Source organism: Tyto alba, unplaced genomic scaffold (assembly GCF_018691265.1).
Source record: "Tyto alba isolate M040663 unplaced genomic scaffold, T.alba_DEE_v4.0 Super-Scaffold_28, whole genome shotgun sequence".
NCBI lineage: Eukaryota > Metazoa > Chordata > Aves > Strigiformes > Tytonidae > Tyto > Tyto alba.
The window spans coordinates 8,093,939-8,382,296 of record NW_024881302.1 but is presented as its reverse complement, the minus strand read 5'-3'; the positions used below and the strand labels follow the sequence as shown (position 1 = coordinate 8,382,296).

At 38.2% G+C, this 288,358-nt stretch overlaps 3 protein-coding genes across 8 annotated transcripts; 2 read left to right on the top strand and 1 right to left on the bottom strand.

Moving 5' to 3' along the window:
• Nucleotides 1–29,807: 29,807 nt before the first annotated feature.
• On the top strand, nt 29,808–40,968 carry NPTX2 (neuronal pentraxin 2). Its single transcript, XM_042798821.1, has 5 exons — nt 29,808–30,381; nt 31,861–32,077; nt 35,532–35,776; nt 37,163–37,342; nt 39,330–40,968. Exons 1-5 carry the CDS (start codon nt 29,929–29,931, stop codon nt 39,555–39,557), a joined length of 1,323 nt encoding a protein of 440 aa, XP_042654755.1. The 5' UTR covers nt 29,808–29,928; the 3' UTR covers nt 39,558–40,968.
• Nucleotides 40,969–141,342: 100,374 nt separating this feature from the next.
• Nucleotides 141,343–153,478, bottom strand: TMEM130 (transmembrane protein 130). Of its 2 annotated transcripts, none has more exons than XM_032983523.2 (8): nt 152,825–153,478; nt 149,975–150,265; nt 148,054–148,222; nt 146,757–146,926; nt 146,087–146,171; nt 143,896–144,098; nt 142,731–142,843; nt 141,343–141,981 (listed from the first exon to the last, which is right to left on the bottom strand). In XM_032983523.2, exons 1-8 carry the CDS (start codon nt 152,877–152,879, stop codon nt 141,805–141,807), a joined length of 1,263 nt encoding a protein of 420 aa, XP_032839414.2. In that variant the 5' UTR covers nt 152,880–153,478; the 3' UTR covers nt 141,343–141,804. The 2 variants fall into 2 exon arrangements, with proteins under 2 accessions (XP_032839414.2, XP_032839415.2); XM_032983524.2 differs by having other exon boundaries at nt 153,306–153,478.
• Nucleotides 152,525–254,982, top strand: LOC104361077 (transformation/transcription domain associated protein). Of its 5 annotated transcripts, none has more exons than XM_042798357.1 (72): nt 152,525–152,770; nt 154,292–154,380; nt 155,004–155,154; nt 155,505–155,554; nt 159,484–159,594; nt 160,667–160,771; nt 161,456–161,539; nt 161,961–162,017; nt 162,677–162,802; nt 163,125–163,202; nt 163,431–163,519; nt 164,446–164,542; nt 164,909–165,047; nt 167,440–167,518; nt 168,378–168,612; nt 170,523–170,850; nt 170,973–171,070; nt 171,695–171,889; nt 172,375–172,566; nt 174,336–174,501; nt 175,767–176,023; nt 176,896–177,096; nt 179,488–179,639; nt 180,759–180,958; nt 181,750–181,967; nt 182,089–182,286; nt 182,968–183,228; nt 184,225–184,386; nt 185,617–185,713; nt 186,164–186,285; nt 187,730–187,900; nt 188,642–188,710; nt 192,581–192,700; nt 193,036–193,155; nt 193,515–193,679; nt 194,085–194,266; nt 194,549–194,747; nt 195,153–195,281; nt 195,918–196,184; nt 196,771–196,977; nt 197,835–197,993; nt 198,075–198,209; nt 198,413–198,523; nt 199,766–199,912; nt 201,942–202,155; nt 202,825–202,950; nt 204,916–205,062; nt 206,143–206,345; nt 207,069–207,190; nt 208,060–208,273; nt 209,274–209,453; nt 209,815–209,961; nt 210,664–210,783; nt 211,047–211,334; nt 212,760–212,897; nt 213,299–213,411; nt 213,914–214,049; nt 219,834–220,025; nt 224,237–224,465; nt 224,689–224,954; nt 225,719–225,819; nt 228,580–228,781; nt 229,926–230,090; nt 232,432–232,522; nt 234,075–234,274; nt 235,041–235,302; nt 243,756–243,981; nt 244,508–244,725; nt 248,283–248,467; nt 250,156–250,359; nt 251,343–251,537; nt 253,748–254,982. In XM_042798357.1, the coding sequence occupies exons 3-72, from the start codon at nt 155,055–155,057 to the stop codon at nt 254,030–254,032; spliced, it is 11,547 nt and encodes a 3,848-aa protein (XP_042654291.1). In that variant the 5' UTR covers nt 152,525–152,770; nt 154,292–154,380; nt 155,004–155,054; the 3' UTR covers nt 254,033–254,982. The 5 variants fall into 5 exon arrangements, with proteins under 5 accessions (XP_042654291.1, XP_042654293.1, XP_042654290.1 ...); XM_042798359.1 differs by lacking the exon at nt 152,525–152,770 and adding an exon at nt 153,554–154,041 and having other exon boundaries at nt 224,237–224,432; XM_042798356.1 differs by lacking the exon at nt 152,525–152,770 and adding an exon at nt 153,554–154,041.
• Nucleotides 254,983–288,358: the final 33,376 nt, after the last annotated feature.

The following is a 288,358-nucleotide window of genomic DNA, read 5'->3' as shown; positions in this document are numbered from 1 at the left end:
ACCTATTATTCTTTTCGGTTCTGGTTATGAGTTACAAACATGCTTTCCTGTGTCTTAAGCAATTGCAACAAATGTGAAGTTTTTTTTCGGTCTGTCTTTCCATGAAGATACTCTATGCAGTATTCAAAATTATAATCCTGGAACTGAAATTAATGATGTAAACTCTAGTTCTGAAGAAATGTAGATCAAATGAAGTACCTAGAGTGGTTCAAAGCAGAATCCAGATTTCCCAAAAGTTCAGAATAGGTATATTGGTAACATCTTGTTTACTTCAGGTGTGATAATACTGTTACATTATACTTTTTGAAACAAACCACTGAAAATTGAGTATTGGACAGTAATCTGCTTTTTCATTCTATCTCATAATCTCACAGGTTGATAATTACTTTGCAACAACTGCCAGATTATTAAGGAGTGGAATATTTTACCTGTCTATGATGCTAAAAGGGGAAATATTTTATTTTCAGATTTTAAGCATCTCAGCAGATATGTAACTGCTTTAAACAATTCTGCTGCTACAGCCTACTGGGTGCTTAAAAATCTTGAGCATCTTAAAATTACTTGTCTGTCATCTTCATGTATTGTTTTTTTTGGGGGGTAATGTCTCCTGTTCCAGTTTGTTTGCAGTACAGTGCAAGACACCTTACGGAATCATTTTACAACTTCGGGTATTTTAGAGGGAGTATCTGTTCCTGCATCCATTTTTTTCTCAGAATAATTAAAAGAGGGGAGAAATACCAATTAAGAATAAATGCATTTTTAAAGGTATTGTAGACTTTATTTTCAAAGGATGTGGCTAAACAAATTAATATTTAGGCATAAATGACCAAAATTTGACTTTTATCATCAGAAACACTGAAAGTAGAACATCATAGACCAGACTGAACAATGAGAGATGTTTGGAAAAGGAAAAATTAATTTGTTTGTCTCTGCACTGTGGAGATGGCAGTGGGTGTTACGTGGGATGACCTGCACATGCTCAACACTACTAGTATGGAAACTTTAGGGGGAGCCCCAGCTTGGTTTTCTGGGCACAGGTTACAGATGTGTGAGTAGAGCTGCGATGCGGCCATCCCACCGCCAGCTCTTATTGATCCTTCCCCTCGCTGAATCTTGCCTACTTAGAGACTGCAGGAAAGACTTGGCAGTACACTGCTTTCAATCTCCAATATTTGTCTATTCTATGTAAACATCCATATTTATAAATTAGGTTCTGCATTTTGTACTTTCTGTTGTTTTTTTTTTTTTTTTTTTCCTGCAATTTGCTATTTTAATGTAGATTTTCAAACCTATGAGTATATTCTAGTAATTTTAGCAAAAATTATTGCTTACTAGTTAAAACTGTGTATCTTTGATCATTGCATGGGGAATGAGGTAAAATTAAATGTCCTTGTGGTGGTATATATTCTGAATATTTATATAGATGTTTTATTTGCTAACTGCCATTCTGCTTTATCTATTTAATGTGGGTTTATTGCTTCTTTTGCAATCAAATACAGAGACCCAGGTGTACCAGGTGGCACTGAGGTATGTTGCATATGGTTTCACAGTACCATATTAGTGTTCCTTAATCATTAAGTATCATAAATCATGGTCATATATCTCTTAAAATAACACACATGATTATAGGTCAGAAATGCACTAAGAAACTTAAACATAAATTAAGTGCATGAAAACATTGCTTAGAAGACCTTGCAGATTCCATTCCATTGTGAACACTTGTTATTAGTGGTGGGAAAGGATAATTCTTACAGTGCTTTCTGTCTGTGGATTTAAAAAAGGACTTTGCAAAGGATTGTTGCACCTATTTGCAGATGAGAAGATTGAGACAGAGAAAAGAAGCAATTTATCCAAGGTCACCTGGAAAGCTAATGATATGGCTGGAAGGAAAACCAATGAATTCAGAGGTTTGGGCCAGTTCTCTATTCAGATGCTGTACTGCCTCCTTTGCTTCCAACTGTTCCCAGTTTCCCAAAGAAAACAAACATCTTCACTATAGTTTCCAACCAGAATGTGGTAAGTATTCTGGTAAAATGTCTGCTATGAATTTCTAATTTTATTCTTTCATTCTAGCAACATTATACTGTTAACCACATCAAGCCTAATTTTTTTAATAGTTGATACCACTGTAATTCCAATGTTGTTATTTAAAATTAATAGAGTTACTGTATATTTTTACCAATATAAATGAGGGTAGTTTAGACCAAACTTTCTATTTTAGAATTCCTAATGTTCTGTCTCTAAAGAGAGAGATGCCTCCTGCTGCCATTTATCTTATAATCTGTTTATATAGATAGAAATTGTACCAAAAGCAAAATCAGGGAAAGTGCCTTGACTTTACATTAAGTAAAGTTCTTATTCACATTTATGTTATTAAAAAAGAAAAAAAGAAAAAAAAGAAAAGGAGGAAAAATAGAATTATTTTTGTTATAAATTCTTGACTATACTTGAAACTGTTTGGTTTATTTCTGTGAATGGTATCCTGCTCCTTGGTGAATTACTAGAACTGCCATTATAAATCTTAACTTCACAAGGTCTGTTTCCTTAAGACAATGATGTTCTTGCTATGACATTAACAAAAACTGCACTTATATTTTAAACTTTCTGATGGAAACAGTGCTTGTTGGAGTTGGTTGAAAAACTAACAAATCATTTTCACCTGTGTAGTGGAACTGGTAACTTCTTTTCTTTTAGCTAGTCTCTCAGTCTCCAGGTCTACTAAGACTATTTAGCTATGTCACTCTGTGGCTCATGAGTAGTATGTATTAATGGGCTTGCAGATGACTTTACTAGGAGCAAGATAAGGTTTTCCGTCTGCACTGACCACTTGGCTTTTGTAAGCCACAAAGATCTGTAGACTTTCAAGCAGGATTTAATATGACTAATCATGATCCCACTGGATTTGACTAACATTTTGCTAATAGTTTCAGTGCAGCAGAAATAAGCCTTTAAGAATCAAACATTTGCTATATTAAAAGGATACCCTTCATACTGCAGCAAGCCTAACAATGAGGAATAGCTATTATGTGCACTAAAAGAAGAGATCATGTGAAAAGCGAGGTAACAATCCAGTGTTTCAGCATATACACAAGGATTTGCTAAATTGAATAAACACAAACAGATGTAATTCTGATACTTTCTAACTTGTGCAAACTTGACTTTACAAGTCAATAATACTTTTCAAGACAGACTATGTGTACATTATCTGAAATTGAATAGGTGCCTTTCTTCGTCTGCTTAGAAGTTTTTTCATGAGACAATGCAATAATATACACAGATGTGTCTGGACTTGTTAACATGTATACTTTTTCCTGAGATTTACAAATTCTGTATTGTGTATGCTTTGAAAACAGAATAATGTGGTGGGTTTTTGACATCCAGATATGACCTTTACTTTCTTTGAAAAACATGTTTCCAACTTCAGGACTCTGTGGTGTAGTGTATTCTGCTTATTAATGGAGGAGATCTTAGTCTGGTTTCTTTTCTGAAATCCGAATATTTGTACATAAATTTCAATCCATGAAATTAATATGAGGACAACTTTAGTTCCAAGATCACAGTTAGTTACATGTGTTCAGACTCTTAATTTTTTCATCATAACTTTATTGGTATCTTGTTCCTTATAATTCCTGGCTAAAATCAGTCATACCACATCATTTCATGTGGCCTTTTCAGACTTGCTGTTTGTTCTGTCTCAAAGTTTCTTTTTTTATAGTATTCAGTACTATATATTATCCTGAGATCTATTTTCTACAGCAAATGGCTTTTTTAGCATTCTGGTACAATAAATGGTAATAAAATGTAGTGAGTTTTCCAAGTTGTATAAGAAAATTGTATTGTTGATGTTTTTTATTGAAAAAAACATTTAATTACTTTTTAAAGCTTTTTTAGTCATCTTGGCAATGTGCAATGTGTAGAAACTAAGAATATGTGACTCAGGAGAAAATGTGTTGATACTCATTTTGGAAAAAAAATCCAGTTGTATTCATATAGAGCCTGAGCTAAGAACCAAGGGAGCAAACACAACACTGTTCATTACATACTGGATAAAATCTGTAGTTGATGTAAATTTTCATAACTCAGTTGACTTCAGTGAAGCTATGCTGATTTATAGGAGCTGAATATTTTTTGCACAGTGGTGGTATTTTCTTTGTTTGCTTCAAAACCAGCCACACTTAATATTGGACATAACAGCAAAATAATCTTTCCTGACCTGTATCCCTGTCCTCAGTGAAGTTCTTCTGGATTTTCATTAATCAAACTAGGATCAGAATCTGGTTCAATATATGTAAAATACTAAGAGGCATATCTATTTTTTCTTTCTTTTTTTTTTTTTTTTTTAATCCTTGCTGCTTTGAGCCACTTTGTTGGATCCAAGCTAGTTGGAAGCTGAGCTAACCAGATGGTTGGGGATTTCCCTGTGGAAAACTATCCTGAGAAGATGTAGAACTAGCACAGGGGATTACTTGATTGGAGAAGTAATGAATGGCATTTGGCTAGAGTATTGTTGGGCACAGGTGATTGTAAACTGCTAGAATGAGCTGAGGGGCTGGTATAATGCAGAGCATCCCTAGAGCTGTGCTTTATTGCGCTGGGTCTGAGATGGCTGTGGGACTAGTAGATAGAGGAGGGATGTGTCTCCTCCTAGCTATAGGGGGTGCATCTCAGCTTCAATGAAAAATTCAGTCTGTGAATTATAGTTTTTACTTGAGAAGCCAGAGTTTTATGTTTTCATTTTAAGTACTGTTTTGTATGCAAACTTTCTCAAGCATCAAGATGAGAGTATTCTCTAAGGTGTGTTAGTGCTGCTTCAAGTACACGGTTTTGCAATTCATTAAACTCTGCTCTCTTCCATGAAAATGTTAGTTCATATAAAAACCTGTAATGTACATTTATAGAATGGCATGTATAACCATGTTTCAGTACATCTCCATTAATTATATTTCAGTTACTATGCAATTTGCAAATTTAACAAGCGTTACAGAACAAAAAATGTCCTTTTAGTGCAATTGAAAGAAAGCTAGGATGTTTCAAATTATTAATATTGCTGTTTTATTATAATATTCTTACAACTATTTCCAGCACCAATAAAGAATTTTTAGGAGTTCTTCATATTATTTTCTAGTGGTTAAACTGCCTTACCCATTAAATCTCTAAATCACACTACTAATTTAACCTGTAATGACCCAAAAGTCTTGACTGTATCTACCTGAGACACCACTTTGTTCTCTAGGGAACAGCGTGACAGCTGAAATTTTTTAATCGTCTGAACAAGTAGTTACCACATGCAAATGGATGGCAGCTAACTTTTCAGTCAGAAACCCATCGCAGCTGACTTGATGATGTATGTCATACTGTGGGATGATACTGGAAAATATATCAAACAGAAATTTGACATATTTATAAAAATGTCTTCTCATACCATTTGCATTGTTAAAAATTGTGCCTAAATTTAGGTGCAATCAGCCTCTACTTCTGTTGTTTACATGAGTGTAAATTGGCACGGATGTGATGGCCCTACCCTATGTACAATTTACAGAAGAAAGAATTGGATATTTTGCAGTTTGAGTAAATGCAATTTATAACAGTTGCATAAAAATGTAATCCCTGTGGCTGCTGCAAATATTTAGAGGAAATCTTGGCCAAGCATCTTGCTTGGTGGTGGAAGATCATCCTTAGAATAAGGATTAATGTACATTTCAATATTTATTCATACCAGTTTTTCATTTTTAGTTTCAGCACATAGCCATAGTTGCTCTCAGTCAAAACATCTGTCTTAATATTAAATGAGAGTGCTTCTGGTTGTTAAGAAAACAGTGTTATAAAATGTGATGATAGAATAATCATATCTCTAATACCGCATTAAGAAATTCCCTGCATGGAGAAAGACAGATTTACACTTGCTTTGTCTTATGTGGGTGTAAGAGATAATGGGAGTATAAATCTCTGCAGGATAATAAAATGTATCATTTAGAGTCTCTTCATGAGATTAATCCCATACAGTTTTTTATTTTTTTTTTCTTTTTTTAGTTCATTACATTAATAGTTTGATGGGCTACGGTTTCCTTATCAATCAGAATAATCAACTAAACATAATGTAATTACAGGATTTTGGAATTTAAAAAAAAAAATGCCAGAGACTTTTTATTAGGTCTGGTTTATGGTACTGTTTTTAGTTTAGGAATCAATGCCTTCTAGAAATATGGTACATTCTGCTAATGAAGTGGAAATATAAGAAGAAGAAGTAATATGTAAAGAAGGAATATTCTAGTATCAGTGTTAGCACTGGTTACCAACATGCAATACAAATACATTAATTTTGTGAGATACTTTGTGTTATTAAGTCTATTGCCAGATGCTCATACTTCTAAAATAAAAGCTATTGTGTTAATGAACTCTATTCAGAGAGACTGAACATCAGAAGCCTCTTAGAGCCCTTTGTTACTCCTTTATAAGAAATGTTGGAAGGCAGCGTAATTAAGGGCTTGGTTACTAAACTAAAACAGAGGTCACTAGCCCTGGCTCTCCTGAGTGGTTTGGCATTTCACCTCCTTCTCTGTGTTTTAGTTTACTAAGTGAAAGGGTAGCAGTACAGAGCTGCTTGAAGATCCCAACTGATCCTGGCAAAAATACAAGTGTTACAGGATACTGTTCTATAATTTTGTTGCTAGGAGTCAGTGTTCAACATACTTGTTCTAATAAAATCTCATGATGTTCTTAGCTACTTTGAAATATTGCTTCTCGTTGCGTGAGAATACCCTTGGACAAATATTTTTTGGGATCATTTAATCTTTTTAAACTTTGGATTGCTTATTGTCTAATTCTTTTTTTTAATGCTTTGCAATTGGATTGGGTCCAGATTGAAAATGATTTCTCTCTGAGGTTAAACTTTCACATTTAATCTATAATTGTACCTATTCTGGAATTTAGTTTTTATTTCTGAGTTGAAGATCATTTCCTTTGTCAGGAAACCATTTGGGAATCTCCTCCTATATGCTTTTTACATGCCTTTTATGTGTGCTTTTAAACTACTCAAAGAAACGCTTCAGTATTTTATGGAATTAAACAGAATTTAAACATCTGCTATTGATATCAGTGTGAAGTGTGCTGTGGTACTGTTTTCTTAAAATCTTTTGCTGTAATCTCAGAATTTAGGCTATTTATTTTTAGAACTTAGTAGAAGTATTTCTTAAATACCCTTCACCAGAGGTGGGTGTGTGAAACATGGTGCAAAACTTCAGTGATTCCAGCTGTTGGGAAGTACATGTTGCTCTGTCCAAGAAAGCATTACTCAATTATTACTCATGTTTCCAAGTTCTACAGAGTATGCTGAGCCTTACTGACACTATCCTCTCCCATTCACTCTACCTTGCACTGTCTTTGTTCATCATGTGACTGCGATAATGCCACTATTTTAGAAATCAGTTCTTAACAAAATTAAGCATTATAATCTGTTTACAGAGAAAAGAAAGAAACTGAACAGTCTGTTTGTTTTTCTACTTAATGAAGATACTATAACCTTCCACAGTGCTCCTAAGTGAACAGTTTTGTGCACTATACAGAAAATAGTTATGGTTTGTCTTTGATCCTGAGAACCCTACAGAATCAGAAAGTAGAATGAGGTGGAATTGGGCAGAAGTGATGTGCTTTGAAAATACCTGGCACATTGTGTATGCTGCATTATTACAAAGGCAAATGTTTACCCTTCATAAGTGAATTTATGTTATATATAATTTCTGGCAGAGCTCTGTTAATAGAATTAGAAAAAGTGGAGATGCCATCCAAGGCAATCAAATCCCTTTAGCCCTTTCCTAAAATGGAAGATGAGAATACTGTTATGTGCTTTTTAAACATCACACCTGTACATTGTATCCTGTGTCCAGGAAAAATAACAGACTTGCTTTGCATCCTTGTTCCAAATATCTACTATAATATGAATTATTACCAGAAAGATGCTTCCAAACCACAATCTTCAGGGTTTGAAAGTGCTATTTTTTTTTCCCCCTTGATTCTTTAATCCATCTCTGGTTTACAGTTGCAAATTGGAGAGCTTGGTCTTTTAATCTGTTTCTCTTTATGCCATAAATGTGTCAGAAAAGAGCTGTACATCCTTTCTTCAATCTGACACAAATTCTGCAACATTTTTTTTCTTTGGTAATCTTAAAATTGAATAATAGTAATAGCTTTTATGTTGTACTTTACTGGGTAAAAACTGTGTAAAAATTAATTAGGGAAGGTTTAATGAATAGCATTGTTTTTCCTTTCTTCTGCCTCTCATTGTGATAATTAAAAAAGTTTTTATTTTTGTACTGTGAGAAGCCACACTGCATCAAGGCCAACACAGTGTTTACAAAGAAGTGATATGTGAGCTCTGTGTAGCCACAAAATACAGTGAAGTAAGCTGACATTGACTTGGCTCCTGTAAGTTTCTGTTATTACAGATATGTAATTTTACTTGGAAAATTGTGAAGGTTTATTTATATAAATGCTAGTGATGTTGTTAATAATTGTGTCCCAGATCAGCATAGTACGTCATTGATCAAACCCATTGCAGCTTTGTTTTAAATCAAATGTGAGAAATTCGACAAGCCCATAGTTGTCTGCCATAGATTTTTTCCTGATATGCTCCAGGTATCAAAGTTAGAATTGCAAAAACATTAAAGAACAAACTGCAATTTACAGCTCTGTCAATAATGCAGCAGCAGCATTATGATTGATGTAATGTATTATAAGATTACATGGGGGAACCTCAGCACAAATTATTTCTGTAGCACTTGTTACTTATAGATTTTACAAGTAGTAACATTTAGAATAATGACCATCTAATATGCTTCACTACAAAACCATGGATCATAAATTTCAGCTATTGATTCACCTTGTGAATTGGTAGCTTGTATACTGTTGGCAATTGTTTAAGTCCTTTTAAGAGTCAGGGATTACAGTGTTTAATTTTAACATTGCAAGCCTTGTATTTGGCTGTTTAGAAGAACCCTTTGAGTCCATTTTACCAAGCAAACCGTATTGTGTTATTGTTCACTCTTTCCTATTCTCTCTATCCTTATTCCTTTTGCAAACATTATCAGATTTAATTCTGTATTTATAGTAAAAGAACACATTATGTCATGGGCTCAGAATCAGTCCTCTAGGTAGCTTTTCACACTAAATAATTGAGAATTACTAATTAAGAAATGTAGTATCAAGAAAGTTTTTTTCCAATTTGATATTGCCATATAATTTCTGAATATTCTGGTCTCTTAGAATCAGCAACTCGTGTGGTATTGAGTTAAAAGCTTAAAACATGTTCAGAAATATGTTGTTAACAGTTTCTGTCATTTGTTAGTAGGAGTATTTGATCTGACAAGACTTATCTTCCCCCAAAACCTGTTGAGTACTATAAAATATAATTAATCTTTTAAGGGTAAGTAATAATCTTTAATCAGATATTGCATTATTTTTCTTGAAATCAATACTGAGATGGATGACTTATAGCAGTGTAAGTCACACTATTTACTCTTTTGAAATATTGACAAAACAATGAAATTCTTTTAGTCCTATGGATTTTTCCAAGACAGATTTATTCTAAGGGAAGTTTATCTATTTTCTGAAATTGAATACACAAGGAAAAATATCATAAGACATGTCTCAGATGCTATCTGTCTCCTGATGGCATTCTGCAATAGTAGAGAGAATTGATTTGGATTTGACATGAGTAAGTTTGACTAGGAAAGGATTATTGGTGGGGGTTTGCTGATAGTGCCCTAGTACTTGGAACTTGTTGCTTCTTTGGAGGTGCCATAACAATCTTGTGACTTTTTCTGAAATGCAGCAAAGCATACCTATTCAACTGGGCTGCCAGAGCAATGTGAGCTGTTTCTTTCCCTCCTGAAGGCACATTGCATTGCTTTGACTTATTGTAATGCAATAGTCATTTGAGTTGTAGAGAATAATCTTGTTCATGGACCTCAGTTTCAGTTTAGGGAATGCTTAGAAACATTTAATCTGATTTGTCAGAACAATGGAAAGAAGTTTGTAATGCAGTATAAAGAACTTGCGGTGGTATTACTTAAATCAGAGGAGTTTAAATTGATTCTTGTTTGTTGTTTACTATTTCAGCTTTATTAAACTCTAATCTCTTTTTAACATAATTTAAAGAAGGTGATGTCCATGTTCTGACTTGTTGTTGTTCTAGTTTTATATAGTTACTTCCAAATTTAAGTGTTCTTTCTTAAAATTGTCTTTAGTCTTCTAACCTAGGTACTTCCCTCCATTGTCTATATTTTAGAAAACTTTGGCTTGCAACTTATTCCCCAGGTTAGATGTTAACTTCTAACAACCCCACATTTATCCAACCGGATGCTGTCTCCTTACCTCCACCCTTGGGACTCAGCTATACATTAATGTGTATTAATTATTCAGCATCTGTCAAAATGCTTACATCCATCCTAATATGAATATGCACCTTTCTTTTATACTCAAGGATGTACAGAATATTCGGTGCTTTGTCTTTATACTTGCTGGGCTAGAGACTAGGAAACCCAATTCAGTGCCAAAATTAATTTTTTAAAATTCATTTTATCTATCAAAGAAGCCTGTCTTCACACATACACACATATGTATGTCCATGTCCATGTGCTTTCCCCTAACAACTCACCTAGGAATGGCATCAAGATCATGAGCATAACACAGTTTGCTAGTTTCTGGTCCAGCAAAAAGGTCCTGTGGTGTGTATAATGACTTGAACTTGATGTGCCAGCAATTGGTGTGGAGCTGACAGAGGGAAGAGCAATACTTCAGTGACAGAGACACTTCTTACAGCCCTGTGATTTTTTTCTTCTGTGGTCTTCTATGCATCTATAAACTTTTAAAGGATGATCCTGCTTAGTTTGTGAGATCGTTAGTCATACTCTGTGATTTTTATGGAATTGATCCTTCTGATTTTAAGGCCAGTATTTATAAACAATTTGGAAGGAAGTCACATCTATTACAATTCTCATTTTAAAATGGTTTGGGTTTTTTATTATTATGTACTAATAAAGCAAATGCTAAAAAGTCTGTACAGTAGATCCAAGGGTTCACCAGGGGTTTTGGAATGCAGCTCAGTGTTACATTTAATGTGACATTAAATGCAAGCTGCTGCTGAACTGTTCTCCCCATTTTCCGTCTTTATCTGTGCATTGCTCTTGCATCCCTTACAGAAGGTGACTGTACAGCATCTGGGGCAAGGGCAGCACAGGACCACCTTCTCAGTGACAGTTCACTATTGGGTTGGATTAAGTACATAAAGCTGTGATCTTGAAGTTGTGAACTGCCCTACATTGGTATGGTGTGAACTGTGAATAGAATCAGGGTGAGCCTCTTTTTTTCAATTAAATGGACTGAACCGTTTTTATCTGAAGTGCATCACATCTGTTTAGGCTAGCTTTTCTGTTCTAGTCAATGAAGATCTATGTATATCCATAGACATTATGTGTGAGGAAGGAAGTTGATGTGCATGGAGGGGAGCGTGACTGGTGCACCAAGTGAGACCATTCCACGTATCCGCTGGCCTGGTCAGCTCAGAGACATGGTGCTACACACAGATTTGTTATGCCAGAAGCAGGAAGAAGATGCAAACTTGTCTCTCACAGTTGCAGTTCTTTACTAGCTCACTATTTTCCGCAGAGCAAACCAATCTGCACTGGGTCTATTCAGTGTTACAGGTAACTCCTTCATTGTAGTTTTTCTGCTGGTAATGGTGTGCTGCTGATGGGATCGAGGTTCACCAACTCTCTTCCCCTGGGCTATTTCCTCCCTGTCTGCATCAGTGAGGGAGTAATGACTGTGGAAAGAGCTCAATTTTCCTGCACATTGAGCCCTTTTAGATAGTGTGAGCTACAGACTCCTTCTGACAGCATATTATATTCGGACGCAGTCTTTTTTATCCACTGTTCATGTGATGGAAGGTAATTGTTTCCGAGCACTAATGAAGCCAAACACAGAGTGTTCTCTCTTTATAACACATCTGTATTTTTTTTTTTCTTGAGGAAATATTTCAGTTACATCTTTAAGTTAGTCCCTGATGCCCAGTGTAGATTTTGCTTTCCAGCTAAGTATAATTTGGTATTTTGCCAGGAGCATAGATATCTGTAAAGTACAGGCTCTGGCTTTTTTAAGAGATGCTTTGGGATTGTGTTTATCAGATTTGGGGAAACCATACCTTATTAAGTGGGTTTTTTCCCCCTGCCTGAAGGTTGATAATTTTTTTTCCAAAGTACTTCAAAACTATAACATGACAGAGCAATTACTTTCTTTTAATTTATTCAGTAGTAATCAGTAAACAGATACTTTCTCATACCCACTCAGCATGCTTTGTATATGCATTTTGGTTTTGTGGAGGCAGATTGCTGTCAAGTTAGAAGCTTCAACACCATTAGTAGGATCTCTTCATTAGTATCTGTTGACAGGAATTTGATCATATAGTGTTAGCTGAAGCTGGGACTGAATATTGGCTCTGGCAATGTTATTAGTTGTGAGATAGTTGCTTTGTTCCTCCAGTTGATACTAACTGGCACATAGTTTGGCTGTGCATGATAAATATCCAATGGTAAAATAGTTCTATATTTCTATCTAATAATCTATATGAATAATAGTATTACAGTATTAATAGTATTAATGTGCTTTTTCACTTTAATCTGTGAATCCTGCATCTTTTTGGTGCAGCAGAGGAGTTTCTGTACAGGAAAGAAGGAGGCAGCTCGCTCTCCAGAACAGCCACAGCCTGGAAGCTTTTCCTGGGATGGTGGGAGATGCGGTTTGCAGCCTTTGAGGTTAATGAGGAAACTGAATCTAGGTCTCCCACTACTTGGAAGAGTTTTCTGATCCCCAGACTATTATTAAAATACACATATTAACATGAGCACCTGTACCTTAGAAGAAAAACTTAACAACTTTGTATTATCCTGGCCACAGGATGTTTTGAACATATCCTGAGATTAGACCCCTCAGCAAACTAGATTTTTGAACTGCTCAGAGTGGGTAATTTAAGCTGTGCACAAAGGAAAAGCTGTAAGTGTTAAGGGAGCTTTAGGGTCAAAAGCAAAATGCCTGGGAAGTAGAGGCTCATTACTGATGGGGAGGCAACTGTGGCAAGGTTGTTTTGGTTGTAGTTTGAGATGTATATGCAGAAATAGTTCCAAATAGTATAAATTTCATTTATAGAAGTTGGGGGTATTCCAGTACTGTCTTAAGAGTCACAGGAGAATTTGTGTTTTTACAGTGTGAAATAAGGTGAAGACAAACTAGTTTAGATGACAAGTGTTTTTCAGCAGCCATTATCTCCACTGAGAGATAGTTGAATGGTTCTCAACAGTTTGTTGAAATGTTATTTTCTGTGCATCTGAGTACATCCATAGTTGCAGTGCGTGTATTTTACTGCTGTGTCTGATAAGAGTATAACATAATACAAATTATGCAGACAGATTTTCTAACAACTGTGTGGTTTTCTGCAAGTTTGATAAATTCTTATGCTGTTGACTTAGACAAAATGGTGCTCTGAACAGTCACTTGCCATGTGTCCACTGCCAAAACCCCAGGTAAGGTTTTGTGTGAAAAATCCATGCTCTGTATGTTGGACCAGTGGTTAAATGGTTAGGAGTAAAAAGCTTTATGGTGGCATTTAGCCTCAGATATATATCCAAATCCAGAAATTATAGTGCGACATAGCATCTACCACTTTGATCCAAGCATATCTTAATAAGCGCCTCACATCTCTGTCAGTCACTAGGGAGGAAGAATGAGAATGGCTAGCTTGAATATTACTGGATTTGAAGTTTATTGGAGAAAAGAAACAATCATCTTTGGCTGTTGCCTTGCTAATTCATCTTCATTCCAAATGGTAAACATGTTGGTAGATGTGAATGAAGAGCATCCAGAGTATAAATAATAAATGCTTCTTCCAGCTGTACAGAGTTCTTTATGTTTTTGAAATTATGCCAGTATTTTTTTCTTACTTTTAAATGGATTACATTGTTACATAGTACTGTGCTTTCTTCTAGACTCTGTGAAGGTCTTTATCGGTGTTTGTAACTCTTGATTTTATATAATTACTATCATAAAACATCATGTGCTGCAAACTAAACACAAGCAAATGAAATGAATATTCAGGGAATTCTTAGTAATTTGTAGTATTTTGTATTTCAGTGCAGATGTTTAGGAGTTTCTCAGTTCTTGACAAGTAATAGATGATTTTGTTCAAAATGTCTTAATTATGAATATATTTATGTGTTTTCTTACTAGGATAATGTTTGTGAATTTATCTTACCTGAGTTATAATTATTAAATTAAATACACACTAATGACAGTAGTAAGTGAAATCAAAATGCATCCTTTCCCTCCACTCCCCGCCCCTCAACATTTCTGACCATACAAATAATTGAAGATGTGTCGTGGCACTGATTTCCACTCCTTTAGGAGTCCCTTATCTACTCCAGTTTGGCTTCCTTAATGTATAAGATTCACATTAGTATATCTTAGGCACAAAAGTATAAATTAGCTATCCTTCATAAATTCCTTTGAAAATCATGGTATGAATCTTTATAAGGTTCCAGCTATCACTTAGGAGACAAACACTGACTTTTCTAACAATGAAAAAGGTAATGCCTATCAGAAAACCACAAAATGAAATCTTAGGAGCAAAGATTGAGTTATCCTAGGATTTTCTTGGCAACTGCTGTAGTATACTTGCTTTGTGTAGATCTGAGAGTTGGTCAACAGTAGAAGTAACTCATCTTTATATTTCATAGTAGTGGTATCAGTACCTAATACTGAATATACACACAGGACATTCAGGTAAGATGGTATGGTGGGTCTGCAGCATTAAAAAAAAGTAAAAACATGGGCATTGCACATTTTAATAAGGGGTGAAACCAGAGTTATTTACCCAAAGTAGTCAATTTGTATGGCTAGTCTTTTCAGAATGAAGTTCCAGTTGAGGACTAGAAACTAGTATTTATTGTCTATTAGTATCCTGTTGAGATATAGTTCAAAACAAAGCATATAAAACCAATGATAAGTTTCTGTTCTGAACTGCTGTTTATTCTTTGGATGAAGTGAAAAGAGGTAAGAGAAAAATGCTGTGTGTTGGAGGATATTTTGTAGGAGTCATAAAGTAACCAAGTCATACCAAACTTTAGCTTTTGCATGGTTTTCCTTTTTTAATGTGAATAAATCTATTGCTAAACCACTGTCTGCAGTTTCTTTCCTGAATTGTCTCTGCTTTAACACATGGATGAAATTCCAGTCAGAGACAATCACCTTCATTTCCTGAATACACTGTCATATAATATGACTCTGTGTTAAACAGTATCTGCAGATAGAGATTTGATAATGGTACATTAAAGATTATTGTCCCATGGAAGTGAATGGGTATTTGAGCCATCTGTATCACTGAAGGTGTGATTAAGGCAAAAGTGCGAGAAGTTTTTCGAAGAAGGCAAAGCTTCAGTGATGAATGAAGAATCTTAGCTGTCAAAAGGCATTTTATATACAACTGTATGGGTGAATTCAGAGCAGAGATTTGATCTCTGATTTGATTAAATTTTCTTTAAAAGAAGTCTTCTCTCTTTTTTAGGTATAGGAAAATCTCATGAGAAATTGGTCATACTTAGACTGCAGAATGAGGTGTTTAGCTGCTGTTTTGCTATGCTTGCTGCTCAGTGGACATGTTTTGCCTCAGGCTGTTCATTCTCAGTTCACCAAGGCACTGCATTTCTCACAATTTCTTATGCTTCTTTTGAGGGCAAATGTATTTGATCTCTGCTTTGTGCAGTGCAGTGTTCTGGCCCTGTTTCATCATCATGAGTTAAATCCTCTTCAGACTCCTTCAAAACCTCAAAGAGTCTTGACACAGCAGAACTTTTGCAGCTGAACTGTATTGTGCATCACGAGTGCATCCCTTGCTCTCTACAGGAGCTTTCTGTTTTCCATCATGGGGAGATCTGGAGAAGCAGGCAGCTCCTGAGCCATATCTGAGGAGAACTCAAGCTTAAGTGCAGGAGTTACTGGAACCAAGTGGCAATTACGAAATAAAAACATGCAGTCAATAGACATAGATAATAAAAGAATACTCACTGAATCAGTGAACTCATTTTGGATTTGGCTCAACAATACAGTAAAGGGAACCAGATGATAATCAGCTTCTGTACTGTTGGTGCAAAGAGTAATGAATGAACATTTACTGCCTCTGTTCTGAGAAGCCATACTGAGTTAGCAGCAGCATTTGGCCAGCTTGGCTTTGATTTTATTACAAGTGTCAGGCGCTTGTGTCTGGACTGGTACATTGGCAGCTAACTGATCTCCAGCATTTGATATGCTAATTATTTCTTTCATAATATGCTAATATGTGTACAGTGAAAAAACACCTTTTGCATGCTATGAGGATATCTCAGAGGTATATTTGGAAATGGAACGTAAGACCTGTAAATTTTGGTTTGTATTAGTACAGTATACAAGTGAATGAGTGCTTATAGTTTAGCTTAAAAATGGGGGTGTTAAGACAGATATTGTTAGTCAGTCATACAGTGACTGTACAGGGCATATGTAACTGGCTATCCTGCACAGCCCAAACAGCTAGAGAATTGATAGGTATTAGGAAATACGCTACTCTGTTCAACAGACTTAATAGACCTTGGCAGCTTTTTTGCTGCTACTACATGGATGTTATTTTTTGTGAGGTCAGTAATCTGGACATCATAGCTTTTATCATATTTCTTGCAGTTAGAGAATTGAAAACTAACAGTAGAGAAGTGTAGTTGAGTCACCTCCCAATTCTCCTCCAGAATAGCATGTACATCTGTCTCTACATTAAGACTACTTCTCCAGGGAACACTTACGATCTGGCTCTTTGTGAACTCCTACCATTTGACCATTCAAAAGTAGATCTTACTTGACTACTCTCTGAGATGTTTGTATGCTAGATAGCTCATTCCCAGATTTTTGTCCTTTCCCTTTTTGGATTTTCTTCACACCCTAGGTACTTTTAAAATGCAGTCTGATATGTCTCAGTCATTAGCTTTCGGTAGCTCCATGTGGAATTATAATTGTTCATATTTTTCTTGAAAGAAAAGTGTCATCAAGGAGAGTTTTCATGCACATCATCTTTCGTCTGTCTCCACTTGGATATTTGGAAAAATACTTTTATTAAATACATAAAAATATAATTTTTTTGAAAGCTATCAAAGCAAGTCTGTGGAAGGATAATTATTGAGCAGCCTTCCTAGGATAGAGCTGCAGGAACACATTGTTAATGTAGTACAGAGACAGAGGCAGAACCAGGATCCTTACCGACCTTTGGAGAACAGGCATGTTTGGCAATTGAACAATTTAATTTCTTTAAATATTTTTAAAGGAAAACTGCTAGATTTTCTTCTATATAGACACATTTGCATAGACTAATAGGCTGCCCCAGTGCCACTAAGTAGATAGTAATTAGATTCCTGATATGTACTTAAAGTTTTAAATAATAGGAAAATGTTTGATTTACATTTGGCTTCAGTCCCTGGCAGCAGATTAGATGAACACCTATCAAGTGTTACAAGTGCAAGAGCAGATTCTACAACTGTTACTGGGAACAGATTCCATTTCTGCTGTAATAAGCTTGTCTGTATGCTCAAAGCCCTAATCACCCTCTTGTTGACTAGAGAGGGCTTTGATTTTATCCACAGGGGCATAACAGACTTCATTATTTAGCTCTGCAGAACAAACCAACCTAAATAAAACCATCCATTCATTTTACAGAGGAAAGTTAGTGTACTAATTGCTGAAGAGGAAGTCAATGGAGCTATGTGTACTGAAGACGAAAGCAGTAAGTCAAAATGCTTTGCTATGTACAGTTATTACTGAGTTATTATGTACAGTTAAATTTATCCCACTACAAAATCCTGCTAATGATGTGGAATCAAGGTAGTGTTTGAGACAGAGATAAATTTTTATACTGAAATTTACTGTGTTATATTTAGTTTCACTTTGGGCTTCTTCAGAATTGATACAAAGCTGTTGACAAAGTAGAGTTTCTCATGCTGACACAAATGTAAATGATAAAAGGATCTAGTCTCCCATAAATGACATACATTCCTTGTTATTCTAGCTTACTTTTCAAACATTTAATTTTCTTCACTTGTAAAATTGATTTTGGGAAGTAACAAGTATCTGACATCCTGAATCTCACTCTTAAACTGGGGTTCTCAAAGGAATAATTTGAATGGAAATTGAAGGGCAAAATGTATTTTTGCATCAAAACAAGGACTCCTTGATAGATCTTATTTGTGGCCCTTTACTTCTGGTTCAGGAATTATTTCCTGGATGCAACCCTACAGCAATAGACTCCAGATTTAGTGCTTGGATTACATTATGGGCTTTTTTGTCTTTTAGCCCAAGGAGTTACATCTGGTTGAGACCATGTAGTTATACCACAACTGCTCCTTTGAGCCTTCATTGATGAGGCTAAAACCTTTGCCACTTTCATCTATGTGCATAATGTATTACTAATGCCACATAAAATAATGTCTTAATATGCTTACAGATTATTCAGTCGTAGCACACAGAGGTGTTATTGACACAGCTTTAACCAGGGACATATGCAGAACGGTTAGATTATTGAAATACTGCTTTAATAAGGGAAATAATGAAAATTTGTAAATGATTTAAAAAATGAAGTGTAGTGACTTTACTATAAAGAAATTTAACTTGCTTCAGAAATCTCACATGCAGCTGAGTAGACTAAACAAATGTGTTTTGTGACTGTTTGTCTGAATGTTGAATTGAATTTATTTTAGCCATGTTGGTGCCTCTTGCATTTGCTTTCTACAAATATTCTAGAAAACAGGATTTATGAATGGGAATGTTTGCCAAAAAAATCACAGCATAACCTTTGTAAGCAAAACAATAGTCTCCATAAGATACACCATCCTCATGGAAGTTTTGATGTTATAAATTTCATCCTGTCAACAAGAAAAAGAAAACATATCTTTGAAGAATTAATTCAGATGAGTCAAATTTATGATGCTAAAAACTTGGAAGAAAATTCCACACGTGACCCATTAATAAGTCAGTGGGGATGAGGAGAGTTGACAGGTAAATGATACTGCATGAGACCAATACATGGTCAAGAAGAAAGAAATCACGAGTAGAGCATCAATTCCAGATAAGACTTGTATATAGAATATTTAACTAATTAACAGAAATGTAAAGGGGTTTCAATTAAATGTGGAAAATTGTTCTCCTGAAAGCTAATGTGCAAAATCTACGCCCCCTTAATGTGGTATGTATTGTCTTTCAAATAGAAACATGTCCTATTAAAATTATACCAGGTGTCTCATGCAGTCATAACATTATGCTCAAATGCAAGGTGCTGTTTCCAAAGTATTTGTTATGCAAGCAATACACACACATTGGCAGTTGGATTAATGATACTCAATGGATTAATTAGAGGCTGCCACTGCAGTACGTTCAGTACTTTCTGACAGCTCAGTAATGCATCTAGGATACATCAGCTTGTATCCTGTGAAACAGATTATTCCAAAATAATTTTCTCATGTGTGGTTTTTAAATAGCACTTGAATTTTTAAACCTCTCCCAACAAATGCTTCCAGATACTCCAGGCTAGCTTTAGTCAAATTAGGGACTCTTTCTGTTGCCCAGCTGAGTTTGGAGCTACCCTGCTTTTCTTATGACATATGTTTAAGTTCATTCAGTGTCTGCTGAGAAATGTATACATTATACTGAGTTATTTTTAGAAGACTGGAGTGGTTCTGAATGAATAACACCAGGTAAATAAACCATATTATAAAACAATGTATCTTACTAAAAGATCTAAGATACAATTTCAGCTTAGGTACAAGGGTTGCTGAGTTGGCCTTAGACCAGGCAGCTTTAACGTGCCGAGTGGTGACTTACGGCATGCTAACTCAGGGACTCATGTGAGTGTTCACTGAGTTTGATGAGTACAGTTCAGAGATAAATACACCTCCCATTTTTACCTAGTTCCTTTGGACATTAGTATCTCATTTGGCAGTACTCATGATTCTCAATCAAACTGAAAGTAAACATCTGCAATAATGAAAACTATGGCTCTGGCGAGCAATGTTGAAGTGTGAGCGTACACTCATGAAGACTCTGAATTTTGACCTGTGACATTTCCTCTATGTTACTAAGTATCTCATAAATTTTGCCCAACCTTCTTAGCATCCACAAAGAACTGTGCTGTAGATAAAAAGACTTGATGCCATTTGCCTTTTAAGTGGTTCTTACTGGAATAATCTACTTGTCATAAGCTGGAGCTTGCTGCTCAGCAATCCTTATTATATCAAAGTTAGACTTATTGTAGATAGTGAGCTGTTTATTCAAGAGTCCTAGTGCTGCAGTCAGCAATAATATACTCATACAAATCTTGCCTTTACTGCAATTGAAGGGAAACTGTGGAGCAAATCTGATTTTGTAATGAACCTCATTCACAAGAGCTCCCTCCCTGTGCCTTGCTCTGTAACAGTGCTTATACTTGTTCTCATTCTGTTTTACTTTGTTTTGGATCCTAAGCATCAAGAGCTTGCATCATATGGGTCTAGGAGAAGAAGAAAAAACCAGTTACCAATAACTAATTCTACACTTGAACTGTCTTTCTGACTAAGAAATACTGCAACCTCTAACAAGATTTCCTTAATCATCAGAAGAGAAGATGTTTAGTTTTCCCAGCAATTAGTTTCATCACTGTTGCATTAACTCTATCTTCTAGCTTGGAAAATGGAGGAACGGGCTTGGTGATTGAGCCCAATGCAGTATGTTATAAAGCAGAACTCTGAGTTGTAGCACAGTGGCAAGCAAGTCAGACAAGATTTTAAGAATATTCTTTATACTTTTCCCTTTATTTTTAGAATATTCCATTTAGGGGCTTTCATTCATAAATATTTTATGTAAGTATAACATGATGACACAAAATTAAATCTGGATGCAAATTAGTAAATATTATTGCAGCCTAATGTTTGTGGCACTTACAAAAAGGTTAAAAATATTCTCTCAGAAAAATAAATATTTGCCAATTCTTCATATATTAGGGAAGAAATTCCAAAATCTCCTCTTGGTTTTAAGAATTTCTCTCATCTCTTCACAGCATGGTGATGGCATATCAAGCTAGGCATATCTGTAACTTGTGGCGCACTACTGTGCCTGATGCCTTTGTCTTCCCAGCTCAAACAGCTAAGTATTCTTTTACCACTGCTCTGACTGAGTGTGGTCTTTGGTACACAACCCAGGATCAGGATTTGAACTTATACTTTTGGATTTGTATCATGTCCTTAAACAGCTCTGACGTTAAACCCTTTATCAGATCAAACAACAGAAAAGAAATTCCGTGACTTACCTGACTGTGGTAGCTCAATGACTCTGTATTGAATTCTTTGCCATTGATCCAGACTAAAACAGCATCATACATAAGCTTGCATGTGCTGGATAACTTCAAGTCGTACTTTTTGAATGTATCTGGTTGCAGTCGTTTTACAAGCAGAAAAAAGCTAAGGTGATTCTCTCGGTCTCATCCTTACAATTTTAACAGCCTATGAAATCATACTGTACTTCCATAATCACAGATACAAATTAGTTTGGTGTATGCTTAATGATTCATGGAGTTAGTGAAATAAATAGATGACTGTAGTTCTTACAGTTTGATTGGATTTTGATATATAGACGTCTAATTATTTTGAAAATTTGTATGTAAGTGCTCTATCTTTGTTTATCATTACTATTAACGTTTTGGATAGTTCCATGAGAGCTTAGATATTGATGCTTTAATCCTCAGTTGGTTTTTAATCATTTTATTTAGAAGGGGTTTAGCTTCATAAGAACTGCTGTGAAAGTGTTCTTTAGTTAAACCTGTGAAGTGTGAAAATCATCTGTCAAAGCAGATGTACAACATGTCTACTGTTAATATCTCTGTGGCCTTTGATCCTATTTTTCCGGTTTTTATGGGCACTGACAGTTAACTCAAGTTTCAATCAAACCTCGACGAATAGGATTCTTTCCTGCCCTACAGTCAAGTAGTCAGAGAATCAGTGATTTTTTCACACTATTCACAAACTCGTTAGACTTTTATTCAGACTGGCTGAGGCACAGCAAGATGTAGAACATGTGCTTTCATAGTCCAGGATATATTTCACAGGTTGAAGATTAAGGATTTATGGGCAAAATATTTTCCATTTTATTTGAAAATTATATCTATGTGATTTGCAATTGCAAATTTTTGACATGCATTATAGAATGAAAACACTGAAGCGGGATCTGTTTCACAAACAAATTACCTTAATGCCATTCATTTCACAATACTTAAAATATTGCTAACCACTTAAATGCAAAGTATTGAAAATTTTCACATTGCATTACTGCTATTTTGGTATATGTTTTCTAATGAATGTCTGTCGGTCAGCAAAGAAAGAAATTTAGTCTGTGACATCATTTCATGATGGCATACTGTGTGAAAGATGCTGAACAAAGCAATTAAATATAAAACTACCAGTGAATGCAGATCTTAGATAATGAAAATACAGATGGGGGTAATACCATCACAATACTGAATATTTGTATTTGATGTTAGTGGGGAGTTAGCTAGGTATTACATAACATACAGAAAATGGACAGTCACTTCCCCAAAAATCTTGTTATCTTTTCATGATTTAAGATGACAGGTTAAGTCAAAATGGAACTGAGCAAGTGGCAGGAAGGGTAAGGTAAATCTGTTATAAGCATTAAAGTCAAATAAGTTTATTTAGATTTACCCCTCCGAAAATGAGATTGCAGATAGAGTTAGTACAATGATAAGTAAATGCATTTTTGACAACTAAAATCTGAAAAGATTTGGTCTGGTTAACCCTTCTCACACACAAGTACCTCTTAGTGCAAATAACCTTACCAGAGCCAGGGGATGAAATACCCTACGCAGGACAATAGTGGGGCTGCTATGGATTATAGTAAAGCCAGAATACTTCACAAACTAATTGCTGGTGTAAATAAACTAATCTACAGATTCACTATCAAATCTACAGCCTGGCCCCAGGTGTTTTGTCTGAAACCTACTCGGTTCAGAATCCTTAGCTAAAATTACATAACCCTTTGTTTTGTCATTTTCTTGCGTCAATCTTCTTCCATCTGTGTGCATTCTAGCTTCTTGCAAAAACTGTCTCCGCAGACAATGACTTTTTCTTTTCTTGGCCAGCTAGAACTCTGCGTAGCGTCTCCATGGATCGTCACTTTGTCACACTCATTAGAACTTGAGATGAAACCTATTGAGGTGACTTAACATCATCTCAGAACACCAGGTGCTTTGGCATTTCACATGTCGTATGGGTCAAGACATAATAGCATTTCTAATTGTCAGCCACAGAATGAGACACAAAAATAGTGAAAGGAGGAGGGAAATCCCTGTAGGGAGAACTTGAGGTTATCACTCCATTTCTGACAGAATTGAAAAACTAACTTACCGACATGAAAGACAGCTTCTCCTATAGTAACGTTCTCTAATGGAAAGGCGCTGAAAGTTGTTCTGCCTTTTGTCCTGGATTTCTAATCTCTCATGTATTCTTTTCTTTCTTTGTCACAAGGTGGGTACATTACATTCTATTCTGTGAATTCTAGCTTTAAATCCAAGTATGTATTTCTGTCATGGAGACTTCAAAAATATATTTAATATACATGCGAGTGTCTCTGTGTATCTAGTACACACATGCAGTAATATAAGTGACTGATACAAACATGTATTTGTGATATATGTAACTGTATCACTGAAAGAAAATGGAACTTTCCAGTACCATAGTGACAGTCAACCATCTGGTTTAAGGACACAATTTCCCAGCCAGCAACAGGGAAATGATTCACTTGCTGCTGGACTTTAAAGTTTGTAGGACTAAAAGGATTTCAGGGGTGTCCCATAAGCATATTGACTCTAGAAACCCAGCAAAGCAGCCCAAGTATGGACTGTAATAATTATCCATACTGCAGTATTTGGAGATGTAACAGGAGGTAATTTATCCTGCTCCTGTGCAAAGCACTGAGACACCTGCAATGGAGTTTAATAACTGCATATCACAGCTACCGCACTGAAAGCAATAGTCCATGCGGGAAGTGGTGCTAATGGAGTCAGCAGTGAGGAAATGCATCTCACTTGCTACAGAAAGAAGTGCAATATTAGGTCTTTTCACAGTAGCATCTTATTTTGCAAAAACACCAAGTCTAAGTGGACTAAGAGTTTTGAAAAGAAACTTGAGCAACAAATATCCAATTCTGAACATGTAAAAGTATTTGATGCATTGCAATATATTTTATATATATTCAGGCTTCAAAGTATATTGACATGTATTTTGCACATTTCTAGCCAAATTCTGTGCTTTGTATTGCACTTGGAATTGGGCAAAAGTCTTCCAACTTCAGGGAGGTATGCATTAATAAAGAACTAGGTAATAAAGGTGAAGGTCTCAGGGCTTGTTCTCCATGCACCTGACCTATTTCACTTCTCAAATGTATTTCTAAGCCTGGCATTTTGGGCTAAATGTCTGTAGGGTACCAGGAAGATAATAGGTCCTGCAGTGGCTGACCTGCCATTTCACTGATTGATTAGTGTCAGGGCGACAGGCAGCTTGTGTGTATTCCTGGAAAAATCTCCTATTCCTGTTCTTCAGTCACCAGCAGCGTATGGGAATGCTGGAGGCACAAAGTTCTCTTTTAAGCATGTGATGTTCTTTGAAAGTTTCTGCAGTGAATCTCTGACAAAGGAAGTTTTCACAGTAAATACCTCTACAGTAAGGTCTGTTTTCCTTCTGCTAGAAGGAAGATCATCCTAATTAATGATCCTCAGAAAAGTAATGTATCATTTAGATAATCTGGGGAAATCCTGAATTTATTTAGATCAATGGCAGAAGTCCTGTTGGCTTAAAAAGGAATACATTTTTTATTTACAATTATCAAGAAAACAATTGTTTTCTTCTAATATTCTATCTGTATTTTATCCATAAAAGCTATATAAGATAGAAATATTAAGAACACCTAAAGTATGTTGAACAAAATCCTCATGCTGCAATATCGCTGGATGCTGTGACTTTTAACTTCTGTAGGCAAACTCAAGTTTCATATTACTTTTCCTGTAACTGGTTAATTGCCTCTCTTCCCCCCTAAATTTCCTGATACTTACACTTGCCAGATACCAAGTATCTTAGTTTGGGCTGAAATAGAGTTAATATTCCTTTTCAGGGACTAGATGAGTGCTGTGTTTTGGATTTAGCTTTGGGTTTGGTATGGGAAGAATGCTGATAGCACACTGATGTTTTCAGCTGCTGCCGAGACTTCAAGGACTCTCCGACTCTCCATGTCCTGCCCGTGCGCAAGGGCACAGGGAGCAGGGAGGGAGCACGGCCACTGCACCTGACCCTAACTGGCCAGTGAAATATTCCATATCATGGAACGTCATGCTCACTATATAAAGGAGGGGTGGTTGGGAAGGAGCTCTCTCGCTTCCGGGATTGCGATTGTGGGATCTTGGTATCTCGGGGTTGCTAGCCGGGAACGGGCTGGATATTGGTTAGCGGGTGGTGAGCAATTACACTGTACATCGCCTGTTTATATATCTCTTTTTGTTTTCCCCCATCATCGTTATTGTTCTCATTTTATTGCCATTATTAAACTGTTCTTATCTCAGCCTGCAAGTCTCCCTTCACCCCTCTAATCCCTCCCCCATTCCCAGGTGGGGAGGGGGAAGGGAGGGTGATTAGCTGCGGTGGTTGGTTGCTGATCAGGCCCAAACCACAACACCAAGTTTCTTGAAACATGCTTAAAAATTTTGGAGTTCAGTTTTCTGGCACATCTCTAATCAGTAGCCAGGAGACATTTATGCAGTCAGAAGTAGATATTAAAGATTAAGGAAAGGGTCTGTTCATACCTGATTACTTCAACAAACACGTTAAGAAGGATACTAAAGGAAGTTAATAATTTTAGGCTGCTTTGCTGGTGAATCGTTCTATAGTTTTACTAGACTTGTTAAGACAGAAGTGAAATTGGTCTTTTTTGACAAAATGATACATGCTTAAGGAATTACGCTTTTTTTTTTTTTTTTTTTTTTAACTTCTGGGTCTTGTAGATGGCAGCCCAAGTATCATTTTCTTCATTTTCTTAGAAGCAACTGGATTAAATAAAATAGTATAACATAGCTAATAGAAACACTGCTGTGATACAAATAATAAGCATCAGATGAGACTATGTCCCATTGTGGTGCACAGACAGGAATAGACAATTTCTGCCTGGTGAGAGTTTGTAATCTGAGAAAGGCTAGAGAGGAAAGAGAATAATACGTTCATTTTATAAACTGAAAAATGAGGTGTAGAGAAATTAAAGATAATTTTTTCAAATGTCCCTAGGGCCAGGCTGTAAAATTTACATACTAACCAAGTTGGATAGTTAGCCCTTTTGAAAATTTCACTAGCCAGTTAAATATTTAACTTCCATTATAATAAGACGTTAATTTCTAAGTCACCTATAAAAAGTATCTTACCCTAGATCTGTAGGTCTAAGCTAAGTTGAGCCTTTCAGATAATTAGGCAAGTATTTCACTGATCATCTGGACGATAATAAGCGGAACAAAACCAAAGTATCAAAAAAAATAAGAAGCCTATCTTTCATCTTAAGTCGCTTGCACACTGCCTTTCATGTGCTTAAGCTCCACGTCAAAAATGAGGCACAGGCTCTTAATATATTTAGAAGTTTTTGCAAGATTGTGTTAGCGATAGTGGCCAGAGAGAAGTATGTTAGCAAAGTTTTATGTCAGATCTCCTGAATTCCAGACCTTCATCCTAAACACAGAAACTTTGTATTATTGAGAATCCAAATGCATTTTACATACATATTGAAGTTCCAGTATTAGATATTACAGTTGAGCATCAAAGATAAAGACAGATAGCAGAAGAGTTGTTTCCAAAGAGAATAAAGCCCTTTTGAAGGCAGTAGAAACTGTCAAAGTTAAATTAAAAATTAAAAATCCATTCCGTGGGCTGCAGAGATGCTAGGCTGCCTGACAGCCACAGAGCCAGGAAGGTTTAAAAATCTCTCAAATGCAATAGTAAATCATTTGTACTCACTATGCTTCCCCCTCTACCCGAATCTACTTTTAGGCTACAGTAAAATATAATCACTGTGCCTATGAACTGTTCATCTTGGTCATAAGGAAAAAACCCCTTATTTTTTAAACATCTCAAGTTATCAAGTATTCATCTCGCTTATGCCTTAACATGTAATACATTGGTGTAAAAATTACAGACTTTTTCAATTTTTCAATGATTCATGATTTATTATTTACTAGTCACTCAAAATGAAGATTGATATTACCTTCAACATGAAAAACCACTGGCTACAGTCACAAAGTGTTTCAATAAATTATTACATGCATTAAATTTAGGTCGCAGAATCTGGAAGTGGGGTAAAGTGGGGTAGGTTGTGTTGTTTCATTGTGTTTTTTTTAAAGCACTGAAGTAACACAGGAAAATATTAAGGATGTTAAGAAGGATGATGGGATAATACCTGCCTTTCTCCATGTCCATCCACCCTTTCTCCACATTTATGCCCCCACTGTGCGGTAACTGACGTTTCTGAGTGTCTTTGTTGGGATTCTTTCATGTTTTACTGACCACCCCTGTCAAAAAGAAACAGTATAGTAATGAAAGACAATACTTTTGTTGTCATGAACAATTTACCACCATATATCTTACAGAACTTTGGAACTGATGTTTATTGCTTGCTGCTCCTTGTATTACCTCTCAGCTTGCCTGAATAAGAGATTATGACAAAAATCTATGTATAATTAAGCAAAACCTTCAAGCTATACATTGCTTGAATTTAAAAAGAAGCAATGCCTTTATTACTGTCATGCATTGAGTCAAAGTCTGTTTGGGAACAGCTCTGAATTGTAAAGTGGGTTTTAAAATCGGTATCAGAGTTTTGAAGTTTATTTTTAAGTAATGTGATGTTATTTTCATAGGGTACCATCGCAATTCTTGATGATGGAATCAAGCTGTATAAAAGAAATAGACTACTGTTGTCCTACAGTAGGGTGAAAGGCCTTAAGGAGAGGCAAACACAGCATTTTACAATTATTATATTGAGTTTTTTCATACTGCTTCACATGACATTCAGGAGAATTGACTTATAATGTGATACAGATGTGACTGAAGAATCTTACAAGCAGAGCAAAAACTGTGCTACATTATTGCATGTAGGCTTTAATGTTTCTTGGATTTATGTGGGCTGGAAAGACAGTGTGTTGATGGATGAGATATTCCTAGTGTACTTGCATGGTCTTCCTCATTGCAATGTCCAGAATTTTAATCAACAAAATGATTAAGCAGTGATACCCTGATGATTTCAATGGGAGTTAAGTGTCTAACCAGGAATTAGTCAGAGCCTCTCTACATGAGTGGGCACTTCTTTTCCATTCAACCAGGAAGTAGTAGTGTCTCTTGAGACCTGGTTTCCAGGCAAAAGGAGTTCAGACAGAAAGCAGAGCTTCTAGTCCCTTATTGGACTCTATCCGTCCTCTGTGTTTTCTCCCCCTGAATAAGCAACGTGAGCTGCATCTCTCACTTGCATGGCTTAGCAGCGGCTGCAGTCGGCTTTGGCTGATGTGGCTTTCAAACTGGACACTGCTAGAGGAGTTGAACAAATAAACTGGAGTTCACGAAACAATCAGATTTAACTCTCACTCAGATACACAGTCCTTGAAACTTGCTAATGCACTCTATAACAAAGCAATTCACATGTTGACTGAAAAAAAAGCTAAAAGTATTTTCAATTATGTATCATTCATTCCTCATTTTTATGCATTATTATTTAAAAAGTTACATATTTCATAGTAAGAGCTACTCACCCTATGGTAAAATATCTTTAATTTCCATATATAAACTTTGTAAAAATCTGAAATTCTACTGCAAGGTGTTAGTCTTAAGAGCAGCCTCTGCTGACGCACAAGGAAATTGTTTGTTTTTCCAGTAGAGGTAACAGTTTTCATTGCATATCCATAAGAAATTTGCAAGAACTGTTCAGCTGATGTTTGTATGGCACTTGTAAAAATACATAACCTTGCATAGATTATAAAGTAATTGTGCTCAGCGTTAAAAATACTGGCTGCCACAAACAACATAGCTAAAACCACAATGGTGTCGTGGTCCAGCAATAGTTCTATGGTACTCTCCAAAATTTTCCAAAGCTTCTTAAAATGTCCTTGTCCCTTTCCCCTCCATCACAGATTTGTATACCGATCTAGAACTTGATCCGTGTCCCGTTTTTGAGGGCACTCTCTTTCAGCTGCAGCCGGTGCCCTGTGCTCGGCGCTGGCTGGGCCGCACCGAGACCGTGTGCCCGGGTCGGATCCCGCCCTGCACGAAAACCACATCGGCGAGCCAGAGCCAAGTCAGCAGCCGGAGCTCGTGGCGGCGAAGCCAGGCTCTTCACCGCAGCGCAGGGTGCGAGGACGCGGGCGTACGCGGAAGCACGGGAGGTTCAGCCTGGCCACGGGGAGAAGCTTTTTCCCCGCGGTGGGGACGCGGGGCCAGGGGCAGCGGCTGCCCGCGGGGGCCGTGCGGCTGCGCCGCGGGCCGCGGCCGGGCCCCCAGCCGCCTCGGGGGCCGCCCCGCGCGCTGCCCGCCCGGGGCCGCGCGGGCGTCAGCGCCGGCTGCAGCCAACCAGCGCGCTCGGCGCGAGCCGGGCGCCCCGCCCCCACGCGCCCGCCCTGCCGATAAAAGCCGCGGGCCGGGGACGGCGAGTGGCGCGTGGAGTTGTGAGGGGACGGGGCGGTAGCGGCGGGACCGGCCTCCTGGCAGCGCGGTGGCGGCCGCCCCGGCGTCCCCTCCCAGCCGTCGACCCCGATCACTGGCCGGGATGTTGCCTGTGGTCGCCGGGCTCCTGCTTGCCGTAGCCGCGGGCGGCCGGGGATCGGCGGCGGGGGACCAGGAGAGCCCGCCGGGGAGCCGCTTCGTGTGCACCTCGCTGCCGCTGGACGCCGCCGGCGCGGGCTGCCCGCTGCCCCCGGTGCCCATGCAGGGCGGTGCGCTCGCCCCCGAAGAGGAGCTGAAAGCCACGGTCCTGCAGCTGCGGGAGACCGTCCTGCAGCAGAAGGAGACCATCGGGAGCCAGCGGGAGGCCATCCGGGAGCTCACCGGCAAGCTGAGCCGTTGTGAGAGCGCCGACGGCAAATCCGCCACGGGGACGTGGAAGAAGGAGGTGGGCAAGGGCAAGGACACGATGGGCGACCTGCCGCGGGACCCAGCGCAGGTTATCGACCAGCTGAGCCGCACCATGCAGACCCTGAAGGACCGGCTGGAGAGCCTGGAGGTAGGGCCAGGGTGCGGGGTGGGTCAGGCTCTGCACCCCTGCACGGCAACTTGGAACGACTTAATGTATCGCGGTGGCTTTGGACGGCTGGCTGGACACAGCTAGCGTGCACTTAGTCTTTATAGAGAGAAGTCCAAAGTGGCCAAGCCCTGTGAGTGAGTTGCTTGGTTGTCTTGTCTTGTTCTCTTGATTATTTATCTTCTTCATTTAATGGTAAAAAATCTGAAGGGCTCCTTTGTGAATGTGTTCTCCCACTGTGTGGGGGGAAGGTGATGGGTTTCCTACTTGTCACCAGTTTAGTTTCAGTATTAACATGTCTAAATCTCTCTTTCTGGGAATGTGACTTAATGGGGTTTGAGATATAAAGCTGATGTCTTGGGCAGTAAGACCTTGGCATATGGTGCCGACCAGGCCAGTGGTAATGATGAGATTGTGTTGGGCAGATAAGATGACGTATTTAGGTCTAACATAGAATAAAAGAACCTCAATCTGTATGCCTGTGAGTAGAAAGGGGATTTGGTCCAAGCCCACTGATAAGTGATTTCCATGAGATTTTGGACAGTGTCTATGGTTGAGTGGCACTCATGGAAGTATTGATAGAGTATTCTCACAGGAATCACGCTGGACGTTGTTTTGCTTTCCCCACCCTTAGAGCTACATGTGTGTCTTCTTGCTGTCCAACCAGTCTGTGGTGATGTGAGGAAGGCGAGTAACTTCCTGAAGGTTATTCTGTGAGGTCTAAACACTCGGGACTACTTTCAAGGACAGTTCTAAATGATCTAGTAGTGTAACATCCTTTTATTAGCATTGCTGTCTTTTTGAAGCATTTTTTTTAGGATTGTAGAAGAGAAACCCCCGAAATAAAATGGTAGGTGGAACTGTTGTTTTCATGGTATCCTTAAAGATACCAGTGTTATTTGAAACAGTGTGTGAGGATTTTCTTTTTTCTTTTCAGTTCAAATAGAAATACTTTCACTCACAACTTAGAGTTGATCTAAAGAACATATGACTTCCTTTATTCTATAAATCAAAACCGAGGAAACTTTTGGTTGGTAAATTGGCTTTCAGAGTAGTTTAATTTTTTATTCAAACAGAAAAACTATTATTTCTTTTTACTTACGTTAGCAATGTCTCTTGCTAAGTAAAGCAAAAATTGACTGATGTGCCACATGTACCCATACGAATGGAAGTGCATCAGAGCTGGTTTCCTGCACTGATTTTTATTGAACTTAAATGTATCAAGACTTCTTCATATGAAAAGTTGAAAGTCCCTAACAAAATTGCCCTTTTGTTTCAGGATGTGTTTTGCTACAGTGCTGATAGAAGCACTGAACATGACAAGTGCTAAAAAGCAGTGCCTCTTTTGTACTTGCTGGGGAACTCCATGATCTTGCTTTCTTGCCTTTGAATCACGAGCATATCCACATTTCAGTTTTTGTTTCAGAAATGACTTTTTTTTTTCTCTTATTTCTCCTAAAGCACCAACTCCGAGCCAACGTCTCATATGCAGCACTGCCTAGTGACCTTCGCGAGATGCTTCAGCGGAGGCTTGGAGACCTGGAACGCCAACTCCTGAGCAAAGTGGCTGAGCTTGAGGATGAGAAGTCTTTGCTTCATAATGAGACATCTGCCCATCGGCAGAAGACAGAGACAGCCTTGAATGCATTGTTAGAAAGAGTGTCTGAATTAGAGAAAGGTAATCTGCACAGAGCCTAAGCACTTCCTCATGCTGATTAATTTCGTTTACGCCCTCCTTCTAGTGCAGTAGTCTAAATGTGGATCTTGAGGGAAAGACTGTTAAGGTGCTGGACTAAACAGCAGGTGACAGTGCAGATACTTGGATTCCCTTTTTCCTTTTGTCACAGGCTTCCTGCTTGACAGGTCTCTGCATGGCTTTGGCTTCCTGTCTCTTAATTTGTCATATGTGGGTGTTTAGGATGAAACTCTTAAGAGTTTGTGGGATGGAAAGATCTATAAGGAGGCAAGTGGAAATAGGAAGAAGTGTGACACTGGTGTTAGGTAAATACCTAGATAATGTCAAGTACACATTTAAGTAGAGCTGCATTTCTTTATTTGAACTGAAAATCATGCAGGCTAAGTTTAATCAGCACAACTGACTTTGGTGTAACAAATAACATTTTATACTGGAACCATTTCCTGCTGCTTTGGAAGTATTGCTGGTAGTCTTTCCTTTTGTTGCTGGTTATGACTTTGGGTCACTGCAGATGCTTGAATTGTGTTCTATCCCAAGCGTATAGCCTTCAGAGTTTACAGTAGATTACATATGGTTCCACTGGGGGACACTCTTAATCCTACTCATTTATTCAGATACTTAGATTAATTATTGCTGAAAACTCTATGCTTGAGTAGAGTCTGTTTGTTTGAATTACAAACGCCCATGGAAATGAGCTAAACAACAGAGTTATATTTCTGTATTGACTATATACACCTACAGAGTGAACTGTGTAGGACTGGAATACCAGTAAATATCACTGCCCAATCTTTAAATGATTTTTCCAAGGTGAGTAGTCTCTCTGCTTAAAAGCAGCTTAATGGACATGCTTTCAAAATAGTGCAAACATACACATCTCATGAATTTTAAAATGCAGCCTAATGGATCCATTTGTGTAATATTGTATCTATTTTTTTTTCACTTAAAAAGTGTGCAAGAGGGGAAAAGGGAAAGAAAAAGAAGACATCTACTGGCTCTGTCATTTAGTATTTCCTGAGAGCCAAGATAAAGCATAAACTGCAACTAAAGTTCTGGAGAATTAGTAGCCTGTTAATGTCGTATGTGGCAAGTATTGCTAGTCCTTGTCTCTGAAAGATGTGACTCATATTAGCAAGTCATCAGAAAGAGAAAGGGAGTGGTGGGAGAGCAAGAATGTGTAATTTTAGTTAGGTTAAAAATAGCCTGTTCCCACCTTTATTTTTTTATGTGGGGAGAGAGGGCTGTCTTAAGTCTCCAGGGAAGTGAAGCATTTGGGCTGGGAACCAAGACACAGATGCTCTTTAAGTTGTGTAATTTGCTCTCTATTACAGTGCAGCTTAGCTGTTCTGTGCTATTGGTTCCTCTGTCAAATCAAAGTGAGGGTAATAACGATCTCAGAACTCAATTATTTTGTAGATTAAATACAGACAGTATTTGAAGTGATCTGACCTCATTAGAAAATAGTATTTCTATTGTGCTTTTATTTTAAATAACATATTGTTTAGCATCTCTTCCTGACAACTACCTACTGTCATAAACTACTCATTATTCTGAGACTAAATAAATGGAGGAAAAAACTAATCCTATAAGGTGACACTATGAACTTTGGATTTTTTTTCCCTCTGTAGTTGTGACAGCTGTCTTCAGTTACCAGTGGGGCAGAGCTGTTGTGATTCCCAAAGTCTTCTGGTAATTCCTTCACTGATTGTCTCCATCGACAGAAGTAGATGATGCATTAAAAAGCAGGACTGCATAGGGGAATGATCCTGCAACTAATAGTGCCTGGACTTTAATGTGATTCCTAGCTTTGGAGACATGAACAGGTCACTTGCTATTTCTAAATCTTCTTTCTCCATCTCTGAAAGGGAATAACAATATTTCTTGCCCATCTTGTCCAAAAATAATTCAGATTATTTAGGAAATGGATTGTCTTATCCTGTGCACATGCCTGTTGCCTGAAACAGGAGGATCTTGTTATCATTTTGAGTTGTGGATGTTTTCAAGTTATGAGAACAAACTGAAAAATATAAAAAAGATGAATGTTGTTTGTTCTTTTCCAACCCATTATTGCTTCCTTAAGCTCCTTTGCTGGGTAATTAATGCTCTTAATGGAGTATGTTTCTTTTTTGTATGTGAGATTGGTTGTACCAGCCTAGTAGAGGTTGCTCAACATTAGCCTTAAGACCCTGGGTTTTTTTTTGTTTAGAATTTAGAGTATTTGAGTTTTTGGTCTAGGTTTCTCAAGACAGATGCAAGCATCAGACAAAAGTTTTCTTCTTCCACCCCCTCATTCTGTGAAAAAAGCAGTCAAAACACTTTGCTTCTGAGAATGGGAACTGAGAGAATGCCAATAGTTTAAAAATTACATATGAGAATTGTGACAATCTTTTGTGACAGCAGCTCTTCATTTGAATTGAGTGTGAAGTTAGGCAAGGGGATTTGAATTTGTTTCAGGGATGTGAGTAAATTAAATGCATGGGACTCAGAAGAACAGGTTGCTAAAAAGTTGAGGATGACACAGTACTACAGAACTGTGAGGTTTTATTTTGTGGCACAATGTGGGATCTCCCTTCTTAATATTCTAGAAAATTACTTGTTAGCAACTACATCAGAAGTATACACAAACTATATAATACAGAGTACTGCAACTTTCTAAAGTTTTGGTTTTAAGAGTTCTCAATTTCATAAACAACTCTGGAGTATCTCACTGGTTTCTATCACATCTTTTAGAAAAAGCTAAATAACACTTTCTGCTTTTATATAAAAATAAATGTCTAATGTTTTATTAGTTGATAACTTTATATTGCAGTTTTCTTCAGGTCACTTTGAGCTTCAGGTTTATGTTTTTATTCAGATCTCCTGATTTGTCTGTGGGACAGAAACCAGTTCTACTGAATTTAACTCTTTCTGGAATATGTCAGCTTTTCCTTATTTCCGATTAGCCACCCAAAATGAACATCAACCTGTTTTTCAGCCTACTATCTGTAATGGGGATACTGCTGCTAGCTCCCTGTAGCAGTAGTAGGAAAAGAAATACTGTGCTTTAGTAATGAGCGTACTAGAGAATCCATGGTTAGTAACAGTAAATATATTTTAAAACAGTTTGAATTGTTTGAAATAGTCAGGCCTCCAACCATGAACTAAGCAATGAAGAAAGAAAGTATTTAACAGCCTCTCATTAGTTGACTGCCATCTATTATTTTGCTCTAAATGAGCAGGAAGAATGAACTAAGTAATTAGCATAATGTGTCTAAAGGCTAGTTGTATTTTTCTCTGCTGGAAAATCAACATTCAGCAATACTACTTCAATTTTTTCTTTTGTGTACCTCTTTAAAATGATTAAAATTCCAAGGATTCTCAATCTCAATTATATTGTTTCTTAACCAGAATTACCAATATGTGTTTTGTTAAATGTTTTTCTTCCTCAATGTAATTCCAGGCAACAGTGCATTTAAGTCACCTGATGAATTCAAAGTCTCCCTTCCTCTTCGCACAAATTACTTATATGGAAAGATCAAGAAGACTCTGCCAGAGCTGTACGCTTTTACTGTATGCTTATGGCTCAGATCAAGTGCTTCTCCTGGAATTGGTACTCCATTCTCATATGCTGTTCCTGGGCAGGCTAATGAAATCGTCCTCATAGAATGGGGGAATAATCCAATAGAACTGCTAATTAATGATAAGGTGAGAATTGACTAACTCCTTTTTTGTCTACATAATCAGAATAAGGCCTGAACCCTTGGTACCTCGCTAGCAACTCTTTCGCTCTCTCTGAGACAAGCCAGCTCTGGGCTTTGAGATGGTGGTGTCTACCTATCTGTTGTTGTCCGTCTGTTTGTTGCAAGTTCATAGAAGTACTCAAAGTCAAATGGTATGTAGCTTTCTGTGTTAAGACAAAGCAGCACGACACCTAGATGTGCACACACTTAAGCATGTCCTCTGAATTTACAAGAGGATCTTGGCTTTTTTTTTTGTTTGTTTTATGAAACAGAAGCAATATTTGAAGCCACACCATTGCAAAACCTGTGAGATCTAAGCCAGTTGCAGTATTTATATCCTTCTAATCCTAGAAGTTCAGATATCTTGAAATGAATTTTGAAGAAAACAGAGAGCAAAAGGCATGTAATTGTGGCTGGTTTTGTTATGTTTTGTGACTGAACATCAGTTTAAACGCAATTTTTTCAGACTTTACATACAAAAAGCAACAGTTGTCTCACACTACTTGATACCACTGATGGTTTCTGACAAGCTTCAGAATGAAGCTTGAAGAAAACAAGACCCACTGAAACTTGGCATTAAAACAGATTATAAATACTTCCTTTCTCCCCACCTTCAGTTAGGTTTCCAGGTAACTCACTTCTCTCTGAGGGATCAGGTGTTTACAGATCTGCAACACAACTCAGGTGGTTCAGTCATATGTCTAGTTAAGGACTTTTAACTGTCCTATCATCATCCCAAATCAAGAAAAGTGAAAAGCTGATTATTCTTAATGGTTTATGGAAGAGAAGGAAACTTGAATCTGCTTGTCTTTAGCAAGTCTCCCATATCATAACTGCACCATACCCCACTGCATGTGTGTATGTTGACTTGAGTAAGTTTTCAGATCAAACTCCTAAAGGAGTGTAATTCCTCCTTATTTGGAGCCCTGTTCCTCCAAGTTTTACTGGAAGCAATCAGATCCATTTGTTAGTTGTTACTGCAAATGGTGCAGGCAAACACCAGATTTTAAGAGAAACTTAACATGAGCCCTAGATGGAAAGTTAGGACTAAGCACTGAGATTTAAACAAATGTCACAGATTAGTATGCAGGATCAGTGGATTGATAGCAGCTTAGGCTCTGGTGCTTGTGTCACTCGATTCTAGATAAAACAAAGGCTCACATCTATAACAAAAAGCATAGCTGTATTCCTGAATACAGGAGAGCTGGAACAAAGTGGAAATATGTGGACTAACTTCTGCCTCTGAAATTTTTGCTTCTGAGGACAGTAAACACTGTCCCTCTTTAAATGTTGTGGTTGAACTGGTCAACTTGTTTTGAAATGGGCATTATTCATTGTTTTTTTTTTGTAGGTTGCTCAGCTCCCTCTCTTCATTAGTGATGGAAAATGGCATCATATCTGTATAACATGGACAACCAGAGATGGAATGTGGGAGGCTTTTCAGGATGGAGAGAAGCTTGGCACTGGGGAGAATCTTGCTCCTTGGCACCCAATTAAACCTGGAGGTGTCTTGATCCTGGGTCAGGAACAGGTAAGTGAATGACAGTGTGTTCTAGGGTTTAAAAACAAACAAAAAACCCCACCAACAAAAAAACCCAACCAAAAAAACCTCCTCAAACAAACAGCAGCTGTAAGAAAGTTTCTTTGTTAAACACTAGGTCCTGTTGTATACACAGTATCAGAAAGACTAAAGCAAAGAAACATATACCTAATGCGATCACACATTGCTATATTTCATTTAATAAATATTCAGAATATTAATGTTACAGCTATTCCAACTCTTAATGCTATAGTGTGCAACTTTGTCAGTGATCTGAATAATACCTTAAATTAAATCCTTCGAGTTAGATTGCTAGTAACTAGCAATGTGGACATTGAAGTTACAGAAAAGGACAGAATTGGCCAGTGCTGTTCTATGACCAGTCAAAAAAGAGCTTGCTGGAAATGGACCAAGTGTAATTGATTTGTTTTGTTTTAATTTTTTTTTTATTTGAAGACAAATTGACTGTCACCTTAACAGTTTACTGGGTTTCCCCATTCCTTTCCTCTTTATCCCAAGAATAGTAAGAACGTTAGTCCTCAAGCCCCAGAATAGACCAAGGAAAGTGTGTGTATGGGGGTGAGGGGACCAACAACTATGGGCACTGGCATGCTTGTGGGTATATCAGGATCTTTTAGAATTTGGCCTGTGATGGAGAACTCCCTCCAGAATGAATTCTGCGGCTTTTCAGGTATGTAACACATTTTTAGAATAGTAGAGTCTGTCACTCATTCAGAATTTGATGTCTACTTGAAAGATGAATCTGAAGTCAAAGGGACAAACTCTAAATCAGACATTTGGTTTCTCATTAAAGATGTAGGTAAATAATTCTAACACAATTGCTAATAACATTTGAATATTAGTCCTGCCAACAGAGAGCATTCATGAGGTTAAGGATATGTCCTTTTTGAATATTGGGAAAAAAAAAAAAAACAGGAAAAAAAAACAAAAACAAAAACAAAACCCAACAAAACACAACAACACAAAACCAAAAAACCCCAAAGGATTTTGAGTCTTGCTCTTTCAGGTAACATCTCATTAAGCTATTGCCTACAAATTGTGTGGCTTGTTACGTTTTTTTTTCTCTACCTTTTCTTTGTATGATTATACATACACTAAAAAAAAAGTATTGTAATGAGTAGCAGGAAGTAGCCTTTCTCCAGGATTCCTAGGTTTACAACAGGGCAATGAAAACCTACTTTTGTCCTGATACTTGTCCATGACATAAATGACAGAATGGTGAATTCAGAATCCTAACATGTTCTGCATAGCAGATGTTCCAGCTCACTATTAAGCGGCTGGCAGGTCTGCTGTAAGTCTCTCATGCCCTTTGCCTGTACTATGCTTGGTTGAATCCTATACTATCAGTTTCATTTTGTGTGACCACACTAACGTATGTGATTTCTGTCCTTGAGTAGTAGATAGAGCAAGCAAACACTTCTAGGCTTATGCAGTAGCAGTTTGAGCTAGTTATTTGGTACAACCAGAAGATGCCTGTGCTCTTGGATCCAAAGATCACATCTTATAGGCCCTGCAGACAATTGGTCAAAGGCTGCAGTTACAGTATGATCTGTAGCCCTAAAGCTTCTGGAGTAATCTTACACATCTGTGCGGTTCTTACTGAAGTTGTCCTGTGCTAAACTTTCAAATTGGCTCCAAAATTAGCCTCAATATTTAAAGCTGCCTTCTTGCTCTATTGCTTGGGGACAGGGTTAGTTATATATTGCCTTTGTGTGATGGTATCCAGTCGCTGCTGTTAGCTTTGAATTGTTTTGACGCATTTCAGACTGGAGCTTTTAACTGTTCCATAGAACATCTTGTTCAAAGTAGCCCTTCTAGAAACTTGAAGTTGTTTGTCTCTGTGACCTAGCTCTGCACCTCCTCCTAGCAGTGTGGCTGGGGGGGAGGGTCTTCAAGTTTGAAGAAGAAAATGCTGAAATAACCTTCTCATCTAATCTTAACTCTTGTGTACCTGAAGGACACAGTAGGAGGAAGATTTGATGCAACTCAAGCCTTCGTTGGGGAGATGAGCCAGTTCAATATATGGGACAGGGTCTTAAAAGCCGAAGACATCATGAATATTGCTAACTGCTCTACCAACATGCCTGGCAACATCATACCCTGGGTTGACAACAACGTTGATGTGTTTGGAGGTGCTACTAAATGGCCTGTGGAGACATGTGAAGAACGTCTGCTAGATTTATAGCTGCAATTATTTCCCATTCAAGTGCCCCCTTTAGTAGGACAATATTCTGTGCAATCTAAAGCACTTATTTTTCCCTCTGCCCTTCCCCAATCTTAACTCCTCAAAAGAATAAAAAAATTCAGTAAACTGCCTTGGTGCAAAGATAGCTGCTAGTCTGGGGCATTGAGTCTGACAATGAAAGAAGCACTTCTTGGCTAGAGCAGCCCTTGCTTTCTCCTGGCCTGACCCAAAAATATGCTTTGGCCTGAAGCAGCCTTTTGGTTAGGCCTTTTGGTTAGGCATCAGATCTTCTGGCAGGGAGGGGGAGCAGCTGTGCACGTTAACTACAGTACTCCTTTTGATCATGTGCAGTGCTGACAGAGCACTGAGATTAACACGCTAAATATGAATCCTTCCTTCCAGTCTATTGTTTCCCCTTTGAATTGAAGCCATTCTTTTTTAGCCCTTTTTTAAAGAAATCACTTAGTCCTTACACTGCAGTGGTTATGGTGCAGCTATGGGTAGAGCAAAACAGCCACTGTCCGAGTGCAAGGGTCTTGCTTTTTAATTTGCAGATTAGAAATCCTTATTTTATGATAAGGAGGCAATGTCTTTGAGCCATGCTATTCTAGTTCAATTTGAAGAAAGGGCTGTGTAACTAACATAGCTCCACTGAAATAGAGATGCTTCAGGTAAGGTTCTGTCCCAAAGCCTGTCTTGCTAGCCAGGATCCTAGCGTAGATGGATGGATGAAAGATTGTATTTGTATTTTCTGTAGGCTGAATGTAATTAATTCGTAGTGACCTGGCTTGTAAACTTTTCTCTATTGTTTCTCTTGCTTTAGTCAATGTCTTTATTTTTTTAAATACACAAGCTGTGATTAAGTGAATTTCCATTTTGTTTTGCTTTGAAAGGCCTTTTTATGAGCAAGTGCCAAAGTTCAGTTTCTGCTTGCTGAGAATAGCTATATATTTTTCCAGCATAAGTCTGCACTGTTTTCTATGTTATTATAATGGTCCTATGTAATATGAAAATGTGCTGTTTTTTTCAATTCTTGTTGACTGTCTCTTCTGTAAGCACTGGGCTGACTACTATATTTTTTTATCATTTTCTCTTGATATTTTGCAAACAGTGTTGCTGTTTTCTTGGCATTGATGTGACTAGTTGGTTTGTGGCTCGCAGATAGCAAATGTACTGTACTAGGAAAGAGTTAATACTTTTGTTATTTAAAAAAAAAAGATTTAAAGAGGGGGAGGGGGAATTTATAAAACTAAATATCATAATTTATTTTTCATATGTTTGAATTGTAAGAATAATATGGTGACTGTCCCATTTGTAGGATAAAGTTACATATTTCCATTAACATGTAGTATGCTGTTCTTAAAAGAAAATTCTTATAATGAACTTTTAATTAAAATGCACTGTAAAATGAGTCTTTTAATTCCTTTATAGTCACACAAGACACTGAATGTTCTCTGTTGTAGTTGCTCTGAGTTCAGCTACTGTCTCTCTAGACTGATAACTTCTTCTAGGACTGTACTTTTATCTTTATTCCGTAAGTGTCTCCAGTCACAATCTTCAGCCAAGGGGGGCTTATGTGTACATGTAACCTTAACTGGGGAGAAGGTCTCTGCATTTGGATGGGGTGGGATGGCTGAAGCTCAGGCTGTGACCTGCCTCCCACCACTGTGCTCTCATAGGCACTAGCCTAGGGCATGGCCTGGGATACAGCAGTTTCACAGAAGGGGGATGGGACACAGAACGTATGTTCATATCTATTTTTACAGTTGTGAGAAAATGAAAGTATGACCATTTCTGGGTGAAACTACTAGTTGTAGGCAACTTAAGTGTCCCAAACCAGTGTGAAAATAACTGCTCAGCATTAAGATGACTTGTTGAAATGTGATAGCAGAGGCACTACACCTGTGCAGATTGTGAAGTGCAGTGTCCATGGGCTCTGACAGTAAACCAGATGCTCTGCTTAGTAAACTAAGAAGTTGATAGTGTTCTCTGTAAGAGACCAACCGTCTGTGCCAGCAGTGTTTATCCAGCTCTGACATCCTTCTCTGGCCACACAGAGTTTGAGGTTTCTATGAAACATTACACCCTGTTCTCATTCTGATTGGCTGCCCCCTAACCCACAACAGTACATTCCCTAACCTAAGGAATAAACAAAGACCAGAAATCCCTCAGTATCTAAAGAATCTGTGCCCTAAGATCAGGGAGAGTGCAGAATTCTTATCTCACTCACATGTGCTGGAGACCAGCAGAGACATCAGCTCTCCAGTCAATCTACCTTTCTTTATCAGCTTTTTTTCAAAATAAACTGAAGGATTTGAACTCTAGAGTTATCTGTGCTGCCATCTGCCCTTCCAGGAAATAGTTTTTGCATATTTCACTCTGTTCTTAAAAGATGAAATGGTGAAGCTGCCTTGGACGCTTCCCTGTATGGCTAGGAGCTTGTATGTGGATGTGGTCTAGCATTTTAAACATTAATTCAGTGTTTGGATTCATTTATTGGTTGAGGGAAGCAGAGGGTCTTTATGTTTCAATTGGATATGTTTATATTTATTTAGAGTTATTTAAACATGGCCAATCTTATGTCTGTCTTTAGCACTGACTTTTAACAATAAACACCTGAGTAAAAAGCCCTACCTGCATGGGGAGGTGTTTGTGGGTGGGGGCTGTAATTGCTTTGTTTTGTGCACAGTAAGAGCACCAGGTGGTCTGGGGCTGTTAGGATGGTGCTGCCGAGGGGCTGGCTGCTTTTTTACTTGGGGGCCAATCTGGATCTGTGAGTGATGAGTATAACAGAACTTTTCTTCAGTGTGTAAATCAGTACTAGAAGTTGGTTTTTTTTCTAAGTATGTCAAGATGCTCAGGTGAGAGGGAGTTTGGGGACATTCATCCTGTTACAACTTGACCTAGAGCTGGGATGGATCTTCTAAAGATAAACAACTTAGTTCCCTGGTTTTGGGTTGGTTTGTTTTTTACTGACTACATAACCAAGATGGTAGGGATTTGGGGGGGATGATTTTGGGTTGTTTTTTTTTTGTAGACACCAACACTTTAGTAAAAGCCAAAGCTAAGGAATATATATTCTGTTGAAAAGCAGGTTGATTGTTTTTGTTTTTGTGGGGTTTTTTTGTTTGTTTGTTTTGTTTAGTTTTGGTTTTTACTGTACATAATCTTTCTTTTATGCAATAGTACCTTTGTCATTAAAAAGAAAAGTTATGTATTGATTTTTGTACCTTTATCTTGTGATGAAAAGCTATGACTGTTATTCTGCTGCTCCACATTCTGGGAATCACATGTTTTATGTGCATATATAAGCAGATGGCAAAACAGGAGTAAATATTACCATATTCCAGCATCTATATTGTTTATGGAGCGTGAAAGTGACAAGACAACCTTCAGTTCCCAAACTGCTCTGAATACACAGAAGTAATAACTTATGGAAAGCTGACTGACAGCTACAGCACTTGGAACATGCAGTAATGCAGATTTCTAGAAAATCTGTTTCTGTTTAAAAACAGACATAGCTAGGACTCCTAAAAGCAGTATCACTGATACTAACAAGTCAACCTCTCGGGAGCTGTGAACTGGCTAGGTCCCCAGATGACTTCTTGGGTGTGAATGCTGTTAGTCAGCTTCTGTACTGCACTGTTCTGTTTGTATACACTTGATTCATATAATGGCTGTTGAGCAGCAAAGGATCTAGCATTTGGTATGTTTAAATCTAGGTTATATTTCTTCAAAGACAAGGGCTTTTGACTAACTGGCTGGCCATTAGAAAATTTAAATCATATGTTTGGTATTTTCTTGGAGGCTTTAGCTACACGCTTGCTGTCTAACTAGGGCTGAATGTTGCTGAGGGGAGGAGGATCACCACTGTGCCTCTGAGATCCTCTTCTGAATGTGAGACCAACTCCCTTGTACAGGTGGCTTTTTCCTGGGCGGTGATTGCTTGTTAAACTGTTTAGATCTCAGAAATGCCAGGAAGACCACGGAAATTCTTGCCAGTAAAGCTCTACTCTAACTTTTACACACATTTCCCCAGTGTTTGAATATGTGAGACTGCCAGGGAGAAGCTGATTTATTTTGCTCCAGAGGGCTGGTTTCCCTCAGGCCTTTCTTAAAGGCGAAATGCAGGCCAGTAGCAAAGATGATGCTTTGTATTGGGTGTTTAAAACTGGCACTATCTCAATCAGGATAACTGTTCTAAAAAATCTTATTTCTTGTTTGCTAATGGCACCTATCTCTCTATAGAATGATTATTCATCCAGTTGATTCCAGTTATCCAGGTTGGGAGGGAAGATCAGCTGCCTCATACTTGGGGGGATCTGAATCTTGCTAGGTGTGCAGATGCAGGAGCAAATGGCCTGGCTGAGGCTTTTACCACAGATGATGTTCCCTTGATGCTGCTGCAGGAATCTTGAGATTAATCACAACAAGACTGCCATTGAAATAGAGATCTGCTGATGGAGTGAGTCAGGTACCGTCAAACTCACTGCAGAAATTAAAGGTCTCTATTTGTAGTTGGGGAAACTGGGGATTTTGAAGGTGTTAGGGGATTTTTCCATAGATCTTTCACCAAAACGGCGGGGGGCGGGGTGTGTGTACACAGAGAAAAAGCTGGACCTTGATAATGTTCATGGTTTAGCTGTGAGGCTTAAATAATACATGAGTTTCATGGAGCTAAAAATCTTCTGGAAAGAATGGAATTAATTGCACCCCTGGCTATAGCTGTTTCTAAAAGGCTGCACTTAGAAAAGTATAAATTTGCACAAGGAGTTCAAAGGTCCATTTCTTTCTCCACAGGAGGGCTGGGCTGATGTTTTGGCAAAGCTTGAAATATAGAAGCTCTCTGATGGCTGATGCCACTGAGAGAAATTGTTTTATTTATTAAAGATGCTTTGGCGTTTCACCTGAGGTGGCTCCCAGCACGTGTTTCTCCAAACAGTTTTGCTCCTAGTGGTGCTGTTCCCAGGTGCTTCTGCCACGTGAAGGATGCTGAGCCGTTATCTTGGTGGAACCCACTTGTTCCCTTGCTACTGGTCAGCTTGTACTGAATCACAGAGAGCAGAGCTTGCCTCACAAAGAGTGGTCTTGAGCATCTGTGGCACGCTGTGTGCTTTTCTTCTGTACTAAAAGACATTTACAAGAGTTTTGGCCTGGTTTTTAGATCACTAGGCTGTTCTCACTAGCGGTTCTGGAGTGCTTATTAAGAATAAAGATTCAAAAAGGTAACCGAATTACTATTTCTTAGGAGGATTTAGGTGGTTTTTAAGGTATTAAATACTTTTTTTTGTTTATATCTTTCAAAATACTTAAACCAGCTTATAAGCAACTTAAAATCCTTATGCTACTGCAGCAGAGTTGGTCACCTAGGCTTATCTCCAGAACGAAAGATTGCTCTCCTGACCTCACTGGACAAAATGAAACCTATTTAAAGGGCAACCTTATGTGTTAAAAAGGGTATGCTAAAACCTCCTGGGTAATAGCACTAGCTAAGCAGGAGATTTATAACTTTCCCTTTTTTATTGTTATACTTGGTTTTCACTGCTGATACGCAGTGGGAAGGTTGCCATGACATCATGCTGTGGTTCCAGACATACCTATTTTTTCTGCAACTGGAAGCAATTGGTTTTCCTCCTGTTTCAGAGGGCACAGAGCAGGCAGTTGCATCCTCTCTGGTGCAGAGCTGGGAAGACATTGTCCTGTGTAGCTGCCTTCTATCTCTGCAACTGCAAAAGGGTCTGGGAGAAATGATCTGCACTGACTCTTAATTTCTTGTGAGATTTCCCTGCAGGAGATGTTTGTGTCTGACAAAACAGGACAGACCTAAATTTGCTTTCCAGGGATGGTGTAGCTCACAGGAATGTGCTGTGTCTTAAGCTAAGGTTTCTCTTTTTTCCTTTTCTGCCTTCTTTATGGCAAATTATAAATGGTTGATAAACACCTATAAAAAAATACAGATGTGCATTGGCAAATCTTCCTTTTTTCCATTAAAGAAAGCTGTTACTTACTGTGTAGAGAGTACATATCGTCCTAAGAGATCAAATTATTTATGGCAGTGCATTAATTATCTTTTTCAAAACTTCTGATGTCTTGGAGCTACTTCCAGCTCCAGGGATAATTGCAGTAGGTAAATACCTCTCTGCATCAAGTATTATTTAATGTAACTGGAAAACAACTGTCAATATGTGCTTTGGACTTCTGGCCTGTTGGGGGCTCTTGTCCAGTGGAAAACAAGAACATACAAGGCTTTTACAAGGAAGTGATCAGAACTTGCTAGTTGGGTAACTATGGTGGTCAGATACCCAGACAATTGAGGGAGCTTCTGGAGCTGCTTTGGTCTGAGCTGTCATCTTAATTCTGAGGCTGTACTAGCACTCTCACTCACCCATCGTGACTCCTTTTGGTTTTGGTAAACAACTGATCTAACTCTGCTCTCACGTTCATCAGCAGCTCCAGTGCTTTTTCTAGTGGCTGTTCTGATTTTTACCAAGATCTGTGCTCTGCATGTTCCGCCTCTTGAATTTTAGTGTGTCTGTTCACAAGTATTTGGCATTGTTCAAATATGCTGCTATGGTTACTCAGGCACCACTGACTGTACAGGTCAGCTTGGAAGAGCTTTAAACAAAGTATTTGGGACAGAATGCAGCACTTGCTTGTTAATTTAAGACCTGGCACATCGGTTTGAACAAATTACATAGTGGATAATGTCTTTCTCTTTTTCCCTACACTTGGGATTTGGAAAAAACATAAGAAAAATATTACCTTGACGTGAGTCCAAGCAATGACAGTGGCTCTTGCTGAAAATAGGTAGCAGTCTATTTGTTCTGGGAATTGCCTGAAGGCTGGCAGGGCTCTATGCATACAAGTGGAAGTAGGATGTACAAAACAGAGCAACATGTTGAAGAGTATCAGGCTTCCTCAGCTGTGTCAGTGCAAATGAAGCATAGCTCTCTTGATAGGAGAGGGGCTGCCTGCAAATCTCCACCACAGCCTGACACCTGTGTAAACATTCAAAGGCCAAATTTTCAACCCTTGGGAAGTGGAAGGGGCTAACATACAATTCTTAGATTTCAGGATGCCATCTGATGGTTTAGGGGTAAGGTGTTAGCTGCTTGCTTCTGGAGATGGGCTGGGATTTTTGTAGCAATGGAGTGCTGCAAGGATGACCTGCTGAGGGCTCTAGCCATGATTTTAATCTTCTAATCCTGATTGAATCTGTGAGCTGAATTGGCACTGGTGTTTGTTAGGTCCCAGAAATTTAGTGAGATCTCTTCTGTACTGCACCATGGGCAGAGTTTGAATGAAGATCAGTGTAAATTAACTTTACAGACATGCATAGTGATGCCCACACTGGACTATGCCCTTTAATGCCTTTCTGGTTACTTTACTCTGGAGAAATGGATATAACTGAATTTCCTCTTTTGATTATACTGACGGCAAAATATCCCTAGGCTTGAATGGGAGAAGAACAAGAAACTTTGAGATAAGTCTGAGCATGATGGTATAAATGGTAAAAATGAAACAAAAATTCTGATGTGACTTTAAAGCTATTTTAAAAAACACAAGCTGTGGTGGGTTACTCTGATTCACTGGAGTTTATGTTGGTTTTTTTTTTTTTTTTTCCCTTTTTTTTTTTGTTGTTTGTTTTGTTTTGTTTTGTTTATTTGTTTGAATTTAATTTTATTTATTTTATTCTATTTATTTCCACTCAATAATTTTGAGGACACGGTGAGAAGATGAGTCTTTGGAGATAGGTTGCATGTGTTAAAGGGGGGAATGTGCTAGTATTTGCTGAGCACAATAAATATCACTGCCAGACGAACAGGTCCCTTTTCTGATATGGCAAAAAATATCATAGATGAGAACTTATATCTAGCCATTTCAGAAAACAAAAGAAGGTTGTTGATTTACTGTTTTCATTAAAGTATTAACTTTGCTTTCTTCCTTGATTGTTCCTGTGGGAAACTGGATGATGCTTGGCATTTGCTTAGTAAATCTTGGGGCAACCACTTTGGTGGGTGGGTTGTGTTGGGGGTTCCTTTTTGTCTCCTTGTTCTCTCCCCTCACTTCAGCAGCCCTTGGGGACTAGTTACCTGCAGCTGAGGGTGGGAACTAAAAGTAAAAATAATCTACCCTCGTTGTAATAAGTAATAGCAGTATCCTACTAGCATCTCTTGGATTGGGTCTTGGTTTTCCATTCAGTGCTTGAATTCAAAAGTTGCTCATTCATATACTTGTTTTTCCGTTGAAGGTTGCATTCATTGAGCTAAGAAGTGACAGTTCTCTTTATGTAGTTATTTTTCCCTGTTCATTGTAGCAGACTTCTTGCACTTGAGGGAGGACAGGGAGGAGGGTGAAATAGCATAAACCACTTAAGGGGACAAATGGAATGAAACTGTGGCTGTCGCAACATTTGTGGTAAGGGGAAAGTTGCATCTGAATTCAGCAGTAGAAATTGGAAATAATGTCTGTTTGTTGTCATCATTATAGATACAGAACAGACCGTCTTCCCCTCAGACTTTGCCTAAAGTCAGGTTTGTATTTTGGGAGACTGGACTGCATCAGCTGGCTTCAGACATGCTCATTTTCATCCTACTGTCCTGTGGGGTGTGTATCAAATCCCTTTTCATTACCAGAAATACAGTAATTTCTTTTTCCACATGCAGACAGGAGTGCTCTAGAGCAGTCTGAATTAAATGCCAAGGTGAAAATGGGTTGCTGTAGAAACCCATGTCAGACTTGCAAATGGTTCTTGTGCACTTCTGGGGCTATGTAAGCAATAAAGACTTTTCAGCTATTTTTTTTAGTGATATTGAGAAATTATTCTTCATTGCTGAAAAACAGCTGGAACTAGCAGAAGGTGTATGCTACAGTTTAGAAAGTCAGGGAACTGACTGTATGATGGGCTGATCAGGAATCTGCTAAAGATTTGGAACCATCCATCAGCTTTAGTGGACTTTGGATATAGCACCCCTGTTCACTGATGTCCATGCAATATGCAACATATTGCATCCCAGTTATTTTTTAACTTCCAATAATTGGAAACATTGTTGATGTGGGGGGGAAAAAACCCAGAAAACTGTTCTACAGCACTGCCTTCTCCTTTTACCCCTAAGCATAAAAGATTGTTGGTGACAATTGTATATAAATTGTGAGTCTTGAAGAGCTGACAGACACTACTTGATTCTGAAACATTACTATGGTGTTTCCTCAGCATCCCTTTGATACCTCTGCATCTTCTTGGATTAGCAGTGCTATTATAATAGTGCATGGCACAAATCTAGTTACATGAGCTTTTTGTTATTTGACTGAGTTCTGAGCAGTGTTTCAGACATTATTAAAACATTTCTGTATGCTTTCTGGCTTTGAAAAATCCAAATTAAAAACAAAAGCCCATAAACTTTGTTTAATCAAATTATACCTCTAAGAACAGTCTACATGGATATTGAATAACAAGGAGGGTGAATTCCAAATAGGACTGAAAATCCAGCTGAAGCAGAAAATCAGGACTGGTGGGAGATTTTTAGAAAGCCTCACTTTCTTCCTAGAAAAATCACTGTAATATGCAGCATTATCAATGCCTAAGTGACAATTGCAAATCGATTTAATTAAAGAGCTTTGCTAAAGGTATATTGTATTTGCTAATGCATGGTTATCTCTGAAGATTTAAATGTTCCTGGTTCACTGAAGCTGTGCTGGTTTCTCTGTCTGAAACTTGCCTGTTGACAGTCTTGTCAGCTGAAAGCATTACAACAGAATGAAATTGCATTCTGGGCCTTGCCCCAGATGGGAATTGCTGTAATAGTTTAAACCTCAAAAAGGATGGAAATGGAACAGAACAACATGACCACATTAAGATTTATTAGTGCTGCTTTCATCTTGGCTTTGGGCCATCCCCTGTCTGCAAAATTCCTGTTGATGTCCCATCTGGATTTATGTAGGAATTGATGGTGGGGTAAAGCGCTCTGATCCTATCAGTTCACATTTGCATCACTTTCTGTTCTGGATGTGCGATGAAGGGCTAGAAGCACCACTTGTTAAACTCTAATTAGCAGTCAAGCAGAGGAGAATGCAAGGTCAATTTAGCACTCATGGAATTTAAATTATTTTCTGAACTGGAGGGGTGGAGGAAAGAAATCAAAGCCCATGCCTCTGAGTTCAACTGTGTTTCTGAAACAGCTCCTTAAGAGATAAAAAAATACTTGAATAGAGCCATTAAGCTCTAGTTTGCTCTATATTTTGCTGTCATGTTTTACCACAACACTTCCTACTGGTACAAAATCATGATGGTGGTACCTGTTTCTGCTTTTTCCTTCCTCCCTATTTCAGCTAGTTGTGTCATTATAGTCTTTAACCACAGCAGGTGGTAAGAACTTGAACTAGGAGGTAGCTACATGCAGACTAACAGTAGGAAGGAGGAAGTTATAATTGTCCTTGAGCAGGACACGCTCAACACATGGACATGCAGTCCACCCTGAAACAGATTTTTGGTGCAGGTCACAGAAGCTAACTTCCAAACAGGAAGGATGTGTGTTTTGGACATTGTCCAGAGAGCTATATCCAGTGAGTTTGCTGGCTGCTTTGCTCAGTCGTCCTTTAGAGGGTTCCCCCTCTCTGCCCTCTGACAAGTGACAGGACAGGCTCATAAAGCTAAAGTGAGTTCTTGTGAGCTTTAATCGGATGCTCCACCAAAAAACCTGGCATTCAGATAGCGTACTGCTCTGTTCAGCTTCAAGCTGAATTAGTTTGCATTATTGCCCATTATTTTTGGACTTACACAAACTGTTTACGTGTATCTTGGGTCACTGATGCAAACAGACTATTATTATAGGTCTGAATCAACTTTGCGGTACAATTGTTGGCAGTCCTGGTCTCCCTGTGCATACCAATTTATTCTCTAGATGAAGCCATAGTGAGTGAAGGCTTATTCTCCAGTAAAGGTGATTGAATGCAAGTGCAGCTGGTTGATTAAACTGAATGAAGAGAAACATTCATGTGTCACTCAGCATGCTCTGCTACATGAAACAAGGGGATTAGATATGGTGAATTTCTAGTAATGAAAGCAGGCAATCAGGGCTGTCATAAAATCAGCTTAAAAGAGCTTTCTACATTCCTGCGAGAACTAAAATAACTTGACCTACCTTGGTCCTGTGATCTTTAAATGTTGCTTAACATCTGCTCGTCAGCACTTGGCAATAATATTTACTGTGAAATTTTTAATAGCAGACACTGTCTTGTGTTGAAATTAATAAGGCAGAGGGATGCACTACAGAGGAAAAAATGTCATTACGCAAGAGTTAAAAATGAAATGGAAATATTTGACTTTAGCTTAAAAAAGGTTTAGAAAAATGTTGCAGCCCCAAAAATCTTAGTGGGGTCACCAGCCTGGTCCAAGTGTGGCCCAGTGGCCTGGGGCATGGTGAAGCATCCTTTTAGTCCCCTGCAGGTAGTTAGCATTAGAACCAGTTTTTCTTAAGGAAGGGGTTTAAGTTAATAATGTAGTCAGTGTAGAAACTCTCCGTAATGAGTGGAAAAGAGATGTGCTTAAGATGCCTTTAAGTTCAGGCTGTTGTTTGGAAGAGACTTCTTTCTCCTGAGATTGGCAATTCTGAGTATGTTCTTAACTTCAGCAGTGCAGAAGGCACCTAATATTAGGTTGACTGGACTTGAGCCACTATCGGCAGAGGAAGGAGTTCGAAGGGCTGTGTTCCTTACTGCATACTGTGTACTCGTGAAAACTGTAGCACAGGAGTATACAAGCTCCTTATTCCCAACAATTACCAAAGAAAAGTAAATTACAATTCTCAACTTGAAATGTGTTCCCAGTAACAAGCTCTGTAGACCCTCGCAGGTCAGTTATTTCTCTACCGAGCCTGTAATCTGCTCTGTAAAGTGGATTCCCTAGAAAGTGGTCTGAAGATGTCAGCAGGCACTGAATCCACGTTTCCCTTTGCAGTGTGTTCCAATCAATTCTCTCAGGGTTAAGACAGTATGCCTTTTTTTCATAATTTGATTTATGCCTGGCTTCAGGTTTCACTCATTGATCCTTGCCATGCTTATCTCTTAGGAACCTTCCTTCCTTGCAAGTCAGCTGTGGCCATCTTCTGCCTGTTGCATAAACATCTAGGAACAATTTTGGGTATTTCTTGCAGCCCTTAACACTTATGTGGCTTTTTTTTCTCTGTTAGCATGAGTCTTTCTTCAACAACAGGTCTGAAGCAGGAATTGGTTATTGCCAATGCCCTGTAGAGAAGTCACATATCATCTCTGCTCCCAGAGACTGTTCTTGGATTCATACATTCAGGGATGATATTAAATAGCTTTGCCACTGGGAATGCCTGACAAATTGTTTGTTCTTATTGTTGTCCAAATCCTTTATTCAGTTTGCCTTCTAGGATGCAGTTTCTCATGCTGAATGCTTGTTCCTAGACACATATCTTTGTGTCTTGGCTCTGTTGAAGCCTATTTTGTTGGAAAGAGCCCAAACTGTTAAGCCATTCAGGCCACTCTATTGGCCTCTTGCCATACTTATTTACTACTGTGTTGTCCTTTGTGTAGTCTGTAAGTTCACTGCTAGTAGAATATATATTTATTTCAGTATCGTAAATGACAGTGGTGAGTATGCCAGGCCTGGTATGAACCCATGTGGAACATACTGGCATTTGCTGACACTTCCCTGTAGACATTGACTTTTGGAGATCTGTTACTTCCTCTACTCTTAATTAATTTAACTTTGACTTTAATTGAAACTACAAGGTGGTACAATAAATATCTTCAAATTGAAATCCTGGTAGTCTTCAGCTACCTAATTTGTGTGTGTGGTCTTTCCTACCAACTCTTCCCCTAGAGCTGATTAATAACCGTTCACTTTTTTACTTTCTCTCTTTTATTCCCTTCCCCTGCCACCTCCCCCCCCCTCCCCCCCCCCCCCCCTTTAATTAGGGGTTGGATCTCTTGGGCTGTTCAATAGTGTGTACACTGTTTCCCTACAAATAGGTAGTTCTTTACATTAACATTATTTTGAGATTTCTCTGTGCAACAAGCTCAGGTTTTAACATTGAATTCCTCTTTAATATGTCTCTGAACTTTTCTATCCATCTTTTAAAATGCTTGTGATGTACATGTTACCTTTGCCCTTTGTAGGAGTTGAAATGGAAGGATTGCTTTGCATTTCTAGTCAATAGCCCCGGACTGAACACTTCAGTCATTAAGTGTAGAGTTGGACTGGAGACTAGTATTTTGTTAGGGTAAATGCAAAATTTCCAAGTAGTATTTTTTTTCTTTTTTTTTGAATTCTTCCTTTCTCTATGAATCACAGCAGTATGAGGGGGAGAAGAAAGTGAGTCAAGTCCAGTGTACTTGTGTTTTGTTTTTTGTTTTTTTTTTTTTTTTTTTTCCTAGAAGGACGAGCCTGGATTTTTGCTTTGCAAAACAGTGCAAGTTCTATGTAGAGTAACTATTATGCAGAGTATCTCCACCAAGGAAGACAAGTTGTGGTTTTCTGCTGAATTTCTTACCTCCACAATGTGTCCTATCTGGTTGTTATCCCTAACTCTGGAGGCAGTTGTGTGCATTTATTTAAAAAATAAAAATTCAGGGGTCAATAATGTTGACTGCTAAATATGGGTATGTTTTTCTTACATATGCATTTATTTGTTAAGTCTCAGATTTTCTACAAAACTCCTTTATGGGATATAGGGAAGGTGACTGGCCTGTATTCACTATACTGGTGTAAATCAGGGGGGACTCTGCTGTTCAAGCTAAGGCCTTAGTCCACAGACAGTTCTTGCATCCTTCCTCCCTGCCAGGCCTCCCTCCATGGCTGCATCAAACCAGGACTAGCCACCCATCTTGGAGAACACAGAGGCGCGTTCAGAGGGGGAGATGCTGCTGTATGAGGTGAAAGCTACTGTCTATCCCTTGTACACTATCCCCACCACCAAGTATATGCATCACTGGGTTTTACAAGGAGATACTTGACAAATCAGTTCTTTTAACAGCTGTGCTATCTTCACTTATATGCTCAGAGAAGTATTATTTTGTCCTCCTTGTTAAAAGTGAATGTTTCTTTCATTGCTTTATCTCTACACAGCATGTCTTTTTGTTACATTTAAGTTGCTATAAACTCTAAATCAATAATCCTGCTAAGAAGAAAAAAGGGATCTAGTAGCAATAAGTACAATTGCAGAGTTAATCACATCATCTTTATTCAAGTTGTAGACACTGTTTCCTAAAGATGTTCTAGCTCTACAAAATCAATATGGGCACAATGAAGTAGGTTTATTTTCTGGGTATCGGCAGTGCAAGGGTGGGGGCTAGGTGCTTGGAGGGAACCAAGAGATTTTGCTACCTGTGAACACAGTAGCTGTGGAGAAGGAACCGTTGCTGCCGTGGAATCACATAACAGGAAGTAGTGTATATTTTGGGCACCCAAATGTCTGGGGGAGGTACAGATCCAAGAATTTCTCGTTTCTTGTTCCATCCCCACCAACTTCACAAACAGTATAGGTCTAAAATAGCACTGCTTTTTAAATATAGTATTTTGAGTTGGTAACTACATGTTTTACAATGTAAAAGCCACCTGATTTTAGAAACAGATTCTTCAGAAGAGACAGATGATGTTTTTCTTACCTTCTCTTTCCATCATAATTTCTCAATGTAGTCCTTACTGCTGATCTCTGTGCTAGTTTTATGCTACACAGCTGCAAAGATTTCAGTGGATTTGTACCTGGCTAGGCTGGGGAGATTACAGTGATATTTAATATGTCCTAAACCAGGTTTTGCACAACTTCTTTCAAGTACAGCTGAACCCTGTTCTCCACAACCAGTACCCGGTAAATAGCTATTGAAGACAATAAAATTGAAGCCACAAAAATGATGTTCCTCCTCATTGTTTCATTATTGTTAAATATGATCTCTGCTGTGCTGTGGAATAACCAGTGCCCAGCACTGCTGTATCTTGATTGTTACTCAGTGATCCTTTAAGCTGAACCAATCTGTGTGTTCAACAGATTAGTGTACTGCTTTCTCTTTGCACTTTACATTAAGCAATAGATCATATAACTGTGCCTTAAATATTTAGTATGCTTGTGTTTGCTAATAAAGATTTTTTTTTTTTTTAAGAGAAATAATATTTCACACTGACACCTGGACTAATAATCAAGTGCAGCTTGCTGAAAATGTTTCACCGTGGCTCAGTGCTGCCGATCCTATTTAGAAATGATGTAGCACAGACTCAAACTGGTATAACTGGAAGCGTGGTCAGAGCCAGAGAGCTATTGGACACATGTAGATGTTGTCTAGTGAGTGCTACAGGGTGAGAGGGACTTAATGCATCCTCATATGGAAGATAAGCAAAGCTTTCCAAGAGCAGGCTTAATTCATATGGAGCTGTTGTGCTTTTGGTAGTTAAGCACCTGTCTGAGCTGGCTTGTTAGCAGCTCCTGTCCGTGAAGAGCTGACCTATGTTATGCATTCTCAGCTAGGCAGCTGTACAGCCTTTTTTTGTGCAGTGAGAAACTCAAAGACATCCCTGCAGTGAGAACTAAACTTCCTTTTAGTCAGTTTAGGTCCTAAAATTGCTTTGTGGTTTCATCAAGACACGATTTGAGTGAGATCTTAATTTACATTATTCTGAAAACCCATATCATCTTTGGCTATATATGTTTTTTTTTTTTGTTTAAGTATAAATAATTTCTTAATGATAATTTTAAACATTGATAATGTTTAAGAAGGCATTCACATGCTGTTCTCACCAGCTGGTCTTTGATGCTTTGCTTGAATACCCCCAGCCCTGATTTTCCTCCAGTTAAACTACCTTATATTGAAATGACTTGTAGCAGCAATCAGCTGTGCTGTATTTGTACACAAACTGGCTCTCTGCTCACATAAGAGAGATATCAGGAAGAGCATGGTTAAGAATAAATGCAGTTTTCACAACTATGCATCTTTTACATGAATCTTGAAAAGTTTAGAGTGTTTATAGAAGAAAAAGCGTTTTAATGAGATCCATACTCCTTTGAAATTTGCTTAAAAAACCTGACTTTTCCCATCCAAATAGCAAGTTGTATATGAGAGATGATCTACTTGCAGTAAGATGTAGGGCTCACTGGATTTGTTTTTGTTAAAGTCTTTACCATTCTCTACCTAATTTGAACTCTGCCTAAAATGTAGGTTGCCTTTCTTGACATGAATATCATGGTCTGCACTGTCATGAGAGGTGGGAGGTGAGTCCAAATCTTGAAGAGCTCTTCTCAGTGGCAGTTCTCACTTTAAAACCATATTATTGTTTATTATTTTATAAATAGCTATTTTAAATTTATTTACAACCTGCTCTGAAGATTTCTATTATATATGCTAGAACAAGCACAAATGCAAATAAATGACTCTTATGCATTCCCAAAATGTGATCTGAAAAGAAATGATAGGAAAAATGAGACAGTTTATAAATATTACTATACAATAACAATATAAACAAATTTAGATTTAGTATTTTATAGTATATAAAATATGCAAATATATTGTGCATATATACATGCACACATACTTTTATTATTCCTTTGACACTTGTAGCTGATCAAACTTGAGATTTTGGTCAAAGAAAGCATGAAGTTGTGTAGCTCTATTAAATAGTTGAAAAACTGCCGTGATTAAAATTAACTTTCTGAAGCTGTAAACAACTGTTGCTGTTATACCAAGGCTTGAGGGTACACAAATAAAGTGTGCATCTCTTAAGTTTCAGAGTTTAAGTTGTAATGACTTAACCCTATTATTGTATGAAATAATCATAAATTTTTCAAAATAGTAAGGTTCCTCCTCAACACGAGAGGCTGCATATATTTAAATAACAATATAGGCAGAATAGAAAAATAAAATGGAAAATGAGCTAGCTGTAAACGCCAAAGAAATTGTGGTGATTATCTTGGAAGTTGGTGCTATTTTGTGGAAGGATAAACTGACTACTTTGGGCTTACAATATGTTGTGGTTTGGTGTTTTGTTGTTTTTTTTTTTTTTTTTATTATTCCTCACAATTATCATTTGGGGGGGGAAATAACTTTTACGTGTATATAAACATTGCGTGTGTGTATACTTGTCTTGTATGAACACATTTTATACATACACATGTATGTACACACACATATATCACATTGTGCATGTGCAAACATGCACATGCTTCCCCACATGTGTGGGAAGGGGCAGCGACTGAAACCGAGATTCAGTATCTACTTTAAACTATCCTGGCAGTGCAAACCCACCCACAGAGCTGTGGCCAAACTTCACAGGAATGTTTCCAAGTAACCACAGGAACTCTGTCCTTTAGTGTGGTGAGTTACCTGATACTGGCACGTGCTTTGTGTCTGCACATGTGTAAATGCTTCATGTATACAGCAAAAAATCTTTCGCCTTATTTCAGATGTACAGCTGGAGCTGTACTGATTGCGTAAAGGTGTCTATGCACTAGTCACTTGATCAGCACCATAATATGTGGAATGAATAATGCATATTCCTGAAGAAAAAGCACTGACTGGAATAAGAATCAAATTGAATCTGGGAAACAAGGGGGTGAATCCTTGGCTGGATTGTATTTTTTTATGAAGCAATTTTGAGGCAGTCAAGTATCTGGAACAGAACTAGAAAGGTACTTAAGTGTTGTACTGTAGAGCAATATTAATGTGGATCTTGCACCCAATCACTTCAAGAACATAGACATGTGGAGAGAAAGGAGGGTTAATCTTGTGTGGCATAAATTAGTGAGAGCTGTGCAAAAGAACTTTTCAAAGACTAGCTTGCTAAATAAATTACTGGTCATGTTTTATTTAAAATGCTCACACTGCCAGCAGAGAACAGAGCAAACAAGCACACTTTCAATTAAAGTAACAGCTAGGATTTTCCTTCTGGCATTCCCATGACTTCTTGCACTTGTTCAGCTTTTTTGCATGTCTCAAGTAACTGAGCAGAATCGCATGTACATGCATGGTTCACATGTGCATGTGGCATCATATGATCAAGCAGTTTATCTCCTAGCTCCTTTTACTTGTAAAAGTCCTTTTGGTAAACAATTACTAGGACATTCAGCTAACCCCAAGCCTGTTTTCTTAGATGCTATAATATGGATACCAGTCTGTGCCTGCATTAGTGACACTGGGCTGTGCCTAATGCTATGCATTACCCAAAATCCAGTGTGGAGCTGATTCTGTGACGTGGGCATCATGCTGTTCCCTGTGTCCGCCCACATGCTGCAGCAGTTCAGGGTGGGTTGGTGCCAAGCTGCAGAGTGGCAGGGGGTGGGTATGAAGGATTTACATTTCTAACAGAACAGATGTTTGCTTCCTTTTCTCCCAAACATCTGCTCACATGCTCTATTTTGGGAGGTTGTGAACACTGCTTTTGAGGGCAAGAATGAGGTTACAGTAGGTTATCAGCCTTATGCCATGAGATGCCATCATGAGATTTACGGCTGTTGTTGGTTTAAGACTGACAGAGGAAATGTGTGGAGATGTTTTCTACCTCAAGGGTGTTTGAACTTTCCTGGAAAAGTTGCTCATTGCAGGACAGCCTACAGCACCCTCTGTCACCCTAGTGACACAAACCTTTTCCTTGGGTGATGGCCAGGCTTCATATTCAGTGATGGTTGATGGTTGCCTTGTCATGGGAGAGAGCCTTAATGTTGAGGTTTGTTCATTTGTGGGTTGTTTTTTTTCCTTCAACTACTCTCATGTGACATACCCAAATGACTCACTGCCATCAATGCTAGGAAGTGTCTGTGCTGTTTTCAGTAGGTTATAGAGATTAGGTCTCTGATGCTTTTACCTTGAGCATAATATTGATTAACTCATGTCCCAGCTTCTCTCTGAAAATCAAATTTAAGGGCTTGTTGAAATAACTGGAAGGCAAGGGAGTGGTGTACAGGAATTTCTTAGAGCTGGGTGGAGAATCTAAGTGTAGCTAGGTGATGGGTTCCTTTGTGCCTAAGATGCTTCTTTTTAAAAATACATCTCAAGGGATGGACAGGAGTCTGATAGGCTCTCCTCGGCTAAAGGAGCAGTATTTTCAAAGTTTGTGAGACTTCATATAGGACTGATAAAGAAAACCTGAATGAGCAAAAGATTAATATTTGGGCCAAAGTGTGCATGGTTCTGAACATTTGGTAGGATCTTGGCAGCTTATTTTCCTAGAAACATTTGAAGCATTTAGCATCAAATGCAATTGAAAGGAAAGCTACCAGTCTGTAAGCACATTGAGATGAACAATTGCTATGCTCTTGACTATTTTGGGATGAAGAACAACAGATTACCGGGAAGCAGAAAGTTCTGGATTTATCCCTTCAGTGTCTAGGGGTGTGGGAGGTGGGAGTGATCTTTCCAGCTTAGTCCATATTCCTGTGCCATAGGCACACTTATTTCCTTGGAAGACCAAATTTAACCCTCAGAATGGAGATCAGAACAGAGGTAGTATTTGTAAGACTAGCAAAAGTAGAGATATAGTGGTGCATATTTTAATCACATATAGTGAACCAAATCAGAGGTACCTAACTGAGAATTATGTCTGGATTTTCTTCCTAGACTGATCATGTTCTGCTGATGAGCTATGTAGAGCAAATCTTTAGAACTTCCTTGTCTCACTGGACATACCCTTGGGAGCTGGGATCCTACTCAGGTTCATCTAATTTATAGGTGAAATTAAGCACTCCTTCATAGGACTATATGATGAGGAAGAAAAGTTATTTGTGACCAACCTCTGCTGTTGTGAATACCTTATGGTGCCTTTTACAAATGTACCAGGGACCATGTCAGCATTAGTTTCCAAGTGTTTTCGTATGTCTTCCACAATCTCAAAATCTGAAAAGCTTGCTGGATAGTCTGAATTATTGCCCATAGGATAGGGTACAACCAGCCACTCGCGCTCACTCATTCAATTAGACAACCAAACTTTGGTTACTATTTTTACATCCTGCAGAGAATAGTTAAGACTAACCTCTGTAAGTTTCTAGCCTGCCAAGCGTCAATGTAATCCAGAAGAAGAATGAAGTGTTGATCTCTTTTTACTGTGGAAAGAATCCCAAAGAGGTTGTTGTAGCAGCTCTGGGGCTTCTGAAGTACAGTAGCACCTAAAATGTGTTCTTCTTCCTCTGTACTGTGAGAGTAGTCCTGCGCTTAGGGAGTTTCAAGGCATAGAATTACAGTTGCTTTTTTTGCCTCATGTTGGGAAGTTGCTTCATTGGGGTCAAATTCAGCCCTTCTGTTGTCTCAGTGATAGAAGAACCTAAGTTAAGAGCATATTGATGGGGATATATCCCCTGTAAAACGTAGTCCTTTAATTGAAAACCCTTCTGAGCTTGTTTCCTCAAATTCAGGCTCTATCAATTGGGCTCTCAATGAAACCTAGGATACTTAATACAGTCACTTAGCCAGTAACACAAGTGAAATGTGCATTCTTCTAAAGCTTTATGATGAATATGAATAAAACACTTTCTGGTGTTATTAAAACAACCTGGACTAAAGCAATGAGAGTGAGAGCATTTAGGGGTGATCTCCACATCATGCATGTCTGCTCAAAAATAGCATTGCAACAGTGGCAATGGTGGCAATCATGCCTTTTCTTCAATGCAATAAAGGTTGGAGTCCTCTTTGGGAAGCCCAGTCAGATAATTAGGTTTACAGAGAGATATGATATTGCTTTTTGCACAGGATCTAACATATGACAGTTATACTAATATCCAATCCAAAGTGATATATGAGAGAAGCCATATGTACAACAAAGAAATATGTGTCCAACAGTCTGTGGTCCTGGCATGCATCTTCCTGCAATGTCTTTTAGTATGTGTTGAGAAAGCCATTCAAAATTGTTGAATGCTTTTGGATTATATACAGGTTTTGTGTTCTCAGCATTAGGTACTCAAGGGAAATCACAAATTTGGTTTAAAATGCAAATATGCACATATTACATATATAGTGATTCTTACAGGGTTTCTTCAGATTTTTCAGCATTTGGCCATTATCTGAGGGCTCTGCCTAACTAGAAACTCATTTTTCTTTAAAGGAAATGTAAAGGAAGATTTTTATAGAACCACATGTGCCTGTTGAGCTCAAGTCCTGGTTAAACATTTTGGAATTAGTCCTGGTAGTAGCAGAATGTACCATACTCAGTACTGAAGATGTGTCATATCTACAAAGCTTTACAAACAAATATCTAAGAGTCCACTAATCCAGACAAATTAGCTTTAATTAGGCAGTACCTCATTAATATTTTTCAAGTTGTAGTTTGTGGTCTTGTTTTTGTGGGGCACAGATTATTTTAAATGCTTCCAGAACCATTCTAAGATCATGCAGTCATTTGCAGGACAACACAGTTTTAATTACATTTCAAAAGCTTCAGTGCTTTACTCCCTCCCTCCCTTCAGCAGTAAGGAGATTAGGTTCATTGCCAAGTAACTTGCATCACCCTCTATCATGAGATGTGACTGCCTGGGTCTTAGCAGTCCAACAAAATGATTCAACAGAACAGTGTGGTTTTGTGGGGGTGCAAATACATAATGACCAGCCTTGCATAGGTAAAGGTGAAAGCCTTTTGTAAGGGTATTGCTTAGATGTTTGGACATGCAGGATACATCAAAACTATAGCTCAGGCCACTGACAGCTAATCTGTCTGCCAAAATACTGCATAGGAATGGAATCTGTGGTCTAGATTGAGTTGATTGTAGAATAGCAACATCCTATCCAGCTGTTTTAACACCTCTATAAACTTTTATACTTTTCCAATATTTGAAGAGTGTGATTCTATTGTATGGACAAGATCTGATCCTTTAGTCCAGACAAATATTGGTAAGTATGCATGTCAATTTCTATGCATGGTCACTCCATAATGTGTGTGTCTGTCAGACACATGCAGGTTTACTAAAGAAAGTCTCTATAGTGAACCTACCCTACTTCCTATTTTAGTCTGATGTTGAGACTGCTTTTTTATATATTTAAATTAAATCCCCCAAAGCTTCATTATATCTAGCAAAGGTTTTCCTTCTAAGTATTTTTATATTGCAAGCTCATATGTAGGAAGGAGTGCTTTACTAAATTGGGAATGTTTCTCTACTATTCCAGCAGTGTTCCAGGATAGCTCTATGCCTGCAAAGCTGCACATTGAATTCACTTGAAGACAATACACAAATGATTTTTAGTGCACTGGCTTTAGCTGGTGCAGCTGTGCTGGTCAGGGATTCTGGAACTTGCTTACTGAATCAACCTGTATAAGCTGCAGTAGTTGAGATGATTCAAAAAAAAGGAAAACCACAAGAAACAAAGTAATAGAGTAGCCTGCACTCAATATTTTCAGGGGAAAACATGCTGATTAGGGGATTGACCTCAATTTTAACTGATCAGGAGAAATCTTTGTTCTACTAGTATGAAGCACCTCTAGTGTACAGCAGTATAGCAGTATACCACTAAAATGACCCCCTTTTGGACAGGCAAATGGCAGATATTTCTCAAATACTGCTGTGCACAGACTTCGGTTAGATAACAAGTAGAGGAGTGCATTTAAACTGTGCTTTCATCTGATGCTGATTTTAATGCTAGTTCTAGTGCCGCAGCTGTCAATCTGACTTCTACAGCTGATGGAGGTGGCATATCTCACTACTATGGTTTGGAAGGCTTGACTATTATTTGTGTAACAAAATCCGTCTGACAGGTAACCACACGTTCCAGTTAATCTTAGCCGAGATATAAGTAGATCATGTATCAAATATAATGATTCAGTTACCAAGCCTGATGCTAATGTCAGTGACATCTGTTTCAGCCTATGCATTCCTTAAAAATGGATTGAAATCAGGCTTATGGGTGAGTTTCTATTAGGGTAACCCCCACTTAAATACTATAGGTCACACTGAACCCTGATGCCAGTAGAGGTGCACTAGGAGAGATTTGTCCCAATGTATTTGTTGTTTGCCCATATCAATGGACACAGCTGCAAAAGATTGGAATGGGTTTTCCGATGCATTAAGAGACTGATTTATTATTTACTCTGGGAGTAGCAATCTTATTTAATATTAAATTCTAAATTTCCTCTAGGCGTTTACCAACTGTCCAGAAGATTAGGTGCACTAAATTAGTGAATGTCCCTTAGTTTGTGAATAATGGAGTCAAATCTCTTGTACCCCCTGTCCCCAGTGCCATACTTACCTAGGGCTAGCATATTCTTCTGTTTTTTTGAACAACCTTTAACGAGTCTGCAAACTTTTAAGCAGATTTTTAAAAGCAGGCCAAGCTTATCGAATTATGAAGAACCAAATCCACATGGGAGGCGGTATAGCCTAACATTCTGCTCTGTAGAGCAATGTCTTTTAGTATTACTGATTTTTTTTCAGACAATTGACAAAGCTGAAGGGATAATACCCATGTCAGTCTTCAAAAATGTGCATTATTTAATTGTTGACAGTGACAGCGAGTCAAGATGTGGTTTCAGCTGCTTTCATTTATAGGGAGCATGGGATCTTTGTTCTGTTAACCAAATTCATGTCCTATTTACTCTGTCTCACACCTCCCTTTGGACTATCGTCTCAGGTACTGCACTTAGTCTGTATGTCACCTGGAGGGTCTCAAGGGAAAACTAATGATAAGTGTTGATCAGGAGATTGCGTGTTTAGGGCTTCAGGATGATATAAATGAGACCTTGAAACCAAGCCACTATCCCAGCTCCTCCCCAGCAGAGATTGCACCATTTTGCTTGGGAAGTGTCAGCTACCAGTTGCATTATAACCATGAATTATCTTTGTGACCTGGTTGAAACTGGCTTCCAAAAGCTTGGGATATAAAGGGAGAAAGCCATATGCAAACCTCTGGTGCCTGGGAATCTGCTGACACCAGACACTTGTGAGCTCTTCGTCCAATTTTTCTGTAGCTTTCAGGTTCCCTGCCAGACTTGTGACTAACTGTACAAATGATGCAACCTATTCTTATCTTATAAAATTATGCAAAAATAAGATATATATATAGCTATGTTACTATAGGCTATGTGTTATATGTCTAACACCATCTGTCATGTACATGTATGGGTTTTGTTTAAGGGAAGATCTTCAAAATCTGAATCATTCTTATCTGAAACCAACTCAAAACATTAAAAAAATTCAACAGTGCATTTTGACTAATGATTTGGTGCATTAGGGGAAAGTATAGCTTTGGACCCAGACTTTCAACCACAGACAATGGAATTTGATTGGCATCAATGTTAAGTATTACAACATACCTTATCAAGCTTCAGAAACGGCTACATTAGCTTTAAGGGCTTGGAGAATGTAACCCCTCATGATTTTGCCAAGATCCTGTTACAGATTTCTCTGTTCCCCTCATTCTTAATGATTTCAGTGGGAATTATGATGGATAACTGAAATAAGATTATTCTATTTCCAGTGAAAGCTTTACTACGTTGATTTCTTTTTTTCTGTGCTGCTGTTTGCCAAAAGCAGCTGATGTACAAAATTCAGGTGTCACTGGGAATTCAACCTGTCACTTCTGTTAAATTTTGACTACTGCTTATAACATGAAAAACATAAGTACTGTAAAAAGTAATTTGTTACTACAGTGGCTGATCATTAATGGACTTGGTAGAAAACTGCACAGCATTAAAATAAAATTCCTGTGTGTAACTAATGACACATTACTTCTATAGTATAATGCTATGTTGTTGTAGCAATACTTTGTGCTCATATCACTTTTTATTGTGCTATCTGAAGTGTTAAACAATATTATTCATGCTTCATAACAGACCAGCAAGTGCTATCATACTGGCTTATTAGACAGGTAAGCTAGAACAAAGACAAGCCGAGATTTGCAGAGATATGTAAAATACTCAGCCTTGCAAAGCACTGTCGATACACATAACCTGAAGCACATGCTTAATACTAACCCTGTTTAGTCACTTAGATATTTTGCCAAATCTGGATCTATGTAACTAAAATTTCTGGTCAACTTGATTAACTTTCAGATTATCCTTCCTAAAATTCACTAGAAATCATTGGGATTTGTAAACCTGCTTATTGTTTGGCTCCAGGTGAGCTGTTTTGCTGGATGGGGACATGATCAGTGCACAGATGAGGGCATGTCCTTGAAGACAGCTTATGGTGCACTGAGCAGAATACCTGGCTACTACCATTGTCATTCTGTCATTTTAGACAGTGACTTTCATGATATTTAAAGCTACCTACTAACAGGGAAATATCTATTTTTGGACTACCTAGTGCAGCTGCTGCAGCAAGTCTGCCTCTGGAGCTCCAACCAAACAAAGTAAATATTACCTGTAGGCTGTTGTTAATAAAAGAATTCTTCCATCTGTGTTTACACTGGAAATGCACACTGTAATTTGATTGACAGGTTTTGAATGCCATTTATTCATTTTACTGTGAGACCTCTAAGCATATGGCAGCCAAGACAGTAGGGAAGACGGTCATTGTTGTGAATGCTGTTAATTTATTTACCTACCTACCTTCCTGGAGTCGTGGTTTGCTGGTTTTGCTCTTAAAAAAATCCTAGAGATCTATACAAAATAAATAATTAATTGTGCAAGTATCACATTTCTGGGAATGCTAGCATGAAAATCGCTAAATTTAAGCTTGATTAGACAACTGATTCTGTTTTCACGCAGTCGTAATTAAAATGTAGTCTTGTGAGGTTTAAGCCATTATAGGTACAGTGTGCTCTATGTGCAGCATTGTTAATTAGGAGGGGTCCTCTTCAAGCTGGCAGGCGGGGTGCCTTGTTGCATGAAACAGTGAACAGACTCCCACCTGGAGAGCTGGGAAGGCTGATGAGAGAGTGGTTGATTCCAATGAGAGAGCTGAGGTGTTGCAGAGGCAAACGAGGCATCCCCTCCTGTTCTGCTGAGGGATGCCTCAGCCTACCTATGGGTTGTGGAGTGACTGCTGCATGTCTCAGTGTGTGACTGCCCTGCCCTATTGGGAATTTCTGCTGCCAGCTCAGACCAGGAGGATGGGAACCAGACTGGGAAGCAGCTGAAATGAGCCTCAGAATGGAGATATCTAGTGGGAACCAGACTGGTTCCTCTGCAGTGGCTTCAGCAGAAGCTGGGCTGTGGACCTCACTATGAGACCCATCAGTGTTATATATTGAGTGCTGTTGGGAGCAGACCACAGGAAAGCAATTTCCTAAAAATTACTTGGGCAGAGTCATGGGATCAATGGTGAGGTTCCCGTGTGTTCAAGGGTGTTCTTGCTCTGGACCTCATCTTGCCTATGGGAAATTGTCAGTAGTAGTATTTTTGATGTGAAGGTAAAATGAAGGCTGTGTCCTGCAGCCCATCCTCGCTTGAGAGAGAAGATATGCCCTGGAAATGTAGATAATGTTGCAAAGCTGGGTCACTGAGTCCCTCTTTTGGCTGGTAGAAAGGTGAGACCTGTAACCAGAGATGGCTGTTGGTGAAATCCATGCCATCCTCTTACTTTGTCAGTCTTGGAGGCTCTGTCACTGAGGCCTGGCAAAAGGGGCCCTCAGTAGATGTGGCTGGGCAAAGTGGGGATAGGCATCGTGTGCTGCATGACACAGCTGCTTGGTATGAATACATGTGAGGCTGCCACTTTCAAACTCCCGTTTAGTTTTTTGTTTGCTTGTTCTTTCCCTCCTCCCCACCTTCCATCTCTCTAATCACCACAGCTACCTGCTGACTGCAATTTGTCTGGGCAGCTCCAAGCTATGGTGAACAATCCTGACAAAGCTTAAATCTTGATCTGAGCAAATCTCTTTTAGGCTTTCTCATTTCAACAAAGCCCTTGTTCAGCTGCATTAATTCCAAGGAGTGACAGTCTACTGCTCAGTCGATTATCTGGAGGCCTGGTTGTCTTCAGCACACACGGAGTGCTTTGACATATCCCTAAATCATAATGTAAAAGCAAACTCTCTTGGGGTGGGATGAGAAATTCAGGGTGAGAATGAACAACAAATCCCTGGTGCTACCCATGAGCAGACCCACAAACTCTGCCAGGTCTCCTCTATGTTTGCAGTTCAGCTTCACTGAACTTCACCCACTTGTGTTTGGTCTCCTGTACAACTGGGAACTGGTTGCTCATTTCTGGTGAGCTCTGCTTTAATTGGGACAGTTGGTAATGGGATGTTTTCCCTTTGCTGTTGCAGATCAACCTGACTGTAGTTAGTCCCCATGACAGCACTTAATTATTTTCTCTGTGACTGATATCACCCAAATCAGGGCAGTGGTGTTCTCTAGCAGCCTTGCTGAGCTCAACAGATTCCCAGAGCAGGAGATGGAGTCTGTCCCTGCTGCTCTCAGGGAAGGCTGAAATGAGGCAGGCTTTAGGAAATTGGGTTTGTTTCTCCTCATTCTAGTTGCTGATTTTTACTCCTTTGTTCCATGGCCTGAAATATTGAGTGCTGTTATATTTAATAGAAGGTTTTGCATGCCAGTTAACTGTGAGGCTTTTGTGTATGTATATATGAACATCAGATAAAATGATGAAAGGTATATTCGTAATTTAAGTTTATAACCAAAGTGGGTTGGTTTTCTCCCAGTGTCTAATATGCTCCTGCACATCCATTGCTATGTTTTATACAATCTGGAAATGATCTTTTAAAGAAAAGGTTCTTTTCTTTGCAGACTGCTTATTGTAGTGTGTTATATCATATAATATCACTCTGTTCAATAACACTCAGTTCTGTTGTGCAAACAACACGAAAAAAGGAGCGGGGAATGGGAATAAATAAGCAGACACACCAGCAGAAATTTTCCTTTATGGGTACCTGAATTGCTCTGGGGAAAGCTGACACATTTGTATCCTGTCGCTGCAACCATGACGAAAGAGATCCCCTAGTCCCAGAGCTCCAATTTATACAATCTTGCTATATAGTGCTTTGAGAACACTTGAAAAGGTGTTTCTCAAATGAAAAAAATGTGACCATGGAAATGAATGGCTGATGCCACTGTTGGGGCTCCCTGACACCAGTACCTGAAGTGGGGCCCAGCCTTGCCCAGCTGCATGGGATCCCTCCTGCTCGCCCTGCCAGGCAGCGCAGCCACAGGCAATGTGGGAGCTGCCTGCGGGGCAGAGGTGCAGCCTCTCCTTCCCCTGCTGTGCAGCCTGCTCTCCTGCCACACCATGTTTGTGCTAGCACAGTGCCTTAGGCTGCAGGTGGGTTGCATTTCTGATTCACACCAGTGTAAGCATGTGAAGAATGGGGGTGAACTGGGAACAGGGTAAGAGTGCCAGTCATTGTGATGTGGTGAGTGCAGGCTCCAGGCTATGCAGCTTCAGAGGTGCTTCCCTTCCTTTCCGAAGCTATGTCCAGCTGAGCACAGGAAAAGAACAGGAGGAAGAAGGGCAGTAGTTGCTTTGACAGTAGAATCCTGTGGCCCCTGTAGACGTGTACTTCTACCCAATGCAGAACTTGCTCAGTGATACTGAACTGGATTTCTGTAGCTGTGCCCCTGTGATCTGATATTATGCATTTGGGCATAAGTACTCCACTTCTCCACTATCCAACATGAAAGAATCATACCTTGCTTTAAACTCAAGTTAACCTCCGTTCCCCAAGTCATCTTGTGTTTCAGGCTTATTATAAATTATTTAAACAAGAAGGCAGCTTGAACTGTAATGTGGGCAAATGCCGTTTATGCTAAAGGAATAGATGCCAGTCAGGCATCCTCTAGAATTTACAGAGATATTTACATACATTGCTACTTTTTTTTTTTTTTTTTTCTGAAAATGGGGCATAATTGTGAGTAAGCATTATGATATGTCTGGTCCCAAGGACCTCACATGATGTGCTCTGAAAAGAGGACACTCCAGATTCATGTTTTTCAGTGTTCCTGTGACTCTTTTAAAGCAATGCCCCCCACTTCACTCCCTAGTTTTTCTTATAAATAAAATTATCAACTAGTTCCTTGACACTGTAGAAACACTTCCCAGACATGCCCCAAAGAATGTGCCACTACTGTGTGCCAGTGTCAGGGCTGAGATTAGAGCTCAGGTGTCCTCATTTCCTGCTCTTACTAATTGCCAGCAGCTCCCTGATGTTGTATGCATGCTAGGACACATTTGTGCAGTGATGAATGAACAAAACTAATTCAATAAGCCTAGCAAAAATGAAGCTATTTCTGTTGAATAATGGTAAAAAAGAGGTGGTAGAGTCAGTGATGTCAGAAAACGTGAAACCATCCAGCAGCTACCAGGGAGCCTGAGAATATGCAATCTCCAGTGGGTTGCAGTATAGCCAGCTCTTTTTTTGATGGTAAAGAAGGATGAAACACTACAAAGATATTTCCAGAGAGAAAATAGATGTCATACAACATTTAAATAGATCCTTTCATGAAGGAGAGCTGCAGAAACCTTTATAACTAGCTCGCAAGTGTGAACCTGCTGCTTTTTTTTTTTTTTCTAAAGGTTGGTAGGATAGATAGCGTGCTTTAAATACACAGCTCTGTTGTCTTGATAGCTTAATTCTATTGTTCAGCTTTTGCCTGAATGTACCAGCTAATAATAAAAGCAATACAAGAAGCAGGTCCATACCTACAAAATGAATGTTTAAAAAAGCTTTATGCTCTACAGAGCAAGACACTTTGAAGTAGAGAACTGGTTAAAATAAAAGTTTTAAAGACTGCATAGGGATCCATGGCAATAGAGGAAACACAAGTGGCAAAGAAACTTCTCATGTAGTAGAACTGAAATATTGAAGAGAAAGGTTAGAAATTATAATTGCGTTCACAGAAAACTATGTGCAATATGGAATGAGGGTAGTTGTCCACTTTTAAATCAGGAATGATTTAAATTTGACCTGTTTGTATTAAAGGGCAGATCGGTATCTCTCCATTAATGATTGGAAAAATAAAATAATTAAAAATATCTCCGATCCCAAAACACATGCATATGTATTAGCAAACATAGCTCTCTTGAGCCAGGATTTCCAATTATTTTGGCAGAAACCACTAGCTAAATGTGTGGAAGGAGGGAGGGAACTGGCTATAACTTCCCCTTAGTGCTTCCGACCTTGTTTCTGCCCTGTCCCCACTGCAGACACTGCTGCAGTTCTCTCTTCTTTCATCTCCCTGAACCCCTGAGGGCAGCTCTGCTGCTTTGATGCTCTTTGCTCTGGCAGTGCCTGGTCCTGGCCCAGGGTCCTTCCCTACACTTGCCGGCAGCGGGACCCGAGATCTTTGCAGGGAACTCTGACAAGTTACTGAGCCCTTTAGTTTTTCTGGCATGTCCATGCAAATGAGTTACTGAATTCCTTGCAGCTCAGCTTCCATTACTGCTGCACCTGTCCCAGCCTACCTCTGTGCTTCACCTTCACCTTCCTCCCTCAACTGCTGCTTGTGTTCATTCCTCAGCTGGCAAACGAATGCATATTGAAGGACACCATCAAGCAAACTTCTGTTTAAGCTGGTTCTTTCCAGAAAAGAAAAACCCAGATGGATACCATCTTAATGTGGAGTAGTTCCACTGGATTTACTGTGGACTTAGAGCTGAACCCTGATTCATTAGTATGTGCTGATGACATTGATTAGAACTGACCTATGTACTAGAAAATGTGAATGTTTTTAGGCTTACAAAGGTGATCCATCTTTGTTTATTTACTGCATTCATCTCCAAAAAAGAAGGGCCACATCTAAATGAGACTGATAACAGCTCTGTGTATCTTAGACCAGTGGATGCAGGTGGCCATGACAGTACAAATGACTCATCTCCAGAGGTGCTGTCAAAGACTAACTTCCTTCAAGTTTGTACCCAAATATCATTTAGATTCCTCTGTCAAGGTGATTTCAAAGTATCTGCTCACTGTGATGGAAACAAGGATTTTGTGAATTTAGAATTTTTCTGTTGATTGTAAGAAGGAAAATGAAAGAAGTTTTGATGACCAAATTATCAATAGTTATTGCAGCTTTGATATCATTATATAAATGTTTTCTGTACTTATAATGCAGATTTAAAAGAAAGATATAAACCAAAAAATACAAAGGAGACATTTCCTATGAACTGTTCATTGAATTCTGTTCCTCTGCCTTTACTGTTTGTCACTATATATGAATATTAAGTAACAATTCTATAAAACAGAATATTAATTAATGTGACAGCTTTGTTGGACCCTGTTTAACATAGACAAAGCAAAGCCTTTGTCTACGCCTTACAGCCTTCTCTTCCTATTTAATGCTTCCTGAGGATGGGCTTTTCTTCAAAGCTTCCACTGACGTTGGTGCAGAGTCAGGACTGGCTAATCCTGCATAAGGATAAGGGGGAAATAAGAGGGTTGCTGCAGATATTGGAGGGGTTTAGTTATAAGAGATGTTTGTATTGGCAGTGTGGAAGGAGGCAGGTCATGGATGACCCATTCATGTGTACCCATGGCCTGTGTCCCTTTTCTGCACAGAGGTCATATTTCTCGTGTAATACCCACAAAAGGGGATACAGAGCAACACTGGTGCTGAGCTGGTGATCTTCGAGCTGGCTGCAAGCTTGGCTTGCACTGGGGAGGACTGTGCTGTTGGAGGCTCCTCTTCAACCCACCCGTGTGTTGTGGCATTAGGAAATATGTGACCGGTGAAGAAAGCTGCCAGTATCTGTGCAAATCAACCCTTGCGCACCTAGAAGTTGCATGTAAAAAATCTGCAGTGGCTTTTGGAAGCAAAAAGTGCATCTTTTCTGCGAATGTAAGCATAGCTCTGTTATGGTCAATGGGGAAACTATACTGTTGATGAAGGGACCTGGAAGATAGAGACTGCTTGCTTGGTTGCACTGGTTGTAATTAAAATACATCTCTTCTTATTGTAAAGCTGATAAAAATTTGAGAGGTTTCTTGTATTTACAGCCTCAGCTGAGCAGATTAAACATTACATAATGTGCCTCTCAGGGGCACTACATGATTAATGAGTGCTTACAAAGTGCTTTGTTAAATATGACATAGTACTAATGTCTCTCTTGTAAAAGAAAAACTGAGGAGGCGTTAGTAGAAATTGTCTTCACTGAAAAGATATTCTCTAAGTTCTTTTTCCTAAAGTAATCTACTGAATGAAGAAAAATAAACTCTGAATAATATGCACAATAAAGTAAACCACCAGATTTCTCCTCTCATGTCAGAATAGGGACTTAACTGTTCAGGAAATCAACCATAAAGTCATACAAACTTTAGAAAAGGCAATGTGGAGGCCAGTAATTTAACTGGCAACTTTTCTGTGCCATAAGCATGAAGAAGGAATATAACCTGAAGCTAAAAGGAGGCTTTCTTGAAATGAATACTGCCGTGGTAGCTGAGCTTTGATTTATTTTTATTTTGTATTGACAAATGGATCCAAGTGGAGCTTTGGCTTTCAAGTTTCTCTTCAATAAAAAATATTTGATATGTAATAATTCTAAGGACTCCATTTTGGAAAAGTGGGAACAGTTAAAGAAAAAATATTCTAAGCTATATGTATGTCTGTGTATGAAGCTGGAATACAAATTACAGGTCTATTCAATTAAAAACCAGTATTTATAAAGACCTTGCTGAGACTAATTGCACAGGACTAGACTGATGGCTGCTGCAAATTGGCACAGATATATTTGCTTCATTTTTGACAGCTGAAGATCTGGCCTTCAGTTTTGATGCCTCTTATTTAAATTCTGGATAACCTATTATTGGTGTTACATGTGTCTTTCTGTACCTTCTCCCAGAGAGAATACTCATGGTACTGAGAGGAAAAATCAATATAAATTCATGTTTTGTATTTTCATGACACTTTCTTGCAGTGGCTGTCACTGAGAATAACAAGGGACTGTGATCAGAGGTGGAGGGATGGCAGATTAAGTTTAGTTCTGTTAAGGATTTAAAAAATTGACCCTGTCCATGTGGATTTCCAGATCTTACCTACTTTCTTCCGAGGAGATCATATTACTACTTGGATTTTTCCAGCTGCTTTGTTTTTTCATTATGTTACAGATTTTTATTTTTTTTATATGTTTTCTCTTCTTAAAAAGAGAAAAAGGCAAAAAGAAGTCGATGTGTTTAGGAAACAGAGTTTTCAAATGCCAGAATATTTCTTTGCTTGGTAATTTTATACTGAGAGGGTAAAATTCCAGCATGATGATATTTTGCATCCATATTTCACTGAGATAAGTGAGGACATGCCGCAAAATGTAATGGAGAAAGAAGCCTAGAGGCTGGCATCAGACTGGGCTGTGGTCTGTGTTACTTTGTTGCTTCCTTCCTGTAGCTCCCTACATGTTCCAAGTCCAACTGACACCAAAGTTTGAACTGAGCTAAATTTTGCCACTAGCTTTTCAAAGCACTTTAATCCTGACTTGCTGCATGTAGTTTGAACAGAAGATCTAGTCAGTCATTCATTGGTGTCATACATATTGTGTCCTGAAAACGAGGTGAATGATTTACTACCTTGAGTTTCTAAAAAACCCTCAAAGCCTACGATTGGTGAGAGTTCATTCCTGAAAAATCAAGCTTTCCTTCTGATAGCTGGATGGGAACAAACGGACTGGCCAGATGCCAGGGGTTTGCAAACAGAAAAGTGGCTGATGGCAATTTGTCATCAGCTACGAATTTTCCAGAAGAGTCCAGAATATGCAAACTTGGGCATACTTCCCTTTAGACATCCAAATAAAGGAAATTACCTACATGTATATGTGATTGTAGGCCTGGAGAATCCAAGAATTCTTAAATGCTTAAAAGGACGAGCAAGACTGGCAATAATGGCAAAAATCTTCACTGGGCCTTGTTTCTATCCATGATATATGAAGAACTTTTCTGAGTCTGGAGTTGTTTGCAAGTTCCAGACCGTAAGATTTCTTTATGATTTATATGCTACGAGTATAAGTTTCTATGGTACTTGCACTCATTTCATATTATATATTATTGTCCCGAAAGCTAAGAAGTATATATTTTATTGCCTGTATAAGCTACGCAGCTACAAAGATTTATTTTGTACATATTTCTCGGAAAAGTAGCAAAACTTTATTCAATTAAAAAAAAAGCCAACACAAAAACCTTGAAATTATCATGTGCAGATTTTGTGACATATTTTTGCAGAAAAACAAATTGCGTGTTCCTGAATATTTAATCTTTTAAAAGTGTCATATACAAAGCCAAGTAGTTAACTGACATTTGGATTATAATTATGGAATGCTGTGCAGCATAAAAAAATGTGGTATTGTTTCTAGTGTACTGTATCTGGGTCCCTCAAAGACCTTACATGTATGCATAACTGCTGTAAAGCCTTCTGCCCCTGTTTAAGTCTTGTGGGACTGAAACATTAATAACTAAAAATTAGTTAGTGATTGTGGTGTTAATGCTTTCAAATGAAAAAGGGCTTAATATTGCTTCGCTTGAAGGTATTAATGGCCACTGTTATGTAGGGTGTATTTTTTGTTCATTTGCAATGCTGGTTAAAGTTGATGGATATACTAACCTCTTTCATTTACAGTAAATAGAAAGACCAATTAAGTACTCCTTTGTGTGGTGATAGATGAAACAACAGCAAGTTGGTACCCAAGGCAATGAGCTGCACAAAACTAATGAGCAGCTGAGCTGAATGGACAAGGGTTTTCCTGAAGATTAATTGCAAACTCTGGTTTGACTGGTTGATGGTATATCCTTGCATATTTTTGAGAAGTAAAAATTAAGGAAAAACACTGCAAAAAGGGAGAGAGGCAGTGCTTAGCCTGGGAGAAAGCCAAGAGCAAGAGCTCCTAGTGGGAATAGCACTTGCTTGGAAGGCAGACTTGGATTTCTGAATAGAAAACAGCAGATTCCTGTTTTTTTTTTTTTTTTTTTTTTTTTTGTGTGTGTTTGTTTTTTTGTTTTGTTTTGTTTTGTTTTTTCTTGTGTGCTGAAGAAGCAGAGTTGTTTATCTCTATTCCTTTTTTTTTTTTTTTTTTTTTTTTTTGGTAAATAAGTAGAACTGCACCAGAGAAGCACTTGATGTCTCATCTTGTTTTCTTCCCATTGGGAAGCAAGTTAACTAACTAGACCTGCCCCTTCTTTGTGCAACCCCTTGGGAGAAAAGGAAGCAATGACACACTGAAACGTGAAATGTTTTTTTAATTTGTGTTTTCACATGTCACAGCCTAGACCAGGCTTCTGTGATAGGCATGGTGGGAAGCAGGAGGGATCACCAAAGGTGAGGGTGTTTCTGGCTGGATTTAAAGTCTTACAAACAAAGCTACTTGTTTAGATTATTTATGGTAGTTACAAGCAATGCTGATGCACTGTGAGCGGAGCATGAGTGCACCTGGTGGCATGATTCACGTAGGGCTCGATAGACACATTAAAAATTATGTACTATAGCATTTCAATATTATTATTTTACTGATACTGCTGAAAAATAGATGCAAAGAGTTCTAGGATGAGGATGCAAAGGGTTCCCTTGCGGGGGAAAAAGGTCTCAAAGGACTTTTTCTGACATTGATGAGAGCAAGTAGGACACTTGGGATTTATGGTAACCTCCTGACAGCAAGATAATGCCTTGGGGAGGTGGACTAAAAATTGCCAACATACTCTTTGTTAAAGAATACTGAGTGTGTGAGTCATCGGGGATTAAATACAGGAGAATGGTATTCATTTTCAGACAGCAACACATCACTGCCCACCAAATAGATTTAATGTTTACCCTATTGTAAGATTTTCTTTTTTACTCGTGGATTTGAGAACATCTTGTTCACTACAACTTAGTCACAGATGTGTCCTGGTACAATGACTATAAAAGTCCAGTTGGAAGAGCTGGTGGCTGTATTGATATTCATGTTGCAACATGATTTTTTAAAAAAAATTCATAGGAGTCATTGTTATGAAGTGTTAAGCACTTGTGAGTGTTAGGCTGTTCTTGTTTGTTCCTTCAAAAATGTCAGTGGTGGGGAAAATTGTTGATTAGAAGTGTATAATATTTTGCTTTTCTAGAGTGGTTTGTCTTGACTGGTGTTAGTTGTATTGCCGCATGGGTATTCAGTTCCATTGTGACAGTATAAATGTATACAGAACACTATGGCAAGTTTTTCCTTTGTATTTGTATGATTTTGCTTGATTTCTGTTTATATGATTTCTCTTCCACCAGTAGTGTAAGGACTCCAAAATTTGAGAATGACCAAGTCAGAGATGCCTAAACCTGGGAAAAAGCTCTTGGCAGAATATGTTATCTTGTGATCCCAATAATGAAACAGAGAAAGAGCTTCTTTCATCTGACAATTGGTATAGATTTTTTGTTTAGAATAAGGAAAATGGTGTTATACTCAAAGGCACTGCCTGTTTCCTAGGAGAAGGGGGTTGTCAGCTAGGACAACATTCTTGGGTAGTTCTTTGTACCCTCTTTGTGAATGGAAAGGAAAAGAAACTGATGCGAAGCAGCTTACATAGCCCTTGTAGGTACTGTTTGTTTAAGTGCTGAAAGTTAACCTGACCAGAGGTTTCAATACACCTTCACAACAGGATTTCAGGACAAAGTGATTCAGGGTACTGGTGGGAGCTAGAAGAAAGAAAAAGAGCAGTGATTCTGTAGTTGCTGGCTTTGTTTAAAAAGGCAAACAAGTACTACTTCAAGAGCATACTGGATTTCTTCCTTTTTAGTAGAAACTACATCAGCATGTCTTGCCTCCCTTTCTGTGCTTGCATTTGTCTGTATTTCGGTATGAAGTCATGCTGCAGCTCCATTCCTCGAACCCTACAGCCAGCACACGTGTCCCAATCCTGCAGGTGGCAGGGATGGATTCTCACACTAGTGTGCAGTCTCTCTGACACAATCATTGACCTAGGAGGAGATCAAGGCTACAGTATTTATGAAGCCCTGGGCAGTGCTGGTTTGCTTTGAGCTCTGCTGCACAGGGAGATGTTACAGAGCAACAAGGAAAGGGATTTTCATTACCATGCTGCAAGAAGCCTTATGCGTGTCTTCAAGAAGAAAAGCCCTAAAGGCAGGCATTCAAAAAGTCAGTCCCCTACTGCAGAGATGCTCTTTTGGGTACTCGTTCCCCTCGTACATATACATTCTGAATACCGCCTCCCCCCCCCAGCCCCCCCCCCCCCCCCCCCCCCCCGCCCAATGTATAATATTTAGGACTGACTTCAGTACGGTGGAGACAAAGTCGAGGCCGTAGGCCAGAAATTCCATCTGGCCACTCGACCCTCGCTGGGCTGTAGTAAGGAGCTGGCAAGGCTGATCTGTGAGGATTTGCAGGCTGGGTGGGTTTTACATGGAAGTAGAGCAGATCCTGATCTCTGCTTGTGTAGCTGACGTTTAACAGCATCGCTCGATGGTGTAAGTGACTGTGTGGGAGCCTGTGGGGCTTCTGGGGTCAACCTGTTTTAATAAGTTTTGTCTGTGCAGTGGACATACCAAGCAGAAAGCATGGGGGGAAGAATTGTTGCTGAAATGTTAAATTCTACCTGTAGAAGCCTTTAATTTGAGTGAGATTTCACAGGTAACAGCCATTGCTCAGTATGTATTCCTGCTTCTGGGGGCTTGAAACAAATTCTCCCGTTCTCCACAAAACCTTGATATAGATAGAGATGCTCCCTGCTATTACAGCTGAATATTATTCCTTCAGCAGAGCATTGAATGGTGAAGAACAAAAGATATTAAATGTGGAGTGAATTTTTGGTGTCCTAGCTTGAACCATCTGTTTGGACCATGGAAGGTGGCCCTCCACTCCCAGTGGTACCACCTCATGTGGTCTGAACCTGCCTGGTGTATTATGAAGTGTCTTTTATGACGCATGAAATGGAGTCAATATGTGAGAGTCTCACCTTTAATTTTGCAGTAGGGCAGAGAAGAGAGGGGGTGGGAGGGAAAAACACGCTTTTAAAACAGCTAAAAATAACAATCAGAAAGTGAATAAAAAAAAATCCCACAAACTTAATATTTTTAAAACTATGTGACTTTAAGCCAGCCACATGACTTCAGGGAGGGAGGGCTGACTCATAATATTTGAATACTACAGACTGGCAATACTGAGCCTCTCTGTTTTCCAGGCGGGCGTAATTACTGTTAGAGAGTGAATTGCCTCCCTCAGATCTTGGAAGGGAGTAGTAGAGCAGAGGAGTAGCTGTGACTCAGACGTGGGGATGTGTGTGAGTCATGGTGACTCTTGGGTTGATAATAGCTTGCTTAGGGCAGCACTTAAAACCTCACCATCCATCCCCACAGAAAGGTACATATTTGTAGCAGATACAAATACAACTTTAAAAGCAATACCATTGGTGGCTCAGAAAAAGAATGAGCCATGGCACTTTACTGTCTTACAGATGAATTAGAAATTAAATAGAAATGCTTTGATTCCTTTCCTGTCACATAAGCTGATTTTAGTATTTAAATGAAGTCTAACCCCTAAATGCTTTGGAGCTCCAAGTATTTCAGAGACACACCAACATAGTCTAGACAAGGAGGAAATTTTGAAGAGTAATAGTTCGGGGCTTGAGATTTTTGTTGTTATTTTCATTGCTTTCATAAGTCAGTCATGTTTGCAGAGTGGGAATTCTAATGAGTAATTGGCGTTGCTATTGTTTATTGCTTTGATGTGAAATCTATTTTATTTATTTGTTTGGAATTCAGCCCAGCAGTGGATTACTGTTTTTACCCATGTCCAGTTTAAGATATTTGATTTAAGCTTTCAGCATGCAAATTAAACTTGATGTATTTGTAAATGGAGAAACTGTGCAGGTTTCTATTTATATGATACTAAAGATAAGGAACAAGAAGAAATGAAAATGGAACCAAATATTTACAGTTGGGAGAAGAGAAACAGCAACATCTAAAATGATACTCTACACGAACCAAACTAGAGAAAAAAGGGCTGTAAGAACATAAAAGTAGTTGTCTTTGCCTGCCTCTAGGAGATATTTATAGACATAGCAGAGTTTAAACTGAAATTTGGTTTGGATAAATTCTAGTCTTGGGCTTCATGAGAATACAGATAGGTAGCTCTGTAGTCTTTACTGGGTGTTGGAGATGTTTGTATATGAAATGGGTATTGTTCAGTCTGTGATTTCCACGGGGCAGGTAGGAGAGGTGTGGGTAGGAGCATGCCAGGGAAGGCAGCAGGTGCTGCCTCTGGAGATCCCCGGTGAGCAGCTGCTGCAGCACATGCACTGCTGCACTTGCATTAGGGCTGGGGACCACTGTTGGGGTGAAGGGGACATGGCTGCACCTGGGAGACCCTGCCCTGTGCATGCAACAGAAAACATTTTGCAGAGGTATCTCTGAGCTGCTGCTTGGAGCATCTGGTGTGCTTATTCCTGAGCTTCCAGACAAAAATGGGCTGCTGGGCTTCAAGGACATCCTAGTTGGCTACAAAACTCCTAGATAAGCCTGACCAGCTCCCCAGGTTTTATTCCAGTGAAATTTCACATTTCATTTTTATGTGTTTGTCTGAAATGGTGTTGAAAGCCATTGACTTGAATGACATTTTATGAAGGAAGCTGCACAGTTCTCAATTTGAGAAGCATTGCACGGTCACTTTCCAGAGCAAACTGGTGCCCTTGGCTGGCAGCAGCTCAGCAGCCAGGGCCATGCCACTGTAGCTCCTGCTGCTCCCAATCCCAACACCAACAGCAAATTGCAGAAAAGAAACTAGCTGTTTCTTTCTCCTCAGTTGTGTTTCCTGCTCCTTGATTAGGAAAATCTCAATTATTACAGTTCCTTGGTGAAATCACTGTCATAGTCAATGGAATCATTGTCAAATTGGTCTATCCCCAATTGATTCAATGATGTTTCAAGACTAAAAGACAGTTGAGGGAATTTAGGTGGGACCATTTACTATCAAAGGGATTCTGATCTTTTTAAAGGTTTTATTGCTTTAAAAGGCATTAGAAAACAAACTGTCCTCCAAATACTGTATCATAAGATTTCTTGTTTTAATGCTTGAAAAGAATGAGTTGGAAAGAAAAATTTGTACATTTTGAAAATGAACAGATGTTGATTGTCTTGTTCCTGGGTGATCTTATTACAGTCTATATTCTCTTATTTTTAGTAGAAATACCAGTTCTGTCTGAGGTGAGATTTCATGGTTGCTGTAGCGCAAGTGACACTGAGAGGGGAAAAGGTCTCTGTTTTCTTCTACACCTTTTAATTTAGAGAGGTCTAAAAATATGTTTTCTCAAAAAGACCTATGTTTAGGTTGTTTTACTATTGCTTCTCTTCCATTTTTTTTGCTAGTCTGTCCTTTGTATATTTTAATAGCATAGTATTGCACTTGTTTCTTCATGCTTTGTTCATGCTGTACTTGGCATAATTAAAATGAGCTATGTAGTTATTTTGATATTACTTGTATATTGGGAATCTCCTGCAAGTCTAGTTATCTCTAGCCAAATGTGCTTGCTCAGTGGCCCTAAGGTAAAATCTTGTCAGCATTAAAATCAAACCAGTGCCCTCATGGAGTTCAATGGTCCAGCATTTAATTTCACCAGGAGAAAGCTTCACTGATAATTGTTGATCCCATCAGCATTCTGCTTTTCCCTAAGTTGGTGATAACTTATGGAGTGTGGAGATCCCTGGAAACAAGGAGTCCCCAGCCCTTTGGGATCTTGCACATCAGTTAAACTTCTGATTATTAATACTAACAGCTCTGACTGACCTCAGCCATGTCAGTAAGAGCTGACACTAGAATAGTGAGTACTGTCTCGGAAAACTGAGCTTCGGGTATTTTCCTGTCTTGAGGTTGTGTTCATTTCTTGGCCACCCGTGTCCCAGTGGGCTCCAACTCCCATCACATCAAGTTTTGTAGGAGCTGAATGAAGTCTTCATGTCTGGAGCCAAATTAATCTCAGAGCATGTTGCTATCTCTGAAGCACAGTTTGTAATGTCTGTTGGATTGTGCTTAACGGAATTTGTAGTGTGTTTAACAGTCCTTTCTGATAAGTTAATTGTACCCAAATAGATAACAGTGCTGCCCTATACTGCTTGATTAAAATCAGTGCAGTAAATATGGACTTTACATTAATTGCTTTTCTCCTATACACTTTAAAAGTACACTGTTAATTTTAAAGTACACTGTTATTTTTAAAGTGCTTTGCTGATTGATGGCTGTCCTTTGCTATGAGGTTTTGAGGGTGACCCTGGTCTGGTTTGACATTCAAGCATCTTAGATTTTGCTCTGGAGTAAAATCAACTTTTATAGGCAATATTGTTTTAGAGTTTTGCCTTTTATTTGAATTAAACTAGGCAGCCTTTCCTGAGGCAGCTGCCTGATGCATAGTGAAACGAGCAAGCCATTGTAAAGAGGATGTGCCTTGTCAGGAATACATCTACCGATGTCAGCTAGAGCACAGTTAATGGCACTTCAGTTAATACAATTCCTTAATCAGTACATTCAAAATGCAGTGCTGCTGGACACTGGCTTAGTTTTCTGTGTCCCAGTTTACTGTATTGATGCATTTTCACATCTAAAAATATCTGAGCTGTTTCCATGATACACTATGCTTCAGTTTGCACAGAAAACAAGTCTCTATTTGACAAAGGAATATCTGCATTATATCCACTAGCACAGTCTCTGGTATCTTCACTTGGATATTCATGACTGAGGAGGGGGTTTGGTGTGGGAGTTTCTCATGTGACAAGCCACAGTTTGAGAAAGACAAGTTATGAGAGAAGCTGTGCCTGTGACATCCAGCTTAACTCCAGTTTACAAGGTTCATTCTTCACTTGTGCCAGGAGGCTGGGACAGATTTGCCCCTGTTCTGTATTCTCTTCTTTGTGCTCTCTTATTATCATTCTGTGTGAGTGCCTGACTGGAGCAGGCAAGTCAGAAAGTACTCAAAAGGAAAATATATTGTTGAAGACCAAGATAAAGTTTTAAGGGCTTGGAGAATTTCCCAATGGCTTTTGCACCGATGCGGTTTGAGCTCTGACAAGGAGAGCTGGCGTATTTTTCCTCTTCCTTTGGCAGCATGGGCATTAAGGAGGTGAGATGATTGGCTTGCACAAGGGGAGTGATTGCAGTCTCCAAGATTAAATGCTTCTCTTGGGTGTCATATAACAGGTCAATGATAAATAGCCTGATGCTCCTCAGATGAACCAGTTTAGAAACCAGGCTCCCCTGCAGTCCTGTTCCCAGTAAGCCCCATCTGGAGACTCAGGAAATAGGAGGTAGAGAGAAGGTCTAGCAAGGTCTCTTTCTTTCAAATGACGGATGGTTCCTAGCCCTAATGTGTAGGCAAAGTGATTGTGCAGAGGTAAAGAGGAAGCTTTGACAGTTGGCAAGGAAAATCTGTGGTGGTTTTTGTTTTGTTTTGTGTTTTCTTACTCTCCTTTTTTTTTTTTTTTTTTTTTTTTTTTTATGTTTTTGTTTAAATATTGTACCTCAGTTACCCCAGGGAGGCGGTAAGTCTGGGAGAGCACATGTTGCTCCAAGGGCTCCTCTGCTTTGGTCCCCCACTTGCTGAATCTCAGCCTTGGGTCTGTTCTTGGTACGTAGTCTGCTAGTACCATGTAGTCTGTGAAACTCTCACTGCACTGTCATAGATTTGCAACAACTCAAGCTGAGTTAGTGGAATTAATTTGGATTTGCTCCAGGATAGTTGGCAGAATAATTTGGTCTAAAATAGCATCATTATTACCACCTATAGCACAGTTTATTGGATGCAGTGCTTAATTTTAAGAGCTTAGTATGGAGTTGAGTAGGAAAGGGTTTTCCTGTCCCAAAAACTCATTGTGATTTCCACCCCTTTCCCTCTCCCAATGTCCTCTTTTGACTAGACCTCTTTAAAGGGCTTTTCTGGGAGCAGTGGGGAGCACTCTAGAGGGCACTGGAAGAAGGGTGAGACATTGCTAAGCAGGAGAGTGCAGGTGTGAGGCTTGGGCACCCTGGTCCAAGTCTGTGCCTTACCCCCCTCCAACATTCAAGCCTATTTGTTATTGCAGGGTTGGTTGTTCAGACTTCACCATCCCACTTGGAATTACTGACTCATCCAGGATGAAATAAATATTTCTTAATGGAGATTTGTAAAAGCTGCAGTCAGTCCTACTGAAAAAACTTAGCAAGTTGACATGTCTAATGGAGGTAAAAAGCCTCATCTGAAATTTTCTGCCATCTGTGGTTTGTTATCCCCACATAAAATGTATATTAGCTACTTGTTTACTTCTGCTGTTTTAGGATTTATAATGAAAAGTGATGACAACACCTTGCCCCTTTATAAGTAGAGGTTGATTGTCAGCAATAGCAGGCTGATCCAGGATTTCAGGTATCTTTAGTGCTACTTACAGTTGTAATTTATGACTGACATTTTTCTGTTGGTTATTACAGGGATGGATATATAAAATACCAGCTTTAAATATTTATGTAGGTAACATATCTTCGTGAATATTTCTTAGTGGTAAGGAAATGCTGTTTAAAGAGCAATACATTGCAATTCAGTGGGAATGACTATGTGAAAGCTGTCAATGTTTTGAACAAAATCTGTGGATGCCATAAAGTGGTAGAATTACTCATTCACCAAATCTGTGCTTTGGGAGGGAGAAAAATGTGTTAGTTAATGATACTTCAGTAGTGACAAAGAATTTGTCTAGAAAATTGGCACATTAATTGAGAATATCTGGTTATTGAGATTAAGCATTTAGGGGTTCAGTGTTTCTTCAGTGCATGCATTTAATTCCAGCTAAAGGGGCAGAACTTGTGCATGAAAACTGAATAAAAAACAGACAGCGACTAGTTATCTTGCTATGATATATAATGTGGAGATGTGATGATGCTCAACTTTTCTCATTTGCCAAATCTGACAATTACAATTACAAATGTCTTTGCAAAAGTTTCCATTTCCTTCCTACTGACTGACAGCTGCCCAGTGGATTTGCATGCATAAATCCATTTTGCATGCAAACACCTCAGATAAAAAAGAAAGTGTTTCTGCAAAAGTTTTGGATTTTCAGCTTTGTGAAAATGATAAGAACAAAATTAATCTGGAAAATTATCTACTTACTATAGGTTTTATTGACACTTAATTTTTTTTAAGACATTGAGTTACTACATACTGATTGTATAATATTAAAGTTTAAGAATATATTAAAATTTAATGGAAATGTCTTAAATAACAAGCTGAAGAGCCAGTGCTATCTATTTTTTTTTTTGTGTGTGTGTGTGTGTGATGCATCTATGGCTGAAATCTCTGCAAGTCTCTCCCTTGTCTTTAATAGATATCAGTACAGGCTTTTAAAGGAGCAGGTCTATTTACTAAAGGTCAGACACATTTGTAATGAAAATTCCATTCATCAAGATGCATTTATATTGTGAAAACAGCTTTCTGCTTCCGAATGGATTTTTCTGCCTCCCTTGTCCCTCCTGGAAAAAAACAAACACCCCTGAAATGAATGACAGTAACATTTCTTATGGCACTCAAAGGTCAATTCATAATATAATAGTCCTGAGGGCTTACTCAGCTGGATGAGGAAGCTGTGCTGTTGTAAAGTGCCAATATACAGAGAGGTATGTAGGCATTAATATCTGTTTGAAATAATCCATCAAATCTGGTATTTATGGTTTTGATAGTAAAATGAACCAGCTGCTGAAGAACCTTTTAGAGAAAAGCTTACTGGTGGATTGTCTGCTTTGAGGCACTGAGGAGGTCTGACCTTGTCTCTCCTGGTGTCTGTAGGCTCATGAAATTATTGTAGGTTTTCCTCAAAATGTGTTTGCTTAGTTTTTAGAAATGCCTTCCCACCCCCCAAGCCCCCCTGGGAAAAAAAATGCTGTTATTGTGTTATGATTTAAATAAATAAATACAATTTTTAAAAAAATCAAAGCTCACAGGGAACTGTCAGAGCCTGTCAGAGTTCAGGGAGCACCTGGACAACCCTCTTAGTCACATGGTTTAATTTTAGGTAGTCCTGAAAGGAGCTGGGAACTGGACTTGATGATCCTTATGGGTCCCTTCCAACTCAAGATATTCTATGATTCTAACTCCCAGAACACTTCAGCAAAAACCTGAAATCCCTCAAAGAACTTGCATTTTGTGCATTTTAATCTTTTTTTTTTTTTTTTACTGCTCTGCCCCACTCTTTGTATTCTCTTTGCATGCTCTCTTTCCAGCTGATGGAAATGGGCCTGTGGGAGACACAGTCAAAGGAAGGAACATTGTACTTAGGGTAGAATTCATGAGTTAAGATCAAAGTACAGCCGCTAAATGGAGTAACAGTATTTCTAATTTATTTCTGATAGCCAAAATAATTGTATAGCCAAAATAATTGTAGATGAAACAGAGGGGTTTCACTGGTGTTTTGTACACAGCTGGGGAAAGAGGAACCCAATTTACACTTATCTCACACTAAGGCATTATTAAGAAATGTGAATTATTTCCAGGCTGTGCTGCTCTTCCCACTCTCCCTATCCCCTCTGCTGCTGCCAATGGTGCCCAACCCTGCTTTGGCCTTTGCTAGAAAAGCATCTCATTCGTTTATAATGGTTTCAAGCTTTGTATCTGTTACCAGTGTTGCTCAGAGATGTGATGCTGTGAGCATTAAAACCGAAGTCTGTCCCAGGAGGATCCTGCCTCTGCATGGTGTGAGTTAGGTGAACACTGTACTATTTCTATAAACACTTACTTTGTGTCTGATTCAGAACACGCTTCCACGCACACACAGCTGCCCCTTTTTCCTTCAGGGACATATCCTGCACAGCAGCAGTGAGAGCTGGTGATAAACTGAACAGCAGTTGAAAGTGAACTCCCAGCTTGTGTCCAGAGATGCCCCCTCCCTCTTGCCAGCGGCTTGGCTGCCAGCACCAACATCGCAGGGTCAGTCTCCTGCACGAGCGGTTGTATGTGCAAGGCAGGACGCACAGCTTTCACAGGCAAAAAGAACCACTTCTCTCCTTCCTCACATGTGTGTGCAGTTCATGTGTGTGCTTGCACAGGAGAACTAGTTTCTTCTGTACCAAGGTAAATGGTGCTCTAGGATATAGCTGAGCCTGCTGATGCTGTGGGCTGGGGTAGGAGAGGAGCACAGGGAAGTCGGCCACTTAAAAGCTCTCCGAGATAATATTCCTACCAAAGGTGTTAGTGCTAGTGGTACACTGAAGCTATTTTTCTTAATTCTGAGGATCTTGAAAGGCACTCCTCCCCCTTGTAAGGAGAATATTTGTTATGCATTTTATAGTCTCAGGCATGGCCATCTGCTAATATAGTCAAGTAGACACAATAAAGGAGGCTTATATCTTTTTAGGTTCTGTTACTTCAGGTTCTATTTTTGATGCAGTAGGAGCCAGCACATCTGAGCTGAAAGACTCAGGAACATGCCATGCATTTTATAGTGAATGCGACTAAAGAAAATTTGCTGAAGGACTAGAATTAAAGGCAGCACATAACAGAGAATTTGAAATTGCTATTGCCCTGCCCTTAGCCAGGGGTATTTTAGAAGCTCTTTTTTTTTATGTAGGAGACTTGAGACACTTTTATTCTGACATTATGTGGTCTGTGCAGTGGAAGTCTGTGTGTGTGAACTGCACTGAGATGTGAATGGTCAATACCAGCACATCTTTTACCAATATAGGCATGAAAAGCTTTTAATTGCAGTCCGGAGGACTGTCACGTTCAACTTGTCTCATGACACAAGGTAGACATATCTGCATTAAATGAAGTAATTTTGTGTATAGATAAAACTTCAGCTGTCCAGAGGTTCAGTTTCTTTGCCTTTACTGTAGGCATCACTTGCCAAAGTTGGGAGCTTAAGGCTGGAAGGGTCTTCTGCATAATGAGCTGGGTGTGCTGCTTGTGCAAACCACACTGTTTATTCTGCATTTGTCTAAGTTGCTCTCAAATACGAGGTGATTCTCCCTTTCCGGAGAGCTCACAGTGGAACTTACTCCAATTCAGCCCGTGTGGGACAGGTCAGTGGGAGCGTGGCCCCTCCTGGAGCCCAGTGGTATGTTGTGGTCTCTTGGGCCAGGCGAAGTGGGAGCAGCCCACGTGCCTCCTCAGCAGCTGGGCCAGGCAGGACAAGGGACTGAGTGGCTATCAGTGGAGTAGCTCCCATCTCTGTCTCTGCTGCCTAATGTCCTTGGAGGGTTTTTGTGGTGTTTTTTTTTTTTTTTTTTTGTTTGTTTGCTTGTTTTTGTTTGTTTGTTTTTTTTTTTACAGTTAATTTTTTATTTTAACGTATTCATCTGCATGCTAGAAGACTTCTAGCTACTTGTTTTAAAGTCTCTTGCAAGACCTGATTCAGCTTGCCTTTTTGCAGTTCTCTTGTGTATCTCTACACTTCTTGACCTCCTTTAAGACATCATTATCTTTGGTTGATTCTCTCTTTCCAATTCACAGTCTGCAGTAAACTGTTCCTGAAATGCTTTTTTTTTTTGATGTGATTGTGCAGTAGGGAATTTGGAAGTGCTCTCTTAATCCTAAGAACTCAATAGGAGTTGGGCCAAGAACAAAGTCTAAGACCTCAAGCGGAACTTTCTAGGTTGTTTGAGGAAAAGTTGAGATTGAGCAAAAATTCACCTGTTGAGAGCTGTAACTTCAGAGTGCAAATTTTTATTCATCCTTGTCTTTGTACCAAACTGTCACAATTCAAAATCTTTTCCGACCTTGATGCCTCTCAGATATGTCAGCCCTTTTTACAGGAACTCTTCCAATTTATTTTGTTGTTAATTTGGGTGGGTAACACTGCTCAGAGAGCTGTTCTTAGTCTGGCAACCTTGCACAGAACACGTTGCTCCTGAGATAAATTTCATCAGTGATGGTAGGTTTGGGGATTTTTTTCTTTTTTCACCTTTTAACCTGCATGCTAGAAGACTTCTAGTTAGTTGTTTTAAAGTCTTGCAAGATCTGATTCAGCTTGACTTTTAGCAGTTCTCTCCTGCAGAGAGAGAAAGCCACCGTAGTAGGATCATGCCCTCCTGCTTTGATTGGTGTAAACTGAGGAGCTGTAGGACCTTGACTCCCGGATTGTAGCACTCTGGTGCTCTGAATTTCAGCAAGTTAATTATGTATGACCAGCTCTTTCTGCCATGTTTCTAATTAGCTGTGGTTTATGCCAAGCCTTTCCCTATCTTAATCCTTCTCTGCTACTGTTTTGAGACTTCCATGATAACTAAAATAGATGAGTTGGTATATCTTGTGATATCTGCATTGCTGCATGTTTTCTTTTCTTTTCCCTGATCCCCTTAGCAGCGTAGAAGAAAGTGTGCTCTGAAACAAGGAATGGCAAAGAAAGATGAGGACAGTGGGACAGGTCCTCATTTACCTCACTTTCTTGTTTTTCTCATTGTTTTCTAGCAACCAATTGGCTTGGGCATTTTTCTGAATTCTACACACATCTACGTGATAGATTCATGAGACCCTCTGTCGTATTAATTTGCTGTTTTATCCTGTGTCTTTCACGCTTATGTAGATTTTGCTTTCAATTGTGTGCTCATCAAAATGCTCTGCAGTATTCAACTTCTTATTCCACAACAGTTACATGATTATATAGCAAGAGTTTAATTAGACTTTAGCTAGTTGGCTGCATATCTTGGTATCTGCAGTATGTGTCAGGTCACAATTAATAAAAGGGAATATACCCATGTAATTATATAATCTTGTTTAAATATCCATGACCGTGAGCAACAGTAATAAGCAGTTAAATAACAGTATTAGGGTATTACCTCTGTGGGTGGAAGGATCATCTTGGAATTACACAGAACAGTTTGGCATTGCTAACATTAATAGCATAGCAGGTGATTTTTGCAATGAAAATTTTGTGTAATAATTGGTCTATTTGTTCTTTATAGCTAATGCATTTTACAGCAAGTACAATAAATACTTGCAATTTATAACATATGTACAGGAGAAAATCTCTGGTAATAGAAACTGTTCCATTTTCATATGCTTCAGATATTTTTAATATCCCCACACAAGATAAGTACATGTGCTGAAGTCACAGCATAAATGGTCATGGTGAAACCAAAAATAGCGGGAGTGTATTCAGGTGATGCAGTAGCCCCCTCCAACATTAGAACATAATTCTTTCAGATGCCATCATGTATAGAAACAGCAGTTGGAAAAGCAAATGTACGATTCTGCCATTGGAAGAATGATACTGTAATGACAGTCTGTGGAGACATCTTGAAATGGTTACACCTTCTTTTTGTTTCCCCTCTGTCCTCTATCTCCTATTTACTTCGAAGGTATCTGAAAGCATCCTCAGATGCAAACAGTTATTGCTTTTTGAGTAGCATCTATGTTTTGGAACACTCATAAAAATGTATAAGTCTAGCTAGGGGTATTGCTAAATGAATTATTTCAGCTTTTGTTTGTTCTGGTGAGAGATGTGTGAAGGTATGAATGAGAGGGTGCACTCATGGACAAGCACTTTGAATGAAATTTTGTCTGTATCCAAATGTAGCCTGCATCCAAACCTGTCTGACCTTGCAATTTTTGTTTCCCCACTACCTGAGAAAACTCCATGTGAGAATTTTACAGGTGTAAGGAGAGGAGCTTTGGAGGGCAGATAAGAACAGGGTGTGCTTAAAGGGTCTGATCTGAGATTTTGTGTGGAATAAGAAAAGTGTCTGTTCCAGAAGGCTCAGTTGTTATATTATTAGGAGCATGTGATCAGAGTAAGTATAGTCTTGGCAGCAGGGCTGACTGGGAAAACAGTGTTTCACTGAAACCCAAGTTGTGGGGATTTCTTCATGGGTTTAACTATTTTGACATATTTTCCTGAGGGGAAAAAATTATCCAACCAGAACGTACTTGCTTTAAAACAGCATTAAATTCTGCTTGAAGAGTTCAGCCTGCTTTCTATACTAAAGATAGAAGATAGTTCTGAATTCTGTTAAAAGACATCTCTGAGGAGGAAAACAGGCCCCAAATTAGTTTCCACAGATAAGAAGAAAGGATTCATTGTGAAACTGTGTGATGCAGTCGGAGTGTCTATCAAGAGGAGATGGCTTTGTGGAGACAGGGATCATCAGGCTGTGGGAGAGATGAGGGGGAAAAAAGAGCAAAAAGAAAACTGTAAATCACAAGAAAGTGTATGCTGTGGTGGAAAAAATAGAAAAGAAGGCTGTGCTATGGTTTCTCATGTACCTCTTAATGGTAACTTTTTTTCCTGTGGGATGTGCACAGGGACAAGGGATAGTTCTGACAGCCGCTTTCAGAGCTCTGGCTCTGTTCTGCCATCCCTTCTCTTCAAATCTTAGTGCAGTAGCATCATGTGGCATCTTACATGTGGCAATTACATTTCTGTGTATCTTGTATGTGTTTCTGTAAAAGTGAGTATTGAGTACATACAGGTAACTTTGTGCCCAATTAAAAAAAAAAAACAACCAAAAACCAAAAACAACAAAACCACCTTTGTGTCTTTACAGTGAATTTAAACTGAAAACTGTGCTGACATGTTTCAGCTTCAAAAGGAAAATGTTGACCAGGTTTTTTTTTTGTTGGTTTGGGGTTTTTTACATATTTTTAAATTTTTTTTTTTTTTTTTTTTTTTTTTTTAAGTCACATTTTCCTTTTTGTAAGTAGCAACTCCAATACTCCAGAGAGCCGGGCTGGGCTCCTGTGTCCCCATCCTGCTCCACCAACTTTGCATGGATCTTCTGGATCTTCTAAAGGAAGCAAAGGCACTTTATGGCATCCTGAGCTCTTCAGCCAAGGTCTCTGCCTCATCTGCTTGAAACGTTCTCTCTGGCTGTCTGAAGATCACTCTCAGCCTTGAAATCCACCTGGGCATTTTCCTCCTGCTCAGAGCTGTGCGTCCTTACATCCTTTGTTTTTGTCTCATTGTTTCAGATCTTCCTGGGGGAGTTCTTAGCCTTTTTCTGTAGATGTTTTTTTCATTTTGTTTTGCATTAATAATACTGGAAACTGGAAGGGGTTGGGGAGGGGAAGGAAGCTTCAATTCTGCTGGTGTTTTTCCAAATGGGTTCATCATCATTAATCTTACAATGTTATTGCCCTCCCTTAAAGCTTCTAGGTTCATTATTGCCACAAAAAAAAAAAAAGAGGAACCCTTTGTTCAGTAACAAGGGAATTTCTGTCTGTCAAGGCAGCAGCTTTTTGCTTCAAATTCCATATCTAATTTTGCAGAAAAATATTGTCAGCAAATTGCTTGAGGTATTGCAGTGAAACACAGGGCTTACGTTACCAGCAAACATTCATGCTATTATGTAAATCTTTGCAGAGCTGTATTATCAGAAAAATAAATAAATGTACTGACCAGAAAATATACCTAAAATCAGGATGCGATAGGCACAACGAGCTGGCTAGTGACACCATAAAACAATTACCTGTCTGCTTAAATGATACTTCCATTTCATTATGCACAGAGAATTTAGCTTTATTCATTAATTATTGAAAAATAACTTTGAACAGAAGAATAATGCTTTCCCCATATGTGTAATCTGTGCTTGCAAAGCAAAAAATCCCAGCGGTTCAAGATGGAAATGTGTTTATTGGCATGCTTAGTAGCTTTCTTCTGCCAATGTGTGGAGTACTGAGTGTTTGGCTTCCTACATCTAGGCTTCCCAGCTCCGTTTGCTGGGGAACCACCAGCAGCAGTGTGTGCAGCTGCACCTCATCTGGTGTATGTGGCTCTTAAGGTGCCATTCAAAGAGGCCAGTGCAGTAGTACCCATGGTGGCATTGACAGTGAACCATGTGACACTTTAGGCTTCATTTAGCCAGGGGTGAGACGCAGGTATTCAAAAGTATCTAGTTTCCAGCTGGAGGCCAATAACTGCAAAGATTATTTTTGATTGCTCAGAGGTAAATACCATTATTCTGAAGCTTGCATTTTCTCCAGTTTCTGGAACATAATTCTGTGACCATATCTGTTCCAAATGTTGCTACATTTATCATAATTGGCATTATATTTAGAAACTGGGTTGTCATGTTCTAGCATTTTGAACTGTCTTCAAGTCCTTTGGAATATTGCACAGATCCCTAGAAAGACCTGAATCTAGAAAAATTAATAAAAATCCCCAAACCTTACTTCTCTACCACCTAAGCTTCACAAAAATAGTTTCTGAGCTGCACTTAGGTTCTTCTCCAATTATTTTTTTACTGGATGGGGCCCAAGGAGCCTAGTGTCCCAAGGACTTCACAAATCCAGTAAAATACTCAGCACAGCCCACATGCTACCAACTGCCTCCCCCAGACATATGGCTATGTTTTTTGACTATCACTATATAAGGTTAGAGTAGGGCAGAAACGCTTTCCCCTCCTGCTCAATGGAATAAGTGTGATAGTTTTTCTAAATTAAAACAAAACCAACTTGCACTCAGGAGCATGACTAATGTAATGTAACCCAAGTGGCTTATAATATATGCCAATGGAGTAGTCACTTTGTTGACTTCACTATGTTGTGCAGTTGCTGACTATAACTTGCATTGCTGCCTCTGTGGTTCAGGTGTGTCTAGAAGCTCCCATCAAAGGTCTGATGTCTCTGCACATGACGAGACATGATCCTGTAAGATGGAGACTGGTCATCACAACTCTTATTGAAATTCAGTGTTGAGTTTTCAGTACGTGTTGCTGTTGCTTGGGATGGAAGTCTCCTATCTTTTCTAGTAGCAAAATTCTTCCAATGGCTGCCAGTGCCTTGTCTGCTACACTGGGTGGCACAACCAGAGAGATGGCAAAGATATTTACAGTAAAATTTTTGCATTGTTTTTCTCCTTACAGACACCTCTTTGCTCTAGTCTTACCTTGAGAAATCTCATATGCTTCAGAAATGCTGTATATAGAGATCATCACTACTTCCATTTAAATCCGTTTGCTGCTGGGAATTAAAAGGACAATTGCAATAACACTGCCATATCATTCTCAGAAAAATATTATCTCAAGATTCAGCAACCGCTGGCAGATGGCATGTGGAAAGGGTTTGAAGAGCAGGGCAGAAACAGGGCCTTTTCTTGGGAAAGGCACCGTTTCTGCTGGTTTCTGAACTCAGTTGGAGCTGGGAGTTTTTGCCTTGTGCTGGGACAAAATAACATTGCCTGGCTGAAGGGAGGCTTTTCATTCACAGAAGCTGCACCTCCAGGCCCTGCTGAGTTTCTCCCAGTGATTTGGGAAAGAATAAACACTGTGTGCCATACTGCCTTTGCAAAGCTCCCCACTTCTATGTCGTTTGATCAGACTGTGTCGATGATCTGATGTGTCCAAGCAATGTGCTTGAAAAGGATAGCTAGAACATTGGAGACTTGTAAGTAAACAGAAATTGTTGGAAGAGATTGAGCCTGCCATCAGAGCAAACACTGCTGCTGTTACCCTGGAGAGTGAGTGGCACCATTCTCTGCAGGTTTCATGACTTGGCTCTGCTCCTTTAGCAGTTTTTCAAATATTTGGTCTTTTACAGCTATTGGGCAGGCTTATTCCTGCACTCTTTTGAGAACAAAATGGTTGAAGACGGACACTGTTATGATCAGGAGGATTTAGGACTGGGTTTGAAGATTTGCATTCTCATTCAGTCAGGGTCTTTTTGTACAAAATACAGAGGGTCACTTGGACTCTCTATGCCTTGATTCGCCTTTGTAGAAAACAAATAATGGTCCTTTATCATGTCTGTATAGATCATAAATGTTATGGATGTGGACTTACGTATGTAAATACCTGGTAATGCAGATTTCCCAGTTATGATTGGGTCTTCTGGTTGCTACTGTTGTACAAATAAGTAACAGGATGGCAAGTTTTCTTGTATGGTTATAATGAGATTCTGAACAAAATTTTCATAAGAAAACATTTTGGGGTTCAGTTCTATTTTTTGCATGCTAGTCATTGAGCATGATAATGTTTCCTAGTCAGTGCTGTCCTACTTGAATCTTGAAAACATTATATTCATTGGGGGCTGGGTGGGAGGAGGAGGGAGAGGAATTTAAAACTTTTATACTTAATTGGTCATGTATAAGTCTCATAGGTTTTACTCAAAACTCATCATTGGTTTTAACAGATCTGCTTAGCAAGTGTTGGTCTGAAATGCCTCAGGGTAATTATTGCTAATTCTTACATGGCCTTGACAGTTCTGCAAGAATTCCCTCTAAAAGAAATAATCAAGGGATAAGTTATTATTTTAGCATATATAAAAATGCATTCCAGGAATTAGAGTGTTAGAAACTAGATAACTAAGTTGACAGGAATTTCTTATAGCATTAAAACACTTGTGCATGAAAGTTCCCAGATGTCTTTCTAACTGTCGTGGTTTAACCCCAGTGGGCAACTCAGCCCCATACAGCCACTTGCTCACTCTCCCCAGGTGGGATGGGGGAGAGAATCAGAAGAGTAAAAGTGAGAAAACTCCTGGGTTGAGATAAACAGTTTAATAGGTAAAGCAAAAGCCGCACACGCAAGCAAAGCAAAGCAAGGAATTCACTCACCCCTTCCCATGGGCAGGCAGGGGCTCAGCCGTCCCCAGGACAGCCGGGCTCCATCTCACGTAACGGGGACTTGGGAGGACAAACACCATCCCTCCAAACGTGCCCCCCTTCCTCCTTCCTCCCCAGCTCTGTGTGCTGAGCATGACACCATATGGTCTGGGATATCCCGGCCGTGCCCCCTCCCAACTCCCTGTGCACCCCCAGCGCCCTCGCTGCTGGGGTGGTGAGAGAAGCAGAAAAGGCCTTGACTCTGTAAGTGCTGCTCAGCAGTCAGCAAAACATCCCTGCACAAATCCAAAACATAGCCCCATACTAGCTACTGTGAAGAAAATGAACTCTATCCCAGCAAAAACCAGCACACTAATCTTACAAAAATACAGTACAACCAGAATCTACTCTCAGATTCAGCCCATAGAGCAAAGTAAATATGACTGAAAGAAAGTATCTGGTTCCCTTCCCTATCACTGATAAATATGGGCCAAATTAGGAAAGCATTGAAGCATACACTTAGAGGAATGCTTATGTGTTTTAATCAGGGCCTGAAGTAGTGAATTAGACCAACTCTTACCCTTGTTCAAACCACACTGATGTCAGTGGAAAGACTCTCATTAACCTCTGAGGATTTTGCATTAGATCTATGGGTAAAATTCTGGTTCCTTTGAAGTTAGTGGTGAAGCTTCCATTAACCTGTGCCTGGGACTTAATTTATTTTGCAAAAGGAATGTTCCTGGCATAAAACATATGATCATGTCCTGATAAATATAAATAAAATTGATATTATTAATTTAGGAGTATCTAGCACTACCAATTTGTAAGAATTCTGAATACAGAGAAAAGCTAATCTAATTATGTGAAAATCCTTGCTGTGTAATAAAACAGAAATGGTTTCTGCATGTCTTACTACAAATGAAAGAGATCAGTGTTCAGGAACATGTATGAATTTATTTTAATATGTATTGAAAATACTTTTTGCTTTCAGACTGCTTGGTAACCATTACAGTCTACTTTTACCAGCCATAAAGCTTCATTTGCCTTACAGTCTTCAGTTGTTTCTCTATTCCTAGCAATGTTTTGGAGGCAACCTGTTCATATTTTGTAGGGTGTTATAATGAAACCTGGAAGTTCTGTTCATTCCACGTTTCTGAGTCATTTTATGTGAAAACCTGTGAAAAAGAAAAGGAGTTTGAGACTTTGAGGACAGATAAAATTGGTCTTCAAAAGTTCAGGAAGAGCAATTGCATCAATCTGGAATAACATGGTTAGGGCTAGTATTTGCAAATACAGACTGAAAGAGTTGAGTGTGTTTAGCCTAAAGAAGCAACAATGAACTAATGAAAAGGCACCCTGAGTTATCATTTTCCTTATGAGGTGGAAAAAAAAAAATAAGTACCAGTATAACAATAGAAAAATGTATCAAGGGCTGTAAAATATTGCATAGTTAATAGAAAAACTTTCTAAAATGGGCCTAGAGGGTGGTTAAATCATGGGCGGCATGTATGCTAAATTATACTATAGGGAAACTGAAGTATAAATATTCAAAATTTCTTTTAAACGGTATTCAATTAATTTTCTTAATAGAGAAAATGCTATTTTATCTAAGAAGTTGGATGTTAAAAAAAAAACAAACAAAAAAAACAAGCCAAAAAATAGCCAACCATCAGAGATGAGCAGTTTCTACTCTGACAAGTGTATCTAGAGGATGAGATTTTTCAAAAGCCTGTAAAGCTTTGGTCATCCTAAATACCTAAATAGAAAAACAAATGGACCTTAATATTCAAAAGACTTTTAAACCAATGTTTCCAGGGGGCAGCCTGCAGAGATCTCTAAGAGCAGGGTTTGAGACTTGCAATACTGCCTCCTCACTTATGGAATGTTCATGGAAGAAGGTGTTGCCTATGCTGGGAGCAGGTCTGCATCCTCCAGAAAGACAAGCCCACACAGCAACCTGGCTGTGAGCACAGGCCTTCAAGTGAACATATTTTAGAAAATGCAAGCAATCACATCAAGTCATCACATGCTTTGTCTCATTTTTAAATCCTCTGTTTCAAATAGGACTATACGCTTTACAAGTAGCTCACCAACACTGCACAAAGTATTCATGCAGTCGCTGAACTGGAAGACTCATTTACTATGTCTTATGAGTCACATACTCCAAGCTCTGGGAGCTGCTGAGTATCCTAAACTGGTACTAAATTTATTAGGAGTTGAGGATACTGAAAAACCCCAGAGATCGTGTCAGGATGATATCAGATTAATATATTTTAGAGGATTGACTGCATGGCAAGCTTCCATGATAGCTTTCTGACCTTCATTGCCAGCTCTGCATTCCCTAATGACTGCAGTTAGGAAACCTACATGAAAACAAATACCATCATATGACACCACATGTTTGAAAACATCCCTGCATGTAACTTTGAAACACTACATGTTTTTTAAAGATGGTGAACATCATCTCCCTGTATGAACTGGAGCCTTTTGTACTGAGAGATCTCCCTGTAACTCTTCCCCATGTGTCTAATAAACTCACAAATGAAGACGTAAATGCAGGTCTTGAGAGTAGCCAAACAACTAAAATAAGACAGCCAATTAATCTGAAAGCACATTTACCAGTTAATGAAGTGTTCTTGATTTCTTGAGTGCTGACAAGGAATCTATGTTGGGAAGTATTTTTTACTCCAAGGTATCCATTTGCAATAAAACCCCTGAATGGCGGCATCTGCTAAAGAGCGTCTCAGTGAGTCCTCCCAGTTCAATTGTGTATTATTCACAGTATGTTTTCTTGACCAGGCTACAGTAAGTATATCTAGGCTGTACTTCCCAGGATTGCTTATGAACTGTCAAGTAAAACAACATTAAGAAATGTCAGAGAAAAGGAAATTCCATTTGCTTCATGTATTTGTTCTTCACAAATCCATGTTGGCTATTACTCATCTTAACGTTAAATTCTGGTTTCCTACAGGTTATTTATTTCAGTATTTCTTTGCATACAGAATGATGTATAAATCTCTAGATCCTCCCTTGCTTATTTTGTAGCAATCTGGATTCTCACCTTTCTCAACTTCTGCTCCAAAACCTGTACAACTAGTTTCTTCAATACTCCTTTGATTTTTTTTTTTTTTTTTTTTTTTTTTCCCTGACCAACAGATACATGATCCCCCTATTTAGCCAAGATTCTTCGATCTCTTCTGATTTTTGTCATAGTTCATACACTAATCTCTCTGAGCCGGTATCAATTTTGTTATCCATCTGATCACAATTAACCTTTTTAGTGAGGACTGAGGCAGAAGAGGGAGTAAATGCTTTGGTCTGCTCAGCATCATTTATTTCCTGTTGAGTAGCAGACTGACTTTCTTTGACCTTCCCATTCCTACTAATAGAGTCTGTTTTCTTGTTTCATTCTGTGTCTTGTTAGCTGCACTTTTGACTTTTTTTTTCCTCTCTTCTTTATACATTGCAGCAGTTCTAGGGCACACTCTCAGAAATTAGAAGAGTAAATTGTATGTTTTCTGATGCCTCTTGAAAGAACTCAGAGTCTTTGCAGAGCTCCAGAAATACTCAAGCTGCAGCTTTAGCTGCAGTCTGCTATAAAATCTTACGCATTAACATTTAGAAGGAATAATAATCGAGGATGAAGTAGCATTTGATTACTCTTTTGTGGAATATTTACAGTAATGGTTAGGGTACCATAACAATAACTTGCTAGTCTACTGAAGGATATACCCTTTCCTATATTTCTAAACAGTATTTATAATTCAAGAGAGATACCTATTATATTTGAGTATATATTAGGCGTACCTAAAGAAATATCTTACCTAGTAGGCTTTTTTTTTTTTTTTTGACAGATTTCACTGACTGAGAGATTTTTGAAAACATTGATTTGGTTGTGGATTTTTCTTTTTTGTCCAATTTTTATCCTTTCTTTGTCCTTTCATTAGTGCTGTGCTTGATAAAGTTTCTTTAAATGTCGTCTATTCACCATTTTTTTTTTATAATAAACATTGTAAATCCACAAAGCTGCAATGTTAATACAACAGAAATAACTGATACTGTATATTAAAAATTCTTTCCCTAAATGTAATGGTAGCTTAACTGGGCCTCAGAGAGACACTGAGTATTTTGTGTCACCTGTGATTTCAGAGGGACTGGCATGTCACTGCACTATTCTTGCAGCCAGGCTGCCATTGCTTTACCTTCTCCTGCTCAAACTAAAAGTGTTGGAAGTTATAATCTGTCAGATTTTCACTACTGACAACAGCCATGTGCTATCACCAGTTCTGGCCTCTCCCCCTGTTGACACCATCTGGATTATTTGGTTATTGTCAGCTGCAGAACAAAATGTTGTATAACTGTGACTAGCAAAAAGTCTCTATACCCCCATGGGCTGATGAAAATTAAAGGTAGTACTATTTTTGTGTTGAGCTGACTGTGATGAGAGGTTGTTTAGGGTTTATTGTTTTGTTTTGTTTTGTTTTAAATGATCAATTGTTTTTTAAAGCTGAATGAACCATTTGTATGGCCATTGAAAGTGGTATTAGGAGTTAGTGCCCAAATCCTACTGGAACTCATCTGATACTTCTTTGTGATAACAAAAATCTCTTCCTTCTAAGCAGAAATATTGATGAGGTTATAATGAAATAATATTTACCTGATTCTGATTCAGGTTTTGAAGACTACTTGCCTCTCCCTGCACAGCCACGGACTTCAAACACCTGAACTCATACAGTATTTATTTGCTACTGTATGTCTGTCCTTTAGATGGAAAGTTTTTAGTAAGGTTATTAGTACATAGAATGGTGGTGTTTATTTAAATGCAGTCTCCTTCAACAGTGTGCTTTCAGGTTCTCTATGGTGCTCTAACACCACATATTTTCATATTTAAATCTTCTGTGGGGTTTTTAAATGTAAAGGTGTTACTTGCAGATGAAACTGATGCGAAGTCTAGACTTGCTGTCTTTTTTTTTTTTTTTTTCCCCTGTAAGTGTGTGGTTAGACTTTGTAAATATTGAAGATGGAATTGTGCTGTTTAAACAGGAAGGTTGACTAACCAATTTAAATCAGCTATATTTGCATTGGCCTAAGATATGAGGTATGTGACTGTGTAATTACACCGTGCTGAAACTTGGGAGTTGGCTAGAGTAGTGCTGTGGTGCGTAGTGGTGTGCAGTGTGTAGCTGTAAATGTGCATGTTGCAGGCACTGGATCTGGGCTGCACCTTGTCCACCAAGGGCTCTGTTCACAAATGATCTCCTTCCATGGCACTGTGTGTGCAAGCACATGGCTGAGTAGTAAATGTCGATCGGTGTCCGTTAGCCCCGTGGCTGTATGATCCTCCCCACAACCTCCTGGGACACCAAAATGTGAAGCAGGAACTAAGGGGAAGGTTTTGGAAAAGCACTGTAAGACCTAAACGTATCCGCATGGTTAAAACTGCTGCAATATAGGTGTGTCTGCAAAGAATTGCTTTTTGAAAGAGCCAGTGATATTTGCTGAGCATGTGGGTATGTGGCATTGCTGCCTACAACACTCTTTGCAAGCAGCTGTGTAGGTCTGAGGGGAGGGCTTCTCTCCAGCACCTGCACAGTTTGGGCTGGAGTATTTGACCTCTGCCAAAAAAAAAAAAAAAAAAAAAAAAAAGGGAGGTGCATCTAGAATTTCTAGAATTGAATCCAGCAGAAATTATAACCTTCATAAAAATGAGAACCCTCAGATACCCCTTTGACTGCTGTTGAACAGATCATGGCTTTGGGTAATACAACCTGTAGTACTCTTTCCCCTCTCCTGTTGCCACCCCACTGCTGACATTAATGCATAGAACATGACCTGTGCCACAGTGAAATATCACTCCTGTCACTTAGGCAAGTGATGTGACCAGTGCTGAGGGACAGTGGGCTGTGAAAGCACCAGGCAGGAAGAGTCATCCTTCCCAACTGATGAAAGAAAAGTTAAAAGGGGATGCATAATTATGGAAAGAGGCTTCTCAGAGACCAGAGGTTGAAAGAGTGACAAAGAAAGTGCTCATGTTGAAAGGTGCACAGACTGATGTGTGCAGTCCTATGTGACACAGTGGATCTTTCGTGGCCCTTGTGAGCCCCTCCACTTGGTTAGAGGTTCTGTAGCTTGAATCAGGCCCCTCTCCACTCATCAAACACTGTGTGCTGATTTTAATAGGCAAGATGAAACAGAAGACAGCTCAGTATGGGTTTAGATTGAGTCATGGTTATTGAATTTGTCCAAGGTACAAAGGTGCTGTTTGCAGCAAAATGAAATAAGTGATAAAAAAAAACCACAAAGAACAAAGGGACTAGAGAGTAATATTTGTCACACTCTCAACAGTCTTCTGCTGTTTCTGAAAGATTTATATGAGAGAAAAAAAGAGTAAGAAACATGCTGCAAACTTGCAACAGTGAAGTGCCTTAAAATAAAAAAAGTTTAATGAAACTGAGCTTTGTTTTACTTAACTTTACAAAAGCTTGGGGGAGATAGGTATGTGGACCTGAAAAAAGCTCCACAAGTAACAGAGAAACAAAAAAAGGAAAGATGTAGGGCAATGAAGGAGCCTGCACAGCCTCCATGTGGAAATCTTATAGATGTGCATGTTCCGTTTACCTGGATGCAGTGTCTGGTTGAGTCATTGTTGTGTGAGTGCCCATGTAATGTTGGGAGTTGTATCTGCAGACACGAGGTTTCTACCCATCTGCTTGTGTATACCTCTGAACCTTTACTACTTCTTCATTTGCAAAGAAATGTGCTTGTGTAAGTACTTCAGCATCTAAGGTTTGGTCTGTCTTCTTTAGCTCTTAAAGATAGGAATAATTTTCTTTGTCTGTCATAGGCATCTGTGATGATGAATAAGTGATAGGTGATTAGTTGCTATAATAAGGGGAGATTGGTATGTAGGTGCTTCCATGGTAAGATTGTTGTGATTGGTTAAGGACATAGGCGCAGCAGGACTTGTAGGTAGAAATCTCTTGTAGGAAGTACTCTGTAAAGTGTAGTTACTTTATATGAGTACTCTGGTCTTCTGCACAATCTGCCCTTAATTTGGCTCTTATATAGGTTATTTAATCTTTTATGAAGCATTTCGATCAAAAGAAAATTTCTATATTGAAAGAATTTGGACAGGAATCAAATGAGAGATACTTACAGATGAACCCTTTGCCCTCTCTTCTTTAAATGGATATCTAATCAACCTCTGCTAACCTTTACCTCTCCATTTCTCAGCTGTGATTACTTTTCTAGAAGAAAGCAGCTGTAGGTGGTAGACTTATGGGCAGGTATGTGCCTTTGCTTTGTTTCTGTAGGGGTGTAGCATCTCTAGAGTGACCCAGCAAGCTGCTATTGTCCGTAAGTGCCAGACATTGTCAATTATGCAATATCAGCTTTTGCTTCAGCTGCTGTCTGGAATCAGTAGAAATGAATAAGCCTTATCAGGAAGGAGCAGTAGAATGAAAAGACAGCTGGAGTGAGCTAAACTTTTTTCTTCCCCTAGCAAGTCGTCCATGTGAAGTGCCACCATCCCTTACTAGTATGCAGACTGCCAGAGTGCTGTGTTGCTCCCCAACTCTGTTGCCAAAGCTATGAAATCAGATGCTCTGGCTGTGAATGAAAGAGAATGATCTCCACTTTTCTCATAATTTAGAATGGGCTTGGTTCCATGGTCCAGGCACCACAGCTGAATCCTAATCTGATCAGATCTTGCTGACTCCTCTCCATTTTGATTTATTTATTTTAAAGATTTTTTTCTGCACTCAGCAGATGGGGTCATCAGGGATGGGTTTACTCCTTGTCCCAAGGCACTGTAAACACTGTGACCTGAGGAGGGTTCTTGGTGAGGGAGGAACCTCATAGAGGGAGATACGGTGCTAACCTTTAGGAATTGCTCTTGACTGTGCTGAAACTGCATTTAACTTGACAGATCTGTTCTTGACCGTAGTATCATGGAATGGTTTGAGTTGAAAGGAATCTTAAAGATCACCTAGTTCCAACCTCCCTGCCATGGGCAGGGACACCTTCCACTAGACCAGGTTGCTCAAAGCCCCGTCCAACCTGGCCTTGAACCCTCCCAGGGAGGGGGCAGCCACAGCTTCTCTGGGCACCCTGGGCCAATGCCTCACCATCCTCACAGAAAAGAACTTCTTTCTTATATTTAATCTAAATCTGCCCTCTTTTAGTTTAAAACCATTATACCCCCTGACAAAGAGTCCCTCCCCATCTTTTCTGTAGCCCCCTTTAAGTAATGGGAGGCCACTTTAAGGTCTCCCCAGAGCCTTCTCTTCTCCAGGCTGAACAACCCCAACTCGGTATGTCCTCACAGGGTAGGCGCTCCAGCCCCCCGATTGTGTTTGTGTCCTCCTCTGGACTCATTCAAGTAGGTCCATGTCCTTCTTATGTTGAGAGCAGTACTCCAGGTGTGGTCTCATGAGAGTGGAGTAGAGGGGGAGAATCCCCTCCCTCGACCTTCTGGCCACACTTCGCTTGATGCAGCTCAGGGCACGGTTGGCTTTCTGGGCTGTGAATGTACATTGCTGGCTCACAGTCAGTTTTCCATCTACTAATATCCCCAAGTCCTTCTCTGCAGTGCTGCTCTCAATCCACTCTTTGCCCAGCCTGGATTTGTGCTTGGGATTGCCCCAACTCATGTGCAGGATGTTGCATTTGTCCTTGTTGAACGTCATGAAGTTCACACAAACCCACCTCTCCAGCCTGTCCAGGCCCCTCTGGGTGGCATCTCTTCCCTCCAGTGTGCCACTGCACCACACAGCTTGGTGTTGTCTGTGAACTTGCTGAGGGTGTGCTTGATCCCACTGTCCACGTCACCAACAAAAATATTAAACAGCACTGACCCCTGAGGAACACCACTTGTCACTGCTCTCTCCACTTGGACATCGAGTTGTTGACTGCAACTCTTTGAGTGCAACCATCCAGCCAATTCCTTATCCACTGAGTGGTCCATCTGTCAAATTCGTGTGTCTCTGATTTAGGCACAAGGATATTGCGCAGGGCAGTGTCAAATGCTTTGCACAAGTCCAGGTAGATGGCATCAGTTGCTATGCCCTTACCCACTAGTGCTGTAACCCCATCATAAAAGGCCACCAAATTCATCATGCATGATTTGCCCTTAGTGAAGCCATCTGGAGACTCATTCATTTGACTAGATGCTCCACTAAAAATATATATTTCCATGCTTCCCCCTGAGGGCTGCTGAGATTTTCCGGTTCAGCACAGTCCTCCAACACTTGTTCCCAGAGACACATTTGCACCAAAGCAGTTTCAGAGGGCTTTCTGTTGTTGTTTTGGTACAAGATGTATGTATTTATTTTCAGAGCAAAAGTTCAATACTCACATTTAACTAATGTAATATTTTACTGATATAAATTAAAAGCTAACCACTCATTTCCAAAATAACTGCCTGTATTTTTGACTGCATTGGAGTAATAGGAGAAACAAAGTAGTCCTGTTGTTATAATACCATTTTTTGTCAGTAAATCAGCTGTAACTGTTTCTATCTGGCCTATTATTTTTATTCCAATATTATAGATCTGAAAATCTATGTTCTTACGCCAGGGAAGAAAATTACAGTTCTACTATACCGTAACTTTTAGTTAAGTCTTTTCTTACTGAGCCATTGCACTGTTGCTCACTGGTTAAATGTGGTTAGTGAGACATTTTCTGTGTGCATTTCTCAATCTGTCATTGCTTAGTGCAAATCAAGGCTTGAAAAATGAAGGAAATGTAGTTCTGCTCCTTTGCATAATTTTGTTTTTTATGTCCTATCCCTTGTAAGAACAGCAAAATTGGGTCACAATTTCCTTCTGTGTTGTACCATCACTGTACCGCTGTGGTGGCCAAGAAGTGCCTGGCTTTCTCATCTTCATTGTCCTCACAATGTTAACAGAGGAGGTGAAGATAAAATAACTTCAGAAGCCTTTTTGGTAAAAAGTCAGCTACCAATATTCTTTTTCTGTGAAATGCAGGATCTAGGTTACTAAAATCTGCAAATAGTTGTTGCCAGATAAAAAGAGGAGGAAAGTCTAAATGTTTTCTTTTTATATTTCAAAATGCTGGTTTTATTTCCTTCTGGGTAAACAAGTGATTAGAGATGCAAGGAGTTAGCTGTAAAAGAAATGTCTCCAATGAAATGTGTGTGAGAACTGTGGAACAGCTGAAATAAATATAGATTTCTGTAACCGAAAACTAAAGATCTGTTTCTTTATCTTGGGTTTGATCTGGCTAGTTTGTATGAGGCTGTTATAAAGGGAATATGTCCATTACCCTTCAGAGGTTTAATTTGCCTTCATGGTCCCAACTGTACTTGCATGATTAGTTCTCAGGATGAATGAATTTCCTAAGCAACTTTAGTACGAACAATTTCAATCACCACTGGGTCTTTCCAAGAAGCAATTGGGGTTATTTTGTGTGTAAGAAGAGTAGACTGTTTTAGAAAAAATAAATTCCCACTAACCTCTCAGAGTAGATTCATAAGTTAATGGCTCTCTACAGTGTCTTGTGCATTTCTTATTTCCCAATAGTTAAATTTTCCAGATTCAAGTCAGATTTCACACTGTGTCTTGGATGATAAGAATCGACAAATACATTCAATTTACAAAAACTTCCTAAAAATTCTCAACATAAATGAGATATATCTTTGAACTTCAAACTGTACCCTAAAATTCCTCTTTGTTGGATCTCATAATTTTTACTGGCATTTAGTTACCTATTTCATGTAGGGAAAATAAGCCAGCACAGGAAAAGCTGATGGCCTCTCTTCAGCATAAGGATACCTGGAAATTTGACTGCTGTGCTAGGGTTTGTATTTGTTCTTCCAGTTCCCATTTGAAGATGTTCTACATGATATCCACCCATAGACTCTGTCATAGACACACAATTATTTTTCTTTTACCTACAGTAAACAGTGCCTTTCTAGCAGAATTTTCTTATGAAATTAAGATTTCATTATTCTTGCAACATGTAATGTGATATATTAGTTTGTATAATAGGAAGTATTATCACACTGTAAATAATTGAAGAAACCATAAACTACAGTTGACAATTTAAATGAAACAAGTACATTTTCTGATGCTTTTATCTGTGAGTTTCCTTGATGAATTTTGCAAATTAGCAAGTAATTTGTAATGGTTATCCTGAACATTATGTGGATTAGTGAGGGTCCACTGTAATTAGATTTTTTTAAAAAAACCCCTAATTAGCAAGTGAGAATGATCTCATCATTTACTTAGAATTATTCAGGAAAAAAAGAGCATAATTTTATTTGTACTGTATTTTTTTAAACATTTTAATGCTTTCATTTCCTCCTAATAAAACAACTTGCACCAAGGCAAGGAGAAAAAGAATGGTGAAATCCAAAGTTATATTATTTTCTGCTAGATATGGAGGCTCCTTCTAGTCTCAAAAGCTTCTGAATCAGACCCAGCATGTTATATGTAGAAATCTATAGGGTAGGGAATTAATTCTGATTTCTGCAGATACAGTCTAGCGCCTTCACCACAAGATCATTCTTTTTCTGCATGTCTTTGCACATATCACATTAGAATATTTTAAATTTCCATTTTAACAGAAATGGAAGTTCTTTTTTGTTTTTGTTTTTTTTTTTAAATTATTTAGTAGTAACTGAGTTGTTATAGAAACAAAAATTCATTACATTTTCAACCCTGTCCAAGGATATCTCTAGTTTTGTCTATTTTTCTGTGAAGAGTCTTATGATAAGGGCAAATCTTTGTTTTCCTTTGCTGTTGCCTCATAATGTCAAAGGGAAAAGAGATTTGGCTGCTGCATATTCATGAATTACTACAGGAGATTGGATGAAGTACTTGGCAGAGGTTCATGTAACAGCTGAGATGTTGACTTCTTGGCTAGTGCAAGAATAATATGGACACTACACCAGTTTGCACAGCAGGTCTGCAGTCATCAGCACTGAGAATAAGTATTTTCTATCACTTCAGGATAGAGGGGTCAGTCATTTCCTTCTGTCATATTGCTGTGCACTAGAATGCTAGGTGATAATTGGAATCTCTGGGTGCTGAAGGACTGGTGACCTTTTATGTTAAAGATGTGACCTGTGTTTGAGGTAGACTGTAGTGAAGCTTTTCAAGTAGCAATGCATCTGTTTGCACTGGAAGGCCAAGACCAGCTGATGGTTCCTGTTACTCATTTACAAGCTCCTCTGTGGATGCAAGTCTCTGCTGTGTTGCAGCATAAAGGCTTTTTTTTTTTTTTCTTTTCAATCTGATCTTATTTCCTGAGATCTATAATGACATGAAGTCCTAGGGATTTTATGTGCATTATTCAGCTGCAGAAGTATTCTCCTTTAAGCAAGGTATTATCTTTCTCTTTGTATTTCCATTCTTTTCTATTTATCCTTTGAAAAATACATGTTTTGCTGTTTAATTGTAGTTGCATGATCTGTGTGTGTCCTCCTTTCTGAGCTGCTTTTGCCTAGTTCTTCTCTTCTTGGATTTTCTACCATCTTGGACAGATCAGTGGAAGAGTTCAGAACAGAGATGTTTTGTAGTTTACAAGCAGTTTAGCTTCATAATGGGTCCAAGTTTAGAAAAACTCATTTAATAACCAAAACAAAGTAAATGTTACTTGAATAGACATCAGCAGGAGTGGAGAGACCCTGGATGTTTGTGGAAGCACTCGGAGCTGCCCCAGACCAGGTTCAGCCCCTGACCAGGAACTCTGCAGCTGAGAAGCACAGCTGCTGAAAGCAGTGATTTCAGTGGTGTGATTTAGGCAGTGTAACTAACCTGCTGATTCTGACTATAACAATCCAGAAAAAAAAGAATAGAATGCTGTGGTGGATCTATTCTTCCCTAGAGTGTCTGTAAGAAAAATCATTAATTGACAACAGAGAAAATCACAGGAGGCTGCATAAAATTGTAAACTAGGGCAGATGCATATAAAAAAAATTAACCCAGGCTAGAACAAAGCAAACCATGACTGCTATATCACTTAACATGTTTAATTACAGACTGACTTAGTGACATGGTTTCTTTGCTTGAGATTCCTTCAATAGTGAAACTTAAACAACTGGCTGCATCTGAACATCTTGCACATTTTTTTTTTTTGTTAGTATTTATTTTTGGTTTGTTTTGTTTTTTAATTATGATTTTACAGCTTGACTTTCCTTCTGGATATTACAGGTAATAATTTTCTTTTTCCAGTATTCTTTGAAACACTCATCAAGAGTTCGACATAGTTTTAGTGATGGAATAGCAATTTGCTGAGTACATCAGTTATGGTAACATCAGTAACCCTTGCTCAGGTTTGGGAGGGAAGAAAAGGGGACTTGAAAATAGTTAATTGTATGGCATATGTATAGTATCTGGCAGAAATTCTAGTAATTTTCTGCTCTGATACACACTTGTGAATAGAAACATCTTCTAGCTAACCAGCTTTGGATCACTTCTTGCTCTGTGTATAGGTAACATTTGGTTTAAATTAGAGGAGGGAATAAAAGGAACATATTAACCACAAAGTAATATTATGTCCTCTCATTTTCCTATGTAGAAGTTTTTTCAGCTTTAGTAGGAAGCTTAAAATGAGTGGTAAGTATTTAAAACACTTCTTTCTGAAACATGAGTTTTTAAAATCTAAGCAGTGCATGAAAATTTTAAAGACAGGAAAAGCATTTTAGTTCTATTTCTGAGCTCCAAATTACTCCTGTGATTGTTCTGATTCTTAGAAAGAAAAAAAAAACCCACCTCAATAACATCAGAGGGATGTGTGTGTCCCCTGGTACCGCTGAGCAAACCAAGAGATTTAACATTACATTAATTTGCATGGTTTGCAAATATTTCTGAAGTAGCCCGTTGATTAGATTTCCCATTACTGAGTAACTGATTCATCGCAGGGCCCTTAAGAAATGTATCACTGAAAATAATACCTTAAATTAGTTGTTTATGCAGATGAAGAAAACTATTGACAGAATATGGACACAGTCAAAATATTAACTGGGGATATATGGTTAGGAATTTGTGTATGAGAACAAGACTTCCCCATGCTTACTGCTTTTAAAAATAGATTTATGCTTCACGTGTCACATTGATAATAGTGGCAGTCTCTTCCTTCTTCTCAGCAGGAATAGCTATCAAAGATGAAAGTATCTTTATAGGCTGGCATGAACTGATTTCTGTGCATGATAATATTTTAATTAGGCAATTCATTGTGGTGGTAACTAGCTTTCCAATTAGCCGTTTTTAAAAAGCTTTCTCACTTTCTCTAATTATATTACTTTAATTTCTTAGTGAAGGAATAAATCTCAGCAGACAGGAATTCATTCACCTGAAATTTTGGGTGCTAAAAGATCTGCAGGAAAGACAGAAAGCAGGATGCGGTAGATGAAATATTAATGACCACTCTGTTTTGTATGCAAGTTGTTATTAGGAAAATAGGTGATGCACAGTCTGATGTGCAGAATTTCTTGCTCTTTAGAAGAGTGAAATATGAAACATTTCTCATAATTGAAAATACCATGATGTCTATTCCTTAGATCACCATCAAGTAACTTGCCAGTTCAGACCTTGAAAATCAAATTAATTCCTGATTAGTGGAATCAAGCCTAATATGGAAGCAGTCAAAAAGTTTACCTGAATATAATTTCATCATGTTTTTATTAACATTTCATAGGAGTTATGTAGGGGTTAATAAGTTATTAAGAGATGCTACAGGTAATACTACATGTTGTATATGTATTCAAGTGCTTGGAGCATCTGTAGATGTTGGGGAAGACTATAGGTGAATGAAACTGCTTAGACTCTGTAGTAACTAATCACAAATCTGTGAAACACTTAGGTGTTTTATACACTATTTAAGTAGAATCTTAACTGCCTCTTTGTCTCTTCTAGTTCTGTTGAAGTAAGTATTTCTATTTCTGTTTTCAGACATATAGAGCAGCTTAATTGCTGTTTTGAAACCGTGGAACACTTCAGAGGAGATGAAATTAAAACCAAGTATTGTTATCCCAATGGTTAGTGAATATTTTAGTATTGAAGAAACTGCCCACTGATGAGAAAAATCTCATCAAGCAGATTCATAAGCAATTGACTGGTTCAGCTATTCTTCACAAAAGAAAAAAACTCTGGAGATATTCAGATAATTATGAGTTCATGGTTGTCCAAAGAGCCAGGGTCTAACTCACACTGGCTATAACTAGAATATAATTAATTCCTTAATTTTTTAATTTTTCAGAAAGATATGAAATAAAGCTTGTCTTTTTTATAGACTGTAATGGAGAGAGTGGAGAATGTGAGGACCTGATAACAAGATACCCAAACTAGAGCTAGTTGGAAATGTTTTAGTGGAACAATTTTTCCTTTAAAAAATACAGCTTGAGGGGTGGGGATGGGGATTAAATATTAATTAGAACATATTACTATTTGACCAAGAAATCTAATAAAGAAAAACCAGAAGAAATATTAATCAGTTTTTTATTTTCTTTATTTCATGCATTTCATCCCAATTTATATTTTAAATAACATAATATAAGCTTTGAACCTTTAATAGTATTAATGTTATTTTTTAAGGTTTTGACACCTTTGAAATATTTCTAGTTGGTAATAAATTATTTTATCAGAATTCGCACTCTTCAGGTAAATAAAAATTTTTACTTTGTGTTTCCATTCAAAATAAAAACAGATTTTGAAATGGCAGCTTTTCCTGTGGAAAGAAAATCCGCCTTTCTAAACAGATGTACATGTGTCTTAATATAGTTTCATTATCACAAAGATTTTCACTGCAGTTGACACTAATTGGAGGGGACAGGTGGTGGTGGCAGTGAGGAGGAAATCTCTCCAGGATTGTGTAGAATTGATAACAGGATACACAGAACTAGAGCTGGTTAAAAAATGCATAAATATCAGTTCTGTAAGAAATTGATTAGCTAAGATTAAAAAAAAATAATAGGAGAAGCTGCAATATAATGTAACAGGAATAAGAAAGATACTTTCTTTTCTGTGTCTTCGTGAAGAATCCCTAGAAGTGTAACTCTAAACCCTTAATGATCTCCCATGGCTGCTACTAAATACCTCTCAACCAAGGAAACTCAGCACAGTAGGAAAAATGGAGAGTGTTTGTGGTGGGGAGGCTTCATCACCTTGTTGGTTATGGATACGTGTGTTCGTGTTTGTGTAAAAATGACTGAATCTTTTCCCATCTTAGGAGACTAATCTTTGGGTAGCACTAGAATAAATTCAGAGTTCAGGGGTAAAATAAATGCAGATGGTCAGCAATCATTTTTTAAAATTTCTCAGTAGATATCCAACAGTACAAAGTTCCATGCTTAGTAATGGAGAAAGCTCAAATATGGACCCTCTGCTAGGTGAGAACATACATACTGTAGCATACATTAACACAAGAGGGATCTGAGATATGACTAGCACATGTACTATGGTAAAGTTTGTATACCATAGCTGAAGAAGTGAAGATATTTTTCCCAATAAGATACAGTATGTGAGAAAGCAGTGGGAGAATAAATTTCAGAAGGCTGGATCAATTCCATTTATTTTGAGGATCCACTGGTTTTGCTGAAGGAGAATGCCTGCTACTGAGTTCTCAGGCTTGTAAACCGATGGGCTGATTCCACAGAAACAAAGTAGACACTGATAAAAACACCTGATAATTAACTTTCAAAAGTTAGTATTTATCACCAGAAATTAGATCATGATATCACTGGCATTTAATACTCATAAAACAAGATGTAATGGAAAATTTTCACAACACTCAGATTTTTTCACACTATAAATATTTGTCTCTAGAGAGCCTAAAAACAAAACAGATAAGAGAATTATGTAAAGTCATATGAGGAACTGAAACAGAAGTGCAGTGGCCTAGAAGCCACAAATAGTTATTTGGTGCCCCATGGCTTGAAAAACAGCTGCTTTCTGTACATGAAACTCAGCTTTCCTTCTCATAATCACTGTCTTTGCTCCAGGCACTTGCTCAAGGTGAATCAGCTCAAGGATTAATACTTTTGCACAATGCTTTTGACAACGTGTGTAATGCCAGACTGTATGAGCTTGAGCAACACTGAGAAAGAGATTTTACAGAGGAGCAATATAGCACCTTGAAACATCAGTGTTATCCACAGAAATACTTCAGACTCTTTGATAAACAGCTCTGGAAACAGAAGTGATGTCTCTGCCTAAAATGCTGGAGAGGAAATCAAAGAGAAAGGAAAAGAAACCATTTCTAACAGCAGGTTCTCAGCATTCCAGGTTTCTCCCAGTTTTATCAACGCTGCTGAGATTGGACTGGATGTATCTGTGGTTTCCAGCAAGAATAACTAAGTTGTATAGCCAGTTGTTGGTGGTGATCTGGAGTGATTTAGGTTTTCTTGGGGCAGTTTCCGATTGTGATGCATGTAGGTGGAGCAGATACAGTGATTTAAGAGTCCCTGAACCTACTTCTTGTCTCTGTCAGCTCTTTTGGGATGAAACATGGTTAAATCCTGTGGTAAAAGTCATCTGCAGGAGTCTGGCTGTGGTGGGGAGAGACTTGCCATTCCCCCAGGGACCCCTGCCAAAAAGTGCTACCATGCAGCAAGCCCACAGTCAGAGCCCTTTATTTATTTGACTTTTGCTTTGCAGCTAGATCAGGACAAGGTCTCAGATGTAGGTAAGGCAGGATGGAGCCTGGTGCAGTGGCATACTGCAGTTATTTATCACTGTTGTATGTAACCTGCAGCACTGAAACAACATTATTGCTGACTTATCTAGGGATTGCATTGTTATAACACTTCCTTTTTACGTACTGCAAATGAGAAGTTGATAGGAAAAAGAGAATCGTGCAATAGGCTTTCCAAAGCAGAATTGACAGACTGCTGTTCCTGCAGGGGTACATCCCACAGCAGCAACTTCCTATTGCATATGGAAGAGACGATGATCTATCAGTGACTCACTGAATACTTTTCACTTTATCATAGCACATGATCAAAAAAAAAAAAAACCCAAACCCCAATTTCCATGGCCTTATAAATGCGATAGGCAATAGGAGCCTGTGATTAAAAATAAGGAGCTTAGCATGTGAAGGGTAAGAGCACGGCAGCAGGAGCAGCAGGTTAGAAGTTATTGCTGTTATTGAAATGGAGCACAGGGGTGACCACACTTTACAAGAGCTTTATTGCTTCACTCTAGTAAAAATGAATCACATTTCTTTCTCTCAGCTCCTCATTTTTCCCCTCAAAAGACTGATGGGAAAAAAAGATGATAAAAAGCTCCAACATGAAAAAAAGTTCAACTTTACACGTCAGTGCTGTGTGCAGATGGATGATTCACCAGAATCCATCTCTGAGTTTTTAAGCTGGCTTTTTGTTTGAACTGTAAACATGTCAGACTTTGTAGAGATTCCAGGTTTAGGCCTATGCTAATACTTGCTTTTATCAGGTAAAATGTTATGTGATGGTATAGAAGAGACTCCTGCCAAAAGTGCTTCCCTTTGCTAGTTTGATGGGAAAATAAAGATAAATCTATGTGAAGTATCCATTTCTGTGCTCTGAGAGATTATTTCCATGGAGGTTTACACTGGGTGCTTAAATGGCATCTAGAGGTACTTTTCAATGCTAGATGCCGTCCATTGCAGTATTGGATGGGGTGAACTATACACTTCTCCAACTCTGAATCAATTTTGTGACTGTTCAGTCTCTGTTAAGCAGCTTTCACCTTTTGTTGCTGTTACGGTCTTGGGAGTTATGGGCAGCAGAAGGCTCCAGGTATGCACCATTCAACAGGCTTAAGGCTTTATGCCAGGTAGTGTAGGGACCGAAAGCCATTATTTAGGAAGCCATATCATAGAAGTACTTGCAGATGTACAAAGGACAGCACACCAACCTGCAAGCAGCAAAGAAAAATTAGGTTTATAGTCCTGTAAGATGTGCATATAAACTATGTATCTTGTTTTTCCTACTTGCAGCAAAATTGTATTAGTCAATGTTCAGTCTGCAGCAGCTCAGCTTGCCAAAGCTAAGCCATGCTGTCCGCGGTAGGAACACTGCTTTTGGTGGTGCCTGGCATCTGACAGTCCTGAAGCGTTTTGCAGTACAAATGTTAATTAAGCTTTACAACAGGTTTGTAAGGTAGGTAAATACTGTTAACAGACATTTCAGCAAAGCACAGGTCTACCTCTCCTGTAGAAGGGTATCAGGGTATGAGAGGGGGCCTGTTGGGTGGGTAGCCCAGTGTCTGGGGCCAGATTTGCGCTCAGGAGAGGCAGACTTCAATTGCTAAGGGACCTTTAGTGCTAGAAAATTGGGACCTACATCACAGCTGGGACCTCTGCTATTATTATAGCAGGAAAACTAACTATGGTAATAGAAATGCTCCATAGACTGGAATAGCATGGTGGTCTGTCTGCCAGGGAATGAGTTTGGATTTCCCCCCAAATGAGACTAGAATCTGTCTTTTTATACGCATAACAGCTCCTCTTGTTCCCACTTAACACGAAGGTTTTACTCATTCCAGAAGTGACCTTGTAACTCAGCCATGGCAATGCCACGTTGTATGGGCTTGCTCTCTGCAAAGCTTACCAAGCTGCAGCCATGTGCCCTCTGGTCTGATGTGAGCCTTCATTTCATTCACACATTGGTGAACTGTTACCAGTCTGTGTGCAGCCTGTCAGCCCTTCATGTTGTCCTTTCAGTGCTCTTAGCTTCCTAGCAGGAGGAAAAGGTGTTCCTGTCTTGTAGCTGAAACCCTTCGCTGTCATATGTCCTTGTCCAGAGCCTCTCCTCCTAAGGGTGAATGCTTTGTCCGACAGCCCACCTCCAAGCTGCAATCTAACATCCAAGGGTTAAGCTGAGTGTTATTTAGACCCGTCTGAGTCTTATGGATAAATACTGCAGAATGTCTTTGCCAAAGGGTGGGAGGGAGGAGGAGACAGACAAAGTGCCCAGTGTCCTACTTAACAAACGCCTAAAACCTGGCCTGCTGTGTTGTTTTGTCAGACACTGTATGCTGCAGAAACTGATTAAATAAAAATGTAACTTGTTGAGGCCAAAAATTGCCCAGTTCAATGTTAACATTGTGTAAACACTCTCCAACTGACTAAATTTTAGCAGATCCAAAAGTTGCCAGAAGCATTTTAATGCTTTCCCTTTCTGCTAAAGCTAAAATGGCAACTCTAGCTCTACATTACTGTCTCCCTGGGACTCATTAGCATGGCGCTGTCGTACTTTCTGCTAGCGGTAGGCAGCCACAGGGGAAAGTGTCACACGTGCAGCTAGTGGCAACCTTCACGCAGGAACAAAACTATGAAGCAAAACTGCAGTGGAGGGGAAGGATCATGCCTAATGATATGCAAATCAATGTAGCATCTCACAAAGATTTGATCTGCGTTTTGAGGCAGCTGCTAAAAATGTTGGTTTAACCCCTCTTGGGAGTGTAAATATATCCAATAGACACAGACTAGATAGAGGATGATTACATTTTCTAATAACTTTAATTTTACAAGGTAGAACATTTGAAAGCTGCCGTGTCTTTCATCCTTGGACTGAGTTTGTTGGGAAGATGTCCATGTAAGGGTAATTGTATCAATGTTAATACGGAAGAACCCTGCCAACTCATGCAAAAAAAATGCACTAAGAAAAGCCCTGCAGATTTATCAGAACGTGAGAAACTTTTGCTATACATAATGAAAGGTGAAATACAATTTTCAGTGCACAAAGGACATGCTTTCTCCTTGCTTTTTACTGTTTCATCACAGGCAGCCCAATACTCAGTGGTGCTGCCTGGGCTCGATCATTACGCCATCAGGCTGTGTATCCTCTTAGCTGAATCAAATACTTACGTCCTAGCCTGAGAAACTCAGTCAAGCCTAGTTCTTTTCCCATTTGCAAGAGCAAATGATCGGGGTCCTTTGTCTTCCTGTAAGCAATTCCACACGTTGTTAAGCTTGTGTAACTCAGGTGGCTTTTTATTGCCTGTGTCTCACAGAAAGCAGCACTAGACTTAATGCAGTTGCCTCAATGTGACACAGCTGTAAGAAATAGCGATATTATGATCCAGTGGTGGTGAGAAGCAGAGAGGTGCTTCAGGAGGCAGACACCTACACGAAGGCTGAGGCCCCAGTGCCAGGAAATGAATAAATGAGCAGTGCAGTGCTGCGCTAGCACTTGGGGAAGAGTTGTTTGTGTCCTGCTCCACTAAGTTATTGTTCCGGAGATAGTAAATTGGTATTTCTGTGGCTTGGATCCATTTTGATTAGTTTTACTGTATTCAAATCATCTGCCTCCAGCTGCTTTCTCAGGTTGAGTTTGATAGAGATGCACAAATGAACTCATGGCTCATCGTCTTCTAAAGAACATCTGTAATTCTCCTCCCTTTATTTTTTTGATTTGGGCATTTGAGATAGCAATGCTACTGTAATGGGCCAGGATTCCCTGCTCTGCAAACACAAAACCTAAGGGCAATCTTGGGCTCAGGGAGTTTCCAGGCTTTATTTTGTTTAGAGATAGATTGCTGATTGCAAGTACAAACATACTGATGGACTTCATCATACTTCAGTACTGCCCTTAACAAAATCTTAACTATTAAAATGAGGCCATATTAAATAAGAAAAGGGCTGCCCATGGGCTTTGCCATATTCAGGCAACCTTTATGGCAGTAGACCAGCAGCCCATTTCATTTTAGCCCTGCAGAACTTGTCTGCTCCTTCTCCATCCACCCCGGCTGCAGGGAGCAGCTGTGCGGGGTGGTGTGCCCAGCTGCAGCATTTGTGCTGCTCTCTGGTTGACCCCCTGGTGCCTTCATTGCTCCTCCATCATGTGAGGGAAGGAGATGGTATGACCCTGAGACAATCTACTGCTTCCCCTGTGTTTGCTCAAATATTTAATCATTCTCTATATTACATGTCTTGCAGGGCATCGTTTTGAATTTGCCTAGTCTCATCTAGATTAAGGAACCTTTGCTTAACATCTATTCCTTTTCTGCCTTTCCCTCTCCTCTGAGGTCTCCATACATTGTAAACTGGGCAACTCTTGGTCTCTGTTTTGAGCTTTGTTTTAAGTCTTACAAAACCAGGCATGTTATCTGATCCTCTAAGAAATTCTGTTGTTTTGTACCTTTCCTGGTTTTCAATGTTATTTTTTAAAATTGAGGTAGCAGGGGATTATAGAATATTTTATCATCAGTCTCACAAGTGTTGCATATGGAAGTAAATTTACCTCCCTATTTGTTGTTTACTTGTTTATACATCTAAGGATCATTTTCTAGGTTACAGTCCTTTATTCTGTAGCTGTGCCTGGGTACAATTCTTGTTCCTAGATATATAACCACAAATTTAGCTTTAAATGAACCTGGTGAAAATGAATGGATTTCCTTGAGATATCAAGGTTTATTAAAAATTAGAGAGCTCATCTAATTCTGCTTCAGCTCCTCTGTGTAGGCTCTCCTTAAGTGTCTTAAAATGTTTATTCCTAGATCTTTAACATCCTCTTTGGTTACTCAAGGATTGAAAGACATTTAATTTTCCTACTGCCCTTTTCATATATGAAATAGAAATATGTATTGAACAATTCTACCTCTTCTGCATTTTTATGGAAAACTTTGGCAGCTCTGTGCTGCTGATGTTCTTCTGCTCTGTTTAAACTCTTTGTCCTCAGCCGGACCTGTGATGGCTTTTTCTCTGTCCTTTTTAGCATTCCTAATAAATATTTAATATTTTCTAATTTTGTTTACAAAATTGATTTCCTCATTTTCAGTCATTTTATATTGTTTTTTTGTTCCTAATTGCCTTCTTCACTTTGCACCAAATGAGAATGTGCTTTTAGCTAAACTTGTTCTTTTTTTTTAAAATTGTGGTATTGTGGCTCTTGGCCATCTCATGACTCTTTCCGCAAGAACTCCCAATTCTCATCTTGTCTACTTTTTCTTTTCAGTCAGTTTTTGGGCATTTTATGTTCTTGAGGTTTTGGGCAACAGTCCTTTTGAAGCCTCAGGTATAAAATTACATATGTCACATCTATTCTTCTCCTTTCTGTTCTGTCCTAATTTTTTAATATATTTTTTATTATATTTTGCATAGTATGATATTAAACTTCAATATCTGGATCAGCAACAGTCTTACCAATAAAAAAAAAATCACTTGAAAAATCATGTCCCATATCTTTGTGGTCCGGAGTCTTTGTAGAGACTGTTTTCTGTTCTATCCTTTTCTTGATTAATGCAATGAAGTTGAACTCTAAGCAATTTGTTCTCAGTTTGTTGCTTCCATTTCAACCCTGAAGAAGTACCCATGTTCTTCAGGCTATATCTGTGGGTTTTTTTCTGTATACATCAACTGGCATAATAAAGGATATTCCTCCTTCTACAAACCTTGCTTGCATCCTTAGATTCCTGCAGCTACACTGTTGGAAAATAGGATTTGGTTATATTTTTTTAGGAGACTACACTAAACAAGGTCTCCTGAAAGTAGGAATAAACTTCTGCAATGGTAATTTTATATGTAGAAGAGACTATCAAAGGGATAAAACTTCTTGTTGGGTGCTGAGTTATGACACCTGTTGCTGTGAGATGCTGAGAGTTGGCATAAAATCAGCATATGCTCCTAGATCTGTATCCAAAGCCACTGCTGCACCAATTGCTATGAAATAATCTGCTCCTGCTGTGGCAGCAATTTTGGGTAGTATTTGGCAGCTCAAGCTGCCAGAACGATCTTGTTCTTATTTCATGGGTGTCCAGCGAGCTATGCAGTAAGCTGTAAAGCTAAAAATTCACTGTTTTGCAAGAGTATGACAGCTTGAGTTTGCATTCCTAATCAGTCCCTTACTGAGTCACTTTGCCTTGTCATGGCTCTGAATCACTGATACTTAATTGATGGAAACATTTTTTTTTTTATGCAACAGATGTCAGGCCTTGCGCAGGGGCCTGGTGAGTGATCCTGGACTCTGGGTGACTGATTGGGAAGGTTCTTCAAGTCAAACCAGTCTACATAGAGACAACCTTACTTCCTCCATACTGCACCTGTCCATGCACCATAAAGGATGCTTTAGTGGCTGAGTGTGGTCAGATTGAACACCACAATCATAATTTCCTGCAGCAGACCCCCAGAAGTATCACTCTTGAGCATCTTCTCTGGTATTTGAGAAGGCACCATGATTTTTCACGTGACAGACGACAGCTAGTAGCTCCAAAGATGTGAGCAGGGATCCTGAAGCACAAACAGTCTGTATCTGTGACAACAGCCAGCTCAGGCTTACAGAGCATTCACAATGTGGTTTTCAGTGCCTGGGAGGGCTCTCCTACAGAAAATTTCTTGGAGCCCCAGACTTGTTGAGTCTCCCTGGTTAAAGTCTGCTGCCACTGAGCTCTTTTCCCCCTTTCATACTGTGCAGCCATAGCTGGAAAGGCAGAATCTGAACCGACTTCTCTGTACTGATACTGTCTTCTATTTGGCATTTGTGAAATATCTCTCCTTGCTTTCTTCCTTTCTCAAAACGTATGTCTCTAGATATCTAAACACATCCTACCAAGAGTGCTCAGTGAGCATGGAGCAGATTGACTGCGAGCCCTTCTGATACTGAATTCAGCTGACAATCAGCTCCTAATGCCAGCAGCTATTCCTGTTTTGTATCCTCTTCCTTCAATTTGATGTCGACAAGGTCAAGTTTAGAAATTTCTAACAAATGTTACTTTCTCATTAACAGGCAGCCTATTGGGTGGTAACTCCTGTTTCATGTATGGCAGTTGCCGTTTTAATCAGCTCTCTCTTCTGTAAGCTTTGTATTTGAATATCTGATAATGCCAGAGTGAAGCCAGCAGCTCTCACTGCACATGTTGTTTAGCTCTTTTCTGAGTGACCCTGACTGTTCTCTACTCTTTGAGGAGGAAGGGATGAGGTCGCAGAGCAAGGGACATCAAGGGATGGATGGATGGATGGATGGATGGATGGATGGATGGATGGATGGATGGATGGATGGATGGATGGGTGGGTGGATGGATGGATGGATGGATGGATGGATGGATGGATGGATGGATGGATGGATGGATGGATGGATGGATGGATGGATGGATGGATGGATGGATGGATGGATGGATGGATGGGTGGATGGATGGATGGATGGGCGGGTGTGTGTCATGGACAGGTAGAAGTTGGACCACAGAGCTGTGCTGTTAAAGGGAAACTTCTTCCATGTAGAGGAGTTCTGGTTCGAGATCCTGTAATTCCAGTTTTCCTATACGGCACCTTCAGCATCCTCTACTAATCCTCAATTATCTAAGGAGTATTGAAGTTTTCTAGGGACTGTAACTCAGAAAAGTATCTTAAAGTTGTGTATCCTGCACAGTAAGGAAAAATGAACTCCCTGGTATATTGGTTTTGGATAATAGGCTGAAGTAAGAGCCCTGCTTTATCATGACTTGAATGTTGGCTCTTATCTAATTATCACTGTAATCTCTAACCTAGTGCTGCAGGCATAGATTCAGATGTGCATTCATAGCAATTATATAAGTGAATGAATCATATATATATATAAGATATATAAATACAGTGATTTAAAATGTTATTGTGAGGATGTATATGGAGACTTACAGTTTGAATCAAATCCCTTTTGAATCATTGGGAATCTTTCCACTGCTTTTGGTAGCCTTTGGTTTGGCTTCTTAATGATTTGTCTTGATTACTGAAAGTTATACAGAGTACATCTTCCTATGAATGGTCTAGGGCTGTCAAGCCCTGGTGGGTGCTCTCTCTGAATGACGGTACTGAAAGTTAATGTCTGTTAGTGATGCAGTAAGGTGCGTGAGATTGTTCAGCCTTGCTGAGGGGCAGAGTCAAGGCTGTTTAAGGATGAATGAGGGTGGAATGACTTTCCACAGATCGGAAAGAGGATCTCCAGAAGAGTGTTCTTGTCCAATATGCTTTGGGATTGATACCTGGCATCAGCTGCAATTAAATGACCTCTCATTAATACTAATCACACTTACCTCTTACTTTTCATATTAGATAATGAACATAGTTATGTACTGGAAAGCCTTCTCTCCCTTTTTCTGCTGTGACAGCATTAGATTGCTGTGATTTATACTCTTCATATAGGTAGTAATATGATTATTCAGTTAATCTATTATTCATTTCACTCATGATCTATTCTTTTCGCATTCTTATTCTGTGAGTCAATTTCTCTCTCTGCTGTTTTAATAGAGTAGCATTTTAAATTGTGAGAACACCACATTAAACATGTATAAGATCTAATCTAATTTAAAATGCTTTCTTCTAGCAGGATATGCCTAATAAGCATAAAAACAATAATGTTCAAAATGCTGTGGCATATTAGCATGACACATTGTGAAGGGTGCATTTTTCAAATAAAACTAAGCACTAATTAATGCATATGTAAAAAACTTTTGCATCCCTTATCCTGAAGCTATATGATTGACATGGAAAAAGATCTGACAGAATAGTATTGTGTACAAGCTGTCTTGAATTTTACAAATACTATTTCTTGCTGTCTAATGTGATATCTTTAAAGTAACACAAAATCAGTGATAACTCACCATATTAATGTTATACGGACACCTGAAGTGCTTGTGAATAATTAATCTGCACTTGATTTAGTGCTGCATGTATGTGTGTGACCCACTGGTTGAAATGGATTTTAGGTTTCCTATCTGCATTTTTCTGTAGAGATCATGAGTCTGCTCTAGCCTGCAGTGGCACAGCCTGACTGTTGCTTCTTATGTGTGTAGTTTTAGAGACTCTTGCCGGAGTTTAATTATCTGGGCAATAATTATTTTTGCTGATAATTCATTTGACAGAAAAATTAAGTTTTGGTCTGACTGAAACAAATTCAGCCTTCTACCTGCCACCTGAGGATTGAGTAATTTTGATGTGTTTTTACGTGAAACATTTTTCCTTCCTGCTTTGAAATCATGCTTCCTTTTAGAAAGTTAGGTCAATGCACTCTTGTGAAAATGTAAAATCTGCCCAGACACAAAAAGAATATTTTACTATCAATTGCACAAATACTTACACAAACTAAAATGAAATGGTCTATTTTTCTGTTTTGTTGGCTGTTTTCATGACTCCTTTTAATTCTCAGTTTTTGACCATGCAAGCAGCCCCACTGTGAGGATGCAGAAAACAGTAAACCCCTGATCTTACAGAAAGTTAGGCACAAACGTAAGGTTTATTATGTCTGCACTGACTCCCATGCAGCCCACAGGACCCTGGTTTTCCTTTCTGTACAGAGCAAGGCAGAGAGTAGGAAGACAGCAGAGCCTGGTCCCAGGTCCCATACTATGAGGCTGGGTTGTGGCCAGGATGAGCTCCCCATTGTGCAGATTTGGAAGCCTTCTCGGTTCTGTCATTTTAGACAAAGCCAGTGGAAGCTGCTTTGTAATACCCAGTGGGAAAACTCATATAATTAAGCACATCTCTATGTCTCTGCAGTTCTCAAACCTGCTTTTTAAACCTCCTATTCATTACCATTGTATCAGTTTAATTATAGATTTTCAGCAGAGGCTGACATGCAACAGGAGGTCTAATCGTGCATTCGATTTCCGGGATTGCTCATTCCCAGCAGGTAACTCCAGGCGCATATGGTGGAATTAGCCATTTGCTCGCACTGCTGACCTTCTCTGCATGCACGATCTTGGTGATTGCGAGCTGCTGCACTCCCACACTTTCAGAAGGGTGAGTCTGAAGTGATGAAAAAGGAGACTTGGACAGTCAGATGAAGATCACTGAGACAGCTTGCTGTAAACTGTGCTTCAAAGGATGTAGAACAATGACTAATGCTGCAAGTTTCATAATACAAACTCCTGTGATATTAGGAATGCTTAAAAAAAGTACTTTCTGACAACAGGTCAGAAGGATATTGGTTCTGAGTGTGGCTTGGATTCAGCAGTGTTTTTCCTTAAGCATGTTTAAGTTGTTGCTAAGGTCAGAGCTTTGCTGAATTTTTCTATTTATTATTTGTATCTTGCTAGTTGCTAGGTACTCTGGTTGTAGTCCAGAGTCTATTGTGCTGGTGGTGTTTGAACATAAGAGAAAAATGAGAGTGCTTTGTATGTGAGGAATGTATTAGGAGTGTACTTAACTCTACCTATCTCTGCCCTGGAACTCACATGAAGTAAACTTTTATGGGAAGACAACTTTTCTGAACATTACAAAACCAATATTTGAGAATGAGTGTGCACCTATGGCATATTTTTAAACTGAGGAGGTGCAGCTCACCTTTGTAATTCTTTGTTCCAGGAGGAGCTTACAGAAACTGTATTAAAGGGGTTCAAGAAGCCCAGACTTTGATGCTGGGGCTTCAGTGATGGTTCTTGATGTGATGGAGAGACAGACTGGTAAACTATGGTCATTCTTGCAGATATACAAATTTAAAGCAATCACCGCCTTCAGAATTAGGAAAAAAATTTTCCTATGTATTCTCAAAGTATTGTTAGGTGCTGCAGATCCTCCTGCTGTCCACCCGACTATTTCTCTAACCCTGTAATCCCAGTGAATTTAGGAAAAAAAACATCAAGTACATGGTTCATTTTTATGTGGCTGCGGGTGAGTGGCATAACTGGATCTCAGTCCTTCTGCCACCAGGACTATGTTTCTATTTGCAATTACATCTGTGCCTCTGAAGCACTAGAAAACAAGGTGAGTGGCAGTTCTCCTTTACCCTGTGTTCTGCTTAGCAACATGCCCCAAAACCTGCCCAGAAACTTCAAGCAGTGAAAAATGCTATTATTTTATTACATTGCTTGGTTTTACAAAATACTGCCCTGTAGGTGACACCCTTCAGACAATTAAAAGAGCTGGCTTTGATCTATAGAGCTGTTCCTGTTTAGGATCCTGGATGCCTCAGCACTGACATATCTCAAATTGACAATCGGTGTCATTGACTGTTTGGGAAGCTTAGGCCCTGGGCACACAAAGATGCAGCACCTCTTTTTTTTTTCCATATCTACCTCTCCTTGCATCCATCCATCTTAATAGAGATGTTATTTCTAGCCTTCATTGTTTTGTTTCTGCTTTCAGCAAATAACACAAGAGAAAGGTCTGTGACAATTTGGGGAGGCTTTATAGAAAAAGGTTATTGATGGATGCTACTTCTTCTATGGGCATTTGGAAAAATCCTTGAAATGATGTTTGGTGGCTTGGTGAAACAAATTATTACTATGGTAACAGCTGCTGAAATGCTACAGAAAAGTTTATCTCTACTTTTCCTTATCTGCTGTGAAGCAGAGTCTGCACTTGTGTACATCCTCTGGTCTGGACACAGGAAAAATTCAGCACCTGTTCAGTTATCAAATCATCTTGAGAAATATAGAGCTGTTTTTTCATATGAGATTGGAAAAGTTCTGTAATAAAAAAAATACATTTGCTGGGTACATTGCAAGCTCTGCACAGTGGTTTGTGCCACTCATTCTGAGATTAAAGTCCAATCCAAATCAAGGGCAGGAGCTCTTTTTAGCACAGTGGTTGCTGATGCCAGTGCTCATGACCAAAAGAAGGTTATAGTCTCTTAAGTTCTTCCTAGGACACCTGAATAATTATATAGTAATTGCATTGTGGGGAAGCCTTGAAGCAAACTTGTGTGTCTGAACAAGATGAAACATCACAGACTCTGAGGTTTAAAACCCAAAGGTGAGGCCAGTCTAAATGCTGCATGTGGTACCAACCCAGGAGACTTTATTCAGGTATTACCAATCTTGGATTGGTCTGGAGTTTGGGACCAGATGAAACACTTCAAGTGTGTCTCCAGGCTGTGTATTACTTGCACTGCTTCTGTGTGTGTGTAAAGCCTGCCATGTGTAGCAGGATGTATAAACACATACAGTTCAATTTCTTTTCTTTCCTTACATTTTAATAATATATTTGGATTAAGACAATGAAAGAGATGAAGATGTTATCGAAGGCACAATAACCTCATGAAAACTGAGGGCAGCTGTAACTCCGTAGATAGTGTGTTAGCACAGTCCTACTGCTTAACCATGGACTTGGGGGACAATCCTGCAAAATCACATTGTTTAAGGATTGAAACCCAGGTTTGAAATACAGATTTATCATGTCAATGGTCAAAGAGGAAAACAAGCCTGCTCCCTGGAGTGGTCTCCTGAAATTGTGGGCAAGTTGATGCACAACTTCGTATCATGTATCACATGAGGCTCACGCTCATGCCTTGGCTTCAGTGGCCTGACCCTGACATGCCAAAAAGCTATTGATGTGTGTTTTCACTTATCTCCCCTGTGAAATTCCAGCCAGACTTACTATGTATGCAATTACCAGACAGGTAGAGGGTTTGATCTCAAAGAATAACTTTTGCACTGTACTTTTCAAAAACCTGCCTTTCGTGTGCTTTCAGAGGTTAAACCTTTGGTGATGGTTAAGGTGATGGGCTTTGTTCTAAGCCACAAGCACTCAGAAATATTTCATTTGAAATGACACCTAGCAAACTTTGGGATATTACTGTCAGTTTTATTCCAGTATTTGGGATCTTAGTCCTTCTGCAGCAGCACAGGATTTTAGGTCATTTTATTTTGTGTAGTAATAGCTGGTTGGGGCTGTCTGGCTACTGCTAATTTAAGAAATGGATTGAGGAATTTTGTGCATGGAAAATGAAAAGCTACAAGTGGATCAGACAGTGGGAGGAAAAGTGGGTTTGCGTTTGCAAACACCCACTCAACCCTGAAGTGCTGGCACCAGAGATGTTTTTTGACAAATCCTCATTCTTATCCTGTATAAATCAGTGGCAATTAGGAGTAACTCCACTGAAGTGAATGGGATTATCCATGTAAATAGAGATGAGATAATATTTATGCTTCTGTGCAACCAGTCTTAGCAGGGAGTGGATCCTGAGCAAAACTAAAAGACTCAGGTTTGAATGCATTTTTTTTTTTTAAATCATCCTTCCCATCACTCCTGCCTCTTTAAATCCAGAATAAAATATCACATGGAGTGCTTTCATAAATAATTTACTTTCTGCCTGACACCAGTCAGGGAAGCATAAAGCTTACTGTGTGTACATGCTGCTTCTAGAGCTCAGCAGTAACTAGATCTGAATTTAAATCAAAAAATCTGAAGATTTTTATTTTTCTATGAGGATGGAAGAGGCTCAGCAACTCTGAAAGAGTCAATTCAGGCCCCTCCATATCAAACACTCTCTGTGGTGTTTGAAAAGGCACTGTTCATTCATCCTGACCCACCTAGAGGGAAGAGGGATGATGTGGGGATGACTGCCCTTGTGGTTAAGGAACTGGGTGGAACTCATGGGATTTTGGCTCAAGTTTCTGCCCTGCTGTAGGTGATGTCATCCAGGTATAATGCAGTCTTGTGCTGAGATTTCCAGGCTACCTCCAATCAAGCTGGGAAGCAGAATAGTTGCATTGATATGTTATGTCCGGGCAGAGATACCTGCTGCCCATTGGGGTTAGCTAACACAATAGGTGTGTCTTGTTTTCCCAAATGACTTTGCAAAATTACTAAATTTCTATCCTTCACAGGGAGAGTAATTATTGAGAAGGTTGTGGAGTTTGGAGCTGTTTTTTCAAATGTCCTAAATGACCTTGGGCAAATCACTTAGGCAGAAATTTAGTGAAGTATTAAAGCATTTCAGTCCTATTGAGGGCTTATCTCTGGTTCATTTCAGTGGGATTTAGGCTTCTTCTTTCTACTTAAGTACCTAAATCTCTTCATGATCCATACAAATGTTAAAGTTTTTCTTTGAAATAAGGGACCATAAAATGTCTTGTCTCACAGGGATGCTGTGAGTCAAAACTAAAGATTGTGAAAAAAATAGAAGGTTTGACTATGGGGCTATGTAGACATGATAGAGAGAATGGTCATGCATTCCCTAAAACAAAATCCAGAGTACATGCTTTGCATAAATGTTGTACCAGTGTCTCCAAGTCGGCAAGAGGACCTAGTCTCAATGTGCTATAATTGACAGAAAACCTCTGGAAAATATTTATTTCACTTAAAATAAAAATACAAAAAAATTCTTCCAGTGGCATGGCATCTCTAACATGCTTAGCAAGCAGCATGAGCTCTTTATAATTCATCAAAAAGGCCACACAGATAATGAGACAAGGCTTCTTGCTATAGCTAAATATTTCTTCCCAATGCTGCTTCAAAATGAAAAATACCGAGATGACAGGAAAAGGGAAGACTTGCTCCAGCACTGGAGCCAGCTATATCCCACAAATGTGTGGTGCACAGAGCAGTGCCTGTGCCTGGGGTCATCATTTGTTGCACTCCAGGGATGCTCCAGCTCAAAGTACCAAACCATAAACGTCTCCTGCCCAACTCTGGCACAGAATTTGGGCTAAAATGTCCAAGCTGAGGCTAAATTGGCCACAAAAACTTCAAAAAGCTGTCAGATCTGCCTTGGTAGCTCTACTGCTACCCTCTGCCACCACCATGCCTTCAGCTGGGGCTGGAATGGGAAAGTTTTCTGGCTCTGGACAGACTCAGAAAATATTTCTGGAAGAGAAGGAGAGCTGGAGTTTGGGCTAGTTTTGTTTCTAGATGACATTGTGAACAGGGCTTTGCTGAGCCTGCTTGTGGCCCTGGGGAAAGAAAATGTCTGTGGGAAATGATTCTTTCACTTGGCACCATTTCCAGTGGGAGTCAGTAAGGATTTCAAAGATGTTCCCCTGATGTGCTAAAGCTTAGCTTAAAAAACCACCAAGATGAAAGGGCAGCCTCCTCTGGTGCACAATGAGATGTGACAGGGCGAGAGGCTGCTGTTGCAGTGAGCTGTAATGAGTTCCTATAAGGGGAGTTACAAGCACTAAAAAGTCAAAAGAACAGAAATGGCTGAGTGCAGAGTGATTTCAGCAATGCCTGTGCTGCCTGTACACATGGTGTGTTCAGTCCTGCTCCTTTTCATGGCTCTGTAATTCCCTTGGTCTTTGAGGGGGACTTCTGGGATGTTGGGAAAAAGAGTGAGAGAGGGAGAATTGCTGCACTGCATAGGTTTCCTCTGCATGCTGACCACCTCCCTAGCTCACTGTTTGTTTATTCCTTCGTCTTTGAAATGTAAACTGCAGAGACTTTGATACTGTAACAGAAGAGGAGAGTTAGGCGACTGTACTCTACTGAAAAGCTGTTAGGTTATTTCCTAGTCTTACAGCAGTCTTTTCCAGGCTGCTGTAACTGTAGCTGAAGCTGTAATGCAGAGATACAGGATGTTCCATCATGTTGCATGAATTTGGTGGGGTTATCAGGCTCTGTAATTATGCAAACTTTTAAAAACACAATCTTTTTGTGGAGTTTGCGGTATGCATTCTCCCATGTGTATTGTGGCAAACTTGTGTGCGTAATGTGAGTGTTTGTATCAATGAATCCATGGTTTCCTTCTCACTTTTCTCATGTTTAGGTTCATGAATCTTCCAGAAATTATTAAGGGAGACTAGGAGATGATGCCCCCATCCCTCTGGCTGTGGGATACAAAGTCAAAAGGAAGAGGGCATTGAATAAGAAAACACAACAGTGAAGAGTAGGACAGGATGGAAGTGCTTCCACCTGCTCTACCTTCGCTGCATAAGCTCTGTATTTAATTGCAAACTAAAGCATGGGAGAAGCAACATTAGAGGTGTATGAAGCATTTTCTAATTGTTATAATCAAAGGTCTGCCTTCCCTCTTTCCTCCTGCAGTTTGGAGTATGCCCTATGGTTTCAACAACACACTGACCAAGCGATGTGCACTTCTGCCTAGTGAATGATAAATGATGCGCAGTGACTAGCAGTGACTAGAAATGGCACTACCTACATCTGCTTCCTAAGTGGGGTAAGCAACCAAGGTAACTCTGTACACAGTGGAGATGTAGGAGTTATTGTGGCAATAACCTGTTGAGTCACTGTTTTTTATTGTACAATTATTTGTGTTCAGATCTGATGCCTAAATAATGTGCAATACTGAAACACTGCGGAAAAGGAAATGAATGCAGAGAGCATTGCTCCACATGGCAGAATGTCCCTGCTGAATAAAATCTATAGCTATTTCCCTTAAGCTCTAGTTAATAAGGTTCTAAAAATGATGGGTGAACTCTTTAGAGGTTGGTGTTCGAATGCAGTTCAGAAGAGTAGCCTGAAGTTCAGACACTTCTCTAAAGGTTCTCTCATCCATTTGAATGTCATGACTCTTCAAACCTGGGCTGAAACCCCTGTGAAGACACACTTCTCAGCAGTATTTCAACTTCTCAGGTTCCCACTGGAGAACAGAACTGCAAAGGCACACAAAACTCATGCTATTTCAATCTTGAAAACAAAAGTTGGTGGTGTTCTGGAAATAGGCAGAGATGTAAAGTGGAGGAGCACCTTTGTGACTGGTTTCAAACAATGGAAAATCTCATCTTTGTTTAACGTATGGAGTGTGGGAAGCCTCTAGATAACAAACGGGGAGGGCTTTGCAACCTGTCCCTATTTTCTCAATGTTCATCTTGCTTATGAAATATCCTGTCTACTGTAAGACAGTTTAACATAGCTCAGCCCACTGTCATTGTCTTAACACAAAGGCAAAACACACTCTCATGTTTGAATTGCTGGTATTCTTCTTGTAGCTCAAATAGCACAGTCTTTTGCACGTGCCTTTTGCATGCACAGCGCCAGGGCTCAGTCCTTTTACATGGACAGAGAAACAGGCAGGTCAGTCTTCCAGGGCAGCAATCCATAGCCAGCTCCCATCAGCACCACTTGAATGTGATGCATGTATCCCTGCATGATGTGACCTGGTCACATACAGATCTAGGCTGTGGCTTTCCATAAGGCAGCACCCTTAGGAAGCATGGCAGGTTTCCATAACAGATACAGTTTCAGTAGGAACATTCTATTCTTAAGAGAAATACTCTTTTTTTTTTTTTTTTTTTTTTTTTTTTTGGTGAAACAGAGAGCAAGCCACACAGACCCTATCAGCTCTGGATTTCTGGATTCCATTCCTCAGCACAAGAGCTGGCAAGGACAGTCTTTCAGAATACATATATTTTTGCAAATTGGATATTAAGCATATCAGTGGAAACCTGGTATAAATGGGAGATGTTTCCAATAAAAGTCAACATGCTGCTGATCCAGCTCATCATAGTATCTTGCCCCTGGGGAGGCAGCGGGTTTCAGTTCCTGGCTCACATGAGATGACAGATAAGGGAACCAGGCATTGGGGACCACCACTTCTTGTTGACACATGTGCCTCTCAAGGTGATGTGGTTCCTTGCTATAGCCCAGCCCCAGCCTGGCAGCTTGCTCTTCAAAATACCAGCATTATCCTCTTTGCCATCCCTGGTTTACCTTGCTGACCATCCTGTCTTTTGAGTCCTTTGACATCACTGTGAGTTAGGAAAATCTAATTTTGTCTGAACCACACAAGACTATTTAGGAATTATGTGACTACAATGATGTGTCAAATCTGTGAATGCTGTCTGGTTTGGGGTTTGAAGGAAAGTATATATGAAGGAGCAAGGAGGAAGTGTATGAAAATCCCTGATTTGGGTTTAAACAATGATGACTAAGGATTGTCTACACAGGAGTTTCCTGTGTGATGAGGTAGGTTTTGAAGTGAAGTGCTTTACTTAGCTGCTATTCCCATCTGCAATGTCTGGATCCATCGTATCCTTCCTACAGGTTTCTGAGGCAGTAGCATAGCTGAGTTAGCCAGGGACAAGAGACAGAGGAACCCCAGGTGATTACTTTTAATAGAGACTGCACAGAATGTATAGAAAGCTGGAAATTCATATTCTGGCTTGCAGGTCTGTATCATTTATAGTATTGCAGAAAAATCTCTGTGTTCCTTTGTATGTTAGAACAGAGACAGGAGAGTTGTGCTTATGGAGTAGTCAGAGATAGGTAGAACATGTACTTTATCATATGCCTATAAAAGTTCGGATGCACATATATGTTTACTGTATGTCTGTAGAGCTTTGTGATCTAAAAGCATCTGTGCTACTTGTCCTGAGTTACTGGCAGACCTGCAGTGTTTCCAGATGCCTGAAAAGATATGGCTAGCATGGTATTCTGGCAACCTTTTTTAATAACAGAGTTGTTATAACAAGTCCCAACAAGGACAAAGAACTGCAAAGGTGCATTGAAGTTAAGTCAATCATCTGCATCTGTTGCAGTCCTGGGTTGATCACTTCATGAAAGCCATCTTGATCAATCAGGAACCTAGAAGGACAATCTTTAGAAGCAGAGGTAAGATTGTTCCTGGCAGGACCCCTCCTGTTTCATTGGCTTTCAGTAGCACCCATGGCCTTGCTTGCTCTCTGGGCTTCGGAAAATGTCCAGGCACTATTGGCACAGTTTTGTAGGAAAAGCAAAAACTGCTATATTATGTGCATTTTCCTCTTAAGCCACCTAAAATAAAGCCACTTATTTGTTTTCTTGTCAGATTGTCTGTGTGACAGTTATCTTGTAGGCCGTGACAGTGAACCTGTCATTAAATGCTGTATTGAGTCATTAAAGAGAGGAGAATAACGCGAACTGTAGTTAACAGTGCTTTAGCTTTCAGAATGTTTTGCAGGGAAACTGACTTTAAGGTGTTGAAATGTGAGGACCCTTGTTTTCCTCCCTCCCCTTGTGGTGTCTCTGACTCCTCCAGAGCACCAAAGCTCATCCTCCTCAAATCCATGGAGGGAAGCCTAGGAGTAGTTTCAGTGCAGCTTACCTGATCCTTGGTGCACTCTTGAAGGCTTTTTGATTGCAATGTTATTTCCTCTCAGAGCCAATGTGATTCCTTCTGTGCCACAATAAAACCACTTAACAATCTTTCTTCCCTTTCAGGAGAAAGGAAACAATTTTAAAAAATATATAGCCACATATATCTCCAGCATTTCTAGGCAAAAGAATATATCACATTTAAAATGTTGTGGCCATGTCTCTGCAGGCTATCTCAAATCTGAACAATGCAACGTCATGCTCCAAAACTTCATGACTTGTGAGATTCAATGCTGGGCTGGAAATATATACATTGCATTTTTTTAAAAGTTACAGTGCTGCATATCGTTAGAAAGAGAAAATACTTACTTGTCCTCTGATATTGAGTGCTGATCAGTAGCCATGTCAAATCTGAATTAGAAATATTTTAAATTGTGTCACTCACCAGCAAATAAAAGGCACATTAGATTATTTTAGAATGCTTTTACGGCTCTGTGTGAGTAATTTGACAGATGGTACTAAGGCACTTGGTTATATTGCTAAAGGAATATAAAAAAATGTCTTGCTTAAAATAAGAAAGTAAATTCTCAAAAAATTCTATAACAGTTTCAAAAGTGTGGCATGTGCAACATAGATAAAGAAGTGAATGTGAATCCTTAATGCCATAGCCTGCCTTAAAACCCCAAGTAAAATCTCGTGCAAGTAGTAATGCTGTCCCACATGCACACTGACGAAACATTTGCATTCCATGGTTCTCTATCTGTCTTGAAGATAGATGTGTGTATGTAGGTATAGGCTGTGTTCTCCAAGTATACGAGTTAGGGAAACATATCCAGCTGCTAACTTTGTGGCATAAATTAGGTGGACACTTTCCAGATTTGTATTTAAAAATGGCATACTCAAGAGCTTTGGAACTAAACAAGCCCCATCTGCTTTAAAAATTATACAGCTCTAAGAATGTGCCCCGGTATACATCAGAATTTGGGATGCTGTATGAGAAACATCAATTTCTAGGATACCAGAAAGATTTCAAAAAAAAATATTTTGTATGTCTCTTCTTGAAGCAGTTGGTTATAAGCACACACTGACTAAAACTACTAAGTTTTTAGTACTAATCCTGAATTATTTTCAAGTCTGATTTTCTGATGGAAGAGTTTAATCAAAGCTTATGACTGAACCGTGTTAGCTAGTAGGTCCTGCTCAGCAGGGAGAAGGCTCACTCTGGCACCAGCCAACCCATGGTCCATCTGCGGCATAATATCCATCTTTGAAACCAAGATGCTTTGATTGTAGATACTTCTAAATTTGGTTGTGGCTGGTGCTGCTGAATGGGAATATCTGATGATATCTGAATTTACCATAGCTTTTGAATCAAGTAACTGTTCCTCTTGAGATGCACTTGTGAGCACAAGGAGGAGAAGGTCATCAGGAGCAGTCAGCACAGGTTGACCAAGAGTAAACACGCCTGACCAACCTGTTTGCCTTCAGTGGTAAAACATCAGGACTTGTGGATGAGGGAGGAACCTTCCTGTCATTTACCTTGTCTTCAGCAAGGCTTTCAACAGTCTCCTAGATACTCCTCTACCTAGTGTGGGACACTACATTCTGGATGGACAGACACCTCTGGATAAAAAATGGTTGGATGATTGGGTTCATCAGTCCTGGTCACAGTCAAAGGCATGTAACAAGTATACTACTCTGGGGTCTGACCTGTGGCCTGTCCTGTTTATGACCTTTATCAGTGACCAGGAGGAGGTGATGGAGCATGCCTTTGTCAAGTTTTCAGGTGACACTGAATTCCAGGTGCTACCTGTCTGTAGTTTAAGGGCAGACCTGCCATTCAGAGGGACCTTGATAGGCTGAAAGGCCAGCAGGAACCATATGAAATTCAGTAAGGACAAATACAAAGTCTTGCACCTGGGAATAAAATAAAAGTCTTGTGCTGTGACAATAAAGGCTCCAGAAGACAGCCAGACTCTTCATGGGGGTGTGTGGTGGGAGGATAAGAGACAACAAGCATAAATTGCTACAAGAGAGGTTCAGGCTGAGTATAAGAAAAAACATTTTCCCCATGATTACTCTCAAACAGTGGAGCAGGCTGCCCAGAAAGTCTGTGAAGTTTCCATCCTTGGAGGTTTTTAGGACCTAACTGGACAAAGCTCTGAGCCACCTGATCTGACCTCAGGCTGGTGCTGAGCAGCAGGTGGGACATAGAGCCCTCCTGGGCCCCACTCCAGCCTGAATTGTCCTGTGACTCTGTGATCCTCTAAGAGTTTAATATTTTAGGGCTGAACATTTTTTAGACTTGTGGAGGATGTAAAGCATAGCTGTCTACAGTGGAGTCAGACCATCGTATAGTAGCATGGGATTTGGTATTTCAGGTCTCCCAAAGAGTCTGCAATAAAACAAGAGAGAGATGCAGCTCTATAAAATGACGAACCTGCTATACATTTATTGACTGAGTCTCATTGGGCTGCTCAGCTCTGTTTCTTTCAAGTTTCTCTGCTGGCTCAAACACTTCAATGTGTTACTGTAATAAACAGCAGAAAAGTAGCCACACAGCCAAGGTTTGCAGGGGGACTTCTGTATGTTCATTGTAGCTCGGAGATACTATATTGTCTGAATTACTGATAGTAAAGTTTCTCTTCTAGGGAGAGGGGGAAGAAAACAGAAAGGTTGGCTCAAAGCTGGTGTAAACAATTAGTAGCAAGTAAGCCAGGGTGTAAAGTGACAGCACATCTGCTAATGCCCTGAATTCCTTTGTGTGAAGCAGCTTACTTTACTCAGAAAGCACAGTGAGGCCCTGGACAGATGCCCTTTTGCAGGTCCAGCTGAGCCAATGGAAGATGCAATTGATCCAGATGCTCCTCAGTGCTTCTCTGCCAGAGGTTGCTGCAGAAGGCGTTTGCATGAACATGTATGTCTTTGGTCCAGGCAATATCAGCAGTGCTGGTGCAAACTGGCCATGAGGTTGGTGCGAGCTGGCCCCAGGGATCTGGCTGATGTCAATTAGGCAATGCTCCCATGGTTTTCTCAGTGTGACAGATCCAGTGCAGGGACAGGGACGAGCGCTAGCGATTGCTGCCATGGCACATCTGGAGCGGCAGGTGGGCAGCCCTCTGAGGCTAATGGCACCTGGTATGGAAGGGCATCTATCTGAAAAAGGAGTGCAGAGGAACTAATAAGCTGTGAATTCACACCCCTCCTGCTGTGCATGAGCTTTCTCACTTTAAGAGGGGGATTAAATTGCTGTGTGTCACTGCTGGTGAAGGATGATACCCACCTTGTCTGAAAACTCCCTGTAATGTTGTACACAGGCCTTGATTACCATTGTCTTTCTCCTTGGCTCTCAGGGGTGTATTTTACAGAAACATGGATGTTACCCAGAAAATTCCAAACCCATAGAATTGCCTCATATTTTTCATGCTTTTTGCTTCACTTTATTTCCCTGAAGGATGCTATGCCTTCTGTCTTTTTTCTGGACAGAAAGTCCCCTTGTAATGACCTGATATTGCTGATGTTTTTTTCCTTTTTTAATTCAAAAGCTTGCTTTGGAGGTGTTTCTCCTTCCATGACAGTTGGTCCACAGGAATTATTTTGCTTTTACATAATTTGCACATCTGTATTCTGTCTGTGGTGTGAAAACCAGCAGAATGCTGGTTGTTAATAATAACAACCATATAACCATTGCTTTCCTATTGCACTGTGACCCTCCCAAAGTCATTGACAATTCATCATCTTGTAGCAACTCAAAATAAACAGTGTGCAAGTGGTGGATTCCTGCTGGTTTAGCGTGCCTATTAAGTGTCCTCATTGAGTCTTACGCCCTGATGAGTTCTTGACACTGGAGGACAGCTTCAGTTCACCTGTCACTGAACTGGGGGCACATCTGCAACAAGCATGGCAAGTTTTGAACAAGCTCTGTTTGGCCCAAACTAAGCTCTCTGGGGAAGGGTAGGATCTATTGATGATTATCTGTGGCAGACATTTGCCTGTCCTATAATGATGTGGGAGAACAGCTCTTTAAATCACAGGACTGTCAGCAGCTGCAAACATCTGTGGATATGGGATCTGTAATCTCTCAGACCTTGAAGCTGCTGTTTAATCTCTGCTATTTGTGACTACAGTTTTTTTTTGTTGTTGTTGTTTGGTTGCTTGTTTTTTTTTTTTTTTTAATAGGAGTCATGTAAAAAATCTACTACAGGAAGGAATTACTGTACATTTCTCATTTGAATGGCAATGGATATTTCAATGGATATGTCTGTGTGTGTGTGTATACACACAGATAAAAACACAGGAAGCTCTAGTGCAAACATTACCTCATACTCCAGAAAGCCAAATGGAGGCAGCAGTTAGTACATGGGATGGAGCTGTTAAGCTTTTAAGTGACACCATAATGAAAACTAGATGTGCCTCGGAGTCCTGGTCAGCCCTGACGGTGACACCCATGAGAGCCCAATACATGCCTCAAGGACAATATACCCAGAGAGATATAATCGTTCCCTATTAAAGTGCTCATTGTTTTGGAACTGAGGACTTGCTTTACCGATCAAAGAGCTGCCTTTGATTGATGAGTTTTGAAATGAATGAATTTCTAAGTTCTCATATTTTGATTTTCTTAGGGGACACATTTCAAAAGCCTTTTGATCTTTGGTGATGGGTATTTAGTAAAAGGCAGGTACTCTTTTACAAAAAGAACCATGGAAGTCTTGTTGTAAAGAGTGACATATATAAAACCCCGATCAGAAAACATTCAGAACACATGTTCAGCAGGTCCATAGACTTTAGTGGGCCTATGCACACTCACAGGGTTGCTCTTGTGCTCATTCTTCAGCAGGATCAATGGTTTTAAAAGGTAAAGTCAGGCTGCTGGTCTGTGGAAAAAAAGGGTAATAACTGCTGGAAAGGTCAGAAAATATTTATGTGTCATCTTACACTAACAGAGTACAGGCAGCACAAATCTTTACAAATAGGTATCCTGCTGGTACCAATTGAAATGTAGGAGGCAGTTAGTGTCTCTCAATTTTAAGTGTCATTAGATCCCCAGGGAGGCATTTAATGGATGATATTTCCCTACTGAGAGTCCTGTTTTTTCTTTCTGTACTTCATTAGTAATAGTTGAGGGTCCTCCTGTTCATAAAAAATGTATGCACTGCTTACCTGATTTTTCACATACTGTATTATGAGAAGGGATGTCACTCCTAAAGAACTAAATAGAATACTTTACCTTTAATTACACAGTGTCTTCCTGTCTGCAAGCAGGTTTCTCCTACTACGTATTACCAAGCCAAAAGGAAGGAAAGAACAAAACAGAGAAAAGAGAATGAAACCAGAATAAAATAATAGCTATCTGCAAATCCACTTGCCTCTGAAAGTTTCCCCTTCCCCATCCAAGCTGTGGGGCCTGGATCGGTCTTAAGGATACTTCAGAATGCAGCTCCTATCTGCGTTGAGATATCTATGGGAAATGGATGCCTCAGTCCTGCGGAGGTGGACCTGTGATATGAAACACTCATCGTACAGAGTATGAATAATTTTATCCAGAAGTGAAACCTTGCAGTTGTTTGACAGGGTAGAACATTACTATCCTACTGCTGTTAGAGGGAGAAAAAAGTCACAAGTAAGAACTAAAAATACCACAAGTAAATCTACCTGGAATAATTTCACATTTAAAACTCAAGATGTAACAAAAAAATCTAAGTCTTTCTCTGGTGGCTCAGGGGTGCTATACCGACCCATCTCTGTCCCCCAGGATCAGGGCTGCCATTCATTTTCTAATACTGTCTTGGTTCACTGCTGTCCTATTAAGCCATGTTTTAACTTAAATTTACTTTCTTATAACCTTGATCAACTCTACAATATATAAATTATTTGGTAAGCAAAATACCTTACTTCAATGGTCTAATTAAAAACAATAAAACATTTAACATGCAAATATAGAGCCTCCCAGGAACTGCTTGGTGGTGTTGGAGCTCAGTTCAGAAATGCAGATCTATCTGCCTTTGTGGCTGCAGCGCTCCTGCACGGGGCACTCACCTGGGGTGGCAGAGAACATGCAGCACTGCCTGTCAGAAACCAGTCCTGTTTGTCCCCTGGGACCCTCGCAAATGCTCTGGATTCATCACAAATGTGAATTGCAAGTGAATTCATTGAATGTAGAAAAAAATCTGATAGTGGGCTAAGAAATGGCTTTTGCATTAGACACCAGCTCTCCAGGCGCAGGTGCTCGCTGTGGGCCATTCGATGTGGTCCTGAGAACTGGGCTCTCCCACGGAAGCAAGGTGGCTTACCTTTCCTTTGGACCCTTTCCACCACCCCAAGGAGCTGCTCCTCTGAGTCTGCTCCTGTGTTTGCACTTAAGTACACGTTTGAGTGCTTTGCTGAAGCAGAATCAAACCAGCCAGTTTCAATATTGACTTGTTTTTGTCAAATTGAGCATGTTGTGTTTTGTTACATAGCTTGGGGTGGTGAGAGAAATCCATTAAACTTGAAGTTAATTAGTATGGGAAGACTAATTTATCAAGATTGTCTGAATGAAAGTAAGGGCATTGCTATTTAATTAGCAAGTGCATTTGGATTTTTTAGATTATTTTTTTCTTTTTGATTTAATTCAAAATACTGTAAGTCTTTGCCTATAATGAAAGAAGAGTAGATTACGGACAGGAAACTGAAAATACATTAAAACCCCATGGCATAATATTTATTTATTTTTTGCTATTAAGTACATGCTGTTGATCAGATAAGAGAGCTTTTATTGCTGTTGTCTGTTCTCAGTTTATATCTAAATTGTAGCTAAAAAGATGCTTTAAATGACAGAGTCCTAATTTATATTACCAGGAAGGACTGAGCTTATAGAGCTATTAAACCTGAATGTGCCTGTTTGTTGCTTCTTCTGCTTCCCTGTTTCTGAGACCTTCCACTGAAGCAATGGGGACTTCCAGGTAATTTCAATAAATGCTTACACTCAGCTGTGTTTTATAGTGTGGGCTGCTTTCTTCTTAATTTTCCTTAATTTAAGACATTATAGATTGAAACTTCACCGTTACTCGCTTTATGGAAAATGATACTGCTTTCATTCACTGGAATGGGCCTAGCCTCACCAGTTTCTAATCATGCAGCATGTGTCCCACTGACATAAGTGACTGTGGAGCGGGGTGTTGCTGTGTCAAGTGTATTGAATAAAATACAGAATATTCTCTCCCAGGAGCCCTGTACAACTTGCTCAGTCTGTCCATCTATTGCCTTCCAGAGAGAGATGCAGGGCTCACCCTCTGCAGGGCAAGCATTTCTGTGCATAGTGATCAACACAGTCATTTCTCATAGTTGCTTGGGGTGGCAACCAAAATTACAGTACTTGTATTGTGAATAATATGCACCTTTTATCAAATCTGGTTGTACATTTAGCTTACATGCCACAGCAAGGCGTGCATAAAAATATTCACTGGAAGTCTTACCAGTGGCTCATGCCTGCCATCGTGGGAGTGTGAAGATTGTGGAAATATTCTTGTGCAGTGGGAGACACCTGCTGTGCAGTCCCCAAATCGCAACTCCACACTGTGTGTACTATGCCCAGGCTCCTTGTTACAGCTACGGTAGGTAGGCATGATATCTAAATTGGTGTCTGTAAAAGGCAACCTGAATGTAGTGCTTACCTTGCTTCACGGACTGTAAAAAGAACCAAGATTAGGTAGATGGTATGCATGGTTCCTTAATCTTTTTAATCTTTAATTTTATGCAGGCATCTACACCTGTCTCTGCATGAGCAAGCTCCATATCTCTATATGGCTCCCTTTTGCCTCCTGTAAATGGTGATAATATCACTTCCTTGCCTCCCAGGGCTGCTGTGTAAATGCATTAGAAATTTATTTGGCTGGAGTAGTCTCTCACTAGTGCCCTTGTGTTTGTGTCAGTTGTGCAACTATAGTATTTTGTATAAAACTCACTATATGCTGTTCTCCTTATACACACTGCTGCAGGAATTATGCATGCTGGCGATGAGCATACCCAGCTTTAAAAGAAGTTTCTAGAACTTCTGTATTCCCCAAGTTGGTGCCTGCAATTTAAAAGTCCACACTTGTAGTGCTCAGTGTGCTGTCAAAGCTGAGATCTGCAGGATTTAAACAGTTTTGTGACAGCTGCAGGATGGCACTTCAGTTTCCACGGAAACTGGCACTGGCTCTCCAAAATCAAGGTGAAGTGTTGGCTGTTTATCTAACAATAATACTGAGCATTTAAATATGAAGTTCTTCACCTTCCTCTTGCTGAAACAATTTCCATTCCTACAGCATCCAGCAATGCAATAGAGGTCTTGCGAATTCAAAATGTTGTCACAACTTGGGCTGTGTAATCTACTCGCCAGAGATGAAAGACGGAATTCAGCCTTGACCCATTTAGCCACTGAGCCTTATGCTCTGCTGTTAAGATAAAGGGCTAATTTGTCCCCACATCTACTGCACAAGCTGGTACCATTGTTTATATGACAAATTACAGAATAACAGAAGTTCTCTTGCTTTACTGTGTGTTTTTATTCTTTGCCTTTCCAGAACATTTTTGTCCTCAAATGCATTTCCTTGTAAATAATTCTCATGTATAAACTTCTTATCTGCTCACACTCTTGCTTATCACCTGAATTTAATCACTCTTTGGCTTTGCACTCACTGGACTCTTGTTTTGAATCAGTGAGTTTCATCGTTTTGCTGAACATTCCTTTTTCCAGGTCATTGATTTCTAAGGTTAACAAAATGAATCCTCCTGCTGATCCTTGTTACGTCCCACTAATCTCCTTGCTATAACCTGAACCGCTCAATTACCTTTTGTCTTCAATTTCAGAGGCGTTTATTGAACCCACAGATCAGTCTTTTGTGCAGGAAGCAGTTTCATATTGGATTCAGGAACATGTTCATGTGAATATTTCTCATACTTATGCCTCAATTTGTTAAGGTTGTTTAAATTTTCTTGGTTAATTTCCTTCTTGACATGCCCTTCTAAGTGTACCTTCTCTACTGCTTATTTTTTGCAAGAGATGTCTATCTTTCTAACCTCTATTCTTTTCTATCTGCTCTTGAGTAATATCTTCCACTATTTGATAGTGTTGACTTTTCACTTTGCAGCACTTTATCTTTTCTACCCTTCTGAATCATTTGACTCCTTTGACATCCTTTGTTCATTTTAGGAAGAGAACAAGAGCCAGTTGTCTTCTGAAGGATGTTTGCTCTGTTTTCCTCAATAGGAAATTGGGGGTTTTCTTAGGCCTGTCCTTCACATCGCTAACGCTATGCCCCTCTTTTTTTGACTGGGGGTTGATACCCACTTTAGCCAGATTTGGCATGATCAGTTGTATCTCAGCTTGGATGTACTGGGGAGAACACGGAAGCACAAAACCAAAGAAGCAATGTTTATCACCTTACCCCTGATAGCCTTTGAATCAGCTGGTTATTAATGGAAAATGAGGCAGAGCATAGGTCTTACTCCTTTGGTATGATATTCCTCCAACCCAAATGACCTGTGTTTCAGGTACGTATAACTGAGTCTGCTCTCATAGTTATTGTCTTTGTTAGGAGTGCAATATGGAGAAGAAAGGGCTTTTTAAACATTCAGTAGTCTGCCAAGGGGTTGTCTTTAGGTGTATTATAGCAGCAAGGGCCACACATCTGTAACAAACATAATAAAAGAAGAAGCCCAAACTAAACTTCTGGCTGAGGAGAGCCACTGTGCAGTCTGGCAAGGGCCACTGTCACTCTGAGTTGCATTTTTCAAATCAGAAATCTGTTATTTCCAGTGCCCAAGGACTGTGTAGCCATTTACAGAGCACACTGATGTCCCAGAAAAAGTCATGTACCTTTGGCAGTGGCTCAGATGGCTGGGATCTCAGGAATAAACATTAAAAGTGAAGCTCTTTAGAACAATAGCTTCTTTGCTAAGGAGAGGCACATTTTTAACAGTGACTGAATATGACTGAAGAGTTTGACACAAGAGTAATGAGAAGGAATACAAAGAACATCACTGCTAATCAACAAGCTTGCTAGTAAGTACATTTTCTCTTTAGAAAAAAAGCCAAAAGAAGTTCTGCCTTGGAAGGTACTTTTTGACAAAAACTTGGTTTTACTGGATCATTTATTATCTTAGTTGATCCTACTCTATTTTGAATGTATCATGTTAATTAGCAAAGCCCTTCTCAGGTCATGTAATTTCATTCACAGAGGAACTGAAGCTCTGAGCTTCCCTGAGGAAACAGAAGTTGAATATGTGAGATGAGCACCCCCAAACCCTCATGGTAAATCCCCTCACATTCAGACAATTATCTCCCAATCAGTGCATTTGAGAAATTACAGCATACTTGAAAAACCCCAAGTCCATGGTACCCATAGGCTTTAAATCAGAGGTGGGGAAGGTGTATCACTTCTCAAAAAAAGAAATGACCACAAAGGCACTTTTGTTTAAAAGCCTCCAGGGTACTCTGAAATACATCATAGCAGAGGACAAAGCCTGTCTGAGCAGGAAGCTGATAGTAGAAGATAGTCTGCAACAGGCATGGAGTTTATACAGCCCTGAACATTGACTATGAATTTGAATTGAATATGTTTTGCTGAGCAGCTTCCAGCTACTGGTTGTTGCATTTTTTGGAAGAGGAGCTTAGGTGGCTAGCTGGGTGGTAATATGAGAAAGAAAAGAAGAATGAACAGCCTGAAAAAGAAAAAAAGCTACTTATACAGATTAGAGTGGTTTACTCCTTCATAAAGTGTTGCAGATGTGGAGTCTTCTGCACCATGTTCTGTGATCCCACCAAAATACTACTAGCAGCTAGCTCTTCATGAGCAGGTCACCAGCCACTGCAGTCCCACAGGAGCCCATTAACTTAAAAAAGGGGTCTTTTAAGACAGGAGGAAAATACCTGACATAATTAGGTAGTGTGGTTCATTGGAAGCACCCAGGCCGTTCTCAACCTGGACAAGTCAGTTCCTTTTTAGAACAAATACACATTCAGCAGCATTTTTGGTGACTTCCATTTCCAGTAATATTGTTGTAACATAGCAAAGAGAGGTGTATTTGTCTTAAGCATTTTCTTCTTTGAAACAGACAGCAGAAAGAACAGAGCAATACAAGAGGTAGTGAGTTTAGCAAACCTGCACATAAAACAATCTTTCATAAGAATAAAATGCTGCATTTACAGCTGTAAATGTATACACCCATATAATTTAAAAATACAAAGCTACTTTTACTGTGTTTCCGGGATTGCTCTTTTTTAGTCCAGAGAATGAAACACTCAAGTGCTGGACTTAAAGTGGTTAACCTCATTGCACTGGCAAAACCAAACCATTTATGCAGCACTGGGCTTTTAATTTTCTCACTTATGATGAGTTAAACTCAACAGTTAGTGTAACCAAAGTGCAATTGTGTTCTTCACACTGTGTATGTTTTGACTGGCTTGTAAAAAGAATGTAGAAGTTCATGAGTCTCTCTTGCAGCTTCTTGAGATGACCAAAGAAAACATGATCTACAACATATTTGGCCACAGCCTGACTCTGAATGAGAAGACAGAGTTTTGTCAGACAGTGGAGAAAAGTCGAAGTCAGCTACCTGGAAAAAGAACATAAAAGAGATAATTTTTTAATTTGGGTCCTACTGGCTCAAGTGAGTCCACCAAGAATACTTTCGGCTAGAAATGGCACTTGGCCCTCGACCAGTTTCAGTCAGTCACCAGCTTCAAATAAACTTGTGATTTATACCTGCTGCACACGCGGTTCATAGGCAGTCTCTCTAGAGGTACATTATTCATATTGTGGCACAATGTAAAGTGTATTAGGTACTTTCCAAGGGGCCATGAAAGCTACTTTTGATTTAGAATCTCATGCTTATTACAAATACCATAATGTAGCAAGTGAAAGATACACCAGGCATAGAAAGGAGCTGAGGAGATAAAGGTCACATACCAGGGTCAGGTGACAATTTAGTGCCACTTTAGGTAACATACCCAGCCTTTTTTACGATTGTGTATCCTCTCTCACTATGCCCCTGCTTTCTTTCATGTAACCACTCTGAGGTTGATCGTTCTGAGGTTGAGGGATAATACAACGCAAGCACCTGCTTGGGAATATTAACAAACTGCCATGATAGATGTGGCAAGTTGATTTATAGTTCTCTGCAACAAGCCAGAAGCATGCCTGTTGCTTAAAGTGTTTGCCTACACTGTTCAGATTTTTCCATGGGACAGATCAGACATACCCAGGAATTGCTCCCTCTGGATCTGTTTGTCTGAGGATTAAAGAAGAGACATGCTGAAAGGTATCTAATTACTATCCCAGCTCAAAGTAAGAGGAACTGAATACCTCCACAAGATCTTTTTGTTGTGTGTTACTTCGAAAGGTTGTGTACAGCACCAGTCCTAGCATCACTGAAACCAGAGAGATGCAGAGCAGGACAAAGAAAGCCGGGTGGATCCCTAGGAAGGAGCACAAAGGCACATTCCTGGAGTGACACAATACATTGAGAAGAGGCAACAGCAAGAAGGAAATGATGTTTTAGGAGATGTTTTCATACTTTTAGAACAAAGGACATGTGTGTAACAGGGAATAAAGTTTTTCAGCCCAGATCACTTTAGGTCGTTCTGAAATCTCAGAAGTGGGAATGCGAGGTTGTGAGATTGTAAGGGTCTTCCCTTTTTACCCCTTTTTTGCCTTGAACAGCCTAAAAAACCCTATCTAGTTACATATGTTAGCCCTAACTCCCCAGAGTGTTTGCACCTCTGTGGTACCCCAGAAAGATAGGAAGGAACCTCATCTTCACTGCAGCTAGCAGCCTCCAGCAAGGAGGATTTGCACACATAGCCCTGAATGCACACCAGTGCCTTCTGGAGCGAGCTGCTGTGTCTCTAGACAAGTGCTGGCCCACAGTGAGATGGTATAACCATTCTGTACCACAGCCTGGCTGTTCTTTGGTCTGGTTCCCTTCACTTGGCCACCTAACCACTTTCTCAGATGACTCAGGGACCCAAGAGGGACACATGTGAGCATGCATGGGGGAGCCAGCAGGGATTGCTGGCTGGGGGGACAGAAACCTGTAATGAAATGGAGGCCTAGAGAAATCTACCCTTAAAAAAAAACATAATTAAACTAAACAAAAAGAAGAACTGAGACTGCTTAATTAAAGGATTGTTATGGACATATATGTTTTCCTAGTTATCCTCTCTAACTACAAGAGCCAGACTATTTAAACTGAAAAATACGTAATTTAAGTAACTCGGCTTTCCCAGGAAACTCATTAGCTTCAATACACTCTTGAGACTAAGGGTTCAGCAGGATGCAGGAAGCTCAGAGCAATCATAGTAGGCACATTATAGGCTCTTCCTCCTTCCTGTGCTTTTAGAGATCTATACCAGTTTCCAGAAACCTCGTCTGCAGGGTGGTTAATCTATAATTGTCCATGACGTGTTTGAGAGTGTCGGTTCCCTGACAGGTGGGAATCTTTCTGCTGCTCAGACTAGCTGCTCCTCACCTGTTGGCCACACTTTTATTTCATGGTAGGTCTGCAGCATTGTCACGCCGTTCTCCACTCGGACGCTGAGGCAGTACTGTCCAGCATCACTGAAGGTATGGCTGAGATTATAGCAGGAGCCATTAATCACCACCAGATGGCATTTTTCACCTTCTAGTGGAATGCACTCGGCCTTTATAAGCCAGCATAATGCTAGTGGTGGTCTGAAATGACAAGAGCAAAAAGAAAAAAAAAAAAAAAAAAGGTGAAAACTTTACAAAAATTTCAGCTAAGAGCTGATGAATCACTTGGTTAAAATAGCATAATAATTATGAAAATAATGAAGTTAATCTAAATACAAATAGACAAGTAATTAACTGTACAATTGTTTGGCTTATAGTATTTGCCAATTGAAAAAGTTCTTTGTGATTCTTCTATAAAAGCAAGCCTTTCAGCTGAGAGTTAAATACCTGCGTGGGTCATAGGCAGGCCAGTGTGTAGAAAAACCCACAGTCCTTCTCCAATAAAGATAAAAGGAATCTTTTTTTGCCTTGCACTTCCAAGGGTCTATAGGTTGTTTTTCCTTTGTTCTTCTCACACAGAAGAAATCACTGTCTGTGCTACTGAAGGACATCTGAGACTTGTCTGATTAAAAAAAAACCCACAACCAAAATTGGAAAGAATGTAAGATGAGCTCTGTACAATGGACTACTAGCTGGAAAAGGTAAATAGATTGCAAGGATCACCAGTAGTCCCTTACAATAACAAAAAGGGTTTTATTTCCTATCAAGCAGTTTAAGTGCAATCGACTTTATGGCCATGTGTCTTCTCACCATGTCTAGGTGATACCTTTTATTTACATTTTCAGACCCTTGTTCCAACTGATTCTGCTTGGACTCACCTGACACACTATGGACTTTGATTCTGACAACAGATAGAGCTCTTATTTACTCCATCTTATTAGTATTTTGTTCCTTATCTCTTTAGCAGAGAATGTCCTAAAGAAAGCAGCATGTTTCTGTGTTTAGCTCATTTTCTAGCTTTGTTTTTGATAATCCATCTCTCAAGCCTTTGTCACTAATTCTCTATCATAAACTCCTATTGCATCACTCCCAGTCCTGTGGCTAGGAGGCTAGGTCTGGCAAACATTGTCCATCCTAAAACCAAGCCTGCTTTTAGGGATCTCAAGTTTGCCTGTAATGGTTTCTGGCTGTTCATATTTACTGGCATGCCATCTCCTGTTTACACTCCTGCCAATGTGCCATTCACTTTGTGAATGCAAACTGTGTTGCTTTGTCTATTGGGACTTTTTATGCCTTTGGTAAATGACTCCGTGTTGGGTGCTGCTCGCTCCATCCTACATCCCTACTAACAGCCCTGCTCTTAGTTTTTTTTCCCCTTAATCCAGCATTAGCCTAAACAGCTACCAGTAGCAGAATGTAAAAGCGTCATTCTTCTGGAGAATAAATTACTTCTGTGGTCATGGAGTTTTTATGGTGAAGGAGCTTTCCTGAGTGTTTCAATGGTATTTAAAATGTTTCTGCCATCCAAAAAAAACCCCAAAATTATGTGTTCTACATAGTCCAGTGTCGTGGTTTAGGCCTGATTGGCAGCCAACCACAATGCAGCAGCTCTCTGTCCCTTCTCATTGCCAGAGGGAAAGGGAGCTTGAGAGAGCTTGTGCTAGGATCAAAGTGCTCGTGACTTTCCTATATTCCTCACTGCATGAAGCCTCTCTGTCGCATTTATCTCGTGGCAGTCTTAACTCTGCCAAAACAACTCCCCAAACCCCACTGCTCCATGTGCCAGTCAAGGATCACTGCTATGCAACAGGAGTCTGAATACAATTTAATTTAATGTTGGGGAAATTGGTCAAGGAGAAAAATTCAAAAGGAAGTTTTAAAATGTAATTTTTCCTGCTATCTTTCTCTGGCTAGTTCTCTTCTAACGTTCTCTTTACAAAAATAACATTTGCTTTACATAGGAGAATTCTACTTTTCTGTAGAGAAGCAGGCTCTTTCAGGCTCTTAGAGTTCATAATATATCAAGTCAGGAAAATGCAGTATTCAACAGTATTTAATTCAAAGAAAATTTCTTTTTTGTTTTAGGAAACAGTTCTGGGAGGTGCAACTGACTATTGGAAGGAAATAGTGGGGAAAAACACTTAAATAGACAATGTTTTGGGGGGAAAGAAATTATGTTTGCTACTTACGTGCCATTGATATGAAGAGATAAACTCAAGTTTTCCATTACGTGAGTCTCTCTGGAGCCCACTACATTAATACTTTTAACAGCATCTGAGGAAAAAAAAAGCATGTCACACTCCACATGTAAATTCAAAATTCACTGGCTTTCCAGTGAAGGTTTGTTGTCATAGACTTAGCAGATTTTAGCTCCATCGTTCACACAAGTAATAATACTTGCCTCACACACAAAAAGTAGAGGTGTTGTAAGTTTTCTGAATATTTTGTGATTTCTTTTTAATATATAACCAACTACTTTATTAATCCTTTACATTTTTACTTATGTGCTGATTTACTCCTGAAGCTGATCAAATCAATGAGACTTTCCTAATGCTTATTTTAACTAATTTATTTTTTAGGAATAGCTGGCATAAATTAAACAAATAAATCTTCCGTAAGTTACAGTAAACACGTTATTGTAAGTTTTAAGTGTATGTGAAACTTTTACGAAAGACGGTGAAACTTTTGGTAAATGGCAAAGAAACAGAAGATTTTGTATATTTCCCCCCATTTTTTCTGCACTAGAAAAGTACAAAGTCCATTTTGCAATCTAAACTCTTAATTGAATAATGTTGACTACTTCTTGCATGTGAAATATAGCAAGTTCTGTTTTGAGTATGCAAAATGTTTTATAATTACCTAACAGATCCAGAGCAGTGGTAAAATCACCAGTTTTCTGCACCATTTCTCTTTCATGTATGATGCTTCCAATGTGCTCCCATTCAGCTATGACTTTCAGATGCACCGTGCGATTCCCCATTGTTGAGCAGTTATAGTAGACAAAAGGTTCCTTGGTAATCTGATAAACTCTATGTGTAACATGAAAAGATTTAGGATGAAAACTGACTTTTGACAAGTCCTTGCGTATTTCTGATTTAAAAAGGATGAGCTCGAATATATTTTCTTCATAGACAATGCTAGAGCTGGCTGTGATTCTAATTCTACTTTATGTCCATATCAGTGGGTATTAATGTCTGTGGCATTACCAATAAAATTACAATCAGTACAAGACCCAGGGTATACTTATGCATTTTTAATCACAGAAACTAAAGATAATGCTGAAAGAATTCACAAAATGGAACGGGAATAATCAGTAAATTATGAAAATATAGCTATAGCAGGTGGACTGTAAGCTAACTGAAGCACTAAGGTGGGGGGGGGTGGAGAAGAAAGAGAAAAAAAATTAGTATTCAAAGACAAACGCTCACATTTCTGTTTGTATACATTTATTTGTATTGGACATATATTTGTCCTCAGAGAAGGAAAATAACTGAATGTCTTTTCTTCTCCCTAGTGCAGAGTGACTTAAGGGCTAGATACTATCCATGATTTTATTTCTGATAGCTATAGGCTATGTTGGTTCTCCCCCCCCCTCTTTTGTTATTAGGTAAATATTAGGTGTGTGTTGTGTGTGTTAATGTGTACCTCTGTATTATTTGAGAGACCTAGACACTTTCAAAACCTCCTCACCCACGCTGTGGTGTAATTATTAGTAGCTGGTCTTAGTTACAGCTACTTGCTGCCCAACCACAAGACAGTGTACTGCTTCCATTTTTCTTAAGTACACAAATTATTCACATATTCAACAACAAACTGCTAATGGAGATCTGCAGCATAAAGATGTTTTAAAATACCAATTTAAAATAGGTTACTTTTTCCCATTCATTCAGTTCAGTTCGGCTCATTGCAGAGTAATACATCTAAGCGTATATTTGAACAAAAAAACTTAGGTCTTTAAAACATCACCTCTTTGTGAGTACACAGTGATTTCTGTGCCAAAGTTTTTGTAATTCATCTGGCTGATATGCTAAGAATGTACCAACTGACAAAGGTGTATTCTTTGTCCTATGATTTAATTAGGGTATTTCTCTAGATGAGCATCTGAATCAGAGCCACCTTGAATACTCATTAAAGCAAAGTAAGTAACCATACTTACCCATCTCCAAAATCCCAGTTGTAGACAAATGATGCTGACTTGAAGTAATGACTTGGGTCATGAAGACAGAAAGAAATCCGGGTCACAACTGCCATGGAGGAACTAGAACCACGTGTGATAAATCTACTGTCTTCTATCTGGGCAATGGTAAGATTCCCTGTGATAAATTCTGAAGAATAATAAGGTGGAGAAAGAGTCACAGTATATATCACTTTCGTATCATGCTCTGTGTGAGTTTCAAAACATTATTTAAAATGTACTGTGCAAGTCTTTCTGTGTCAGAGTCCAAGTGGTTAAGTGTATTTCATATCTATTATTCAATGTTGTTACATGAGTTAGTGAGTTAGAGACATTAAATTATTTAGTTAGGGTTATACAGTGGGCTTCTAATAGAACTAAGATAATTAATCCTGGACTGATTGAGGTCAATATAAATTTTTACTATTGGTTTAAAAAGAACTGGGATTAACATCAAGTATCTAGAACAAGGGATTCAGAATCAAACCAGTGTACATGCCCTTTATGTTTGGGGTGGTGGTTTTTGTTTGTTTTGTGAGGTTTTTTATGTTGCTGTTTTTTGTTTTTTAGCTTTAGATATTTCTACGGAGATTAAAATTTTACTACTATGAATAACAGATGTGGTATATATTGTAAATACAGAAAGGGTGAACTTTTGATTTTGATGTCTGTGAGAGATCCTGTGCTCAAGGTTGTATACAAGGACTAGCAAAGGCTGATCTAAAAAAACCTCTCTAACCCATGAATAAAGAGGTATTATGATGCTACACTTATCAGCTTTTTATAAAATTAATGGGATACTAATTACCAGTAACAGACTCTTACTCTGTTAACAATTCATTAAATCTGGTTAACTGTTCTCTTGATGATGCATGAATAAGAATCACAATTAGTGCTTCAGAATGGAACTTATAATGCAGAACTAACTGGAGCTGTAATTTATATGAGTTATTGGCAACTACCTTTGGGCTGAATAAGCAGATATTCAGAAAGGCAGCAGTTCTTAAGACAGATAAGATCTCATGTGTACTTTTATAAAGACTTATCCAATAAACTCAGTGTTTCTCAAAGAAAAATCTCAATAGCTATTCCCCCAAAATGTCAGCTATGCCCTATGGTTAGCTTTGTCCTCATGCATGTCCTCGTCTTCGGCTGGGAGCTGGGTCTACTTTGGAGCGTACAAGTAGAGCACTGGAATATGTGGTTGGAGGGATGTGGTTACTAGTGTCTGAAAGAAGGGACTGTGGGAAGCTGTCAGGTGATAGTTCATGTCAATCCCTGTATCAGAGATTAGGTTAACCATACTGCATCACTGGTCAATTTGTCAAAAAAATGCATATTTATGGTTATGAATATTCCCAGTAAGCTGAAATTGCACTTAGCAATATTTGGAAATGCAGCCATGACTTCACATCCAATTTTAGTACACTCAAGCAGAATTTTAAAAGAAAATGTAATGTCTCTGTTGTGCTGACAACCTAAGTTTTTGCTATATCATACATCAGGGAAAATCAGTAGATTGTCACTGCTGCTGATCATCCTAACTTTAGGACTAGAAATGTTGGGAGGGCAGTACAGGAAGCATTTTTTTAGGAGTCTGGACATCACTGAACAACAGTGATGCGTGAACAGCAGCTACTGAAGCATCTGGTTTCTAGTACAATTTCTCTAGGTGACAGAGGCAGGATCACACTTGCTGCCTGGATATAGGTAGACTATAGCACAACCCAGTTAGTACAAGGCCATCTAAACCCACCTTCAATCAAAGGGCTACACAAATCAAGCTCTGTTGACAGAAGCCTTATTTACATCTGGCTTTCATTTTTCTGGTGCTAGCAAAGGCAGCAAGCATCCCGATGTATACTTAATTCCCAAAGACATATAAGTTGTAATGCTATTTTACCTGTAATCTGAAGCATGGTGACATTTCTAGCAACCGGCCGACATAACCAACAGTTTCTATGAGTCACCCAGACAGATACAGGAAAAGTCCCAGGAAATTCACCAGTCACATTAATTATGGAGTTAAACCGCTGCTCAGATTTCTCTATCAGAATCAGAGGAGCATAAATCCAGTTAAAGTGATACAAATGTGATGTGACACTGTAATTCTTCATACTTAGACTGGCATGAACAGTAGCTTGAGCTCCCGTTGTGATGGGACCATTGTTGGTTATTTTCAGGTCATACTCCTCTGTGGAAATCAGAAGGAAAAAAAACAAAACAAAACAAAACAAAAACCTTGTTGTATTGCATTTTTTATTTTGTTGATTTGTTTACACATTTTAACTAGTCAGGTGCAGTTATGTGACTCTCAATGATACTCATTCCAGCAAAGACTTTGCCACCTTTTTTTTTTAACCATTTAAAAACCCAGAACAGAAACTGTTGTGTGCATGCATGAGTTCAAAGAAGTAGCAGTAAACGTGTTAGACTGGATCCTAGAAATATTAATTGTAGAAGGGATCTTCAGACTGCAACATCACAAAAGGTTTGTTGAGGTTTTATAAGCAGAGCTGGGCACTGGCTGTAGGTTCAGTGTCACTAATGATCTAACATGGGCCCTAAACTTCTAGCTAATGGAAGAAAGTCAAGTTCAGCTCTAACCTCTGTCCTAGAAAAAATGAACTTTCAGACTCGGGTACGATTTCAGCCAATAGATTCCTTTGTCAGCTCCGTGGACCCACAAGTCTCCCCCACCTTTCTCTCAAATGAACAAAAAAATATTGGTACCAGCTGCTTCTTCTCTATGGCCCACCATTGACTTTCTTTTCTGGGAAAGGACCAAAAATCCTAATGTAAATAAAATTTGTACCAGGCCCTAGTGGCAGATCAGTTGCCATCCAGAGGAACCTGGACAAGCTCGAGAAGTGGGCCCATGTAAACCTCAGGAGGTTCAGCAAGGCCAAGTGCAAGATCCTACACACCTGGGTTGGGGCAACCCCTGGTATCAACACAGGCTGTGGAATTGAAGGGATTGAGAGCAGACCTGGAGAAGGACTTGGGGGTATTAGGGAATGAAAAGCTGGACATGAGCAGTCAATGTGTGCTCACAGCCCAGAAAGCCAACTGTATCCTGGGCTGCATCAACAGCAGTGTGGCCAGCAGGTTGAGGGAGAGGATTTGTTGCAATGAGGGTGGTGAAAGACTGCAACAGGTTGCCCAGAGAGGTGGTAGATGCCCCAGTCCCTGGAAACATTCAGGGTCAGATTGGATGGAGCTCTGAGCAACCTGATCTAGTTGAAAATGTTCATGGTCATTGCATCAGGGTTGGGCTAGATAACCTGTAAAGTCCCTTCCAACCCAAACTATTCTATGATTCTATGAAACAGCAAGGCATGAGAAGTGCAGGACCATGTGGCACTGAGCTATCCCTGCTGCTCTTGATTGCTCACCTTTATCTTCTCTGCCAAGTTTACACAAGCTACTTACTTCAGCTCTCACAACTACTGCAATGGGCAGAGCACAAGTGAGGTTGGGTTTTATGGAAAGGATACACTCGAGTTTTTCCAAAAAATAGCAGTGCAACAAGATTAAATGACCTGTATGTGTTAAAAATAAACAAGCAACTCCAAAACCCCAAAACAAAAGGAAAGGCAACAATCACTGAAAGTTGTGAATTGAGGCAGAGCTGGGATCAGGATCTGGTTGTTTGCCTCCAACATGTAGCGTATTCCCTCCCTGCATTCGCGCTCTGCCTGGCTGTCCTCTCACCAGCGAGCAATGGGGCAATGCCGAGCCGAGCAGCTGAGCTATGGGGGCTCTCATGCTGGTGGCTTTCCTTCTCCTCACTTTCAGCAGCCACCAGATTGCTAACAGTCCTGAATCTCTGAGCTTCAGAAATTGCATTTCTTACTCATCCATGATGTGTAATGTGGAGGGAGTGCTGGGGTCAGCTAACCCCTGTGCTGCCTTTCCTGTGCCCATCAGCGTGGGATGGGGTAGAAGGAGAAGCCAAAGCATCTACTTAGTGCCTGTATTTTATTTCACAGATCGCAGGTGCTGTGCAAATCTGGATGCAAAAGGACTGTGAGAAATAACTGTAACATTACTGCCTGAGCAAGAACTCCAGTGTTCCCATTTCACAACACAATGAATGGCCCTGAGTTCAGATGTCTGAGTGAGTAGAGAAATGCTTGTGATTTGATGAAATCTGGCACAGAGGTTTTTATGTCTCTAGAAGATTCAGGCTACCCTCTGCTTTCAGCAGAACTTGGGAAAAAAATAGCCAGCTTCCCCATCCTTATCTAGCGCTTCTCCTTGGAGGTTATCAGAGTGCTTTACAAACCAGGGCCAAGCTGAAGCCCAATAGCTCCAGCAGTTGGAGATTAAGTGGCTAACTCAAGGTCACCCAGGGAGTCATCTGCAGCACAAGACATTTTATCCAATTCTGGCATTTCTTCTACCTTTCTGACTTCTCTCTGCAGAATGCAGCACAGCAAGGCTACCAAAGCGAGAGACGGAGGCTGCCCAGGTGCCTAGGTCAGCGAAGGAAGCAGACATGCAGCTTCTGGGTTAGGAAGTGCCAAGCAGAACCCCGGCTCCTCGGGATGGCCCAGCTGCGCTGCAAGCACCAAGGTCGCAGCGCCTGAGAATAAAGTCTGGGGTGGTGAGAGGGTGCCCGGAGCTGCCTCGGCTAGCAAACCCGGGCAGAGAACCACCATCCCCTCCACGCCAAGGAAAGCAGCTCACACCTGAGGTCTGTCCCCCCCCCGCCCCACCGCTGCCGCTGCCCTCACCCCCCTTCCCTTACCTGCCGCCGGGGCGGCGCGGCCGAGCAGCAGCACCACGCAGGTCAGCCGCAGCATGGCCGGGGCGACGAGGGCCGTGGGCAGGCACCGCCGGGTCGGGGCCGTGGGCCGGGTCTCGCCGGGCTGGGGCCGGGCGCTGCCCTCGAGGCCGCCCGCGGTACTGCGGCACCTCCGCCCGCGGACGCGGGACGCTCCCCCGCGGCAGCGCCCAACCAGCCTCTCCCGTGGGAAGTTCCCGGGAGGGTGGTTGTTACCAACGTAACGGGCTGCTGCACAACCGCCGGGAATTTAAAAAAAAAAAAAAAAAAAAAAATTAAAAAGCACACATGCAGCCCATCTGTGGAGGGGATGGATATAGCTCTGAGCGGATGAGTGTTCGGGAAGAAGTTTGTATTTTGATTTGGTGGCTGCGACGGCAAAAATATTTTTCAAGCTCTGGTGGCGTGAGGACGCCTCAATCACGGGCACTTTGTCTGCGGTTACCTGGTCGCTCGGTGTCCAGCCTGGCGGCTTTTCATGAGGAGTCAATAACGCCGAGTGTGCAGAGGGAGCTTCTGGAGAGAGCCAGAAAAGCGGCTCTCATAAACGCAATGCAGGTTTTGGTGGTGTCTTTTTTTTTTTTTTTTTAACTTATTCAGAGCCCTTTCTCACTCCTGGCTGCCTTTTTATCTTTTTTTTTTTTATTTTTTTAATTTTTTATTTTTTTTTTTTATTTGGTAAGCCCCCTCCTACAGGCTTTGCTCTCGGTCCCCCGGAGCCGCTTTTGCCGCCGCTCCCCCGGGGCGCCGCTGGGTCGCGGCTGCAGCGGCGGGGCGGGCCTCGAGCCTGCCGGGGCACCGGCAGCGGCCGCCCGGGGTAACTCCTCGCCCGCTACTACCAGCGCCGCGCCCGTCCGCCGCCGCGATAGCGGAGACCCCGGGGCTGAGGGGAGGGACGGGGCCGGCCTCCAGCTAGGGCGACACTGCCCCGGCGGGGCAGGGCAGGGGGCGGCCGGGGGTTGCGGGTACCCCCGCCCTGCGCCGGGGAGAGAGCCCTGCAGCACCGTGGGCCTCAACGCCCGCCTCCGCCCGGGGAGATGCGCGGGAGGCGGGTAGCGAGAGGAGGCGGCCGGAACTAGGCTCGGGCGCTTCCGTTGCGCCCATGCGCTGCTGCCGGCCTCCGGGAGCAACAAAGGAGGGAGCTGGGGGGCCGAGGCCGGCCGAGCCCGGGGAGCCGAGGGGTGAGGGGCGCCGGGGGCGGTGGCGGCGGCGTCCTCGATGGGGCCTGGGCTTGGGGCGGGGTGAAGCGAAGCGGCGGGAGGCGAGGCCCGGCCCGGTGCAGCCTGCGGGGCGGAACCGGCGCGCCGCGGGGAGGAGGAAGGGGCCGGAGCCCCACTAGCACGGCGCTCGAAGGCCGCGGGCCTCGGTAGGGTGTTGAGGGAACGGGGGGAAAGCGTTGCTGCGGCCGTTCACGAGTGCCCGTGTTCACAGGGTGGGCGCCTCGGCGGGGATGGGGGCGGCGTGATGGCGCCCTGGCAGTGGGGAGCGACCCGGCGGCGACCAGCCCTGCGGCGGGGAAGGTACGGGGGCGCGGGGCTCTGCGGGCGGCGGCCCGGCCCTGCGGGGGTCCCGGGGAGGGGGGGACATGTGCGGGGCACCCCCGGTTGTTGGTCGCGGCGGGTCGGCTGGAGCGGGCTGTGTGGGAGAGCTGACAGGGAATCGCCGAGGTGAGGAGGGAAGTCGCCGGTCTTCCAAACTGAATTTGTTTTCGGGTTTCTTTACGAGCGAGAAAGGCGGCCCGTGGCGGCAGGACAACTTCTGGCCCCTCTGGGAGCGAGTCCTGTCCGGGGGCGTCCACGGGGAGCTCTGAGGTTGGGGTCCGCTGGTGCGTGGCGCCGGGAGCATCCCCGAGCCTCCTGCTGCTGCTGGTAGTGGTGGGAGAGACCAGACCCAGCAGAACGCGTCAGCCTGTGCGCTGTGGGGCGGAGAGCCCAGTGACTGCTTTTATCTAGAAGTGTATTCCTGTGGTAGTGAGTGCTGTACCTGCTAGGCATTATATTTGTAAATCTAACTAATTGTGACAGTTGTGGTTTTTGGAGAAGACGTGTCATCTTCTGTATGTCAAAAGAATGGATGTAGGCGATGTGATAGTTGCTGTTAACCAGACATATAAACTAACAAATACTTAAAATTTGTTTTCTAGGTGTGTTGGTTTTGATTTTCTGTACTGAAAGTTGTTCCCTCCTCCTCCAAGATGGCATTTGTTTCAGCACAAGGGCCTACGGTGGTGGACCAAACCACTCTGATGAAAAAATACCTTCAATTTGTGGCTGCTCTTACAGATGTCAATACACGTAAGATACTTTTTTCCTGTTGAAAGTTACAGTTCCTCAGTAGTTTGTTTCACAGATGTTGCAGTATTGTTTAGACAGTTGATAAATGTGTGTTGAATTCGCTTTGAATTTCGTTTGAGTTTTGATTTTTGAAGAAGCAAAGTGATGAGTAATACTTGCATGAGCCGAAGTGAGCAAGCTGCGTGCCTGTGCAGTTGTGTGAGTGTTGTTTGTGAGAATTGTGTGCCTTACAATTGGGCGGTGATAGCTAAACTGATAAGATCTGATTGCTTCTTTGGTCAATCAGCCTGGTGTTTTCCTTCATGATGTACTTTTACATTTAATTTTTCTGCTTGAATTTCCGTTTTCAGCTGATGAAACCAAATTGAAAATGATGCAAGAAGTCAGTGAGAATTTTGAGGTAATTAAAAAAAAAACAAACCCAAACAACAAAACGCCACCAAAAGTCCCAGCCTTCTGAAATGGCAGTCTTTCTTGTGCTTAATGTATGTATGCTGGTTTGATTTCTGATGTTATGTGGTATAAATATTAATATTAGTATCTTGTGACTTATGGTTTATATTAAGTAATTGTTTTTAGGTTTGTATGTAGGAATTAGTCAGGTTATTGAAGAATTACAACATTTGAACTTAAAGAACTCTTGCATTTCTTTAATCTTTATTCAGTAAGCATTTAAATAAACATCAAGTAGTAAATTTTTCTTCCATTTTGTTAAATGATATGAAATCTCTGTATTTAAAGCTTTTTTTTATTTAGTTCAAATGTGCATTGTGCCCTCACAAAGCAGTGCCCCCTCTGATTCCTCTGGGTAGCTCCGTGGTATAGAAGTGAGAGAGGAGTTGTCAGATATAGAATCTGACATCAGGAGTGGAGATGGCTCCAGTGGCATCCTTTGCATGGTGATGGACCATCAAGTTTAGATGAGCAACAGAAAAAAAGTGGGACACAAGTTAAACCAACTCTGTGTCAGCAGAAATTATATTTTAGTTTAATTAATACTTAGTTATTATGTGTCTGTTCTGAAACTGTAGACAACTTATTGTTTTGTAAAATAAGTTTAAGATCTTAAAATCACCGTAATTCTCTCTGTATCTAGTTTTTTAGTCATGTTGCAGTTATAAAAAAGTGCTACCACGATAACACATTTTGTCCTTACCTCCTTTATTTGAAGTGATCTTGCTTAGTCTGTGATATGGAAACATAAATACACGTTCTAGTCCTGTTTAATGTATTTGGATATTTTAAAGTAACCTTTATGCAAAGTTACATCCAGCAGGTGCTGGATGTTGAAAGCTATGCCAGTTTTGTGTCTGAGCACTTCCGCTCCAGTGAATTTTTTTGTTTAGTTCAAGTTAACGTAGTGGAATAATAAATTTAGAGCTGGTGTAACTGTATTATAAAAACAGTTAAAAGGCTTAATCCTTGATTAATGTGGAGAAGTGAATAAGTAGATGTCTGTGACAGTTCTGCATCTATATCCTTGTGGAGTTTTGTGTCTGCTTAAGCTGACCTGCCACGACTGAAACAATTTGTTATCTGACTAAAAGAATAGTTTTAACAGCTGAGTCTAGCGATCTGTTTAGAATCTGAAGGCTTAGTTGATTCTCTTTGCTCTTGACTTCAGTAGGGAAGAACTTGTTCAATATTTATTTTGATAATGTTCTCTTGGAACTCACTTGGTTCTGTAGCGTGAGACTACGTAAAGAGATGATGAATTGATTTATGCTGTTGTACAGTTCTATTTGTTGGAAAATACTTGAGGGAGCAAGAGATACCACTAATACAGTTTTAGTTTCCTTCTTTCCTTTGGAGGTTCTGGACAGTACTGTTGTATGTTGTTACACTAGATGTTCTTTTTTTCATCTTCTGTATCCATAGACTCCTTGTAAACTTTTCTTTGTCACCTACTTTAGCTTCCAATAGCTATAAACTTCAGAAGGTTTTATTTTTCACTTTGAGTGAAAAAAATTACTTTTTTTTTCTTTTTTTTTTCCCCAAAATTAGCTGTTTGTTGAAAGTTACAGCATTCATACTCCATCGGCTGCATTATTGATCTGGAAGTCTCTCTAGTTAGAGGTAGAGCTGAACATGGATTGATGATTGTGGAGGACTTCTTGAAATGAGGCTTAAAACTGAGATGCTTCACCATAACATTACCCACTTGGCAGTTCCAGTTGTTGGGCTAGTTGTTGGTGTCTTTCTGGGCTAGTGGAGGATATTACTCTTCTAAACCAATTTCTGGATGGGCATGTTTGATAGTTTTGAATCTTGTTTCTCAGAAACTGTTTATTTGAGGGGGAATTTTTTCCTTCTCCATTTCTTCATAGAGATTCTAGATTCCAAACGAGAAGAAAGGAGTGTATTCACTTTTTTTCCAGTCTCTGTTTTGAAGAAGAAAAAGCTTCCAGAATCAGCCTCTGTTGCTGATGTTTTGTGCCAGTGGCATAATTCTGAGCTTGGTTAGAGTAGTGTGGGTTTTAGTTTCTTGTATAAACAGCAATTCATAGATATCAGGAGGGCTGCTGATTTTCTGCTCTTTCCTGTTTAGTAAAGATATTGGGAAGGTCCTTTTAGAAATTTAAGATAGATTTGCAAAGGTATACTTTTCCTTGAATGGACTTGTGAGCCACTTTCTAAGAATGCGGCAATACTGCTTAATTTCTTATTGGAAACTCTCCATTGTTTGTCCAAAGTAGGACTGTTCTTATGGTGTAATGTTGGGGAGGTTAGGAGTCTTTCAAAATTGGAAAGACTATAGGAGAAGTGGAGGAGGAAAAGATACAGACTTTGTTTGGAAGACCTTTGAGGTGAAGAGATGATGCAGACTAATCTGCTGTTGGTAATATCCTGTCTTGCATTGTCGTGGTTTAACCCCAGTGGGCAACTCAGCCCCATGCAGCCACTTGCTCACTCTCCCCAGGTGGGATGGGGGAGAGAATCAGAAGAGTAAAAGTGAGAAAACTCCTGGGTTGAGATAAACAGTTTAATAGGTAAAGCAAAAGCTGCACACGCAAGCAAAGCAAAGCAAGGAATTCACTCACCCCTTCCCATGGGCAGGCAGGGGCTCAGCCGTCCCCAGGACAGCCGGGCTCCATCTCACGTAACGGGGACTTGGGAGGACAAACACCATCCCTCCAAACGTGCCCCCCTTCCTCCTTCCTCCCCAGCTCTGTGTGCTGAGCATGACACCATATGGTCTGGGATATCCCGGCCGTGCCCCCTCCCAACTCCCTGTGCACCCCCAGCGCCCTCGCTGCTGGGGTGGTGAGAGAAGCAGAAAAGGCCTTGACTCTGTAAGTGCTGCTCAGCAGTCAGCAAAACATCCCTGCACAAATCCAAAACATAGCGCCATACTAGCTACTGTGAAGAAAACTATCTCCACCCCATCTAAAGTTAGCACATGCTTTTAAAATTTTTGTGTGCCCTTCATATGATACCTGTCTTTTCTTGAATGCTATTGAGATAAAAAAAAAAAGCTTTGTTTGCATAGTGCCTAGTGTAATATAATTTATGGTTGCATGTTATGAAATCGTACTGCAAAGTAGAGAATAGTAGTGGAAATCTATAAAAGGAGGTGGCTCTATAAAACTTACATGTTATTTGAGGAATAATGTGAATAAATCCCTGAAACACCTGTATAGATTTTTCAAAAGAATGCTGCGTTCCTATTTGTACTTTTAACAGACCAGTATGCTTCTGTATCACAGATACTTCAGAGAATTGCCTAACAGCACATACATAAACTACAGCTGAGTTTCCAAATAAACCTCCCAGTGGCCAAGCTAGATTTTTTTTTAAGGCAGATGCAGCAGTTGCAGATGGAGGAAGCTTGCTCATCTAATATTTCTTCTGGCTTCACAAGTGGACAGTAGTGCAAGATTGTTTTCACAGTGGAAAGTAATGCTCAGTTTGGGTGATGTATGCATGTATACATATTTGCAGAAATAACTAAAATTGCAATTTAAGTGTCTTGGGAATCCTAGAACAATGAAATGTGAGTGTGCTTGTCAGTCTTTCTTGTTCAAGAACATCTACAGTGTTGTGGATTTTTTTTGTTTCTTTGTTTGTTTTTTTTTTCCTATTTAAATTAGCTGTATGTTATACCAATTTTATTTTCTATGTGAGGTGACAGTGTTAGAAGAAAAAAAGCATATTGTGGCCTGTTGGGATTGGAGGGGAAGAAATTAATTCGTATTCACTTTTGTTTCGTTGATAGTGCCCTGTAGTGTGTCAGCAGATGTATAATCACTCAATCTATAAAAAAGTCACTTCAGTTATTTAATAGTGGTTCTGAATTTAACTGTCTCTTTTTTTTTTTTCTTTAATTAGAATGTGACATCATCCCCTCAATATTCTACGTTCCTGGAACACATCATCCCTAGGTTTCTCACCTTTCTACAGGATGGAGAAGTTCAGTTTCTGCAGGAGAAGCCCGCACAGGTAAACTGTATGAAGCATCTCTTACCTTTTTGCAGTGTGTGCAGCAGACTACTCACTCAGTGAAATACTTGATTAACCTAATGAACTGATTTATGTATAGACTTCCTTGTTAAAAGTAGTTCTGTCATTTGGAGTGAAATTGAAAAAGTCCAAGTTCTAAATAAGTTACTTATAAACTTTACAAATCTTGGCTTCTATGAAAAATGAGGGAAAACTAGGTGCAAAACAGAATTGGCTTTCTCACTGAAATACAACACATTTTTAGAAATTATTAGCTTTGCTGTGCAATGAAAGGCAAAAGTTGAGTCTATGACATGAAATACTTAAAATTGATTTCCTTAAAAAAAGTCTGATAGCTTGCATTTTTCAACTGTAAATTTGTTAAATTTGCCTTATTCACATATATGGGTAGTAGAAAGTATTATGTGTCTGTTGTGGTTTGAGCCTACTCAGCAGCTAAATGCCACACAGTTGCTTACCCACCCTCCCCCCACTTGGGAATGGGGAGGGAATCGGAGGGGCAAAGGAAGACTCGCAGGTTGAGATAAAAACAGTTTAATAATAGTAACAGAATAATATGGTGACACCAGTATCAATAGGTAGTGTATGACACAGCTGCTCACCACCAGTCCACCGACACCCTCCTGCTCCCAGCTGGTGATCCCCAACACAAAGGCCCCACAGCCACACCCCAAGAAGTGGCAGCCCCTCCCAGCCCTCTCCTGCCTTTATATAATGAGCAAATGTCACATGACATGGAATATCAGCCAATCCGGGCCCAGCCCTCCAGCTGTGCTCCCCCCACCCCCGCACACAGGTGAGGGCACTGGGGCCTGGGGAGCCCCTGGGGTCTCAGGGGGCTGCAGCTCCTCCCGCTGCCAAACCAACAGGAACTCTAGTCCAGCCCCAACCAGGACAGTGTCGGTATATAAATGTATGTTTAGATGAACTAAAATGCTATTTTTTCTTTTTAAGTGTGCAGAAGTATTAAACTGAAAGGATGTTGCAATCATTTTCTTTTTGTGGGTTTTTAAAAAGTTCTATCATACCTTTTTTTCCCCTTTTTTTACAGCAACTCCGAAAACTAGTGCTTGAAATAATTCACAGAATACCAACAAATGAACATCTTCGTCTTCATACCAAAAATATTCTGTCTGTGATGTTTAGATTTCTAGAGGTATTTCCCGTCCCATCCCTCCCTTAAAACTCTTTCAAAGTTTCAGAAAAATTTTCCTCTTCTTTCTTCACCTCCAAAAGTTGCTGAGGGTAGGATTTTAAATAGCTGTGCTTCTGGAGCAAGAGTGGAAGGATGTTCTATTTAGGCTTCACCAGTGTGATATCTTACTGTCTACAGGTTTTCTGCGTGTTTTCTGCACTTCAGAAACTTGTATTTTACAAATGCAAGGAACTGTTCTCATGCTAGACAAAATTTTATTCATTAACTCTTTTCTGGCTTATATTGGGTGCAGATATGTTATTCTAGAGACTTTGTTTTGTTTCTTACTTGGAATTGAAAACATTGTCATTTGAAGCTCACAGAAAATAACCTGCTCTATGTGGAGGTGTCTCAGTGTGTAAATAGCCCCACTTGTCTGTCTTTGTGGGGCATTAGAAACAGGTCTGATGGTATAGAGTGGTTGAAACTTCCTTTTCTAGTTCCAATATGGGTGAATTTAATTTTAGTTGTACTCTGAGACTGCAAGGTAAAGTTATATCAAAGGAAAGGCAATTTGCTCATGAAAATTCATATTAATGGGCACTTGTAGGTTTCTGAGATGAGTATAATTTTATAGGGTTTTGAAGTACTTAGAGTAGTTGAAGAGTGCAGCAGTAGACTCACTAAAGATGTTCTTTTTTTCAGACAGAGAATGAAGAAAATGTACTGATTTGCTTAAGAATAATTATTGAATTGCACAAACAGTTCCGACCAGCAATCACTCAAGAAGTAGGTCATAAATCTTGTTATATGGTATAGAACTTACTGCTATGCTCTTCAGAATTGTTATTTTGTTCAAGTGGGTTGGTTGGTTTGTTTTTTATTTCTTGCCATCCTTTTCTGTTGGATGATTTATTTTTTTCTTTTCCCCCTTGATTTTCTGTTGGGAAAAGTTACTTGGTTTACAGTAATTATTTCTATTAGTACTGTATTGGAACTATGTTGAGATGATTGGCAAATTGGATTATTTTGAAGTACAATTCAAATTAATATTGGCAGAACAGAAGGGAATAGGAGAATACTTTCAGATTCTCTTTAAATATAATGAAAAGTATATTTTAGTGGTGACTAAAGATTTTAATACAGAGATTCTAAAATCGTGACATTTTATTTTTTTCCTTTTATTGTAAACTGACTTCTTTCTTCCTAGATCCATCATTTTTTGGACTTTGTGAAACAGATTTACAAGGAACTTCCAAAAGTAGTGGTAAGCTTTTTATTTCTTAAATTGCCCCTGCTATAGTCAGAAAACAAGTTTGTATTTATTGTCTCTAGAATATATTAATGTAATTACTTTTGTATCTAGTGATACAAAGCAAATATAGTTTTAATAAAGATATTCAACAAAAATATGTATAAAAATGGAGAAATTTAGATTTTGAATTAGAAAACCTTCTGTTTCTAGCACAGTATTGCTAGGATGAGAAAACTGAGATAAACTTATATAATAAAGCACTGGTCAGTTGACTGCAGTGGCATCCATGTAGCCAGGCATTTTTTTTCTTTTGAGGGAAGAGTGAGGTGATGTACTTTCCAGCAGATAGAGCTCTTCAACGTGCTTGATCTCTGGAGGCCATTGTTTGCTCTTCCTCACTGATACAGAGTCTCTGTTTGGATGTTTTTCTATAGCAAAAGAACCATCTTGATTAGTGATGCTTCTCTGCTTCTTACTGTAGCAGGAGTGAAAGACTGCAGGATATGTGTATAGTCCTAGTAGATATTGCAGTGTAAATGTCGTGTGCAGAGAAGAAAAAACTGTCTGCAGTAAGTTGTGGGGAAAAATTGTATGGAGGAATTCTAATGAGATAAATATCCTTTTGACTATTACTAGCATTAGTATATTTTTCTTCTGCTCTTTGCTTGTAGAATCGGTATTTTGAAAATCCTCAGGTAATTCCAGAGAACACAGTTCCTACTCCTGAAATGGTTGGCATGATAACAACAATTGTGGTGAAAGTAAACCCTGAGCGAGAAGACAGTGAAACAAGAACAGTGAGTATTCTAACTGCTCTTTAACTATGAGACAGTCTGTATCACAATACCCCAAATCATAAGAGCAGGTAAAAGGTAATAGGCTTTTTTTTTTGCTTGTTTTTCTTGTCAAGATTTATTTGTTGGAGCTGACTGAAAATTTTCAGATATTTTTCTATGCAGCAGTAATTACAAAATTTGTATTTAATATGATGGTTTTGTGCTTTTTAAATGTTGCTAAATATACTGCTATTAAAATTAGCGGCTTCCTTAAAAATGTATTTCAGATAATTTTTGGAATTAATAATGAAACTGTTTATAAAACATGTATTCTGCCTTTCAGCATTCTATAATTCCCAGAGGATCTTTATCTCTGAAGGTCCTGGCTGAGCTACCTATTATTGTTGTTCTTATGTATCAGGTTAGTATATCCAGTATTTTGCATGTAAATAGTTCTTATTACTGAATGTCTTGTGTACCTTCTGCTGGCTAACATATTAGTAAAGATGAATGCAACATGTTTCTGAGATTAAAATATGGTCTAAAAAGGAGCCGCTGAGATGGTCTTTATTTTTTTCTGATTAGCTCTGAAATAAGTTGACTGCGAGTATGATTTATACATTTTTCTAATAATATTTTTTTTTTTAAGCTCTACAAACTGAACATTCATAATGTGGTAGCTGAGTTTGTGCCCTTGATTATGAACACTATTATAATACAGGTTTCTGCTCAAGCAAGGTAAGAGCATTTTAATGATGATTTTAATTTTGATGATATTTGGGATAAACTACTTAAACCTGCCATTCAATATCGATTAAAATATTTTTGTCTTAAATCCTATGATTTTTGCTTCTGGTCTTACTGCTTTTAATCTCAAAAGTAGCAATGATTTTTTGACTTAAAATTGTCAAAGTTTTATAGGTGAAGTAATTGGCATTCTGAATATTTCCATTATATGTCATGGTTAAAACCCATAGCTTTGCAGTAGATCCCAATTTATTATTTGAAAATGCACTTCTTAAAAATCGAGTTTCTGACAGAAATCTGTATTACCACAGACAGCATCTGATGGAGACCATGTTAACTGGACACTTGCTGTTGTTCCATCTTTACCATACCGCCAGTGATATGTTTTTGCTCATCAGAGGTATAGCTTAGGTGAAGCTCTGTGATGTTGCAGATAATGGCACTGCTTTTCCTGCTTCAGAGAGAGATGTTTCTAAGGAGCAGCGAGTGGTGCTGAGCAGGGCAGCAGGAGTAAGATCACTGCCTTTCCCCATCTTCCTGGATGATTGGAATAAGTGGTTGAAGTTTAAGAGAGGCAGACAAGTCTGTGAGAGGGAATATTGCTTGAACTAAAAAAATTGTCCCAGTTAGGGGAACAGAGCCAAATGTTTTGATGCCAATGTATTGGCTTGGCTTTCTGTAGGAAGTTGAAAATTGTGTGGCTGCCTCAGGGCTGTGTATTTCTGCTTAGAGTGTAAGAAGCTAGGAATTTGAATGGCAGAGAGCTTGTTGAAAACGAGCTCTCACGATGATTTTATTCCTTTATGAAGCAAGAACCTCACTACAAGATGTTGTAATTTGAAACTTCGGTGAATTTTCTGAACGAAGGCATTAAAGAGAAGGAACAAAATTGTAACTGCTGTTCAATTTAATTTCAGGCAACATAAACTTTATAACAAGGAATTGTATGCTGATTTTATTGCTGCTCAAATTAAAACATTGTCTTTTTTGGCTTACATCATAAGAATTTACCAGGTAGGTTGCATTTTTGTTACTTTGCTACTCTTGGTGCAACAGATCTCTAGTTACTTTACAGCAGGCAAGTGGCCAGCATGACTGCAGTGCGTCAGGGATTGGAGAGAAGAGCATTTGTGTAGCAAATCTGAAGATAGGGCTATACTTGGTTGTCCTTTCAGAAGTATTCTCATGTGAATGCAAAGTAAAAAAATGCTGTTCCCTCTGCCCCAGGCATTGATGGAATGGCTATTGTATTTTAGTTTTATAAGTGGACTTCTTAAAGAGAAACAAGTGAGTTTTAAATTAATGTTATTTTGCAAATGTAAAGCAAACCTTTAAAATAGAATGTAGTAATAATTGTATTCATGTTATTTTTTGTTATAGGAGTTAGTGGCTAAATATTCTCAGCAAATGGTAAAAGGAATGTTGCAGTTGCTCTCCAACTGTCCAGCTGAAACGGCACACCTCCGGAAGGAGCTTCTGATTGCTGCTAAGCACATATTGACAACAGACTTGAGGAGCCGTATGTAGTAATTTTTAAAAATGTATTTATAACCTGGAAAGATTTCAACTATGTATGTGTATTTAAGAGGCATATTGCTTATTATTTATTTTGGACTGTTACATACTTCTAAATATTTTGGAAGTGGGTGTGATTTTTTTTTTTTTTTTTTGTTTTGCCTTTTTTCTTTTTCCTTAAAAAAATAATCTGAATAAGATGACATACTGAACGAGTGGCTTTTCTAAGTGTTGATTGTTCCAAGTAATTACCATGAGATGATAAACCTTTGTGTTGGTTTGTAATTGTGCCTACAATTGTATGGATACTTTAAAATATTAATCTGTTAACCTGAGTGGAAATAGTTCTATCAAATCCTGATACCGTATGTTTGATTCAGCTCATAGTATTTGTCTCTAGCAGAGGAAAGCAATTTTTGATCTGCCTGAATTAACTAGGTTTGGTGGATATGTTCTGTTTTGGTAGAATTGCAGAATTGGAGATGAGTGTACTTTGTAAAATATTAACTTCTATCTTTTCATCTTTACTGTGTGGTCTTCTTTCTTTTCCTTCTGCTAACAGTAATTATGGGGTAGTGTGATGTCTCATAGGTATTGTTAGCTTGCCAAAAAAAAAATAACATGTTGCCTAGTTCTGGAATTTAGTACTGTGGTTACACGGAAAGCTGTTTCTTTGGCTATTTTTTCTAAATAAATTAGCTTAATTGTTCTACATTTTTTCAACCTCTCCTTAATAACTTCTGAATTTGAGCAGTTTCAACAAAATTCAGCAGAATGAGGTGTTAAAGATACGGTGTTTTGCATCCTTTGTGAACTTTAGTGTTTGGGCAGGGGACAAAACCTGAGTTAGTGTCTCCACTGGGGGGAATAAGCAGCAGTGTGAGGTTAGCAATTCATTGCCTTTGGTCAGCTGGCTGGCGTTCTAGCATACGTGCTGGTAACTCATCCTTTCAGCCCTGCTCTTGGCTACCTGGCAGCCCCAAACATTGTGACCATTTCTTAATTTCAATGTAAAATATTCTTATGTTATGAAGTTTGATGAGAGAGTTCAGTCAGTGGTCTGGTGTAAACAATCTATTATTGCTTGCTTTGCCTTAATTTCTCTTACTAGTTCACATTAAGAGTAATAACATAACATAGGAATATTAATGGTAAATGTTCTTAATACACAAAAACTCATTACTGGTTTTCGATTTGCGTTTCCTTTGCTTTTTTCATTGTCAGGATTTGTGTCTTAATCTCTTTGCTCTGCTAACGCTAGTGCATCTAATTCCTTTCTTCAGAGTGGTTTGATGATCAAAGGTAGTTCCTTTCGAACCATCTTTTTGACTTAGCTTTTTTCTCCACAGTATTATTTGTTGGTATGACTGAATTTATTCTCCTGTCATGACTGCTGTGGTGGTTACCTTTTAAATTAATGGATTGTCTTTGCATCTAAAAATCTTTATTCCTATTCTTCATTTGCTTTTTCCACTGTAAGTCTTCCAGATCTCTACCCCTCTCAAAACCCAATGCCGATGCTCTCCTTTTCTCTTCCTCTGTATTTTTGCAGAATGTGACGTTCTCTTAAAGCAAAGACAGCTGCCACGTTGTCCCTTATATTTAAGTGGACTTCACTGATTTCTTGCCCATTTCAGATTTCATTCAGAAAGTGCTGGATTTTTATCTTTAACATTGTTTGGAAATCTGTGGAGAATGAAGGTTGCTGGATGTTCCTTTTTCTCTTTATTTATTTTTTTTTGTTTATTTATTAGTAAGTTTTAGCATGTTGCATTGTTTGGAGGTGGGAGTGGTTAATCCTTCCTGCCATTTCCACCATCTGCCTTTATGGTGGAGTGACCTAATCAATTCCATGAACTTGTTGATTTCTATGTTTAAAAAGAAAATGATTCTTTGGTCTTGCTTTGTCACTTGATTTTGTTACTGGACGCCAAGTTGCATGTATTCCTCCTTATATTTTGGGATAGAGCTTGTATGATAAGATGCCAGAGAAAATAGAGTTGTGTCATATAGTGTTTCCAAACTTGTCCTTTCCAGTAACTCATTTGTTATATTTAAAAAGCTCTGCAAAGTTTAAAATAATATAAGCATTTTTTATCTTTCCAAATCTAACTTCTTGTCATATTGATGTGGTGGCTTTGACTGTGTACTGTAGTGTTACTCATGGGGCAAGTGTCAGTGGAGTTCATAGTCACAGGAGCTTAATTGGAAGTTTCTTTGTAAATGACACTGCCTTTTATAAGGTACAGGAATGAATTTCATAGTAAAACCACTTTCTGATTAAAGCTTAAATACCTAAGTTAAGTGGTGTAATGCTTAATTATCTTATTTTGATTATTTCCTTTTCCAATAATTATGTATAGCTTTTTCTTTTTTATCTTTTTTTTTAATTATAGAATTTATTCCATGTATGGACAAGCTGTTTGATGAATCTATACTAATTGGCTCTGGATACACTGCCCGAGAGACGCTGAGGTATGGCAAGGTTTGGAATAGCTATCTGAGTGCCTGCTCTGGATGGTTTCTTTCAAGTTTTATTAATATTTACAACTGTGTCTGTATAGGGTCCTAAATCTTTGCTTTAAATTACAAATTTTATTATATTCTAATATTGGTAGTGCTTCTGCTGCTGTAAAGACTGGTTGTTGTTTAACACTTTGGCGGCACAGTGTGATAGTGTGAGTGTAGGGCAAAATGAGATAAATGGGTGAATGAAAGTGAATTCATTTTTTGAACTGTGGAGCACAAACAAATCAGTGGTTAAAGTGAAATCAGCTCAATATGTTCGCAGTATTTCCTGGAACAGCCAAAATCCTGTGTCCAGTGTAAAATCTGAATGAGATTTAAACTGTTTTGTCAATAAGTACCTTAAAACTTTTTAATTTGCAATTGAAAAAAATAAATGGAGAGAATACTTACTTTCTGTGTCTTTAGTGGTCTACTAGTTTTTAGGTGCTTTTGCTGACCCGATTGAAATATGTGAAGTAAGAGAATTATTTCCTCTTGCCTAAGTATGCTAAACATGCTAATTTGCTCTTAAGTGCATGTAGATGAAAGTACGTGCTGGGGATGTTCAGCATGGGGGAAGAAAGATCCGAGAGGTAGTATTAGTGTCATGGGACAAATTAATGCATTTTTTGGTCAGATTGTAGAGATTGTAATTCTCTTGTGTAATTGAAAAAGCCTTGTGAACTCTGGATTTGCATATCAAAACAGAAAATTTGGATTTGTCATCTTGGAAATAGCTCTGGGCAGTAATTATTGGTTAAGTCCATTTAACAACAATTTAAATTGTTCTTAACGTATTTTCTTCATTTCTTGTTTTTCCTGATAGACCACTTGCATATAGTACACTGGCAGACCTGGTACATCATGTCCGTCAGCATCTACCACTCAATGATCTCTCCCTTGCTGTCCAGTTATTTGCCAAGAACATTGATGATGAGTCATTACCCAGCAGTATCCAGACAATGTCTTGCAAACTTCTGCTAAATTTGGTAGACTGTATCCGGTCTAAAAGTGAACAGGAAAATGGAAATGGTAGAGATATTCTTATGAGAATGCTGGAGGTACTGATTTGTTTAAAACATTTGATAATAGGTTGAATGTCCTATTTTATAGTATGTTGTGAATGACATTTTGCTTTCTTTTTTCTTCAGAAATGAGAATATGTAGAAACAGCCCGCATTCTGTATTTCATTTTAATACTTCAGAGAAGGGCTTTTTAAAGTGCTATGCAACTGGGATAATATCTCAAGTGTAGCAGAGATGCTTTGCCAACTCAGCTTATTCATTCAGTGACTTGTTTCAAAGCAGGAACCTGAATGTCTGTGATGCAGGGGGTAGCCTAACTTACTACTTTTTTAAAAGTTTCTTTTAAATTTTAGTTGTAATCTCCTTTTTTCATCCCATAAGAGGATGTAAGAGTGGCGTTTTTTAATGCCTTCTGGTTATGTGTGGTTTGTGTTTTGTTCTCCCCGCTCTCCTGACCGAAAGAGAATCTCACATTTTATACATTTTACAATCTGTAAAACATCTGCATTTTCAAGATCTACCGATCTTTTTTTAAGGATCTTCTTTATATGGAGGATGTTTTGGGGGTGCTTTTTTTTTTTTTTTTTGAATCAGAGATACACCCAAAAAGCTGTAATCCATGGTGAAATACTACCTACTTGCTGTAGCCAAGTTGTTAGTGGAAAAAGGTTGCCCAGTGTTTCTCCTGTCACATCATGAAGCCACACTCAGTTGTAGAGTAAAACAATTCTAGGGTAAATACTGTTTATTAATCTCATCTTGGGATCTGAGAGCATATCTTGAAATCTCAATCAAACTGATGTTAGCACTTTAAGATAACTGAGGAAGCCATATGGCTGCTTATTTTGGAAAGGGAGATTTAGGAATTCTGAATGTAGTGGATTCCCTCCATCTTTGACTCTGTCAATGACAGGCTCTCATGGTTCTGAATGCAACAGGGCTGAGGTTTACTCATTTTAGCCATCTGCAGATTATTTGGTATTACCCCTGAACAGTTTTTTCTTAATGTAGCAGTAGTTCAGGGAGTAGTTTTCATCCTAAATATAAAATCAAGTGACCATGCAAGTGAAAAATCTTGATGATTTGTAATGGGTCCTTTATTCCAGATTTCTCAAACTGAAGTAGCTTTCTAGTAGGGTTTGTCTTCCAAATAAGCGTCTACTTTTTTTCCTACTTTAAAGTAAAATCTGTAATGTAGCACAGTTGTTTGGTCATTTGTTTATCAAATTTAAATTTGTAATAATATGTGAATCATGAGAAGATACATCTAGGCAAGATGGGAGTGTACGGAACTGTGGTGGTAGTGGGGAAATAGATGAGCAAGCCAAGTAGATCTAGACTTGAAAATCTGGGAAATACAGAAAATTTTAAACTGAAACCTTGTGCAACATGTCCCTTGTTTAGTATCAACCAAGAGGCAGAAATGTTGGGGACCACTGTTGTGCAGGATTGATTGTTGCTTTCTATATCTGATATGCTGCATAAAACTAAACCGTAAACCTATAACGTATAGATCTTTTAATATATCTGATATAGATTACATACATATACACATCTGAAAAATTTGAGCTTTTTATGCTTAGTAGTAAATATTTATGGACTGCAATATTAAGCCATATTTAAAAAACCTAATTCAGATAGCTTTTAGTGCACTAAAAGCTGTAGAGAGATCAGGTTTTAGTTGATGGTTTTACTCATTTTCAGCGAATATTTTTACTTCCTGAATTTGTTAGAAGCAAGCCAACTACTTTGTTGATACACTTAAAAATGTTTGCTGTCATTTGAATGACTTCAGAAATAGTTAGTTATAAATTTTATTGATTTCAGTATGCTGACTTGAAGTATTAGTATTATTAAATTTGGAATGATTTTTGAAGAAGAAACTTACTTTCTTTTTTCTTTCCCCACCCTGCTCTTTCATTTGTCTTTCCTATTTGTGCCTTAGGTTTTTGTTCTGAAGTTTCACACAATAGCACGGTACCAGCTTTCGGTGATTTTTAAAAAATGCAAGCCACAGTCTGAACTTGGGGCTGCTGAAGCTGCATTGCCTGGAGTACCGACAGCAGCAAATGCAGCACCTGTTCCTGTCCCATCTCCTGCCCCAGCCACTCCAGTGGCCCCTGCACCAGTACCTGTCTTTGAAAAACAAGGAGAGAAAGAAAAAGAAGATAAACAGACATTTCAGGTCACAGATTGCCGAAGCTTAGTAAAAACTTTGGTCTGTGGTGTCAAGACAATCACGTGGGGCATAACATCATGCAAAGCTCCTGGTGGTAAAACTGCATAATATTTAATAACATTTATCTTTTGTAATTCTACAATTAAAACTCTCTAGCGTGAAAGCAAATAATATTTTTAATGGTCACCTACTGTCTTATTCTTTACCTTCTTCCAGAAGCGCAATTCATTCCCAATAAGCAGTTACAACCTAAGGAGACTCAAATCTATATAAAACTGGTAAAATATGCAATGCAAGCTTTAGATATTTATCAGGTATGTAACCTGGCTGCATAGCACTTTTATTTATACAGTTACTGCGTGTTACATTTTTTTAATAAGGATTTATTTGTCAGCTAAAAGGCAAATTTCACATGTAGTATATTTTCATTAAGTTTTTTATTTCAGTACTACAGCTTTAGGGAAATTTTATGAATTTCAAAGTATTTAACACTTGCGATGAAGAAATTATTTTCTTAACAGCCATTATAGTCTTTGTTTATGCAGACAGGTCAGGCTAAATATAACTGACTTTCATGTCATGGATTACATCTTTTCTTCAAAGAGATCGTTTAGCTATCAGTCAAACATACACATGTGAATGCTTTGTCTTCTCTAGTTGCACAAAATACTGATGAAATGTAAATGTACATGATTTGGAATTAAGTAACTTTACAAATATGCTGTGGTATCTCCTGCTGTTGCTTTTTCCGCTCCTGATTTCATGGTTTTAAAATCTGTGCTGGAAATGCTCAATTTTGATATTTTTCTTGTCATTGTTGGTTCTTGCATGTGAAACCTGTAAAATCTCAGATTTTTTTCAAGAGGTATTTTAAGAATAATGTGGAAAAAGTTATTAAAATTCTATAACCAATATGTGTGTTTTCTCAATTGCTGTAGGTCCAAATAGCAGGAAATGGACAGACATATGTTCGAGTAGCAAACTGTCAGACAGTCAGAATGAAAGAGGAAAAGGAAGTTCTGGAGCATTTTGCTGGTGTGTTTACAATGATGAACCCTTTAACTTTTAAAGAAATCTTTCAGACTACTGTTCCTTATATGGTGGAGAGAATCTCAAAAAACTATGCTCTTCAGGTATTATGTTTACTTTTTTTTTTCATTTGATAAAAACCAGTGTGTAGAGTATAACATGCCTTGAAGTACATAAGGATGAAATGGAATTATAAATAATAATGTTGAAATTAGCATGCAAGATTTGAAGCAGTCTATAAAAATACTTTGTAAAGATTGGTTTTCAGAAACTTTCAAAACTAAGTGATGCAAAACATGAGCACTTCAGTTTAGAGTATGTGCATACTTTTATTGAAAAGGAGTGAACATGTATTGATTTTCTACTGTTTTACAGAGCACAAGTCCTATACATTTAAAATTAAACTTTAAACTTGAATACTTAATTTATATGCATGTTTGTTTTCCACTGAGGATAATGTGAATCACTTGGGTAGCAGTGGAGATGGGGAAAGAAATTTGTCTTTTTTTTTTTTTAAATTGGTAGTGCATTTATTCCTCTGTTCCTTTCATTAAGGCAACAATAACTCCTTTGTGGTTTCCTTTTATAGATTGTTGCCAATTCCTTCTTGGCAAACCCTACTACCTCTGCCCTCTTTGCAACCATTTTGGTAGAATATCTTCTGGATCGGCTGCCAGAAATGGGCTCTAATGTGGAACTCTCCAATCTGTATCTCAAGCTGTTCAAGTTAGTCTTTGGCTCAGTTTCACTATTTGCAGCTGAAAATGAACAAATGCTGAAGGTAAAGGTCATTTGTATTAAAAACAAAAAAAACCCAACCCTGTTTTGATGCTTAATACATTCTTCAGATGTCTTAAGAAACTTAGAGTTTTATGCTGCCTGACATTTGATAGTCTTTTCACGTTTGAACCGCTATTAGTGATACATCTCCATTTTTCCCAAATGCCAAGTACATTGCCATATTTATAAGAGACGTTTTCTGTGAATGCTTGCTTCACATTGGAAACTATCACGTGATGTACTAATTCTGACTATAAATGACTGATATGTGCTTGTGGTCTGATTAGGATTACCATAAACCTGTGTAACTTCATGGTCAGGATATGGTAATCTTGCGTATTTTGTCTCCTTTGTTACCATATTAATTTAAGACTTTTGGTTAGACTGGAATCACTTTTTTGTGTGTTGGTGAATCTTGTTCTTTCGTGTCGTATTCAATGACATGTACCTCTTGAATTAGGTATTTCTGTGCTCTTGAAAAGTCTGGAGTGCTATTTTTTCTATTGACAACATATTATCTGTGTATTTCAAGGCGCTATTTATGTTGACGAGATAATCTCATTCAAGGAGTTTAGAAATACTGAGCTTGAAGCAAGAGTGTGCTTTTCTCATAAAAGTACCAGCTGCCTATATCCAGAGAAAACAAGATATTAATTGAATGCTGGGCTCCTTCTCATAATTTCTCTCCATTTCACTTCCTTCTACCTTAAAATAAACTAAATTTCTGATATAGGTAACTGTGCGATAATTGTTTCTGTGCTTAACGATTTGTTACATCAGGATTAGTTCAGTTTTGTGGGTAGAACAGAGTATGGACTACTAATTTTCCAGAGTCTTTGAGAAATAAAAGTAGTATGAAGCAATATTCATAAGTAATGTGAAGCAATATTCATATAATATTGTTTAAGTTCTTCTAGTTTGTCATCAGAATCAAGGTCATTTGTATTTTATAAACTGGAGATTCAATTTAAAGAGTGTGATTTCCTACCTTCACAGTTTTCTGTTAGGTTGTTTGTTTGTTGGTTTGTTTGTTTGGGTTTTTTTTTGTTTCTTCAGGATTGATGATATGGGCCTTGGGTAGACAATTTAACTGAATGATGAAGGCTATTTGCAGCATTTGCATAGCAATGTAGAAAGCTTTTAGATGTTAATAAAATCCAGAATTGTGTCACTGTTTATCTCTGATCTGTGAGAATCCTTGTATTTATCAACTATTTTTAATGATTCCTGCAAACTGTTACATTCCTCTGCTCTAGAAAGGCCACTAGTTTTTTACTTGTAGATACATATCCATTTTTTTACTTGTAGAAGTTTGCTTTCAAAGTGAAATTTTAGCATTCACAAAAAATGAGATTTAGTGATGAAGCTAGGTCAGGAGTAAATTAGTATTGTGAAATGTTTTCTCTTGTCATTCTGACACTTCTTATTTCTGCTACACATCCCTAGGTTCTGTGGAGCAAATATTTTTCATTGTGTCAGATTTGCAGGTTTTCTGTTGTAATAAAGTTGTTTGGAGTGGCAAGCAGACTTGATCATTTAGCTAATAATGAAAGTGGGGTTTAATTAAAAACTGCTCTGGGTTGTTGATACTGTTCAAATACAGATTTACTTTTTAACAATTCTTCAACAGTGGTATAAAATTAGCGTGATATCAAAGTACTTGGGATAGCTGAAGGTTGTTGATCTGAAAAACTTGTCTCATACTAAAGTCTTGTACGATGAAGATGAAATTGATATTTTATTAATCTTCAAGCTTTATTTTTTTTATAGCCACATTTGCACAAGATTGTGAACAGCTCTATGGAACTTGCACAGACTGCCAAAGAGCCCTATAACTATTTCCTGCTGCTCAGAGCACTGTTCAGATCTATTGGAGGAGGCAGTCATGATCTGTTATATCAAGAATTCTTGCCACTGTTACCAAACTTACTGCAAGGTAGAACAATTCATTTTTTTCCAGTTCCAGTTTCTGATCTTTTTATGTAAATAGTATTAATAAAGTTATGTTATGTAATAAAAACAAAATCTAAAGCCCTAACCCTGATAAGTAGCTTTTGATTTTGAGCTTAGCAGTTGATTAAATGTCTTGAAATGTGGCTTGTTTTCATTTACTGTCAGCTGCTTCAGGCTCCATAGTTTTGGCTGCTTCACAATTTCTGCTGCTTGTTTTTCTGCTTTTCATTTTGGGGCTGCTGGGGTTTTTTAGGTGTTTTTTTGTTTGTTTGTTTGTTTGTTTGTTTTGTCATTTGCTTTTTACTATGGATAACTTCATTAGCATAAAGCATTGAGGGGTAGGAGTAATAGGAGAACCAGTGTTGCCAGGCCATTACAGGTTTTGTGGGAAGAAGACAACAGAGAAACTCTGGTTGTTCTGCAGTTGAGGGCATGTGTGTGCATCTGCAAGTGCATGCTAAATATAATTGCAAGTAGTGTTAGTTTGCAAAAAGAAACTAACAATCAGTTTGATTAATTGAGCATTTGTGCTTGCGAGGACTGTGTTCCAGAGATACTGAGGATGAGCAAGGAAATGTGGAGAACTACTTAAAGCTAAGGACAGGCTAATTGGAACAATTCCATGAATGTGAAATCCTGTGGTTCCCATCTACAGCTGTAGGGGCAATTTTTATTGTAGTTAGCAAATATGTATGTTATCTATAAACCATTATGTAAAATACATCTCAGTGTAGAAGTGCTAGCTAGGTTTATGGAATATATGAAATGTTGGTGGGGAGAAAAATAATTTGGGGAATGTGTTTAATCTGTATGGGACAGTGAATGTACTTGAACTCATTTAATGGTTCCTTTCAGGATTCCAGATAGTTTAAAACCAATTTGTTCTGTGTGGATTTTTTTTTACTGACACAAGGCTGAGGTTTGAGACAAATTATATTTTCCTGGTTTTCATCCGCTGTGTTTATTGAGTCTAGTATTAAATTTTAGAATATGCATAGATTCTTTTTTTTTTTTTTTTTTTTTGATATGTGCCTATACCTAGAAAGGCATTCACTGCATAAAATCCTTAGATGGAAGTTATAATTATGAATGGTATTATATTTTGTAAATATGTTATTTACAGAGCTATAAGCTTTACAGAATTTAAGAATATCCAGTTATTCTGAATTTAGGAAATAGCAATTTTTAAATAATAAACTGTGGGCTGTCTTTTTTCTTTTGAGTCTGTAATTCATCAATGATTTTCAGGACTTAATATGCTGCAAAGTGGTCTTCATAAACAACACATGAAAGACTTGTTTGTAGAGCTCTGCCTCACTGTGCCAGTTCGTTTGAGCTCATTACTGCCGTATCTGCCAATGTTGATGGATCCCTTGGTGTCTGCTCTCAATGGATCTCAGACCCTGGTTAGCCAAGGCTTAAGGACTCTTGAATTGTGTGTGGATAACTTGCAGCCAGACTTTCTGTATGATCACATTCAGCCTGTTCGAGCTGAGCTAATGCAGGTAAATATGTTGTTTCCTGTTAGACCACAAGAGGTCATTGATTTGCTAAATATTATTAGAAATATGTGTGAACTTTTGGTTATAAAAACTGGAAAGATCTGTCATGAGAACCATACCAGTCTGATTTGTATGTAAAAGGCCTGTTGGTGTTCTGCTGTTAAACTGAAAGCTCTGAAAAATTTAAAACTGAATTAATAATTTCTTCTATACCCACTGTTAAGGAGTTAAAGTTAAGACTTGGAACTGAATAGCAAGAATATTACTATGATTGAGATGAAGTGGTACTAAAATCATGAAAATCTGTTATTTTTTTTAAAAAAAACAAGAAAAGTGATTACCTTCAGTGTTTTGTGATTGATGGCTAGATGAAGTCTTACATACATGATGAAGATGAGGTGGCTGAAATTTGGAACAGTGTTTTAAATGTGGCTATTTCCCCTAATACAGTGCTTGTGTATGCTTTATGCTTTAAATATTTACTTTATTTGCCTTTATATTTCAGAACTAGCTCTTTGAGGTTAATTCACTTCAAACTTGATTGGCCTGCCTTTTTTTTTTTTTTAAATTTGCAATGTTTTTTATCTAATACTAGTCATAAACACGAAATTACATTTCAGAGTGGCAAATATTTTGTAGCTGATCACAGTAATCTAATCTAAAACTGCATTTAAGGCAACTCTGTTACAAAGCACTTGAACTGTTGCAAACTGAGATGGCTTTTATGCAATCTAGATAAGTATTTTGTGGGAATTATGCAGGATCAATTACCCAGCTACAAGAATAAGTGTTTTCCTTGACATTTTTTTACATTACAACTTGAAAAATTTTCAAGTGAGAATGGTTTGACCATGTAACATTTAAAATACTTACAGGCTTTGTGGCGTACACTGCGCAATCCTGCAGACAGCATTTCTCATGTGGCTTATCGTGTACTTGGTAAATTTGGTGGAAGTAACAGGAAAATGTTGAAGGAATCACAGAAACTACAATATGTAGTCACAGAAATCCAAGGACCCAGTATTACAATTGAGTTCTCAGACTGTAAAGCATCCATTCAGCTCCCAATGGAAAAGGTAAAGACTTAAATTATTTTCTGTGTTGAGAAGCTGTCTTACTGATTTTTCCTTCATTACAGTTTTTTTAGAAGTTTGTTTGCTTGTAAAACCTTGATAAAATACCTGGTATGTCTGCCAGTTCCAGATATGAGTTAATGAATATCTAACATTATAGAATTTGCGTAATTAAAAGTAGGTTTTAGGATCTCTTGCATGCATGCTTTTTTTTTTAAATAACCCCTTAGTTAGACAAAGAGGTTTCTAATTAATTTTTGTTGTAATGAAGAAACAGAATTTAAACTCCCCTATGTTTTTTTGTTTTGGTTTTGTTTCAAGTAGTTTTTGAGTTGCCAGACTTGGCAGGTAAAGGACAAAACATTGTTTCAGAAATCACTGCAAAGAGTTTTTTTGCTTTTTTTACTATGTGGTCATCAGTTGAGTCTCTCTATCAGTCAAGTAGACCTACAATAACCTCTTGCTTCATTTTGACATGCAAAATTATCAGAAGCATGCCAACCTGCTCTTTCTTTTCTTTGCTTTAAATTGTTTTATATGTCACCCCCAAAATAATAGATTTAAACATGCCGTTCTGCTTTTACAGAGTGACTGGATAGGGAGCTAAACTGGCACAAGTAAATGCTTGCTGTGCATTTTTTTCCCCTCTCCCTAACTTCCAGTGTACTGTTCAGGCTAGGAGCGGAAATCTACTCTAAAGCCTCCCTATTTTCTTTCTGAAATGTACCAAAAATTACTGTAGAAATTCTTCAGTGATGAGTTGTGTATACTACTTCTTATATCTGCAAAACCACTTTGTACTTGTACTGTCTTTCATCTGACAATCTTAATATATCACAAATGCTTAGCTCTCACTAATTAGAGCAATCTAATCCGTGTCTGTATCTTGGGATCTGAGTGTGAAGCTTGATTCTGAGTTAATTTGGCTTATAGAGTTTTAATACTTACCTTTTCAATTACACTTTTATAAGTAGGTATGATCTGATTGTAGTAAAGAATTTTCTTTACAGGAGCTGGCTCTCTTTGGCTTTGTACAGCCAACAGGCTTAAAAATAGCTTGGAAAAATGATTCTTAAAATGCAGATAGCTTTACTAATTTCTTCTCTGTGCTGAAGCTGATGAGTTGAATATATATAAATATACTGTAATTGCTGACATTTTCCTATCTAGCTAGGTTTAATTCAAACCAAGTTTTCTGCAGTGTTTATGCATCTAACATGTTGGTTAATGATATGGAATGACCGTCAGCTTCTTGGTGTTGACCAAGAAACAATGTTATCTGCTGAATACTTTGTATCTATAAAAGGAAATGTCGATTTAGAAGGAAGAAGTGGGATAAATTGAACATGAGAAACCCTTGATTTTCTTTTAGTGCTAGCTTTAGACTTCTGTGTTCTCTGTAAAACCCGTTGTTCTTTTCAATGGGATGCTGATAAGGTTATTCAAACAGTGATGGGATGACAGCTAGTTAAGTCAGTAAGTGGAAAGATGGTTTTCCTTTCAAAGAAGGAAGATGCCCACTTCTTTATAACAGAGCCTTTTTCTGCATAATCCCCTTTAAGCATGGATGGTTATATTTTATTTACATTTGATCAGGTATTGAAATTCTTTATTTCATGCACTCCAAAACAGTTTTTACCTTTTTTTTTTTTTTTTTTTTTTTTTTTTACTTCATGCCTGTCTCATTTGTTTTTAATTTTTCCTCCCCACACCTACCCCCTTTTTTTTGGGAAGGATAGAAAGTATCTAGCTGTGTTTATATATATGCAAAATAGCAATTTTCCAAAAAGATGTACCCCCTTTTCTTCACTATCATATTTTAAGAGTTTATATGTATTATTCTCAAATGTATTAAATTTTCTTTCAAAGGAAAAAAAGTAGTACTATTTCCATTAAGTAAATGGTGTTTGCAAGTTGCTTACAGGGACATTTCATCATGTAAGATGTAGTTCTTGATTTGCATGGAAAATATGACAAAGTAATTTGTAATATAGAACATTTTTAGTACCATTTATATATATGTGTATATCTACAGTGTATGGGAATTAGGAACAGCAATTATTGCCAGAGGGAAGGAGAGGAAAATTTTGTTGAGAGGGGAGGGAGAGAATGATGGTGCGTGTCACTCATTACTTCAAATGCTTTCTGACCATGGAAATAAATGTATCTGCCATGAAAGTCTGCATTTATAAAAGCACAGCAAATACAATAATAATTTCAAGTTTGCTCTCTCAGATACTCTCTGCATTTCTTAATTTCTTAAGCAGTCCAATTTGTACATACTTTTAAAGTTACCTGTAATATGTATTAAAGATACCATGCCCTTGATTAATCAACTTATTGTAAATATTAAGAACAAGAAGTGTTTGGTTATTGTCTCTTTTTTCATTATAGGCAATTGAGACTGCACTGGACTGTTTGAAGAGTGCTAACACAGAACCGTATTATCGGAGGCAAGCGTGGGAAGTAATCAAGTGTTTTTTGGTAGCTATGATGAGCCTGGATGATAATAAACATGCATTATACCAACTTCTTGCACATCCCAAGTATGACAATTCTTTAAACGTAAATGTGTATGTAAAATTTATAGTGTCTTTAGAACAACCTAATTTAGAGACAATGGTTAGTCTAGGCAATGTATTTTTCATGGGATTTTTACCTACTGATTTATCCTGCTTCCTTTAAATCAATGCAGAACTTTCCAGTAAGAGAAATTTTGTCAGCATATTATTTAATGACAATGACGTGCTAATGTTTCATACTTTAATTTTCCTTCCCCTCATCACAGTCTAATGCATAAACTGTTACATGTGATCAGACATTTTTTTAAAAATTAACTTTAGTTTAATATATTTAAATAGTTGGAATATTGTGGTGCTTAATTGTGTTTTAAAATTTAATTTAGATTGTGGCTTTTTTTTTGTTTATATGTACATCTAACTTTGGTAAAAAGTGAAAGATACACAAAATTCAGTTTAATTTAGTGACCAAACTTTAGCATAGTCACACATGTAACCTACGTTAATCTTAGTATGGGTGCTTTTTATTGATTTTTTTTTTTTACATCTTTTACCATTTTAGTTATTGATACTTAATGAGTTTTTTGCTTTTAGACATATTTGACATCTTTGCCCACAAAGTACTTGTGTACTGACTTCAACTCTTGCAGTGTAGTAAATGTAGCTAAAGAGTATAGTAGCTTTTGTAATTTGGACTTGTTAGACTTGACATAAATATAGTTTTGCAATGAATAGGTTTTGTTGGGCAGTGATTTGATAAATAATGTTTTATTCTTTCAAGTTTAAAATCAAATGTCATTTTAAGAAAGAGAAAAATGTCAAAAATTGAAAATGACATTCTGTAATTGAGTTGCAGTGTGATGCCGGTATACCTATTATTTGTAATATATGTGACTTCTTCTGAACCACTGGCTTTAAATGTTCCTGATGAAATTGAGCTATCCATCATGTTTGAGACCAGTGGTTGACAAAATTAATACATATTGAGTGAACTGGCCTAGCTCTGTCAGAATGAGGAGAGAGTGGGAGGTGGAGAAAGAGTTAGCTATCAAGAGCAAACTTTAATTCAAGTACTTGACAATGCTCATGATTGAGCTTGCCAGCACTGCAGTTTAGAATTATAATGAACTTAATTTTGTCTTTCAGCTTTACTGAGAAGTCCATACCCAGTGTAATTATTTCACATCGATACAAAGCTCAGGATACTCCAGCTCGTAAAACATTTGAACAGGCATTGACGGGGGCATTCATGTCAGCAGTCATCAAAGATCTGAGGCCCAGTGCTCTGCCTTTTGTAGCCAGCTTAATCCGCCATTACACAATGGTGGCAGTTGCTCAGCAATGTGGTAAGTAAAGTGGAATAGAGATTGTGTGGAGTGTCATGAGAGGGGTGGAGAAGTTTATACTCTTTCTCATAGTAATTTATTTTAAGAAAGTCATGATATTGCAGTTGCTTCTGGGTAGATAGATTGGTTTTTGTTTGATGGCTGAATTATGTTTTAATTCTTTTGACCAGTGAAAAATGATTAAGCAAGCTTTAAGAAACAATCACTTAATACTTTTAAAATGCTCCAGCCAGTGAGATAATTAAAGCTTGGAACAGTTTATATTTCCAGAACATTTGTGTAACTTGATACACAGTTATTTGTGTGGATGGTCTTTATCTGGGTTGTTTCCACTTGTGGTTTTGAAGGACCATCAGAGGAACCAAGGAAATGTTAGAGCACTGCAGTGTCTTGTATTTATGAGGAAGACTTTTTGTTTGGAGTTTGGCTGTATGACAAGTAATTTGGGAAAAGACATCCTATAAGCATATCACTCTTCATTGTCACATTAGTGTAACTTGAATTTTTATGTTTCTTCATTTTAATTAAATCTTCTTGCAGTGCACAGTCTAGTGTATAGAAGAAAATATTCAAGTAGATGTAATCTTTTCTTCTAAGAGTGAAGAATGCCTTACAATCCATTTATATGCAAATAGACACAGTGCTTACTGGTTTTGCCATCAGCTAGTCAGAGGAGTAGCAAAATCTAATTGAAAGACTATTCATATTGAAACATCCATTGTTTTATTTTTTTTTTTTTTTCCTTTTTTGTCTTCCCCTCTCTGTCTTTTCTTCCCCAATTCAAATTACAGGACCTTTTTTGCTGCAGTGCTATCAGGTTGGAAGCCAGCCTAGCACAGCCATGTTTCATAGTGAAGAAAATGGGTCAAAAGGCATGGATCCCTTGGTGCTTATTGATGCCATAGCAATCTGCATGGCATATGAGGAGAAGGAACTCTGCAAAATAGGAGAGGTGGCTCTAGCAGTGATATTTGATGTTGCGAGCATTATCCTGGGTTCAAAGGAAAGGGTAACGTATATATATTTATATATTTAAATGATCTAATTTCAACCAATGCGATTTTGTTTCTAACATTTTGGAGGCTACCAGTGAGCTGAGAAAGCAAACTGATGCATTTATTTGTTTCCAGGCCTGTCAGCTTCCCTTGTTTTCATACATCGTGGAACGTTTATGTGCTTGCTGTTATGAACAAGCTTGGTATGCTAAACTAGGAGGTGTTGTGTCAATTAAATTTCTTATGGAACGACTGCCATTAATTTGGGTCCTCCAGAACCAGCAGACTTTCCTGAAGGCACTTCTCTTTGTTATGATGGATCTAACTGGAGAGGTATTTAATGAATGAATTATATCAAATAGTATGTGGGAAGCAAACTTTTGTTCTTAAATTCACACAGATTGAACTCTTGCTAATCTTGATTTTCACTTAGTTTCAGAATATATCGTATCTGCGATAGTTACGAGTGAATTTTGGTCATTTTAACTTGAACCAAGACCAGAAGTTAGGAATGGGATCTGTTTTTTGTGCTAACTTTGCTAGAGTTATTGGAATAACACTTGCTTCTTTCAGAGTAGAAATGTACAGGTTGTATTCAGAACAGTGAAAGAACACTAGATTCATTGTCACTTGCATGAAAACCAGTATTTTTTTTCCTTCTTTCTGTGTTTAATTTACAAGGTGTTCATCTTAATCAAAAAGCTGTATGTAGTTATAAATACCTAGAGAATCAGTTGGTTGACCTTTTCTCAGTTCTGAATTATATGGTGATAATATTTGCTTAGGGTTCCAGCACTTGAGTTCATTTATAAAATCATCTTGCATTGTAACTCATGGTTTTGGAATGATTGGTGGGAAGAGTAATTGAATATGTGTTCTGTTTAAGCTTTATATGTCTTCAGCCATTTGCAGAGGACTCATCAAAATCAAATGTTAAGCATGTTGATGAGTACTGTATAGATTTGTGACCTTTATTCAGTACTTATTTAGTAAAAATAATCTATGATACCATAGGTTTCCAATGGAGCAGTTGCTATGGCAAAGACCACATTAGAACAACTTTTGATTAGATGTGCAACTCCTTTAAAAGATGAAGAAAAAACAGAAGAAATCCTAGCAGCACAGGAAAAGTCTTTCCATCATGTAACACATGACCTCGTTCGAGAAGTAACCTCTCCAAACTCTACTGTGAGAAAACAGGCCATGCATTCATTGCAGGTACTTGCACAGGTCACTGGAAAAAGTGTCACGGTGATTATGGAGCCACATAAAGAGGTAAGCAGAAATACTTACTGAAAGTGAGTTTAAAATTGTTTACCCGTTTGGATTTGCAAAATGCTTTTCTAAGTACATTTTCCCACATTAGTGAATCAAATTCTTAGTGCTTTGATAGCATATGTTTATCATTTGTTAGGCTTCATTGTTCTAAAATACACTGTGGCTGGAGTACTATAGAGATTCATACACGATCTGCCTGACTACTTAGCCAGTATTTATGGTGTCTTCAGGTTGATTTACTTCCTGAAATTATGGGCTGCTTGTCCTACCACCATCACACATAGGCTACACCATGTAGACACTGCATATTGAACCTCAATTTTGTGTTATTCTCTAAATATGAGGCGTAGTGCTATGCCTTTCCCTATCCAGAAAGAGACTGTAAGAAGCTGGTTGAAATAACTTTTTGCTAGATACTCCTTAAAGCTAATAGCATTCATTCTCTCAAAAGACAAGTAAACATACCTAAGCTCTGAGGGACACAACAACATACGAAATGATAGATGTTGTTATTGTACTTTGCGAACATACAGAGAAGCCCCCTAATTGATACATTATTTTGCTAAAGGTGTTTATGGAGGACCGTGAGATGTTGGTGTAATGGAGAAAACTTACATGAATGTTTTTGTTTTTCTGATATTTTAGGAGCTTAAAATATTCTTGTTTCTTAACTTGAACATTTGAAATGCTTAAGTCTATGATCTTCTTTGTTGTTCATAACATTATGTGAAGTTATTAAGTATCATAGATCTGTTCACAGATAATATGTAATAATTACAGATACTGAGTTGTTTCGCTAACTGACTGTGAATTTAATTAGTTCAGAGAAATACTTCTCTTCTTGCTTAGTGATTTCTGTAGAGGTACATCTGGAGCCACAATAGCAAATGGGTAGAAACATGCATCCATGAGTAATTATGTCGTCTTAATAGCTAGGTCTGTGGGGTCATTTGAATAGGCTGCTAATTCAGTAATCTAAATTACATTGTGTAGGTACTCCAGGACATGGTTCCTCCTAAAAAGCATTTACTTAGGCATCAACCTGCAAATGCCCAGATTGGCTTGATGGAAGGAAATACATTTTGCACAACCCTGCAACCCCGATTATTTACAATGGATCTAAATGTTGTGGAACACAAGGTTTTCTACACAGAGGTACTTCCTTTTTGTTCTCATATTTGAATGTAGATACTTAAGTAGTGATGATGTTAGACATTTCATTATTAAAATACATATTTTCTTTTATAAACTTTCACTGAAATGTAAGAATTTACCTTTAAAAATGTGAACTGAGGTCTGCCTTTGCCTACAACATAATAGCTCTGAGCTAAGCAGAATATTCTAATGTGTGTGAAATATGTTAAGTGAACTTTGTTATACTCCTAGTCTAATAGCCCTAACTTTTATATTTAGGTTTCATTTTATGCACAGAATATCTATTAAATAGATCATTGTACCACCAAAACATAGATATTGTTTTTTAAAGTTATTGAGTTCCTAACAGTCTGAGTAAAATCAGATCTAAAACTCGTGTGTAGATTTAACTTAGAGAAACTGTCTAGTCCCTTGGTTTCCTAGCTGCTTTGTCCAAACGTAAGTTCAGAAGGTCTTTGATGCCAACAGTAATTGCAATTAGCAAGGCAGGTATGGGGTGTAGTTGTCAATGCAGAGGATCCTCTGTTTTTTCCTTAAGACAAAACCAAGATGCTGTAGATCAAAAAAATGACTGTAGAGAGGAGAGTGATATATTGGTATAGTGAAGGTCTGAATCTTAATAACGTTCTTGAATATCGGTGCAGCCTGGATATTGTTAACTTGCATAACTTTGTTTCAGCTTGTTGTGTCCTCTAATAAATAAAATATATGTATATTGAAAATACCTGCCTGCAAAGAGGAAAGCTCTGTAGGAAAGTATTGTCTGTCTGGACAGTGACCCATGACCGTTAGAATTACTGAGGACATTTTCAGCACATTTTTTCTCTATTAATCTCCTGTTCTTTTACCCCTTTCCTCAATATTTTCAGTACTTATACTGGCATTCAGAAGGCAGGCTTCTCTGAGACTATTATTTTTATTGTGTGAGCAGCCTGTTTACAAATAGAGCAACTAAATATTGGCCAACAAAATGCAAAATGGCTAATTTTTACCTGACTTTTCTCTGGTGGCAATGCTAATGGGGGTCTCTTGCCTCTGGCTAACCACTGGTTTTCATCAGAACTTATATCCTAGTTTTGAGTAGAATTTTTGCCTGTTGGTGAAATTTGGAGGTTGATTACTGTGTTTACATAAACTTGGATCATTGAGGAAGCAAAACTCGAAAGATAGTACCATTTCAAGCGTGATTCACAATACTATGCTAAAATGATTGTTTATTTTTTCCCTTAGTTGCTGAATTTGTGTGAAGCTGAAGATACTGCCTTAATGAAGCTACCTTGTTACAAAAGTCTTCCGTCACTTGTTCCTCTTCGGATTGCAGCTTTAAGTAAGGAAAACTTCCTAAACAAAATTCGATGTAGATAAGCGTCCTTGTGAGCAAAGGGCAGTCTTCTTCCCAAGATCAGCAGAAAACTTGAGCGCTTGAAGACTGATGATTGCTCTCTAGAGGTCACAGTTTAATGGAGAGAATAATGGGAAAGTATTGCTGCTTTCTTAATGACTAGGTTTTAGTTTCTGAAATGCACCCAAAATATTTTTACACTAATTATGTTATGTAGCATTAGGAAGGCTTTAGAACACTGTTAATAGAATTTCTATTCTTTTACTATTTTATGCTGCCTGTTTCTTTTGACAAAGCATGCTATGCTCTAGCTGTCTGTAATTGAAGATGAAATAAAAGAAAATTGAAGAGAAGAAAAGTAGAATTAGGTTTTTTTCCCCCCTCTCTTTTGAAATTGAGTTAACAAAGAGAACAAATTTACTTTGATATTTGCAGATGCTCTCGCTGCCTGCAATTACTTGCCTCAGTCGAGGGAGAAGATCATTGCTGCACTTTTCAAGGCACTCAATTCAACAAATAATGAACTGCAGGAGGCAGGAGAAGCATGCATGAGAAAGGTTAGTGTATTAAAACAGTGTTGATTTTGAGGCCATTGTTCTCTCTGCTTTACTTCCTTGTTACAAAGCTTCTTGGGAAAGTTCTCTACAGGAAAGAATGTCTGCTCTGTTAAGTTTTTGTTAGTGACAACAACATAATTGTCAGATGTGTTTTTTGGGGGGGTTTGAACTTAGCCATAAAAATTTCTTCTGGTTGAAATTAAGCATTATAAGCTCTTGGACAAGGACCATGGTAAGTCTTTCAGTTTTTCTGTCTGTTTGGTATTTTGGTCTTTGTCTGGTGTTTGTAAATGTATATTCTTTTCTAAGTAAACAACGTCTGTCCTTCCCAGCAGTTTTGCAAATATATGTGCCTGGCTTTATTGTAAAGGCTTTTCTTGTGTTTCTTCTTTGTTCCTAAAAGAGAGGTGATAGAGAACCCATTGTTGTTTTTTGAAAAGTAAGCAATATAGCAGTGAGACTCTGCATCACAGTATGGCAGTTACCTTAAGGAAGAGGGTGGTGGCTGTAGTGTTTAAGGTCAGGATTATCATCCTTACACTATACTGTCTGTTCTGTGGATGCCAGGTTACAGTGTAAAAAAGCTGGAAGGGCAGGGAAAAGGATGTTCTCTCATGATTTGTTGCCTGGTAGATATGCCTAATTCTGATTCAGCAAGATTTCAATACCATTCTTCTAAATATAGAAAATTATAATGAAAATACTTACAGCCTCTTCGTAATGATGTGTAGATTGTCTGTCATGTAACAGGGAATATAACTTTAGTAATACTGGTGGTTTACATTTGTTTAGGCTATTGACTGATTAGAGGTCAGTTGTTGTCTTTTCCTGTCACTCTGGTCATGAGAGGAAATGTATGTTATTATTTATGGCTTGCTTACAATATGGTTGTGTTGATAGGTAAGAGGGAGCACATAAGGATTGTTCTGACCTATGCATTTGGTAAAAGATTTTTCTGATTGTTTTTTTCCTGTGATAAATCCATGCCCACAGGATGTTTGGTTATGATGGGAAATATTCTCTCTGGTTGCTTGCAGTCAGGTTCTCTTGACCTTTTATGTTAGTTGGGGTGAATGTAGATCGTAACACAGAAATTTGCTCTATTGCCTGTGGTCAGGTTCACTGGCAGTTCTTAATAAAGTAGCTTGTTCGTAGCTGTATGTTTAATTTATAGCTATGGCAGTTTTTCAGTCTGTCTGTAATTAAGATCTCCTACTTGATTACTTCATGGAATATCCTACTGTGCGTCAGAAGTACTTAAGTGCTTCCCAACTTTATCTTGTCACTGTATGTATTTGCAGTAATAAATATTGTTTAAGCTATTGCATTCTGAAAGTACAAAATAAAAGGAGAAAAATAAAGTCAGCAGAATTTCTTTTAAGAAAGATGCTTGCACAAAAGTCTCTCCTCTCTTCATCTGTATCTTAATCCTGTACTCTTGCAGTTTTTGGAAGGAGCTACCATAGAAGTTGATCAAATTCATACACACATGAGACCGTTGCTTATGATGTTGGGAGACTATCGAAGTCTGACACTGAATGTTGTGAATCGTCTGACATCTGTCACTAGACTTTTTCCAAACTCTTTTAATGATAAATTCTGTGATCAGATGATGGTAAGTCTGTTCAGGTTACCTCTAGCTTTTCTGTAGGAAATGTTCTTTAGCTAGTATTCATATTGTTGAAAAGTCAAAGAACAGTTCAGTAGTCACTCAAGGTATTTATTGGAAGTAAAAGATTTTTGTTTCACAGTTACTAGGAAAAAAAAAAAACAAACATGCTTTTAACATTTTGAGGTAATTTCTAAAGAACTACTTCAGTAGAAAGTTGAGATGTTCTTTTCTAGTGAAGACATACCTAGTTATGCTAAGGTCTGTTTGAACATATTTACTATTAAACAAGATTCCAGCAGTATAATATACTAAGGAAACCCTTGAAAATATGTTTTACTTCCTAGTGAGTCTGTTTTGGTGTTTTCTTGATGTAGAAAATGGTGGAAGGTATTGCCCTTTTTATTTTAAACTGTGTATGTGAATTTTTATCCTTTTGCCATGAGTATTTAAATGCATACATACCAAGCAAATCATTAAACAAGTGTAAGTCTATCAGACTTCAGATTTTTGTGTATTGTAATGGATGTACTCTTATAAACCTTGCTTTCTTGAATGTGGAGAGGACTTTTAGCAACAATAAACGCTTCAGTCTGAGGGAATGAAAATAACTAATCATTTTCCCCTTTGTTTCTTTCAGACAATCATTTCTGCTTCAACTTCTCCTTTTCTTGTAGCATATGCTGTCATTTGTTAAAATGGAACAGTATAATTAGAGGATAATTAGTATTATTCTTCTCTTTATAGCAACACCTACGTAAATGGATGGAAGTTGTAGTTATTACACACAAAGGTGGACAACGTAGTGATGGAAATGTAAGTTAATGAATGTTTTTATGTGGAGAGACAAGAAATAAATAGTATTAATGTTTTGGAATTACAGAACTCATTCAATTGTAAATGTTGCCATAACTGATTACACACTGTTGTTTTGTTACAAGCTAATGAACTTATATGTATATTGAATATTTGTTACAAATATTGGTAAGGGGAGCCTCTTATCTGCTGACAATGGTTACTTTAAAGCCTGTTCTATACAGGTTGGTGTGGGAACAGCTCAGTGATTTTTATTTTTTTTTCCTCAGGATTTTCTACTTAGAAATCTGTTCTTCATTGGAACGGCTGATGAGCTCAGCAGTATAATCCTTCTTTTTTCACTAATATGTTTGGTGTTCATAACATAGCCTTTTGAAAAGTATACAGAATAATAATATAATCCCAATTAATTTTAAGTATAATTTATGAAAACCAAGTTCAATATTTACTGATTGAGATCACATTGAAATCTCCCATCCAAACTAATGGCCTCAATGTTCAACTATGGGATGCTGATCAATTTTCTTCTAAATGGAAAATTGCACAGCATAATGACAACAGTGTGTGCTCTCAGCAGTACAACACTGAAGGGAATTCCTGCTTCAGTGTTGCTTCATGTTGATTACCAGAAGTCCCGTAATTCTATTAGGTTTTATTAATAACTTCTATTAAGTGTTGAGATTCATTATTGCAGCTAGGAAAAAAATGGGGCAGAATTTTACTAATTTCTTTGTTTTTCAAATCAGAATGAAATTGTATTGGCTTTTCATTTCCCTCAAGACGTGGAAATGGCTTAATGGCTTTTCATTATTATTTCCTGTCATTGCAAAGAGAGCTTTTAAATCTGAATATAGTCATTGCTTTGTAATTGACTGTAATGGAGTAGCATTTGTTTCTTATGTTTAAACTTAAAATCTGAGCATTTTTCAGTTAAATACATTTTATTCAGGTCAGAGTAGTTCTAAGACCTACTTATTCTTCTTTTGGGGTTCACTTTTCCTCAAATGTGATGATTACAGGTATCTTGCAGATCTTTTTATAGCAATAGTCTTTTAAACCACAGTGTGGCACCTCTAAACCAGTTTTCAGTTGTCCCTAAATCATATTTAATTGTGAATTCTTCTGCTTTTAATGTTTTCTGTTGATGTTTTCTATGTAGTTATGTGTTTAGTCTCCTAAAGCTGTAACTGTTTTTTTTTTAGTGTTGGTTTAAAGCTTACCTATGTTGAGGAGTAGTTGCACACCAGACACATTAGAAGGAATCTACTGTCACATCTTGAGGGAGGAGAGAAGTCTATAGAAACATTTTGAAATAGAATAGTGTAACTTTGGAGCTGATTGAAATACTACTTTCCACCCCCCCCCCCCCCCCCAAGTTGTTGCTCTAGTTTCCTTAAAAATAAAAACTCTAGCAAACTGAAGGAGGGCATAGACAGTGTGGTCTTTATACTATTCTATGGCAGTCTGTGTTCATATGTCTGTATGTATAGTGCACTGTTGCTGTAATTGTATCTTCTAAATGTGGAAAAACTAGGATGGTGAAACTGATGGTCAGAGTCACTGTAGCTAGCCTTTCACTTATCCTGATTTCTTCTTGACCACAGTGAGATTGAAAAATCTGAGATACTCACTTAAAAGCAATGTTGGGAAGTGTTATTGGAGTAGGTTGCATCATTCAGACTGAGTGATTAGATCTAGCAGATAGTAAACATGCAGTGAAGAATGGAATTGGTCAGGAAAGCCTTACGTTTGCTAGCTGAAACAGTACAAACAGTATAATAACTTTCTTTGACCTCAAGTTTTCATCTTTTTGCAGCTGCACTTTATGAAGGTGCCATTTGATGGTGATGCTGGTGTTGTCATGTGGTTCTCCAGCATAGTGCATATAGTGGCTAGTCAGCAAGCCCTGTTAATGAAACGGTCCAAAAGTCTACAGAATGAGTTTTCATATGTAAATGGAAATTCTGCGCAAATGAAACAGTTCAGACATCTCAGTTAAAAATGCTGCATAATAATTAACTATTGTAAAGATATCCATATTGATAACAGAATAATTAAGCTCTTTGCTCACCTAAATAATTTTATAACAGTCCTACTGTGTTCCTGAACTATGACTTGGCTGTTTAGATAAATGAACAAATTAAAACTTAACATATTAAGTAGCATTTAAGATCTAATTCTTAATTAGAGAGTGAAAACTTTTTTATTTAAATCCCTCTTCTTCTTTTTCCTGCCTCCACAAGAAAAGATGTGTTTTTTTAGGTAATGTCAGGTAATTGAAAAAACAAGTTTTGAATAGATGGTTGCTTCTGACTGACCCTCTTGTGAACCGTGGCACCGCGGTGGAAATTCCCCGTTACAGCCTATTAGAAGGACTTTATAGCTTGGTAGTTCAAGTATTGAAAGTGGTTTCATAATTGATGCTGGACAAATTTGTTTCTGAAGATGCTAAAATATTGTTTCCCCTGACTTAATCTCTGATATCTTTTTATTCATTACAAATGTTTGAGAAGCTATGTCTAAAAAATGTATAAGTAGAAAAAAAGGATGCTTTTCATCCTAATTCTTAGGAGAGCAGTTCAGAGTATGGGAGATGCTCATTGTCTGCATTCATTGTTTGAGATGAGAAAATAACCGTACTGAAGTCAGTTTCTGACTGCAGCCTGAAGAATAGCATATACTGATTTGTTCATTTATTTGGTATTTTTGTGGGCTTTTTCTTTTCATGCTGTGACTTCTGTTTTGGTTCAGCCTGCTGCGGAAGGGGTAGAGGTGAGAAACTCAGTGGAGGCACCAGGAAGTTCTTTGTTGTTGTGACTTTTTTTTTTTGTTTGTTCTTATTTTTTTTCTTTTAAATTGTGGTTTGTTAGTTTTCCTGTTGTGTTTTGGGCAAAGTGCATTATGCCTTTGAGTGCAGTGCTGTGAATTGTCTTCTGTTTATTTGTGGCAGACTTGTTTTGATAACATTGCTGTTAAGGATGTTAAGCATGTTTGTACTAGGAAGAGTAGGATTTTCAGTTTCTGTGAAGGCATAAGTGCTTTCAAAATATTTCGTATGTGTTCTCAGTCCTGCATTTCAATCCTTGAGAGTAGTCTTGAGAGGGTCTATCTAGGCAGAACATGTTAAAGGAGTGGGGCCTAATACTTTGTGTTTAAATATAGTTCAGGATATGCAATGCACTTGAAAATATTCTTTTGTATACTCTATACTAAGGTTTGGTTTTAGAGGGATGGTGAGGGTGGATGTGTTTTGTTTTTTCCTTTCCCTTTTCTCACTGAAGGAAATCCACACTCTAGTCCCCATTTAAATTATGCAATGAAAGAAAGCCGCAAAATTATTTTGGACTTTAGAACAATTTAATATCTAGTGGGAGAACAAAGCTAAGTTATCTTTGAAGTTACCAGTTATTTGCAAGATACACTGAACAGTGCTGTGAGAAAGCTGTATTTTTCTTCATGTCTAATCTGGGGTTGTGAGGTATATATGGGAAGTTGTTTAGAAAGGAAGGTCTGGCTTTTTGGTGCTTGAGCCACTTGGTGTAGCGCAGTGAGCATTCCATAACTCCCCCATCACCATTATCATTACACAATGTTTAGCTCTTACCTGTAAAACACCACTATGATGACAAAGAAAATAAAATTACAAATGATATTACAAAGGGGGATGGACAGACTTCCACAGGAGCAATTTTTTTATGTGTCATGGTAAGTAGATGCTGTATATGTGTTAACCCTTCTCATTTGGTTGCTGTCTATGTTAATATAGAGAGGAAAAAAAAGGTAGGATGTGTGATACTGTTTTTATATATTTAGCTGGTAATATTAATTTTAATTTTGTTTTTTTTTTTTTTTTTTTTTTTTTACTTATAGGAAATGAAGATCTGTTCAGCAATTATAAATTTATTCCATCTGATCCCAGCTGCCCCTCAGACTTTGGTTAAGCCTCTGCTGGAAGTTGTTATGAAAACAGAACGAGCAATGTTAATTGAGGTAAAAGTGGAAGTTAACATTGTTGATTTTTTTTTTTTTTGCTTTATAGTATTTTTAAACAGTAGTATATAATAATTATAATATTTTAAACATGGTGTGGGATTATTTGATGTAATAAATAAATACGCTCTTCAGGCCTTTTAGGAGGTGTTAACATTTGTCTTAGGCTTGTAAAAGTGAAGTTTTGAAGCTGTCAATAAATTCTCATCATAGAAGTACTGAACATTTTGTATCTCAATAAATGCCAAGTCAAATATATTTTTCTGAGTGCTAATAAATTAGTAGAAAATACTCTCTGCTCTACATTTTTAATTTAAGCTTTATGAATCTTTTAGGCTGGCAGTCCATTCAGGGAACCACTCATAAAATTCTTGACACGTCATCCATCCCAGACTGTGGAGCTTTTCATGATGGAAGCCACTTTAAATGATCCACAGTGGAGCAGAATGTTTATGGTAAGCTGTGTGGGGAGGGGAGCAGGAAAAATCTCTCATCTTCACAAATCTGATGAATGAAAAGTTTTCAATTTTCTCCATCTTTTTTCCCCTGTATGACCTTGTTGTCCTTAATCATGGTCTTACTCTGACTGTAGGCTGCCTGTTCTCTGTTTTGTATTTGTCTGTCCTGAGATGTTGATTTTATACCTTTCCAGATCATGTAGGATTATTACTGAAGTTGTAGATGTTATTTTAATATATGAGAAATATAACCCGTGCAACTTTAGTGACAAATATAAAAGCTACAGGATGATACAGCCTTTTGATGTTTTTGCTTTTAAAGGTTGTTATTAAAAATATTTCTTCCCCTTCTTTAGAGTTTCTTAAAACATAAAGATGCTAAACCCCTACGAGATGTACTGGCAGCTAATCCTAACCGATTTATCACTCTGCTGTTACCTGTTGGTACCCAACAAGCTGTTAGGCCTGGTTCTCCAAGCACTACCACAATGCGTCTTGATCTACAGTTTCAGGCTATCAAGGTATTTGTTATTCTTGTTTATCTCTATACTAGATAGTTAAAAGCTCTTTAGGTACAAACATGTTACTTACAGGCTTTCAAGTGTGTGTGTATGTATTATAGCTCATAGAAAAGCGCTTGTGAAAATGTAAAGTGTTTGTAGTCAGTCACTCTAGGAAGGGAAGAGAGACTCAAATGAACTACACTTTTTTTAATCAAGTAAGATAAAAGAGGAAAATATGGCAACAAACTTTTTTTTTGGAAAAAGAAATACCTTTAAAAATTGATCTTAGTTTTTATTTGACTTTCTTTTCCCCAATATTTTAAAACCTGTAATTGACTTTAAAGAAGTGCTTTTGTATCATTGTTTCTACTGACAGATCTATTTCCTGTTGACTGTGCGTTTGTCTTGTTTTGCTTTTGACAGATCATAAGTATTATTGTTAAGAATGATGAATGTTGGTTAGCAAATCAACATTCCTTGGTGAATCAGCTGAAACGTGTATGGGTGAGTGAAGCTTTTCAGGAGAGACATCGTAAGGAGAATATGGCTGCGACAAATTGGAAAGAACCAAAGCTATTAGCATATTGCTTACTGAATTACTGCAAGTACGTAAAAACATTTATTTCCTGTAGCTTCTGTACATTTTTTTATTAAATCTTGAAAATACTGTGAAGGTTTGCAGGGGTACTAAAAATGACTTTCAGTTATTGAAGAGAAAGTTTAATATGTTTATAATACTGCCATTAGCTCTAAAACCATGCCTCTGGTACTGCCTGCTCTTGCCTCTGCTCATTTAAAACCAAGATTAGTTTCTTCACCAAGTCATCAGTGTAGTAGTTTGTTTGTTTTTTTTCACAGAAGCTTTTTGTTTTATGTGTCTTTTACAGAAGGAATTATGGTGATATAGAGTTGCTCTTCCAGCTGCTTCGAGCTTTTACAGGTCGATTTCTCTGCAACATGACTTTCTTAAAGGAATACATGGAAGAAGAGATCCCCAAAAACTACAGTATTCCCCAAAAGCGGGCTTTGTTCTTCCGGTTTGTAGACTTCAATGATCCCAACTTTGGAGATGAGCTCAAAGCCAAGGTAACTAAAGCAATTAAATCAAAGAAGCCTGGTATTTAGATTTAATTTTCTTCTTGGGAACTAGGGCAACAAAACTCGCTTACTTAAATGTCAACGAGTTTGATAATTGGCAGAGCCATTTAGGTGAAAATATCAGACCTGAAGAAGAGCGATAATAAACAGAGACAGCAATTCATCTTGCTTTCAGTGCTGACTTCTTTAGTTTACACTTTCTAAGAATCTTTGCCCTTGGAAGGGGGAAAGAACTGTGTGTATCTGTTTCTTATGATTTTATTTATAGCTTCCTTTTGTAACACAGTGAATGTGTCTAACATGCAGGTTTGCATATGAAATTACTTGAATTTTGACTGCCATTGGAAGAAGCTAGTAGCTGAGTATAACTGTTTTTTTGTTTATACTCTGTAGGTGTTGCAACATATCCTGAATCCTGCTTTCTTGTACAGTTTTGAAAAGGGAGAAGGTGAACAGCTGTTGGGACCCCCAAACCCAGAAGGAGATAATCCTGAAAGCATCACTAGTGTTTTTATAACAAAGGTAACAATCCTTGTTTCCGTTATTATTTGAAAATTACAACAAAAAGTTGTTCCTCTCATTTGGCTTTTCAATCCTGATTTAAATTAGTTGTGCTGTTTCTAAATACTATGATCAGTTATATCAAATCACATTGTAACTTTGAACTGTTACGAGATCCATCAGCCATCAGTAGGATTGGAGTACAATTTTCAGTGTATATCTTTAGGACTCGAGTGTCTGTCTTTAGAAATGGGCCTTACATGTCTGTAAACCCAGTCTTTTTCATAAGCAAAGCTTTCTATGACTGAACATCAGTATCTTTTTAATTCACTTGGATTTCATTAAACCAGTTAGCTGTTACAAAACAGATGTTGAAGGTGAGAGTGGTTGTTTTCTTTTTTATTTATTTTTTTATAGGTTAGCACTTCAAAAGTTCCTAGATGTGCTCATTATTTAATACTGCTCACCTCAGGAGGTTGTTTTGTGGGTATTAAACTGAATCAAAGAAGTTGTTATAGGTATTAGTCTTCTTAAAAACTACTCAGAACGCAAAAAACTATGGCTTTGCTTTTAGAGATAATTTTTTCTTTTTTTTTTTTTTTTTTTTTTTTTAATCCCCCCCACCTTTCTCTTCTCTTTGATCATCACTGGGACTAGGTACTTGATCCGGAAAAACAGGCTGATATGTTGGATTCTCTCAGGATATATCTCTTGCAGTTCGCCACACTTCTGGTTGAGCATGCTCCACATCACATTCATGACAATAACAAAAACCGTAACAGCAAACTACGACGCTTAATGACGTTTGCTTGGCCTTGCCTCCTGTCCAAGGCGTGTGTGGACCCAGCATGCAAATACAGTGGACATTTGCTTTTGGCACACATCATTGCAAAATTTGCCATACATAAGAAGATAGTACTGCAGGTATTGACTATGGGCTTGTATTCATATGTTTAAGGGATGTTGGTAAGTTTTGTAGTGCACTTTCTTCTATTTTAAGATGCAAAATAGAGGGTGCACAGTAATTTTGGATACTTAGTGTACGAGTAACAGTTAAATTCATGTGCAAAAAATAAATACAGAAGCACCAAGGCAAATATTAGAACAAATTTATTTGGGGATAGGAGAGTATAGAAAGAAGTTTGAAGAGAAGTGAAAACAGAGAGGGTAAATGGGACAAAGAAAACTCCTTTTGTTTGAATTAACAAAATTGGTAATGTTTCTTCACTTAAGAGACAGGCATTTCAGTATAGACAGAATGTGGAGACCAAAGCAAAACCTCAAAGTGGACAGTGGGGAGGGAAAAAGAAAAAGGGAACGTAAAGGAGACAGAAGTATACGCTCTGTGCTTCTGATGATGAAGTATCATCATATATTTACAAAGTTATGGGCTTTTGGGAAAAAATAATGTTGTTTAGAAAAAGTATGTTGTAGTTTCTCTTTGTTTATAAATGCTTTATTTTTATAAATATGTGTAATATTAATGTTCATCAGAAACTTTTCTCTTTAGGTTTTTCACAGTCTTCTAAAAGCTCATGCGATGGAGGCTCGAGCTATTGTCAGGCAGGCAATGGCTATTCTGACTCCAGCTGTGCCTGCTCGAATGGAGGATGGGCATCAGATGCTGACTCACTGGACACGAAAAATCATTGTGGAAGAGGGTCATACGGTTCCCCAGCTAGTACACATACTGCACTTGATAGTACAACATTTCAAGGTATTTGTACCAGTTATTCTGGTTGTCACTGTATCTCAGATATCAAGGAGATAAACTGCAGTTTGATTAGAAGATACTGTAATTTGATTTATACGGTTTAGCTTCAAAAGGCATCAGGTGTCTGCAAATATATTTATTTAAAACTGAAAACAACTGTTAAAATTCAATAGCAAACCACTTACTAAACTTTATCATCATTGAAGTTAGAACTCAAAATGTTAGGTGGAAGTCTGTAAGATTAATACATTGCATGTGCATTAGCAGTGCTCTTTAACAGAGCTGTGAACATTTTTTTAAAAATTGTTTAAAAAAGTGCATGATGATACCCTTTTCCATCCTCCAGTAATCCATGTTTGTTTAACTTCATAAGTTCTGTGGGGTTACCTAGTTAACTTTTATCTTCAGCTAATGTATTTTGGGAAACATTAAACAAATGGGGGAATGCTGCAGGATGTCGATATAGGAGCATTTGTGAAAATGCATATTAAAATATGATCCAAAGTGACAACTAGCTAATATGCATTGAAGTCACTTTTCAAGAATTGATGCCTCAGTGCTTTTCAAAAAAATAGCTGAGTGTGTTCAAATGCGAGTTGTAGCTCTCTAAAAGGATCAGCAAAAAGTTGGAATTATTGGTCCTAGTGAAAAGTCATGTATCTTCAAAAGAACATCTTCACACTACTTAAAATTGTAGGCAAAATTTTATTTGCAAAGCACTAGTTACTTTGCAGAATTTGAACATGGTGCAGATTTAGCAAACTTTGGGATTGAAGACTATTCTACTGTTTTGCTTTATTCATTTTTGTGTAGAATTTTATTGGTTAATGGCTAACATGACTGTGAAACCATCTTTTCAGGTTTATTATCCAGTGAGACATCACTTGGTTCAGCATATGGTTAGTGCCATGCAGAGACTGGGCTTCACTCCCAGTGTTACGATAGAACAAAGAAAATTAGCTGTGGATCTTGCTGAAGTAGTTATTAAATGGGAATTGCAAAGAATTAAAGACCAGCAGGTAGGAAGTAACTAAACTGGTAAAGATTGAATTGTTATACAGTTAAATACTTTTTTAACATTCACATTGCTGATATTTCAGCCAGATGCAGATATGGATTCAAGTGCAAGTGGAGAAGGAGCAAGTTCTGCTTCATCTGCTGTTAAAAGAGGATTGTCTGTGGATTCTGGCCAAGAAGTAAAACGATTCAGAACAGCTACAGGAGCAATAAGTGCTGTAAGGAAAAAATTAGGTTTTCTTCAGAGACTCTGAAATTATAACCTGCACTGACTAAGCAATTTAGTGTAATTGTTTTTTCCACATAACTTGAAACTCCCTGTATTGAAGGTTATAGTTTTAGAAAATATTTTAAATCTGTTTTGCTTGTTGTTATCCTTCTTCAGTGTTGCTTAGGGTTTTTGTGTTTTGTATACATGTAGGTATTTGGACGTAGCCAGTCCTTGCCAGGAGCTGATGCACTTCTTTCCAAGCCGATTGACAAGCAGCATACAGATACGGTCGTGAATTTCTTGATTAGAATTGCTTGCCAGGTAGAGTGTTTATTCTGATATGCAAATATCAGTGCAGTGTCAGTAGCCAAAACCATAAACCCCTCTTTTCATAAGAGTCCTTTTATGCTTGGATTATTCCAGTGTTTGTATACTTTCTTTTGCCAAAAGTTTAGAAACTTTAATGTGAAATTGTACAAAAAGTAAAATTTTTTTATTTTATGGGGGAAAGAAATTGAATTTGTTAACCAGTTTCTGCATGTTTTTCATTTCACAAATGATGAATATTATTCATGAGAGGCATGCTTTAGCCTCTTATTGTTGGCATTGTACATTTATAGCTTGATGCAGGGAGCGTGCACTTTTAAATTAAAACTTTAAATGTGAATGGTTGCAATCCAAATCTTGAAATGGAAAGATTCTCAGTTTTACTGTGCTGTTGATCACTTATATCAGGAGTGACATGATTGAAAGAAACATAACTAGTAGAATTTGGCTGGAGCCAGGCAAAAACTTCAAGAAGTTCCCATAAGCGTTTTTTCTTAATTTATTTATATTTGCCTGATGCTCAAAGTATGCTTCTTCTATTGCCTAGGTTTAATGGCAAGAATATTTTACCTAAACACTGAAGAATATTTAGAGAGTTTAATAGGGAAAGACAATGTCAATTAGATATCTAAGTATAATGATTGTAACTATTTTCAAGATCAATTACATGGAATTGCTTCTTTTCATGCGCCATGTAGAAAGGAAGCTTTTCACCAAATTTTGTTAAGAATTAACTTCTCTAGGGTGGGGAAAATTAGCTGCGTGTAGCTCAAAGCTGACAAATTTTATGGCTTCTGCTTCCGCAGCAGGCTCAGCTGGTAAGTAACATGGGATTTTATACACCACAGTCTGTTGCACAGAACAGACAGGCTCTTGAAGTAGAACAATGAATTGAGTAAAGAGCTACGTACGTTTATGGATACCTTGCAAACAGAAAAGATTAACCATCTTGAGCATGTTCAGAGTTATGGTAATAAAATATGGGATTAAACTTTTCAAAAATAATCCATTGATGGGTGATTTGAGGTAATTAAGTAGCAGTGTAGACAGCAGTTCTGATGTTTACTACTAGTTGGCAGCTTTTTATGCAGTTAAATACTCTGTGACTATACTGATAAAACTACTTAAGCTCATCCATTTCAGAAATAAGAAATTATATGCTTGCTTGGAATGCATAATAAATTAATGAGTTGGTTAGAAAAGGGTGTCATTTTGTTAACTCTGATTAATTGCTAGGTGAATGACAACTCAAACACTGCTGGATCTCCTGGGGAGTTGCTGTCTCGCCGCTGTGTCAACCTTCTGAAAACAGCTTTACGACCAGACATGTGGCCAAAATCAGAACTGAAGTTGCAGTGGTTTGATAAGCTGCTGATGACTGTGGTAGGTAACATTCTAGTCCTGTAGGTCTTTAGGCTTGACTAGCACATATGTTGATTGAATACTAGCAATACCTGGATACTGATTTTTACAGTCTTAATCTTTTATTCTTTGTAGTGAAATATATAAACTGCTAAGTGTGAGAATTGTATCAGTGGTTGTAATTTGTATAGCTGCGGTACTTCCAAATACTAGCACAGAATTAGGAGCAGGTGGAGTAACTTCCTATATTACTTTGATTTTGAAATAGGTTGTAGTTTGCTTGTTTGGATGGCCTACTGGTTGGTTGTGGGTTTTTTTGTTAGTAGGAAGTTTTACAAATTGAGATTGATTTTATTATTTTCTAGTTTTCTGACTAGATTATGATAATATGAAGTTCACTGAAAGGCTAACTTCCAGTATTTGGTGATACAACATATTTCGTTTATCATTTGTATGCTGTTTGTGTGCTTTTTGCTATATAAGTTTTTCTACACCTAGTCTATTTGTATCATGCTATGTAATACTAGCAACTCTTACTGTGTTAAACTTTCAGGAGCTCTCTTGATGTCACTTTTCTATTCCTTTGAATAAAGGAGTAATATATCCTACATTTGGAAACTTTAAGATGTCTAAAATTACATGAAAATTCACTGTGGCCCATTTTTTCCAAATGTTGATCTACATGTGCTATACTTTCATACTATTGTTGTCTTTATGGAGATAGTCCTTGAAAGGGCAAGTTTCTACTTTCATCCTTTTTCCTTCTGTTGGAAGGGGTTTTGATGTGGCTCCATTTGTTTTGGGTTTACAAGTGTTGGTAGTGTTCCAGAGAGCTCGTATTTGTTGCTTTACGCATCTTTTCCCAAGTAATATGCAACCTGAGTGAAAATTGCCATTAAAATTCATGGTTTTTTTCCTGTTGATGGCATTTGATAGCCTGCAACAGGAAGAACTGCAGTCAATTGTGACCACTTCCTCACTTAAACAGTTGCAAAGCTGTTTAAATGCCAGGTGATGGAGGCTGTGCAGTAACAGCAGTATGACTTCGGGAAAGTCATGACTTTGAGTGATTCCTCTGCACTGAAGACAGAGGAAGTTGTGAGTATCTACATGCTGATTGCTGAAGAGCTGCATGTTATGTACAGACCAGCATTGCCCTCCCTTTCTGGAACAGAGAGCAAGATGTTGGATTTGTAAAAATAACACTGGAGAGTGAAATTTAGAGAGTTTATATACTTCTAGAACGTGAACTGCAATCTTCTTCCTCCATCTTTTCAGACAAAGCTTCCAGTTTATCATCTTTCATGAATTTGAGGAAGTTGGACAAAGCCTTCACTGCATTTAAGACTGAGCCAAATCAAAAGCTAGCATGCACTGCTTCTCCTTCCCCTCACCTCAAAACAAACACACCATACTGCCCCTTAGACCTGGGCAAGGTGAATGTTGTTGATGTTCACTTAATGTATGGAATAGGAATTTTATATCTGAATTTTTTTCTATGTGGCATGAGTTATGCAAGAGGTTCAGAAAAAAGAATAAGGCTTCTGCAGTAGACAGGCTAATTTACTATCCTAATGATAGTTTTGTAGGTTTACAAAGATATGTCCAAGAATATTTTTTTTTTCCTTTAGTTCCAAATATCCCCTTTTCTAACCTTTAAGCTATAATTTATCATAGAATATGCTAATTTAGCTCTTCACTGAAGGCCTATCTCTGAAAGATGTTGACAAAGAGATAAAACATAATCCCCTTTTGAAAGCATTTCTAAACAGCAAGGTTGCAGGCAAATTTCAAAACTGAGGATCACAAAAAACACCAGAAGGACCTGTAAATGCTTAAGTAACATTTTTATGGTTAAAGATTTTATAATGCATTGTATTTCACAGTTTTGTGTTGCATGACTTGCCCAAAAGATTGACATGAAACATCTCTAGTGTAGAAACCTGAACTTTATTACAGGTTTTCAACAGATTTGATCTGGATTTACTAATCTGTGTAACACTTGTGTGATTTCCCCCACTCACTCCCTTTTTATATGTGTTCTCTTTAGGAACAACCCAATCAGGCCAACTTTGCCAACATTTGCACTGGCTTAGAGGTCTTAAGTTTCCTGTTAACTGTACTACAGCCTCCGGCTATCCTTAGCAGCTTCAAACCCCTGCAACGAGGTGTAGCAGCTTGTATGACTTGTGGAAACACAAAGGTTTTGAGAGCAGTCCACAGTTTGCTTTCTCGCTTGATGGGCATTTTCCCTACAGAACCAAGTATGTGGTATTTTCTTCCTTCTTTTATCCTTTATTGCTGCATAACTGAAGCGATTAAGGGTGGGGTGAAGACACTCTTTGGAATGTGCTAATATTCTGTTTTATGATTCCTACATTTAATGGTCCATTTTAGGTTGCACTTTCAACCTCTGTTTAAAAAAGTAAAAGCTGAAATAAGTAATTGTGTGGAATACATCATTACCCATTGACATAAAAACTTAATAACCTGTGGCTGTCATAACTTTGCTTCAAGAAATGCATGCTGTAAATTTAATGTATTTTTGCAATTATAATTTTTCAGCTTCAGAAGTGCAATTTTTTAGTTGTTAAGCTTTGCTGTTTTGCTTAAACAAGGAAGGAAGATAGACAATAGGTAATATGCTGTGCCTTAATATAAACTAATTTAGATAATCTCTTAAAAAAATTAGTAATCTAAGACTTCTCATCAAAATGAGTAATTTAGAAGTAGTGGTACATTATTATAGAAGACATATTGGTTGTATAACAAATAGGTTTATATAAATGAGGGATCTGCTTGTGTTACCTTGGTTTATTAACAAGATAAAGTTGCAGTGATGATATAGATGACTATATGTTCACAGTGTAACTGTTCCTTGCCTGTTCTGTGGCTAATGTTACCAAAACTAAACACAATTCTAAACTTTGCAGGTACCTCAAGTGTAGCTTCAAAGTATGAAGAGCTGGAGTGCCTTTATGCTGCAGTTGGAAAGGTTATTTATGAAGGACTTACTAATTATGAAAAAGCTACTAATGCTAACCCTTCTCAGCTCTTTGGTAAGGTTCCCACGTCTCTGGTAGACACATGTAGAGTGCCTGTTAATGAGGATGATCTTTGTCACAAGCTTTTATCTTCCATAAAGAAATTGAAATCTGGTACCATGCAGAGGAAGCTGAGAAGTATTTTGAGCTAACTTGAGAGCCAAGCTTGGGATGTCTGTCATATTTGAAGAAATGGACTGGGGAGTTCATTAAATTCTGTCTTTTCCCAGTACCTGACTTGGGAGCAATTATTGGAAGTGGGGAGCTGCAGCTGTGCTAGAAGGAAGGCTTCTGTATTCAACGTGCATAGGAAAATAGGCAGCATTCAAATTAACCAAAATATAAAGTAAAAGTTACAGGAAACTTGTTACATGAAAAAAACAAAATCCTGCAGGTAGTACTCTGAGATACAGTAGTATATTTCAAGGAAATCTGTATAAACATTCTTATACGTTATTGCCTTCTACTTTCTTTTTCAGTTGTTTTTAAAGCCTCATTTATCAACTGATTTAAATAGTGTGGGAAGATTTATGTATTTATAGATCTTGAATTCTCAGTAAGTAAGAAATTACAAAAATACTATTTTTTCTTGAGTAAGCAAATCTGATTTTTTAGCATATACCATTCTGAAGAGCTGATATGTTCTCTTCTTATTCTTTGCACTTACTTAACTGGTAGAGAACTCAGCTACCTAATACAATGACAAAGATATATTGGAATAATGCAGTTTGGCCCAGAACTGGTTGTGTTGGTAATACAGACCTGAAATTGCACAATTTTGGAAAACTTGCTGATTTAAATGGCAAATGTCCATCCCTATTCTACTCTGTGATCTGTGTAGATAGTTGTAATTTTGCTTTGGGAATTGCCTATTTGTCAGATGTCAGGATGTGCTTTACAACAAACTAACCGAGAAAGATGTTTCTTACATTTTGTCCAGAGCTCACTTAAAAGCAGCACTACAATTTGTCAGGTGGAGCATATCTTATTGCTTCTCTGTTTAAGAGGCTGAACTTTGTGTGCCAAATTATGTGCGCTTCTGAGCACAAAAAGAAATCAAAACTTTTAAAGCAGCTGTTCAATGAACAAAGCACACTTCTATAAATATTATTGTAGGCTTTTGCTGAATTACGAAGTTGCAGTAAGGAACGGGATAGCTGTAGGTTTTTAGACGGTATGGTTTTACCGGTATGTTCTTTTTTTAAAAAGTTAAGCGTTTTAAAGCATAGAGATTTCTAAAACTGTTTGGTTTGCATGAATATAGATAAACTTATATTAGGATAGCCATTGTTAATAACTACGTGTAATTTGAATGGACTGTGATCTTGTAGGCATAGAGCATTCATAAACTGTGCTGAAATTAGCTGCTTCAATAGTTAACATTTTAGTTTTCACATGAAAACAGTATTTTTCAATACACAGTAACTGATTTATGAAACTTTACAAAATTTCTATATTAGAAACCCAAGACTTGGTAATTTTAAAATTTATTTATTTTTTAATTACTAAACCCAGGCCCATTAATGTAAAAGTTTTGCTACTTCTTGCTAGTAAAACAAATGTGCAACATTAGGAGTAGTTTCATTTTGGCTGGTTAACTAGATTTCTTTTTTATTACTGAAAGGTCTTGGAGAAATGTCTGCTCTCAGTCCCTGTCTTCCTGTCCTCACTTTCTCCCACTTGCCCTCCATCACACTCCTATATGCAGAACTTTCAAATATTTTGATTAATGCAGAAATAGCTTTGTAGTCTAAGACTAAAGACTGAAGTTGAGACTGAAATTTTTCTTCAAAGCTAGCCAGATTTCTCATGTTTGTAACTTGGGTAGTCCTGTGCTGCTTTCATGGCAGGACAGAATACAGCTGGAATGTCTTCCTGTGTTCTTGCATAGAATGAGAACATCCACATTGAAAATCTACATTTTACTCAGGTCATGCTCAATAAAAGCTTTACTTCCTTAAGTATTGTTTTTATCTATAGGTACTTTAATGATTCTGAAGTCTGCGTGCAGTAACAATCCCAGCTACATTGACAGATTGATTTCAGTTTTTATGAGATCTCTGCAGAAGATGGTCAGGGAACACTTAAACCCACAGGCTACAGCAGGGACAGCAGAAGCAAATACAGGTATTCCGTTATATATAGCCTAAGGATGTTAATGGTGGTTGTAAAGGATTAAAATCTCTTAATTCTAAAGGGATTCAAGTGATATCGTAGAGTTTTGTGTGCATTATTACATGTTGAAAAATACTTCAGCATTAGTGAGAAATATTACCGAAGTACTGAAGGATATAGATGCACTTGGAGTTCCTGTTACCTGCTTGATATATGAATTTCATTATTAACCCAAACATTTCAGTGAATGGTTACTGAGTATTTTTTGAGCTACAGCATGTATAGAAATACTGAAATTCTTCAAAAGTTTATACTGTTGAGGGAAGAAAGGCTGAATTCTTCTGAATTCCATCAAAAGGTCTGTGCTTTTACTCTTTTTCTTTTTTTTTTCACTTTTTCCTATTTGATAATTTCAAAAGCAATTGTTTCAATATTAACTCGTTAGAGCTGATGCTTTTGTTTTTATCTTAAAATAGCATCATTTTCAGTCTGTACAATTCTGTAATCAAATTAGGTCATGAGTCATTGAAAAAAATCAGGTATTTCTGTAGAAGAAAATTCAGTGCTAGTAAAGAGCACTGTAATTTATTAATGAGTAAGCCACTAAAGAAAATACTTTGCAAGAATTGCTGCTGTTAGATTCCCAGCCCATATTTTAATTGGATAAATATGAACCTTGAAAATTTTATTAACACTGAGAAACAATTGGAAAATTATTAAACTTGACAGATAAGCAAATCAGGAAATTAACAGAACAGGTGTGCTGCATCATATAATATTTCTCTCACAAGTTTAATTGCGTTTTTTCAGTACTGGGCTTCTGTAATACCTTTTACCAAAGATTTACTGAAATTAAACCACACAGGCTTGCCTTTAGGATTTTTGAAAGGATTTGGGTTTTTTTGAAAGGAGCCTCAGTTGTTTAAGAATGGAAAGTAGTAATTCTAAAAACACTATTTCTACGGATATATTCCCAGATAACAGATATTGTTGCTATTTTTAAAATTACAGTAGCTTACCTTGAACATTTTTTTACTAGACATTTCACAGGTGTATACACAATTATAATCCTTTTTTTTTTGGCATCCATAGCAGGTACAAGTGAACTGGTAATGCTAAGCTTGGATCTTGTGAAAACACGTCTGGCTGTGATGAGCATGGAAATGAGGAAAAATTTTATACAAGCTATTCTAACATCTCTTATTGAAAAATCTACTGATGCCAAAATTCTTCGTGCAGTGGTAAAAATAGTGGAAGAGTGGGTGAAAAACAGTTCCCCAATGGCAGCTAATCAGGTAAATGGAGAAGATAAAATCATTATTGCTCTCAAATACTAAATGACTATAAGCCACTGCTATAATTAATCAGTTTTTGACAGTTTTGGCAGTGAAGTTTGTAAGGATCACTTTACATGTTATGTTTATATATGTTTATATGTTATGTCTGTATGTTTAGATGCCCTTGATGAGATTTGGAATACTGTGAAAGTAACTGGAGTTAAAGATGCTTAGTATTTGATAGGCATGCATTAGGTGTTTGTTCTCAAATGCTGCTTTGCTGAGAACTTGTTTTAAAGTAAAAGTTTTAAAATATGTTTCACGTTAACTTGGATAGAGAGATTCTTTAGCAGGAGAAATGCTGGTTTAAGTAGTGTTATTCCTGTAACATTTTGTGGCTGCCTCAGTTTGCCATATTTTCTGTTATAGTTGAATACTTGATAATCTAGTACTGTATGAAAGGACCTACACTTTTTAAAATATGTTACAGCTTTTTATAATCACTGAACAACTTAAACCTGTTTTTAGTCATGATTTTAAAATCCTCTAGCATATATTAGAAGGATAAATGCTTGAGTTATTTTTCTTTTTAAGAACGATGACCTTCTACCAAGCTATTTTTCTGTACTTTAGATGTGAGGGAGTGATATAAAGGATGACTGAGGTATACTTTGAATGTGCCAGTTCTCTGCACGTTTTAAGATGAATTGACAAAATTATTCATGTCTTCTTTTAACGCAGACACCTACTCTCCGGGAGAAGTCCATTTTACTAGTGAAAATGATGACTTACATTGAAAAGCGTTTTCCAGAAGACCTTGAATTAAATGCCCAGTTCTTGGACCTTGTTAACTATGTCTATAGGTAATTACAGCAATTAATCATTTATTGCAGCATATTGGTTAATAATTTGGACCATATATGACCTTTATAGCATGCCATCAATCTTTTTAGGTCTGAATTAAAAGATTTTTTTTTTTTTCTAAAATTCAAAAATCAATTTCACTGGGGCCACTATATGTATTTATGGCAGACAATTTGAAAATAGAAGTTCCTTAGAAAGTGTTTTTTTTTGGCTCCACTAAAATATCTCCACTGCCCCAAACGTCATCTTTTCCCAAGATACCTGAGCATCCTCAGAGTTGATTGTATTCTGAACACTATGGTGACATCTGAAGTCTCTCTGCTTTTCACATCCATATGGTATAAAGGTTTTTTTTTTTTGCAAGTTTATTTTTAATTACACTTTCAGGAGAGTTACTTTGCTAGCTAAACTGGCAGGTTTTTTAACATGATGAAATAATTAAAATACCTTATCAACCAATGCCAAGTATTTAGTATTGTGCTGATGATTCACATTATTTTGAGTGAGTGTTTGCTGTTGTTCTCTTTACTGGTTAACTGTGCAAAGCCCTGGTGTAGACATGGTGGTCAGAATTTTTTATCAATGAATTTCATTTGGTCTTTCAAAGACAATACAGATGTGGCTGAAAATGTTTCACAATTATGATAAGATTTATCCTGAAAGAGTTTCTGTGATAGTTCTGGGGCAGTTTTCTAACAAGCAGCAATATTTTCTTTGCTGTTTCTTTCAAAACGCTGCAACTGGATGCATGCCATATCACGTGGGCTTCCACAGAATATCACATTTTTTGATCTTGAGTATTTTATATACAAAACATAGAAGGCTTCTCTTTCTAATGTTTCTGTCATTTCATCTTTATTCATTTTAGGGATGAAAATCTTTCTGGCAGCGAACTTACTGCTAAGCTTGAGCCAGCATTTCTTTCGGGTTTGCGTTGTGCCCAGCCACTCATACGAGCCAAATTTTTTGAGGTCTTTGACAATTCTATGAAACGTCGTGTTTATGAGCGCCTACTTTATGTGACCTGTTCTCAAAACTGGGAAGCAATGGGAAATCACTTTTGGATAAAACAGTGCATTGAGGTAGGGAAATTATTTGTATCAGAAATACAATTATGTTTTGAGAAATAGGTTTTATTCCTCATTTTTCTTGACTGGGTGTAAAAGCATTATGCAATTTATGTCTTGTGTGTATTATCTGTATGAAAGCTAAAAATATCAAGTCTGCTGCCTCAGATACTTCCTGTGGTGCTTGAAAATAAATACGTTGTCTAAACCATGAAATGCTGATGCTGATGCTTAATGTCCACGTTTAAAATCTTTCTTCTCTGTGAAAAGCTTAATGACCAGGTTAATACTTCTTAAGAAAACCCATCTCTTATAAATAATGGTGATTATTAAAAAAAAAAGAATTGTTATAGTAGATAATTTCAAGAAAACTGTTAAGGCTAGAGTGTCTGCTCTGGTGGTATGACAGCTGATAGGTGGGATTACATTGAAATGAAATTGCATTTTTGGTTGGGTTATTTAAACAAGATGGGACCAAACCTCTTTTTTTTTTTTTTTTTTTTTTAAGCAATTTACATATTAAAACATGAGTTTAAAGAGACTGTGATGTTAACTTTGTACTGTTAAAAGTATCAGAATTCCTTCCAGAGAGATAAAAAACAGCATTGTTGTTTGTTTTTTTTTTTTTTTTTTTTCCCCCCACGTCCTTTTTGGGAGGACTTTCATTGTAGCTGTGAAAGTCTGTATACATTAGCTGATGAGGGCACTAAATACATGTCTTAGAAGGTACAAAATACAGAGTTTAGGCATAGAAAATTCCTATTTCTTCAACATTTTCAGGAGAGGCCTGAAAAACAATCATGCAGGTACAGTCATGAACTTCGAAAAGCTAACAAAATACAATCAGGTTAAGGTGAAAATGTCTTAGTGTATTGAATAAAGGTGATAAATAGGCCTTAAACTTATTATTGCAACTTTTATCTTATTGATAAATATTAAACCATAATGATGTTCTCCTTGAAATACTACAGTAAAATGTATATTTTAAAACTCTCCTTGCTTTTCCATGTCTTAGCTCCTGTTGGCAGTGTGTGAGAGAAATACTACAATTGGGACGAGCTGTCAGGGTGCTATGCTGCCCTCTATCACCAATGTTATCAACCTGGCTGACAGTCATGATAGAGCAGCATTTGCTATGGTAACCCACGTCAAGCAAGAGCCTCGTGAAAGGGAAAACAGTGAATCCAAAGAAGAGGTAACTTACAGAAAATTCTGTAGAAAAAGAACCCTTTCTGATGGGATATAGCTCTTCCTAGTTTCTCATCAAATAAGTTTGGAGAATATGTCTTGAAGATGATGTGTGCAGATTGTTCTCTATATCTTGTGTTTAATACACCTATTTTAACCATGCCTGGGTTTTCAGAACTTGCATTCATTCATTTAGCTTTTTCTTTACTATAGCACTTAATCAGTTATATATCTGAACTTGAAGAACTTGCAGAAATAGTGAGACCTGAAATAAGTTGATTGGAAGGGTATTTTGTATTTGTATGGAAAAAAAAAGCAAAACTACTTAGACAATATCTGCATGTTTTGAGTTGTTTGCTTCTGTATAGGATGTTGAAATAGACATTGAATTGGCTCCAGGAGATCAGACCAGTACACCTAAAACTAAGGAACTTTCTGAGAAGGACATTGGCAATCAGCTGCACATGTTGACCAACCGGCATGACAAATTTCTTGACTCTCTTCGAGAAGTGAAGGTTGGTACAGGTCATTGGTTTCCTGACAAATCACTTGAAAACTGAAATCTTCAAACTGACCTGAGACTCTTTTTTTTCTCTTGTTTTTTTCATCTCACACTTCTGATTTTTTAGCTGATGCTTTTTTATCTAGACATCTCTTACGATTAGATATAATTTCTTATTTGCATAGTGTAAAAAATTCTTAAGCTTTCACTTAATCACTAGTTGTTGCTGTATCCCTTTACTACAAAGTTAAATTTCATCCTTTTCCACCTGTAAGCGTATTTTAACTGTTCAGTTAAGAAAATAGTGATGGCAAAGACAGGGTATAGGATCAAAAAAAGCATCAACATCTTACGTTTAAATAATTTCTAAGAAAATAATTTTAGCTGAAAGCTATGTTGAGATAATTCTCACAGTAGTAGCAGCTCTATCCAATTAACTTGATCATTCCTGTTAACAAAGTCATCAACTTCTTTCATTTTTCCTTTTTTTTTTTTTTTTCTTAAATGATGACAGTAATCAATCAGAGTCTTTATTAACATGAAAAGAGGATTCAGTACTTGTTACACTAGTCTGTATTGCTAAAGGAAATATATTTTTGATATGCTGGTTGGAAAAAGCATTTGCATTACTACTTAAAACAACTGTATAACTGGACTGTTTTACCATAGTATTAATTGTATTTTTCTGACATATATAAATCTGTTTTGTTTCTAGACTGGAGCATTGCTGAGTGCCTTTGTTCAGTTATGTCATATTTCTACACCATTAGCAGAGAAGACTTGGATACAGCTTTTTTCACGACTTTGGAAAATCTTGTCTGACAGACAACAACATGTGAGAATCTCTCCCTCCTCACTTACAAATTCCTGTTTGTAAATGACTGGTGTTTCAGGAAAACGTATTTGTGTGACAAATGACTTGTTCACTTGCTTTGAAAAGTTTGCCATTCTTTGTGACTTGTGAATGCCGTATACCTTTATCAGTACATCTCATAAAAGAAATAGGGCCCTTCAATTTATTAATAAGATTTTTAATCTAAATTCTGTAATTGAAGAATCCTAATGAACAGATAACTATTCTTATGTTTTTTCTTCTAGGCTCTAGCAGGTGAAATAAGCCCTTTCTTGTGCAGTGGTAGCCATCAAGTGCAGCGGGATTGCCAGCCGAGTGCACTGAATTGCTTTGTGGAAGCAATGTCACAGTGTGTTCCTCCGATCCCTATCAGACCTTGTGTCCTGAAATACCTGGGTAAAACTCACAATCTCTGGTTTCGTTCTACACTAATGCTGGAACATCAAGCCTTTGAAAAAGGATTGAGTCTACAAATTAAGCCTAAACAGACAACAGAGTTTTATGAGCAGGAAAGCATAACTCCTCCTCAACAGGTAGTGTTATATTAATTGAAATACCTTATGAAATGCGAAGAGAAAAGCACAGTGACAAATGTAGTTTAATAGTATCATAGAATCATTTAGGTTGGAAAAGACATTTAAGATCATGAATTCCAACCATAAACCTGACACTGCCAAGTTCACCACTAAACCACGTCCCTACAGACCATATCTACGTGACTTTTAAATACTTCCAGGGGTGATGACTCAACTGCTTCTCTGGGCAGCCTCTTCCAAAGCTTGACAACTCTTTCAGTGAAGAAATTTTTCCCAATATCCAATCTAAACCTCCCCTGGTGCAACTTGAGGCTGTTTCCTCTTGTCATATGACTTGTTACTTGGTAGAAGAGACCGATCCCCACCTTGCTACAACCTCCTGAAAGGTTGTTGTAGAGCGTGGTAAGGTCTCCCCTCAGCCTCCTTTTCTCCACACTAAACAACCCCAGTTCCCTCAGCTGCTTCTCACAGGATTTGTGCTTGAGGCGCTTCACCAGCTTCCTTGCCCTTCTCTGGACACGCTCCAGCACTGCAATGTCTGTCTTGTGTTCGGTTTTGGGCCCCTCACTACAGTATGCGAGGTGCGGTCTCAGCAGTGCCAAGTACAAAGGGAACTTTGTATTTAGAAGCTTGTTAAAGTAGTGTTGATTTTTTTTTTTTTTAATTTGTTTGTTTGTTTTTAAATTCAGTGAAGGAATTCCTGTCCTTGTATGTTTGTGAATACAGATGCTTGCAACACTGACTACTTCGTGTCTTACCTACTTCTCATGCTTTTCTTTCATCTGTCATTAATATTTTCATATTTTCTCTCTTGATCCCTCTTTTCCATTTTTTGACACTAACTCTCTGCAGCACTGTAGAACTGGAAACCATTTCTGCCCTTAGTTTTAAATCCTGAGTAGAATTCTCTATTGTCTCTGTCTCCCTCAAAGGGGTTATGCTTTGTCTAGTCAAGTCTGTTGTTATAAGACCTTAAAGTATTATTAGCTAAACAGAATTGTGTTCCTTGTAAACAGGTGCTGTTGTGTTTAGTATTCTGTCAGGTAGTTATGATCTACCTAGTCAGGGTTGTGGTCAGCTGAGAAAGATAAATATTACAGATTCTTTTTAAATTAAATACCAAGTTGTTGGCTTGTTAAACAATTTTGTTTTCTATGATTTGATCTGATATGTTAAGGAAGACAAGCATGAATCAGAGTAAAAGCAGTAGGGTTTTTTTGGTCGTGTAATGCAGTGGTGTTATCAGTACTTGGTTGTTACTAATTGCTTGCCTTCTAGAGTTTTAAAAAGAGTTTATATAAACACTTTTCTATTTCCAAATCTTTCTCAGTTTGCCTCAGTGTAGAACATGTAGTTTTGCTATCTACTTTGCTTTATAAGGACAGCTTGACTGTGGAGAAATATGTGTGCTTAACATTCTAGGAAATACTGGATTCCCTTGCTGAGCTCTACTCTCTGTTACAAGAAGAGGATATGTGGGCTGGACTATGGCAGAAACGCTGTAAATTCCCAGAGACGGCAACAGCTATTGCCTATGAACAACATGGCTTTTTTGAACAGGTACACTCTTGATATTAGAAACAATTTGAGTAGTTCTACTGTCAGGATGAATGTTCTGGTCAGTAGAAAATATTCTCAATATTAATAAACAACTTCTGTCTTCTAAAATAGAAAGTGCCACAGCTTCTGTACTGGTTGAAGTGGTAGTTTAAAGCCATGTAATACCTATATAAAGTGAGATTTTTTGAGCACATTCATCAGTTTTTCATGACATTTGTAGAGCTGCCAAATAAAGAATATATTCAGGAATGAGTTCACACACTTCACTTTTTTTTTTTTTTTAAAAGAAACCTTAGAATTTATGAAAGTGTTCTTAACACTTTTTTTTTAAAATAAAAGAATGTTGAATTAATTTGTATATATAGCAGATGGAGTAATAAAAGGGTTTGAATTTGTTTTAGGCACAAGAAACTTATGAAAAAGCAATGGAAAAGGCCAAAAAAGAGCATGAACGGAACAATGCTTCCCCTTCTATCTTTCCTGAGTATCAGCTCTGGGAAGACCATTGGATTCGGTAAGACTTTAAAGCTGATGTAGAACAAGTATTTTTACCCTGCAATAGAAGTAAAATACCCTGCTGGTTTAAAGCATTATTTATGGGAATAAATGTAGCTCAAGACTTAGCTCAGATACAGGGGGAATTTAGGGGAATAAAAAAAGCTATTTTTTATTCCCTTAACAGACCTTCAGAAGTAATATACCTGAAGTGCTGTAAAAATGTAATTTGCTATTGGTAGAAACAGACTGGATCTAAAATTTGTTTTTCCTATTTAAAATGGTTGTTCTGGGAGGCACAAAATGCAGCTCTTCCCTGTTCACAGATTTCTGCGTTATAACTGATAATAAATTAAAAAAATAAAATCTTCCCATATGGATAAAACTTTTGCAGTGCTTGCAAAGCTGTTCATAGGTGAACAAATATGCAGATAACATTCTGATACACAACATTTATAGACACTTTTATTGAAGCTTAATTTTTTTGGTAACCAAATTGACAATGCTTTTGATTTTCTTAGTTGTTCAAAAGAATTGAACCAGTGGGAACCTTTGACAGAATACGGCCAGTCAAAAGGTCATATAAATCCTTACCTGGTACTGGAATGTGCATGGAGGGTCTCAAACTGGACTGCTATGAAGGAGGCTCTTGTGCAGGTGAGTGAGGGATTTTTATGCTAATATTTAGTTTCTTTCTTCATTTTACTGGTTACATTTTAACAAGTCAGCATTATAGTTCATTTCGCAGACATAGTGAACTACTTTTTGGAAGTTTTCTTTCATATCCCAGCACACAGCTGAGTATTTTGGCGATTGAAGTGTGTCATTTCAACAGAAAAACTTGGTTTTCTTTTCTACCTGTTTATAAAGCTGTACTATGTAACAAATTTAGCCAGGGCAGATGAAAGACAAGGTTCGTAGTAATGAATCATTAAAAACCAACAAATGCTTGCCACAGAAGTATGTGCCAGCAGGGATATGTGGAGAAACTTAAAATGTGGGACCCTTGCAAATATATGTTATTACTTAAAATAATGCAATATTGGGGATGGGCATTTTTTGTATTTTATACTTTTACAGAAACAAGTGTTCTTCTTGTGAAAGAAAGGGAATAAAGTGTGAAAACACATCTATCATCATCTCCCTCTCTGTGGGCAATGTAACTGATCTTTCAGGTGTAAAAGGGCAAAAGGCCATTACCTCTGTTTTGGTTTGTTTTAGCACCTGAAAGGCAAAGCCTAACTGTTCTCAGCTTCTACTGCCCAAACTTAAAACTTCTAAACACAATTTATTCTGTTCATCTCCACTGCACATGAAGGGGAATTAGGACATGTATGAAAAAGTTAAGGGCAGGGACTTGTCAGCTAAATTTGGTTGGCTTTAAATACCTTAGTGTATTTGAGGAATATTTGTAAGGCTGTTTCAGGATCCTTGTTAAAATGTCCCTGAAAAAGCAACACGTGAAATCTCAGTTTCAGTGTTGATGGGCTGGTGAGGCTGGTGTACACTGCACATTATACCAGTAGTTATTGTCTTAATGAAGATGGTGACAAATTTGAAGTTGTTTATATGTGGTGGGAAATGTATTGGGATTACTTGGCACATGCTGGTTTGACTTTATAGTCTTGCTTAGCAGAGGCATAAGAGAAGGTTTGTTGTAGCAATGTTTTTCTGTACTGTCTGTCTGGGGATAGCTTCCTGTATTTCTCTTCTTTTGCTTTCTTTTTAAGTAATCAAATACTTTATTACTGCAAATTAATTGCTAGATTTCTAACTTTATTCTCACTTTGAGTCTACTTTAGTTTCATTTGAAATAAAGCTTGTTTGATTTTGCAATGTATCCATTACATATAATTCTAAAATATCTTGGGCGCACCAGAAGTTGGAGCCAGTGTGGTCAAGACTGGAAAGTGGAGATCTAACGAGAGATGAGGGACAAGAACACCAGGTAATGAACCTCAGGCAATGAGCCTGAGATTGAGAAGCAATGAGAAGAGTATGAGGTGAGGATGAAGGAGGCTGGAGTAATACAAATTTGCCTAGGAGTGGCAGGGATAACTGAGTAAATGGACCGAAGCAAGAAGTTGAAGAAAGTGTTTTCTTTTGAGAAAGTGTAAAGGACTTGGTAAAACTAGTGGAGAGGAGAGAGACATTGAATTAAATGTTGCAGGGTGCATCAGTGAGACTGGCTGTGTTGGAGACAGGGTTTGAGTTGGTTGACAGGGAGAGAGATGGGGATTGGATTTGAACAAGGATCACCAGGATTACGGAGAGGGATAGGTTACTTCTATAAATAGAATCATAATGCATAAGCACAAGGGTATGCTTGGCTTTTACATGATTGACTTCCAAATGTGTTCCCCAAACGATTTTTTTGTATTTATACTAGAAAGCTTGCAAGTAAAAATACTGAGACCACTTATAGGAAAGAGTAGGCTTTTGTGAAATGACACTGTTTAAATCTGCAATCTTTACTGAGAAAAAGAAATAAGACTAAAAAATATTTTTATCTCCTGTCAAATTATGACAATTTGTGGTAAGTTTTGTGCTAGAAATAAATATCATAATGATTGTACAGACTTCTAGATATATGTAGTAGAGTGCTGAGGCTTTGAGATAGGACTGCTATTAGGAGTTGTTTCCTGAAAATTCCTTATTTGATATTCTGTGGAATCAGAAAATTTGAGTTTGTAATTTTCTGGTGTTCCAGGGTTTCCTAAGAAGCTTAATGCATTGATGATTATACTTTTATAGTTTAATATTAAGTTTACAGAACCATAAAATAGCTTGAGTTGGAAAGGAGTTCTGGAGGTCATCTGGTCTGATGCTCCATCCATGGCAGGGCACAAGTAGATCAGGTTGCCTCGTCTAGGAGAGATTTAGTATCTCGTAGAATTGACATGCCACAGCCTTACGGGACATACTCTTCATCTGAAGTAGCATAGGTGTGCCCTGAGTGTTTTAGAAACCAGTGCAATACTTCACATCTTTTGTTAGAAATTAAGGAACTTGTGTATGGCAAGTGAGGTGGTTATCATCTTCATTTGGTAACAGATAGTATGTATTGTTTGTACTTTCCTGCTATTGACCTTCCTTATTCATTATTGGAGTTCATTATTGTGTTCTGCTTGTAATTCGTTTTGCTGAACAGCTTGCACTTGTAAAACATTTAACCTTCCCTTTGTCCTTTCCTGGGTTTCACTCATGAGACTGTGTACTCTGTGCCGTCCATGTGTTTGATGAATGAATGCTTCGTAAAGTTTTGGCTGTTTGAGGGCAGGGGGCACACTACATACAGAAAATAACACTTCGAAAGATTTAAATCTGGAAGATCTTTGTTCTTTCTGAGTGTTCATAAATGTTTTTTTTGTTAAGAATAATATTTAAATGGCATGGGAAACATGCTGTAAATGACGTCCCCCATTTTCTGAAAATGTGCAACAGAAAATGTGTAGGTAGGTATTTTTATCTGAGAGCAAATTTTGATATATTTTCCACATACGAAAAGCTGGACATATTTAGGTAACTTCCTCCTTCTCCTCTTTTAGGCATCTTCTTCCCAACTGTTTTAAGAACCATCCCATGTGATTAAGCTGGTAGTTATTGTTCTTCGGGTTGCTATAAAATGTCAGGATGTGCATCCATCTTGGGCTTCTTGGGGAAAATGACAGACCTTCTGTTTTGGAGTCACCAGTAGATTTTTTGGGAATTTTTTTTTTTTTAATCTTTCTATGTGGTATCATTCTTCTGTAGAAAATTGAATTTTTTTTTTTTTTAATTTTAATTTTAGGGAAATATACCCTCTTTTCATGGTAGGTAGAGTTGTTCATCTGTGATTAGTTAATGTAGCAATATAGACCAGATGTAGAATTGAAATCTGAAAGGTGAGAATACTGCATTAAATCACAAGTAGAAGGGAGCTTGCTGATCTTCATTGCACCGTTGCTATATAGTGTGACATTGCTGGAATTACTCTGCTCAAGTTGCCAGCGTTTGAAATAAGGGGGTGAACTGTACTTTTAAATACAATTTTACTGACAAAGCTCTAAGCAGAGCCTCAGGTAGTGTTTTTTCATATTGTAGAGAGAGATAAAGAAGAATTAGTCCCTCACTTAATTGTGGGTTACCATTTCATCAGTACTGTTTAAGTTTTTACCAATACCTACCAGTTAATAGTACTACTTGTCAAATTGACAGCTGTTAGTTTCATAATATTAGCAAAAGATAAAATGTGATTATGAAAAATGCTGAGCATCCTTTAATTCCAATATCTTGCAGGATTAAGTTCCTGTTTACAAAATATGCTAACAGCATGCTTCATTGCGACAACTTAGTCTCGCATGACAAATCTACTGAGTTTTGTGTGTCTCTCACTGTCTCCAAAATCAGCCTATTAAGGTTTTTTTTAAATGTAGTATGTTTATTCTTCTGTAACACTTTCTTTTGCCAGAAGGGAAGATAGGTGGAAGAAATCAGTATGTTTTGCTTTAAAGGCTAAACTATGAAAACAGTAGAAGTTGTTTAATTAATTAAAGGTAGTGTTGTCTTTTGATGGAACCTAAATTAAAGGTGTCCAACCATTGCAACACTTGAAATGGAATTTTTCTGTATTTGTGGTACTGATAGTTCAAGTTAAATAGGTGTCTGTAAAGATGGATTTTATCATTTATCAGCCCATGTGAAGCCAAATCTGTAAGTAGGGAGCTGCATATGCTACGAAAATAATCTTATAGGATATATTTACATTTTTATTAGCTTCTTTTTTCATATAACAATTGGTATTTTGTGTTTCATTTCAGTATGCAACTTCAGTGGCTAATTATAGAAATAATATTACCTGAGAAACCTTTAAAGCCTAAAATAAGAGCTGTGTTGTTCAGTATATTGCAAACCTTGAGTTTGACGAAAATGAAATAGATCATGTCTGATAGGTTCTGGTTTTGGAGAAGTGCAAGTTGAGTAGAAGTGACAACCACAAGTAACTGCTGATATGCTTTAGCTGCAGTTATATTAAATGAGATATTTTCAGTAATAAGACATTTACTAAATGAATAAGGAGAAGATGCCGCTGAAACCATAAATGGAGCTCTTGTGGCTCTACTCAGATTCTTGTAAAAGTGTCAGGACATGTTTGCATAAATATTAGGATGTGAAAGAATAATTGATTCTATGCTGCTATACTTGCTACTCCAATTTTATTGATATTCTTTAATGTGGCTGTTTTTTATCAGGTTCCGTGGTTGATTCACAAGAGAGGTCAAAAAAGATGGCAAATATGTATCAGGTTTTTTAAATCTTTGTGAAACATTTTTAATAATCTACCTATTAAAGTTGAACTATTAAAACAGCAAGCGGCCTTTGATAGGACCCGAGACTCTTTTCCATTTGCTCACATTGCCATTGTGTTTAACGATCCAGTAGATAATGTAATAAAGAAAGAGATTATTCTCACTGTGTAAGTGTAAGGTTGCTACCTGGCAGTTTCTCTTTGCTGGCTCAGGCGTAAAAGTCAGTTGAGGATAACAGAAATAACAATTGTAATGGTTAAGATACAGTATATCAACAAGAAGATAATGCAGAGGGATTTCTGTGTTGTATCAGACCATAAAGGGTTTGATGTAAAGTGGAAGAAAGAGAAGTGAAGAAGTTCTAGATTTAAGGCCTGCAGCAGCAGCAAGTTTTCAGTAAAATACTCACAGAATATAGTTGCTAGACAATTCAGGTACTTTTCCGTTTTTAGTTTCCATATATCTACTGTTCTAGGATTTTAAGAAAATGTTCTAAAATTATTTTAAAATTATTTTAGCATTATGACCTGACTTTGCACCTGTACTCGGACATTGACCTAAATGGGAAGGTTAGTTGTAGATTACTTAAAAATTTATTAACTGTTTATTCTCATAAACTTAGTAATGACCTAGAGCAGGCAGTTAGGAAATACAATGTTGACATAATGTGCTGACATATAAGGACAGGATCCTTTTAAGTGAGAAGTTGACATTACTTGTTCTGGAGCTCTTGAAGCATTTCAGAGCTAGTATGTGTTATCTGCCAAGAAGCATCTTTTTTCTTTATTCAGGGTGAATTGGTTTGCAGTGAGCTTCATGCTCCTGTTGACCACTTTCAGCTTGCTCAGCTGTCTCTGAGCTACACTACAGTTGTCAGTGTAATAATACCCTCACATCAGGTTGTACGCGGGTGCTTCTGTTGTGTTGAGTTTGCAATTTATTGGCTAGCCTGCCCTTGCCAATAACTTTAACAGAGCTGGAACTCCTCTAATGACAAAAATTTTGATACTTTAGTCTGCTATTTTTAGAAAATGTGCTAATTTTAATAAAAAATAAAACTGTTTGCCTAAGAAAACTTAAAAAAAAAAATTTAAAAAAGTCTGCATTTCAGTATGAATGATCTTTACTAGACCTTTTTCCTTTTCATTACCAGGTGGAGTTGAGTTGTCCAAAAGAGATGGCATGGAAAGTGAATATGTATAGAGGGTACTTAGCAATCTGCCATCCAGAAGAGCAACAGCTTAACTTCATTGAGCGTCTGGTAGAGATGGCGAGCAGTTTAGCTATTCGAGAATGGCGAAGGCTTCCTCATGTAGTCTCCCATGTTCATACTCCTCTTCTCCAGGTAAGAATGAGAAGTTTTTTATTGCTGATTATTTTTGAGTAGCAGGTTTCAGTAGTTTTAGTAACTGCAGGCATAAAATATTTTACTGTATAGTACTGATAGGTTTTTTTATAATGTTTTTTTTTTTTTTTTTTTTGTTGTTAAAAGTTGCAGAACGTGCATTTTGATTTGGATTCCTTTAAAAGTTTTTATAGTTTACCTGGGTCTGTTCTGTTTGTAGCATACATAGTTAGCTATTTAAAAATTGATCAGATGGCTCAACTTTTTTTGTGAGCAAATGCATAATGCACTGCAGTACCTGGAGATCTTGAGCATTCAGTGGATTATGAATTGGGTCTGTTTTGGGTAGATATATTGTTGCATTATGTTATTTGCAGAAATGTTGAAATAACCTCCTAAGTGTTCTTAGTTAAACATGTTAAATGTGGTATGAAATTTTATCAGCTGTTCTATACTCCTATAATTTTTATTTATTTATTTATTTATTTTTTTTTTTTTTACATCGTCGTATTAACAGTTAGCTCAGTACAGGAAAAGTGTATTTAGAAATGCTGATGTTTGTTTGAGTAGCATTCTCATCAGGCTTAAGAATTAAGGTCAAAGAACCAAAAACTGCAAAAGTTTGTTGTTAGTGAAGGACTTTACAGGTGGGTACTACTTACCTTTAGGAAAAATACTTTTTTCCTAAGTAGCTTCTGGCCAATGTGAGCGTTACCTTTTCCTTGTCATTTCTATGTTACGTTGCTAAATGTTAGGAATTGCATCAGAAAGAAGTAGGCAGGAATCTAGGCTTTTAGTGTATGCTAGTTCTTACTGGACAGAGAGTTACTTGTATACAAGTTCTGATGAAAAGGAGAGTGGATTTTATTAGATAAGCTAACGTGTACTTAAAAGCTTCATGCATTGGTCTTCAGTTTTATTAGTTGTCCAGCTTGATCATTTGGCAGGTTCTGTTCAACATTGCATTAAAATCTTGTAGTTATGTTGTAAAAGGAATTACCATGTTGAATCACATTGCTTCACAGACTGAGAGATGTCATGGCTTGGGAAGAGTGATCTCTGCTCCCCTCATCTAATCAGGCTTCAGCTACAGGAAAGAATACTTCTTTGGTCTGAGTGGAAGGCTGTATTTCAGTAATGCTCCTTGTCTACATGGGGGTGCACATTGTCCAAATTCAGCTGTGCTGATTGAAAAGGTTACTGCTTCCAACTTAGTTGGTTGATTTTAGTTCCAGTCTGTTGTGGAACACTCATGTGGGTAGGTCAGCTGGAAGATTTCAGTCAATGGTAACCTCTGTCAGGTGGTTTTCCAGACCTCCAGAAATACATTTGAGGTGTAGCTGGCAGTACTCTGATGATACAGAATATGCAGTTTAATTATTACATGAGTTGAAATAACTTGTATTACATGGTGAAAAATGTATGGCTTGTGTTCTTTGCAACTTCTACACATATTTCACCATAACAAAAATGGGCTCCTGTTTTCTTTTGAAATGTATGAAATGTCAACAGCCTGTTGTTTTCTCTTGGATTGAATTATGGAAATAATTAATTTTGCAACTGTAAGTGAAGAGTTTTGGAGAGTAGATGTTATTGCCGAGTATAATTAAATGGAATTAGGTGCCTAAACTTATCTTTAAAAAATGAAACTTGGCCTTGAGGTGCTTTCAGAAGCTCCTTGAAAATGAACCTTGTGTCCCCTGATTTGTATATTACACTGCAGCCAGAGCGTGGAAGTGGGGCTGGATTGTGCTCAGTTTGTCAGGCAGTATGTGATCTGGACAAAACATGCCATTCATTTGTCTTTTAGGCTGACTGTGTCCCTGTTTAGGTGTCCTGATAAACGTGTACCTGACAAAGATTAGCTCTTGTTACTGTTGAGGGAACCTTTAATCTCCAGGGAGGAAAAATCTGGAATATCACAAGCGCAACACGATCGGGAATTTCATGACAGGGATGCGTTTCGTGGTGGACTGTTGCTCAGAGAACTATGAATGAACCTTACCTGTAGAAATGCAGATGACCTTGCTTTCTGAGTTCTGTTTGATACGGTGGCTTCTGTAATCCTGTTTAAGATCAGTAGTTTCACCCTGTGTGTCATGCCCAGTGTGATTCATAAGTAACTACATCTGTGTGACCTAAGGTACCTCTACTAAAATGACTGCACTTGTGGATAGAGATTACGCAGCAGCCCGTGCTTTTGAATTTTTATAATATAAGTTGATGCATCAGATAAAGTGAATGCATATGGAAGTTTCCTATATTGAAAGGAAATTGTCAAGTGAATAGATACAATGTTTCATTTGTTTGAGCTGATAGAATACCACTGGAAGGCTTCTTGATGAAATTAATTCCTTCTTGCTAAGTTTTCACTGATACTTCAAGTTTTTCCTCCCCTAAGAATGACAGTATCTGCATCATGAAATGATTAATATTGCTAAATAAAGTATTTAAATGCTTTCAGATATCAATTAAAACAAGCTTTAAAAATAATCTAATATGTATATATCCTTCATGAAGAAAATATAAATTAGTCAATGACTGACAGAGGTACGAATGCAGCCATGAATTTGCACTACAGTAATTACTTTTTTTTTCATATCAGATAGTATGCGATTAAATACCTGTGAGAAAATTAAATTTATGTGATGAATGGGTGTAGAATGAATGTTAAGCTATTGTGAGAGTTGATACTGAGATGATTGTAGAAAAATATTACTTTGTTTAATTTATTTTGTTTCAAGAGATTTCACTCTGTAAATTTGGACTGTTTTTTTTTTCTTTTTTTTCCAAATAGTTATCTTATTTGGTTGATTAAAAATGAATACAGCTGTTATCTGCCAAGTGGTAGCTTAGAGAATACTACATTGGTTTTATTGTACTACAGGTAATTAAATTCCATGAAAGTTTGTGGGCCTTTTCTTCAGGTTGTTGAAGTTTTAACAAAATGTCTTCTGCCTTTAGTAGGTTTGAGGCTACTGCCATCTTCTGTTTGTTCCTCTCATTAATTTGAATATACTAGATGTCAGTGAAAAACCATTCTAAACTTCAGTAACTTCTCAAAGCTAAGGTCTTTGCAGAATATCTTAAAGTAACACCTTCAGGATCATGTAGATAGTATTTCTATACGTTCAGGTTTCTATCAAAAAGCCAGATCATTTATGCTAGTAAGTTTTATTTAAAAGTTTTGTTTTTTAATTCTTAAAAGTTCTGTTAAAAGCTTTGTTTAAGGTCAGTATTTTTACTTGATCCTTGTTTTTAGTACACTGTATATATAGTTATTTCTACTCTTCTGTGATGAAGGTTGATGTAGTAAATTCGAGCCTGTATGCTAGAATTTAAATCTAACTGGTGGTTTTATTTAGATGTGTGTGAGGGAAAAGGATGGAGGTGAAGAGAAAGAGTAGATTTGAATAAACTAGCTTTCCTTTAGTGTGTGGTTTGTTTTGGTCTTTCTTTTTTATTTTTTTTTTTTATGTTTCTGGGTTGTTTTGTTTTTTTTTTTTTTGTTTTTGTTTTTAAGAAAAAATGGTTCTTAAAAGCAAGACACTACCATTTGAGGAATAATTTGTGAAACCATTTGCAGATGAAAATAAAAGTACAATGGAATGTTTATCTTAATACTATCAAGGAAAGACATGTCATAGTTCCCAAAGTTAAACCTAGCAAGCAAACCCATAGTATTATAGGAAGAACACATTAAGTATAGATCAGTAATGTCTTTTTGCAGCTAAATAATGTTAGGGCATTTAGGTTTTGTCAGAACGATGTGTATGTGAAATTGCTTGATATGTGTTCTCCATCCCTAGAGAAGAGGGGAGAGCTTGAAGTTATGTCTTATTCGCCTGCAAAAGGTCCCTGGAAGTACTTTATGGCAGCTCTATTTATTTTTTTTAAATAATTTGTGTGTTTATTAAGACTAGTGACCCATTGGTATAAATTCTGTGCTGGTGATTCAGTGGATGAATTTAACATGTCAGTCAATGACTAAAGTGTTCACTCAATGTCATGGATTTTTTTTTGCTATTTTGATAATTATTAGATTGGTTAAAGGTCATTTATAGAACTAATAGGTGCCTAAACCAGCATAGTTTCATCTTTACTTGATCATTTAAAGGTGGCATCATTCATAGAGACCTTTTTCAAACAGTGAAATTGGCCAGCTTATTGTACTATCCTTCTTGATACTTATATTGCTTAATGTTTTCTAGGCAGCACAGCAAATAATTGAACTGCAAGAAGCAGCCCAAATAAATGCAGGATTGCAACCAACTAATCTGGGGAGGAACAACAGCTTACATGATATGAAGACTGTTGTAAAGACTTGGAGGAACAGGTTACCTATTGTGTCAGATGATTTATCCCACTGGAGCAGCATTTTCATGTGGAGACAACATCATTACCAGGGTAAAACTGCCTGGTCCAGCATGCATTCATCATGTAATTTTCCAGACAACACATTGTTTGAAATAAGTTCTTAGTATTTTTTTTTTAATTTAAACATACAGGAATGTTCTTGATTTTGACAAGTGTTTGTTTTTATTCAATTTCCATTTAAGTGTTTTGTTATCTTAAGTCATCATTTCATGTCTGTTGCTGTGTAAGATACTGCAATATATATAATTTCATTTATAATGACAGACATTTCATGTTTTATTTCTAGCCATTGTAACTGCATATGAAAATAGTTCTCAGCATGATCCTAGTTCCAATAACGCTATGTTGGGAGTTCATGCTTCTGCATCAGCAATTATCCAATATGGAAAGATAGCTCGAAAACAAGGGCTGGTCAACGTAGCTCTGGATATACTGAGTCGCATTCATACAATTCCAACTGTGCCCATTGTGGACTGCTTTCAGAAGATTCGCCAGCAAGTTAAATGTTATCTTCAGCTGGCTGGAGTCATGGGCAAAAATGAATGTATGCAGGTACGGTGGCTTTATCTCTGAAGTTGTTGTTGGAACTTGGAGGATTACAAGGGCCATCAGATACATTGATATAAATAAACTGCCTGTATACAGAACAGGGACTGAATTTCATTGGGCATGTTACACCATGCATAGAGTGTTGTTTTAAGTAATGCTGTTGGTCTAAAGCAGTCATTGTCCTCTCTGAGCTGAATACCGTGAATATATTAAATATTTGCTGAATCAAAAGTAAAGTGTAAATATGTTTGTTGAAATCTTACAAGATACATAAGTGGAAGGGACTTAGAAAATTATTTGCCATAGGAAGAAACAACACTACTGCAAGACTAACTGAAGCTCTAAATCAGTTTTGAGTGTCTGACTCATGAGTGATGGATGCTGACATATTGAAGTGAAATTGTACATGCTGAGAGGAAAGGAAAAAAAGTGATTGTAGGCAAAAGCCACTGACATGATTATAAGGTCAGCAAACTGGGACCTTATAATAATGTAATACAACATAATATAAATAATAATAATATAACATAAAAAAACAAGGTGGAAAAGATAACCCATTACCTGATGAATGTTGTCTATAGTATCTAATAGTTTTGTATAGGCCAGTAGAAACTTAAAATTGTTGTCAGTCGATTTTTTAAAATGAAAATTAAATACTAGAAAGTGGTACTATTTAAATTTTGTGAGAATATTTGGATGTTGTTTTATGTCATCTTAATAAAACCTTCTATTTTAGAAGGCTTTTCTCACTAAGGCTTATTTAACAGGGTCTTGAAGTTATTGAATCAACCAATCTGAAGTACTTCACCAAGGAGATGACTGCTGAGTTTTATGCATTGAAGGGAATGTTCTTGGCACAGATTAACAAGTAAGTATTTTGGCTGAAAGAGGCACGAGCACACATCTGAGAAGAATGCAGTTGAAATATTTCAACACAGTATTTGAGCAGGAAAGTTGTTCCATGTGTTTATATCAGCCTAAAACTTGTCACAACTCTACATGAAAATAAAAGTATACATGAGAGTTCCTTTGCAGTTTGAAGATGTAATGATTGGTCATATTTCTAAGTATTATAGGGAGGAGCTAGTTAAAGCAAACATTACACCAGTTCTTTTAAAAAAAAGTGTAATATTTCAAGGGGTGAGGTGGCAAGAGGCAGGAAGAATACGTTTGTCCAAAGCTTTGCAACTTAAAATACATTTCCCCTCCCTGCCCTGGTTTTCTGAGTACTCAGGCAAACCGATGTCTAACTGATGTCTTAGTGCAGTTGACAAAAGGTGGTGGCTTTAATTAACTTCTTAATGTAGACATCACCTATAAAACCAAAGGAAAAAAAAAGTTCAGTCTATAAGGTTACAGTTACTTGAACAAAATTAGCCTATCTCTTTGTTTCTCTCATTTCTGTTTCATTGTCGTTGTATATATCCCATTAATAGCTGCAAATGGTCAAGGCATAGGAAAATGTGTGGTGGCATAGTTCAGAGTGCTTCGTGCCTGATCTAATGTGGTGTCTAATTTAATCTGGTGTCTGATGCAATATGGAAATGCAGTGCTCATTTCAGGTAATTGAATTGAAAAGACATGGAAAAGACACCTTGCATTGTAGCAATTAAACACCTAGGTGCAAGCTTTGCTTTCACATGACTACTTTTGTAATATTTTTGCTTTATGCTGGCAGACATCTTACTATTTTGAGGAAGATCTCTCTTTAATTCAATAAACAAATATCTCAGGAGTAAAATTTTGTTTCGTGATGCCCAAAAACTCCTTCAGATTTCAACAGCTTTTAGTATGCATGGTATTTAATGGCAGTATCACTACATGTTACATATGGGTGGAATAATTCCTTTACCACTATATTGTGTACACTTAAGGAATGAAATCCATCAAGTTTTAAGCTGTACACTGCAACTTCACATAGCAATTTAAGTCAGGAAATGATTAATATCTTCCGTGGGTACAAGAGAATTTTAAGTAGAGTGCAATTATTTTGATGGAAAGTGCAGTGGGCTTTTTTATGGCCATAAGTGAGCTTAATTTCAGTTGAGGTGTAAAGAGAAGAAAGTGTACCTCCCACCATCTTTTTATATTTTTTAAAATTTGTGCAGATAAAGTACAAGGCAGCTAAACTGTCTCTATTTGTTCTTTCAGGGTAGAATGAATAAAGGTTTTTGTTTAAAAATGGTTCTGATGTATTTACAGTTTCTTCATCTTAACAAAAAACATACAGGCATTTAGCATCACAGCTGAGGTCAAGAATTTAGGAAGGTTACAGTTAGGAATAATGGCAGTGTTGAACCTGAGAATGTGTGACTAATAATTACCTGTGTGTCATCTAAACTGGAAGTTAAAGGTCACCTTTGCTCTTGCATCTCCCTGTGCTTCCCATTTGCTGAGCAAGGTGATAGAAACCATTTTAAAAAAGTCATCTCGGGTGTCAAGAATGATGGATTGTAGAGAGGGAGAAAAGAAAACCGATGGAAAAGTCCCCTTTTTATAAAGGGGAAGTAGTGATACGAAGTCATCTATCAGGCTGCTGCTGTGGTAGTTCACCTCAAAACCTTGATCTAGAGTGCAGAAAGCCTCTGAAAGCAAGTGACGTATTAATGTAACGTAAAAACTAATATATACTTTGACAGTCAAAGTTGCTTTCTTTTTCTGGAGTTGCCTCAATAGCTAGTCATTTTAATTTATCATTGTAATCCTCTGAGCTAATATTATTGTATTAAAAATACAGTTAATTTTTAAAAAGTAGTCAAAGAAGCATTACATTACGTTTGTATGGTTTATTTCAATGATTATTCTGTAAGGGAGAAGTGAAGCACTTCCTATTAATAAGGAATCTTGGAATGCTTTAGAAGTTTCTTAATTTCAGCAATGTGTATGTGAGTTTTCTCATCCTTTATTTTTATGCCTGAAAAGTTACATAGTTTCAAGGGTTGTATATATATTGGGATGAATCATGCCAAATCTTGGACTAGGAACACTTGGGGAAAACTAGAGAAGACTTCAGAAGTATCAAACAAATAATCTTCAGGTTACCAAGAACTGCATGATTAACCTTCATATTCCTTCACTTTTCCTGTTGAAAAATAAACTTTCAAAGCTGTGGGGATGAGGAAATTACTTTTTCCAGATAACATTGATTGTAAATTGTTTCATGACTTTGGTGAGAGAACAGTTAATAAGATGTAGTCCTCCAAAAGAGAGCTAATATAACACCTTCCCAGTGTTGCTTTTCCTTACTCCATTTTTTTTTTTTTTTTTTTTTTTTTCTCAGTAGAGAAGCACTTTTCAATGCATTTGTTCTGCTCTTCTTGTGTTATCATTAATTTTTCTTCCTCCTGGTATTATTGCTAGGTCAGTGGAAGTTTAGGTTTTTTTCAGGGTGTATCTGGAAATTTTAGACCCTTTATGTAATTGTTTCCATATGAAGCATTTACTTTCATAGGTGCCGAACTTTAAAATGCTAAGACAAAACATTCATAAGGGATCTTACTAAAGAGCTTAATGTAAAAATATAATTGAGTATTAAAGTAATTGAGTATCCTATCAGAAATCTGACTCTTACATAATTTAGTAATTTTTTATTAGTATAACACTAATATTCTTACTTGTCACAATGTAGGTCTGAAGAAGCAAACAAAGCTTTTTCTGCAGCTGTTCAAATGCACGATGTGCTAGTGAAAGCATGGGCAATGTGGGGTGATTACCTGGAGAATATTTTTGTGAAAGAACGTCAGCTTCACCTGGGCGTGTCTGCTATTACTTGCTACCTGCATGCATGTCGTCATCAGAATGAGAGCAAATCAAGAAAATACTTAGCAAAGGTAAGATCTGGATGTTTGAAAAAGTACTGGAGCTCCACCCCTTCAGAAAAGGTTGGAATAATATTCAGTGCCCAGATTTGTGCAATTAGAGAAATATCAGTTACTGATGGAAAGCTTTAATTTAGATAGAAAGTCTGCATGTGGTTGCTGTTGGGTCACTGCAAGTGATTCATCATGGGTTTTTCTAATTTATTGGGATGCCTGGCATTTTCTTTAGGTATGGAACCCTTTTGTAGGAGAAAGGGGACAAATCGCATCCATCAGTTCTACTATATAATGCTGTGAAATATCTGCAGAAAGGCATCCTTTGTTCCTTTAAAAAGTAACATAATTTAATGTCTGTTTATCATTACTATGAATAATTCATATTAACTTTTACCTTAGTATTGCATTTGATTCCAAATAAACCTTTTCTGTGAATTTTTACTCTTAATTCAACAAAATTTCAGCCAAAAAAAGCTCTTTGTAGTATGTATTTCTCAGTTTGGGAATATTTACTTTAATGTCTCTCATGAAGAAAATTTAAAAAATTATAGTGGACTGTGGAAGACAATCTATTTTGAACACAAAACAAACACAGAAAATACTGTTTTAGATTAAAGGTGGCCTCAATAGCATTCTGAAATTTATTATTCTCCCTGTCTGGTTGCATAACTGTTAGTGATTTTTAGTCAGGGCTTAATATAATTTCACTTAAATCAAACTGTAGAAAAAATATCATTAGGGATGGTCAGTTAAAATAATTAAAAACAGCCAAAGAAATACTGATGTTCTTTCATCGAAGCTAATTTATCTGAATAGCATATGCTAGGTTCTTTAAACATGCTTCGTTTTCTACCCACCTCCCCCAACCAAAAACCCAAAGATTTTGTGGAACGCAGTCATGTTCATTCTTTTTTTCTGTCTTGTTTCATAGCAAGTAGTGCACTTACATTTATTTTTGACACCCTTTAAATTTTATTTGTAAGGGAGAAAACGGCATTGGCTAGGCATAATGAATGTAAGTTTTGGGTACAAGGCAACTTTAGCGCTTACAAGGACTCCACTATGGTATTAATAAAATATTTGTGGATTTTTGTGTATCATAATGACTGATGTGTCTGGAATTTAAGTGCTGAGATGTACTCCTGAATTTCTGTTTTAGGTTCTTTGGCTACTGAGTTTTGATGATGATAAGAACACTTTAGCAGATGCAGTAGACAAGTACTGTATTGGTGTCCCACCCATTCAGTGGTTGGCCTGGATTCCACAGCTGTTGACATGCCTTGTTGGCTCAGAGGGCAAACTCCTTCTGAACCTCATTAGTCAGGTACAGAAGATAATCACTAATTCTTTATTGTCTGTAATTTTTGTTTTCAAGATGAGATACAAATATTTTTCCAAGCAAATTAAGAAAATGCCAAGCTTTAAAAATGCTATTGTTTGCAACTGTTGATGAGTTAAAAATGGTAATTTCTCTCTATAAGTAGAGTATTTTAAATTTCAAAGTGAGTGTTACTTAATGAGATTGAAACCAATGAAACTGTATGCCATATGTGCATGAGGCAATATAACTTTCCCTCTGGAATGCTATTTATTACATTTTTGTGAACGTTATCAAAGACATTTAGAAATATATAGTTAAATGCTTGTAATGTTGGAGAAGGAATGAAGAATTGCTAGCTTCAGTGACTAAAGGACAAACTATTTCACTTTGTTTTGTATTAGACTTGATTTTAAAAAACAAGATTCTGTCTGCCACCATTAGAAACCTTCACCGGGGCTTTGTAACTTTTCGCTTGAAGTTTAGCATGACAAATAATTAGACAAATAAGGATAAGGTTTAGGGAGTTAGAATAAGAAGCTGACTTCCTGGATTTCTGCCTCTGAACTGACAGATACGAGTTTTGATTAATCATGCTTTGGGTTTTGAAGATTTTACTGCCTATTGCTGTCTGCTCTGAAGCAGAATCTAAGAATAGCATATATACCGGTATTGGTAAAAAGTTGGTTTAAGCCTGTCTCACCACCCTCACAATAAAGAATTTCTTCTTTATATCTAACCTAAGTCTGACCGCTTTCAGTTTAAAAGCATTACCCCTCATCCTATCCCTACACTCCCTGATCAAGAGTCCCTCCCCATCTTTCCTGTAGCCCCCTTTAAGCACTGGCAGGCCGCTATAAGGTCTCCCTGGAGCCTTCTCTTCTCCAGGCTGAACAACCCCAACTCTCTCAGCCTGTTCTCACAGGGGAGGTGCTTCAGTCCCCTGATCACCTTTGTGGCCTCCTCTGGAGCCGCCCCAGCAAATCCATATCCTTCTTACCTTGGGGGCCCCAGAGCTGAACTCAGTACTCCAGGTGGGGTCTCATGAGAGTGGAGCAGAGGGGGAGAATTCCCTCCCTCGACCTACTGGCCACACTTCCCTTAAATCCAACCTTATCCTGGGCTGCATTCTGGGCTGCAAATGCAGATTGTCAGGTCATGTTTTCATCTACCAACACCCCCAAGTCCTTCTCCACAGGGCTGCATTCAATCCACTCTTTGCCCAGCTTGTGTATGTGCTTGGGATTGCCTTGACCCATGTGCCAGACCTTGCACTTGGCTTTGTTGATCTTCATGTGGATCACAGGGGCCCACCTCTCAAGCCTGTCCAGGTCCCTCTGGATAGCATCCCTTCCCTCCAGAGCATTGACCACACCACACAGCTCGGTGTCATTGGGGAACTTGCTGAAAGTGCACTCGATCCCCCTGTCCATGTCACTGACAAATATGTTAAACAGCTCTGGTCCCAACACTGACCCCTGAGGAACGCCACTCGTCACTGCTCTCCACTTGGACATCGAGTAGTTGACCACTGCTCTTTGAGTGTGACCATCCAGCCAATTCCTTATCCAAAGAATTCCTTATCCAGTATCATATTACTGAACACTTAAATGCCATTGCACAATTTCCACCAGTTACCATACCCATTTGGATGGCGAAGGATTCCATGATTTAGTAAAATTGTGGCTGGGAGAAGCCTCTAATAACGTTTTAAGATGTGCTCTATTGTGGGTAGTACTTAGACACGTCATTTCTTTCCTTTAATAGATACTGAGATTTACAGATTTTAAAGGGGATGCTGAATGTTAGTATCTCTAACTTTTTTTTTTTTTTCCTTCTTTTAATGGAAGACATAAAATCATTTTTATTTTTGAGCGAAATTGGTATCCCCCTTACATTAAGTGTCACAACTAGGTGGAATAAAGTTACTCTGTAATGGGCCTTCTTATCAAGTATCATGGGGCTCACTAGGAATTGTGGCCTAATTTAAAGACTAACTGATGTCATTATATTTGTTTTTTTTCCATTATGTACATGAGTAGGATCTCTGAGCTGACCCAGGTGGTACTCTGGCATTATGCTGTTTTCAGGTTTATTAGGCAATATGATCTGGAAGCCCTAAGTAGGTAATGCCTTAACAGTGTGTGTAGGGAGTTACCATTTCATCCTCTTTAGGCTTCTGTTACTGAAAGAATCTTTAATTTCTTATTTTTTCCACAAGCTGTTATTTAAAACAGGGAGCTGATTATTACTGAATTACACTCACAAAGAGAGTCTGTATGTGTTGATCTGATCCATAGTCAGTTTTCCATAACTGAGAAATATGTATATGTGTATCTCCAAATAGGTGGGAAGAGTCTATCCCCAAGCTGTCTACTTCCCTATCAGGACCCTCTATTTGACCTTGAAGATAGAACAACGAGAGCGCTACAAAAGTGGTAAGCTTCATAATGATCAAATTGTTTGGGCTGTTTGTAACTTAGTTATTATTTTGAGTTTCACCTGATTTTACTGGGAAAATAGATTCTCTGAAAACATATCAACTTATCAACACTAAGGAAAAAAATTCTTAATAAACTTTGCTAGCATTACTTTGTTTCTGTGAAGTTAAATCTACAGATGGCTTGAGCTGTCTTGAATTTTCTTGAATAAAGTATTCACCAAGGAAAGTTTCATCTCCTTCATTCTCATGTCAACTTAATTATTGAGAGCCACATGTTCTTTACTGGGCTTTTATCTTAAAAAAATTGGTGGAGGGGTGGAAACCTCTTAGATTACAAATACAGAAAAGCATCATAGTTTTCTAAGATGTTCTAGTCTAATTTTTATTGGAAGCATGAACCATGCAGCATTCAGTTTCTTTTCAGATGAGCCAATTTAAAGATAATTTAACAAAAGATGTGTTCATGTAATTCAAGTGAGGTATACTGCTTTCTTTGAATAATCTGTACTTCAACGTATCCATAATAATTTCTTATGGTGAATCTTCAAGTAAAATGAACATCTAAGTTTACCCAAAATAAAATCAATTTTGGCTTTGAAGAAATGTTGGGAGCTGGGAGGAACATTAAGCAGCTTGCACAATACCTTTTTTTCCAAGAACAAATCCTATGTAGAATTGTTGTGTCAAATAATTCCACAGAATTTAGTTGTTCTTTTGTCCCATAGAATCTCATGGGAATCCCAGGAGAGCTACCTGAAGAACTCTGTCTTCTGTTCCTTATTCTTTGTAACAGAGTGCATTGTTTATTTAATTGCCCTTTTCACCTGGGAATCAGTTCACTGAATTTCTGCTTAGAATTTTGAAGGACACTTACTAAATAATGTTGTCTTTTTCTTTGGGTGCCCGTTTGGAGAAGGAGAGCATGCCCACATACCATAATACTTCACTGCATTCATATCCATCAGCAGAGGTTTCTGTGCCAAATTCTTGGTGTTGCCGCATTGCACAGTTAGTGATCACCAAGAAAATATTTTCGTAGTGGTTCTGCCACAAACTACTGCTTTGCCAGTGACTTGTGTGAAGTAATGGGGGATTATCTGATAAAGCAAAACTCTGTGCTTAATCACTGTCTGACATAGTTGTATAACTGATCTATTCATCACTAAAATACAACCTCATAACAATTCGTGTGTTGTTGGCACCATTGTGTTTACTCTACAGTTATGTGTGAGAGATCTCCCCATAAGGGAAGGAAGCAAATCCCCCATAATTTAAATTATTTGATCCTATATGTAATAACGTCAGTTACTTCAAGAGCACTACACTTCCAGTGCGGTTTTGAAGAGTGTTTATATTGCTCTAACTTTGGGAAGTCTGTACCACTGAACAGCATTTCGAACAACGTTTTCTTTCTAAAATCTACAATTTCTGTCTAAAAACCAAATTTTCCCAAACTTTCTGAAATTCAGTATGTCATACATGATTAATACTTAATGCAAATTGATTTTTTTAAGGTGAATTTATTTTTTAAATTTTCCACTTTACAGATTCTGGGCAACAGCAGCCAAGTTCAGTTGGAAATCAGTCCCACTCCGCCTCAGATCCTGGGCCAATCAGAGCCACTGCACCAATGTGGCGATGCAGCAGAATTATGCATATGCAGCGAGAATTACATCCAACACTTTTGTCTTCTCTGGAAGGCATTGTAGATCAGATGGTCTGGTTCAGAGAGAATTGGCATGAAGAGGTATCTGGCTTTAATACACCTTCACGTCTGTGTGTCATCTAAGGAAAAGTTAACTGTAAAATATTTAACTAAAATTATTTTTAAACATTAGAACATAGCTATTCGTTTTGATTAGTAAACTGATATATTTGTAGAACTGACTGTTCTGATTGGGATTCTAAGGAGCTTGTCTATTTCTGGAAGCAATAGAGAGGCTTCCCAAAGCTATTAATTTGGTCAACACCTCTAGGATTTATGCTGTGGCTGACAACTTACGTTCTAACTGAAAATTTGTATTTTTACACTAAGTTGCACAGATACCAGTTTCCTTCTTGATCTGTTGGTCTGTGACAGGTGGTGATTATTTTCTGAAGTTTGAATTATAACAGAGCAGATGGACATGCTACTCCACTTTTGTTATTTGCCTCTCAGAATGTCAGGCTATTCTGTTATGTCTGCCTAGCACAATGTTTGCAGAAGGATTCCTCGTATCACATCATTTTCTAGTGTATCAAAAATCTAAAGCTTAGCTGCTGTTAAGAGAGCAAGGTGTACTTCGTGATGCAGCATTTCCTCTGCTCAGTTTGTTCAGTTGCAGTGCTAATAAGAATCAGTGCTGTCATTCTGGTTGACCCTCTGATGTAATTTAAAAATACAGTTTTAATTAAATGTTTCTGAGAGGATAACTTTACCATATAAATTGCAGTTCAGGAATAAGTACTTAGTGTCAAATCAGAAGGCCTAATCTTCTTGACTTTTTTTTTTTTTTTCTTCCTCCGGTCCTCAGGTTCTCAGACAGCTGCAGCAGGGCTTGGCGAAGTGCTATTCAGTTGCATTTGAGAAAAGTGGAGCCGTTTCAGATGCCAAAATCACTCCTCATACACTAAATTTTGTCAAGAAGTTAGTCAGCACTTTTGGAGTAGGTCTTGAGAATGTCTCTAATGTGTCCACCATGTTTTCTAGTGCAGCCTCAGAGTCACTAGCTAGGAGAGCACAGGCAACAGCTCAAGATCCTGTCTTCCAGAAGTTAAAAGGGCAATTTACAACAGGTAAATGTCTAAAATATTTTTTTAAATTTTATATTTAATCTCTGGAGAAATTTCCCCCCCAAAGTTCAACTGTGAAGGCATTGTGCTTTTTTATTATTCTTCCAATATATTTCCTGAGAGAAAGTATAGAAAACAGCACCTTTCTTTCATTCACAAAACCTGAAATAGTTTGTTACAGTCTTCTGTGTGGTAATAAAGATAATTCAAGTGGAAAACAGACCTCAGTATAGAGAATGAGTATACTGTTGTATTTTTATTACCTAAAACTGTGTTCATATCAGATATGTGTTTAAAGATAAATTTGATTACTTCACCATAATTTTGCAATTTGCGTAGAACTGCCTGCTATAGATGAGGGACAATAATGATCTCTATTTTATGGTGATGCCAGAATTTAATGAAATTTTCACCCCAGAGCTCCAAACTGACAATATTGTGTGAAGTCTTTCAAATCAGTCCACTGCTGATGAGTATGGTTACTTTAGTGTTTTGGACAACTAGATCATAAATTCTATTACACAAATTTACATTATTGTTAGGTAAATTGCATCAATAACTTTAATCAGATCTAATAAAAAAGATACTTAAGGGAAGTAGCTTTTTTGCTTCATTTGTTTTCTCTTTTTCAATGGAGTTACATGTTTGAGTATCTGATGTTGATTTAAAATTCTAAGAAAAGCTTGTGTACAGTAAAGGCTGGGTTTGATATATTTGATGAAAAGTGTTAAAGCCATGCAGCTGTATATGACAGAAGGTGACACTGGCATCAGTGTTTTGGATTGCCAGGATTTTGAGTTTTGCATCTGCATAAACTACATCAGCTTTAGATAACGGTAAAATTAGATTAAAATTAATAGTTAAATATAGGTGTTGGTATTTTTTTAACAGATGAATTCAAACTTAATAGTTGTTCAAAACTGGAAAGATAGAATTTTTGTGAAGAGCTGAGTTTTCATCTTTTTTCTGAATCTACTTTTCCCTTTACCCTTCTGGGATTCTGACTTAGATGATTTTAGCATGAGTTAAAGCTCTATCATCTTAGCTTTTACAGTGATTTTTAAAAACATCCCTTTTCCACATCAAGTTGATTCCTCTGCAAAAGTGAATCTTGCATTGAAAAGTTATTTTAAGAATTTTAAGAATTCCAAGTTACATAAAGTTGCCTTAACTTCAAATTATTTGAGGTCAACACAGCTATTGAGAATTTACAGAGTTTGACAAGTAGATTTGTGGTGTTTTTTCAAGCTTTTTACTGATAATGTTGTGAAAATAAGAGAGCTGATGGGAATCTTGTGAAAGTAACTCAGTTGTAGATACGACCTACATCTCTTGTGTACATGATGTATTGCATGATGTCCTTTTTGAGGCACAAAAGTTGCATGACAGCAGATAATGAAAGTCCTGAACCATATGATTAAATTTTTAATGGATGAAGTGTAGTAGGGAGGGAAATGAAAGTAGAAGCGTTCTGTGTGTCCTTAATGGGAATATACAGGGGGAGAAAAAAAAAATTATTGTGCAATGATTAACGGGATACAGTTTAACAAGTCCAAATGGTGGATTCTGTACCTAGGACGGAGTAACACTGGGCACAAATATAAATTGGGAGAGGAGTGTCTGGAGTGCAGCCCCTGCAGAAAGGGATTTGGGGGTGCTGGGCACCAACAGGCTCAGTGTGAGCCAGCCATGTGCCCTGGCAGCCTGGGGGGCAAACCCCATCCTGGGGTGCATTGAGCACAGCGTGACCAGCTGGTCAGGAGAGGGGATTATCCCACTGTGTTCAATGTCGGTGCGGCCTCACCTGGAGCACTGTGTGCCGTGCTGGGTCCCACAGTTTAAGAAGGATGTGAAGGTCCTTGAGTGTGTCCAGAGGAGGGCAAGAAAGCTGGTGGAAGGGCTGGAAGGAACGTCCTGTGAGGAGTGGCTAGGGGTTTTAGGTTTGTCTAGTTTGGAGAAAAAGAGGCTGAGGGGTGACCTCATTGCTCTGTGGAGCTTCCTGGGGAGGGGACAAGGAGAGGGAGGTGCTGAGCTCTTCTCCCGGGCATCCAGCAATAGTATACATGGGGATGGTTCAAACCTGCACCAGGGGAGGTTTAGGCTAGACATTAGGAAGCATTTCTTTACTGAGAGGGTGGTTGAACACTGGAACAGGCTTCCTGGAGGGGTGGTTGATGCCCCAGGCCTGTTGGAGTTTGAGGCATTTGGACAATGCCCTTAATAACATGCTTTAACTTTTGGTCACTCCTGAATTGGTCAGGCAGTTGAACTAGATGATGGTTGAAGATGCCTTCCAACTGAAATACTCTGTGCTACATTTAATACAAGTTTGGACTTGTTTTTCATTTTTAATAATGGTTTATATGTCTTTACATTGCAATAGTAGTGTAGCCATTTTTTTTTATTGCTATAAGTGTTGATATGCTCAGTTTTTGTTGGATTTAAGTTACTTTTGGTCTGTCATAGTACCTTGCTTCCTTTCCTTTGAGTGTAGAGAGATCTGGGATTTCAGAACGTGTAAAGGAAAACTAAATACAACACCAGGTTCAAGTCTGCAAAATCTAAAGTAATGTTTCAGAATGTTTCTAGAGAAACAATTAAGAAAGTTTAATTACAATTCCATTATATTTTTTAGCTAAAACTAAAATGGAGAGAATTTTTTGCATGTCTGTAATATATAAATGACGGTTAAGGTTTTCAGTTTTGCTGTCTAATCACAGAATTTATAAAGGATTATGTGGATCAGCATAGACCTGGAGACAAAAATCATGTAAAGTCATCAAATGGAACGTGTTTCTTAGTAAACTGCAGTTTAATAATAAGTAATTGCTTTCTGTATTTTTTTTGTCGAAGAGTTCGTGTTTTATTTTTCAAGTATGATTAAACATGAATGTCTACAGGATTAAAATAACTATTTTGCTTAGTGCTAGATTTGATTTTAATAAATTCAGTGTTTTAATTCACAAATGAAGTGTGGGAAGACAATAAATTAAACTGATCAATATACTTACGCATTTTTGTAATTTAATTCATTATGCAGAAAATGAGTTTCTTATTAATTTTGTAATAACAGTAAAATGTACATAAATAAATTAATAGGATTGTAATTACTGTACTGAAGATAGAAAAGGCTGTTTTAACATAATGAGAAACCATTTGTAAATCTGTGTCCTTTTGTCACGCTAGAACATTCATGTTTGTTTTTCTGATTCTCAGTACCAGTTGCATTTAGATGATGGACAGATAATTACAGTGGTTGCCTTCCATTTCAAAAGTATCCAAGCTGAGGAGGTGTCTTGAAGTAAACTTTTTTCTTCAGTTATTTCCAGATTAATGTTGGCAGCTATGTTTTATAGACACTTTAAACTGTGTTTTGTTGCGTAAACATTTTCACAACATCTGAGTTGCATCTTGATTCCTGTTTGGAGCCACTGGGGACTCTCACACCATTTCTTATATTCTAAATACTTTGTCTGCAGTAGTCTGGACCGTTGGAGCTTTGATAGGTCACCTTTTTCCATCCTAACATTATATATTTTAAAACCAAATTTTACTTTGAATTTTTTTTCTTGAACTTCAAATGCATAGTTCTTTGACCCATCTGTTCTTTGTTCCTCCTCTCCTTTTCTTCTAAACCTTTGACATCAAAGAACAGGCAAACGATGAGAAATGCTCCCTTTGAGAGCTGTCTCAGCAGTGAAAGGAAGAGAAAAAGTACCTCAATTGTTCTTTTGTGGGCAGATGGTAGTTTAGAGTTTGGATCAGCTTCTTTCTGCAACCATCTCTCCACTCAGGCTGAATATGAATGGAAAATTCCAAAATATACTCTTAAAGGGCAAGATCATTTTCTTGAGAGTTTTGACACCCAGGACAATGAATTATTTACTGTGAATGGAAACTCCATAATCAGAAGGAAGCTTCTTGAAGCTTTTTAAAGGAATTTTCTTTTTTTTTCTTAAGCATAGCATTACATTGGTAGCTCTTCCTTTACTTCCCTTCTAATTTTTAGATAACAGGATGTTATCCAGGAAATCCAGATGAAGAAATTAGAGTTAACATCATATTTGACCTTGGTCTTGTTTTCGCAATCTTGGTTTTATGGGGCTGACTGATAAACCAGAAATCCTACTTCATATTTCTGCTTAACTGTCACTGAGGTTTTTCATGCTTGTTGGTGCTCCTCAGAAGTTCTTGTGAGATTAAAAAGAACCTTTGGGAAAGTGCAGAGCATGTAAATGTCTGAATAATAACTTCAAAAGCAAGACAGCTCTTCTCTCTTGGGCAATGCTTGGATCTTCTTCAGTATCATATGTATAAAGTATTTGAACTGTTCTGCAAAGCTAACCTTACATTTCAGTCCAAAATGTCATCTTACCTGATGTGTGTCCTGGGTCTTTAGTTGAAAATCCTTTGGTCATGAACTTTAAGTGATTTTGTCTATGGTCAGAACAATCTTTAAAAACCTGCAAATGAGCTAAAAGCATTAACTGATTAGTACAGTTTTCTGCCAGTGTAACAGAAGGGGTTTGTTTCAGTTGTTAAGTCTTTGGAGGTGTTTCCTTTTTCTGTTTTTTAATGGTATGTTAATGTTCTGTAGATCAATGGTTTTGAGGGGATAGAGGGTTCAACATTCTAATTTTGCTAACTAAAATGTATTCTTATTTTGTGTTGCTCCATGAGGAGTAATGGTACAGCCCTCATTCAGAAAGTATTAAGCTTTATCTAGTTGTGCTAAGAAACTTCAGGACTTTTTAGGTCTGTCTCACTGGCAGGAGGATTGTGCCTCCCTGTTTGACCTTTAATTGAGAGTGACAAGAACTTGCCAGTTATGCTGTGTTGGATGGATTCAGGTAGCAATTTTTGAGTCATTCAAGACTTTGAATTAATGTATTTTTTTGAAATACATATATCACACTTTACAATCTTTAGCAGCATTGAGAACAGAGAGCAAGCTTCCTCAGTTGAAATGCAGTCTGTAAAGTATCATGGTGTTCTGTGAATATCTCCATTAAAGATGAGGAGGTAAAGTTCCTATTCTGTTTAGGAAAAGATGGTATAAGCAGTAAGGTATTTTAGACCAGCATATGTTAGCTTGAAAAGATGTTCTGCAGTAGTAAGTACTGAAAAAACATGAATTCGTTTTAAACAGAAATACTATTTATATAGATTAAGATGTCTGCAAAGCAGAGAGACTTTGTACACAAATAATGTCTGGTCTTGTATTTCCCTTTCTTTCAGCCGAAGTGATTTTTCTTCTCAGATGGGCTCTCTGTGGCATGAGCAAAAATACTAATTGAACTCTGTTTTTCTCATCTGTCACTGGGAAACAAAACAACAGAAAAATCCTAAAATAGGCATTTCAACAAACTAGAGCTATTCTCGTGGTCAACTGAATGACTTTTTTTTGCAAGGAATATATATTGATGCATATTTTTACTATTTTGGTGATTCACATTAGCGCAAAAACTAGTTGCAATCTGGGGATACTGTCCTGGACTTCAGGGATTCAGGAGGTAAATGATTCAATAATTTTGTCACTTTCATTAAATGATTTACTCCCACTGCTCACTAGAGGGTAGGCTTGGGATTATAAGAAGAGTGTTTTATAGTGATATTGCAATAGATGCACTGCCCATACCAGGTAGAAAAAGAAAAGGCAATATTAGAGAGTTATACTAATTTCCAACATCTGTAAATATGAAACTGTATTTTTCATTATGGATTTTTTTCTTACAGAAGTGGAAAGGATTTTGTATATGCTATCTTTTTGCTCTGTTTTGGACTAGTAGACTGAAGACTTTCACTGAAAGCTTTTAGCATATCAGTTTGTTGTGGATACATAATGAAATATGCTGGGTTATGTGTTCTCTCATATTTTAAGTAACAGAATAGCAAAATGAAAGGAATCCTAGGTTGCATTATTTTATTTGGTAATAGCATCTTCCTGTACATGTAAAGAAGAGAACTTGGAGAAAAAGAGCGTATGTATAGAATTATATGAACTCTTCTGGCTAAAAGAACAAATGTTCTAAGCTTGTTTGTACAAGTATGTCTTGTGGATAATCAGAGTTTTGAGTGGTTTTAATTGTTGTTGAAAAGAAAATTTATATGTAGTAATTGCTGTGCACATGTACTTAATTTACTGTCAGCATACTTGCAGATAGCTGTTTGTAGCATATTTATGTGGTCAAGTTAATTTGTCCTCTGAGCAGCACTCATAATTTTTTTTAGTGGGATTTTTTGGGGTTGTTTTTTTCTTTTTGTCAATTTAGGAACATATTGTGTATACGTAACATGCTGAAATATAGATTCTGCATTTAAATTCAAACTAATTTTTGAGACTGTTAATTTTCTGTTGTATCAAGCCATCATGAAGATTCTATTTATTCTGCTTTAGCAGTGAATCTCAGAAATAGTGAATTGAGATTCTCTGTTTCTTTCTTGCTGTTGCGTTTTCACTCGTAACATGTTGAAGTTAAAATGGCATCTTTTAGACTCTAGTATAGAAATGCTTTTTAAAAATTAAAGTCTGTTACTTAACTTTCAGAATTTCGGATGCCATAACTAATGAGGTTTACAGAGAGAGCTGTTTATCTTCTAATCCCAGTGTGTTTGATCTCTCATTGTGGTACTGAAGTGCTGAACCATAATTTCATCTATGTGGTTTATTCATATTCCCTCTTTTGGGAAATTCATACACATTGATTGATTTATGTATGTATTTATTTGCTGTTTTCTGAAACTACAGTTGAGAGCATTGAATGGTCAATATTGCAGGGATTTCTGTTACAGAATTATTTGCATAGTGTATTGAAGACCATGTATTGACCTTGACAAAGTTCTTGCTTCACTTGCATGTGGGCTAAAGGAGATGGTTTCACAATGCAATACTGTTATGTTGCAAAGGAAAGAGCAGGCTGTTTGCATAATGTCATTTTTGCTTAGGCCGTCATATCTGTTCTTCCTGTGGTGGCATGTAATTGTTATCTAAGCCAGGAAAGAATAAGGAGAATTTTGTTGCAGCTCAGGATAGGAGGATAATATTAATAGCAATTTTAGTCCTTGTCCTGCAGTTGTTCACAGATTCTACACTGTATCTTCAGTTGAGGCTCTTTCATCCCTTTTAAAAGTAAGAAGCCTCTGCTGATTTTAAATAAATAAATCACTTTGAATGGAACAGGCAGAGAATTATAGTACTGGAATGTAAAATAAGCTTACTTTTCCTCTTTCACCAAATGATCTGGTCTAACCTAATCATTTGGTTTATTGCTGCTTGCTTTCTGTGTAGTCTGTCTGGTTGCAGTATATGGACAGTTAAATATAGTAATATTTAGAGTTATATTACAGAGTACTACATTCAGCTCTGGAGCCCCCCAAAACAAGAAGGACATGGACCTACTTGAGTGGGTCCAGAGGAGACCACCAAGATGCTCAGGGGACTGGAGCACCTCCCTTATGCGAACAGGCTGAGAGAGTTGGGGGTGTTCAGCCCGGAGAAGAGAAGGCTCCGGGGAGACCTTAGAGTGGCTTTACAGTGCTGAAAGGGGGCTACAGGAAAGGTGGAGAGGGACTCCCTATTAGGGAGTGTAGGGATAGGATGAGGAGTGGTTTTAAACTGAAAGAGGGTAGTTTGAGATTAGATGTAAGGAAGAAATTTTCCCCTATGCAGGTGGTGAGGCACTGGCACAGGGTGCCCAGAGAAGCTGTGGCTGCCCCCTCCCTGGGAGGGTTCAAGGCCCGGTTGGACGGGGCTTTGAGCAACCTGGTCTAATATGTTTTTCAAATATTTGCATGACTGTAAAACAGGAAAATCTTGGGAATTTCATTATTTACTAAATAACAATGTTTACAGAAAAGACGTAGCAGATTGTGACAGGTTTAAGTTATATATAATTTTAGAACTTTAGTAAAAGATTTTCTGTAGAGATGAAATATTCAACAGAGGCTGTCTTTTAAAGGCAGTACTGCTCTGTGTGTGTGTGTGTGTGTGTGTGTTCGCTTTCTACTGTTGAACTGTATGATTTGTTCTCCACCATCTAGTGTTATTGCTGTTGTATAATGCTATACCGATTATGCTGACTCTTCCTTAATGATTTTTATGTCTCTTCTGTGTTTGTCTGAACCTGCTAGTTTTAATTTGTGTTTAGGGCTCATAAGTAGCCATGTTTCACTGTTGGGCTTGCTTGGTAGTATGCTATTTTTTAATGTGTGAGTTGCTGATGTCAGTAGTTTTCTATTTTACTATAGTATTTGAGACCAATGTGATGCTTTTCTACATAACAGTCATGTGTGCTGTATGTGGGACTCCTTAAAGTATTTTGCTTGAGGGCATGTGGCTGAAAGAACCTCTTTGAAAATGCAAACTTCAGACACTTGACAGTTAAATACCTTATACAGAATTTGAAATGCTGAGGTTGTGTTTTTTTTGTTTGTTTGTTTGTTTTTTTTTTTTTAAGACTTTGACTTCAGCGTGCCAGGATCAATGAAACTTCACAATCTAATCTCTAAACTGAAGAAATGGATCAAAATTCTGGAGGCAAAAACTAAACAGCTTCCGAAGTTCTTCCTCATAGAGGAAAAGTGCCGCTTTCTAAGTAATTTTTCCGCTCAAACCGCAGAGGTAGAGATACCTGGAGAATTCCTTATGCCAAAGCCAACACATTACTACATCAAGATAGCAAGGTAACTTGAAAATACACTTTGGTAATTACAATTCTGAAAACAGGGAAGAAAATGAAAACCTCTTCTATCTGTCCACTCTGCAAAAGTAGTTGTCATGTGCATTTTGTATATTTAAATTATATATAAGGAGTCATACTTTGGTATAACACTTTTATTTTTTTATTTTGTCTTCCTTCAGTAATTTTACATTGCCTCACTAGGTTGTACTGTTACATGAAGAGTATATTTGGTTTACTTTTATGTTGATAAAAGCTGAGATTATTTTTTCTGTTGTAGTCAACAAAGGCACTATTTTTCAAAGTAGTGATACAAGTCTGATCTATTGATAAATTTTGCTTAAGAACAGTGTTTTCTTAAAAACAAACAAACAAAATCAAACAGAAGAGCTTTTTGACTACAAAATAGAAATCATGGCCTAGCTGGATAATAGAATTGTACCTTATAATACAGTTGCACTGCCTTATATCTTTGGTGTTTTGTTTTGTGTTTTTTTTTAATTTAGTTTTTTTTACTTTCTTCCTGATAGGTTTATGCCCAGAGTGGAGATAGTTCAGAAACATAATACTGCAGCTAGAAGACTCTATATCCGAGGTCATAATGGAAAGATTTACCCATACCTGGTAATGAATGATGCTTGCCTGACAGAGTCTCGTAGAGAAGAACGGGTATTGCAACTTCTTCGCCTCTTGAACCCCTGCTTAGAGAAAAGGAAGGAAACGACAAAAAGACATTTGTTTTTTACAGGTACTGAAAAGAGAGATTTTATATTATTTTTAAACGTGTTATAATTAAAGGTTGTAATGCTAAAGTTTTTGACAGCTACTCATGACTGATACTGAAGTTTTTGAATATTCAGAAGGTAAATTCACGTTTGTCTAGGTGATTAGTCTTTTCTGTCATTGTAACACCCCTCTGAAGAAGTAAAGTTGATTGCATGTGATCTAGGGTGTTTTTGCACGCATCATTATGGTGTAAAGTTCAGTTGTGAGTAACACTTATAAGGCAGAGGCGTGCCTGTTGCATCTGTTGCTATGGAAATGGAATACATGTACTTCGGAACAAACATTTAGAGACTATTGGAGAAGGACAGAACATAACTTCTTCTCCCCAAGTTGCAATATGTGAATATGTGATTTCTTTCACCTCTTCACATAAAACAGAGGAAGACAGTTTTTTGGTTTTGTTGTTTGGGGTGTTTTTGTTTTTGGTTTTTTTTTTTTTTTTTGTAGAGCTTTAAATTTGATGTATAGTTTCTGAATTCTCTGATATGAGAGCATACCTTTGTAATTTTTGAAGTAACTTTATATATCCTTCAGGATATATAAACTTTCAGTAATATTCACTAATTAGTTAGTTGTTGCCAAATAAAATCCATTCATAATCTAGATATTGGATGCAGGACTTCTTTTGAGTATACATCTATGATCCTGTGAATGGTTATTTGGTTTGGAGTGTGTGCTTTGCCAACAGCAGCACCTGGCAATACTTAAATGTTACAGAATTGACAAACATAATGGTAGGGAGGCCTTAATGAGGAGAGTTGAGGAGGGCTACAGTATGATTTATGTCTATAAATTTCCAAAATACTCATGTAATAAATAGATCACATCAGCATTTCAAAACAGAAACAGTGAACACACAGTCTTAATTCTCCCTTTCTTTGTGTATCTTGGCTTTTTCATGCATTGATTATAACTAACTCATTCATGAAATGAGAAACAGAGTAGATCAGTCTTGCCTGGCAACATACTTGATCTGTGATTCAAATACTAATGTAAATGCTTTAAAATAGTTAAACCATTTTGTTTTTGTCATGGATTGAGCTCAGAGGGCAACTGAGAACCATGCAGCTGCTCACTCCCTCCCTCCCCCCCCCAGTGCTGGGAAGGAGAAAGTAAAGCAAAGAGATAAGGAATTGAGATCAGGACATGGAGGGATGACTCACCCATTACAGTCACGGGCAAAAGGCAGACTTGTTAGGGGAAGAAAAAGGAACACAAATTTAATTCAGACACTAACAACAACACTTAACGGACAGAGTAGGACAATGAGAAACATTATCTCATCTTAGAAACGCCTTCTCCCCCACCCCTCACTTCTTCCCTGGCTCAGCTTTGCTCTCATTTTCTCTGCCTCCTCCCCCACAGTGATGCAGAGGGAAGGGAATGGGGCATGTGGTCAGTCCTGCCACTTCTTTCTCTACAGGGGTGGGGGAGGACTCCTCACATTCTTCCCCTGCTCCAGTGTGGTTTCCCTTCCATGGGAGATGATCCTCCACAAACTTTCTCTGACATGAGTCCCTCCCACAGGCCACAGCATTTCCATAGCTGCACCGGTGTGAGTCACCCCCACGTGTGGCAGTCCTCTCAGTGCCAACTGTCTACCACTGACCTTGGTGTTCGCATAGGTGTCTTCCTTGCAACTCCTCCTCTCAACTCCCCACTCCACCTCTCGGGTTCCCCTGCTTAAATATGTTATCACAGAGGCGCAGCCACTGTTGCTAATTGGCTCATCCTTGGTGCAGAGGTGAGTCTGACTTGGAGTCGGGGAGCTTCAAGAAGCTTCTCACAGGGGCCACTGCTGTAGCCCCCTCACCTGCTACCAAAAACCCTGCCACTCACACACAAACCCAACACAGTTTTCAAGATACTAAGGCTGTTGTCAGGTTCCAGCTTGAATCAGTGTAGTTGCTTCATATTAATATATAAATTCTTTTCATTTCAGAAGTTCAATAAATCACTTATTTGCTTCCTCTAAATGAGTTCTGTACACTGCATAAGTAAGTTCTAATAATCCCTGGTTGGTGAGCAGGAAATATATTATGGATAAGGGAAACTTTAATCAAAGATATAAAGACAAAGCTGCTACTTTGCTGTTGTCCTTTTAAAAAGTGCTGGGATCTGATTTTAAAAAAAAGTATGGTTTTATCAGTTCTCCTTTTTGGACTAGTAATATCTATTGACATGTAGTTGCCATCATGATCTTAGGTGGCCAGATGGTGCAAGTTGCACTTACAGAGCTAGAAATGCATATTTGAGTTCTAAGTTTAAAAAGATCAAAATGTACAAGTCAATAGATTTGCTATAACAAAAGGTAATTGTAGTATCTCTTCATATTTGAAGACAATTTTGCATCACTCTGGGACCGAAATAGCAAATGCAGTAGATAATACCTTGAAAGATATGATAAGCAAGGCCATTGATACAGAAATGCATCCTCTATATAACATGATCAGTGAAGTAATGCGTTTTCCTTCAAAGAGCTGTTTTTAAACTAGTGTTTTTGGAAATAATTCTGCATGTTGTGGTTTGATACTATTTGAAAGAACCTAAAGAACATTCATTTCTCTGCTGCCACAGGTTAATGGAAGCAAACCAGAAGAAAAAGCTTATTAAAACCCCTTCCTTCTGCAGAATACGTTTTCTTCTTTAAGACTGGAGAAATTACATTGAACAATTTAAATGCATTTTAACAAATTTTCCCTGTATTTCTGAGGTTAATTATTACAGCTTCTGAGAGAAATGATGAGAGAACAATTTTGGTGGTAACTAGAGATTGCTGTCAAACAATACAGTGTCACTGGAAAAGCTACCTATGGGAGAGGCCTTGTCTATGTTGATGTAGGTGGGGATGTGCATAAGACTCAGTAGCATGATAAATCTGTTGAGCACTGTGAAAGTGCAAATAGGGGTTTTGCAAGTTTACTGCTCATCAAAGAAAAGCTCAGTGGCTTGTTTTCTTATTATTGAGAATTTCCTTGTGTCTTCCCTATGCTATTTTCAAATAGTGTCATTTAAACGTGTACTCCTCAACTATTCCTCAGATTTTTTTTTTCCTCCAGTTTTTCTGAATCACTTCACCTTATTGAATTTAGTAGTTTTGTTCTTTAGAGTCATTTTTACTGACATAATGCCAGTGTCATGTCATTAGATACTACAAACCCACTTGCAACTGAACAAAATATTACCCTCTTTTCTGCAGATAAAGAAAAGCAGAAAGAGTAATGAGTGCTCAAATTTTTTTTGCTAATATAGTTGAGATGCTTCTGTTAAGATAAAAAAAATCTACTATCATACTTGCTTTCTTTTTAACTGAGCTTGCAAATTAGTTATGAGTGTAGTAATAAAATTTTCTCTTGATACACTTCAGTTGTTTATCACAATTGTGTTTTAAGGGCTGATATTTGCATGCTAATTCTTCATTTAGTATTTGGGTTATGGATTGACTATTTTGTTTTGTTTTTCTCTCTTTGGCCCCCTCCTCATCACTATGATCTCTCACCCTTCTCAAATCACTCCTAGTCCCTCGTGTTGTAGCAGTTTCTCCGCAGATGCGTTTGGTTGAAGACAATCCCTCTTCTCTTTCCCTGGTGGAGATCTATAAGCAACGCTGTGCCAAGAAAGGCATTGAGCATGACAACCCTATTTCTCGTTACTATGACAGACTGGCAACAGTCCAAGCACGGGGGACTCAGGCTAGCCATCAGGTATTAGAATATATAATGAATTTTAATCAAGGGCTTTTCTTCAGGACTCTACTATACTATGTCCAATCCCTCCCCTTGCTCTGACCCTTCACCTCTCATTAGATGTGAGACAGATATATTTTTCAGAGGTGGTGTTTTGTTATTTTGGGGGGTTTATTTTGGTTTTGCTTAATGTATTCTCGGAAACTCTTATATCTCTTTGTGTTTTAGGTTATCTTGGAAAGCTTCAGAAAAACTGTATTTGGTTTGCTCTAGGTTGTTTGGGTAACTGAGACTGAAAACAGACAAGGCATTGATTGTTTTTTGGCTCTTTCGTATAGTGCTTTGAAAATAATTCATTGATAACATGGGAAAAAGCATTTGTAATTTACATAAGTGGTTACAGCATGGTATGTGATGCAGGCTTCCCTATGTTCTTCTAATGTATCTCCTAAAATTGGCATGGGATTCATTTTATCTAAGTTGAATAGAAACAGCTAAGTAATCTCACCCTAATAAATGGTAGTACTCAGAAAGAACAAAGCTCCCTCTCTCTTTAACCTCCATCAAACATCCAATTGTGATAAATAAGGTTATTTTATGTTTTTTATCTTAAGGTTAATGCAAATTCTTACATTAAATGCTAGTCCCATTTCAAATGTAGCTATTAGAATATACACAGTATACAAGTATCACAGACATCATTTAGAGAAGCTATATTTGTAGGATTTCTTTGTTACAAAATAAAATGAAGTGTTACGTAACATCTGTTGCTATTTTGAGAATTTTTCCTTCAGGTTATAAAACTCTTGAACAGCCATTTAATTTAAGTCAGTAGGACTATCATGCTTTCTAGTGTAATAGAACAGATCCTAACTTTATTTCCTTTTCTAATTAATTAGGCTAGTATATGCTACAGTAATTAAATATTTTGGTAGATTGCAAATGTTTACATCTAGGGAAAAAATATTGCACAGTGTTTGCTTACAGGCCCAGTTGAATACAGCTCCCAGCTTTTATCTTTTTGTATTTTTGAGGTAATTTTCCTGCAATAATACATGATACGAATTACTTTACCCAGTGTCTTTCCTATCTTATGTAATAAAAATCCATTACCTTTTACCCTGTATATAAAGAAATATGCAGAAAGCCATCTTCAGGTTGTGTGCTTTGTAGGTCCCATGTATGATTTTGAATCTTGCCATTATGCTTAAAATAAATGATTTTATTTTAGTGCTGCAAAATGCATATCCAGCTTGAACTGAAGCTAGAAAAAAGTATGTTCCACTAGTTTCCCATAAGGAAGTGCAGCATCATGAGTTGAAAGTCTCTCTAGCTCACTTCTGATTTTCTTGAAAGTCTTGAATAGAAGGTATTTCAAATCAGGTTCTGTAACTTTTCAGTCTCAGGTTTTCTGACATGCCTGCGTGCAGCTCTCATGCTTACATGATTTTATCAAAAATTTAGTCTTTTCAGATAAAGAATATTTTCTAGCTGTGCAGAGGGTGGGCTAACAATGGACTATGTGTGTTTTGACAAAATAGTCAGGAAACAGTGTTGGATTGCAAGCGTCCATGTTCAGCATGTTTTTCTTAAAATGGGATACAGGAGTTGAGAGGTTAAGTTTCGTAGCTGCTTTTGGCATATTTGTCTGTTGCTAAGAAGTGTATTAAAAATGATCTCTTTCAACAATTATTTTTCATATATAGGTTCTCAGAGATATACTTAAAGAAGTGCAGAGTAACATGGTGCCACGCAGTATGCTTAAGGAGTGGGCTTTACATACATTCCCCAATGCTACGGATTACTGGACTTTCCGAAAGATGTTCACTATTCAGTTAGCCCTAATTGGCTTTGCAGAATTCATCTTTCATTTAAATAGACTCAACCCTGAAATGCTTCAGATTGCCCAGGTATGCTTTAGTTTGTTCTAGATGCATGCTGTCGTCTTTGATCAAATGGAAATTTGGATTATGCTTTTGAAATGAGTCAAAACGGTAGTTCAGCATATATAATTAACAGTGCATTTCAGTAGGCTTTTCATTTATATGTGATTGCACATCATCTAGGTAGTAATTTAAACTGCAATCCCCGTGGACATCAACTCTACCTTCTGTGGTGAGAATTTAGAACTTTGTCTGTAAAATCATTCTTGGATATTGAACTGTTCATGTAAATGACTGATAAGTCTCTATTTTTAGTCCTCATTCAAATATATTGGTTTGAATATATCTCTCTGACAAACAGATTTTTTTAAAAGATAAAATATAGAGAGCTTCATTTTCCTAAAGGGAAGTACCCTTTTCTAAATAACCTTTTTCTCTTTTCAGCATTGCCATCACGTCAAGCTACAACTGCTATTAATAGTGTTTTTTTCTGTTTTAACCCAACATTTAAAATGAGGATTGCCACCTTAGTAGGGCAAAGGTGGTATATATTAAAGTCTTAATGCCACTTTAATGCATGGAGGGCTATACTATGTGTAGCAATTGAGATTCTTTCATCCTTCTAGATAAGTGTTCAGTTGCTTACCCAGAGTGAACAACGTGTAAAGAATGGTTACCCAGAGCTGGGGTTACAGAGAATGGAGGTCTGTCTACCTGCATGGCTCCCTATAGGCCATGCTACAGAAGAATCTACTACTCAAGTTTGATATTACAAAAATGTGTATTTAGTAAGGGGATTTGGATGCACATTTTGAGAGAAATACATACCTGACTTCGTGCATGCTTTTAACTTTTTTGCTCAAAATTGTTTGACTGAAAGACTGAAAAGCTATTGGAGTACTATTTGTACTCTTGAGTATTAACAGTAAACAAAAATCCAACTTCTTTTGGTTTCAGTAATGAAAATATGTTCCTTTAATTACTTTTGTGTATCTTGCTCTTAAATCCAGGATACTGGCAAGCTAAATGTAGCTTACTTTCGCTTTGACATTAATGATGCTACTGGAGATTTGGATGCCAATCGTCCAGTTCCATTCCGGCTTACACCAAACATTTCTGAATTTCTTACTACCATTGGGGTGTCTGGTCCACTGACTGCATCTATGATTGCAGTAGCTCGCTGCTTTGCACAGCCAAACTTTAAGGTTTGTATGCCTTTTGGAAGGTTGTTTGTGGGCATGTTATATTTGACAGTTTACAGACTAAACAGCACTTTCTTGGTTGAGGTCTAGACTGAACAGTCTGTATTTGTTTTTAAATCTTACCCTAAGGTCATCACAAAGGCCAGCTGAAATGTTTGCAATTTGCCTTTTTGGAAATTACAGGAGGAAGATATGTGTCATTCTATCCTTAAATTAATTTTTTGTTCAAACGTGTTAATTCAGACTGATTGTTTCAGTGGTCTAGCCTCATAAATCCTTACAAATTCTGGCAGTGGAAAATAGTAAAATGACGAATGCAACATCATTTAGAATCTTCGTAATAATCTGTGAATAGAAATGTGCCTTGGCCCTTTGTTAGCAGAATAGAATGCTAAAGATACACTGTTACTTTGATGGATTCTAGCTCTTAGCAGTGTGTAGTTTTCTAAAGAACTTGTCTAACTTCCTCTTATATTCTAATGCTTTCCAAAAATGAGGCATCTTGCACTTAGGCAAGCAATTTGCACCAGAAAAACATTGCACGTACTGTAGTTATGGTGTTGAGCTTGTTACTTTTTAAAAGATGGAAAATATCGTGAAGTGATTTTTTCTTTACCTATAATACAGAAAGCTGTGTTAGAATATTTTAAAATAATTCATCATCTTACCTTACAAAGCCATTCTGCAAATGAATTTGCAGACATAGCCTGTAATTTCAGCATCTGAATGATGTATGCCCAATTAGACTTGCTGCATCAATTTGGTGCAGTACTGTGTGCAGTTTTGGGGGCCTCAATGTACGAAGGACAGCAGACTGCTAAAGTGTCTCCAGAGGAGGCTGACCAAAGTGGTGAAAGGTCTTGAGAGCAAGATTACGAGGAGCAGCTGAGGTCACTTGCCTTGTTCAGCTTGGAGAAGAGAAGGCTGAGGGGTGCCCTCATCACAGTCTACAGCTTCCTCAAGGGAGGTGGTGGAGGGGGAGATGCTGATCTCCTCTCTCTGGTGACCAACGATAGGACATGAGGAAGTGGAATGAAGTTGCGTCAGGGGAAGTTCAGATTGGACATTAGGAAAAAGCTCTTCCCTGAGAGGGTGGTCAGTTCCCTGAAGCAGGTTCCCCTGGGAAGTGGTCACAGCAGCAAAGCTGTCAGAGTTCAAGGAGGTCTGGATGACACTTTTAGTCATGGTTTAGTTTTAGGTAGTCCTGTGAGGAGCAGGGAGTTGGACTTAATGATGCTTACGGGTCCCTTCCAACTTGAGATACTCTGATTCTATGACTCCTTGAAGATCAGAGCACAGGTGCCCATTTATTCTTTTTGGAGTGATGTGTGCCCAGCTCCGATCAGGCATGTGGTAATTACTGCTTTAGGTTATTTATCTTTTGGGTTTAAGAGGGATGCTTTTTAACATTTTCTGCATTTATCTTTTTTACAGAAGTCCATAAATTATATTTAATGTGTGTTTGTATATGTTTTCCTAATACCTATATGTGTTATAAAATGTTTTAATTTTTATGTGCAACAGTGAATTCGACTCAGACTGGATACCTAAAAGTTTGTTTTAGAAGCTCAAGACTGTTGGAGTTGACAGGTTAATGTTAGTAACTCAACTCAGTGCTGAGAAAAAATAGGAAACTATTTGTTAAAGGCATTTGTTTTCATTGAAGGGTTGAACCGGCCTATATATAATATTTATGTACATATATATATATATTCTATACATATGTAAGTATGTTGCAATGTTCTTTCCCTGTTTGGCAGAAAACACTATTCTCTGAGAGCGTAATCACTGTGCAAAAAAAAAACCCCAGCTTTGCAAAGCACTCTTAGTCTTTGCATGAGGCTTCTGTGTAGGGGGGTGTGTGTATGTGTGAAAAGTCATAAATTTAGTGGTGTCATTTAAAAATATAATATACATGACTGTGTATGAAGATCTTTGTATATGTTACATAGTTTATGTGTTGTTTTTTTTTTTTTTTATTTCTGTGGGAGTCACTGTGTTGTGTTTTCATAATGAAAACTTTTTATGAAAAGAAAAACCTTGAGAGGAAATAATAAAGACAGTTGGAAACCACACTCACCTTGAAAACACTGAGATTGCAAAGTGGGACCAAAATTGTCAAAATGCTGTTGGCTAAAATCTGGTTACCATTCTATAATCCCTGATAGTTCTGTGAATTAAATATAATAGTCTGATTTTTCTCCTTCATATAGGTTGATGGCATCCTAAAGACTGTGCTACGGGATGAAATAATTGCATGGCACAAAAAAACACAAGAGGATACTTCCTCTCCACTCTCAGCAGCTGGGCAACCTGAAAATATGGACAGCCAGCAGCTCGTTTCACTAGTTCAAAAAGCTGTTACTGCTATCATGACTCGACTTCATAATCTTGCTCAGTTTGAAGGAGGAGAAAGCAAAGTCAACACTCTGGTAGCAGCTGCAAATAGCTTGGATAATCTGTGTCGTATGGATCCTGCCTGGCACCCCTGGCTGTAACTTGAAATTTTCAATAGCTTTTTTTGCTGCTGTTTGTGGTGTGAGCCATATATTGTGTTAAGAAAATGTGAAAAAAGCTTTCCAGACCATGGCTTACCTGTCAAACTGCTTTTTATCAGTCTTCATTTTAATTGTGTTTACAGTAATATGACAATTTTACTGTTTTTACTTTCACAAGGGGACATTTCCTCCTGTTTAAAAAAAGATTGTTTAGTATGCAACAACAGCTTTCACAGATAGTTTAAAATGAAGAGAAGAAACTTAAATAATACACAGAAAAATCTTATTTTATGATGAGGACTATAAAACTAGCACTGTTAGATTTAGGGTCTGCCATTCCTAATAACCTGCAGTATGTAATTTTTTTTTTTATATGATAGTAATTTAAAAAAAAAAAAAAAAGACGGTATTCCCAGTTACTGAATTTTACTTTATGAAATTTTACTTAATCACTGTTCATTCATTATACCACATTGAAGGCACAAATAAATACTCTTCTTTTAAGTTTGCTTCAAATTTACATGAGCAAAGTTGGTTTGTACAGAGAATTTTGTACCAATTGTATAGAGGTGACTTTTTGTTAGGCACTGAGAAAATGATGATCAAATTGTGCTAGCTTTTCTTGGAGCACAAGCTATGTACAGTAAAAGTGTAAACCATTTAGGATGTTTAGTTGTGGACAGTGTTTGTGGGGGGAAGTCATCCTTTGATACATGTATTTGGCTGTAATAGATAACAACAAGTAAAATCTTACAAAGTTTTTTTTTTTTAGTGTTTAGAATTACAACAGCTTCTTTAGAATGAATCTGTTTCTTTGTAATTTAAGAAAAGATCGGTTTAATGTTTTACTCGTCTTTCTGTTGTGTTAGCATTTCTATAAAACTTTGGTGTTGAGAATGTTAAATTTGTACAGAGTGATTTTTTCAAAATAAATATTTTGTAAAACTCTCTATGGTATTAATTCTATTTAGAATATTTTTAATATAATACTGCAGACTAAACAGGAAAGACTGAATAGCTGATGCAATCTTAAATGAATGGAAGCAGCCTATATGTTTAAAGGGTGATGACTGTATTAATATGTGAATGTGATGTTCTCATGTGTGGTGTTGAATTTCTTTACAGAAGACCTGCAAATAGGAAGCATGTATTTGTCAAAAGTTTCTTCATTCAGTGTACAGTCCTTCTTGCTAGCCAGTCAATTAATACATTAACCATCCATTTTCTAGAAGTCTTTCTTTAGGCAGAGTAGTCTATTTTGTATCTACAAGAAAATCAGCTTTTATGTAATTGTTTAGAGGTCAAGATTATATCTGCAAATGAATTCTATTGGGGATTTCTGCTGTTCCCACAGAAGCAAAGATGATCTTGATTGCTGCAGCAGAGGATGGGTCTGAGTTATTTTGTTATTATTTTTTTTATAACAAACAGTCAACAAGTTCGTTAGAGATTTCAAAATAACGAGAGGCATAATTGAATTTAATCCCCACCATTCAGTACTGTCTGTGAGCCAAGGGGAATTTCTAAAAGCCAATATGATGACTTTTCCTGGGTGGGTGAGCTCACCTACAAGTTGAACAACATCTAACTCGCAGGTTACCTGTAGATCAAGGCTTGCGGTAGGTATGACTGTGATCAAGGAATTATTTAAAAACAAAGCAACGCACTTTCCATAGGTCTCTTGTGGAGTTGCAAAAAGATTTGTTCCTTTCATCTCTGCACCCATTAGCAGAACCAGTGAATTGATATGAACTTGAGTGTCATCATTATTGAAAAGTGCATGTGCCTCTCTACTGTACATATTATGCGAGAGTTCTGCTAACACCATACGCAGCGCTGAACCTGGTGCAAAGAGAACTGAGGCTGATGGGCAGAAAGTGCTATGTATGTCTCAACTCAAACTTGTTTAGTAAAGCTGAAGAATTTAAAACCCATTTGAAGGCTGATAAATAGATTTTTACTGTATGTTTGGCTGGGAGGCATTGCTTTGTCATGGCAGACAGTCCTCGGATATCACTTATTTGCTCAGTCTTCATTACCTTTCAGGTGGGATATTCGCTGTTGTACTGGGCATGAAGCCTTTGGTGGTTAGTACAGAGTGCTATATGTTAGTTATGCATGAATGTTACAGTATGTGCCAATTAAACATAGTATATAGGATAACATATAGTTTTGCTAGGTTAATTTATGAATTTGCACCTGTTCTTTACTTTTTGACTAGCAACAAGTACATCTGTATTGGAAATGAAGATACCTTGCACTCCAACTTAAATGCATTTTTTCTCCCCTTGGGTTATAACTATAATACAGCAGGAAAAATGCAATTTTGCAAATGGAAATTAAGATATTATTGACTTGTAAATGAAAAGGAAAACTTTACCCCTAGCTCTCGTAAATGAAATGTAAAAGTGCAATAATGAATTTATGGAAAAATGCCATACTTTTAGAGAAGAAGCTTGGAAAATAAATGAACGTTCCATTTTCATTGCTAAAGACAACACAATATTAAGGAACAATGATAAATTTATCTTATTCTGTGTAGGAGTTGCAATAATATAATTCTAGATGTTTTAGAATAAAAAGTGAATTGGAAATAACTTGTTTGTTAACTTAAACTGCAACTGTAGTAGTGCATTATATGTGTCTCAGAAATTATGTCACTTAGAGAATTTGCCATGCAGTTGCTTTTCAGTTCTTTCCTAGGCGAGATGGACCAGAGCTTTTTCCATCTGCATCACTACTGGCTTTCCCATTAGTTGGTTTGAGGACCTCAGCAAGAGTCAGTGGATTCTCATCAAGCAAGTCATGACTTTCCTAGGTGTCTACCTACTTCTTCTCTGGGTCCAGAAGAGCCAGTAGCAGGTAAGGTCCAGCAGAAACAGATGGTAAGCATTCAGAAGTTTAAAAAAGAATGTTAGCCAGCTGGTTGACCCTGAACCATAGCCACATGCTGACAGGTAAGGCTGGCCAGTGTGTGGACTTGAGATACAGGCATTTAGATCAAGGGGATCAAGCCTTTCTGCTTAACATAATTCTTATGTGGATCAAAGGATTTGCAGTGGGATTTGGCAGAAAGGAAGAGTTTATTCTCACCAGGTACTTTTTGTTCTGGATTATGGTCTGTTTCCTCATATGATGAATAAAGTGTAGCCCCTTTATTCCCACGCTTGGTTTGTGTGCTCCTTATATATTGAAGAAAGGATGATAGATTGAGTCATGCCAGTATATACAAGTGGAAGCTCAAATACATGAGTGGTAAGGACTATATAAGAATTTGGAAAACAAACATATCTTTTTTTGGCAAAGACTTGCTTCCTTATCAGAATCATGTTGGCAAGAAGAATCTGAACTTTCTTCTTACAACGCTTCTTGCATGTGTCACAACATACTCTATATGCAGTCATTCACAACTAAGCTTAGCGCTTTCATGACTTGAAGGGAATTACTGGCTTTCTTTTATTGAAGATCGTAACATTTGTAGCTGTGAAATACGGCACATGCCGCATCAGAGGAGTTGCAGTATCTTCATCATTTGCATGTCTTAGATACCTCTGACTCTCAGAGATGACAGCATTTCCTGAAAGGAAATAATCAGATAATTCAGCCACTTTTCTGTTCATGATAGAAATCATAATGAAAAATTAGTGTAAGTTAAGAGACAAACTTTTTAGATTTGTGACATCTCATTTATTCAAATATACTCTAAAAGAAAACTTGAAGTGTGAGGGAGCAGAGATAATAGGGAAAAGAGTTATTTCAATGAGGTCTCTCATGGTGTTAATGTGCAAATGTTAATATTTGGTTCTCATCTTTCATGAATATGTGCTCGGGATTTACTTTATTTTGTGAGAAGGCTTAGACAGTCCAAACTCAGTTTTACTACTGGTTCCAAAGAGGTAAATCCTGAAAGCTTTTAGTTATACATGAGCATTCTTCATCTGGAGGAAATCTGACATTTCTTGTATGATCAGTGACTGTCCATTAGCAGGTAAGTGGTTTGACATAGTACAGCATATGAAGTTCCTGATTATCTTCAAGAAGATGTGGCATGTATCTTAGCTGCATTTAATTTTATGATGATTGTAGACGAGGGTTCCTTCTGTCTCATTACTTCAGATATATGCTCAATATACATCTTGCTAAACAGATACATAAAGTGAAATATATTGTCAATTCACTCTGAGTATTTTCTTTAAGGTTTCTTCCCCCAGATTAGATACTGCACAAAAAAAGCCCATGTTATTACTCTGTAAAATCAAAAGCTTGAGAATTAAGAGAGATCAAGTTTAAAATAGTCTCTGAAATTGTGTGCATGGGCATTATTGCCATTCTTAAAATACCTCCTGTTGTGTTTTTGGGCTTTTTTTCCCCTGTAGAGTCCTGGACAGATTTGGCTGGATCTTCATGAGGGTAACTAGTGACAAGCCCTTGACACCAAAGTTGTGCCCTATTTTAAGTCTATGAAATGCGTAGTTATACATGTTAGTAGACTTCTGCACACATACTTGTGTTGGTGTGAAATGAGCTTTATGGTAGGTCACTTGAATGACAGAAATATTAGTAACTAAGAAGATTTGGCATGAAAAACTATAGACAAAAATGTGAGCTGTGGATTTTACATGGAGAATAAATAGGTTTTTCAAATTATGCTGTATTATTTCAGTCTCCTGATTTGTGTAATCATGTTTGGCTCAGTCTTTATTAGATACTGCTGCTGCAATTTAGCCTTTTATTATTACAGTCTGCTCTCAAAGTAGATTATCAGAATTCATTTGCTTAAGTGAATTATTCTCCAAAACAAAATCGTTTAACATTAGTTGGGTGTTTGAGTCCACCCTCTGAAACTGGTATGCAGCTTTCCTCTCCTGTAATTGGGCTGTCCATGAGTTGTCAGATACAAAGAGAGTGAGCGAGAGATTAGTTATTACTGGAAGAAGATGACTCAAAGCATTTCAGCAGCAGACAATGAAAGCTCTGTTTTGTAATGGTAGTAGAATAAAGTTGCTTTTAAGGATCCGATCTGTTTCAAATATGATGTATGAAATGTTCTTTTGTGGCATAGAAACCTATTCAGAGAGAAGAATTCACACTCACAGGAGCTTTTAATCAGCTCAGTGTGGGTGCATTTCACATTTAAAAGGTTCAAGAGAGCACATGTGAACCAACTGGTGTCTTGCATGTGATTTATCTTTGTTTGTTGGATGTGTTGGGGTCCTGGGTGTGTCCATGTGTGCAGGCACTCTTGGCTCCCTCTGGGGTGTTAGTCAAATGGTAGTGTTACATGGGATTTCTTTTAAAGAACCCAAGGTGCTGAAATGCAGGGGGGAAAAAACCCCAAAACAATCAGTGAAATTATAACTTAGAATTTTATCTCTTGGCTGTGGTTTTTTAATTTGCTCTAAATTAGCATTGCTTTTCCCTGATAGTTTCCAGGAAAGAGCAGAGGAAATGCTATTTCTGTGTCAGCCATGTTGCTTCCCCTCTCTGCTTTCAGACCTCTCCCTTCCCTGTTGTAATCTCTAGCTTCATTCTAAGAAATCTTTTATTTCTTTCAATTACCCCACAGAAAACGCCACATATGAGTCTACTGGGCATAAATGCTGGGATCAGGGTAGCAGGGGCTGGAGCAGTGTGCTGTGGGGAGGAGTCTGCGAACTGCCCTGTGCCGGTCACAGCCGGTTCCAGCCGGTTTGGGAAATGTGGGAACTTGGGCCGCGGCTCAAGTGTGCTTGAGGGAGAGCAGCCGCCATGAGGGAGCCCAGCTACGGGTGGTCTGTGCAGAGCAGAGGAGCAGGAATAAGCGAAGTCCTGTGGAGGAGAAGAGCAAGAAGCAAGGAGTGGCTGAAAGGTGCCATTATGTGCTGCCCAGGCCCTTTGCAAAGGGGTGGGGGGTGACTGAGTGGGATCCACTGCAAAAACAAGGAAACTTACAGCTAGGAAGCGGGGAGGAGAGGTGGCAGACTGAAGCTTGAGCCTGGTGAAACAGGAAGGTGCTTCCCTAAGGGTTTGTTTCACTGTTTTTTTGTTCCTTTTCTTTTTTTCACCTCAACTGTGTCAGTAATTACAATTTTTGCGTTAATTGGCAATAAATTAAACTGAATGAAATTCCCTCAGTCCAGACTGTTTTGCTCGTGACGGTAAGCAGCCTGGCAAATGTTTTTAGCTGTGGTAACTTACTCTGATGGCTGGATCTTGTGCAGCCAGGACTTTGAAGACAATGTCATGGAAGCTTGTTAAGGGAGACTGTGGTGCTACAAAAAGCAGTTACTCTTTATTTTTTTTTTATTCATTAGGAGGTCCTTTTCCCTCCGACTCCACTGGAGAACTACATGTGGCTAATAGGCTTTTAGAAAATCTTTCCTGAGCAAGCTATAAAACTTGTCCTAACCTTGTCTAGTTCTGAAAGATTGTATCATGCTTCTTGTAACAAATGAGGTGCAAACCCTGCACTCATGGCAGTTTCAGGTGGTTCTGGTATGTCTGTGTTTCCAAGGGAGGAGCAGTAACTCTGGTGGGTGCGATCTCCCCTGTCCCATGTTTTGGCACTGTAGTCTTTTGGATTTATCTGAGCAGAAGCTGTTTATTTATTGTGTTTAACAATGCAAACCCCTTTAACACTTTGTATGAATATGTATCTTGTCATTTAATTGGTGCTGGTTGGGTTTCTCAGAAGAAAGCTTTAACTGTTCCAGAAATCAACTGTCATAATGAAGTGCTGTTAAAAGCCCTTTTCCAATTCACCTAATTCTTGTGCTTCTGAACGTGGTATAGACATTTGTTATATTTAGAAGTGATACTAGCTTTGGCTTTTAAAATTCCTCTGTCCTACACCCTAACACCAGGCCTTACTTGCTGCCTGCAGCCTAATTTTTTCTTTTTTTCTTTTTTTTTTTTTTTTTAAATATATTTATCCAGGCTCTAAGATGCTCTCAGAATTGTACCTTAATCAATCAGCCACTGCTTACCTTCAGTTCAGCCTCCATGAACCGTTACAATCCCAGCTGTATTAAAGAAGCTTTCTCAGTCTGTTGTCTGGGAAAAGACAGAGGACTTTGCAGGCTCCTTGTTTCTCTTAATACTAACACATTAATTATTGTCTCTCTCCACTCCTTGCTGCTGTTTGTAAGAAACTGGTGTTAAAGAATCTATTCTGCTTATTCAGCAAGAGTTGTCATCAGTAGCAATTCATAAACCACTTTACAGTGGGTCAGTATTGTTTACCCATCCCGTGAAGCACACAAATGGCAAAAAACTTTTAACTGGGGTCTGTTGGTGTCACTGAAACATTGTTTCATTGTATAATAGCTGTCCCCATTCCTTTCTGTAATAAAAAAAGTAGCAATTATCAAGTAGAGAAAGATGCCATATTAAAATTCTGTAAATTAAGTATCTGCATTACTGTAAAGGCTATTTTTTTTAACATCTCATGAAATGAACTATGCTATCCGTTTTTTTTTTTTTTTTTAGTTTGAGCATGTGAAGGGACTGCTCTCCGTCTTTGTGAGATTCTGTAGAGGACTGGGTTGCAGGACTTCAGGATTCCTTGTATAACTCTGTGAGTGATGCACACTCTCCAGTATGAAGTAAGTGGGGGAGAAAAAAGATTTTATTTTTCTATACTTGGGGGTTGTGTGTGTGTGTGTTGTACAACATATTTTCTTTGTAGTCCGTGGGTGAAGAATGCTGCTCTCAGTTAAAGTAATCTTACCTTTCTTGTTAAGGTATGGCAATCTGGGCAGTCCAAACTCATTTTTTTTTTGATTAAATGAGTTTTGAGACACTTTGGTGGGACACTGTCTGAAATTCTGTGATCTCCCATAGCTCCTTTATCCTCTTCTTCCTATTAGTATACTTGCTTGTCAACAACTATCAGAGGACACACACAGATATGTAGGAGATGGCAAGATCACAATAAAAGAAGTAAGTGGGGTCAGATGAATTTGCATGGCAGGCTGTATGTGCTTTCCAGATGTGTAGCTAGGTGCATCCTGTGTGAGATGTGTTGCTCTGGCATTAGCCTTTGGAAATTTCTGGAGAGAAAATTGTATTTTTTGTTTAGTATCACATATAAACTCTTGGTGGAAGCGTTGGCTTGTGTATGGGATTCTGACTTCCTAGAAAGCAGTTACTGCATATTGCTGGGTGTGGTTTGTAAATTAAGTGGTTTTCTCCATAGGCAAGGATGCACGGATAAATGAATAAATAATACCTTGGTAAAGGATTTACCTGTCTCTCTGTGCAAATACCTCATTTTTAGTGCACTCTTAACTTGAATTTGAATGTTGCCCAGAATCAAGATTCTGCTCTAAGGAACCACACCTTCCTCTTTCGGTGGTACTTTCAATTTAAACTAGCTAATTCTAGGGTGTTGCTGGGCATAGAGATTCACTCACACACAGAATCCCACAGCCCTGCTTCAGAATTACATGGCATTCAGGCCAACCAGATTAGTTTTAGAGGAGCCAATCTGACAATAGGTAACTTAAACCAACCCTGCTGCAAAGATGTAGTCTTAATTGTTGAGTAGCTGTAAATACTAAATGGAACACCTTCAGGTCATTAGTACTGCTCATGAGAGGTCCTTAATTGACTGCAGTAGGACAATAATTTAATCCTTAACCTGTGAATTAAAGAGAGTATAGCACAAGAATTATCATGTAGACTAGTCCAGTCTTCCACAGCTCTGGCAGTTCAGTTCCTTCAGCGAAACTTCTTAATAGGCCTGTCAAAATATGCATTGTGATCTTTTGTATTCTGGAACTGGATCTAAAACTGAAGACTTGCTAAACAGAGCCTCTAGGGGTCTGAAATAGTGGGGGCCCTTCCTCTGACCATCTGCTGCCTGGTTTTGAACTGGTGATTTTGGAAAAAGAAATACTTAATCTTCCTGAGTCTTTCACAGCTTTGCAAGAAAGGAAGTGTTAGTTTGGGGTGAAATGATGACTTGCTTGTCTCCATTTTGGCTGTTTCACTGTTCCAGTGTGTTGTGAATGAGGTAACTATTGAAAACACAAAAATGCTTGTTTCATTCTTCTTGTGACAGATGTGATGCTGCAGTGGGGTGTTCGGTACAGATATGAATTCTGTGTTCAGCTCTCAGAACAGACTGTTAGTCATGCAGAGAAAGTTATTTAGTAAATCCAGTTTAGCTTTCGTTTGGACATATTTTTTAGGACTTGCATGTACTGTGTGATTCATCAGTTCTTTTCTGTGACCTGAATGAAGTCTTTAAAATGGTAGTAATAGTTACATACAAGGTCGCTCAGCTTCATTTGTTGTACTCTTTTGCAAATTCACCCAGAAGGAGATCTCAGCTTTGGTAACTGTTTTTAACCCCAGACGTGCCTTCTTTATGAATTAGGTTCATAGATTGATGCAATAGTTGTTCTTCAGTTGGGGCTGATTTAATGCCAGTTTAACTTAATTTAGTGTCTAAAGCCCCACTTCTTAACTGAAAGTTTTATTTTAGGAAACTTTTTGTAACTTTTTAGGTTGTTGCTGATTAAGACTGGATACTTGGTTAGGCTGTGTTTGTGTAGCTCTTGATATTGCAGCATGATAAGCAATGCTTGAGAAGAGGACTTGAACCAATTTTCAGTCTTGCCTCTGTAAAATAAGAGAACCATAGATTTCAAGGGTTTTGTTAAGAGCAACTTATACACCACTTAATGGCATAACCCTTCATTCCAGATTCCAGTTAGACCAAGTACTGACGTATTTCCTTTGAAATAAGAAATATTACCTTCAACTTCTCAGTGTTTCTCTTACTTTTAAATGTCATTTAGTCAAATAATAGTAATGAATTTACTAAAGAATGAAGTAGCTTTGTCTGATCTCAACCTTAAAAATAATCTCCCTTTTATTTGCACAGAATTAACTGTAGATGAATAATTGGTATTATCCATCAACTGCAGGTCATTCTTAGAGGAATGCAGCTGAATGAATGGTAACATAGTTTACAGCGCCTGCATCTGAGGACTTGAGAAAAACTGATGCCCACTACTTAGGGCACAGGCTGGAAAATTTCAAGATACATTTTCTGTTTCTTATTCTGCCATTGACTTGCTTTGTCATATCAATCAGGTTACTTCACTCCTGTCTGCTTTTGATTTCCCTATCACTCTTTTGCCTTTTCCATAAAGGGAAAAGCTTGAACAGTGCTTGGCACAGTGAGAGGTCTAGCACAGCACCATATCTTTAAATGTCCTTGCTATGTAAATAATACGTTGCTATTCAGCTATGAATAGTTTTATCACCCAGGAGCTAGATGCAGACATAGAAAAGAAATGTTGCGCCTTTTACCTTTAGCAGAATTCTTCCCGTTTAATTTATATGTGTTAGTTTAGCACTTTTGAGGTATTATACTTTTCCTAGAGTGAAAGACAAGACAAACTCACAAGTTAATTGCTTTAGTTTCAAAATTTTTCTCTCTCTGTTTGTATATTTGGTTAACAATTATATTCCTATTTTGCCTGAATCAATGGTAAGAACTGCACACTTAGAGTTGTATGAATCACTTCTCTACATGCTTTTAATATTATTCAAAAGTAGCAGGGATAAATGCTCTCAGTTGAAACAGTAGATTACAGAACATGAATCAGTGATTAAAATGTGCAAATGGACCTGACATCAGTGGTGTAGCTGAAATATTATTTTATGATTGCTCTTAGGGATTTGCAGTATCTGTCCCTGCCATCTTTAATAGGTAGCTGTTCATGAATCAAATACAATTTCAGTCAAGAAGCAGCATGCCAGTGGGAGGAAGTGTATGAACATAAATTACATAATTATTATTCCACTTGCTTTCATACATTTAAACACAAAAGAGCAGAAGCCTGAAGATACAAAATAAACCTTAAAGGCATCGTAATCTTAAACAACAGCAGCAACACACCAGCACGTGCCCTGTAAAATACAAAAAGATTAATAAAAGAGAGATTGGGACACTTCTTATTTTGTTTTCCTCTTTCATGTTCATTAGGCAGTAATACTAAATTAGCTTACCATATTTACTTATGCTAAGTCAACAATTCTCAAATCCAAAGCTGCAGAGAACTGGAAACTTATTGGGAGAAGGAGATATGTGGATGTACCTCCTCTTAGAGGAGAAAAAAAGGGGAGGATTTTTATCCGTATTTTCTTAGGGCAACTGTCATTGTGTGATAGTTATAAACTGATGCAGTGATGTCTGCCTGAATTTGCAGGGAGCCTGAAACAACAGATCTGAAGTGAAAAGTGCTTTATCTTCTGTAACTGGTTGCTAGTACCAAGGTCAGTCATGGATTTTTTTTTTTAAGTGTCAGCACTGTGAACTGTGTCCCTGTTCATGAAAGAAGAGCAACAGTCATGCAGTTGATTTTTGTCATCCATGGTCAGTTTATCCAGGCTGTAGATTTTGTCTTGAACACAGATGCAGGGATGTGTATTAGGGGTAACAAATGTAGTGGTAATGGCTGGTTGATAATATTAAAATCTTATTTGCGTTTTCCGCAAGAGGAATATGTCCCAGGGCTTGTTATAGGAAGTGGGGCACAAGAAAGTTCCACAACAATAGTGGAATTCTGTGTCTTCCTCAGGGACAGATCCGCTCAACGTTATTAAATTTGGAAACTCTGTTCTAAACCCTATCATGGCTATGCACAAACTTTTTCCAACAAAGGAGCAGTAATTTCACTAACAGAGAATCCAGTATGGTTATAGTTGCCTTTATTTTTAGTATAGGATGGGCTGCAGTAATAATAGGTTATTGCATGGGATGTGCCTGGATCCCATTGCACACAAAACATCTGGCCATTTAGTTTAGAAAGTATCGTGGTCTCATGGAAATTGTCACAGTAGCCTTGTTGATCAGTATTAGTACTCCTAGTGTACCAGCTCCCAGTGTAGACTCATTTCACTCAAGCTCCATTCAGAAATGGTTTCCTGAACAACTTGAAGGAGGAATTTATTTTGTAGTCAGTGAACAATCAAAATTAAATTCATTCTTCTTGCCTATGAATGGATATCTCTAATCTTCTTCCTTTTTAGGTAAATTTCTAAGACTTAGCCTGCCTTGAGGTCAAACATAGAAAGCAGAATAGATATTTAGTTGTGGGAGTGAAAAGCTTTAGTGTGTCAAGAGCTGTGGCAGAAAAGTGAGTCTTTTACAGGAGATAAGAAGCAGTATATCTTTGTCTCTAGCCACTGGCTGAGTTAAGGAGACATTTTGGGTTTTATTGTGGCACAGTTTGTTTCCCGGTAGCTTTTTGCTCTTTCAGCAGTGATTTTGACTGTTCACTTGTTTTACCATGGGCTTCTAGATAACCGCCATTCATACCTGTATGAACCATCTTGGTGTTTATAAACTACAGCACATCTGTTTTGCCCTGAACAACTCAGTACCAGATCCCTGAGCCACCTTCAGACTCAGAAGCAATGTAACATTGTCAGCTGGATGATCTGCTCAACCTAATTCAACCTGACAAAGGGTAGAGCTTATCAGCTAAGGCAAAGCAACAAGGCAACTTGTCCATAATACTTTCAGAACTGAAGCTGTTATCACCATGTGGCCCTGCTCTGAGATGTGTGGGTGCATTAACATAGCCAAAGCTTCCCTGTGGTGTGACAATGTAGCTAGCGGGTGAGGTTTTCCACCATGCACTACAAACACCCCTAGGTCTCGCTGAATGTCTCAAAAGGGCAGAGAAGAAACATACAGAAAGTTGATTTAGCCATAGATTGCTGGTCAAGACATTAAAATCTTTATTTCACTTCACTGTACCACAGCTGGGAACAGGCAAAGTCCTTGCTCCTCCCTTTTACATGACCACCTTTAAGTGTCCTACAAACAGACATTCAATAGGAGTGCATTCCCATTATCTTCTCTACAAGAAAGGAGCGATCCTTGGGCAGAAGATACATGGCATGTTAATAAAGCTAGCTGAGATGTTAACCTCATTGGAGAGAATGACCTAGGAATCTTATTTTTGTTACTTTAATTCTGTATACATCACAAACAAACAAAAAAGCCATAATGGGGAAACCATTTTATCAATATACTGTGTCAATGGTAAGGAGATTAAGGGCAGCTGAATTCTAGCACCAGCACAAAATGTTGGACAAAAGTGTTCCTATACAATTTAATCCTTTAATCCATGCAGTAACTAAATGTTTTTGATGTGAAACACAGTCATTTTGATTACAGTAGTGAAGGGGCATATTTTTTCTTCTGCTAATTTATGTAGGATAAATAGGAAGAAGACTGACCCTTATAAATATATACTCTTCCTGTCCTTTAGAGAAACTAATCTTTGGATAAGGACACTTATTAGCAGAATATGCCATGGCTCAATTTCTGATCTCTCAAGTATGAGAAGTATTCTTCCAGAAGAGTTTTGTTATTGGTATGGGAAAAGGTAGTATTTTTCTGAAGGTCTTCTCTTTAAAGTGGTCTATGAATGTCCGTTTGATAACCTCAAGGTCACAATCCTGTACGTTTCTGTGTTTGTCTCAGTCAGGCTTCAGATGTGGTATTGCAACAGCACTGTATCCTGTATGAAGTCAGAGTTCACCCACTCCATGTATTTCTGGTACATTAAAATATTTAGAGATAAAGTTCTACCACACAAGGTAAAAGCAGGTCAAAACGTCAGCAGAAACTGGCGAGAAATACAGAGCCACCACCATCAAAGCATTTCATTAGTTCATTCAAATTCTATGAAATTGTTTTGTTTACAGAAAACAGAATAATGGTTGTTCTTTTTAAACCATTTTTAAATGAAATGCATTTAGATTTTTTTCAATTCTGAAAGACTTTATTTTGAAAATTTTATTTTCAAACTTTAAAAATAGAAAAATCTTTTTTTTTTTTTTTTTTTTTTTTTTTTTAGTTCAACCAGAAACAAAGTAAATTGTGACTTTTTTGGTGGGGTTCAGTTAGGTTGTTCTCAATTTTTCAAGCATTCCATTTCATGTCAACTTAATACCAGACCATATATTTTTATTTTTGAAAGTGACAAGCAAATAGAAAAGTAGTTCTTTCTTACTGTTGGCTTATATTTGCAGCTGATATTCTAAGGAACCTCAAATTGTTACTGCATGCCACTGGGCTACATTATGCTTTGGGGCTGAGTTGCCTGTAGACTACCTAATTAAAATAATTGTGATTCTGCTACAATGATGGGGGAGAAGATCACTGTGATTAAATATAGTGAGTTATTTTGAGAGTAGGAATTTTCTGTAGATAAAAAAATATTTTCAGGCTGAGATGCATTTAGCAAAGACAGGTAGGTAGACTTTAAAAAGATTCATCCAGAAAATTATGAATCCTTACACATACTGAGTGCAGTGTTAATTAAAGAAAGTAGCCTTAACTAAGTCATGTTCCTACGTTATATGGGGATATTTGTGTGGTAGGTATATAAAAATAAGAGATGAAGAAAGTTGTGATGCTTCATTCTAAGCTTCATAGTATTTGCTATCAACTACCAGTGGTAACACTGACCTAGAGTTCCTGTGGCAGAGCTGCCTTCCACTGGGTGCCATACAGGATTGAAGATTTGAAAACTCTAGGGATAGAATTGATGGTTTAAGAGTGAAAGAGGATTTAAGTAGGATGGATTATAATAATCTAGTCAAATTAATTGAGGTATAAATGGGGCAGGCATTTGAACATATCCTGAGTAAATATTGGCAGGATTTGGCGAGTTTGAGTTTAGTTTGTCCTTCAGAATTACCTCTTGGCTTATCTGTTTTATGTTTGCAGTGTGACTGCTTGAGAACTTTTGTTTATTAGTTACCTCTTATTAATTGTAGTGATGCAGTTCTGAAGTCTCATGTTTAGTCTTGATTTGTTTTAGCCTACTTTAAGAAAGGCTATTTGGCCCCTTAAAACAAATTTTATTATCTAATGTCTGCGTCTGATTTTCTGTCTTGGTTTTGCACCCCAAACTTGTTGTCCTTTTCCAAAGTTCGGAAAACTTTATCCCAAATCACACATGGATCCAGCCTTGGTAGCTACAGGGAGCTTATTTCAATATTAAATTGTTTGTAATATCCTTTTTCTTGAACTGTGGTAGAGCAGATTATTTCACTTTTTTTTTTTTTCTTTAAAGAAAAAAAGAAAATATTGTGGATCTGATTTAAATTTTTATATAACTAATTATACTTTGATTTTTGCATTATCAGTCCCTAATGATGTCTCAGATAGATATTTTTTTTTTTTTGTGTACAGCTTAAGCACTTTGTGAAAGAACTGTCTTTTTCTGTATTTACATATTGCCCACCACAATGGGGTTTTTATTCATCCCTTCTGTGTGCTATCCCAGTGTAAATAGTAAAGTGATGATGCATTTTCCTCAGAAATCCAGAGAGGCTTTTTAGTACAGGGTGTTTTTTTTGTTAAAATGTAATATTTTAACTCTGATTTTCCATCCTACAAGCTATAAATCATACCTGTTTACAGATATGTGTAGAATTCTGTGGACTAATGATTTGAAAGTGCTATCACATGAAGGCAGTGGTGTCGCACAATAGTTGACTCCCTTAGGAAATTACATAGCTATCTTGGTACTCAGGAGGTTTAAAACTGTCAGTGCTTGGTAAAGATGAGTAATAGCAATCCTAGGTGTTTTCAGCCTTGAGTTTTAAAATTGTTTCCAACTTGCAATGCAAATGTCCCTTTCAAGGTGAGAAATGTCACACCAGAAAGACTGAAAAGTTTCCAGACAGTTACACTGGTGAGTAAGTGTGTATGGATTCTTGATAACTTCGAAATAAGCTCTTTTAAAATAAATAGTAATAGTGAAAAAGACAAGAGTCTCTCATAATTCATATGAGTTGACTGGACTGGAGAAAATAAGGCATTGAGTACATTTGTAAGGCTATTTACTGATCAAATCTATAAATGATTTATTTATCAGTGTTGTGCTAAGTTTGCCACTATAGATCCGGCTTTACAAATACTATCAGATATTATGTAATGACATGATGTAATGTCAGTCAGTGACGTGCAAAACCCCAGATCTGGTTTTTAATTGCAAACCAATATAATAGGTGGTTGACCATCCACACATTATCTTTTTTTAATAAAGAGAACATATAAGCAGCAAATGAGAGCATGTATGAGCAGCAAACATAGCTTCACTTTTGTCTCACCTGTAGCTCTTCCTGCTGTAGACAACATGAAATTTTATTAATGTTCATATTATTTTTTTCATGTTCATATTATGGCAGAAATTTGGCTACCTGTTCAACTGATGCAAAAAGCTTGCTTTTGTCTTTTTCTGGCAGTTTTAGGAGGTTGAAGGACAGAGACAGAAGGAGGATTGTTACTACTGTGATTACTAAGCAAGTGAAGGTTAATGTTTCAGAGTGAGAGGAATTTCTTTAATGTATGTTGTGACTTTCATAATTTTTTGTTGACATAATGATGGTTGTTTGATGGACACCCAAGTGGCAACATGCTCATATTTGGCACAACTAAGATTTAATCACCCTGTTGCCCCTGTATAACACTTGAAAGCAAGAAGAATTTGGGTCAGAGATGTTACATGAAAAGTTCTTGCTCAAATGTTTGGTTTCTGTGAGAGTGGGATTAGAACTCCTCACAGTCTGGGGAACACCTGAGCTTTGTCTTTGGTTGCAAATAAAGCAACCATTTAGTTTCTGTTTCTGCTATTAAATCACTCAGTAGTGTTAGACATGTCTTCATCTCTGTGGTTATTCCCCTCAATCTTTCTACTCTATTATTCTTGGTCCCTTGTTGCATCATGTGAAAAGGCTCAGGTTGGATTCTCTGCCACAGTAACTGAGCTTCTCTGCAGTTTTCACATATGATGCTCTGAGACCAACTCAGCTGCTGAGAATGTGCAAATTGCTGGGAATGTGTCAGGGGACTGTGAAATGAGTGCAGCTAAAGCCTCCATATCCTCCCCAATAACTTTGTGTCTTCTTGACCATGAAGTAGAGCAAATACAGGATCATGTGCTAATGCTGATTGAATTAGACTTTAGAACAGCATAGTGACCTGAAGTGAGACTTGCACTTGTAATGATGGAAAGGACTAAACACAGTGTGCCCAGTGTGTTCCCTATTCTGGACATGATACTTGTGGCCCACTGCTCTGTTTGGCTGCACAGCTGGTATAGAGCTGCTTTGGGTATCTTTAGGTTGGTCCCACACTAGCTGTGAGCACACCTGCTGAGTGAAAAGAGGACAGGTCTTCTGAGATAAACACAGGTTTTCAAAATACAAGCTGTAAGATTTCAGTGCGAGAAAATGAGAATCCTTGTATATGAGAAAATAAACATGCTTCCTTGAAACTATTATTTGTAGCCACTTTGAAAAATGATTTTTAAATCCCTATTTAGAAAATTTCCTTATGTAAAAGAGGATTTTTATTACTCCAACAATTACTATTATTTAATGTGAGTTTGAATTTTAAATAGCCCATTTCCAAATGAATATGTAAACTTGATTGCAATTCTTTTCCCTGTCATTTTCCTTTAGGGAAATAGTATATAGTGTGCCTGGGGAAATTTGAAGGCCTTCTTAGTAAACTGCTGCAGAAGGAAATGGGGTATATTTCGATGCTATATAAATGGCAGAAATAAATCTTGTGCCCTTTCATATCAGACATAGGTTTGTAGGCTAAAGGGAAAGAGTAAACTTTTTTTTAACATTGTAACTCTCTGAAGCATAGCTGGTAAAAGAACTGAAAATACAAATTTAAAGAAACTTCTCTTTAGGCAAAAAGAAGCAAAGAAGTATTAAAGCAGGTAAAGGAAGTACATAAATGGATAACTGGAGGAAAGTAATTCTGTGAATAATTTAGTACAGACAACTGTCAAAGATACGAGGTTCTGCAACTATTTTTATCTAGTGCTTTATGTCTGTGATCTGGAAAAATGCTTACACACATGTATAACATCGAAGTAATTCCATTGCTTTCAGTGAGTTAGGAACAAATGAGGCAGCCATATGTGAATACATTTGCAAGCTTAGAACTCTCAGACTCTCATTCTTTGTGCCTGTTCAAAGCATCCGCTGAAATCAGTGGGAATTTGGGCCAGTTGGAGGTTTCATCTGGAGTTCATTTGTAGCAGTCTTATAGCAGAGCTTGTATTTCCTTTCAGGATGTAAGTCATAAAAAAAAAAAAAATTAGACAGCCATTTCACCCCTCCACATGGCCTATTCAAGACAAAACATTCTGATTATTGCTTGTGAAGGCTAACATCAAGCAGACCATTGCTTAGCCTGGAGACGTTTATCCTCCCAGCCTTGTAGTCTTCAGCAGATGATGGCTTCAGCAGATTGCAGGGCTTGCAAAGACAGAGCTATGATAATATATCTAGGCAAGCCTCATGCTAATGACAGTGATGTCTACTGAGGGCAGGCTGAATCTCTTCTTGAAAGTTTAAATTTGGGCTTCCTGACCACATGGTGAGTGTCATGAAAGGAGTTGATGCTAGTTTAGAAACTTGCTGTCCTGTATCCTCCCTGCCTGGGGTGAGCATAATTTCCCTATCTTGTATTTAACAGCTAACCACCCTCCACTCTGCTCCAAATGTGTCTTGGGATGACAAGCCCTGCATAAACGTGGTGTGGCAGGGTAGTTTAAAACAATGGGCCAAATATGGCCACTTACTAAATTATTTGTAGTACAGTCAAAACCAGCAAATACATTGATGTCTGGGTGTCTGATCTAGTCCTAAAAATTGTAATTATGATTTCAGTTGTGACTATTACCTTTAAGGATCGTGTATAAAGCTGCAAACTGTTTCCATTATAACTTATCAACAAAATAAGATTTGTCTTTTTCTTGGAAGCCTCTCCTTTTTGGCTATAAGAAACAAAACAGTTGAAAAATATTTCTTCCCAAATGATTAAATTTCCATTACATATTGATACACACTTGAAAAACAGCACCTATCATACAAACATCATTACTTACCTACCAATTACCTTGAGTCATTTAGTTGAAAGCCCATTATGCACTCCTACCATGAGTAGATCAACACCATGCATCTATGAAATAGTCCATTGATATGGACGTAATTAGATTTTTATCAGTTTCAGCTAGGTGTAACCATTTCATTATAATTGACCTGGGTTAGTTTCTACATGTCTCCCTCATTAAAACGTATAGCACCTGTGCTAATGGGTTTTGTTTCTATCAAGGTATAATGAGGACTGGCATATCTGCATATTCTCTGAGCGCACCAAGAACAGAGACAAATACTCCATTTTATTACCATCTGACAGAGACACAATGATTGCTGAGAAACTCATTACCATCATATTATGCAATGATTTAACTTGAAAACCTTGCCATGCTGCAGCCTGGCAGTGGTAGAGCTCTTGGAAATGCATGGGTTTTTGTTTGAATAGTGTGAGCTGAGCCGATTCCCTTCTCCCCATGTGCTGTACGCAGTCTATTTGCTTTGCAGATTTCTGACTGATTTTGACTGTATTTCATTACTGTGCTGTGTAATTAAGGAATATCACTGAAAGATGATTAGAAAAACACATGTGATGAAACTACAGGTAGTGAAGAAAGCTTGTACAAAAGGCTGAACTTCAAAAATATTTTTTCCTTCTCAGTACTGCCTCATTTGCACACCCCCATAACAATGTAGTTTATAGGTAAGACATCCTGGTGCCCCCTCCTTTGAGGTAGCTGGTGAAAGAGTTCTTGCTGCTCTTGGTCAACTTTTTTGCAGCTTTGCAGATATAGACAGGTACTTACAGATAAAAGCTTTTCAGCTGTAATTTGTGTCTTTGTTCTCTGTGCACTTACCCTCTTCCAAATGCTACTGCTGAGCTTATTTCTTCAGATCTCACTTTAGTGCAAAAGACCATGACAGGAAATGTCACTGAGCACAGTTTATCATTTGAACACAAAACCCTCAGTAATGCAAAATAACACAGTTCGTCTGGCAAATGCTGGCTGTGGTCTCTCTGCATCCATGCTAGATGGGGGAGAGGGGGTTGTACTGATAGTTTGTCTCTGTCACCTGCGATAGGATGTCCTTAAATATACTAACTATCTATATGGTAGTCAGGAATGCCAGTTCTAATCCCTTCTAGCCTGTCTGACAAATTTGCCTGAGGGTTTAACATTTCATTGTATGCGAAGGGCTGGGTGCTTTAGAGAGAGATCCTGCTGTTCTTTCTTACATTGAGTAGTAATACTTCTGTAAGTAGCCAAAAGTGTTGTACTCTGACAAAATTATTAGATTGAATTAAATGTTTTATTGTTTCCATGCATTTTCTGGAGAGAAACATCAATTTTTCAAATTACTCACTAATTAACAATCTCAGTAATGGAATTAATACAGAGATGAAGATGGAACTCACTGCTGTCCTAGCCAGAATGGATATTTCTAGTGAAGGAATCATAGTAGCAGTGGTAAGACAGACAGACAAGTACATTGTTCTGGAAGCAATCTTTCAATTTCTTCTTTCAATGTGTAGAATTCACAATATTGAAATATGTAAAAAAGTTCATTCTTTCATATATGTATGTATACACAAATACACACTTTTTAATGGGGGGGATGGTAAGAGAATTTTGTAATTTTATAAACTTTCTGATGTTCAGAAACTGTGTTGACATTTTGAATTTCAAACACTGAGCAGCTCTAACCAAAAAGCCAGGCTGGATTAATGTTTGGGGTGACGTCGACATTTTAAATAGCTGGACAGCTACTTCAGCAATTTTTGATCCCTTTGAAAATCGTTTGTTCTTTTAAATAAGTTCAGTTACTAAAGAAACATAGAGTGTTCACACAGGTGTAATTTATTTGGTAAGCAAGAGGAGGAGTGATTCAGGTAGCAATCTAACTTTAGCCATTTAATCTCAGTACTCTAAAGTCAATATATAGAGATTAGTTCCAGGCTGTCCTTTAGACTAAAACAACCTGTCTCCTGTGCTGATGGAGAGACTAAATATGGATGCTTAAATTGAGACAGTGTTTTGTATTCATCAACAAAAATGACAGGGATGTTTCATAAACCTTCTGTTTTCATCTAATCAGCGATGAGAACTTTGCAATAAAACGACTTTCAAGACTTAATTAATTCCTGAGCTTGTTTACCTGTGTTTTAGTTATTTAAAAAGGAAGGGGATGGGGTAACTTCTTATTCTGTTTCTGTTCATGAACATTGGTGAGCAGGTTAACAGATTCAAATGCCTGCTGAAAAAGGTAATGCAAAATTGATAAAATAGGCTGTGCATACCTGAAAATAGATGGAAAGCTTGCTCCATATTTAGTGTTTGATCATGTAAGTAATTTAGCTGTGTTATGTCATAGAATTGTAAACACAGTATTTCACCTGGGAGAACTAATATTGGTTTATAGAGCAGGTTTCCCAGTTGGAAAATGAACCATATGGTGCATATGTCAAACCAATGGAAGGAGGTAAGCCTCTCAATACACAGAGTTAACAGATTGACTCTTAATTAAGATCATATGGTGCCTACCATTAATCAGATACCCAGGCAGTCTACTGATAGTTGCCTTGATCTTGGGTGTAAATTTGTTATATGAACAAATTTCTCCACTCACCTAAAATCAATGGAGTTTCACTGATGTGAATGAATGTTGAACATGACCCTTAGTCTGTATTGGGGGAATTCTTATGAGTGGAGATGAGAGCCTCTCTGGACAAGCCATCTGTCTGCTGCTCATGAATTGTAAAGTTGTGTTGTGGTTTGAGCCATGCAGCTGCTCACTTGCCCTGGGGATGAGGGGAGGTAATTGAAGGGGTAAAGGGAGACTTGTAGATTGAGATAAAAACAGTTTAATAATTGAAATAAAATAAAACAATAATAGAAGTACAAACAGCACAATACGATTGCTTACCACCCGCTGACTGATAAGTGATTCCAAAATACCAAGATCCCGCAATTGCTTCCTGGAAGCGAGGGCAACCCCCCTCCTTCCTGGCCGCCACTCCTCTATATGCTGAGCATGATGTTACATTATATGAATTGCTTCATTGGCTAATTTGGGGTCTGGTGCTCTGGCCGTGCTCCCTCCCAGCTTCAGGTACACCTGTGCCCAGGCAGGACATGGGGAGTTGGAGAGTCCTTGATTTCTTACAGTGATGTCTTCAATCATTGCTATTATCAGCATTCTTCTCATATCAAATCCCATACTGAATCCAAACCACAGTGCTATTCCAGCTACTAAGAAGAAGAATTAACTCTGTCCCAGACAAAACCAGGACAAGTTGTCATTCTTGGAGCAAGACAACATGCAGAGCAGCGGAGAACTAGGAAGACCTGTGCATTATAGAACTTGTTTCTGGAGTGCAGAAAGGGTGAGATCCCTTAGTTTCTCCACCTGCCTGCTGTTTCCATCTAGCTCTTTGCTCTTCATCATGCTTTCAGATTCTAGAAAGTGGTGTGGTTGACATGCTGGAGGAAAGGTATGCCACAGTTGTACACAGAATTATTTCCAACAAACTGTAGGATTGCAGCCACAACATACAACTTTGGAGCTCAAATGCTTACCCACCTTGCATTACTCTTGCATGAAGAGTTTTATGTTGATTGTATTGCCTAGAAATAAATAAGGTCACTGCACAACGAGGCACTGAGGTTATTACTGATGTTATAAAGATTGTTTTTCATAAGTAAGTACAAGGATATTGATAGCTAAACTATACCATGTGTTTGTTTTGGGTAAACATTTTGCTGTAATTCAATTTATAAGAGGGATCTTTCTCTTAAAAGCATTGAACGTGTCTGCATACTAATAAGAGATTGCACTCTTTAGTCCTACATATTGGAGTGGTTGAAAACAGGTCATTTAAGTCCAGCAGAAGTTTGTTTACTGTGTAATTATGAAATGCAAACAATAGCACCCAAATGACAGGCAGGGTGCTGACTTTGGAAACCTTCTGTCTCTGGAAGTTAGGGTTGTGTTCATTCTTGTGTTTCTTGGGCTGGAAGACTAGTATATTTTAATGTTGTAAAAAGAAAAAAAATTAAATCCATGCATTAGAGAAAAACAGTGAAAATAACTCGTCAGGCAAACCTTAGAAGAATGAGAATTCCTGTTTCCCAAGCACACGTTTTTGTTCGCAGTGTACCAGGAGGAGTCTGGGTTTTGTGTGTGTTGGCGTATTTTGTTTGTTTGTTTTGTTTTGTTTTGTTTTCCCTCGAGCTGTACACAAAGCAGGAGGTTATTCTGTAGTGAGCAATATTTGGTGCTGGCAAAGGGATATGGAAGAAACCAGTTTGTGTTTATCCTGTAAGAATAAATTCTGGAGGAAATTCTTTTACATCTGTAAGTGTTCAATCCATATTCCAGAGTTTGGTAAGTGATTCTTTCCAGCAAACAAAACCAACTTTTTTCTCCTATCTAAAACCATACAAAGTTTTCTAAGTAGTATTTATACACAGTTTAACTCTTTAATGTAAATTCTCACCTCGGCGGCAGTTTCTGCACGGCTAAGGGAAGCCCCTGAGACTGCAGCTGGCCGCGGGGCAGCGCAGACCCTTAGGCGTGGGTGATGTGCTGAGGCGGGGCGGTGCCCTGCGTGGTGTCCCCCCCACGCCACCTCCATGGTGCTGCCAGCCAGCCCACGGGCAGCAGCTGGTGCGCAAGTGCCGTCCCCCCCGCACTCTGTCCCTGGGGGTATAAGTATAGAGTCGGAGATACATCCTGTGGTGGTGATTTCCCTTGGTAGGTGGCACACTAACAGAGCAGCTTCTTTTTATTTGCCAACTTCTCATTGTCTTTTAATTTAGGTGAGTTTTGGTTTGCTCTAGAGGAATCTTTTATAAGTCAGACAGAAACTATATTCATGAATCTGATAAAGCAAAGCCTCATACTTGCTGTAAAATATGAGTCTGACTCAGAGACCTCTCGAGCTCTTGGAAGCATTTCCATTGATTGCAGCAGTCTTGGATCTATTCTTATTTCTGTGGAAATTCTGTAATAAATGAAGCTGCTTTAGGTCATTGGGAATGAAGGATAGCACCTCTAGGTAGAGTGTTATTACTGTGGTGCCAATAATCTCCAACTGTATTAAGGCTGTTACAAGGTGTTTATGAGAAATGGTTCTTTTTGTGAGGGAGAGATAGTTTTAGAGTTCCATAAGAATTTTTGGCTGGTTTGTATTGCTTTCTCTTATGTTCCTGACTTTTTGTTCTTTTTTTCCCATTGGTGTTCCAGTCACCCAGGGAGCCAGTAGATAGCTTGCTGAATTCCAAAGTTTAGCTTCTAACGTGGTGTGGTGGGTTGACCCGGGCTGGACAGCAGGTGCCCACCAAAAATGCTCTATCACTAACCTACTAAATTGGACAAGGGAGAGAAAATATAATGAAAGACTTGTGGGTTGAGATAAGGACAGGAGGAGATCATTCACCAGTTACTGTCACGGGCAAAACAGACATCTATTATGAGTCAAATCACAGTAGGATAATGAGAAATAAAACCTAAATCTTAAAACACCTTCCTCTCACCCCTGCCTCTTCTTCTCAGGCTTAACTTTACTCCCAAGTTCTCTACCTCCTCCCTGCTAGCAGCAACTGGAGCACAGGGAATGGGGGTTGTGGTCAGTTCATCATGTGCTGTCTCTGCTGCTCCTTATTTCTCAGGGGGAGGACTCCTTGCACTTTTCCCTTGCTCCAGCGTGGGTCCCTCCCAGGGGCCGCAGCCCCTCAGGAACAGACTGCTCCAGCGTGGGTCCCCCACGGGTCACAGCTCCTGCCAGCAAACCTGCTCCAGCGTGGGCTCCTCTCTCCACGGGGCCACAGGTCCTGCCAGGAGCCTGCTCCAGCGTGGGCTCTCCACGGGGTCACAGCCTCCTTGGGGCACATCCCCCTGCTCCGGCCTGGGGTCCTCCCCGGGCTGCAGGTGGAAGCTGCCCCACCGTTAACCCCCCCGGGCTGCAGGGCACAGCCTGCCTCCCCCTGCTCTGCCCCACGGGCTGCAGGGGGATCTCTGCTCCGGCGCCTGGAGCACCTCCTGCCCTCCTTCCTCACTGACCTGGGTGGCTGCGGAGTTGTTCCTCTCACACATTCTCACTCCTCTCTCTGGCTGCATTTGCACAGGTTTTTTTCCCCCTTTTTAAATACATTATCCCACAGGTGCTGCCACCATCGCTGATGGGCTCGGCCTTGGCCAGCAGTGAGTTCATCTTGGAGCTGCTGGTGTTGGCTCTGTTGGACACAGGGGAAGCTTCTAACAGCTTCTCACAGGAGCCACCCCTGGAGCCTCACAGCTACCAAAACCTTGCCATGCAAACCCAATATACCTGAATAATTTATTTAGATCTTCAGCATCTTGCATAAGAGACTTAATCATGTAGCAGTCTCAGGCTGTATCAGCCTCTTATATAAGAGAGTGTGTTTGGTAAACAGCTCTCCCTAAAATGCTGTGTCTGTACCATGTTACTAGAATGAACTTCCAACTTCTCCTTAGCTGATAAAATGCTTTTGATACTTCTGATACAGTTAAAATTAAATGTTTCTCCTAGTACCTTTTTTGCTATTTGGTGAACACCTTCTTCAGATATCTAACTGAACTTAAAATGTACGTAGATTTTTCTGTCCAGCCTTGTGCTCCTACATTTTTTTAGCAGGGATGCTGGTACAGCTTAGAAATGCTTGACAGCTAGTTGCTGTTGCAGGACCATCGGAGGGGCAAAAAAGCATACAGTGTTGAGATACTGAGCACAGAAGCATTGGTTGTTAGCAAGCCTTCTACCAAGATTTCAGGAGTCACACAATCTGAATAAGCTCTTTCTCTCTTGCATTTTCTCTCCCTTGTCTTCTCTACCTAGGAGTTATGAAGAGAGCCAAGCTGAAAAATTATATTCTCTTCCATTTAACTGCAGAATGTGCTACAGCAGGTAATAGTGCTGGTGATGCTGTCAATGTGCCTTGGCTCTGAGACAATAAAAACAACCCAAAAGGACAGTGAGGACTGTTCAGTCTTGGACATCTTCAATCCTCATCATCTCTGTTGAGACAGGTGCCAATTAATGCCAGTAGCAGTGAATGGATTTGATGATGTGGAGACTTCTTAATGAGGAACAGGAATAAAACTGCTAGCACACTTTATAGATGTTTCTATACAGACATTAAAAAGTGTTAATTTGTCATTGTTACTGCCTGGGATTTGGGTCAGAAAATCTCCATGTCTTTTTGCTAGTCTCCTTATGGACTTGATCATCAAAATAGCTATTTTAATCTCTAAATTTAAGAAATAATGGCAAAATAAAATGCTAGGCATCAAATTGTAAACTGTAGCCAGTCTCCTTGAAACAGGGTTGCTATTTCTGGGTGGTTTTGGTGGTGGTTATTTTTTTGGTTTGGTTTTGGTTGTGTTTTTTTTTTGTTTGTTTTTTTTTTTTTTTTTTTTTTAATATAAAAAGTCTTGTGCTTTGCACAACTGGGTTTTATTTTGTCTGTTACTTCAGAAAAATATCTTTAAGTTTCCAGTTGTTTATCTGCATTTTTAAATGCAGGGTGTACTCAGCTCATGTTTTTTCTTCCCTTTCCTTAGGCTTATTTTATGTCTTTGACAATATACAAAATATTGTTAGGCAAATTAGAAACAATATGAATTGTCATCACTGGTTTAACTCTGTCAAACACAAAGCATAAGGTTTTGCAGGCACTAAGTTATCTTACTTTTATTATAATGTTTATTTTATTATTATTTTCAATATTATAACAACATCCTAGATAAAATGTCCAGGTATTTTGCATATGTATAAAAGACATTTTTGACAATAAAAATCTTAATAACTGAAATGAAAACCAGCAAACAATTACCATTTCCTTAGAATGAATTAAAAGCTAAATGAGGCTGAGTTAACTAAGCTGTTTACTCTGGCCATTTTGCTGGTAAATATATGTTCTGGGTTTTCTGAAGCAACTAACTGGGGAACAAATTGGAGAGATTTGCTTTGATTATATCATGCCATTCAAATTCCAGACACATTGTAGACAGGTCTGAAGGAGCATTAAAGAAACCCAGTTGTGTTATTTGTAGGCATCATACCACTGATGGTCCCAAAATTTAAACATGGTGCTTAAGTAATTTTCCTTGCCCCAACAATATTTTCTTTCATCCATTTCTACTGCTGCCTTGTGTTTGAGTTGCATATAACCCCAGAAAGCTCTGTCCTGTGATTTAATATTTTTTTGAAAGTTAGTCTTCACATTCAAAGTTGCACAGGTTCAGATAAAGTTATGTTCTAGATTGTTTCAATTTGACATGTCCATGTCCAAATAGGATTCTCTAAAATCTGTTGAAATCTGATTTCTGGAAATACTTGAATTTGAAGGGAATGAATAGCACCTATCCAGCACTTACTATTGGTTTAGCTAAATCAGAGAAAAATAATGAAAAATAAACAAAAAACCAAGTCTCCCTCATTGCCCTGTCTCTTTGGTCCAGTTCTGTGCAGGTTGTTTTCAATAGTGCACATTCCCTTCTTCACTGGGATTGGAAAACTTGGTATCTTGATTCCTGCCTGGTCTGCCCAGTTTGAGAAACTAGCCTTAATATATCAATTAAGATGAGAAACAGTCTTTCCTTAGCATACACCCATAGAGATTCCTGATGGCTATCTGGATGAAGCCCAAGCTCTTGTAGCGGTTGCCTGTGGTGAAGGTCCAACTGCTTTTGTGCATAACAGACCTCTGGCATGGATGGAGCATGTTTGCATGGATCCAATTGTAGGATCAAAGCCCTCATTAGCTCTGCTCAGGGTTCTGTTGGAAGCTCATCTTTCGTTTGCACAGCTCTCTGCTTTACCACTGTGAAAGCGTGTAGCTAGATCACATGAATTTGCAAACAGTCTGAGCAGAGAGGCTGTAACCACCACATTCATTCCTGCTCTTGTGAAACAGTAGGAGCTTTGCAGCCCACCCAGCTGCATTTATTGCACCCAGCCCTACATACATATGTAGAAACAAAGCTCATCTGTCTCCTTCAGCTGAGAGTTTTTGCTGACCCTAATTAAAGAATTACCCTTATGATATAGTGCCTTCCTTCTTGTCATCACTTTCTGGTCCTGAATTCACCATAGGGTTTGCACTGTTCAAGAACCTGCGTGTTTCAGAATAGCTTTCCATGAATAACTGTGTTACACTAATTCAGTGGGGGAACAGTCAGGACAGAGGGGGTTTGCCCAAGAGCTACTACTTCTGTAACAATGCCATTGATTGTCTAAATGATAGTAAGTGTGGTTTCACATGCACTTTGAGCCAGCAGAAGCAGACATTACTGCCAAGAGCAGCAGTTCAACCCTCCCTATGCCCCTGGCTTCTTTTTACCATTCCAGAATTGCCCTTTTGGGTGAACTACATTGTTTCATTAAGATAAGTTCCCTGATCCACTTCCCCAAATGGCCACACAGATACTTGTCAGCACGAATGAAGGAGTGGAGCTGGGAACAAACAACTGGAACCTGAGGGAAGGGCAGGACTGCCTGTTCTGGTGCCTGTCCTAGCTTAAGCCAAGTTAAAGCATATGTGAAAGTACTGCCTCACATAAAATAATGTTATTTTACATCCTGCTCCTTTAGTTCTTCACAGGGTTTCCACTTCAAAGTGCCTGTGCTGTAATATCTGGTTAGAAGAGCTGCAGTGAGAGAATATTTGTTATGTATTAGAAGATGGGCTCAGTTAATTAGAGTTTGAAATAGGATTGGATCTCTCTCAAGTCAAGAAAACTAGAGTTTATTGCAGGAATAGAGTAAGGAAATGGTTCTAGAGGCATTTTAAAAATGCATCGTCTGGAGTCATGGCTTCTCCTGGACTATTGACTTCCTTTCCCTAGCAGGTTTATTGACAGATTGTGCTGGCTTTGTGTGTGAGTGGCAGGGTTTTTGGTAGCAGGGGAGGGGGCTACAGCAGTGGCCCCTGTGAGAAGCTTCTTGAGGCTCCCCGGCTCCAAGTCAGACTCACCTCTGCACCAAGGATGAGCCAATTAGCAACAGTGGCTGTGCCTCTGTGATAACATATTTAATCAGGGGAACCTGAGTGGTAGAATGGGGAGTTACGAGGAGAATACTTATGTGAGCACCAAGGAAGGAAGGAGGAAGAAGGGGTGGAGGTGTGCTGGTTCGGAGACTCCCCCACTGTGGCCCATGGTGAGACAGCAGAGCTAATCCCCTTTTAACCCATGGAGGTCCATGCTGGAGCAGATGCTGACCTACAGCCTGTGGAGGACCCCATGCCAGAGCAGGTGGCTGCGCCAGAAGGAGGCCAGGGCTCTGTGGGAAGAAGTCGCCGCTCTTGTAGTTTGGCGCTGGGAGGACTGCCACACGTGGGGGTGACTCACGCCGGTGCAGCTATGGAAATGCTGTGGCCAGTGGGAGGGACTCATATCAGAAAAGGTTTGTGGAGGATCATCTCCTGTGAGAGGGGAACAATACTGGAGCAGGGGAAGAATGAGGGGAGTTCTCCCCCACCCCTGCAGAGAAAGAAGTGGCAGGACTGACTGCACACCCCATTCCCTTCCCTCTGCATCACTGTGGGGGCGGAGGCGGAAAAAACGGGAGCAAAGCTGAGCCAGGGAAGAAAGGAAGGGTAGGGGAAGGTATTTCTAAGATGTGGTAATGTTTCTTACTGTCCTATTCTGTCTGTTAAGTGTTGTTGTTTTTAGTGTCTGAATTAAATTTATGTTCCTTTTTCTTCCCCTAACAAGTCTGTCTTTTGCCCATGACTGTAATGGTTGAGTCATCCTTCCCTTTCCTGATCTCAATTCCCAATCCTTTGCTTTACTTTCTCCTTCCCAGCACTGGGGGGGAAGGGAGTGAGCAGCTGCATGGTTCTCACTTGCCCTCTGGGCTCAAACCATGACACTGATCAACAGCCCTCTGACCCTGTAGCAGCCAGTGTAAATGTCAGTAGATTTTGAGTTGGTTTATGTTATACACATCTGTCTCTTTTCTGGCTTCAGATTTGAGAGAAAGAAGGAAGAAGGTGTCAGGTCACCTCAGCTACCTGTTGTAGCTGAACATGCATTTGCTAGAATACTGAAAAACCATCTGCTCCCAGCACTGGGATCCCTGCCAGCTGGGGAAACATGGGGGTACTTAGACAGACCTAGTACATTGCCTCATGAGCTATGATGGCAAGGTAGACATTTTTGGTTTGTCTTGTGCATGCTGCATGGTTAACTCTGTGAAGGGACTTGCTCATTCTTATGCAGGGCCACCTTTACTCAGTCTCACCAATAACATCACTACAACTCAGATTTAAGTGGCCAATTTTTTAAAAGCTGCTACAGTCTTTAGGCTCCTAATGACTCCTAAAACATGAAGTGAATTCCTATTCACTGAGACTGAAACAAAAATAAGAGAGAGCTCATTGCTTTCTCTGTGAGTTTTTCTTGCCTTTTCATGGGTGAAATATTATAAAGGAAGCTATTTATCCATGGAGACATGCATTATTGTAATGATAACTGGAAGGGGCTTCCTGTTGAGGAAATAATCTGTGTATCCTGGATTGAATAAACTCCAAGAGAGAAAACTCTCCTGCCTCTCCCAGCATGGTACTCCTCTGCAGGAGCCCTGACAATTTCTATGTAGAGCACAAGGGAGAAGCTGCTTCTCACAGCACCCATCTCTGGTTCTGTTGGGGTCTCCAAGTGGGAACCTGCGTGGGAGGCAATAGAGCTGGGAAATGCATTTGTCTCCCTCTAGGTCCCATCTGCTCTCACCTCTCAGGCGGGAACTCTGTCAGTGATAAAGTGGGTACAATAGCACAGCAACGGGGAAGGTATGATGAGATGTTATCCATTTGCTGTGGGAAGGCTTCTGGCTGCTATGGGTGGAGAATGACTCTCAAGGGAGAACTCTAATCTGTGAGTTTAAGAGAAACAGAGCTTCTGGAATAACAATCACACAAGTGCTTTTCTCTATTAGGGACTGTTTTAGAGGAAAGAATGAGAGGGAAACCTTAGAAGGTTTGTCTTTGTTTTAGTAACTTCTGCAGCAGCAACCAGTCTGGCCCTCAGCCCTCCGAGTCAGCTGCATAAGGCCTGCAAATGGGGGATGCTGGTAGACAAGGCAGGAAAGATAACCATGTGAAAACTGTTTGGCTAAAGTTGTTCTTCTTTCTATGCACATTTACTTTTCCTGTGCACCTTTTGGACAGTTAGGGTCATTTGCTGAAGAGTATTTGTCCAAGGTCATCATATGGTTTTTAGATTTTGTTTTAAGTAAGCTAAGGAAACGTATCTGTTCCAGCAGGGAGATCAGAGAACCATGCAGAGTATATGATTGATTGAAAAAAAGAAAATAAAATTACAATAATTAAAGGAAATCACTGACCTTGGATTAAATGTTGCTGTCACCTGCTCAGAGCATGGAGCTTTGCCTAGCTGTGGGGCAATTATGCAGATCAAATGCACAACCAACCAGAAAATAGGAATTCTATTTTGTAAAAAGCTAGAACGGTACAACAGTACCACGACAGCATCTCTGCACCCTGGGTGGCTGGGGCAGGACTCCTTCAGTCTGTATCAATAAGCCACACACACAGAGGCCAATCAAAATTCTCATTCATTCAAAATCCTTTTATTCTAGATAAAAAATTTCATGGTTAATCATTATCATCTTGTTCCCTTGCTAGGTAATTAGTATTGCATTGTTGCTTTGTGCCTTTCCCTATGTTCCCTTCATGTTAGAGAAGTTTAATTGACATTAAAAGAAGAGGAAATTAAAAGGATTTTAATCAGTTGGTCTGTCCTATCTGTTTTAAGAAGAAAAGCTGGAGTAATAGAAAAATAGGCTGGTGTCTATGCTCTCTTATCATCCATTTTGCCATTCATTACTGAACTGATGAGAATGTCTGCTTTGCATATTTAATCATACAGCTGATTAAAATACCACTGGGGTTTCTTCCTGTTAGTGGGTCCATAAGCAGTGTTGCAGGTGGTCAGTAGGCTTTTGCTTAACTATTACCTCAACTTTTTCCAATTTTCACTCAAAAACAAACATTGAGTGAAAAAAGGACACTTACTGCAGTTTTATCAAAATATCCATTGATACTTACAGCAAGACTTCATCTCATAAAGAGCTAAGTAAGAAAACTATTTTCTTATCTATTAGAACTCTCTAAGTGTGTACTTTAACATAAGGATTTGCTTGAAGATTGTCTGAATCTAGACCTTGGTGCATTAAGCTTGCAAAACTACAAATTCCCAAAGTTTTAATTATAAAATGATTTGTAAACTTACACTGAAGACAGCAAGAGTATAGTATAGGTCACAAATAAAGAATATTTTCAACTATATTAAATATTAAAATAGTGAGAAAATTTTAAAACAATCTAAATAATAAGTCCTTTCTGTAATTTGGCCCAACAAATAAAATCAGTTCAATATACTTTAATATCCTGGATGAAAACAAAAAAAAATAGTGGTCTAATTTTTCTTAACCAAAGATGTTGAAGAACTCCTATTATTTTTCAGTGTTTCTTATAGTGAAGAGCAAATATGAATTTTAAATATAGTATTTATTAGGCTCTCTTCTTTTCTGGAATTTGCAACAACAAAGAAAATCAAAGAACATTCTTCAGATAGCCTTGGAGAAATTTGCTGGAAGAATTGGATTTCTGCAATTTATTGCGTGCAGTTCAGAGGTGAACTCAAACACGCCTCTACCAGGCAATTAATACAACGTAAATTGCTAGGGACTTCAGGCTGTACACGCTGGAATAAGCAGGAGGGCTCCCACTGATTTCAGTGTGCTTGGAGTCAGGCAGTGGAAATGAGATCCTGGCAGTTCTCCAGTGCAAGCTGATGGCAAAGCTCCTGTTGCCTTATTAGGAGCAGGATTTGGTACTGGGTTTTGCTAAGACTTCATTCCCACAAAGTTTTTATCCTCAAAACAAAGAAAAGCAAGAGATACATCTCATTGGGTCTCTCATATTGCTATTTAGGTGGAAAGTACTTAAATGCTATAGTCAGGTCTGTCTTTAGCAACCTGGTTGGTGCTGGGAGATGGCCTTCAGGAGCTTTATTAGTCATTATTAGGAGATGGAGTCTTCCATGAGGCGATGCTTACAAGCTCTTACTGTATAAAATCTGTAGAGTGACACATTGGTGGGAACACGCTGCATAAATCATATACATGGGGAGGAAGCTTCCTTGCTTATATCCTCTTATTTGCTGTTCTTGTTCAGCTAAATCTCAGACTGATGGAGGTGGGTAGATATGTTCTGAATCCCAAGAGGCAGTGTTTCTATTTCATATTTTGTTCCTTTCTGTTCTTGGCATGTGATAGCAAGTTGGACAAATTGCTTATAAACCTCACAACCCTCCCTAGGATTTGTCACATCCCTGAGCTAATCCTTTCTAGGTCTCAGAGCAGCTGATTATGTGTTTTCATGGACCCCTGGACAGCAGTGACTGTTCTATCTGTGGTGAATGTATTAGGGGGAAGATTCCAGCCTCTTCTGTAAAAGCACTTCAGATGGAAACTTTGCATAGTATCCATTTTGGTTTGCTGTCCATAGAGTAAAGTTGGAGATGATTTGGGAACTGACAGAAAATAAGTAGCAGGTTTTTTGTCTCATAATTTTGAGACTTGCTGTCCAATTATGATACTCAAGCAAGTTCTGATGCCACTGAAATGAACACAGACTTCTTTGCTTTGGTTTTAATAAAACATGGGTTGGTTCCTCTGTCTACATGTTAGTAATTATTAGTAATAATGTGTGACTATAATTACTCTTATGATTAATTTTTATCCTGGTTAAACGTAAAAGGAATTTATTGAAGCAAAAATGGAAATGGTTTGGTCCCAGATATGGAGTCACATTCTTGCATGCAAAAAGGTGGCTGTCAGACTAGATGAAAGGCAGGTCTCTTCTTGGGGACCTTTAGCCATTGTTAACCTAAAAGAAAATGTATTTACAGTATAATATATGTTCCTCTCAGATTTTTTTTTCTTAGGTGTCTTTTGGAGAAGGCTTAATTTTTTTTTGAGGGATGTCATCTGCATGAAAATCACATACTTCTAGGAACATCTGTGCCTTCATATTATAAGAATATCTGTGCCTGTAAATGAAAGAAAGCAAGTATAGGTATAGTGTGATTCTCCTGGGTGTAGGATGATGCTTTGTCCATAACAGTTGCCATTTGCACTGAAAACAGAAAATTTATTTACTGCTACTTTTTTTTTTCTGAAGCTTTTAATTTGGGAGATCCTTAGACTGATTTAATGTTAGGATAACCTTATAAATAACTACCCTGGTATGGGAAAGCATGGAAGTTATTTAAAAATTACTTCTGTGTCTTACAATAATACTGCTACAGTACCATAGATGTTGTCTAAGCTGCCTTTAAAGTAGCTTACGTATC

Coding starts and splice junctions, on each gene's coding strand:
- NPTX2 (XM_042798821.1), top strand. CDS start 29,929: ATGTTGCCTGTGGTCGCCGGGCTCCTGCTTGCCGTAGCCGCGGGCGGC. Junction 35,777..37,162: donor AACTGCTAATTAATGATAAG/GTGAGAATTGAC, acceptor TTTTTTTTGTAG/GTTGCTCAGCTCCCTCTCTT. Junction 37,343..39,329: donor TGATCCTGGGTCAGGAACAG/GTAAGTGAATGA, acceptor GTGTACCTGAAG/GACACAGTAGGAGGAAGATT.
- TMEM130 (XM_032983523.2), bottom strand. CDS start 152,879: ATGCTGCGGCTGACCTGCGTGGTGCTGCTGCTCGGCCGCGCCGCCCCG. Junction 150,266..152,824: donor CCGCGCCGCCCCGGCGGCAG/GTAAGGGAAGGG, acceptor TGATTTCCACAG/AGGAGTATGACCTGAAAATA. Junction 146,927..148,053: donor AACTGGGATTTTGGAGATGG/GTAAGTATGGTT, acceptor TGTTACACATAG/AGTTTATCAGATTACCAAGG.
- LOC104361077 (XM_042798357.1), top strand. CDS start 155,055: ATGGCATTTGTTTCAGCACAAGGGCCTACGGTGGTGGACCAAACCACT. Junction 167,519..168,377: donor ACTGCCCGAGAGACGCTGAG/GTATGGCAAGGT, acceptor TTTTCCTGATAG/ACCACTTGCATATAGTACAC. Junction 209,454..209,814: donor ACAGTGAATCCAAAGAAGAG/GTAACTTACAGA, acceptor GCTTCTGTATAG/GATGTTGAAATAGACATTGA.